This window comes from Amblyraja radiata, chromosome 13 (assembly GCF_010909765.2).
Source record: "Amblyraja radiata isolate CabotCenter1 chromosome 13, sAmbRad1.1.pri, whole genome shotgun sequence".
In the NCBI taxonomy this organism is placed as follows: Eukaryota; Metazoa; Chordata; class Chondrichthyes; order Rajiformes; family Rajidae; genus Amblyraja; species Amblyraja radiata.
The window spans coordinates 8566489-8854846 of record NC_045968.1 but is presented as its reverse complement, the minus strand read 5'-3'; the positions used below and the strand labels follow the sequence as shown (position 1 = coordinate 8854846).

Genomic DNA, 288358 nt, shown 5'->3' with positions numbered 1-288358 from the left:
GCTCAAGATTCCAGTTTCTTGTGTCTCTAAAAAATTTTAAAAAACACTTTTTTAAGCTTAATAAATTAAGCAGCGTCATCAGGGACCCACATATTCATTTCACTTCTGCCATCGGCATGAACCTTTTAGTGTTTATTATATTGTTTACAGAGTACTATGTTTACATATTCTATCGTGAGACCTGGTGCATTATGGTGCTGTCCTATGTTCTATGGCACATAGAACCATAGAAACATAGAAAATAGGTGCAGGAGTAGGCCATTCGGACCTTCGAGCCTGCACCGCCATTCAATATGATCATGGCTGATCATCCAACTCAGTATCCTGTACCTGCCTTCTCTCCACACCCCCTGATACCTATAGCCACAAGGTCCACATCTAACTCCCTCTTAAATATAGCCAATGAACTGGCCTCAACTACCTTCTGTGGCAGATAATTCCAGAGATTCACCGCTCTGTGTGAAAAATGTTTTTCTCATCTCAGTCCTAAAAGATTTCCCCCTTATCCTTAAACTGTGACCCCTTGTTCTGGACTTCCCCAACATCGGGAACAATCTTCCTGAATCTAGCCTGTCCAACCCCTTAAGAATTTTGTAAGTTTCTATAAGATCCCCCCTCAATCTTCTAAATTCTAGCGAGTACAAGCCGAGCCTATCCAGTCTTTCTTCATATGAAAGTCCTGACATCCCAGGAATCAGTCTGGTGAACCTTCTCTGTACTCCCTCTACGCCTTTCCTCAGATTAGGAGACCAAAACTGTACGCAATACTCCAGGTGTGGTGTAAAGAATTGGCTATTGTATCTCATTCCACCATCCCTCAGGACTTTATTCTGTGGAGCGCAGGTGGATGAGCGGTGATCTTATAGAGGCGTCTAAGATCATGAGAGGAATAGATCAAAGCTTTCTTGGATGCAACCTGAGCTGCTTTAAATGATAAAAAAAAGCAAAAAAAAAAGTTTAGACGGAACTCTGTTGAAGAACAGTGTGTAAGAATATTTGTAACATCTATTTATTTATGTCAGCCAAAATCCTAAATTAATTTACAGAAGAGCTAATTAGCTGTTTAATTTATGCAAAAGCTAATTAACAGTGTAACACTCATTACAAAAGAATGTTAATCTCTGTTAACTCCAGGTACTGAAACATTAACTGTTGCATTAATTTATGTATAAACATCTGTTTATGTGGTACGATGACAGGTTTTATTTTAATTTATTCACAGGGTGTGTGTATTGCGGACAAAGGCAACATTTATTGCCCATCCTTAATGTCCGTAGTCGGTGGTAGTGAGACCTTCTCATGAACTGGTGGTATGGTGGTATGGTGGTACCAGCGGTAGAGTTGCTGCCATACAGCACCAGAGACCCGGGTTCGATCCTGACTGTATGGAGTTTGTACGTTCTCCCCATAACCGCGTGGGTTTTCTCCGGGTGCTCCGATTTCCTTGCACACTCCAAAGACGTACAGGTTTGTAGGCAAATTGACTTGGTAAAATTGTAAATTGACCGTAGTGTGTGTAGGATAGTGTTAGTGTGCGGGGATCACTGGTCGGCGCGGACTCGATGGACCGAAGGGCCTGTTTCCGTCCGGTATCTCTGAACTAAACTAAACTACAACATAGCATAAAAATTCCTCCATCAACTTCACAACATTTTGTACCAGGGGTTATCAATATCAAAAGTATACTCAGGACCTTCCCAGTTCCTATGACTTTCACATGCCTTTGCGCAATTGTACGAAATGATTATAAAGTCAATCTTGGCTCATGGTTTCCCAGGAAAAAATCTTTAAAGAAGGATATCACTGCTTGTGTAACTAAGATGATGTGTAGATTGCCAAAGCACAGTCTTGGCAGATTTTGGACAAAGTCTTTAGAAGTATACATAAACTCAATGTGAAAATGAAGTGGAAACAAATGCCTTATTCTGTATCGAGTTGTAATGAATCTTTGAACGAAAGTTGATGCCAATGCCCTACAAATAGCAAAGCAGAGACTGAATCCTTTCACCCACATGCCAAAGCCCAAAGTGTATCAGAGAGTGAAGACAGTGCATTACTACACACAGCTCCTTTTATATCTTCTGAAGATTCTCAGTGCAGTGGTGGAGCAGCGGAGGAGGACACCACGGCAGGCCGACCCTGCAGTGCCACCAGGACAACGGGCCTTCATGGTCAGATCAAGATCCCTGCACTTACAACAACTGGGACTGGAAAATGGCACCTAATCTGGTGACTCTGTATACCGTCTCAGTGAACTACTGCCATACACTTGTACTGTATCTAGGATGCTACTCTAAGATGTGTCTAAGTGCTTATGTATAGAGATACTTATACTGAAGTGAATACAAAAATGAATTTCACTGTACATCAATACATGCAACTATTGCAATGTTTAAGAAACAATTGGACTGGTATGTGGATAGGACAGGGTCAGAGGGATATGGGGCCAAACATAGGCAGGTGGGACTGGTGTCGCTGGGACATGTTGGTTGGCGTGGGCAAGTTGGGCTGAAGGGCCTGTTTCCTTGCTGTATGACTCCATGACTTTATGACATGAGATAATAAAGTACCATTGAACCATAAAATCCCATTAAACCATTGACTGTTGTATCTCCTGTTGAAGGCGGATATGTTACAAATGTGGAGCAAGGAGCAACAAAAATACGTATGATGAATAATAAATGAACAAATATACCTCTCCTTGTTTGTTAAGATATCGGATCCAATTTGAATTTCATATTATGATGCTTCCGGTTACGGTGCAGGTGCAGTAAAAAAAACTACATGTTAATTGATGGGCAAGAAAAGCCCATTACTTACACTTACAACCTTACAACAAGTGAGTATAATTATGCACTCACTGAGAAGGCACTGGAATAGTGTTGAGAAACAAGAAATTCCAACAAGTTTTACTGTGCAGTTTTTTTTTACCCTGGTAATATATCATAGGCCACTGCCAATGATATCATGTAGCAACATATAAAATTATAAAAGGACTGGACAAGCTAGATGCAGGAAAAATGTTCCCAATGTTGGGCGAGTCCAGAACCAGGGGCCACAGTCTTAGAATAAAGGGGAGGCCATTTAAGACTGAGGTGAGAAAAAACTTTTTCACCCAGAGAGTTGTGAATTTATGGAATTCCCTGCCACAGAGGGCAGTGGAGGCCAAATCACTGGATGGACTTAAGAGAGAGTTAGATAGAGCTCTAGGGGCTAGTGGAATCAAGGGATATGGGGAGAAGGCTGGCACGGGTTATTGATTGGGGACGATCAGCCATGATCACAATGAATGGTGGTGCTAGCTCGAAGGGCCGAATGGCCTCCTCCTGCGCCTATTTTCTATGTTTCTATGACCTCAATCAGTGTAATCAGATACTACTGTGGCATTTGAGAGGCTTTTGGATAGGCACATGGATATGCAGGGAAAGGAGCAGTGTGGATCATATGCAGTCAGATGGGATTAGCTATACTTGCATCATGTTCAAGATAACAGATTTATAATTCAATTGTTTCTGTTTAAAGATACAACATGGAAATAGACCCTTCGGCCCATCAATTCCACACCAATCATCATTCATCCATTCACACTGGTTCTATGTTATCCCACTTTCACATCCACTCCCTACATACTGCAGGCCAATTTACAATAGCCATGTAACCTATAACCCCACATATCCTTGGGATGTGGGAGGCAACCGGAGCACTTGAAGGAAGCTCACACGAAGGGTGTGCAAACTCCACACATCCAGCACCTGAGGTGAGGATTGAACCTGTGTCTCTGGCACTGCGAGGCAGTAGCTCTCTACCAGCTACATCCCTGTGCTGCTCTTGTGCTGTAGATTCATTGTTCTATGTGTGGCAGCATAAAGTCTGTAATTGTGAGTAATGTTTCCATTGCAGTACAACTTAGCAATCAGCACTCCAAAGTTAACCGCAATACTTTTGCAGCGACAGCAAAAAAACTCAGACGATGGGTGTAAAAAAATGTGACCTGCATATTAGATATAATTGATGAGAACCTTCCAGTAAATGCATCTGAAATAGCAAAAAAAAACCAGAGAAACTCTATGTTGAAAAGGATTAGTGGACAGGTATTGAAATAATTAGATCAATGTACGGACAAGCAATTAAAATATTCCACAAGTGAAACCCATTGGTTCATGTATCACTGAAGGAATTGGTCAGAGACTGATACAGCCAAGAAACAAGCACTTCGGCCCAACGTGCCCACACCAACCAACATGTCCCATCTGCACTAGTCCCACCTCCCTCCGTTTGGCCCATATCCCGCTAAACATGTCCTATCCATGTACTAGTCCAGTGGTTCCCAACCTTTTTTAGCTCATGGCCCCCTTGGGCTCTTTAATCTTTCTGTGCCCCCCCCCCCCCCTGACATTATTAGCGGGAAAAAAGTGGCCCCCTTCATTGAACCTGTGGCCCCTAAATCCCCAAATTTTTCTGTGGCCCCCCTGAAATTTGCTATGGATATGGCCCCAGGTCGGGAATCACTGTTCTTAAACATTGCAACAGTCACTGCCTCAACTACCTCCACCGGCAGCTCGTTCCATACACCCACCAGCCTTTATGTGAAAAGCAAAAAGGGAGAACAAAGGGGGCACCTGGCATGGGGGGACCACCAAGAACTAAGGGGACCACAAATAGAATACTTGTGTTAAAATTGAAAACTCTGTCGGCGTCCCTTATGTGGTGACTCTTTGCATACCTTGGGTATGCAAAACAAGGAATCTCACTGTGACGTCATAATTTTCCTTCATTCATTCATTCAGAAAAACAAGGGCATGTCATGGTTTACCCAAAGCATATCTGATTGCATGTTAGATAGACACAAAGAGCTGGAGTAACTCAGTGGGACAGGCAGCATCTCTGGAGAGAAGGAATGGGTGATGTTTCAGGTGGAGACCCTTCATCAGACATCATGCCTCACCCGCTGAGCTACTCCAGCATTTTGTATCTATCTTCGGGGTTAACCAGCATCTGCAGTTCCTTCTTACACGTTAAATTGGATAGTTATATGGATGGGAAAGGAATGGAGGGTTATGGTCTGAGCGCAGGTATATGGGACTAGGGGAGATTATGTGTTCGGCACGGACTAGAGGGGTCGAGATGGCCTGTTTCCGTGCTGTAATTGTTATATGGTTATTAGTTTGGGTTAGTTTACTTCAGTTTAGAGATACAGCGCGGAAACAGGCCCTTCTGCCCACCGTGTCCGTGCTGACCAGCGATCATCCCGTAGACTAGCACAATCCCATGCCAGGATAATTTACAATCTTTACCAAAGCCAATTAATCTACAAACCTGTACGTCTTTGGAGTGTGGGAGTAATCTGGAACACCCGGGGAAAACGACACGGTCATGGGGAGAACGTACAATCTCCGTACAGCCAGCACCCATAGTCAGGCGCTGTACGGCAGCAACTCTACCACTGGGTCATCACGCTGCCCCCATTTATGGTGAATAGTTTCAAGCAAAAGGGGAATGTTCATGTTCAGTATCCCCCAGTTGTGTTCCAAGTTGGACATGGTGCAGAGTTCTGGAGGAGAAGTACCAAATCTATGCTCATCTTCAAATGATACTGAAGAACCTTGTTTGAGTTCAAATTCACAGCAAATCTGTTCAAAAGTTGATTCAACACCACAACCTGCAGGGATATCTATCAGACTATGGAAAACTGGTAAAAATATGCAAACATAGAAATAGGGAACAGAGGCAGGCCGGACCCCTCAAGCTCTCGTTAATTTGTTCGGGTAAAGGTCGTGGACTTGTAAATGAATCTCAATACAAATACAAAAATGCAAGTCATCCTTTCGTAATGTCTTCTCAAAGGTAGTTTTGATTCCAGATGTTCTTAGTACTTATTTGTTTGCATTACTACTTTTCTACGGTGCTAGTGGTTTATAATCGAAAGACACGAACGGAAGATCGAGAGTGTAGATACAGCATGGAGATAAGTCTATCAGCTGACCAAGTTCGTGTGACCATCGATTTCTCATCCATTGGTTCAATAATTATTGTATTATCCTGTGTACTACCATGTGTGTTATCACTCCACGGAAGGCTGTGGAGGCCAAGTCTATGTACATTTTTAAGGCAGAGAAGAATAGATTCTATCTATCTATTCCGTGGAGTGATTAGTACAGGTGTCAGAGGTTATGGGGAAGAATGGGGTTAGGAGGGAGAGATAGATCAGCCATGATTGAATGGTGGAGTAGACCGAATGGCCCAATTCTACTCCTATCCTTATGACTGCCCCTCGAACCTGCACTGTTGTTCAATACCTTGAATCAATTTTTCCTTCAATTTCATTTCCCAGTAGAGGGCGCACATTGCTTCAAACTTCAATCTGCAGCAATCTCCCGCACAATCAGCGATCAAGGGCTAGGCCCAATAACCCTGTCATTTCTTTATCGGCTTACCTAAATACTGCCCCTATAACTTTAGTCACAAATGAGAATGGGTCACAGCGGGGAATGAGAGGCACATGACAGATTGTTGCGGGTAATGAAAGTGACAGTCTGAAGCACGGTGAAAAATGAGCCCTGAGCAAATGTTACTGAGCTGTTGCCAGTAATGATGGGCTCAATGAGTCTAAGTGAGAAACCAGGGCTCTCAGAGTAACAAGCCTGTCGAAAATGAATTTCAAAGCAAGAAGGAAAACAGTTGTGCAAAGTTAAAAAATAACAGGGCAACAATTCATCAGAACAAGGAGCAGTTGAAAATGAACGGCTGAAATAAAATCTTCCAGATGTGTGCCTTCCTAATGATAATCACTTTGGGCAGTTGTTGGCAAGAATACTGTCGCAGAGACAGGTTTCAGGAAGTAACTCAGGTGTAACGCGGAGGAGAGGGGCAGCTTTATAATGGGAACCATTTTAACAAATCTGCTCAATACTCCAAGGACAAATTCCCACTGCTTAGATTTCCATGGAAAAAGCTTGGAAAAAAGACTAGGACCTTAGTGTAACAAAAATACTGGAGAAACTCAGCGGGTGCAGCAGCATCTATGGAGCGAGGGAAATAGGCAACGTTTCAAGCCAAAACCCTTCTTCAGAGGGGTGGAGGGGGGGGGGGGGGGGGGGGGGGGGGGGGGGGGGGCGGGGAGAAGAAAGGAAAAAGGAAGAGGAGGATCCCGAGGGCTGAGGGAAAGCTGAGAAAGGGAGGAGACAGCAAGGGCTTACTGGAAATGGGATAATTCAATGTTTATGCCACTAGGGTGCAGACTGCCCAAGCGGAATAGGAGATGCTGTTCCTCCAATTTCCGGTGGTGCTCACTCTGGCCATGGAGGAGGCCCAGGACAGAGAGGTTGAATTCGGAATGGGAGGGGGAGTTGAAGTGCTGAGCCACCGGGAGGTCAGGTTGGGTAATACGGACCGAGCGGAGGTGTTCGGCGAAACGATCGCCAAGCCTATGCTTGGTCTCACCGATGTAGATCAGCTGACATCTAGAGCAGCGGATGCAATAGATGAGGTTGGAGGAGATGCAGGTGAACCTCTGTCGCACCTGGAACGACTGCTTGGGTCCTTGAATGGAGTCGAGGGGGGAGGTAAAGTGACAAGTGTAGCATCTTTTGCGGTTGCAAGGGAAAGTGCCCGGGGAGGGGGTGGTACGGGAGGGAAGGGAAGAATTGACAAGGGAGCTATGGAGGGAGCCGTCTTTGCAGAAAGCAGACGGGGGGGAGATGGGAAGATGTGGCGAGTGGTGGGGTCACGTTGGAGGTGGGGAAAATGACGGAGGACTATTTGTTGTATGTGACGGCTAGTGGGGTGAAAGGTGAGGACCAGGTGGACTGCCCTTGTTACGAGTGCGGGGAAGGGGAGAGAGCAGTATTACGGGGTATGGAAGAGATCCTGGTGCGAGCCTCATCTATAGTAGGGGAGGGGAACCCCCGTTCCTTGAAGAATGAGGACATTTCCGATGCCCTGGTGTGGAACACCTCATCCTGGGAGCAGATGTGGTGTAGACGGAGGAATTGGGAGTAGGGGATGGAGTCCTTACAGGAAGCAGGGTGGGAGGAAGAGTAGTCTAGATAGCCATGGGAGTCAGTGGGTTTATAGTGGAACCTTAGTGTACTGGATCCAGGACGTTAGTGTACTGGTTCCAGGGTTGAGACTGGAAATTGTTGCTGGGAGAATTGATACAATGATACAATGATACAATTTATTTGTTGTCATTTGAACCTCATTGAGGTTCAAACGAAATTTGGTTTCTGCAGTCATACACACAAGAAAAGGAACCAAGACACAACACAATTTACACAAACATCCATCACATTGAATCTCCTCCTCACTGTGATGGAAGGCGAAGTCTTATCTCTTGGTTACAGGAAATGAATTGGGGAATGAGATTATCATGTATGTTCTGGGAGATAGCATAGACATGATGGGTCAAGTGTCCCCTTCTATGTAGAAATGATCTGAAGAAGGGTCTAGACCAAAAACATCACTTATCCATGTTTCCTGACCCGCTGAGTTACCCCTACACATTCTGCCCATTTGACCTCCTTCTATGTCAGCATGAAATATTAATAACTATTTTGACAGGCCAGTGCCCAATCATTTCCTGCTCCATGTAATAAAAACAACCTGCAGATGCTGGTTCATACCAAAGATAGACACAAAATGCTGATTGTCCAAAGAAGGGTCCCTACCCGAAATATCACCTATCCATGTTCTTACGGTGGCGCAGCGGCAGAGTTGCTGCCTTACAGTGGCAGAGACCTGGGTTCGATCATGACTATAGGTGCTATCTGTACAGTGTTTGCACCTTCTCCCCATGACCGCGTGGGATTTCTCCAGGTTTCCTCCCACACTCCAAAGACGTACAGGTTTGTAAGTTAATTGGCTTCAGTAAAATTTGTAAATTGTCCCCAGGGTGTAGGATAGTGTTAGTGTACGGTCGGCACGGACCCAAGTGGGCCAAAGGGCCTGTTTCTGCGCTATATCTCTAAACTAAACTAAATTAAGATGCTGCCTAACCCGCTGAGTTACTCCAGAATTTTGTATTAAAATATTTCCTGTTCCAGGAAATAAGATGGCTGGAGATTAAAACAATGGCTGAAGATTAAAAAGATACAACATTTATTTCATTTTTGATAGGATAACTTTTAATGTAGGATCTGCTGGATCTGAGTGCAGGTGAGAAGGTAATTCCCAGGATTAGTCAAATGCAGGACAAATAGCTGCTAAGACTTTATGACTTAAAACTGTATCCGTGGTGTAAATGTGGCACACAAAATCAATTCAATTTCCATTCCGAATTCTAACGCAACAAAAATTGGCAGAAGGCAGCAATCTGCTGTATTTATGCTGCGATCCTTGCGCAAGTTTTCAGAAAATTCTATCAATTCCAACCAAATTGTTTATCTTGAGGTTTAGGTTTATTATTGTCACATGTTTCAGAAGTAAAATACTTTCTTTTGCGTGCAATCCAATCAGTTCAGACCCATGAGCTACTATCTGTCTCATTGGAGACCTTGCACAATCCTGATTGGACCGTAAGGGCCCGTCCCACTGTACGAGGTAATTCAAGAATTCTCCCCAGTTTCCCCTGATTCGAACTCGGAGAATTACGGTAATAGCCGTTCGTAGGTACTCGGGGGCTCTCGTGGACATTTTTCACAGTGCTGAAAAAAATTCACGAGTTTCCGCGTTTCCCGAGTACCTGCTGCTAGCATCACGAGCCGCTCCGGGACATCCACAAGCTCCGATATAGCCACTACGTACATTCTACGTACTTACCACGAGTTTGATTTTTTTTTTTAACTCGGGAGAGCTCTTGAGTTACCTCGTACAGTGGGACAGGGCCTTTACTAGACTTTATCTTGCACTAAACATTTTTCACGTTATTCCCTTTATCATGTATCTGTACACCGTGGATGGCTCCATTGTAATGTCTTTCCACTCACTGAATAGCACGCAACAAAAGCTTTTCACTGTACCTCGGTACACATGACTATAAACTCAAACTCCGTACAATTGAGTCGATCTCAAGTTCAATAGGTAGAGCAAAGGGGAAGATACAGAGTGCAGAATATTATAACATGGTAGGACAATAATGATACTCTCAGTTTCCTTTCCAACATTTGTAAAGTGTTAAAGGAGCAACCAATGGTGACAATTTAATTAGATCAGATGATAGCGGATTTGAGTACAGGAGCAGGGAGGTTCTACTGCAGTTTTACAGGGTCTTGGTGAGACCACACCTGGAGTATTGCGTACAGTTTTGGTCTCCAAATCTGAGGAAGGACATTATTGCCATAGAGGGAGTGCAGAGAAGGTTCACCAGACTGATTCCTGGGATGTCAGGACTGTCTTATGAAGAAAGACTGGATAGACTTGGTTTATACTCGCTAGAATTTAGGAGATTGAGAGGGGATCTTATAGAAACTTACAAAATTCTTAAGGGGTTGGACAGGCTAGATGCAGGAAGATTGCTCCCGATGTTGGGGAAGTCCAGGACAAGGGGTCACAGCTTAAGGATAAGGGGGAAATCCTTTAAAACCGAGATGAGAAGAACTTTTTTCACACAGAGAGTGGTGAATCTCTGGAACTCTCTGCCACAGAGGGTAGTCGAGGCCAGTTCATTGGCTATATTTAAGAGGGAGTTAGATGTGGCCCTTGTGGCTAAGGGGATCAGAGGGTATGGAGAGAAGGCAGGTACGGGATACTGAGTTGGATGATCAGCCATGATCATATTGAATGGCGGTGCAGGCTCGAAGGGCCGAATGGCCTACTCCTGCACCTAATTTCTATGTTTCTATGTTTCTATAGCACGAAGAGATGGGCAAGGTCAGTGAAAATAGTGGGTTTTATCTGTCTCCTCAAACCCTTTCTGCCGTACTTCAATTCAAGTGAGGGCTATAATAGAATACTTGGCACTCGTCCACATGGATTCTTCTACATTCAAAGCTTGGCACTGCTCCAGCAGAACATACCCTCCTGCCTCTGAGTTCAATCACCGCTGGTGCACAGTAGTTGAAGAATATACTATCTATAGGATGCTCTTTAGCCACTCTTTCCTATAGTGCCCGCCTGGAAGGTTTGTTGGTCAGTGGGACCTCACCTGAAGACTTGGCGGTCAGCAGGACCGGGAACCCACCCAAAGGCTCATCGGTCGAGGTAACCGCGAGGGAACTGGAGACATCGGACACGGGGAGCAAGGGCTGACAAGAGGGTGAGACTGGGATAATGCCTCCAGCACCTTCAAGGTCAGCTGCAGGAGGCGCCCCTGGGACACAAAGATAGCCAGACGAGAAGAGGAGAAGGGCGTGGATTAGCGGGAACTGCTCCACTACATCGAGCGCACAGCTGCATGTGTAATATACGCAAAACTGTGCAGTTGCATATGTGACCAATAAAGCACTATTGAACCATTGAACTATTAACACAACAGCACCTTCCTTTTGCAACATGAAAGGTAAAATAATATATTGAAAGGAAAATATTGCATATATATTCCTTTAAAAATTATCCATATCAAACGTATAAATAGAGATGCAAGGAACTGCAGATGATGGTTAACAAAAGCGACACAAAGCGCTGGAGTAACTCAGCGGGTCAGGTGGCACCTCTGCAGAACAGTCTGAAGAAGGGTCCCGACCTGAAACATCATCTAACCACGTTCTCCACAGATGCTGCCTGACCTGCTGAGTTACTCCAGCACTCTGTGTCTTGTATAAATAGAGCACAGAGTATTATTTATAAGGAGAGGTTGGATGAACATGGAGAGTGGTGGATGCCTGGGACCCACTTCCAAGGGAGGTGGTAGAGCAGATAAAATAGCAATGGTTCAGAGACATTTAGACAGGCACATAAACAAGCAGGGAATAGAGGAATGTAGATGATGTATAGATCTTATAGAAACTTACAAAATTCTTAAGGGGTTGGACAGGCTAGATGCAGGAAGATTGTTCCCGATGTTGGGGAAGTCCAGAACAAGGGGTCACAGTTTAAGGATAAGAGGGAAATCTTTTAGGACCGAGATGAGGAAAACTTTTTTCACGCAGAGAGTGGTGAATCTCTGGAATTCTCTCCCGCAGAAGGTAGTTGAGGCCAGTTCATTGGCTATATTTAAGAGGGAGTTAGATGTGGCTAAAGGGATCAGGGGGTATGGAGAGAAGGCAGGTACAGGATACTGAGTTGGATGATCAGCCATTGAATGGCGGTGCAGGCTCGAAGGGCCGAATGGCCTACTCCTGCACCTATTTTCTACGTTTCTATGTTTCTATGTGCCGGCAGATGCGATTAGTTTAAATTGGCGTTATGTACAGCATCAGATATCGTGGGTTGAAGGGCCTGTTCCTGTGTTTAGTTTTTGTTTTGTTTAGTTTAGAGATACAGTGCAGAAACAGGCCTTTTGGCCCAGCAAGTCTGCACCGACCAGCAATCCCCATACAATCGCACTCTCCTACATACTAGGGACAATTTACAATCATTACTGCAGCCAATTCACCTATGAACCTTTGGAGTGTGGGAGGAAACCAGAGCACCCAGGGAAAGCCCACTTGGGCACAGGGAGAACATACAAACTACGTACAGACAGCACCCATAGTCAGGATCAAACCCGGGTCTCTGGCACTCTAGGCATTAGGGCACATCTACCACTGTGCCACCGTGTGCAGTACTGTCCTATGTTCTAATGGCATAGTGATGCATCTTCATTGCTGTTGGGGGAGATTCTGGAATGCCCTGCGGAACAGTGTTAAGAACCATAACATTCCCAGTTGAGGAAAACTAGAGGATGTTTGATAAATGCAGCTGTGTGGCAACTGGCCTCTTTAAAATTGTCGCTAGCGTGTAGGTAGTGGATGCGAAAGTGGGATAACATTAAAATATTTGATTTGATTTAATTTTGTCATCATTGTCTTCAATTAAGAGACAACAAAATTCTCTTTCCCTTACAGTCATACAAAAAAAAAAAGAACACAGAACACAGAACACAAGAACACAGAACACTGTAGTCACAACACAAACATCCCCACAGCGGCACCAAAGTTCCCCACTGTGAGGGAATGAACCAAAGTCCAGTCAACCTCCTCGCTGATGTTCCCCAATGTTCACCCGTGGTCGGGGCCTCCCGAGCACTCCGTAGTCGCCGCTACGGGTGGCCCGATGTTCAGGCCCTCTCGCCGGGAACGATGGAACCCCAATGTCGAACGGGAGAACATCGTCAGCGGCCTGGACCTCCGAATCGGCCACCTTCCACCTTCCACCGGAGTCCGCGGCTCCCGATGTCCACAGGCCGCGCTGGGCGGAGATTCGCGCTGGCGACCCCCGGCAAAGGGTCCCAGGACTCCGCGATGTTAAAGTCAGCGCCCCCAGCGTTGGGAGCTCCGCACCCACAGCTCTGCAATGTTGGAGCAGCGGCCCAACACTCCAGAGCTCCAAGCGGCGATCCCAGGTAAGGCCTCGCCCGCTCCGCGATGTTTCCAGCGCCTCGCCGCCGCTGCGCAGTTACCAACCTACGACTATCTACGACTACCATCACAACCTACTACGACCTCGCTACGAGTAAAAAGTATCAATTTTTTCCATGCCGACCTTTTTTTACTCGTGAACAATTTTTATCAGGCTGGAAAAAACGCCGCGACCTACTTGAGGCCACGAGTACGCAGAGACCACTCACAAGCATGAGGAAGAGTTACGAAGACCTCCTATGACCTCGTGGTGACCATGCTGTGAGTATGAGTCAAGGGCAAACTCGGCAGAGGTCGCCAATTAGGTCGTGAAAGTAGGACAGGGGCTTAACTCAGTGGGTCAGGCAGCATCTCTGGAGAAAAAGGGTGCGTGACCTTTTTGCTATGCTGCATGACTCTTGGTAAAATTAGAAGTGGGAGAGAATTTTGTAGTCAACAAATGCACTTAAAACATCTTCCAGAGTTAGCACAGAGACAAAGGTCAATGTTGAGAGGAATTGTAAAAATCCCACAACTCTCAAAACACATGTTGTAATACCAGGATCTGACCCCTTGGCTTCAAGATACGTCAGTTGACCATTTTATAAAATACTATTTCTTTGACAAACCAAACTGATGTGAAATCTCAAAAAATATAATCTACTTTTACTGATATTATCTTGGTCAATAACCATTGCTGGAGAGAAAGACAAGAAAAAATCCAAATGGAAATATTAATTAATAAACTAGTACATATTCAGCAGAATGTACTGGTACTAACATTAGAAAATGTGACACCTTTTAAACATGGGTGAGTTCATCTTCTAATGTCATCCTTCTTATTGATTTGACGTCAATGCACCAGATTCTGTGGTGCAAAAGGGATTTAAACTAATTACAACTGCAATTGAATGCTGATTTTGTTCTGCAGTTGTTAATTGTTTATGTAAATGTGTTAAATAAAATCATTTTAGAATGTATGCTCCTCTGATGTCACACTTGGTACATCTCAGGTGGCAATTTTAAGACGTGCTCAGTGGGAACTGGGCATTTGAAATGTCACAGGCAACTTGACCGGAAGTGGTGGCGTTGTTAACAGCTGCGGCTCGCCTGCAGTCCGTCTGTCTTTACTTTTTTCTGTTGTTTTTTTTGTCTTGTTTTGGTTAAGTTTTAGTTTGTTGGGTTGTGTTAGAGGGGGTGAAACATGTTCTCTGTCTCTTCCTTCGGGGGAATGCGACTTTTTCGTGTCGTATCCCCCTTCTCTGCCTCCGTCTGCGCTGAGGCCTAATGGCGGAGCTGGTGACCTCCAACCTGCGACCGACCCCGAGGCTCCGGAGGCAGAGCCAGCCAGGACTCACCAACGAGAGGCTGGCCGTCTTCGGGGCTAAGGCAGCGGTGGCCCGACTTGCTGGTGCGGCGTTCTGGCTTTCGGCGGCGGCCTGGAGCTGATGCAGCGGGGCTCGGAGCTGAGATTGCAGGACCCGGAGCTGGGGCAGCGGCCTGGAGCTGGGGCGGCGGCCCGGAGCGGAGACTGCGGGACCTGGAGCGGCGACTGCGGCCTGGAGCTGGGGCGGCAGCCCGGAGCGGAGACTGCGGGACCTGGAGCGGCGACTGCGGGACCCGGAGCTGGGGCGGCGGCCTGGAGCTGGGGCGGCGGCCCGGAGCGGAGACTGTGGGACCCGGAGCTGGGGCGGCGGCCTGTAGCGGTGACTGCGGGGCCTGGAGCTGGGGCGGCGGCCTGGAGCTGGGGCGGCGGCCTGGAGCGGAGACTGCGGGGCCTGGAGCGGGGGCGGCGGCCCGGAGCTGGGGCGGTGGCCCGGAGCTAATGCTGTGGCTGGCCGTCTCGGAACGGAGACGGCGTTCCGGCTTTCGGCGGCGGCGACATCACCACGGAGGTCCGCTGGACTGGAGAGCGGCATCTTCGGCCTGGATCGATCGCCTCAGCGCAGAGGGAGAACAAGGAGGGACGAGACGGAGACTAAGACTTTGCCTCCATCACAGTGAGGATGTGGTTGGTGAACTCACTGTGGTGGGTGTTTAATTTGTGTTTATTGTATGTTTTGTTATTATTGATTCTGTGTATGACTGCAGGCAACATAATTTCGTTCAGACCGAAAGGTCTGAATGACAATAAAGGATCTATCTATCTATCTATCTATCTATCTGAATGGTGACCAGATGCAATGACCACAATGACCATAATAACAAGGAACTCGCAATGCAGGTTTATGCCAAAGAAAGATACAACATTTTGGAGTAAGTCAGTGGGTCAGGCATATTCTCTGGAGAACAAGGATAGGTGACATTTCAGGTCTGATGAAGTCTGAAGAAGGGTTCCAACCCAAAAACATCACCCATCCATGTTCTCAAGAGAATAGGCCTGACTCACTGAGTTACTCCAGCATTTTGTATCTTTCTTTCCACTGACTACAATTTCTACCATGGCTTCTGTGCAAGTGGCTAATTGGATCCAAATGGAATCAGCGGAGAATTCTTTGCAACCTCCTGGTCAGATGTAATAAGTCAGGTTGTTTAGGAAAAGTGAAAAGATCTGTCAAGGCGGCTTTTTGTCGGTCTGCGTGGGTCCGGAAGATGGGAGCTTCTACTTTAAGCTCAGGAAGAATCCTTAATTTCCTGACACCAAAATCTGCCCAGAGAAGCAAGAGACTGCAGATGCTGGAATCCAGAGCAAAACACAAAATGCTGGAGGAACTCAGTGGGTCAGACAGCATAGTTCACTCTTCCTATTCCCTCCTCAGTAAAACGATGACACGAGGAGTGAATTATGCTGCCCAACCCACTGAGTTCCTTCAGCACATTGTGTCCTCCACCATATTCTGTCTATTCCTTCCCTCATGGCCATCTGAGAACTCAAATGCCTACGCCCCCATCAACATTCATGCAAACAGCAACCAAGGCCATTTAATTCAACACTGGCTAGTCACCATTTTCCTTCCTCTTCCCAACTATTGTGGCTGATATATTGACGAATAATGTACCATCAAGACCAAGTACTTACCATAGTCATAGTGGTGGAACAGTGATAAAGTTGCTGCCTTACAGTGCCAGAGACTCGGGTTTGACCCTGACTACAGGTGCTGTCTATACGGAGTTTGTACATTCTTCTCGTGACCGCATGGGATTTCTCCAGGTTCTCCGGTTTCCTCCCACACTCCAAAGTGTACAGGTTTGTAGGTTAATTGGCTTCAGAAAAAGTGTAAATTGTCCCTAGCGTGGTGGATAGTGTTAGTGTGTACAGGATGGTCGGTGATCGGTGCAGACACGGTGGGCTGAAGAGCCTGTTCCCACGCTGTATCTCAAAAGTCTAAAATTCTAATGTCTGGATAATTAGCTCCACTGCCAATTGTCATTCAAGTTTCTGTCTACTTAGAAACATAGAACATAGAAACATAGAAAATAGGTGCAGGAGTAGGCAATTTGGCCCTTCGAACCAGCACCGCCATTCAATATAATCATGGTTGATCATCCAAAAACACTACCCTGTTCCTGCTTTCTCCCCATATCCCTTGATTCCATTAGCCCTAAGAGCAATATCTAACTCTCTCTTGAAAACATCCAGTGAATTGGCCTCCACTGCCTTCTGTGGCAGAGAATTCCACAGATTCATAACTCTCTGGGTGAAAAAGTTTTTCCTCATCTCAGTCCTTATTCTTAAACTGTGATCCCTGTTTCTGGGCTTCCCCAACATGAGGAACATTTTCCTGCATCTAGCCCGTCCAATCCCTTAAGAATGTTATATGTTTCTATAAGATATCCCCTCATCCTTCTAAATTCCAGTGAATACAAGCCCAGTCGATCCATTCTTTCATTATATGTCAGTCCCGCCATCCCGGGAATTAACCTGGTGAACCTATGCTGCACTCCCTCAATAGCAAGAATGTCCTTCCTCAAATTAGGAGACCAAAACTGCACACAATGCTTCCAGGAGTGGTCTCACTGTACAATATACTTTGTACAATGATGTGATTATTTTATTTTCTAAGACAATCACCTGACTACATGGTGTGCTACTCCTCAGACCACTTCCTTAAAGTTGCAGGCAAAGAACATCCTATGAGCAAATTAAAATGCATCTGAATTTGTCTTCAATTTTGGGGAAATAAACTCTTACTTAAAAAAATTGTTTGTAATTCAAATTTTATCTTGAAATATAATTTATTAGCAATATACCGTTAGTGATTTTCAACTATCCTCAATGATGCAAATCTAAAGTCTGTTTAACAAATTATCAAAATGGATAGCATTGGTTCATAAATCTCTTTTCTACACCAGTATTTTCATGATTTTCCTTCTTCAGTGCTGTGGAGACAAAAGAAACTGCACTGCTGGAATTTTGTGCAAACTCAGCGGGTCAGGCAGCATCCGTTGTGGGAATGGACGGGCGATGTTTCAGGTCAGGACACTTCTTCAGTGTCTGAAGAAGAATAGCCACCTGAAACATCACAAAGGGCGAAACATAGAAACATAGAACATAGGTGCAGGAGTAGGCCATTCGGCCCTTCGAGCCAGCACCGCCATTCAATATGATCATGGCTGATCATCTAAAATCAGTACTCCTACTTTTTCCCCATATCCCTTGATTCAGAGCCCCAAGAGCTCAATCTAACTCGCTCTTGAAAACCCGGCGGGGGGTGGCACTGAGAGAACCAAGTGGGAGCCAGAGTGGGGGGGGGGGGGGGTGCCAAGGAAACAAAGAGGGACTATTGGGGACTACTTTGTGAATTTGTCAGTGCCCTGTACTCTCTGCATACTTTGGTATGGAATGCAATTGTGTATGGTATGCCAATAGGTATGGTATGGTATTATGTATTGTGTATGGTACGCAGAGCAAAGAATTTCACTGTGACATGTCACATGTGATAATAAAGTATCAATGAATCAACCAATCTATCCACAGATGCCACCATAGTCTTACTTGAAATTAGCAATGAGTAATTTATGTTAAATGACTCCCTATTTGAGAGTCAAATGTACCAGGAATGAGTTTATTACTTGATATTTGTCATTTGTGTTTCACAATTTAAACTTGGAGCATAGCGATTACAAAAAAGCCGATACTGAGAAGCATTATTATAAAGGAGATCAGCAGGGAAGCTATTGTGGAGGTGCTCACAGCAAAACTTAACTGGCAGTCAAATCATTTAATTTTCATGTGTAATTGCCTTTGTAAAAGCGGAGTGTAACTGGGGCCACTGGTGATAATGGTGAGAAAGTTACTAAACTACCTAATGCCGAAGATTGCTGGAGAATTGATATCATGATGAATGAGATGGAACAAAGCAATCACAAACAATATAAGAGAACGTAGTTACTCTTGAGAAATAGCAAATACGTGCGCGAGAAGAGGAAAATCCTGATAGCCTATGATTAGAGAAATGAACTGCTTTGAAAGGCAACAGCAATACTTTTGGAGGAATTCAATCATAATCTGCAGTAATGATTTGAAGCAGAATTAAACAGGAAACAAAAGGTTTATGAAGATTAGTGGAAAGAATACCAATGGAGGATTAATGAAATCAACAATTTGTGGTGAAGAATTTTAGCAGGGAGACTGCGAAACTGAACCATCCCACCAACAACTGGAGAGCAGTCCTGAACTACTATCTACCTCATTGGAGACCCTCGAACTATCTTTGATCAGACTTTATTGGACTTAATCTTGCACTAAACGTTATTCACATTATTCCCTTTTTCATGTATTTGTATGCTGTCGATGGCTAAACTGTGATCACATATTGTCTTTCCGCTGACTGGTTAGCAGGCAGCAACACAAGCTTTTCACGGCACTTCAGTACGTGATGATAAACAAAACTCAACTAAAAACTAGATTGAAGCATTTAAGGAATTACGAATTTAAACTAGATTTAGATTTAAAGGCGACACTGTGGCCTCGCAGTAGAGCAGCTGCCGGTACAACGCCAGAGACCCAGGTTTGATCCTGACTACGGGTGCTTGTCTGTACGGAGTTTGTACGTTCTTCCCGTGACCAGCATGGGGTTTTTTTCCACGATCTTCGGTTTCCTCCCACACTTCAATGACGTACAGGTTTGTTGGTTAATTGGCTTGGTGTAAATGTAAAACTCTAGAGTGTATAGGGTAGTGTTAATGTGCGGGGATCACTAGTCAGTGCAGACTCGGTGGGCCAAAGGGGCTGTTTCCACGCTATATCTCAAAACTAAACTAAACTAAAGTATGCTTTCTAATGTGAACCTGTAGTCACCCTCTGTCTTATCTAAATGTGTCATAATCTTCAGCTGTCTGTATCTCTAAACTAAACTCATATCGGCAAAGGTTGTCTTAACATTTACATCAAGAATAAAAATAATGGTAAAGAGGAACTGGACACATTAAAAAGAGATTGTAATTACTGAGCATGTATGTTGCCTTGCTACGCATAGTTAACAAAGTCTATACAGAACCAGAATTGCATTGATGAATTAGGACTAGCAAAGGGAATTAAATGTTGAGCATTAGTATAAATAAAAGAATCAAATCTAAAAAAAATAAATAGATTGAAATTCAATGAATCCCAGGCTTAGCCAACTTTCAGAGGTTATTAAAACTTAGAAATTGGAAAGAACTTAATTCCAATTTCCAAAGCTTTCTGCATTTAAAAATATTTAATAAATGGGATCATTGCTCATGGCATGACTATAGATATAAATAAACAATTCAGGAAATATTCCTTTACATCCAAAAGACCCTTGGAACTCCAATAATTCTGGGGTTTTTTTGTATTTACGTTTATGAAGACAATGCTTAAGAAACATATAGACAGGTACATGGATAGGACAGGTTTAGGGGAATATGGGCCAAACATAGGCATGTGGGACTAGTGTAGATGAGACAGGTTGATCGGTGTGGACAAGTTGGGTCATTGGGCCTATTTACACGATGTATGACTCTTTGATTGTTATTTCAACTGGAAAAATCACTTTATAGCCGGACAATCTTTGATTCTCCTCGGCCTTGCATTTGAATTATATTGCAACTAATGTGGTGTTTGAAGACCTTGAATTAAAACAATATATTATCACCAGGCGCAAGTCCTTTCTACTCTAGAGGAAAAAAAGTTACTAAATAGACCTTAGGAATTAGGAATTCTTAATAGTAAAATTAGGAATTCTTCTTAACAGAAAGTGAACTATCAATTTTTGAATAAGATTGTTTCATAGAAACATAGAAACATAAAAACATAGAAAATAGATGCAGGAGTAGGCCATTCAGCCCTTCACGCCAGCACCGCCATTCAATATGATCATGGCTGATCATCCAAAATCAGTACCCCATTCCTGCTTTTTTCCCCCATATCCCTTGATACTGTTCGCCCTAAGAGCTATATCTAACTCTCTTGAAAACATCCAGTGAATTGGCTTCCACTGCCTTCTGTGGCAGAGAATTCCACAGATTCACAACTGTGTATTATTCCTGTACCAATTCCTTACTCCAGGTGTAATTTCTTCCATCTCGGCCTACTTGACACATTTGTCCTCTGCAGTCTTTTGGTTACATGCATCTGAAAGAGATTTGATAACTTTAGTCTATTAGCTAAAGGTGAATGTCATTGAACGACAGTGAAAGTGACTCACTGACCTGTTTAATGAATTGACCACGTGACCAAAGCTAGTGAATAGCAATCACTTGCAGATCCTCTGATAGTTATGTCTGAGATGGCATATTAGGCCCTCAATATTCATTGCATTTATTGCATAATGGTATTGACAACTCCACTGTTAATGAAAACATAGCTTGTGTTGTAGGCAGTATGCATGGATAAAAAAACTAGGAAGTTATTAGTGAATTTAGTGAATAAGCTTTAGTTTAGAGATGCAGTGTGGAAACAGGCCCTTCGGCCCATTGAGTCCATGCTGACTAATGATGACCTGTGCACTAGTTCTATCCTACACCCTAGGGACAATTTACAGAAGCCAATTAACCTACAAACTTGCATGTCTTGGGAATGTGGGAGGAAACCAGAGCACCTGGAGAAAACCCACGTGGTCACAGAGAGAATGTACAAACTCTGTACAGGTAGTCAAGATTGAACAGGCGCTGCAAGGCAGCAACTCTACCTCTGCTCCACTATGCAGCCCTTGGCAAAGACAAATCAATGTCATTGTAAATATTTAAAAAGTTATGTCATGTACTTCATATCTAAAGAAATAAGAGTACTTTCAAAAGACTGGAAAGCTAGAAATAGTGGAGCTTCAAAATATAATTGACTAGATAATTAAAATGTCATGAACAGAAAATAATTAATAGACTCCACATCTTTAAGTCGAGGGGATTAGAATGCTAGAGCTTAAAAATGTGTCTGTTGCTATACAAATCCATACTTAGACCACATGGAAGAACAGTTCTATGGATTACACCCTCAAAAAGATGTAATGGACTTGAAGGGCTTTCGGGATAGATTCACAGGAACAATGCCAGGACTCAAAGAGTTAAAATCCATGGGGTGATTACACAAAGCGATTCTTAGTCTGTGGCACACAGATATGGTACGATTTAAGTGAAGTGTTCAAGATATTAAGGAAAACTGATCAGGTAGCAACATATATTTCCGCTATCGAGTCATACAGCATGAAAACAGGCCCTTCAGCCCAACTTGCCCACACCAGCCAACATGTCCCATCTACAAGGCAGGAAACATGTTGCCGATGTTGGGGGAGTCCAGAACCAGGGCCACAGTTTAAGAATAAAGAGTAAGCCATTTAGAACAGAGACGAGGAAACACTTTTTCCTCACAGAGAGTTGTGAGTCTGTGGAATTATCTGCCTCAGATGGCGGTGGAGGCCGGTTCTCTGGATGCTTTCAAGAGAGAGCTAGATAGGGCTCTTAAAAATAGCGCAGTCAGGGGATATGGAGAGAAGGCAGGAACGGGGTACTGATTTGGGGATGATCAGACATGATCACATTGAATGGCGGTGCTGGCTCAAAGAGCCAAATGGCCTACTCCTGCAACTATTGTCTATTGTCTATTGTCTATTAATAGAAGAATAGAATGCATTTATTGTCATTGCACAAACATCTTTGCAACTCCTTCGGTGTGTACATAAAAGACACAGGATAAAAAAAATTAAAAAGAACAAAACACAACAACCATTGACACACACTAGCCCCTATCTGCATTTCGCCCATATCCCTCTAAACCTGTCCTATACATGTACCTGTGTAATTGTTTCTTAAACGTTGCAATATTCCCTGCCTCGACTACCTCATCTGGCAGCTCGTTCCACACACCCAAGACCATTTGTATGAAAAAGGTACCCCTCAGACTCGTATTAATTTTTTTCCCCTTCGTATAGAACCTATGTCCTTTGGTTCTCAATTCCTCTACACAGGGCAAGAGACTCTACCCAGCTCTGCTGTGCGTCTACCTGATCTATTCCTCTCATGATTTTATACACCTCTATAAGATTACCCCTCATCCTCCTGCGCTGCAAGAGTCCTAGCCTGCTCAACCTCTCCAATGAGACCTGACAACATCCTCGTAAATCTTCCCTCTACCCTTTCCAACTTGACTGAGTTGGTTAGAAAGTTCAGGAGAGTTGGGGTGTCTAATGCGTGTCCCAGAGCCACTATTTCTTCCGAAATTAAATTAAAACAAACTTCTGCTTAAAAAAGAGAGTAAGAATTTGAAACACTTCCACAAATGTCACTGATGTTACATCAATTGTCAATTTTAAATCCGAGATTGATTATTTGTGTTAACCCAGATCCATGGCAGGGCATGGGGAAGGCAAGAGTGTGGATTTAAGACACAATCGACAGCCTTGTTGAGCGACAGAAAGACTTAATAAAAATTAATATTCTCTTCACATGATCGTAAAAAAAGGACTGCAGGTCAATAATGTTAACACCAGTGGTGAGAAACTGGTTAGAATCCATCAATAGAATAAAGTAAGTAGAAAAATATAAGGCACTTCCACTCCCATGCTCTCCGTAAGGTCTGCACTCAAGGAGATGATACTTGAAGACAAAATACAGCAGTTCTTGGTGTTTGACTTTAGTCCAATGAACTAATAACAAGTTCTGTAATAGCTATTGAATTCTGCAGACTTGAGAACTTCTACAGAAGCATATTGTTGGGCAGCATCACAGCTTGGTTTGGTGAACAGCTCTGCCCAAGACCGCAAGAAATTGCAGAGTTGTAGATGGAGTCCATCACACAGACCGGACTTCCCACCATTGACTCTATTTACACTTCACACTGCCTCGGAAAAGCAGCCAAAATAATCAGACTTGGTCATTCTTTCTTCTCCCTGCTCCTGTCCGGCAGAAGGTACAGAAGCTTGAAAGCGCGCATCACCAGACTCAGGAACAGTTTCTTCCCCTCTGTTATTAGACTTCTGAACGGTCCTTCCATAAGCTAGGATACTGTTCGATTCACCTCTAGTCCATTGCAGACATTGGACTTTGTTTATGGAACTGATGCGCTACAATGCTGAGAACTATATTCTGCACTCTGTATCTTCCCTTTTGCTCTTATCTTTGCACTTGAGTTTGATTCAATTGCATTCATGTATAGTGTTATCTGATCTGACAGGATAGCATGGAAAGTAATTTAAGAAGAAACTGCAGATGCTGGAAAATCGAAGGTAGACAAAAGTGCTGGAGTTGAGTTTCTCCAGTACCCGCTGAGTTTCTCCAGCACTTTTGTCAACCAGCATGGAAAGTAAAGTGTGTCACTGTATCTTGGTTCATATGACGATAACAAACCTAAACCTAAGCACTTCCTATGAATTCCATGCAATGTTTCTACATCTGGTGATACCAGTAACAGTAAAATGACTGCACTGTTTTAACATAATCTGCAACATATTTTCCTACACTTTAGTTCAGAGATACAAGATGGAAATAGGCCCTTCGGTCCACCGAGTCCATGCTAACCTTCGATCACCTGTCAACATTAGTTCTACTTTATCCCACTGTTCACACACTAAGAGCAGAGGGCCAATTAACCTACAAACCCGCACTCCTTTGGGATGTGGGATGAAACCGGAGCACCAGGAGGAAACCCACGCGATCACAGGGAGAAAGGGCAACCTGTACTGACAGCACCGGAGGTAAGGATCGAACCCAGGTCTCTGATATTGTGAGGCAGCATCTCTATCATCTGTGCCACTGTTGCAAAGTTGTGTATAATTTAAATAATACAAATTATTAACCATTTATTATTTATAAATTAAAAATTACAATGTTGCCCGAACCACCAGCACTTTGTCTTTGCTCAAGATTCCAGCATCTGCAGTTCATTGTGTCTCCGAATTAGTGATCTCAGTTTTCTCAACTTGGGTTCAGTTATTGAGACATACATCATGGAAACAGGCCCTTTGGCCCAACTCGTGCATGTCGACCAAGACGCCACATCTAAATTAGTTCCATTAGCCCAGCGATCACCCCCATACACTTGCACTATCCTACACACTAGGGACAATTTACAGAAGCCAATTAACCTACGAACCTGTGTGTCTTTGCAGCGTGGGAGGAAACCAGAGCACCTGGAGAAATCCCACAGGGTCACAGCGAGAACATACAAAATCTGTACACACAACACCTGTAGTCAGGATGGAACTGGGGTCTTTGGCACTGTTAGACAACAACTCTGCCTCTGCGGCACTGTGCTGCCCACTCTACCTGGTTCAACTACTGTTATAGTTCGTTCCACATACCCACCATCTTACGAGTCCTGCATTTTATGGCTACCTGACATCCTGTTCGTGGACTGCAGCAGTCTGAAGAAGGGTTCCACCCGAAACATCACCCATTCTTTTTCACCAGAGATGCTGCCTGACCTGCTGAGATACTCCAGCACTCTGTATCTATCTCCCAGGAAATTTATCTTGCCCAGCTCTCAACTCAAATTCCAGTAAACTATTATCAAAGAAAACTTTCAAGTACTTTGCAATTTATCTGACCCTAGTAATATTTCAAACCAACAGGGCAATTTAGCTCAAGGTAATGTAAAACCAGGCCAATCTATATCCCGTCAGCTGGTATCTGCCAAATATACCATTAGAGAAAATAATCATTTAACTTTTACTTGCTTGGAATTCTACCCCTCTCAGCCAACCAATCATAATGTGTATTTGAAAGATGCCAAAAAATCACATTTAAAATTTTAAATAAATTGCATTCTGCCCTTTGCATTTCACCACCGCAAGTGACCACATCCTAAATCATCTTGCCTGTTAAGGATTTTGAGCATATCCTTCAGTCCGTTTCGCCTTCATTCAAAAGCTACTCATCTTTAAGATACTCTGGCATTAATTCAGATAGATGTACAGCCTGCCTCCAGTTACTTTTCCCAAATCGCAAAGTGCTGGAGGAACTCAATGGGTCAGTGAGGAAGTGGAGTGGGCAGACTGAAGAAGGGTTCCGACCCAAAACATTACCTATCCATTTCTTCCACAGATGATGTGCAGGAATAAACTGCAGATGCTCGTTTATACCGGATAAACATGAAAAGCTTGAGTAAAGGGGCTGTCCCACTGTACGAGCTAATTCAAGAGCTCTCCCGAGCAGTAAAAAAAATCAAACTCGTGGTAAGCACGTAGACTGTACGTAGCTGGTACGTTGGAGCTCGGGACGTCTCTTAGCGGCTCGTAACGCTAACGGCAGGTACTCGGGAAACGCGGTAAGCTCGGGAAGACTCGTGAAGATTTTTCAACATTGAAAAATGTCCACGAGAGCCCCGAGTACCTACGAGCGGCTATTAACGTAATTCTCCGAGTTCGAATCAGGGGAATCTCGGGAGAACTCTTGAATTAGCTCGTACAGTGGGACAGCCCCATAACTCAGCAGGTCAGGCAGCATCTCTGGAGAAAAGGAATAGGTGATGTTCTTAAGAAGGGTCTGAACCCCAAACATCACCTATTCCTTTTCGCCTGACCCGCTGAGTCACATCTATCTTCCGTCTACCTTCCTCCAGAGGTGATTACTAACCAGCTAAGTTCCTCCAGCACTTTGTGTTTTGTTCAAGATTCCAACACCTGCAGTTCCTTGTGCCTCCAATTATTTTTCAGTTGCACTCTAGTCCCTAGTGGCGGCGCGGCTCTGGCTGCAGCGGCTCTCCGGCAGTCCTGTTTGTTTTGTGTTTTTTGGGTTGTTTATTTTCGTTTTTGGTTAGTCTAGTTTTGGTTTTTAGTTGTGTTTTGGGGGGGGGGGGGGGTTGAAACGGGGCTTGCTGTCTCTCCCTGCGGGGGAATGCGACTTTTTTGTCGTATTCCCCTTCTCTGCCTCCGTCTGCGCTGAGGCCTAATGGCGGAGCTGGCGACCTCGAGGCTCAGGAGGCAGAGCCTGCCAGGACTCGCACTGAGCTCGCTCCCGTGAGAACGGCCCGGCTCCGGGCTGGAACAGGGCTTTCGTGAGGGGCTGTGACGGCCGGCCCGAGGAAGGAACGGTGCTCCCGTCGGAGTAGCCGAGCTCGGGGAGGTACGGCGTTCCCAGCGCGAGGGAGGAGCGGTGCCCGGTCGGGGCGGCCTGGCGCGAGGGAGGAGCGGCGCCCGGTCGGGGCGGCCTGGCCCGAGGGAGGAGCGGCGGCCTGGTGCGAGGCTGAGACGGTGGCAGTACTCACGTGAGGGCGATCCGGCTCGGGGCTGGAACGATGCTCTGGGGGCTGGGACGGCAGTTCTGGTGGCGGTGGCCTGAGACCGGGGGTTCGGCCGCGGGCCAGCGGCTGCGTCAGCAGGTCTGGTGAGCGGCAGCTCCGACTACCCTGGGCCGCGGTGTTTGAGCCGCGAGGACAGGTTTTAACATCGCCCGGGGGGTATCGCCTCAGCGCAGAAGGAGAAGAGGAGGGAAGAGACTGCAGCCCTAAGACTTTTGCCTCCATCACAGTGAGGAGATGTTGGGTGGACTCACTGTGGTGGATGTTAATATGTGTTTATTGTTGTTTTTTATTGTATTGTATTATATGTAAGACTGCTTAAATTTCGTTCAGACTTCGGTCTGGATGACAATAAAAGGCTATTCTATTCAACTACCCACACAATGGTAAACAATGGCATTTTCTAGTTTTATCCAATAGGCCAGAAACTGGAATGGGCCATTTCAAAACCATAACCTAAAATCAAAGGACACTTGAAAAATGTTCAATCCAACATTAAATTGATATGTATTTGGTAGATATAACAGTAATGAGACAGGTATCTAAAATAAGTTGTCATGACCTGAAACGTCACCTATCCATGTTCTCCAGGGATGCTACCTGCCCCGCTGAGTTACTACAGCACTTTGTGTTCTAACAAGGAGCCTAATGTCTCTTTGAGAAATCTAATTCAATATTTTTGAGATCATACTTAATTTTCAGGATGAGTTAATAGCTAATTTTTGGCACAAATAGTCAACTTTTTGAGTAGTGATTTGTGGATTCTCTAAGGGCTAAATTTGATTATCGGAATAGCTTTTATATAGTCATAGAGTCTTACAGTGTGGAAACAGGCCCTTCAGCCCAATGTGCCCACACTGGCCAACGTGTCCCAGCTACACTAGTCCCACCTGCCTGTGTTTGGCCCTCCAAGTGTGTCCTATCCATGTAACATAGGGCTGCTTATACTCTAGCTGTGGCTTACCCATGCTCTCAACATTGTAACATAACATTCTTATACCCCTTTGGTCGATTAATGAAAGCAAATATCCCACATGTCTTCTTCAACATCTTATCTACCTCTTCTGCTAACTTCATGAATCCAAGGTCACCAAAATCCTCTCTTACTTTTTGCTCCGTAAATTGATTTTTCATGTTCAACCCTTATTAATCCTTCTAAAGGCCTCGCTGAAGTGCGCACAGATCACATCAACCGCGCTGAACACATTAATACATATGCTACCTTTTTAAAATTTTAATCACAGTAGTCAGACTAGATCTCCCCCTAACACGACTTTTATCCAAGGGTATAAATGTCAAAGTCCAGAGAACATAAATTTAACATGAAAGGGGGAAAGTTGAATGGAGAGGTGCAGGACAGCTTATTTTCACAGCGTCTTTATTTTCCTTAATCTTGTCTGCCAGTGATAAATGAGTGTGTGTCTTAACCAGTATGTTGCAACATTACCAGTGCTAAGAATCCACCTTCCCCACCTCCCAAACATTTACTTTTTCCCATTTTGTTTAGTTTAGTTACAATACAATACAATACCTTTTATTGTCATTTGAGCCTCAGTGAGGCTCAAACGAAATTCTGTTTCCACAGCCATACAAACAAAGACAATTCCTAGACATACACACAATTTAATTCACACAAACATCCATCACAGTGGACCCACTGTGATGGAAGGCAAAGTCTTTTCTCTCCCCTGTTCTCCATGTCTCTCCCGATGTCCAAGCCCCAGGCGGGCGATGATAAGTCCCACGGCCATTTTAGGCCGTGCCGGGCGATTTACGGACCCACTCCCGGTCTAAAAGTCTCGAAGTTGGAGCCCCCGGCGGGCGCTGGAATGTCCAACGGCCATGAAGCCGTACCGGGCGATGTACGTCCCCACTCCGGGTCGTTCCAACCCTACGACACGGGCTGGAGAAGTTCAGAGATACAGTGTGAAAACAGGCCCTTCAACCTGTCCACTCCGACTCATTCTATCCTACACACTTTACCGAAGCCAATTAATCTACAAACCTTCTGTACATGTCTTTGGAATGTGGGAGGAAACCGGATCTCCTGGAAAAAAACCCACGTGGTCACGGGGAGAATGCACAAACTCCGTACAGACAGCACCCGTACTTAGGATCGAACCCAGGCCTCTAGCCCTGTAAGACCGCAACTCTACCACTGCGCCACTGTGTTGGATAGTTTTGAAGCTCTCTTGGGATGCATCATGTTGGGATTACCTCATCTTGTTTATGTCTAGGAAGCAGGCAAAATAGGAAGATTTTCTCCATTAGATTGCAACACTGATTAGTTCCAAGGTTTTCACTAGCCATTGGGAAACAGATGGTATGGTTGACATTTGCCTAGCATCAGTCACACAACTAATTGTTTCATAGATCATACATGGTGCCAGCGGAGAGGACCTTCAGCCTTTGCTGTTCATCTACAGGGAAACAAGCACGTTATGCAGGGTTGGGACATGAGGTGGCGATTAGAGGGTCTGCACTGTAACCTTGCACAGCATCTCACTGACTGAGTATCTCATTGTGATCACTGCAAAGTCACCATGAATTGCAAATATGGGGTCAAACAGAGTTCACAGCAGGCTATTTACATATATTCTGCCTTGTCACCATGACCAATCAATTGGAGACACAAAGAACTGCTGATGCTGGTTTACAATAAAAGGCACAAAGTACTGAAGTGGGTCAGGCAGCATCTTGCTGAAGTTGGCTAGGCAATGTTTCAGCTCATAAGATCATAAGTGATGGGAGTAGAATTAGGCCATTCAGCCCATCACATCTACTCATGGCTGATCTATCTCTCCCTCCTAACCCCATTCTCCTGCCTTCTCCCCATAACGTCTAACACCCGTACTAATCACAGAAGGTTGGGACCCTTATTCAGAAAGATAGTTTAGTTTAGTTTAGTTTAGTTTATTCTGACATGTACATAGGTACAGTGAAAAGCTTTTGTTGCGTGCTAACCAGTCTGCGGAAAGACAATACATAATTACAATCGAGCCATCTACAGTGTACAGAAACATGATAAAGGGAATAACATGCATAACGTTTTGTGCAAGATAAAGTCCAGGAAAGTCCGATCAAAGAGAGTCCGAGGGCCTCCAATGAGGTGGAATACAGTAGGTGGGGAAAAGCTGAGGGGTGGGGCGAGTCAAGGTTGAGTAAGTGATAGGTGTAAACTGGTGAGGGGAGAGGGCGGTTGATTGGCACATGGGTGGACAAAGGCCAGGGATAAGAAGAAGACAAAAGGCTGAGAGATATGGAGAGAGGATGTGTGAAATGTGAAGCCTGAGGAAGGGATGTAGATAGAAGAGGACAAGGGAAAGGGAGAGGTGGAGGTGCAGGGAAGGTGGGCGGGATAGTGGGAGAATGGGTGCACATCCAAGTGAGCCAAAGGGGAGAGAGGAGTGTTGTTGGTTAGTTACCTAAAATTGGAGAATTGAATGGTCATAATTTAGACTTTGGAGATACAACACGGGAACAGGCCCTTCAGCCCATCCATCCGTGCTCACCCAGTCCATATCGACCACCCAACCCGCCGATCACCCCGTACACTAGCACAATCCTACACACTAGTGACAATTTACAATTTTACGAAGCCAATTTACCTACAAACCTGTACGTCTTTGGAGTGTGGGAGGATTCCGAAGCACCCGGAGAAAACTCACACAGTCAAAGGGAGACTGTACAAACTCCGTACAGACAGCACCCATAGTCAGGATCGAACCCAGGTTCATCCAGTTTGTGTGTAGCCTCGCTCTCTCAATGGAGGAGGCTCAGGACAGAATGGGAACAGGACAAAATAGCCAACGGTATCTACTCTGAACTACAGGGGCCATGTTTATGAAACACTTACAGTGCCCTCCATAATGTTTGGGACAAAGTCCCATCATTTAATTATTTGCCTCTTTACTCCACAATTTGAGATTTGTAATAGAAAAAAACACATATGGTTAAAGTGCACATTGTCAGATTTTATTAAAGGGTATGTTTATACATTTTGGTTTCACCATGTAGAAATTACAGCTGTGTTTATACATAGTCCCCCCATTTCAAGGCACCATAATGTTTGGGACACATGGCTTCACAGGCGTTTGTAATTGCTCAGGTGTGTTTAATTGCCTCCTTAATGCAGGTACAAGAGAGCTCTCAGCACCTAGTCTTTCCTCCACTTTCCATCACCTTTGTAAACTGTTATTGCTGTTTATCAACATGAGGACCAAAGTTGTGCCAATGAAAGTCAAAGAAGCCATTATGCGACTGAGAAACAAGAATAAAACTGTTAGAGACATCAGCCTAACCTTAGGCTTACCAAAATCAACTGTTTGGAACATCATTAAGAAGAAAGAGACCACTCGTGAGCTTACGAATCACAAAGGGACTGGCAGGCCAAGGAAGACCTCCACAGCTCATGACAGAAGAATTCTCTCGATAATAAAGAAAAATCCCCAAACACCTGTCCGACAGATCAGAAACACTCTTCAGGAGTCAAGTGTGGATTTGTCAATGACAACTGTCCACAGAAGACTTCATGAACAGAAATACAGAGGCTACACCGCAAGATGCAAACCACAGGTTAGCCGCAAAAATAGGATGGCCAGGTTACAGTTTGCCAAGAAGTACTTGAAAAAGCAACCACAGTACTGGAAAAAGGTCTTGTGGTCAGATGAGACGAAGATTAACTTATATCAGAGTGATGTCAAGAGCAAATTATGGAGGAGAGAAGGAACTGCTCAAGATCCAAAGCATATCACCACATCTGTGAAACACTTATGAAACATTTACAGTGCCCTCCATAAAGTTTGGGATAAAGACCCATCATTTATTTATTTCCCACTGTACTCCACAATTTGAGATTTATAATATTAAAAAATTCACATGTGGTTAAAGTACACATTGTCAGATTCTATTGAAATGTTTATAAAATGTTATTTTATGGCCTGGGCATGTATGGCTGCTGAACGTACTGGCTCACTTATCTTCATGGATGATACAACTGCTGATGGTAGTAGCATAATGAATTCTGAAATGTATAGACATATCCTATCTGCTCAAGTTCAAACAAATGCATCAAAACTCATTGACCGGCGGGCGGTTCATTCTACAGCAAGACAATGATCCCAAACATACTGCTAAAGCAACAAAGAAGTTTTTCAAAGCTAAAAAATGGTAAATTCTTGAGTGACCAAGTCAATCACTCGAACTGAACCCAATTGAGCATGCCTTTTATATGCTGAAGAGAAAACTGAAGGGGACTACCCCCAAGCAGTGACTAGTGTGGTACGTCAGGGCTTGGACCGCAGCTGTTGACAATATACATAATGATTTAGATGAAGGGTTTCAAAGTAACATTAGAAAATTTGCAGATGACATAAAGCTGGGTGGTAGTGTGAACTGTGAAGAGGAGGCTATGAGAATGCAGGGTGACTTGGACAGGATGGGTGAGTGGGCAGATGCATGGCAGATGCAGTTTAATGTGGATAAATGTGGGGATATCCACTTTGGTAGCAAAAACAGGAAGGCAGATTATTATCTAAATGGTGTCAAGTTGTGAAAAGTAGTACAACAGGATCTGGGGGTCCTTGTTCATCAGTCTATGAAAATATGCATGCATGTATAACAGGCAGTGAAGAAAGCGAATGGCATGTTGGCCTTCATTACAAGAGGAGTTGAGTTTTGGGTGCAAAGATGTCCTTCTGCAGTTGTACAGGGCCCTATTGAGACCACACCTGGAGGATTGTGTGCAGTTTTGGTCTCCAAATTTGAAGAAGGACATTCTTGCTATTGAGAAAGTGCAGCGTAGGTTTACAAGGTTAATTTCCGGGATGGCGGGACTATCATATGCTCAGGCAATGGAGCGGCTGGGCTTGTATACTCTGGAATTTAGAAGGATGACGGGATCTTATTGAAACATATAAGATTATTAAGGGTCTCGACACACTAGAGCCAGGAAACATGTTCCCGATGTTGGGGGAGTCTAGAACCAGGGGCTACAGTTTAAGAATAAGGGGTAAGCCATTTAGAACAGAGATGAGAAAACACTTTTTCACACTTTTTCTCAGTTGTGCGTCTGTGAAATTCTCTGCCTCAGAGGAGGCCGGTTCTCTGGATACTTTCAAGAAAGAGCTAGATAGGGCTCTTAAAGATAGCGCAGTCAGGGAGAAGGCAGGAACGGGGTACTGATTGTGGATAATCGGCCATGATCACATTGAATGGCGGTGCTGGTTCGAAGGGCCGAATGGCATACTCCTGCACCTATTGTCTATTGTCTAAAACAAGCATAAGCTGAAGATGGCTGCCAATACAGGCCTGGCAGAGCAGCAACAGAGAAGGCACCCATGATGTCCATGAATCGTAGACTCCAAGCAGTCATTGCATGCAAAGGATTTGCAACAAACATTAAACATGGCTACTTTCATTTACATGACATTGCTGTGACCCAAACATTATGGTGCCCTGAAATGTGGGAACTATGTATAAACACTGTTGTAATTTCTCCATGGTGAAACCAAAATGTATAAATATGGCCTTTCTTAAAATCTGACAATGTGCACTTTAACCACATGTGATTTTTTTTCTTTTACAATAAAAACTCAGTAATTTCCTGTCTATTGAGTAGCAATCATTCAGTATTATTACCAACACTAATTTGACTCCTATTTTTCAGGTAACCAACATATAACCATATAACCATATAACAATTACAGCACGGAAACAGGCCATCTCGGCCCTACAAGTCCGTGCCGAACAACTTTTTTCCCTTAGTCCCACCTGCCTGCACTCATACCATAACCCTCCATTCCCTTCTCATCCATATGCCTATCCAATTTATTTTTAAATGATACCAACGAACCTGCCGCCACCACTTCCACTGGAAGCTCATTCCACACCGCTACCACTCTCTGAGTAAAGAAGTTCCCCCTCATGTTACCCCTAAACTTCTGTCCCTTAACATAATTGCACTTTCACACCCTCCATCCTGTCTCACAGTGGGTCAACTTTGGCATTCCATTTTACAATGAGTGAGTTCAGCTCGGTTCTTAAAGAGTCTTTTTATAATCCAGTTTACTGATACTGCTTATAATATATAATTATAACCTAACCAAACCACTGTGTGATGTAACGAAGGATTTATTCTTAGCTCCCAAGGTCTTCTAACAAAGGTTTAATGTGTTCAGTAATGGAGTCTCTCTTCCTGATCGCCAGCACTGTAATTTTACTGAATATCCTATTAAGACATTCAACAAGTGAAATTTTGATTCTATGTTGTCGTATGCAAGTGGTATTTAGCTTATGAAATTTCAAAGAAAGAACAATCTCCGAGGATGAAAGTAAGTCATCATTTTGAGGAGTTTTGCATCATTAAACATAGTTTTCTGCGTAGGTCACATTGATAGACTATGCAAATACAATGCGAGAATAATCAAATAAAGGTTATTAGGAGTTTACTCACTTGAATGGGTAATTTTCCCAATAGGTATCCAATAACCTTTATCAACTTTATATAATGGAAATGAAGTTATTATTTTTTTTTTAAAGGCAATACAACAGCTTCTTTTTTCTTGTCTTTGTGTTTCTGTCAGGCTTATTATCCACAACACACAGCCAACCCTACAGGAGATTTCCAAGCATAAAATGTAGTGACATGTGAACTTTAAAAGAAAGACTGAGGAAAAAAAACAAAAGGAAAATGATACAAAGATACATTGAAAAAACAGGGGATCAAAATGTAGTCCAAGATGTAGATTTTGAAGATATATAGCAGGCAGAGCTAATTAAAGAGCGTATTCAAAACCTAGGACACACACTGAACGCGAGGTCAACAATGGTGAGACATGGAAAAGAAGATGCAGGAGCAGTATAGTAGCACTGTCGTTTAATTACTTAACTAGTATCCAATGGGCCGGATCAATGATCCAGAAAACTGTGTTTGAATTCCACCATTGCCAACTGGGCAACTTAAATTCATGTAAGATAAGTCTTTGTTGTTGTAATAACTGCCATGAAAATACTGATTCACAACTAGCTCGTTAATGTCCATGAGTGAAATAAATTTTGTTTAGTTTAGTTTGGTTTAGAGATACAGCACGGAAACAGGCCCTTTGGCCCACCGAGTCCACGCCAACCAGATATCGCCGCACAGTAAAACTACCCTACACAAAGTTGGGACAATTCTTTTACATTTCTAAGAAGCCAATTTACCTGCAAACCTGGATGTCTTTGGAGAGTGGGAAGAAGCCGAAGGTCTTGGAGAAAACCCACGCAAGTCACAGGGAGAACGTACAAACTCCGTACAGACACGCAGCCGTAGTCAGGATCGAACCCGCGTCTCTGGCACTGTAAGGCTGCAATTCTACCACTGTGTCGCCCTGGCTTCCACCTTCCTCAATCTGGCCAAGGTTTGCCTTCAGACCTACTAATGACTCTTAATTCATCATTCTAGAATAAAGACTTATCTCTTATCTCATGTACTACCAAATTAGATTGGATAGCACACATACAAAAGCTTTCCACTGTATTTCGGTCCACATGCCAATAATAAATCAATAATAAATTCCTTGGAGAGCAGGAGGATGAAGGGCGAACTTAGGTGTATAAGATCATGAGAGGAATAGATAAGGTCAATGTACAGAACCCAGAGTATGGGGAATCAAAAACCAGAGGACATAGGTTTAGATGAGGGGGGGGAAATCTATTAGGAACCTGAGGGGCAACATTTTTACACAAAGGACCTTAGCTATATGGAACAAGCAGCTAGAGGAGGTTGTTGAGGTATTGTAAGTACTATCACAATGTTTAAAAAAACATTTAGACAGATACATGGACAGGAATAGAGGTATATGGGCCAAACACAGGCAGGTGGGACCAGTGCGGATGGGGCATTTTGGTTTGCATAGGCAAGTTGGGCTGAAGGGCCTGTTTCATGGTTGTGGTCCGAATATCCTGTTTCTGTGCTGCAGTGTTCTATATTCCACCAAGGAAGCTGATAAACACAAGGAAATATGATTTTTTTTTTTGCCATTATTGAAACATAGCTCAAAGAGGGCAGTACTGACAGTTTAACATTCCTAGTTAATATGGTTTCAAGACGGGGAAAAGAAGAAATGAAACAGGGCGGAGTGGTGGCTCTTTCATTTGGCCAACAAGGAACAAAATGGAATGAATGGCACCCTTTTGTGTTGCAAATGTTCGAAACAGCATTGCCAGCTACACCCACTTCCTATAAATAATAACAACAACAGTACATGCATTGGCAGCAGCCAACAGCCTTAAAAGAACACAAAGTGCTGGAGTAACTCAGCAGGTTAGGCAGCATCTCTGGAGAACATGGATAGGTGACAGTTCAGGGCGGGAGCTTTCTTCAGACTGATTCCGAGTTACTCCAGCGTTTTGTGTCCTTTTGTGTAAGCCAACATCTTCAGCTCCTGGTTTACACAATAAACAGCCTTATCTGTGTGAACTGTACTCTGCTTCCTATGACAATTAATGCAGTTTTTACAACCAACATGGAGACACAAGTGACAGGAATCGAGAGCAAAACATAAACATCTGGAAGAACTCAGCGGGTTGAGCAGCATCCATAGGGGCAAATGGATGGCGTTGGGTCATAGAAACATAGACATAGAAAATAGGTGCAGGAGTGGGCCATTCCGCCCTTCGAGCCATCACCGCCATTCAATATGATCGTGGCTGATCATCCAAAATCAGTACCCTGTTCTGGCTTTTTCCCCATATCCCTTGAGTCCCTTAACCCTAAGAGGTAAATCTAACTCTCTCTTGAAAGCAGGCCTTGACCTGAATGTTGCTGCTTGTCTCGCTGAGTTCTTCCAGCAGTTTATTGTCCACTGACAGTCCAGAATGTGCTTTTGCACTTGCTTAGAGGATCGCCGTCTCATTGTGCCTTCCTGCTTCACATTCATTTCTTGAACATGACATTCCTTGCCATCTAATCTCTCAAAGTGCAGTGTTTTAATGATCCATAGACTTTGAACTATGGATTGTTGAAACTAGGGTGCTCAGATTGAAATTAGATGCACAGAGTAGGTGAATCGAGGACTAGAGGACGTAGGTTTAAGGTGAAGGGGAAAATATGTAATAGCATGCCTTTTTCACTCATGTAGCACCATTTTTCACTCGTGGGTGTATGGAACAATCTGCCAGAGGGGGTAGTTGAGGCTGGGATAATCCCAATGTTTAAGAAACACTTAGACAGGTAAATGAATAGGACAGGTTTGGAGGGATATGGACCAAAAGCGGGCAGGTAGGACTAGTGTAGGACTAGTGTAGCTGGGACGTGTTGTCCAGTGTGGGCATGTTGGGCCGAAGGACCTGTTTCCATGCTGTATCACTCTATGACTAGAGAATATTTGACGACTTTCATATGAATTCTCCCATCGGCCCGGCATGAGGGCCTGAGCATCGGGCTGCCCGTGGCGGCGACTGCGGGTGCTCGGGAGGCCCCGACCACGGGTGAACATCTGGGAAGATCGGAGGGGAGGCTGGCTGGACTATGGTACCTTCCTCAACTTTGGTGCCACTGTGTTGTGTTGTGGTTATGTTGTGTCGTGGACTTCTGTGTTTGGGCTTTTATTTTAATTTTAATATGTTTATATTATTTATTATTTATTTTATTTTTTTATGATACTTGACTGTAAGGAAAATTCATTTTGTTGTCTTTAATACGAGACAATGACAATAAATTCAATACAATACAATACAATACAATCGGGCAAAAGGTATAGAAGTGTGAAAATGCACACCCCCAGATTCAGCAACAGTTTCTTCCATGCCGTTATCAGGCAATTAAACCATCCTACCACAACTATTGAATTGAATTGATTGAATTGAATCCCTTTATTGTCATTCAGACCTTACGGTCTGAACGAAATTTCGTGCCTGCAGTCATACATACATCATACAATAATAAACAACACTAAACACAAATTAACATCCACCACAGTGTATCCACCAAGCACCTCCTCACTGTGGTGGAGGCAAAAAATCTTAGGGTTACTGTCTCTTTCCTCCTCTTCTCCCTCTGCGCTGAGGCGATTCCCCACCGGGCGATGGCCCAACAGTCCTGCGGCTCACCGAACCCCGCAACGGGCCGGCTCAAACACCGCGGCCCGGGGTGGTCGAAGCTGCTGCCCTCCAGTCCAGCATACGCAGCCGCTGGCCCGCGGCTGAACCCAGGACTCAGGTCACCGCCGCCAGAACGCCGTCCCAGCCACCGGAGCACCATTCCAGCCCCGAGCAGGATCGCCCTCACGTGAGTGCCGTTCCTCCCTCGGGCTGGGCCACTCCGATGGGAGTGCCGTTCCTCCCTTGGGCTGGGCCACTCCGACGGGAGTGCCGTTCCTCCCTCGGGCTGGGCCACTCCGACGGGAGTGCCGTTCTCCCTCGGGCTGGGCCACTCCGACGGGAGTGCCGTTCCTCCCTCGGGCTGGGCCACTCCGACGGGAGTGCCGTTCTCCCTCGGGCTGGGCCACTCCGACGAGAGTGCCGTTCCTCCCTCGGGCTGGGCCACTCCGACGGGAGTGCCACAGCCCCTCACGGGAGAGTCTCGGCCCCTCGCCAGGCCGTCCTCACGGGAGCGCCGTTCCAGCCCCGAGCTGGGCCGCCCTCACGGGAGCGAGCCCAGGGCAAGTCCTGACAGGCTGCCTCCGGAGTCCCGAGGTCGCCAGCTCCGCCATTAGGCCTCAGCGCAGACGGAGGTAGAGAGGGGGGATACGACGAAAAAGTCGTATTCCCCCCAAGGGAGAGGCAGCAAACCCCGTTTCAACCCCCCACCCCCCCCCCCCCCCCCCCCCACATAAACACAACCCCAAAAACCAAAAACGCAACTACACAAAACGAAAAAAAACAACACAAAAAAGTAAAGACAAACGGACTGCAGGCGAGCCGCAGCCGTTCCCAGCGCCGCCACTTCCGGCTAGAGAACAGTCCTGAACTACTATCTATCTCATTGGTGACCCTTGGACTATCTTTAATCTGACTTTACTGGCTTTATCTTGCGCTAAATGTTATTCCCTTATCTTGTATCTGCACACTGTGAATTGCTCGATTGTAATCATGTCTTGTCTTTCTGCTGACTGGTTAGCACGCAACAAAAGCTTTTCACTGTACCTCAGTACACATGACAATTAACTAAACTGATGGTCATAGAGTCATTAACAGCCTTCGGCCCAACTTGCCCAAGCTGACTAAGGAGCCCCATCTATATTGGTTACACCTGCCCACTTTTGAACCCTTATCCATCTAAACCTGTCCTGTCCATGTGGTCGTCCAAGTGTCTTTTATAAAAATGTTCATAAGATATGTTTTTTTTCCCTTTACAGGTCTAATTTCAAAGTAATTTTCCATTTAAGCCAATTTCCAAATTAAATGAATCACAAGAGAGAGCGGGAAGGAGTCATTCACAGCTCGCTAGCAAAAGACCAAGCTTAATTAGCACATTAGTACTTTTGGAGGTTGAAGACAAAAGCTATCTCCTGAAAACTAATTACGCCAGGAGATTGGATAGTTATCTTTGAACAGCCACAGTCTTACCTTTGTGATTCATATAGAAGCACTTTGTACATTGGAGTTAAGCACAAAACTAATTTGGCAGTATGTACCTATATCAAGTAACAGTACCACTGGAATTTGTCATAAATCCATTATTTCAATCCAACTTTTATCCTTTTGCAGTAGATAGTATTTAATGATTGCTGAAAAAAGATCATTTTTCTGGATAGTCGACACATACATGCTCACAATAATTGGATAGGTGAACGCCAGCTGCTTAATGTAAATAAATTATTATCATCTTGAATCTCAGGTGTTGCAGTCTCCCAGTGGCTGATGAAACAATTAGTTATAAATGCCTCTCTTGCAACTCACAGCAGCGCGCATGAAAAATGCATATTTCATGATTTTTTTCAAACACAATTCAACAAACTCGGAAAACTTAGTTTACACGCAAATATTCTCCTGAATTCCGACCTACTTAGCAACACACGGTACTTTTGGAACGACTGGCCCATAATGACCAGCCAGGAATGGCACGGTGGCTCAGCGGTGGAGTTGTGCCTTACTGCGCCATAGAACCACATTCAATCCTGACTACAGATGCTGTCTGTACGGAGTTTTACGCTCTCCCTGCGACCACGTGGGTTTTCTCCGGGAGCTCCAGTTTCCCCCCACACTCCAAACACGTACAAGTTTGTAGGTGAATTGACTTCGGTAAAAATTGTAAATTGTCCCTAGTGTGTGTGTAGGATAGTGCTAGTGTAAAGGGGACCGTTGGTGGGTATGGACTCGGTGGGCCGATGGGCCTGTATCAGTGCTGTATCTCTAAACTAAACCAAACTAATACTCCACAATTTAGGTTTTCCGCTGACTGCCATGGGAGAAGCTATGCCAGGAAAATGGATTGTGACGTGGAAGATTTCTATTTTTAAAAAGGGCAATGGCAGCATCTTTCCCAATTTCAGCAACGCTGGCCAACTCACGGTGTGAAATCCCTGCAGAAGTGTCACTCTTCCATTATTACCATGCCTCTGACATTTTGTGGTGCAGCATAATTATGGGCCTGAAAATGACACCAACCGGTAGTAACTTGGCATTCAATCCTGTTTATCTCAAAAACCTTGCCTCGTCCCTGCCCCCATGTCATAAGCTTCGAACAGTCGAGGTCTTTGTTGCTTTAGATACAGAACTAATCGAGAAATGGTGCAGCATGATGGCGCAGTGGTAGCGTTGCTACCTTACAGCGCTTGCAGCGCCGGAGATCCGGGTTCGATGCCGACTGTGGGTGCTGTCTGTACGGAGTTTGCACGTTCTCCCCATGACCTGTGTGGGGTTTCTCCGAGATCTTCGGTTTACCCCCACACTCCAAAGGCGTACACGTACGTAGGTTAATTGGCTTGGTATAAGTGTAAATTGTCTCTAGTGGGTGTTGGATAGTGTTAGTGTGCGGGGATCGCTGGTCGGCATGCATTCGGTGGGCCGAGGGGCCTGTTTTCGCACTGTATCTCTAAACTGAACTAGACTAAACTTAGATGTTCATAAATAGGAATACGGGCTGATTCCATGACGAGATGGCACAGTGACACAGCTGGTAGAGCCGCTCCCTCACAGCGTTGGAGACCCCGGCTCGAAACTGACCTCGGGTGCTGTCTGTGTGGAGTCTGCATGCTCCCCCTGTGAACACACGGGTTTCCTGCAGTCACCTGTGGTGACCTATTACCTGTCACACTCTGTCCAGCCTCTTGCCTTTTCCAGCTTTCATCCCCAACCCCTCTCCCCTTACAATCAGTATGAAGAAGGGTTTTGACCTGAAACGTCACTTATCCATGTTCTCCAAAGATGCTGCCTGACCTGCTGAGTTACTCCAGCACTTTGTGTCCTTTTGTGGCCCTCATTTTAATTTTGCTAGTGAGCAATGGGAACAAAACAGGCGTTCCACTGCAGAGGAAGGAACTGCAGGTGCTGGTTTACACCGAAGATAGACACACAATGCTGGAGTAACTCAGCGGGACAGGCAGCATCTCTGGAGAGTCAGGGGAGAGAGAAGCTTGAGGTATGAGAGGGAATTAGAAGTCATAGAGTGATGCAGTGTGGAAACAGGCCCTTCGGCCCAATTTATCCACACCTGCCAACATGTCCCAGCTACACTAGTCCCACCTGCCTGCGTTTGGCCCTTATCTCTCCAAACCTGTCCTCTGCATGTACCTGTCTAACTGTTTCTTAAACGTTGGAATAGTCCCTGTCTCAATTACCTTGAGTCTTGTCTGACCTTTAACTTGGTGACCGCTAATCAGCGTGAACGCGGTGGGCCGAAGGGCTTGTTTCCGTGCTGTATCTCAAAAGTCTAATGTCTAAACATCCCACGGTCTAGGCATAAGCTCAGGAGCGACCACGCCTTTGCGGTTGCAGCTCCTAGACTGTGGAACAGCATCCCTCTTCCCATCAGAACTGCCCCCTCCATCGACTCCTTTAAGTCGAGACTTAAAACTCATCTGTACTCTCAAGCCTTTCTTGACGTCCTCTGAGTGAGGGCTACATGTATGTATTTATGTATGTACTTATTCTATGAACCAAAGTTGTATAACGTTAGTACCTCCACCAAGGTAAAGCACTTTGGCCAACGAGAGTTGTTTTTTAAATTTGCTATAGAAATAAAAGTGACTTGACTTGACTTGACTAGAGCTTGCAAATTGTCAACATGTGCATTATTGAGTGTTGCTTGTTCATTTTGTCCTTTTGTCATTTTGATAAAAGAGATAAATTGTAACAGGAAGAGATTTCTTCTTTTTTCTAGTAGTACATTGTAAAGTATGGCTGTGATCAATTAATATAACAAAGGGAACCTAGGGTATAATTTTGCATGAGTATTGCTTCCCGCCCATTACTTTATCTTTATTTTACAACCTAGTGTAGTTTTGATTATGAATTTATAATCAGCATCATCATTTAACCAATTCAATACTGCCTGCATTTTTGCTCCCTGTGAAAAACCTTACAATGGTACATTTTATAAAATATTAAACTGAATGCTATTAGTTTCACAGTTTGGTTAAACAGTTCTCACTTTACCGTCTTGTTCATTCAGTATGTTAAAACTGAACAAAACAATGTACCACTGGTTTAAAAAAGAATGCCAGGTTTTTTGGGTGTTTCTTCCAAATGGTTGTAATCTGAACTTCACTGTGTCCCAGAAAAGCAGCCACTGAAACAGTGTAAGCAAGCTGCAGCCAGAGATTGTCTTCAGACATTGCAAGTCTTTGTAATCTTCTTTCGCTGGTAGGCAATGCTGATTCATCTTCAGATACAGGCCTCCCTTTTAAAGCATGTTTTGGTAACTGTAGACCTAAAACACATGAAGCAATTGATCTAACTTATGCTGACCCTGGGGAAGTACTCATGTTACCTGTGTAGCGCACTCAATCAGGTGCCTTTTGTGTTCACCAAAGCAGAAAAAGCCAACTACCTCTTAATGTTTCACTCTGAAGACCACGATTTAAGAGATTGCAACCCGAGACAGTCTTCACTTCACAGCCATTATGCATTTACAACCTTATTGTCCTGATAAATGTTGCAATTCACAAGTATTTTTGCACGCAAAGTTATTAGTGAGTATCCATCAATGCTATTCAATATTCCGATTACAGGATGCAGTTTAACATTGCCCACTTTCATCTCTGACTCAATGACTCCTTATTGTCATGTGTGCACTGCGCAGTGAAATTATTTTTGCACAGCTCACACATGCACGAGTTGCCATATTTTGGCGCCATTTATGGTCCCACATAAGAGATTAGTATACAAACTTAAAGCACATGGTATTGGGGGTTCAGTATTGATGTGGATAGAGAACTGGCTGGCAGACAGGAAGCAAAGAGTGGGAGTAAACGGGTCCTTTTCAGAATGGCAGGCAGTGACTAGTGGGGTACCGCAAGGCTCAGTGCTGGGACCCCAGCTATTTACAATATATATTAATGATCTGGATGAGGGAATTGAATGCAACATCTCCAAGTTTGCGGATGACACGAAGCTGGGGGGCAGTGTTAGCTGTGAGGAGGATGCTAGGAGGCTGCAAGGTGACTTGGATAGGTTGGGTGAGTGGGCAAATGCATGGCAGATGCAGTATAATGTGGATAAATGTGAGGTTATCCACTTTGGTGGCAAAAACAGGAAAGCAGACTATTATCTGAATGGTGACCGATTAGGAAAAGGGGAGATGCAACGAGACCTGGGTGTCATGGTACACCAGTCATTGAAAGTAGGAATGCAGGTGCAGCAGGCAGTGAAGAAAGCGAATGGTATGTTAGCATTCATAGCAAAAGGATTTTATAAGAGCAGGGAGGTTCTACTGCAGTTGTACAGGGTCTTGGTGAGACCACACCTGGAGTATTGCGTACAGTTTTGGTCTCCTAATCTGAGGAAAGTCATTCTTGCCATAGAGGGAGTACAGAGAAGGTTCACCAGACTGATTCCTGGGATGGCAGGACTTTCATATGAAGAAAGACTGGATAGACTCAGCTTGTACCCATTGGAATTCAGAAGATTGAGGGGGGATCTTATAGAAACTTACAAAATTCTTAAGGGGTTGGACAGGCTAGATGCAGGAAGATTATTCCAGATGTTGGGGAAGTCCAGAACTAGGGATCACAGTTTAAGGATAAGAGGGAAGTCTTTTAGGACCGAGATGAGAAAATCATTTTTTACACAGAGAGTGGTGAATCTGTGGAATTCTCTGCCACAGAAGGTAGTTGAGGCCAATTCATTGGCTATATTTAAGAGGGAGTTAGATGTGGCCCTTGTGGCTAAAGGGATCAGGGGGTATGGTGAGAAGGCAGGGATGGGATACTGAGTTGGATGATCAGCCATGATCATATCGAATGGCGGTGCAGGCTCGAAGGGCCGAATGGCCTACTCCTGCACCTATTTTCTATGTTTACAAAAACTCCAAATTCCAGTCCATGTGTTTGATGTTCTGGAGCGGCTCCTAGTCCAGGTGAGCCCCAGGCTGCAGTCGGGCCTCCTCCATCGCCCTCATCCAGCTCAGCCCACGAACCAACGTCCCTCTCTTATAACTTTATATCGCAATAAGTATGACTGTAAATAGGGATTGCACAGTAGCGCAGCGGTAGAGTTGCTGTCTTGCAGCGCCAGACAGACACCCAAATTCAATAACTGCTGTCTGCACAGAGTTTGTACGTTCTCCCTGTGACCAAGTGGGTTTTCTCCGGGTGCTCAGGTTTCCTCCCACACTCCAAAGATGTACAGTGTTTAAGAAGGAACTGCAGATGCTGGAAAATCGAAGGTACACAAAAATGCTGGAGAAACTCAGCGGGTGCAGCAGCATCTATGGAGCGAAGGAGATAGGCAACGTTTCGGTCCCGAAACGTTGCCTATCTCCTTCGCTCCATAGATGCTGCTGCACCCGCTGAGTTTCTCCAGCATTTTTGTGTGCCTCCAAAGATGTACAGGTTTGTAGATTAATTGACTTCGGTAAAACAAATTGTAAACTGTCTCTAGTGTGTAGGATAGTGATAATGTACAGGGATCACTGGTCGGTGCAGATTCGGTGGGCCGAAGGGCCAGTTTCGTGCTGTATATCTAAAGTTTAAAGTCAAGTCAAGTCCAATATCAGTAATAATGGAAATCCTGCCCTTTTTGCAGACGGTAGAAAAATCTAAAAGTATTGAACAGAAATAGTAACGGCTTCTCTCTCAATAGAAGTTGAATATTTCCAAGATTTATTTTGTTTAATCTCCAAAATCCACAGTCTTTTATTGTTTTTCAACGACTCTGTGGTTTTCCTTAATGGTTTAACAGTAAATTATATGATATCCTGTAACTGTAACCTATTTGCAAATATTATTACACTAGTTTAGTTTAGAATTACAATGTGGAAACAGGCCCTTCGGCCCACTGAGTCCACACCGACCATCGATCACCCGCTAGTTCGATGTTATCCCGGTTTCGCATCCTACACACTTGGAGCAATTTACAGAAGCTAATATCAACCTAGAAAGCTGCATGTCTTCGGAATGTGGAAGGAAACCAGAGCACCTGGTAGAACGTGCAGGACTCCGTACAGAGAGCACCCGTGGTCAGGATCGAACCCAGGTCATCCGGCGTTGTAAGGCAGCAACTCTACCGCTGCGCCTCCCTAATCCAATATATCCAATGTTCCGCTGCTTGATTTACAAAATATGTCCATGGCTAGTTTTATAGCAGCCCAAAAAAAGATGCGCGCCCTGAATGCTTTAACTTGATTGCCATTATTATTAGCTGTGTTTAATTTTGTACTGCAACAAATGTGAAATGCTTTCATCTAATTAACAACTAGCAGAACCAGAGCAAAAAAAAAGATGAATAACGCTGGTGAAAGTCATTAAACTCTAACTGGGAAAAAATGTACATTACCATGAGAACTGATAAAAATAAAGATTATTCAGCTGAACATGTGTGCTTATGAAATAATTATGAGTTTGCACAGCACTTTTCTTTAGTCGAGTGGAGATAAGTGTTGCTCTCATGGTTACATAAAAATTGTATAAATGAGTCAAAAGGAAGCTCAAGTGTTTTTCGACTCTCATCTCAAACTCTGCCATGTGCCTACCATTTTCCACTGCTATTTATAGCTTGCATATTAATGGTTATGGACTGCTAGGCACTGCAGCAGCACAGTGATGTAATTGCTGTTTTATACTCCTTCAAAACAGACCATAACAAATCAGCAATCCATTTGACACCTGTCCTGAAACGAAATTTGGATAGGATGCAAATCAGCGTACTGACCCATTATCACCCGTTTCCAGGATGCTGCCAATTTCTCCCTCAGCTTGGCTAATTTTTGATGCCGTTTAAGTTTAGGTTGAAGATATAGCGTGGAAACAGGCCTTTCAGCCCAATGTAGATAGGCACAAAATGCTGGAGAAACATAGAAACATAGAAAATAGGTGCAGGAGTAGGCCATTCGGCCCTTCGAGCCTGCACCGCCATTCAATATGATCATGGCTGATGATCCAACTCAGTATCCTGTACCTGCCTTCTCTCCATACCCCCTGATCCCTTTAGCCACAAGGGCCACATCTAACTCCCTCTTAAATATAGCCAATGAACTGGCCTCAACTACCTTCTGTGGCAGAGAGTTCCATAACTCGACGGGACAGGCAGCAACTGAAGTCTGAAGAAGTGTCTCGACCCGAAACGTCACCCATTCCTTCTCTCGTGAGATATTGTCCGTCCCGCTGAGTTACTCCTGCATTTTGTGTCTATCTTCAATTTAACCCAGCATCTGCAGTTCTTTCCTACACCTGGAGTATTGTGTGCAGTTTTGGTCCCCTAATTTGAGGAAGGACATTCTTGCTATTGAGGTAGTGCAGCGTAGGTTTACAAGGTTAATTCCTGGGATGGCGGGACTGTCATATGCTGAGAGAATGGAGCAGCTGGGCTTATACACTCTGGAGTTTAGAAGGATGAGAGGAGATCTCATTGAAACATATAAGATTGTTAAGGGCTTGGACACGCTAGAGGCAGGAAACATGTTCCCAATGTTGGGGGAGTCCAGAAACAGGGGCCACAGTTTAAGAATAAGGAGTAAGCCATTTAGAACGGAGACGAGGAAACACTTTTTCTCACAGAGAGTGGTGAGTGTGGAATTTTCTGCCTCAGAGGGTGGTGGAGGCTGGTTCTCTGGATGCTTTCAAGAGAGAGCTAGATAGGGATCTTAAAAATAGCAGAGTCAGGGGATATGGGGAGAAGGCAGGAACTGATTGGAGATGATCAGCCATGTTCACATTGAATGGTGGTGCTGGCTCGAAGGGCCAAATGGCCTACTCCTGCACCTATTGTCTATTGTCTATTGTCTACACCTTCAGCCCACCGGGTCTGCACCGTCCAGCAATCACACGTACACTAGTTCTATCCTACACACTTTTATTCAAATTCGAAGAAAACCTAAGGGAGAACGTACGTACTCCGTACAGACACCACCCATCGTCAGGATTGAACTCGGGGTCTCTGGCGCTGTAAGAGCAACTCTACTGCTGCGCCACCCTCATCTGATCTGCATGTAAATAATGAATTTCACTGTAACTTGGTACTTAAGTTCATAAGTTCATGTGATAGGAGCAGAATTAGGCCATTTGGCCCATCAGGTCTACTCCGCCATTCAATCATGGCTGTTCTATCTCTCCCTATTCTCCTGCCCTCTTCCCATAACCCCTGTCACAAGTACTAATCAAAAATCTATCTACCTCTGCCTTAAAAATATCATTGACGGCCCCCACAGCCTTCCGTGGAGTGATAATACATGTCATTGTACACATGAGGAGGCTCAAGAAAGCTCACCTGTCCCCCCAGATCCTGACCAACTTTTACCGCTGTACCATCGAAAGCATCCTGACCACCTGCTTCACGGTATGGTACAGCAGTTGCACCGTAGCGGACAGGAAGGCGCTACAACGGGTGGTGAAAACCGCTCAGTACATCATCGGTGCCCCGCTCCCTGCCATGGATGCCCTCCACCGAAAACGGTGTCTGAGACGGGCCGGGAAGATCATCAAAGACCCCTCCCACCCCAACCATGGACTGTTTGCCCTCCTCCCATCAGGGAGGCGGTACAGGAGCCTCAGGTCTCGTACTAGTAGGATGAGGAACAGCTTCTACAACAAGACTATCACATTGCTGAACTCGGAGTCCCGCCGATAGATTTCTCCAGTCCATCCACATTGTTTGCTTATTCTGTATTTTTATTTCTATATTGCACTATTACTACGGATTGACGCAAAACTGCATTTCGTTGTACCCATACTTGTATCTGTGCAATGACATTAAAGTTGAATTGAAATTGAATTGAATGATAATAACCATTGAATGGGAAATCGATGGTCACATGAACTTGGCCAGCTGATGGACTTATTTATATGCTGTATCTTACAATCAATTTAATCAATATCTCTGATAGGATGGGACCTGGATTGCCAAGGTGATTCTGCTGTGTACAGAGCAGTCTGGTTGATTAATTAATGAAGGGGTTTAGAGACCGAGAAAACAAACAAAGGGATTTGAAAAAGCCATGAAATGCAGCTTAGAGCTGTTGCTGAGATCTGAAATCATAACGTGAGTGCTGGCAATGCACAGATCAGGCAGTAGCTTGGAGGCAGAAAGACTGAATTCATAGTTTTTTAGTTTTACTTTTAGAGATACAGCACGGAAATAAGCCCTGAGGCCCACCGAGTCTGCGCCAACCAGCGATCCCTGACACTAACACTATCCTACACACACTAGGGACAATTTACAATTATACCAAGCCAATTAACCTACAAACCTGTACGTCTCACGCGCTGTAGACTAGGGGACCCGCTGTGGATGGGGACCAATGGTAGTGGACCGAAGACCCACCTGGAGGCCTAGCCAGCCCGCCCAGAGTGGAAGAAAGTAGGCCATTCGGCCCTTCGAGCCAGCACCGCCATTCAATATGATCATGGCTGATCATCCAGAATCAGTACCCTGTTCCGGCTTTCTCCCCATATCCCTTGATTCCGTTAGCCCGAAGAGCTAAATTTAACTCTTAGAAGGAGTGGGACAGAGGGCCGGTAAGCAGGCGGGCTGAGTGAGGCAGTGCACTGTGTCGATGGTGGAGTGGGCCGCTGGAGGCCCTGCAACAGCCTGGGGTTCTGCTGGATTGGCCGCCGCTCCAAGAGGCCACACACGTGGACTGCACGCGGCCTACAGCGGCGGAGGGCACCACGGCTACGCTTGGCCAGGCCGGGACTGTGAACTTGATGAAATGGCACCAAACATGGCAGCGTTAGCGCTATACACAAAATGAATTTCACTATGTCTGTGTTTAGTTGCATATGTTTCGTTGTATATGTGACAATAAGCATCCATTGAGCCATGGGACCATGTCCAATCTAGTCTGTGGAATTCTCTGCCTCAGAGGGCAGTGGAGGCAGGTTCTCTGGATGCTTTCAAGAGAGAGCTAGATAGGGCTCTTAAAAATAGCGGAGTCAGGGGATATGGGGAGAAGGCAGGAACAGGGTACTGATTGGGGATGATCAGCCATGATCACGTTGAATGGCGGTGCTGGCTCAAAGGGCCAAATGGCCGACTCCTGCACCTATTGTCTATTGTTTATTGACTATTGACAATAAACATCCATCGAACCATTGGACCAAGTTCTAATTCTTATACATCTCACTTTAATGTCTAATTCTTATACATCTCACTTGATCTCGTGAAGCCGCGGGCTCCGGTAGGAAGTGGCCGATTCGGGACCTCCAAGCCGCGGAGTGTCCGTCCGTCCCGACGTCGGAGTTTTGAGCATCCCGACGAGAGGGCCTGCACATCGGGCCGTCTGTAGTGGTGACTGCGGAGGGTTCATGGCCCTGACCACAGATGAACAAAGGAGGAGGACTGACAAAGTTATTGTCCTCCACCACATTGAAGAATGTTGATTCCACTGTGGTGGATGTTCATGTTATATTCTATTGTGTGTGGCGCTCTTTTGTTTGTATGGCTGCATGGTAAATCAAATTCCACTCTACCTTAATTGGTGCATGTGGTAATAAATGTGAACTTGAACTTGAACTTGAACCTAAAGCCTGCCGTCTAGGCAACAATGGATCACTGAGAAAGGGTTAGCCTGGCCTTTCACAACATCAATCTATCTATGCAGCTGCTGCACAGACCCTGTGTCAGAAGTCGCTGTTTTACAATCTATTTCCCCTTCTATTATTTTGTCTCCTTCCACAGGAGAAACAGCCTCCAGCGTTCATTCCACCAGTGGCAGCGCGACCTTACACCAAAGGTCACCAGAATACATGTCGGAAGAGAGAGCTCAGCTGAGTTAGTGTTTTTTTCCTTCTTATCTCAGAGACAAATTCCATATTTACTTCTTCCTCTCTTCCCATTTACAATCTTCAATCTACCTCGCATCACCCTGGCTAGCAGTGAACACAAATCAACTGAGACATCTCCACTATTAGATTGGTACGCGTCATTTCAGTTCATGTTTTTACAAGGTCATACGGGGCAGTTGTGCACTTTGCCGATTTCTAAGTAACGCCAGCTTCATCTGAAAGCAGAAGATGAAGGAAAAGGCAATCTTACCGTATGATTAAATAATGAACTTTGTTTGTTTAAAGGCATCTTGCGATCTTAATTGCAATTTTATTTTGAGAGTTACAGAATTTAAATAGGCCCTTCAGCCCATCGAGTCTGCACCGACCAATGACCTCCCGCGCACCAGTTCCATCCTACGCACAGGGGGCAATTTACAAAAGTCAATTAACCTGCAAACCGGCACATCTTTGGAGTGGGGGAGGAAACCGGAGCACCCGGCGAAAATGGGGAGAACGTACAAACCCCGTAGAGAAAGCACCCACAGTCAGGATCGAACCTGTGGCTCTGGCGTTGTGAGGTAGCAACACTACCGCAATACCACTGTGTACGGTAGACAATAAAACAATGAAAAGTGAATGATGGGGAATTGAATCTTCTATCGAAAAAGACCTGACTATGAGAACTGCAAAAACAGAGAGTAAGTAAGTAAGTTTTATTTATATAGCACGTTTTAAGTCAACTCGCATTGACACCAAAGTGCTTTACATAAATTAAATAATAAGTTTCCATTACAAACCATAGAAAAAGGTTAAAAAAAATGAATAAATTGGACACAACACATTATAGAGTTCAACACAAACGTCCCCCCCACAGCAGAATCAAAACATTCCACTGTGGAGAAAGGCACCAGAAAGTTAAGTCCTCTTCCTCTGTGAAACACCCGAGGTCGGGGCCCATTTGTGGCCGTGCAGCCAGTCCGATGATTTTCAGGGCCCTCTTGCCGTGAAGATGGAACTTCAGCATCGGGTGAAACATTCCTCAGCGGCTTGGAAAAGTCTGGAGCGGCTGCCTCCTCCCTGGAGACCAGGGCACTCGTAGTCCTCAGGCCGCGCCGGTTGGAGCTCCGACCCCGGCGAACTCGAACCTTGGCTCTGCGGCGCTCCAAATCCAGCGCCGCCCGTGGCCGGACGCCCGCAGCCCCAGCTCCGCGATGTTGGGATCGACGGCCACAGCGCTCCGGAGCTTACCGCACGGCGACCCGGTAAGACATCGCCCGCTCCGTGTTGGTATCCCAGCGCTGCACCACCACCGCCGAAGCTGTAGTCCCGGCCGGTCCCGACAGGAAACGCCGCTCCATTCTCGATGGTAGGCCGCGAGGACGGGGCGAAAAAACAGCTTGGAGGGATGCTGCTTCTCCGACCAGGTAGGTGACTAAGAAATAAAGTTTCCCCCTTCCCCACCCCCACCCCCCACATAGAAGACCTCCACTAACATTTTTTAACAGGACTTAAAATAAAATAAAATAAAAAAAGGTGTAGAGACGGACTGCGGGCAGGCTGCCATACACAGACGGCGCCCACTCCTGCACATCCGCCACCAAAAACACTTTATTGATGCATTAATATTGCCAGATTGTTCAATAAGATCACAGAACTTCACCAAGCCCATAAAACTATGGTCCACAACATTGCTTTTTTGAAGAATCCAATTTGCAATAAATTAGGTTATTTTTTTCCTCCTACTCTAACCCTTTGGTATGTACATGGCAAATCCCTGTTGCAGGTATTCTGGACAATCTGCAGTCATATCTGCATGTGTCAATGGAGTCAATGGTGGGAAGTCTGATCTGTGTGTTGGACTGGGCTACATCTACAACTCTCTGCAACTCTCTTGAGGTCATGGGCAGAACTGTTCCCAAACCAAGCTGCGATGCAACCCGACGATATGCTTTCTATTGTGCACCTGTAGGCCCTCTCTATTTACTTTTCTCAATCTGTCATAATCTTAAGAGATCTCGATGATACCTCACCTTAATCTTTGCTGCATTCTGCAAATCTGTAAACCGCCAAGCTACAAGTGTACCTTGGAATCAGCTGCGAGGAAATTTACTCCGGGTTTATCTTTTAGTTGAAAAAAGACAATGATGATACACAATATATTTGCAACCTTGAATTCATAATATAATTGTGTTTATAGTTGGCAAAGGTGATTGAATGAGATTGATAGATGGATTACGTGCAGACAGAAAAGAGTTTGCAAAAAGTTGTAAACACTGCCCAGCCCATCATCGGCTCTGACCTTACTACCATCGAGGGGATCTACCACAGTCGCTGCCTCAAAAAGGCTGGCAGCATCATCAAGGACCCACACCATCCTGGCCACTCACTCATCTCTCCGCTGAAGGTACAAGAGCCTGAAATCTGCAACATCCAGGTTCAGGAACAGCTTCTTCCCCACAGCCATCAGACTACTAAACTAAACTCAAACAAAAATCTGAACTTTAATAGCCTATTGCACTTTATATGCTTATTTATGTGTGTGTATATATATTCAATGGTATGTGGACACACTGATCTGTACTGTATTTATTTATGCCTACTATATTCTGTTGTGCTGAAGCAAAGCAAGAATTTCATTGTCCTATCTGGGGCACATGACAATAAACTCTCTTGAACATGAACTTGAACTTGAACAGATAAAAGTTGGTTTTGGCATCTTCTTTTTCTTCTTGCCTATGGCATGCACAGCCTAAAGTTGCAGGACAACTTGTTATATTTGCTCTTATTTGATTGTGCACGCCAGGTTGATGGCAGCAGGTGGCGCCACTGTCGTGGCAGCCTCGCCAACAGTCTGTGTGTCCTTTCTACTGTTTTTAGTATTTTAAGTATGTTCTCATTGTTTGTTTCAATGTTTTTCAGTTAGTTTATGTGGGGGGTGGGGGAGGGAGGGGGGGGAATAGGGGGAAACTCGATGCGATTTTCTCCGTGTCGCATCTCCGCCCCCCCCCCCCCCCACCCCCCACCACCTTTGCGGCCTAACAACACGGAGTGGTGCGGCCTTTCCTGGAGACCAAACCGAAGCTTCAAGCTGCGGGCACGGCGCAGACTTACCATCGTGGAGCCATGGATCCTTTGCCAAGGATCACCAGAAGAAGCGCTCCGACCGCGGGGCCTGTGGACTTTAACACCGTGAAGCCCGCAGTCTCCGGTAAGAAGTGGCCGACTTGGGAGCTCCATGTCGCCGTGTTCCAATCCTTCCCGACGCCGGAGTTTCGATCATCCTGACGAGAGGGATTGGACATCGGACCGTCGGCAGCGGCAAGTGCAGAAGGTTCAAAGGCCCCGACCACGGGTGAACAAAGAGGAAGATAACTGAACTTTATTGCCTTCCATCATAGTGAGGAATGTTGATTCCACTGTGGTGGATGTTTATGTTAAATTTTATTTTATGTGTGTATTGTGCTCTTTTCACTTAGCATGGCTGCATGGTAACTCAAATGTCACTGTACCTTAGTTGGTTAAGTGACAATAAACACAAACTTGAACTTGATTGCATTCGTTGAAACAGGGCGGACCACGTGAAGGTTGCAATCTCCCACCCCGTCTTGGCATTATGTTTAGCACAGACATTGCAGGCAGAAGGGCCAGTTCCTGTGCTGTTCTATGTTCTATGTTCTATGTTCTATGATAGAGCGTCGGCAGCTCCAATATATTAATGCTGAGAGAACCGAGAATGTACCTGTCTCTCACATATAGGGCTCATATTGTCGACGTCCCCGTGGTGAGCCCTGTCAACTGACCTCAGTCAGGTGAACCACAACAAACAGAGGCAGCAGCAGCGTCGCAGCTTGGCGCCAACCCGGACATGCGTCCTTTTTAGGGCGGGCACCTACGCATGTCCAACCGGATGGCATCACCCTGCTGCAGACTTCTGCTGCCTCAAACGCAAGGAGAAGAAGCTCACATATAAGTGACAAAACAGTAAAGGGCCTGTCCCACTTAGGCGACTTTTCAGCAGACTGCCTGCGACCTTTAAGCTCGAGGCCCTCGCCTGAAAATCCGGGAACTGGAACGGCGACCGTCAGAGTCACACACGCACACACACACACACACACACACACACACACACACACACACACACACACACACGTGCACACGCACACACGCACACACACACACACACACACACGTGCACACACACACACACACACACACACACACACACACACACACACACGCACACACACACACACACACACACACACACACACACACACACACACACACACGTGCACACGCACACACGCACACACGCACACACACACACACACACACACACACACACACACACGTGCACACACACACACACACACACACACACACACACACACACACACAAACACATCACAAAGGCGGGGGCCAGGGAAAGCGGGGGAGCACTGTCTGAAATTCACACGGTGCAAAGCCAAGGTGATACTGACACACAGATGAACAGGAAGGTTATAGACGGCTAGCACAGTGTACAGCAAGTCCTTTAAAAAAGCGGGGAGGGGGAGGTGGGGAGAAGGGGGAAGAAGGGGGTAGAAGGGGGGAAGGGGGAGGGAGAAGGAGTAGAGACACTTTTAAGAACCCGGTCAGCAAAGGAGATTAACTAAAACTACCTACGGCTACGTCGACGACCTACAACGACATGGCCACCCCACTACAACTGCACCTATGACTACAAAAGTATCGATTTTCTCCATGGCGACCAATTTTTGGTCACAGAAAATTTTCAACATGTTGAAAAATTAGCTGCGATCATACTGAGGCCGCGACTAGTTCCCAGGATGCGGGAACTCCTCTCGACCATAAAGGAGACTCACCAGAGAGCACCAGCGAGCATGTGGCGACCATGTGGCGATCATGAGGCGAGCGCAGAGTCTCCTGCACTCGCCTAAAAAGCCACTGAAGTGGGACAGGCCCTTAAGGGAGCAGTGATCGTCATATCATAAGGTTCGGATTTGGAAGGGAAAGGGCATTGGCAATCTAGAATAGAACATCTTAAATGAGGAGCGCGAACTACAAGGAGGGGTTTTGGCCAAAGCAAAGATCTGCTAGGTAGGTTGCAGGTATGGGGGCTTTCAGCAGTGGCGGCTTCGTAGTTCTTGCAGCAAAGATGAAGGGGAGGCATCACATGATCTCCAGGATAATGACAGATTTAGATAAGATAAATAGAGTGACTACAGGTGCACATTAGAAAGTATACTTCAGTTTAGTTTCATTTATAGATACAGCGTGGAAACAGGCCCTTCGGCCCACCGAGTCCATGCCCACTAACACTATCCTACACACACTAGGGTCAATTTACAATTTACTATTACACCAAGCCAATTAACCTACAAACCTGTACGTCTTTGCAGTGTGGGGATCCGAAAGAAATCCCACACAGGTCATGAGGAGAACGTACAAACTCCGTACAGAATGCACCCGTAGTCAGGATCGAACCGGGGTCTCTGGGGCCGTAAGGCAGCAACTCTACCACTGCGCCACCGTGCCGCACCAAACGAAGATGTCTCCGTTGATTTGTGTTCGCTGCTGTTGAGTTGCATCACAGATTGGTTTGGGGACAACTCTCCCCAAGACCCTCATGAAGTTGCAGGGTTGTAGACGTAGCCCAGTCCATCACACAGACTAGACTTCCATTGACAATTCATGTTTCCTTGGAAAAGCAGCCAACGTAATCAAAGACTTGTCCCACCATGGTCATTCCTCCTTCTCTCTGCACCCGTCTGGCAGAAGGTACTGGAGCTTGAAAACGCACACCACCAGACTTGGGAAAATATTTTTCCCCTTCTGTTATCAGGCTTCTGAATGGTCCCTCTATAAGCTAGGGTTCAGTCCCATGCACCTCTACCCCATTGTTGTGAACATCGGATTTTGTCTGTGGAACTGATGTGTTACAATCGAAGGTAGACACAAAATTCTGGAGTAACTCAGCGGGTCAGGCAGCATCTCTGGAGAGAAGGAATGGGTGACGTTTCAGGTCGAGACTCTTCTTCAAACTGATGTGTTGCAATGCTGGGAACTATATTCTGTACTCAGTACTTTCTCCTTTTCTCTGTCTATTGTACGAGTTTGACTTGATTGGATTTCTGCAAGGTACATCTGACCTATTTGGATAGCAATGCAAACCAAAGCTTTTCACTGTACCTCAGTACACGTGGCAATGATAAAGCCAAGCCGAACCGTAAACATGTTCCTATTAGTCAGTGGTACAAGGACAGGGGATACACATTTCTGGGTGGAGAAGAGTTATCAATTGAAAATGAAGTTTCAAACAACAAGTCTCAGGGAGGGTCCTGACCCAAAACATCACCTATTCATGTTCTCCAGAGAGGCTGCCTGACCTGCTGAGTTCCTCCAGCATTTTGTGCCCTTTTCTATATTAGCCAGCATCTGCAATTCTTTGTTTCTACGAGTTGTTGTGATCTGCCGGACATAGTCAATGATATTAAACAATATAGGCACTTGAGGGTAAGTCATTTTTCCTATTGTAGGGGAGGAGCAGATGAATGGGGGGGTTTTTGTTGCACAAAGACAAAGCATCGACTAACTGACCCAAAGGCCACTAAGCTGTAATATTCCAATATCTCTGGGTTAATGTTCAATACTCAATAATCCAATGCATATCATCATATGTATCAAGTTCATATATCAGAAGGTCATATTTTGTGGCGATCATTAATTAGTATAACTGTAAACCGCAAAAGATTGAAACTATATATGGCCGAGAGTATATTGACTGCTTGCATCATGGACTGGTTCGGCAACTCGAATGCTCAGGAATGAAGGATATTGCGAAAAGCAGTGGGTACAACAACAGGTCCATCACGAGTACTGGCCTCCCCACCATTGAAGGGGTCTATAGGAGGCACTGTCTCAAAGAGCCAGCCAGCATCATCAGGGACCCTCACCACCCTGGCAATGCTCCCATTTCACTCCCACCATCGGGAAGAAGGTATAGGAGTCCGGAAACCGTTCAGGAACAATTTCTTCCCAACAACCATCAGGCTCTTGAACACTACAAACACCAACCAAACCATGTAAGAAAGAACTGCAGATGCTAATAAAATCGAAGGTAGACACAAAATGCTGGAGTATTCGGGTCGGGACCCTTCTTCAGACTTCAGTTGCTGCCTGTCCCGCTGAGTTACTCCAGCATTTTGTGTCTATCTTTGGTGGGCTGAAAGGCCTGTTTCCAAACTATATCTTCCCCCTCCCCTGACATCAGTCTGAAGAAGGGTCTCGACCCGAAACGTCGCCCATTCCTTCTCTCCATAGATGCTGCCTGACCCACTGAATTACTCCAGCATTTAGTGTCTTCTAACCAAACTATGATCTATGAGCTGTCTTAGTTGCACCAAGGACTTTGGGTTATTTTGCACTAAATGTTGAGTTCCTTATGTTATCTATGAGTACTGTGTTTATAGACCTGTAAGAATTGCATTGTTCCTTTTTTGGAACATATGACATTTAGACATGATTGACTCTAGTCTCTTGATCATCATTGTGTAAGTGTTGCTGAATGATCATCAATGGCGTTCCCTCGGAGTTGGGTACGATTGTCCTCCTAGTGGGTATTTCCTGTGGCCTGTGGGTGGTTTGTCGAGAATCAACGATACTTTCTTGTCACATGTACCAAGATACAGTGAAATTCTTTCACATGTTCACAAGTTATTGGAGTAGAATTACGCTGTTTGGCTCATTGAGTCCACCCCGGCCATTCAATCATGGCTGATCTCTGCCTCCCGATTCAGTTTTCCTGCCTTCTCACCATAACCCTTGACACCCGTTCTAATGAAGAATCTATCTATCCCTGCTTTAAAAATATCCACTGACCTGACCTCCACAGCCCTCTGTGGAAATGAGTTCCACAGATTAACTACCCTCTGACTAAAGAAGTTCCTCCTCACCTTTCTTGTTTTTTGCTTACAATGCACAAAGCATGCAATGTATTAATAATAATAATAATAATACATTTTATTTATGGGCGCCTTTCAAGAGTCTCAAGGACACCTTACAAAAATTGAGCATGTAGAGGAAAAACATGTAAGGGGAATGAAATAAATAGTAGAGACATGACTAGTACACAAAGTAAAGACAGAATTCAATACAAAACACAATATGAGGCAATTAATGCACAGATGAAAAGGGACGGGGACGTGGGGCCTAAGGATAGGCAGAGGTGAAGAGATGGGTCTTGAGGCGGGACTGGAAGATGGTGAGGGACACGGAATTGCGGATCAGTTGGGGGAGGGAGTTCCAGAGCCTGGGAGCTGCCCTGGAGAAGGCTCTGTCCCCAAAACTGCGGAGGTTGGACTTGTGGATGGAGAGGAGACCGGCTGATGTGGATCTGAGGGACCGTGAGGGTTGGTAGGGGGAGAGGAGGTCAGTGAGATATGGGCGGGGCCAGATGGTGGAGGGCTTTGTAGGTGAGGATCAGGATTTTGTAGGTGATCCGGTGGGAGATGGGAAGCCAGTGAAGTTGTTTGAGGACTGGAGTGATGTGATGCCAGGATTTGGTATGGGTGATGAGTCGGGCGGCTGCGTTCTGGACCAGTTGGAGTCGGTTGATGTAGGTGGAGCTGATGCCAAGGAGAAGTGAGTTGCAATAGTCCAGTCGGGAGGATATGAAGGCATGGATGAGTCTTTCAGCAGCGGGCGGTGTGAGAGAGGGTCTGAGTTTGGCGATGTTGCGGAGATGAAAGAAGGAGGTTTTAATAACATGGTGGATGTGAGGCTCAAGGGAGAGGGTGGAATCAAAAATCACGCCAAGGTTGCGGGCCTGGGGAGATGGGGAGACAGTGGTGCCGTCGATGGTGAGAGTGGGGTTATTGATTTTGCTGAGTGTGGCTTTGGAGCCTATGAGTATTGCCACGTACATGGTGCTGACAATGTTACAAAGTACTCCTTACAGTCCCGATTGTCCCTCATTGTTCTTGGCACCACCCCCACCCTACCCCCGCACTCCTCCCCCCCTCCTCCCCCCCTCCTCCCCCCCCCACCCTCCCCGCCCACCCTGGTGCAAAATAATTTGCTCCACACATCTGCTTTTAAACGTTGCCCGTTACACCTTAGTGGATGGATGACTTAGAGAAGGAATGGACATTCGCCAAGTTAAACGCAAGAAATCCAGGTAAATGTCAAAGCCTCAGAATACAAGGTCTAAGACAGCACAGAATTAAAGAAATGACATCGCTGTCCAATTCCATACTTAGGAGGTTAGAGACTGAAGCGAAGAAATGAACGAAGACACACTAATTTGAGGCCCCGGAAAAGCTTTAGAACATTTTTTTAAATTTACAATTGCTACCATGGCCAATTAACCTTCAAACCTGCGCGTCTTTGGAATGTGGGAGGAAACCTGAGCACCCAGAGAAAACCCACGAGGTCACAGGGAGAACGTACAAACTCCATACACACAGTACCCATGGTCAGGATCGAACCCGGGTCTCTGGCGCTGTGAGGCAGCAACTCTACCGCTGCGCCACTGCCGCCCCATAGAAATATCTCCCTCAAAATCGTTCTATATGTCTATAATTCTTCATACAACCAGCAGAGCTACTGAATAATTAAAATAGCTTATATAATTACCATTTCTACTGCTTCCCACCCACACAATGCGGTCATAAACTAACTGTTGGATGCTGCTTTTATTGGTATTATCGTGGCCACTTTCCAAAGTACTGAAGTATATTATGTAGTTTAAAGCATAAAAAGTAGAAATGCGAGATTAATATGTAAAATTATATCTGTATTTGCAATTTAAATTGCAAGTCACCTTGAATTGAGAGTCGCATAAACAGCTTTCGTTTATGGAAAGACATCAGCAAATGACCATGTTCCAACATTTCCACCAGCCAATCTTTTTGAAAGTTGTTTTCTTTCCCAAGATGAAACAAAACCTTTTTGAAAATGCAGACAAATTATCATTTTTTGAGAACTGTATCATCTTGGCACTGAGATATGCAATATAAAACTAATGGAAGGAGTGCCATCTAAAGGTCTACATGTGAATTGATTTAGTATGTTACTGAATTACTAAAGGGTGGCACAACACGCAGCGAGGGAGTTGCTGCCTAACAACACCAGGGTCCCGGGTTCAATCCTGACTACGGTGATGTCTGTATGGAGTTTGTACCTTCTCCCCGTGACTGCGTGGGTTCCCTCCGGGTGCTCCGGTTTCCTCCCACACTCCAAAGGTGCGCAGGCTTGTAGGTTAATGGCTTCGGTCCCTAACACGTGGAATAGAACTAATGTACGGGGTGATCGTTGGTCAGCGTGGACTTGGTGGGCGGAAGGGTCTGTTCCCACACTCTATCTCTAAACTAAACTAATTTGAAAACTTGGGTCGGAAAAATGAAAAATGTTATGCATCTTCATGAATATATTTTTTAAAATCATTCAAGTACCAATTATATATTGAGATCATAACAGAGATTGAGTTAACACTGTCTACGGGCAATTTAAGTTCTATTTAGCTCAGGTCAAAGATCAAAGTTTTTAAATTGCAAACTCTATTGCATATTTACAAATAGACACTACATATAACATTGACTGTCTTTCTTGGATAATTTATAGCTTTATATTGTAAAATGGTTAGATTACTGCCGAAAGAAATAAGTGGAGGAATATTGCTTTGTACAATTGAATCTGCCATGCAGGCAGAACGCATTTCCAGCTATGGTCACAGAGAACAAGTTAAACAAAATGAGAAATTGTGGAAGAATTCAGCTAATCAGCCATTTCAGATTTCCGGCCTCACTCTACGAATCATTCTCGGGAGAATGCTTCTGCTTTTTCTCAATTGCAGCTCCTCAGAAATGATTTTTTTAAATAGACACAAAGTGCTGGAGGAACTCAGCGGGTCAGTCAGTATCACTGAAGAACATGAATTGGTGGCATTTCGGGCTCAAGACCCTTTTTCGGACTAAAGAAGGGTCGCGACCCCAAACGTGGCATATTCTTTTCCTCCAGAAATGCTGCCTGACCCATTGCGTTACTCCAGCATTTTGTGTCTATCTATTCCTTGTGGCCACGTCACCTCTCCATTTTCTCCAAGTAGTAAACACTGCCCAGTCCATCATCGGCTCTTCCATCAAGGGGATTTATCGCAGTCGCTGCCTCAAAAAGGCTGGCAGTATCATCAAAGACCCACACCATCCTGGCCACACACTCATCTCCCTGCTACCTTCAGGTAGAAGGTACAGGAGCCTGAAGACTGCAACAACCAGGTTCAGGAATAGCTACTTCCCCACAGCCATCAGGCTATTAAACCCGGCTCGGACAAAACTCTGATTATTATGAACCCATTTTCTGTTATTTGCACTTTATCAGTTTATTTATTCATGTGTGTATAAATTTATATTATGGTATATGGACAAACTTATCTGTTTTATAGTAAATGCCTACTATGTTCTGTGTGCTTAAGCAAAGCAAGAATTTCATTGTCCTATACAGGGACACATGACAATAAACTCACTTGAACTTGAACTTGAACTTCTCCAGAGATGCTGCCTGGCACACTGAGTTACTCCGGCACATTGTCCTTTTTTGTAAACTAGCAACTGCAGTTCCTTGTATCACCTTGGGTATTATTTGTTGCATCAACAACATCCTCTTTTGGGGGAAGGTTATTAAAGCAACACCTGTGCCCGTCCATTGCCGAAGTACAAGACTGCAAGTTGTGTAGAAAGAGCAACGGAGACATTTGTAATCCTCAAGTAAACTCTTCGGCAGAGAAACATAGAAATGTAGAAAATAGGTGCAAGAGTAGGCCATTCGGCTTTTCAAGCCAGCACCGCCATTCAATATGATCGTGGCTGCTCATCCAAAATAAGTACCCCGTTCCTGCTTTCTCCCCATACCCCTAGGAGCTATAAGAGCTATATCTAACCCTCTCTTGAATACATCCAGTGAATTGGTCTTCACTGCCTTTTGTGACAGAGTTCGGCACGGACTTGATGGGCCGAGATGGCCTGTTTCCGTGCTGTAATTGTTATATGGTTATAATTCCACAGATTCACAACTCCCTGAAAAAGTTTTTCCTCAACTCAGTCCTAAATGGCCCACCCCTTTTTCTTAAACTGTGACCCCTAGTTCTGGCTTATGAATAATACAATTTACTCTGTTTTGGACCTTAAACATTAGACTTTAGAGATACTGTGTGGAAACAGGCTCTTCGACCTACCGAGTTTGCACCAACAAGCGATCACCCCGTACACTAACACTATCTTACACACTCGGGACAATTTATAATTTACAGAAGCCAATTACCCAACAAACCTGCACGTCTTTGGAGTGTGGGAGGAAACTGGAGCACCCAGAGGAAGTTCTGGCGCTGTAAGGCAGCAACTCTACCGCTGCACCACCGTGCTGTTTTATATTCGCAATTTGTGAATTCCTAATCACACTGATGGAAGGAAAAACACCAAATGATTATAAGTTTTGAAAATCATCAACAATATATTACCAATCCTTGCCACCCACCCTTTCAACATTGCCTTCCATCAGCCCTTCCATGATCTTTCGCCGAGGATCTCCAATGTTGGAGCTCCGCCCAGCTCGGCCTGTGGACTTCGGAAGCCGCGGTCTCCGGTAGGAAGCGGCCGATTCGGAACTCCAGGCCGCTAAGAGTGTTCTCCGTTCCGACGCCGGAGATCCGATCATCCTGGCAAGAGGGCCTGAAACATCGGGCCGCCCATTGCGGCGACTGCGGAGGCTTCAAATAGGCCCCGACCACGGGTGAACAAGAGGAAGAGGATTGAACTTTGTTGCCTTCCCTCACAGTGGGAAACGTCGATTCCGCTGTTGGGGATGTTTATGTTAAATTCTATAGTGTTGTGTTTATTTTATTTGTGTGGCTGCATGGTAACTCAAATTTCACTGCACCAATTGGTGTATGTGACAATAAATGTAACTTGTAACTTGTAAGTGGCTTACCCCTTATTTTTAAACTGTGGCCCCTGGTTCTGGACTCCCCCAACATCGGGAACATGTTTGCTGCCTCTAGTGTGTCCAAACCCTTAATAATCTTACATGTTTTAATAAGATGCCCTCTCATCCTTCTAAATTCCAGAGTATACAAGCCCAGCCGCTCTATTCTCTCAGCGTATGACAGTCCCGCCATCCCGGGAATTAACCTTGTGAACCTATGCTGCACTCCCTCAATAGCTGAGTGCTCAATAGCTGAGTGCTTTCGCTAAAAGCCCAATAAGCCCAATAAGGTCCAGTCCAGAAAGTCATGGAGTGGGTCGTCATGCAGCCTCTAGAGAACAGAATGATCTATGATCTGTAATGAGGGAGCGAATGAAGGAATCAATTTAGATGGGCACACATTTAACACAGGAAAGTCATAGCCCACACATCCTGGTGAAAAGCGTGGGAGTTTTTCTCAAGTCTATTAGTTTGTGAAAGAAACTATTCAGAGAGCTTCTGCTTCAACTCAAAGGCCCTTTTTGCTCCTTAGCGATAAAAACAATTGGGCTGTAATTATGACACAATAATGAAACTCCCATAATAAAACTATTTCCATTTTAATTTGTTTTCTTTGCTCTCCCTCCCCACGTTTCCCCAATCAAGGCTCATTCCATTCTCTAGAATGTTACAGCTGCCTCTGAGTCAGGGCGGCACGGTGGCGCAGCGGTAGAGTTGCTGCCTGACAGCGCCAGAGACCTGAGTTCAATCCTGACCACAGGTGCTGTCTGTACAGCGTTTGTACCTTTTCCCTGTGATCTGCGTGGGTTTTCTCCAGGTGCTCTGGTTTCCTCCCACACTCAAATGAATGCAGGTTTGTAGGTTAACTGGCTTAGTATAATTGTAAATTATATAGGATAGTTTAGATGAGTTTAGCGATACAGCGTAGAAATTGGCCCTTCGGCCCACCTGGTCTGCTCCGACCCGCGATACCCGCATATTAACATTATCCTACACACACGAAGGACAATTTTTACATTTACCAAGCCAATTTACCTACATATCTGTACGTCTTTGGAGTGTGGGAGGAAACCGAAGATCTCGGAGAAAACCCACGCAGATCACGGGGAGAACGTGCAAACTCCGTACAGACAGAACCCGTGATCGGGATCGAACCCAGGTCTACAGCGCTGCACGCGCTGTAAGGCAGCAACTCTACCGCTGCGCCACTGTGCCGGCCTCTAGTGCTAATATACGGGACGATCGCTGGTCAGAGCGGACTCGGTGGGCCGAAGTGCCTGTTTCCACGCTGTATCTCTAAACAGAACTAAAACAAAATACTTCCACTTAAGATTCAGCATGGTTTCCTTCATACCATTCATGTACACAATGGCTTAAAACTAGAACAAGCTAGAGATATCTCAGATTATCATAAAATTATTACAAATTAGTTAGTTTGCCATACATTTTTTGTTTCCACAAGTGGGAGAGTCTAGGACCAGAGGCTACAGCCTCAGAATTAAAAGGGTGTACCTTTAGAAAGGAGAGGGATTTCTTTAGCCAGAGGGTGGTGAATCTGTGAAATTCATTGCCACAGACGGCTGTGGAGGACGTCATTTTGGTATTTTTAGGTTCTTGATTAGTAAGGGTGTCAAAGTTGAAAGGGAGAAGGTAGGAGAATGGGGTAGAGAGGGAAAGATAGATCAGCAATGATTGAATGGCAGAGTCGATCTGATGGGCAGAATAGCCTAATTCTGCTCCAATTACTATGAACATGAATTTTATTCAAACAAAACTGTAATTTCTTCATATATATATATAATAGGTAGTTCTCCAATTTGATGACAAAATCTGATTACTTTTTTTAACTAGTTGTGTTTGCCCATTTTAAAAAATGTCTTTATTGACTAGACTTGTCCGAATCATTTAATTTGTACTCGGCCTTCACAGGTAGTCAGTCCTGATACCTTGTGCCAATATTAAGAGAAGAAAAAGTAACTGCTGCACAGAAAAACAATACTTTTATTGCGGTTTGGAAAATGAGAAGAAAACTGTTCATCTTTTATCACTGCACAAAAAAACCAAGCTGAGTTTAAACCCCCTGCAGTAATGAAGGTCGTTTTACCAGTACAGTTCGCAGACACTGACATTTCTGTAGAATAATGTAGAGGAAATGTGTAGGAAGGAACTGCTGATGCTGGTTTAAACCAAAGATAGACACAAAAAACTGGAGTAACTCAGCAGGACAGGCAGCAACTCCGAAAAGTCACCCATTCCTTCTCTCCAGAGATGCTGCTTGGCCCGCTGAGTTACTCCAGCTTTTTGTGTCCATTTTCTGTAGAATAATCCTGACCTCTCAGCTGGACACCAGGTGACTGGTGCAATTAACAGGGGAACGGGATAATAGGAGGTTATTTCGTTTGGTGTTCTGGCATGTTCTGGCGTGTTCTGGCGTGTTCTGGCGTGTTCTGGCGTGGAGAGGAACATCGGATGGCGGGTGGAGTGGATTGGAGGCGACGGCTGCAACGGGCCTTTGGGGCCATCTGCAGCTGGGACTGTAAAATGGCACCATAATGGCGCCTCTTGCCTGTGGACTCAGTGGGCTATTCTATACATACTGTACTGAACGGGGTGATTGTGCTTATGTATGGAGATAGATTTGCCGAGCTGTAGGCAAAAAATGTATTTCACAGTTCCTGGTACACGTGACAATAAAGAACCCATTGACCATTGGCATACTTAGAACCCGTAAGGTCATAAAGTTATAAGTGATAGGGGTAGAATTAGGCCATTGTACTCTTTCTTGTCGTATTCCCCGTCTCCGTCTGTGCTGAGGCCTAATGGCGGAGCTGGCGGCCTCCAACGGGGACCGACCTTGAGGCTCCGGAGGCAGAGCCAGGACTTACTTACCATCGCGAAGCTGGCCGACTTCGGGGCTGTGGCGGCGGTGATCCCACTTTGGAGCCTCGGAAGCTCGGCCGCCGGCCCAGTGGACGGTAGCGTAAGGAGCTCGAAGGTCACAGGTTGGTGACCTGTTTTTCCAGGGCTCCCGCAACAACAGCTTCGTCCGCTGGACTGGAAGGCTAGAAGGAGAGATATGGGTTCAAGTCCAGGTGGGGCACACAGAAGTGAGTTGGAGGAGGACGTGGAAGGAGAGGGATGGGAGAAGAAGCTCCAGGGCCTTCAGAGCTGCTGCCTGACCCGCTGAGTTACTCCAGCACTTTGTGTATTTTTGTAGTAAACCAGCATCTGATGTTCCTTGTGTCCATATTGTGTAAATCTGGCTGAAAACACCGAATCAGCAATATGTTTCAAATCTTGCTTGGTTGGATGTACAGTCAAGCTTGGAGACATTTTCACAATGCTTGTTTAAGGAGAATCCAGGTTATTTATAGCAAATCCTGCAGAAGTATTTTGCTGACACACATGCTGGGCATTGCTTATACGTATGATGAACTGCTGCCACAATACATATTTAGTTAGCGTTCATTTTTAAGTACAGATCGCTGGAAATCAATTAAATTTTATTGATGTTATCTGGATAATTTCCCTTATCAGAAATTCTTGCCGTGGAATGATAAATTAACATTAGTACGTATTCAGCGTTCTATTTTCTTGCACATAAAACAAAACTGCTTTTCACCTTGAGAAGATAGAATCTGATCATTAGATTCAATTTAAACACAATGAAATACTTGGAGGGGAAAAAAAAGACTATGGCACTCTCACAATTATGAGACCATCATTTATGATGAATAATTAAGCAATCTTCATACCGCCGATGTTTCGTAATATAGGCGGAATTATCTATTCATTAAATTATTAAATGGTGGTGCAAATATCGTTTTTTGGAATGTCCGGGAGTAAATGCCAATGTAGTCCTAGTTACGGAAAGCGGAGATTAAATAAATTGATGTTTATCAACCTTGCACAATGGTTTAAAAAAAAACCTTTTCTGTGGCCAGTGATTTCCAAGGTAATACTCAAAGCTGGAAGACAAACAACCTTCCTTTCAATCAGTCGATAATCTTCTTTTGAAAAATTCATTTATCCTTTGCAAGACCTAAAAAGAAGCGATTTCTGGTATAAATAGTTTCCCCGGATGATACGTGTGACACTGTGACTCTACTTCACCAAACTGATGATGCCACAACCTTTCCTGGTCTCCATGTTAGCTGATACAGTTAACTGTTCACTGGCCCCAGCTAGCTCCCCTTTGAAACAGTCCATGACTATTCTTCACCTTCTGAATATCCGCACTTCAATCTATCGTCCTTGCAAGCAAGTATCCAAAGTGCAATCTTCTCTTCCCCTTCAAAGTCCTTGACTGTATTTGTTTGCCTTCAGATCTCAAAGCCTTCTTTATTCCAGTCTAGTTTCTGCACCCTACCACTGTACTGAAATGGCTCTGGACAAAGCGATAAGCACATAAAGGAGAAAAATGGAAAGATATATGGACCTTTATGGACACCCAGGCCATGAACACATCACAAATCCAATCCATTAGCGATAACACAAGCACTTCATTCACTGCTCTGTGTACCACATCCCCAATACTCATCTAATAATACATTTCAGTCACCATCTCTACTAATTTAGAAATGATGTCTCGTTTAGAAAATAACGAGCCGTCACTGAGCTGCCACACCTATCCTGAGCGGACAATTACAAGACCAGTCTCAAGAAGGGTCTCGACCCGAAACGTCACCTATTCCTTTTACTCCAGACATGCTGTCAGACCTGCTGAGTTATTCCAGCATTTTGTGTCTATCTAGACAATTAAAAAGATTAATTTCTCCAAGTGAAGGCGTTTCTTCTCATTTCAGTCACATTTCCAGTTTGGGATTCCTAGTGACTCTTAGTTGCGGACACAGGAGAGAGGGAAACATTAATGTGGCATTTACTTGTCAAGCGGCATTAAAATATTGTACTTTTCATCACATTTACCACTCATTCACACGACACAGTGGCACAGCGGTTGAGTTGCTGCCTTACGGCGCCAGAGACCGGGGTTCGATCCCGACTATGGGTGCTGGCTGCACAGAGCTCGTACGTTCTCCCCGTGACCGCGTGGGTTTTCTCTGGGAGCTCAGGTTTCCTCCCACATTCCAAAGGAATACAGGGTTGCAGGTTAATTGGCTTCAGTAAAAATTGTAAATTGTCCCCATTGTGTAGGCTAGTGTAAGTGTACGGGGTGATCGCTGGTTGGTGCGGACCCTGCAGACTGAAGGGTCTGTTTCCTTGCTGTTTCTCTAAAGTCTGGTCACTCTTCTCAACTCAAGACAGGGCAGGCCAGTCTGTTTAATTTCCCCTTAAAGGACAAACTTGTAATTCCAGTCATAAGGTCATAAGGAGGAGAATTAGGCCATTCAGCCCATCAAGTCTACTCCACCATTCAACCATGGCTGATCTATCTCTCCCTCCTAACCCCATTCTCCTGCCTTCTCCCCATAACCTCTGACACCCGTACTAATCAAGAATCTATCTGTTTCCGCCTTAAAAACATCCACTGATGGCCTCCACAGCCTTCTGTGGGAAAGAATTCCACAGATTCATCACCCTCTGACTAAAGAAATTTCTCCTCATCTCCTTCCTAAAAAAACGTCCTTTAATTCTTAGGCTACGGCCTCTAGTCCTAGACTCTCCCACTAGTGGAAACATCCTCTCCGCATCCACTCTATCCAAGCCTTTCACTATTCTGTATGTTTCAATTAGCTCCTCCCTCATTCTTCTAAACTCCAGCGAGTAGTCAATCTGGAGAAAGTGCACAGTACCTTCTCCCCCTTAAATGTGTCTCATAGAACACGGCGCATGGAACAGATCCGAACAGTGGATCCTTGCGTAATTGCCAATGAAGATGTTCAGAGAGATCTCCTTTGTTGCCACCATCGCCCTCACACACCCTCCTGCTACCTAAAGCCAACGTGTTTTCCCTCTTTCATTGTTCTGATGAAGGCTCCTGGACCTGAAATGAGAACTGTTTTTCTCCCTCCAAATATACTGCTTGGACCTGCTGAATGCTTCCAGAATTTTCATTAAGATTTAATTATTTACAACAGAAGCCAAAAAGCAAGAACTCTTTGTTGCTTCATTGAAGTCAATAATATCGTGCGCGTGGTAACTTGAACTGAAAATAGAATTTGTAGGTAGCATGTTTCTCCAGGTGGACACCTATGTATGATATCTTTTGACGTGGAGAGATCGGTGCAAAAATGGGAATATCAGCTTTATATGTCTCATGCATTATCCTGCACTTGATCTACTAAGATGTACCACTGGATGCTATCAATTCATTCAGCAAGTCAACTGCCTGAATTGTTGTTCTTATTCTGGCTGAATTCTTTTATTAAATATGAGCCCATCTAATTCCAAAATTGAGAATAAAAAAATGATCTCGTAACTCATGGAAACTAAAGGACTTGCAGCACCACCTACTGGATCTGTTTATACACAACAGTCATGTGCAAACAATCCTGAAGCTTAAAGTGCAGGAGTAACTCAGTGCATCAGGCAGCATCCCTGGAGTAAAAGGCTGGGTGACGTTTTGGGTGGGGACCCTTCTTCAGACTGAAAGTAGAGGGTGGTGGAGGGGGGGGGGGGGTAAATTGAGGTAGGAAAATGCCAGATCTAAGCAGGGACAGCAATAGATGACCAAGGAAGGGTGGAGACCATATTGGCCTATTGTTGGCTGGGGAAGAGGTGATAATGAAGGGATACAGGGATGTGAACAGTGGAACTAGTAGGTAGACCACAATGCTGGAGAAAGTCAGCGGGTGAGGCAGCATTTATGGAGCGAAGGAAATAGGCGACGTTTCGGGTTGAGACCCTTCTTCAGACTGATGTGGGGGTGGGAGGGCGGGAAGTAGAAAGGAATAGGCGGAGACAGTGGGCTGTGGGAGAGCTGGGAAGGGGAGGGAAAGGAGGCGAAAGGAGGGGCTACCTAAAATTGGAGAAGTTAATGTTCATACCGCTGGGGTATAAATTACCCAGTGGAACTAGAAGGATGACTAGGGCGGAGGAGGGGGGAGGGGGAGGGGGGAGGGGGGAGGGGAGGAGAGAGGAAATGCAGGAGATCCTTGAAACTAGAGAATTCAACGTTCATAACTATGGGTTGGAAACTGCCCAAGCGAAAATTGAGGTTCTGTTCCTGAATCCTGAAGTAAATATAGGTGGTGAGCTGCATAAATGGGCAGCTTTGCTACATTTGTTCATGTCCACCTAAAGAACATCTATATTATTATAATACTCTGATCTTGGATCACAAAGTTTACTTGTGGGTTTGCTTGCTTGCTTGAACTTTTTCTTTGATTCACATCTCCTCGAAAACCCGACGCAGTAACGGTGAAGTTTTTACATATTCCGGTAGAGATTTACCTCATGATCTCAAAAATCCCATCATCTGAAAATTTGATTTATTATTTCCCGAGTTTTTTACTAAAACTTTCACCAATCTGACATATTTTTAAAATCTAACGTGCTGAAGCGAGCTGGATGACGTCACAATGCCTCTGCTCCTCAGAATTGAAGCTGTTGAACACGTGCTCAAGTCGTGCAGCGCACTCCGCTCCTTCGTTCTACAACATGGCGGCGGCGGTCGTTATCGCAGCGCGGGCGCGGACAAGCGCAGTGGAACAATGGCCGTGGCGGCCATCACAGGGGATGCCCTCCTCTCTCCGTCTCCCCTGCCCGATCATCTGTCCCACTGCTGGGTGGGCATATCCTTGCGGAAGCCACGATCGGCCGGCCCTCCACAGCTTTTCACAGTCCTCAGATCGCTCCGGGCCGCGCTCTGGTCCACGCCGGCCGCAGCCTAGCTCGGGCCCGGCGCCTGGTGGGGAGGATTCTGCTCTATGACCTGGGTAGGTGCTGCCTCTACCCCCCCACCCCCTCTCTACCCACTCCCCGGGGCAGAGAAAGTGAGAGCAGAAGGCCGCCCCCCCCCACCCCCGCAACCGCGCGTTGAGAGGCCGGGACCCAACGGGTCCCCCTTGGTCTAGTTTCCTCTAAAAATATCATAGCTTTCACACATGGTAAAAATAAAGAAGGGAGGAGATTGAACTTTTTTTTCGCCTTCCATCCCAGTGAGGAATGTGGAGGAGTCACTGTGGTGGATGTTTATGTTAAAATGTATTTTGTGTGTTTTGTTGCTTTTTATTGGTATGACTGTATGGCAAATCAAATTCCTCATTTGTTGCAAAACATAATTGCCTAATAAAGGATGATTATGATTATTATGATTATAATGCATAACATTAAAAAAAATGTGTTCATTTATATGGTGAAAAATGCAAGAATGCATTTTTAGGAAAAAGTTGGCAAAATTATTTTTCTTTCCTCTTAAGACTGAAGTTGCCATCCGTCCATCTGTGAGAGATGATGGTGCGGACTTGTTGTCCTGTTTCGAAAGGGAAATGTATCGTCATCAATGGTTGCAATTCCTGCTGTGTCTGACTAGGCCCATTCTTGACATGCCTTTAAAGCCCACATGTATTTTCATTAGTACTTTAGAGATACAGTGTGGAAACAGGACCTTTGGCCCACCAAGGCTGCGTCGACAAGCGTGATATCACCCCATACACTAGCACTATCCTACACACACTAGAGACAATTTACAATTTTACCGGAGCCATGCGACCTACAAACCTGTACGTCTTTGGAGTGTGGGAGGAAATCGGACCACCCAGAGAAAACCTATGCTGTCATGGGGAGAATGTACAAGACAGCACCGTAGTCAGGATGGAACCCGGTTCTCTGACGCTGTAAGGCAGCAGTTCTACCTCTGCGTCACTGTGCTTCCCTTCCCGCGAGGCTATTATTAAATTGAGAATAACAAGCTATCATCAAACCGTACCTGTTACTTTTAATCCGTGGATTTAAAATTCATTACAGAATAGTTTGATCAGCTGTGCGAGAGCAGCTTTGTGCCTCTGGGGAAAAGCTGAATAAAATGCAACTGGGGAATGCAACACTTGCAACAGTTTTGGCTAGAAGATGATTAAAAACATTGAAAAGAAGAATAAGTATCATGGCCAAATTTATCCACCATCTTGTATTATGCAGCAAATCACCAAAAGAAAATGATTACGGGGCATTACAAAACTTGTTCCCGTTAAATCCCATTATTAGTGTGGCCCCGTCGTGCAGTTGTAGAGTTGGTGCCTTTCAGTGCCAGAGACCCGGGTTCAATCCTGGTCACGGGAGAAGCTATGCTCATTGGCACAAGTAAGAATCCGTTTTTTTTTTGAGATGCAGTGTGGAAACATGCCCTTCAGCCCACCAAGTCCACGCCGACCAGCGATCCTCACATACTAACGTTAACCTGCGCACCAGGGACAATTTACATTTATACCATGCCAGTTAACCTACAAACCTGTACCTTTTTGGAGTGTGAGAGGAAACTAGAGATCTCGGAGAAAACCCATGCAGGTCACAGGGAGAATGTTCAAACTACATACAGACAAGCACCCATAGTCAGGTTCAAACCCGGGTCTCTGGTGCTGTCAGGCTGCAACTCTACCACTGCGCCTCTGTGCAGCCCTGAATGAACTACTTGAGAACGCAGATGGTACATAAACAAATCTCTTCAGTCTCACGACAAGGCTCAAGGAAGCTTTGAATTGTATATTAGTGAAAGGGTTTGTCCAGTGAATAAGCCAACGAAATCTAAACTTCAAATGGAAGATTATTGCTCTGTTCAGCAACAACGTTAGATTTGCTAAGAGATTTTTAACACAAATTTGAAATTTACTGTCGGATTTTAAATAGTACATGACTAGTATTATTACAACATTACAAAATGTAATTTTAAATTCCAGGTACTATTTTGAAAATGACTGGTGGATCTAAAGCTGAGGATAGGTTTCAGAAAAGTAATCTGCATTAATTGGCAGGGTTTTTATTTAATTCATGGCTATCCAGTAAATCTGATCACTTGTTCTCCATGGATGTTGACTGATCCTTTTAAGTTACTCCAGCATTTTAGTTTAGATTAGAGATACAGTGCGGAAACAGGCCCTTCGGCCCACCGAGTCCGCACTGACCAACAATTCCTGTATTATCCTACACACACTAGGGACAATTTACAATTATACCAAGCTTACAAAGCTGTACGTCTTTGGAGTGTGGGAGTAAACCGGAGCTCCCGGAGAAAACCCTCGCAGGTCACGGGGAGAAAATAAACTCCGTACAGACAGCACCCGTAGTCAGGATCGAACCGGGGTCTCTTGCGCTGTAAGGCAGCAACTCTAGTGCTGCTCCACTGGGCCGCCCTGTGAAGCTTTTGTATCTTTCCTTGGTTAATCAGCAATTCCCTGCAATTCCTTGTTTCTACAATATGACATCCCACCTATAGAGTTAGAATTGTTTACAATTCGGCAGCAAAGTAGAAATTGTAACTAGAGACTTTAAGCTGGTAAAAAGGAACAATTTCAATTGTGGGGGGGGGGGGGGGCAGAGGGGGGGAGTAGAGTTACTTATCCAAAAGGGATAAAGGTCTTTTTAGATTTTATATTAAAACGTACTAAATCTTCTTGTGAAACAATTATTATGTACAGCCCTGGGAACCCACTCTGCAAGTTGCTACAGAATGTTTTAATCAGTTCTGCCGTATGTGACTCAACAACTATTTAATTGGCTGTCTGAAACACAGGTCTTGTTGAACTTGTTCTCATTTCCTCTCAATCAGAGGAGAACAAGCTGCTTATTGTCCCTCTTGGCCCCCATGAAAAGTTTCGGACACATAATTTATTTGAGTAGATTTCCAACATCCATTCAGCCTGAGAAACACCATGAACTACGAGGCTCAGGAGACTGCAGATGCTGGGATCGTGAGCAAACAACAAAATGCTGGAGGAACTCAGAGGGTCAGGCAGCATCTGTGGAAGGAATGGACAGACACATTGGAGGTTGGGTCCCTTACTCAGAACCAGAGGGAGACGGGAGTTTTAAGTCCAGCTGAAGAATGGGGCATCACCCTCCAACATAGCCAGAGATTTCCTTCCTAAAATTCTGATGAAGTGTCTCGACCCGAAACGTCACCTATTCCTTTTCTCCAGAAATACTGCCTGATCCACTGAGTTACTGCAGCATTTTGTGTCTATCTTCCTTTCTAAAAGTTGGAATAAAATGCACTCTCTCAAACAAATACCCAACAAGAGTAAAAGGGATTTCCGTTGTGATTACATGCATAGAGGACTTTACATATCATAAAATAAATCTTGTCAATGCAATAGATCAGGTAGCAACAAATCATATAATCTTCTAATAGAGTCATATAGCAAGTAAACAGAGCCCTTTGGCCCAACTTGTCCATGCCAAACAAGATGCCCATCTAAGCTCATCCCAATTGTCCGCGTTTGTCCCATATTTCTCTAATGAGGACTACGAGTGCCCCGGTCTCCAGGGAGTAGAGGCAGCCGCTCCAGACTTTTCCAAGCCGCTGAGGAATGTTTCACCCGACGCCGAAGTTCCATCTTCACGGCAAGAGGGCCCTGAAAATCATCGGACTGGCTGCACGGCCACAAATGGGCCCCGACCTCGGGTGTTTCACAGAGGAAGAGGACTTAACTTTCTGGTGCCTTTCTCCACAGTGGAAATTTTTGATTCTGCTGTGGGGGGGACGTTTGTGTTGAACTCTATAATGTGTTGTGTCCATTTTATTCATTTTTTTAACCTTTTTCTATGGTTTGTATGGAAACTTATTATTTAATTTATGTAAAGCACTTTGGTGTCAATGTGAGTTGACTTAAAACGTGCTATATAAATAAAACTTACTTACTTACTTACTAAACCTATTCATGATCCTGTCCATGAACCCGTCCAAATGTCTTTTAATCCTTCAATCCATTAATCCTTTAAAGGAAGACACAAAATGCTGGAGTAACTCAGCGGGTGAGGCAGCATCTATGGAGAGAAGGAATGGGCGACGTTTCGGGTCGAGACTCTTCTTCAGACTTAAGAAGAAGGGTCTCGACCCGAAACGTCGCCCATTCCTTCTCTCCATAGATGCTGCCTCACCCGCTGAGTTACTCCAGCATTTTGTGTCTACCTTTGATTTTACCAGCATCTGCAATTCCTTCTTATACATTTTGTCCAAAATCTCCTCAAGGGTATGTCTACTTTGAAGAAGTTCTCCTCCTCTCTCTGACGAGAGTTCAGCAACATCTGAAGAAGGGTTTCGGCCCGAAACGTTGCCTATTTCCTTCGCTCCATAGATGCTGCTGCACCCGCTGAGTTTCTCCAGCATTTTTGTCTACGTTCAGCAACATCCTCTCACTGCTCCCCCTCTGTGATTCCTCCTTCCCTCCGACTCTACAACCACATCTTAACCCAGACCCAAATCTGAAGAAGAGTCTTGACCCAAAACGTCGCCCAATCCTTCTCTCCATAGATGCTACCTCACCTGCTGAGTTACTCCAGCATTTTGTGTCTACCTTCGATTTTACCAGCATCTGCAGTTCTTTCTTACACGTTAATCCTTTAAAATCTCCCTCTGTTTTCTTTCTTAACAGTGTAAAATTTTAAATGTCAACGTTTCACGGGAGTGACATTTCTCTGCCTGAGGATTTTTCCTCATGCAGTCTCAACATAATACCCATTTAAAATATATTGTGGTTTAGAGATAATTAGCAATAACTATGCAGGTGCCCAATGGATTCCTTTGTCAACTAACTTGGGCAATGGCAGTGGACTAGAAAATCTATTGGGTGGGTCCGGTTCCTTGGTGTTATTCAGCTGAATCTCTCCACTTCAATGCATTCATGAGCTAATACAGACAAATGGATGTTTTGCACTTCAATCCAAACAGCAGTTAAAACTATAGTGCATTCATGAATCCAAGAGCATGCACTGGTTATGACAATCCCATGTGGTCCCCTTAGTAAACCTCTCCATTTAAATGGTATTACATCAGTCTGATTAGGAGGTAGAAACAAAGAACTGCAGATGCTGGTTTACAAAAAAAAAGACAAAGTTCTGGAGTATTTCAGCGGGTCAGGCGGCATCTTTGGGGAAAAGTAATAGGTGACGTTTCGGGTCGGAACCCTTCTTCAGAAGGAACTGCAGGTGCTGGTTTACATTGGAACCCATTCCTTCTCTCCAGAGACGCTGCCTGGTGCGCCGAGTTACTCCAGCATTTTGTATCTATCTTTGGTGTAAACCAGTGTCTACAGTTCCTTCTTACAGTTACAGTTCCCCTGCCTGATAAAGTGGTCCCTCAAACCTCCTGACCCAAGAGAGAAGTGGAATGCAAAATATCTCAGTTCACCCTCCAAGGTTAGGCAATGAATCTTTCTCCCAGCCCCATGCCAAGATATCTTTCTGGAGCATGGAGGCAGCTGACTCGGTAGGGAGTAACCAAGACACTATTCTGCTCTGTTCATCATTGCTGTAGCAGAATAGAAGGGTCTCGACCCGAAACGTCACCTATTCCTTTTCTCCAGAGTTATTCCAGCATTTTGTGTCCACAAGGTAAGACTTGCTGGAGCACTTTGTGATGCATGACAGATTTCTACCTGCTCCAGATAGTACGATGAAATTAATGATTGCTAAGCTTTCCGGTAGAGTCATAGTCATAGAGTGATACAGTGTGGAAACAGGCCCTTCGGCCCATCTTACCCACACCGGCCAATATGTCCCAGCGACACTAATCCCACCTGCCCACCTTTGGTCCATATCCCTCCAAACCCGTCCTATCCATGTACCTGTATAACTGTTTCTTAAATGTTACCTCAACTACCCCCTCTGGAAACTTGTTCCATACACCCACCACCCTAAGGGTGAAAAAGTTATACTATTAAATATATTTCCCTTATTTAGTTTCTGAGAGGGTTGTAAACTAACTTCATTTGGGGTCAGGTTTTTTTCTTTGCAGCGCTTCCAAAATAAAGGCATAATTCCAGTTACCAAGCACCTCAGCCATGGTTAATAATGATGCATATATCTGCCTGAGCCCCTGCTGATTCTTCTCTAGCTCCCCACAGTGTTCTTGGATGTACCTGATCAAGCCCCAGAGATTTACCTAGCTTCACACATTTTACTACCTTTATGTAGTTTACTCTGGAAGCAACTCAGAGATTGCTGCTTTATTTTAACCATTTGCCTATCATCTCTTTTTCCATCTATGTCTTTTTTCCAATGTGCACAATGACTTCTGGCTGCCTTCCCCTTGTGAATATTCAGCAGCAACTCTGCGGCACCCTGGTCCTTGGCACCAGGGAGCAACCCACCGTCCTGGAGTCCCTCCTATCAAGAAAGGTCTCACCCCAAAAACGTCACCCATTCCTTCTCTCCAGAGATGCTGCCTGACCCGCTGAGTTACTCTAGCATTTTATGCCTATCTTCAGTGTAAACCAGCATCTGCAGTTCCTTCCTACACATTCTCGAGACCCACCCGCTGCCACAGGGAGGCACAGTGGCGCAGCGGTAGAGTTGCTGCCTTACAGCGCCAGAGACCCGGGTTCGATCCCAACTACGGGTGCTGTCTGTACGGAGTTTGCATGTTCTCCCTGTGACCGCGTGGGTTTTCTCCGAGAGCTCTGGTATCCTCCCACACTCCAAAGACATGCAGGTTTGTAGGTTAATTGGCTTCTGTAAGTTGTCCCTAGAGTGTAGGATAGAACTAGTATACGGGGTAATCGCTGGTTGGCATGGACTCGGTGAGTCGGAGGACCTGTTTCCGTGCTGCATCTCTAAAAATAAAATAAAAATCTTGCCGCTAACTATCACTGGATTCACCCTTCTCTGCTGTGCCTGAGAACCAGTCTATGCATGACACCCCAGGCCGCTGTGGCTGCTTTCATCTGAATAGTCATCGCCCCCCAAACAGTATCCAAAATGGTATCGTTGTTTTAAAGGGGAATGGGCACAGGGGATTCCTGCATGCTCTGCCTAGCCACTTTCCCATTGCACCTCAGGTGTTGGCCACCTCAGTAACACCCCTATCTATGACGCTCCCTTGCCCCAGGTGAACCTCAGAGTGTTGAGTTCTAGCTCCTGTTTCTTTCTGTGGTCAGTCTTGAGGTGCAACTGGACACACTTCCCACAGGCAAAGTCACCAAGGACACTGGGCGATTCCTTCATCTCCCACATCTTGCAAGAGGAGCATTCCACAGTCCTAACAGCCATCCCGACTACACTAAGATGTCATTTTAAAAGACCATACCTTATCTCTGTCTGAGGAAGGCTCTCGACCCAAAACGTCACCAATTCTTTCTCTCCAGAGATGCTGCCTTTCCTGCTGAGTTACTCCAGCATTTTTTTTAAAATCTCTTGTGTAAACCAGCTTTGGCAGTTCCTTCCTACTCATTTCGTTTGCTTCACCCCTCAGTCTGAGCAAGGGTCTCGACCCAAAAAGTCATCCATTCCTTCTATCCAGAGATGCTGCCTGTCCCACTGAGTTAGTTGCTCCAGTATTTTATGCCTATCTTCAGGGTAAACCAGCATCTGTAGTACCTTACCTTACCTTAACTTTACCCTCTGCTTAGCCTCCTTAGCCAAAGCCTCTCGTACCCAAACCTCACCACTCCTAACCATGGCTGCACCAAATAGGCCACAATGGGGACCCATCTTGGGGTAGGGGGAAGAACAATGGACAATGGGGAGCTGGCGGGGGGGGGGGGGGGGGGGGGACAGCTGGGGGGGGTGGGGGGAAGAACAAAGGAGGAGTACTTTGTAACTTTGTCAGCGCCAAAGGTGGCCGTTATCTGTATACATTGGGTATGCAAGCAAAGAATTTCACTGTGCCTTGGCACATGTGACAATAAAATATTCCAAACCATTCCCCTCTGCTAGTGCCTGGCTTCCTTTTATACACCACTAGGACCATTCACTCCCAAATACTAACAATTACTTTTCAAAAACCCCGCACTCAACCACCTTTCCTGGATAGAGTGGATGTGGAGAGGATGTTTCCACTAGTGGGAGAGTCTAGGACCAGAGGCCATGGCCTCAGAATTAAAGGACGCTCCTTTCGGAGGGAGATGAGGAGGAATTTCTGTCATCAGAGGGTGGTGAATCTGTGGAATTCATTACCACAGAAGGCTGTGGAGGCCACGTCAGTGGATACTTTAAAGAGATAGAGAGATTCTTGATTAGTGCGGGTTGTGGGGAGAAGGCAGGAGAATGGGGTTAGGTGGGAGCGATAGATCAGCTATTATTGAATGGCGGAGTAGACTCAATGGGCCGAATGGTCTAATTCTGTTCCTCTCACTTATGAATTTAAGACACTTTCAGCTTTGTGGACTCTGATAGGATATTAGGATGCTAATATTTAGAGCTTCTCTTCAATGTATTGTTATTGTCAAAACGAAATCCCTCTAAACCTTTCCTATCCGTGTACCTGTCCAAGTGCCTTTTAAATGCTGTCTCAATTACCTCCACTGATAGCTTGTTCCATATACCCACCAGTCTTTGAGTGAAAACCTCAGCGCCCCTCAGTTTCCTATTTAATCTTGCCCCTCTCTCCCTAAACCTATGTTCTCTGGACCCTATCTATTCCCCTTATGATTTTATGTACCTCATAATACCAATATCTTCATAGATGCTGCCTGACCCGCTGATATTTCCAGCATTTTCAGTTATTATCAATAGATGTTGGGGAAGTCCAGAACAAGGGGTCACAGTTTAAGGATAAGGGGGAAATCTTTTAGGACTGAGATGAGAAAAACATTTTTCACACAGAGAGTGGTGAATCTCTGGAATTCTCTGCCACTGAAGGTAGTTGAGACCAGTTCATTGGCTATATTTAAGAGGGAGTTAGATGTGGCCCTTGTGGCTAAAGGGATCAGGGGATTTGGAGAGTAGGCAGGTACGGGATACTGAGTTGGATGATCAGCCATGATCATATTGAATGGCGGTGCAGGCTCGAAGGGCTGAATGGCCTACTCCTGCACCTATTTTCTATGTTTCTATGTTTCTATCAATGTGCATTTATGGACACATTTTTTATATTTTAATCTTAATTGTCCCTTAATTGTTCCTTGAGGTAAAGAAAACTTATCGTGTTCCTATATCTCATGATTCTGATCAAAAATATTGTGACTTAAAATCTGGGATTATTTAGCATGGGGATGATAGTGACCTGACAGTGCCTTAAATAGCAGATTTGCTTCAGGCAAGGTTTTCTAAACAAATTTGCATGCGTGCCACATTAATTTTACTAATTATTTTTTTTTTAAACTTTTCTAAAAGGTTTAGTTTTAATAGGCAACAGCTGCACGATATGTCTGATGAATTAAAAAAGATTTATAAGACCATAAGAGATGAGAGCAAAATTAGGCCATTCAGCCCGTCGAGTCTACCATGTCATTCAATCATGGCTGATCTATTTTCCCCTCCATTCCCTGCCTTCTCCCCGGAACCTTGGACGCCCTTCCTAATCAAGAACCTATCATTCTCTGCCATAAAAATTTACACTGTATTGGCCTCCACGGCCATCTGTGCCAATGTATCCCACAGATTTACCACACTCCGGCTGAAGGCATTCTTCCTCATCTCCATTTTGAATGTACATCCTTTTATTCTGAGTCCGTGCCCTCTAGTCCTAGATTCTCCCTCTGCTGGTAATGTCCTCCCCATGTCCACTTTATCTAAGCCTATTCTATTTGAAATTTGAAGCCCGCACTCACTATGTTTTTTGCTGGCTCTACTGAAGTGATTGGAGCACTCATTTACTATGCTATTGGCATCTAGAAAGGCTCCACACTGCAATCTGGATACCAGTCAGTCAGCACTGTTTAAAATCAGTCCCACAGTTACTGCTGTTCTACTTAGGATGATATAAAGCTGTACCAACCGTACAATACACGGCAGCCTCAATGGGAAATTGAATTCTTCTTTTACTTTTTCTGATTTCCTCGATACCTCAAGTTCCATTACTGCTATTCTCATACACAGGGCTCAGACAAAGAACCCAGTGATTTATACGTCAGAAAGGCTTTAATCCCATGGATGTGCAGGTGCGACATAATGCCAAGAATATAATCACAAATGCATGAGCCAACAATCTGGTATTATCCGTGACTCATTTATCCTTGCTAATGCATAACTAAAGCTGGAGATTTATGCACAAAAATTTGCCTGCTGGATGTTCGCCAAATATAGCATTAACCTGCAGATATCAATGTTTTTTCATTGTGTTTAATGCCAGGCTCTCTACAGAAGGGGACAGACCTACAATCTAAAGCACTGCTCATGACTCCAATACCAAATTTGCAGGGTCCAGGCGTAATGAAACATTTTCCTCACCAAGCTAATGGCATAAAATTGATCACATTTATTTTCAATACGTTAAATCATCGAGTACAAAATAGGTATAAATGTACAATTGAATTTGCAATTCATCCGTCCTTGGTACAAGCTCTCCATTACGTAGAAATGGCACATAATAATACAGAAAAGTGGCTAATAGCAGCACACCGGAAATGTTCATATTACAACTTACAAGTTCATATGGCAACTTACAGAAGATCACTCCTCAGAAGGTCCTGCCTTTAGTTCCTGGGAGACACAAGAAACTGCAGGTGCTGGGATCCTGAGCAAAACACAAAGTGCTGGAGGAACTTTGCGAGTATTAATGAAGTATTAATGAAGTATTGTTCAGGTCAGGTCGTGGAGAATTCCCTCTGCAACGGGTGCCATGTAATCCCGTGCTACCTGCTCCATGGTCGGATAGTCGGCGACTAAACCGTCTCCCCCCACCTGCTTTGCCAGGTGATGAGGGGGCTGTGGACCCCCAGCAGGACCAAAAACAAGACCTATCAAAGGGCGGATGAGCTTCTAGCGAGCCAACGGCCATCCACACTTCAGTAGAAGTTGCGATCGCTGTCATGCACAGCACTGTAAGGAATGATGATAAAGCACACACACACCAAAGTTCTATACTTCCAGCGGCGGAAGTCCGCAGGAACTGGAGGACAGAGATGTGTGGTGCGTCCGTCACCGTTCCTGTTGGAAACTGGCACCACTATGTCGCTCATGCTTTCATGATGAATGAATTAATGAATAAAACTCCCCCCCCCCCCCCCTTTACTCTCCACCCCCCTCCTCCTCCCCCCCCCCCCCCCCCCCAATTCCCCTCCACTAAAAATCAGTTATCCAGTTCCACAGAACGCAATGATGGATCCCTCTTGGGATCACACCGTCCCTAGCTAACAATTGTCCTATCAAGGAACCTCCCTGCCTGAGTTCACCTGTAGCCTGCCCTGATTAGTCCTGGTCTTTTCTTGATTCCAGATGCCCCAACCCCCCCTCCCCCCCTTCCCACTGAAAAAAGCTCTCAACCTGAAACATCACCCATCCCTTTCCTCCAGAGATGCAGCCTGACACACTGAGTTACTCCACCATTTTGTGTTAATCTACAGAATATTAAAACTACATAGTGAGTTGCCACTAAGTTATAATCTGTTTTGAAACACTATCTGTTCACCTTTGCAATATGTGTTTGATTGTATCCTGCTCAGGAAGGATAAAATGATCATTTCTTTCTGGAAAGGAGTGAGGGATTATAAGTGAAATGAGTATTGGCAAGCGCTCCTTAGCTCCCAGGAGGCACAAGCCTGCAATACACATCCAGCCTCATATTTGCTGCTAATTTGCCCATCATTTCATAGACAACACAAGGACAGGGTACAAATAGTAAGTTTCCTCTAAACTTGCGACTGAAGCAAATTTTCAGTAGAAAATTAAATTGTAATGTGTGCAGCGCTATGGGAGGTTCGATTTTAAAGTGTTTCATAGATCAAATTTAAGAGCTTTATCCACCAGTCCAAGAAACTTTCTTTCCTTCCTCCATTTATCTGCACTCCAGTCATCATTTTAGCCATATCGACAGATTCTTCTCAATACTATTACTGTATCTCTACCATAACAAAGTCAGGTTGAACTTTGTAATAATACCCTGTCAAAATCCAAATAAACCATAAGCATTTCATTCCCGTTATCTATCCTCTCTATAGTTCCAATGAATTATATCAAGTATTATTGACATTCTGAATGGCCTTGAACCCTTCAGGTGTTTTACAATCTTGTTCTGAAATATTAAAGACTTCAGCCATCTACCAACAACTGGATCGAGAACTACTGCCGAAGGAGGTAGTAGACGTAGGTACCATTGTATAGTTTAAGGGTGGCACGGTGGCGCAGCGATAGTTGCTGCCTTATGCCCCTGTCCCACTTAGGAAACCTGAACGGAAACCTCTGGAGACTTTGCGCCCCACCCAAGGTCTCCATGCGGTTCCCGGAGGTTGCAGGTGGTTGCCGGAGGTTGCAGGTAGTGGAAGCAGGTAGGGAGACTGACAAAAACCTCCGGGAACCACACGGAAACCTTGGGTGGGGCGCAAAGTCTTCAGAGGTTTCCGTTCAAGTTTCCTAAGTGGGGACAGGGGCATTACAGCGCCAGGGACCCGGGTTCGATCCTGACTACGGGTGCTGTCTGTACGGAGTTTGTACGTTCTCCCTGTGACCTGTGTGGGTTTTCTCTGGGAGCTTGGGTTTCCTCCCACACTCCAAAGTTTGTAGGCTAATTGGCCTGGTAAAACTGTCCATAGTATGTTTAGGCTGATGTTAGTGTATAGGGATCGCAGGTCGGCGCAGACACGGTGGGCCGAATGGCCTGTTTCCACGCTGTATAACAAAACAGAACTGATCATTTAGACAGGTACATGGATAAGATGGATTTAGAGGGATATGGGCCAAACGCTGGCAGGTTAAATCCAAAAATGGACACAAAATGCTGGAGTAACTCAGCGGGACAGGCAGCATCTCTGGAGAGAAGGAATGGGTGATTTGGGTCGAGACCCTTCTTCAGACCACATTTTAACCCAGATTCACTGCTCTACTGATAAATCCATCTGTACTATTGACTTTAACTGTTCCCTATGATAATTGAGGTAAAATTTTAAATTGAGTTTCATCCTTCAAAAGGCTCAGCTATTTCCTGTATATTGTTCCTGTATATGTACATACAGAGATGAAACCAAAATAGCATCTGCCAAGGAACACATTTAGTCCTATAAGTTAAGCCTTCAAAAACCCCACGACCCCTCCTGCCTTTGAGGACACTAGTCATCAAAACATGCATTCAATTATATATCCAGCAATCCTTCCTAACGTTTAGTGTACATGACAGCAGATGACTTGGCCATTTTCCAGAAAGACCAGACATGGCGATAGTTCTACATTGAGATACAGGATCCAACCATATTTCATGTCGCACCACAGTGTGTCAAGCACAATCCATGAGGATCGCTGCAACCAAGTGTCCTGTTGCAGACTGCATTGCAATGCAGTAACCAAACCGGAATCAAAGCACTATCGTTCAATGGTTTCTCCTCGCATTTTCTAGTTTTTTTTTCTTTGAAAGTCTGGACAGCTCTCTCTTTTCCCATGTGCATGTTGTTATGTGGACCGACCAGATTTGTTTGCAAGTTCTGCTTGCTTTTACGTGCCGATTCCTCGTTTTGGCCAATTTTCGGTATATGCTCCAACAACAACCATTTCTAAAACCCTTCAAGACTGATTCTGCACAGTAACACCCCTTAGCTACTAAGGGAGTGTGTGCACACATCTGTAAACACGGCTGTTGCAGAGAACATTTAGAATGATGTTTTGACAAAAATCAAAAAAGATAATTTCCAAATGCATCATGAACATGGAAGTGAACAATTATCAACCATATACTTCCAATATTCTATTCCACAGCTATATATGATATATGATTTCATATATAGACACACACACACGTATCTATATATATGTGCATACACATATATATATATATTTACACACACACACACACACACACACACACACACACACACACACACACACACACACACACACACACACACACACACACACACATACACACACACACACACATATATACACACACACACACACACACATACACACACACACACACACACACACACACACACACACACACACACACACACACACATATATATGTGTATATATATATATCATCACTCTGCTTGCTGTGAGGTTGGAATTGCTGCCTGCTCTCTGCTTGGAGTGTTGTGGGATTGGATTTGCAGCCTGCACTTCGCTTTGAGCGCTGTGAGATTGGATTTCCAGGCCTGCACTGAAATGACTTTTGAGGTAAATTCTCAGATTTTCTTTGTTAAAATTTGACCGCTCAATCTCTCTATATTAAAATTGTCTTTTTTTTTTATCAACAACAAAGAGACATCAAGAGGCAGTGAGCAGCAGAACACAAGAGACAAAACATGAAATCACTTAATAAATCTAATCTTTAATGTTTAAATTGTTGTTATATTTTAAGAGTAATTTACATTTTAAACTTTAATAAATAATTTTCCCACTTGCAATGCTTGCGTATTCTTCATCACAATGGGAGCCTAATAGGCAGGAATGGCTGCGCTCTTGGAGAGCCACTAAGAGTGCATGGGGGGAGGTTGAGGGTAGATGGACTGAATGGGTGGGGGGGAGACGAATGGCAAGGGGAAGAATGCGGGGGGTGAAGGGAGGAGGGGTGACTGAGTGAACTGCCACCACACCAGCCGTGAGTGACTGCACTGCCAGCCCACCAGCCATGGGTAAGTGAACTGCCAGCCCACCAACTGTAAGTGACTGAAGTGCCAGCCCACCAGCCATGACTTAGTGAACTGCCAGCCCACCAGCCATGACTCACTGAACGGCGTCCAAGAATCCATTCAGTCCACTATGTCTATATTAGCCCTCTGGAAACCAGTCTCTTCAGCGCACAACACCCATACTAGTGCTCCATAGATCCACGCAAGGATAGACTTTCCTCCTTCATTGCTGTGATCTGTAAAAATAGATGAAAATGTCTAAAATTGATTGACCACCCTCTCCCCTTCTCTCTCACAGTGTCTGTCACCTGTTTTCGGCAGATTTGCTGGCAGTTTCTCAGCTGCCAGCCCGCCAGGCCTGAGTTTCTGATCTGCCAGCCCGCCAGGCCTGAATTACTGAGCTGCCAGGCCTGCGTGACTGAGCTATCAGGCCTGATTGACTGAGCTGCCAGGCCTGAGTGACTCAGCTACCAGGCCTGAGTGACTGAGCTGCCAGGCCTGAATAACTGAGCTGGCTGGCCTCAGTGACTGAGCTGCCAGGCCTCAGTGACTGAGCTGCCAGCCCAAGAATCCATTCGGCCCACAATATCCATACTAGCCCTCTGGAAACCAATCCCTTCAGCCCACAACACTGGTGGAGAGGTGGAATATTGCATTGGGGGACCAGCCTTCCAGTGTGAAGCCGGGACCCAGCGGGTCCCACTTAGTCTAGTATATTTATATATATACACATAAGCACACACACGCATACATATATATACACACATATACTCACACACACTCTCATATATATACTGTATACATATACATATATACACATACATATATATACACACACACATACAGCGTTTTGGTATAATAAAGAAAAAGTATGTTTGGTAATAAAATATATGTAGAGCAGCATCTTCACAGAAAGATGTATTTTTTAGCAGTTCAGTTAACCTAAGAACCCGGATATACAGAATTTATTTGGTCCCTACAAGAATGAAAAATTAGGGAAGTTTCCATTCATACTGGGGTAGAACATATCTGTAGGTGAACTAATCTTCTCAAACATACGGCTTTCTCGCAAGATGCCGTTCTGCATATGTCTTACAAGCAAGGGAAGAGTGCAGTTTTCTGCAGCTCACCAGCTGTTTTGTGAATAGAATTCCGACCAACACTGCACATCTTTTGAGGAAAACGTAGTTTGATTTTCCTGTTTTAAATACGCGTGCAATTTGGCACATGTCACCAGCAAAAAATAGGTCATGATGCACCCACGGAATACACATCATAAGTCCCGTGCCATTTAAATCAGCCCATGCAAGGACAGCTGTTGTATGGCAGAACACAAAGCTTGGGTAATTTCTTTTATTGAACCTGTTAGATGTATTATGCATTATTTGTCTATCGGCAGCTGTGAAATTGACAGCTCTTCCCCATCTAGCCTCGGCTCCAGGTGAAACCGTGTCTGCATTTGAATGCCAGAGAAACTTCATTGGGCCTTGGAACATCACCTATTCCGCACTAAACAAAGGTTCTGCTGAGTTCAGCGCTTGTCTGGAGCGTGCACTAAATCCAACATCGCAGCAGCAGTTTAGTAAAACATTGGTAGTTTATTATGGAAATTAAACTTCATAGAAGATAGAACAGTACAACACTGAAACAAACCCTTCAGCCAAATGTAATGCCAAGGAAGACTAATCTCATTTGCCTGCACATGCCCCAATTCTCAATGTATGCGCTGCTGCAGGTAAGAAATTTATTGTTCCGTTTTGGTACATATGGCATTGACTCTCAATGTGCCAATCTAAAAAAACAATCTGACAGATGTGCAAATGTTTTCAACACCACCACCGTGTTTTCCTCCACCACCACTGTACAAAATCATGAGAGGAATAGATCTGGTAGATGCACAGAGTCTCTTGCCCAGAGTAGGGGAATCGCGGACCAGATGACATAGGTACAAGGTGAAGGGAAAAAGATTTAATAGGAATCTGAGGGGTAACTTTTTCACACAACGGGTGGTGGATGTATGGAACGAGCTGCCAGAGGAGGTAGTTGAGGCTGGGACTATCCCAACGTTTAAGAAACAGTTAGACAGGTACATGGATAGGACAGGTTTAGAGGGATATGGACCAAGCGCAGGTAGGTGGGGCTGGTGCAGCTGGGACATGTTAGCCGGTGTGGGCAAGTTAGGCCGTAGGGCCTGTTGCCACGCTGTATCACACTGTGACTCTATGACCACTCCTGGCATAACTCCTTCAAATTTTGCCCAAAGTACTGGCAGATGTTTAGGACACTGTGGACACTTGGGCAAGCTGGGCTGGATGACCTTTAAGCCACTCAAGGGGAAAGCATCAGTCACCAACCTGGTTAATGCGACCAATTTTAAGAAGGGTTCTAACATGGGAGGAAAGGGATAACAAGGCAGAAAGATTGAGAATTGGAATTCCGGAGTTTTGGGTCAAGGCGACAGTTTCCGTTTCAGTTTACTTTATTGTCAGTCACGTGTACCGAGGTACAGTGAAAAGCTTTTGTTGTGTGCTAACCAGTCAGCAAAAAGACAACACATGATAACGATCGAGCCACCCACAGTGTACAGATAAATGATAAGGGAATAACGTTTAGTACATGATAAAGCCAGTAAAGTCCGATCAAAGATAGTCGGAGGGTCACCAATGAGATAGATAGTAGTGTACTACTGCCCTCTAGTTGTGGTACGATGGTTTAGTTGCAAAACCTTATTCAAATCTTATTCAAATCTAATGCCAAATCTTATTCTATCTTCATAATTGCTGGAGCAGAACATTCTGGACCTTCCTCTGGAGCTGTCTGCCCTGATCATCTTCTGCATAGGACATACAATATGATCTGACATTAATTACATAAGATAGAATATTTTGTTATGCTCTAATTTATAATCATTATATATTGCTTTTGGGGAGGTGATACAATTCACTTGGCTGTTTATTTTATCTAATGTTATTATTGGCAATAAAATTATAGATCGTGGTGTTGTGCAGTAAACCGTGGTGGCGTGTGTTTTCCCCGGCAACAGTCCTGGTACGCTCGCCGCGGACCCAGGAAACCCATATCCAAGAGGCGAGATGATAAGCCCTGCCCAGGAATGAGTAGGTTAACCTATGATGAGTGTTTGTCGGCACTGGCCTGTGCTTGCTGAAGTTTAGAAGAATGAGGGGGAACCTCATTGAAACGACTGTCATATGAGGACAGATTGAAAAGACTAGGCTTGTATTCACTGGAGTTTAGAAGGATAAAGGGGGGATCTTATAGAAACATATGGATATGGATATGGGGAGTCAAGGGATATGGGGACAAGGCAGGCACAGGTTATTGATAGGGGATGATCAGCCATGCTCACAATGAATGGCCGAATGGCATCCTCCTGCACCTATTTTCTATGTTTCTATGTACCAAATAGTGAAAGGCTTGGATAGAGTGGATGTGCAGAGGATGTTTCCACTAGTGGGAGAATGTAAGACTAGAGGTCGTAGCCTCAGATTTAAAGGACGTTCTTCTAGGAAGGAGATGAGGAGGAATTTCTTTAGTCAGAGGGCGCTGAATCAGTGGAATTCTTTCCCATGGTTGGAAGTGGAGGCCAAGTCAATGGATATTTTTAAGGCAGAGATAGATAGATTCTTGATTAGTACGGGTGTCAGAGGTTATGGGGAGAAGGCCGGAGAATGGGGTTAGGTGAAAGAGATAGATCAGCTATAATTGAATGGCGGAGTAGACTTGATGGGCCAAATGGCCTAATTCTACTCGTATCACTTATGACCTCACGCCCTGAAGGCCGGAGAGGATGATGAAGAGATTCAAGATGGCGGCGGTGGCAATGGACACAAGTGTAAATGGGGTCTTACCTCCCGCACTCACAAAGCACTCTGGGTGGGAGAAGGAGGTTGCAGGAGGATGCAAGAGGTGCCCCTGCGGCACAAGGTCTGAACTGTGGCTGGGTGGGGCAAGGAACGACGGTCCACTGGCCGATGTGCGGATCCAGACTCAGGTGACGTCGGAGTGAGCCGCTGGAGGGGACATATGTACCATAGCTAGAGGGCAGGAGCCTGGGGCTCGGCTGGATCCCGTGCCACTCCAAGAGGCTGAGCGTGTGGATCATAGAAACATAGAAACATAGTAAATACGTGCAGGAGTAGGCAATTCGGCCCTTCGAGCCAGCACCGCCATTCAATATGATCATGTCTGATCATCCAAAATCAGTACCTCGTTTCCCGGTTGGCTCTAGCAGCGCTGTACAGGGCTCTGTCGCCAGACCTGAAGGCGGTGTTGCGGTCCTTGAGGAGAGTTTGGACCTCTTTTGTCATCCACGGCTTCTGGTTGGGGTACACCCGGATGAGTTTGTCGACGGTGACGTTGTCAACACAGTTCTGGATGTAAAAGAGTACCGTGGATGTGTACTCCTCCAAGTCCTGATTTCCAAAAATGTCCCAGTTTGTCCTTTCAAAGCAGTCATGTAGCTGTGAGGAAGCTCCTTCAGGCCAAGTTGTAACAGTCCTGGTGGTGGGTTGAGCTTTTCTCCTGAGGGGGGTGTATGCTGGTGCTAAGTGAATGGATAGGTGATCCGACTGGTCTAAGTGTGGTAGTGGTGTGGCTCTAAACCCCTTCTTGATGTTTGAGTAGGCCTTGTCTAATGTATTTTCTCCCCTGGTTGCACATTTGATGTGTTGTTCAAACTTGGGGAGAACTGATTTTAAGTCTGCGTGATTGAAATCACCAGCTATGATATGGGCTGCTTTGGGGTAGGTGTTCTCTTGTTTGCTGATAGCGCTATGGAGGTAGCCTAGGGCTATGCTAGCATTAGCATCCAGTGGGATATACACAGCTGTAACTATGACCATGGTAAACTCACATGGAAGGTAGAAAGGCCTGCGTCTAACTATCAGGTACTCCAAATCAGCAAAACAGTGTCTGTCTATGATTGTGATATTTGTGCACCAGTTGTTGTGAACGTAGATGCATAACCCCCCTCCTTTGCTCTTACCGGTGTCTTTGTTTCTATCCCAGCGAAATGCTGTGCGGCCTGCTAGCTCAATGGCTCCGTCCGGTACAAGTGCGTGTAGCCACGTCTCTGTTATTAGCAGAATGCAACTGTCCGCGATGAATTTATTTGCGGCGACCTGTAGTCTTAGTTCGTCCATTTTGTTGGTGATAGATCTGGCGTTGGTGAGAATGATGCTGGGTAGCTAAACTAAAATAAGTTTTTAATTGGCTTGTATGTGTAAATTGTCCCGAGTGTGTGTAGGATAGTGTTAATGTGCGGGGATCGCTGGTCGGTGCGGACTCGGTGGGCCCAATGACCTGTTTCCGCGCTGTATCTCTAAACTAAGATTGTGTTTATGTATAGTCATACGTTTACTGAACCCCACTGAGAGTAGGGAAGATTCAAACAAGGGGACATGACTTGAGAATTAAGGGACAGAAGTTTAGCGGTAACATGAGGGGGGACTTCTTTACTCAGAGAGTGGTGGCTGTGTGGAATGAGCTTCCAGTGAAGGTGGTGGAGGCAGGTTCGTTTTTATCATTTAAAAATATATTGGATAGTTATATGGACGGGAAAGGAATGGAGGGTTATGGTCTGAGCGCAGGTATATGGGACTAGGGGAGAATACGTGTTCGGCACGGACTAGAAGGGTCGAGATGGCCTGTTTCCGTGCTGTAATTGTTATATGGCATGCAAAAAAGAATGTCACTGTACCTCGGTCCATGTGACAATAAAGTACCATTGAACCGTTGAACTAGTGAACCATTGAGAAGCATAGATCCGGTGTACATTTAGGACCTGTTTCCCAGGGTGGAAATGCCAGACTAGGGGGCGTAGCTTTAAGTCGAGAGGGGCAAAGTTTAATGGAGATGCAAAGCAAGGCTTTTTATACAGAGTGTGTGGAACGAGTTCCCCTCTGCTTTATACAGTGTGCCTGGAAGGGCTGTGGAGGCAGATATGATAGTGGCATTGAGACTGTTGGATAGGCACACAGTTATGTAGGGCATGAGGTGATATGGATTATGGTCAGGTCGATAAGAGTTGGTCTTGGCATCATGTTCGGTACAGACATTGTGGGCCGAAGGGCCTCTTCTTGTGCTGTATGTGCCGTTCTATGCCACTTTGTGGCTTATATATCTATTTCTAATAACACTTTATGATACCACTATCGCAAATGTTTTCAAGAGATTATCACGCGCAAGTGTTTATATTTAATGTTTTTATTTCCATTGCAATAAACATACTCTCTTAGGGCAGGAGTTAATCCAGTTAAATTAAGCCTAATTATCTGGTCTATCTAACTGAACTCTAAAACTGTTTGATCTGTACGCTTTGCAGCATAAGGTCTTTTGAATTCTGAAGTGCACTCTGACAGAATAATAGTCAGATTGTGGGAAACCAAGGTTGCACAAATTTAGTGCAATCTCGGTGTAATGACCCTGAAGTTAAAGTGCAGACAGCAGCATGAAAAAGAGTTGGCAAAGCCAGTGGCAAAGATCTATAGCTGATTCCCTACCTCTGCAATCAATAAACATTGTCAACATAAATTGTCCTTTAAAAACTTATTTTAGTTTAGTTTAGTGATACAGCACGAAAACAGGCCCTTTCGGCCCACCTGTCCCTTCACCTCTCCCCTCGACTCCATTCAAGGACCCAAGCAGTCGTTCCAGGTGCGACAAAGGTTCACCTGTATCCCCTCAAACCTCATCTACTGCATCCGCTGCTCTAGATGTCAGCTGATTTACATCGGGGAGACTAAGCGGAGGTTGGGCGATCGTTTCACCGAACACCTCCGCTCAGTCCGCAATAACCTACCTGAACTCCCGGTGGCTCAGCATTTCAACTCCCCCTCCCATTCCCAATCCGACCTCTCTGTCCTGGGTCTCCTCCATTGCCAGAGTGAACAACACCGGAAATTGGAGGAACAGCACCTCATATTCCGCCTGGGTAGCTTGCGTCCGTTGGCATGAACATTGAATTCTTCCAATTTTGCTAGCGCTTGCTGTCTCCTCCCCTTCCTTAACCCTCGAGCTGTCTCCTCCCGTCCCCCCGCCCTTGGGCTCCTCCTCCTCCCTTTTTCCTTCCTTCTCCCCCCCACCCCCCATCAGTCTGAAGAAGGTTTCGGCCCAAAACGTCACCTATTTCCTTCGCTCCATAGATGCTGCTGCACCCGCTGAGTTTCTCCAGCATTTTTGTGTACCTTCGATCTTCCAGCATCTGCAGTTCCTTCTTGAACACTTTGATGCAAGGAAAGTCTCTGGAGAATTTTCAAGCTGCATTTGCCCAGGAACAATTCACCTTCTTCAAAATGGGCCCAATGTTTTCACTCTAAACAAAGCTTTAATAAACCACTGTAAATATTCACATCCCAGCATGTTCTTGCTTCTCTGCAGAAGGTTTCTGCTCTAATATATGAAACCACACATCCAAAGATTGTCAATGCTCTAATGAAATCAGCAGCTCGCCTTTAAATCAACTATATTTTATATGAGCAAGCCGAATGATTTTTGCAAGCAACAGCTGGATATACATTTATTCGTATATTAAATTCCTTCGGGCATGATATCCATCGGAATCTCTGCAAAGTACAGAATGATCTTTTAATTGCCTTTCTAGGAAGAGAGGACAGATTTTTAATGTCAGAGAGGAGCAGACATGCAGACAAACAAGACTCCGAAGAAGCTTAGGATACATATTTATGAATCTTGATTGTAGTATTCCAATTGAAATCCGGTGCAGATTGACGGGATGACATTTTCTCATTGCCGACCAAGACTCCACACAAAAATGAGTTTAACAGTTTCAACCCAATTCTGTTGTGGGAGAGAAATGGATTCAGAATACAAAGTTGATCCCAGTTCATGAATCTCATTTAGAAAGGCCATAAATAATGTGAGAATGACTCGGTGGCACAAATGAAGAATGGGTTGATTTTGTGCAAGTGCAATTGCAGCATTTTGTGATGCAGCTTCTCTAGCCTAGGATCATTTAATATTATGATCAGGTGCCCACAATGAAAATATGTCCCATTCCCCACTGCAAGGGCAAGGATCCACCAAAGATAAGTAAATAACAATCTTACTATACACTGTGGACTGTTTTGATTAGAATATCAAATACAAAAGCTTCCTACAAAACTCAAATGATCTTCAGAATTGCCAGCAGGAACATATGTTCCCGCCTTCTTGTCTACAGAAGCTGCTGATAACAATTCATTCTGCAGCATACTGACATAGACGATGACATTTAATCAATTTCCAGTATTTCATAGTCTCCTATCTCATCATGTACCAGAAAACATCTCAGGAATGACCTTCATATGCTCGATATCTTTTAAAAGAACTGTGCACAAACACACTGACTTCAACAAAAATCTTGACTAAGATTTAATATTGCCCTAATAACCTCATATTGCTGAATCTTACAAATAATATCTATTATTATAAATAAATATTGCTAGAACTGGCAAAATAGCCAATAACATTTTTTTCACTAAACCAAATAAGGAAACACAACTTTTTTAAATCATATATAAATGCAATGTTAATAATAGTGAATGGAAGTGCAGTTTGAAACTGGAAAATGCGTTGTGCAATAGCTTTCTCCCCAATAGACTTTAGGCCAGGGGATTTATAATAAATTTACAGCTGTACTGCAGGTAACGCAGCGGTTCTGTTTATCAGAACAATACTGCCATCTACAGTACAGTACTACAACACCGGAAATGCTCCTAAGATGCAAAGATTTCAATTAATAAATAAAAGAGCAATCAACAAGAGACTACTTTCTGTAAAATTTGAATCATAAACCCAAATCATCACATACTAGTGAGCGACGTCTGAGGACTTCTGCCTGAAGGTTAGTATATAAAGTTGGGATTAAATTGTTTCCAAATTTCTATTTTCAAAATCAAGTCACATTTATAACAAAATAATTAGTAATTTATTAATTGCAGCTGGCAGCATTGAATCATGCACATTATCTACTCTCAGAGACATACAGCACAGAAACAAGGCCTTTGGCCCAACTTGGCCATGCCAGCCTATTTGCCCCATCTACACTAGTCCCACCTGCCCACGTTTGCCTCATATCCCTAAACCTTTCATATCCATGTACCTATCCATGTCCATGTCTTTTAAATGTTGTCATGGTAACTGCCTTAACTACCTCCTCTGGTACCTCCTCAGATTCCATATACTCATCGTCCTCTGTGTGAAAAAAGTTGCCCCTCAGGTTCCTATTAAAACTTTCCCATTTCACCTTAACCCATGTCCTGATTCCCCTACTCTGGGTAAAAGACTATGCATTCATCCTATTTATTGGCCTCATGATCTTATATACCTCTATAAGATCACCCCTCATCCTCCTGTGCTCCAAGGAATACAGCCCAAGCGTTTTCAACCTATCCCTATAGCTCATATACTGTTTTATATATATCTATATTACTAAAAGTCTCATCTTGTCATTACACTCCCTTCAGTTTTATTTTGAAGTTTTGAACATAGCCAATTTAACGGCAATAACCTTCAATACTTTTGAGTTGAAGTTAGATTGAAAGTGGAGCATTTTAATTCTAAGACATATGATAATAATCTAAAAGCACCACTTTCACAATATTTCAATTTAAAAACTTCAATGTTCGAATAGTGGAAAATTATTCTTCAATTCATCGCTGATTACATTCAACTATTCAAAAGTTAATATATGTCTCTTGAATAGACTTTTCAATAGCATAACATCAAAGACCCCACTGAATATTCAAGTTGCTCAAATGCCGGTTCATATTAAGTGCTCTCCAGATAACTAAGGCAACAGGTCCCTTTTACGTATTTGAGATGTTGTCTAGAGTCAAGAGTGTTTACTTGTTATTTGTACTGGCAACGGAACTGTGAGAATCTTACTCGCAGCAGCATTACAGGCCTGAGAACATGACATTCGTAGATAACATAAGAAGCAAAAATTTAGATGTTTTTTAGATGTTTTTTTATTAAGGACAGTGCATATTTATAAACATTTGCATGCAATACGCAAGATTATAGCTATAGGCTAATTTCCATCTGTAGTCCCTCTGGTAAACCAGGTTAACACATCACAACACATTCAATCTATAAGAAAAGAATCAAAACAAAACAAAAGACAAACAAAAAACATAACAAAACAGACAATAAAGTTAATAACCTCAATATTAGTGCAAAAAAGCACAAAGTGCTTAGTGCGACCTAAGATAGTTTATTGTTTATAGTTTAGTTAGTGCTGTGTAGTGTTCAAGAACCTGATGGTCATTAATAGAGCCAGGATTTTGCCATGTGCCTTTTCATGCCTTTTTTGATGATTTCACCAGGATAATGCCTTTTTCACGATCGAGTGCCTAAATCAGCCTTTTTTTTGCCGTTTTGCTAAAAGGTGGTGCTATTTTCTCTAGATGTGCCGTGATTACAATGACATTTTTTATGTTAACATGTTAATATTAATGTTATTATTAATGTGTTAACATGGTATAACTTACAAGAAATTTTCCACCACCGGGGCGAAATCAGGGCACCGCCGTCGGTCGTTCATTCGTTCGTGCCGCTGCCCGCTGGTTCAGTTTTCTCCAAGATCTATTTAAGAAAGAACTGCAGATGCTGGAAAAATCGAAGGCAGACAAAAAATGCTGAAGAAACTCAGCGGATGAGGCAACATTTATGGGGGAGAAGGAATAGGTGACTTTTTGGGTCGAGACCCTTCTTCAGACTGATGAGGAGGGGCGGGAAAAAGAAAGGAAGATGCGGAGACAGTAGGACTAGAAGGAGAGCTGGGAAGGGGGAGGGGGAGGTGGGAGAAGACAACGGCTATCTAAAATTAGAGAAGTCAATGTTGATACCACTGGGGTGTAGACTACCCGAGCGAAATACCCAAGCTTGTCTCCTCACTACATTTACTGCTGGCTCCAGTCGCAAATCTGAGTTTTCGAGCGATCTGTGCAAGGCATTCATTGATGCTGGAATTCCACTGTGGAAATTGGAAAACAAATCTCTCAGAGGTTTTTTAGAGAAATACACAGAGGAACATATACCAAGCGAGTCATCATTATGGAAAAATTATGTTGACTGCAACTTCAACATTGTTGTGCAGAAAATTAGAGATGAAGTTGCACGCAAAAAAATATCGATCTCAATAGATGACACAACTAATGCTGTGGGGTGATATGGTGCTAATGTGGTCATCGGTACACTGGAGAGGCAGGTCAACCATCAAAGGAGTATTTGTTGATATCGGAAGTATTGGAGAAGTCAAATAGCTCAACTATTGCTCAGTTGTTTACATTTTCACTTGCTGTACTTTGGCCAGAAGGTATAAAACACGAGAATATTCTTCTGTTTGTGACTGATGCAGCTGCATACATGAAAAAAGCTGCTCGTGCTCTTAAAATTTTAGTCCCCAAAATGTTGCATTTGACTTAGCTCAAGGACTTCATAGAATTGCCAAGCACATACATAGCTTGTTTCCAAATGTCGATCGCTTAGTTTCCAATGTCAAGAAAATCTTCCTCAAAGTACCATCACGTGTGCAGTTGTTCAAGGAAATGGCACCCGAGATCCCGCTACCTCCTCAGCCCGTTTTGACTAGGTGCGGTACATGGCTCTCTGCTGTACTCTACTATGCTGCAAATTTTGAAAAGATAAAATAAATCATCAACTGTTTTGAAGAAGAAGAATCTGCTAGTCAGGATCGTCAGTGAAATCATGCAGAAAAAGTCCCTCCACCGCGATCTTGTGTTTATTGCTTCCAATTTTGCTAGCTTCTCAAAAGCTATCACTTCTCTTAAGAAACGTGGCGAAACATTCGTGAATAACTTGCAGGTTTTCAACAAAGTAACTGACGATATCCATAAAATTCCTGGCATGCAAGGAAAATGTGAGAGAGTGATTTTAGGTGACAAAGATCTTGAAGAAATAGAAAACATAGCTAAAGTTCTCAATGGTAGTTGTAATGCACAAGATAGCGACATGAATATAGAGTCTGTAGCTTGTTTCGGGTATGCACCAGTGACCTCAGCTGAAGTAGAAAGAGGTTTTTCACAACTGAAGCACATTCTGTCTGACAGGTGGCATAGTTTAACACCAGATAATTCAAAAAAATTGCTAGTAATTATGTGCAACAGGCAACTTTGGTCATTTAATGTAGTATACCTTTATATTATCATTTTTAACCATATTTTGGTCGTGGAAATACATGACTTTTTATGCCTTTTTTGTCAATAAATGCCTTTTTCTTGCCTTTTTTGTAATTTTTTATGCCTTTTTGCCTGCCTATTTCAGAGTTTTTTAGCGCTTAAACATCCTGGCTCTAGTCATTAAACTAATTCCAATCATCGGGAATTGTAGCACTCACATCAACTGGTGTTGCTAACTGATTGATGGAAGCTTTAGCTCACAAAAAAATCACATAATTTGTCTGTAATTGCAAATCTTTGTGAGCAACAGCCGTGTCACAATGATTTATTTTTACAATAAGCTACTTTGCCGACTCGATCGCCCCGATGCAAATATAATTGGTCAGGATATCTGGGAGAAAGATCGTCGGTACACCTACATTGTGGGCGGCATGGTGGGGCAGCTGGTAGGCTTGCTGCCTCACAGCGCCAACTCGGGTTCAATCCTAACCTCAGGTACTGTCTGTATGGAGTTCGCATGTTCTCCCTACGGCCGCGTTGGTTTCCTCCAGATGCTTTGGTTTCTTACCTAATCCCAAAGACATGCGGGTTTTCAGGTTAATCGGTCTCTGTAAATTTCCCCTAGTGTATAGGGACTGGATGAAAGCCTATTAAGCTGCAGCGAGTAAGAATTCCATTGTTGGTACATGTGACAATTAAACACTCTGGAAATGGAATAACATAGAACTCATGTGAAGGAGTGATCAATGGTCGGCGTAGACCTGGGTGGGCCGAAGGGTCTGTTTCTGGGCTTTGTCTCTAAACTAAATCAGTAGTCTGAATTCTTGAGTCTGAAGAAGGGTCCCTACCCGAAAAGTCGCCTATCCATGTTCTCCAGAGATGCTGCCTGACCCGCTGTTCGTCCAAGGGTTTGTGGCCTTTTGTATAAATCTGCATCTGCAGTTTCTTGTTTCCACAAGCATGAATGCTAAATGTACTTGACTGGAATGTACACAAAAATGCTGGAGAAACTCAACGGGTGCAGCAGCATCTATGGAGCGAAGGAGATAGGCAACGTTTTGGGCCGAAACCCTTCTTCAGACTTCCCTGGAATGTCAAGCGCCAATGATGGCTTGGTTTCATTTTAAATACATGTAAAACGATTCCTTTCGTTACATTCTTTTTGTCTGCTCATTCTACCAATGTATAAAAAGGAGTGAGTAAGTAGGTGGGCTTTTTAATCCAAGGTCCCCATTGTACAATGCAAGTGAATGTGGTGGGGCAGGGAGCAGGAGTAACAGCAATTTGAGAACTGCTCGTAAAGATCCTATTCAAAATTACAAACCAGCCCTAATTGCAAAACATGAAATTTAGACACACTTATCACTTCTGCAAGAGCTGATTTAATCTTTGTGCTCTATAATTGCAACTATTTGATGTAGAGTGTGTGTTCAAGGAGTCCTTTGCAGAGAAGTGCCAATACAAGGGGTTCTCTGCAGGCACACCAGAGTAAATCGCAGTGTCGCAACTCCAGACTTGCCAATAGGACACTCAATAGGACACAATTGCAGGCCACAATACAATTAGGGGATGCTTAATCACCTGACTGGCATCAGAACCTCACGAGTGGTGGGTGGCATGGGCAGCACAGTGGCCCAGCAGTAGAGTTGCTGCCTTACAGCGCCAGAGACCCGGGTTTGATCCTGACTACGGGTGCTGTCTGCACGGAGTTTGTGCCTTCTCCCCGTGACCTTCGTGAGCTTTCTCCAGGTTTCCTCCCACATTCCAAAGACGTACAGGTTTGTAGGCTAATTGGCTTCGGTGAAAAATGTAAATTGTTCCTAGTGTGTAGGAGAATGCTAGTGTACGGGGATCGCTGATCGATGCGGACTCGGTGGGCCAATGGGTCTGTTTCCGTGCTGTATCTATAAACTAAACGTTTAATACAATATATGACTAATAGTTTTATAGAATGGAGCTGCAGAGGAGTGTAAAAAAAACCCTATTCCAGCCACAGTTACCAAGCAGCAGGCTTGTATCTGCATCATGTACTGTTGGCGATCAGACTTGTATTACACATTAATGGGATGGGAGGTCTTGTAATTGATGGGGGCTGTGATGGTGTCTTTAGGACTCTGCATAATGTTGTGTAATGTTCCGCATAATGGTGGCTCAGACTTGAAGAGACCGCAATCTGCACAAACTCTCCGCTATTTGCAAAAAGGAGAATGTGATAAGTTTTCTTCAGTGAAGCTGGATTCGGTCACTAGTTTAGTGTAAGCACAAGCCGCAGACTGCAATTTTGACCATAACAGGGTGCAATTAACTGGAAGCAAAGAATTTGATGCTTTATTATCTCCGCCTGGCCCATGCAGTGGGATGCCAGCTGTGGCAGTGGTAGCCTGTCGTTTGCAGGTGACAGATGTCTCTGCTTGCTTCCATTAACCACAGCTTCTCTCTGCATGTATACAACAGCTCTGCATTTACACGCTGGCCAGATAATGATTTCGCCCAGCTTTCTTCGTCTGAGAATATCTCGCTGCTGTTCATAACCTGTTCTAAACTAGAATTAAATTGCCAAACGGATTTCAATTTTTTTCTAAGCAAGTTTTTCCACTACCTTAAGATTCATGAAGGTTAACTGGCCAAATAACAAATGTCAGGAGTAGGGAATCTTAAGATTACAAAGGTTTTCGCAATGATTTGAAGAAAAACAGGTGAAGATGCCTTTTCAGGCAACTGAACCATCCTACCACAACTTGAGAACAGTCCTGAACTACTATCTACCTCACTGGTGACCGTCAGACTATCTTTGATCGGACCTTACTGGCTTTACCTAGCAATAAACGTTATTCCTTATCATGTATCTATACACTGTGAATGGATCAATTGTAATCATGTATTAACTTTCCGCTGACTGGTTAGCATGCAACAAACATTTCACTGTACCTCAGAACAAGCGACAATAAACTAAACTGAACTGAACTGGCTGATTTACTTCGTTTAGAGATACAGCATCTCAGCCAAGTCCATGCCGACAAATCAATCACCCGTTGACACACGTTCCATGCTGTTCCACTTTCTCATCCACTGCACATTTGGGGGCAATTTAGAGGTCAATTAACCTGCAAACCCACACATCTTTGGGATGGTTTTTAACAAACGTCACCACAATTTAAAGGAACGTCTTAAGAGTCATTGATGTCAGGAAAATCTCATGGCCATGAGCATGCCTCTCATCATGGGACTGACTTTGGATGCAAAGGCATGAAAATTACTGGCAATACCATCTGTCCATGTTCCCCAGAGATGCCGTCAAACCTGCTGAATTACTCCAGCAATTTGTGTCCTTTAGCATTCATGCTGTATTATTAACTTTCCCATGGGTGTCAAAGCAGTAGAGTTGCTACCTTACAGTGCTTGCAGCTCCAGACACCCGGGTTCGATCCCATCTCCGGGTGCTGTCCGTACTGAGTTTGTACGTTCTCCCCGTGACCGCGTGGGTTTTCTTCTAGATCTTCGGTTCCCTCCCACACTCCAGAGACATACAGGTTTGCAGGTTAATTGGCTTGGTATAAGTGTAAATTGTCACCTAGTGTGTTTAGGACAGTGTTAATGTGCGAGGGTCGCTGGTCGGTGCAGACTCGGTGGGCCAAAGGGCCCGTTTCCACGCAGTATCTCAAAAAAAAAAAAAAAAAGACACTACAACCATACTGAAAGCAATACAGCACTTACTAACGAAGTCTTTATAGACTGTGAATCCTCTTTCACAAAGTCAGATTAAAGTTGATATTCCAAATCAGTTTCAAATGAATATTGAAGCTGAAAGAAGGACTGATTAGGCACCAGTAGAAATAACTGCAAACAATTTCTCACCTACTTCCCTTGTCAAATATCCCAAGCACTATTTCCATTTCACCAGGAATGCACATCCTTATGTAGTTCATATCTTCTTCAAAGGTGGGATATTGGGCATTAGATTGCTGAGCTAACAAACAGGCAAACTCAGAGGGCTGAAGGGAGGTTAGTGCTGAGAGGGAGGCTTTTGATTTGCTTCAGGTGGTCTGGACTTTATTTTGTGGATCCGAACACCGTTTAACCTCCCATCACCCAAAAATATACATCTTGGACCACTTCCTGAACAGTTGCAGAAGTATATATGCATCAAGCATTTATCACTATCAATTCAAAAGTGAACATGAAATTAGAAAGCCATAATGCAACAAACATAAAATGTAATTAAAAAAAAAAAAAAATGCAGATACTGGTTTATACCAGATATTGAATCAGATATGCAATATTCACCTTCACATGGTATGAAGAAACACCAACGTTTTTTGCATAAAGAGACACAAAATGCTGGAATAATTCAGATCAGGCAGTACAGCTGGAGAAAATGGATAGGTGACATAATGGCCAGTCTTGACGCGCTGTGACGCGCGGTGTTTTTTCAAGTGTCGCAACATTTTTTTTGTCGCCACTGGATTTTGAAATGTTTAAAATCTTTTAGCGACACTGATATGACACTGACAAAATCGCCAAGTGGGACAGGCCCTTTACCTATCCATTTTCGCCAGAGATGCCACCTGACCCGCTGAGTTACTCCAGCATTTTGGGTCTATTTTTATGCAACAAACCTTGGTGTTTCTTCCTACCATGTGAAGGTGAATTGTTGCATATCTGATTAGACATACCACATGGAATAGGCCCTTCGGCCCACCGAGTCCATGCTGACCATCGATCACCCGTTCACAGTAGTTCTATGTTATCCCGCTTTCGCATGCATTCCCTACACATATGGGGCAATTTTACAGAGATTATTAACCTACCAACCCGCGCATCTTCGGGATGTGGGAGGAAACTGGAGCACCCAGAGGAAAGCCACGCGGTGACAGGGAGAACGTTCAAACTCCACACAGGTAGCACCCGAGGTCAGAACTGTAAGATCTGATATGCATTGTTCGTGCCTTCATTATGAAAGTATTGAGGATGCTTACTCTGCAAATATAACCTTCAACTAATAAGTAATGAGGTCTCGCATCACTTCCACGCCCCTGTGCAAACCTGATCAAACAATGTCATACTTGAATCGAACCTCTTCCATTCCAGTATCATCTCGTGGGAACCCAAACTAAACGTTCAAAGCGATCAAATTAAATTTTAAAACTCCACCTCAGTTCCCAATTTAAAATTGACATGAATTATTAGCAGAGCATTTATACTTTAATAATGCATACTTGACTACCACATTAATATTCCTTACTTGCTTGGGTTCTTCCAAGAATTCCGCATATTCAGTCCCGCATTTACAGTATGTCAAAAAATCCATAGGGCTGTCTTTCTTTGTCTCTCATCAAGTTTTAAATAGCATTGACAAGTGGATACAATTTGGATATTTCATCCTCTAAATTATCTTAAATTTAAGATTTTTGCATCAGATTGACTTTCAAAGGAAGTAAAAGATTATTGTATAAAAAACAAGCAGCTAAATTTAACAGCACAAAAATAGTTGACAAATTGAAAGAAATTTTATTGAGATTTGTGTCAAATGATAACATTCTTAGAAATGATTTGACAGATGTCAGCACAAAGTTTACTGTCATTCTTAATACATGCAGGTAGTGCTGTATTTGACTATCAGATCTTACAGTTCTGACCTCGGGTACTACCTGTGTGGAGTTTGAACGTTCTCCCTGTCACCGCGTGGCTTTCCTCTGGGTGCTCCAGTTTCCTCCCACATCCCGAAGATGCGCGGGTTGGTAGGTTAATAATCTCTGTAAAATTGCCCCATATGTGTAGGGAATGCATGCAAAAGCGGGATAACATAGAACTACTGTGAACGGGTGATCGATGGTCAGCATGGACTCGGTGGGCCGAAGGGCCTATTCCATGTGGTATGTCTAATCTAAACTAAGCAGGTAAAAAGCTCCATTCCCTGAAGTTGAATATATCCAAAGGAAGATGGCTGTGATTATTAGCGAAAAAACACCCGTCCTAGGACATTACTGTACACATTTCCCTGGTAGAATGCCAACACCCAAAGTGCCTCATCAATTAATTTCCATCATATGTGCATCTTTATGAAGAGTTCCACTTGTTTAAATTACACCCACTGGGCTTGCATGTTTCAGCAACAGTTAGTGCACAGTATTCCTGCATGCTCAAACCACATTTCAGGCATTTGAGCACATAATCTAACGTTACACCCGAGTGATCGTGTAGTGTAATACTGCACTCCAGGTAACACAGGTGTCAATGACTCAAAATCTCCTTGCTTTCTTGTGAATGCAAAATAAACCATTATACTACAAGTTGTGTAAGCAAGTCTATTTATTGTCAATAATGTCATGACCAACATTTTGTTTTCAAATTAAAATAACTGATAAAACAGAATATAGTCTCACTCGTTGTTTACAACTTTGGCAGATATTGATTTTTGCATTTCTTGAATTACAAAGACCCCACTTGAAAAATATAAAACCTATATCAGATTTGCTTTGCAATGTCCTCAGATTATAAAGGGCAAAATGAGAATACTTATTTGGAAAGCAAGCACAGGAAATGAAAAAATCTCATTCCTTAAGATAATTTTATTTAAGGATTTAATGGATTAGACATATTCAACTTCTCTATCTGTATTACTTTACTGTATATTAAGTAATATTGTACAGTTATCAATAATTTATTTTTCAGCTATCATATACTAGAATGTCAAATTCAACAAAATATTTGCAAGGAAATTAAAGCTTCAGTTTAACCTTAATTGAGAGTTCAAGAATTTTTATCTTTAAGTCAGCAGAAATAAATCTCTGCATACATAGAAAAACATCATACCTCACATCAGTTATCATGCTCCCTAATTTGTAGAAGGGCAGATTAACTAAAAATAAGGTAATTTCCTCAAATGCTACAAATTCAAGGCTTGTATGTTAATATGAAAATAGGAATTTCCTAAATGTGCTGGCGAGACTAGTGTAAATGCAAAATATTTACACAGCCATTTCCAGTATCACAGCATGCAAGATTAGACAACAGTTTGGGTTTCTATCATCATTAAACAGTTTAATTCAAGGTTTTCTTCAGTCAATCATTTCTGCGCCTTCACCGCCCGTAGCATCAACAGAAATATGAAGGTCCTCCAACATCTCCGCTAGACTGATCCGGGGAGCACCATCATCATCAGTGTCACTTTCAACTGGAACTTTTGAAGAATCTGCGAGTAAAAGTTATCTGTGTTTACTATAACCACATTTATTACTATTGGATTTCAGTACTGTGAAGTTTCAAACAGAATACTCTGAATACGCAATAAATGCGATGTCAAATTTACAAGTAAAAACAAAATTACAGATACTTGAATTGAATTACAAAATCTATTATAAAGATATTAGCAGAGGGTTGCAAGGAAAAGTGATCTTGCCTTCATCTTTAGCAAACAAGTGAGGTATCAGAAGGACTGAAGGGCAACTGGTTTAGCATGTTCTTCCCATATTTAAGGGTCTTAAGGAAAAGGAAGGGAACTACAGGCCAGAGAGTCTTGCATCACTGATAGGTAAAACAACGAGGTAAATATTTTTGGGAATGAGATTTGATCTTGTGGAAAGACAAGGACTTATTAGGGAGGGTTGGTGTGGCTTTATGCATGGCAAATCATTCCTCATAAATGCATGTTTATTGAGTTTAGCAAGAAAATTGATGAAGGCACAACTTTTGACAAGTTCAGACACGGTGGAGTGGTCCAGAAAGTAAAGGCACATGGTTCAAGGAATTTTCACCATATACTATCAATATCCTACACTAGGGACAATTTAACTATTTTTGCTGAAGCCAATTAACCTACAAACGTGTACATCTTTGGAGTGTGGGAGGAAACCCGAGCACCAGGAGAAAACCCACGCGGGCACAGGGAGAACGTACAAATTCTGTACAGGAACACCCCCCCCCCCCCCCGGTAGGCGGGATAGAACCTGGGTGTCTGGCACTGCAAGGCAGCAACTCTACCGCTGTGCCACTGTGCTGCCCTACTGATAGTTGGAAAGTTAGGCAGAAAGGTGGCAGATGGAATATAACACGCAAGTGCAAGTTCATAACTCCCTGCAAATGGCGACACAGGTGGATAAGACAGTGGCGGTGTTTACGTTGCTTGTCTTCACAGGCAGGGGCATTGAGCATAAGAAATGGGATATAACTTTGCAGTCGTACAAGATATTGGTCAGGCCTCAGTTGGAATAGTGTGTTCTGGTCACCACACTATAGAGTCATGCAGCACAGAAACAGGTCCCTCGACCCAACTTGTCCATGACAACCAAATTGCCCTATCTATGCTAGTCCATTTATCTGTGGTTCGCCCATATCACTCTGGACATTTTCTAACTATGTACCTGTCTAAATGTTAAGTATTATTGTACCGGCCTCAACTGCTTTCTCTGATAGTTCGATCCATATACCCATGTAGGGTGGCACAATGGCACAGCAGTAGAGCAGCGCCAGAGACCCCGATTCGATCCTGACTACAGGTGCTGTCTATACGGAGTTTTTACGTTCTCCCCGTGACGGCGTGGGTTCTCCCCCCCCCCCCCCCCCCCCCCCCCAAGATCTTCGGTTTCCTCCCACACTCCAAAGACATTCAGATTTGTAGGTTAATTGCCTTGGTAGGAATGTAAATTGTCCCTAGTGTGTAGGAGTGTTAGCCTACAGGGATCGCTGGTCGTGCACCGAAGGGCCTGTTTCCACACTGTATCTCTAACCCAAACAACCCATTGTGTGGATAAAATTGCCCCTCGGGTTCCTATTAAATCTTTCCCCTCTCATTTTAAACCTATGCCCTCTAGTTAATTACCCAGCCCTAATACTCTTTTATAAATATATTTGGTTGCAAATTCTGGCATCATCTTTAGCCACAGTTTGAGGTATCAAAAAATAATTTCTCCCCCACAACAACATCAATGCTGTTGACTTCCATGTCACTACATGCAGTGATCTTAATGTCAAACTTACCCCGATAAATGTTGACATTTTTTCTAATGATATCATCATCTTCAAGGTCTTCAAGGAATTCTAAGTATTGCCTAGAATAAACAGAAATCTGTATTATTTCATATTCAGTGCCTCATCTCATAATAGCACACATTCCATTTTCATAGTTTTTTTATATGCAAGCACCTATACAGACATTATTTTTGTTGAGGTTAAATATCTTGTTTAAAGAGCCTGTAGTATATTACTTCGAAGCCATACTGTATCAAGAGTAATCGCCACATTTTCAGTATATACAACATACGGCTATTTCTTAGCACTCTTCAATTAAAGAAATTAGCTTGAGCGTTTAGGACAATTCCAGTTTGTGAAGATGGCTGAGCAAAGTTAAAACTAATAAGTCCCAACGACAAACTTGCTAACAACTAGATAAGATAGCATATCATGACATCACCCTAATAATCAAAAGGTTATGTGCCCATCGAACCCTGGTAATTTCTGAAAATTCCAGAAATCTATTCATTTGGGACAATGTCAACATGATGAAGACTACCTAATTTTGCTTAAAAACCTGTTGATTCCTGCTGCCTCTTCCCAGTCTACTTTACACTTGACCAATAATTCACCATTTGGCTGCATCACAGGAACAAGAGGCCATTCTGCTGAATGAGATCGATCTGTGCTTCAATACTATTTCCTCATCTCTGCTCTATAAATGTTAACACCCACCAAATATTTATCATTGAGTTTCAAACATTTCAACAGCTGAGTGAGTTGTAAGCATTTTGGGAAGCAATTTCATTGAAGGCTTGATTCCAACATATTACACCTTCATATAGATTTTCCAAATCCGTTACTCAAAATAAGAGTTGTTAATGCAATGTGCAACTTCATTTTGAATTCCAATCCCTTTGACATGGAACCCATTATTATTGCAGGTTTTACATATTTGTCACATTTGTGCAGTATTTTTTAAATACCTTTAATTTTATACTAGTTTGTAGTTTCTCAACTTTAATTGATTTGTTTTTCCACTATATAAATAAACATTCCCCAATTTAGACTATACTGCCATTATTTAGCCTTCAATGGTTACATCTCTTTGCACTTTTCTGTACCTGTCCACAAAACATTCTTACCATTTAACTTTGTGTCAATTACAGTCTTGCATTCATAGCTAGGAACAAAATGCTGAAGTAACTCAGAGGTCCGGCAGCATCTCTGGAGAACATAGATAGGAGGCTTTTCGGGTCGGGACACTTCTTCAGATCCGAAGCGACCCAAAATGTCACCTATCCAAGTTCTGCGGAGATGCTGCCTGACCCGCGTTGTTACTCCAGCATTTTGCATTCGTAGCAATTCCTTTATCCAAATCATTAACATTTATGACAAAAATCTCAAATCCGCATCAGTTCCCTGCAGAACAGCCCTTAATCTGGCAATCAAAGATTCTTTCTTTCGTCTAACTTCTACCGTCTCAATTCTAAACAGTCTCAAAATGTTAGCTCCTGTGGCAAGCTTAATTTTGCAAAAAAAATTCATGTCCTGAATAAATACATGCGTGATCCACATAGATCACTTTCAGGTACTCTTGATTCAACCGTTCTTGTGCATTTTTGTAAAAAATCTATGCCGACTCAAATCTACTAGTCCAAGTGCTGTTTTCTCTATTCCTTTCAATAAAGTCCAATAACTTCAGATTAACATAATTGGTCATCTGATTCAATCCCTCATTCCCTTCTTAAATGTTGCAAATGACATGTGTAATTTTCAATCCAACTGTGCAATTTGTAAACTAGAGAGCTGTGGAAAACTGAGACTAATACAATTACAATGCATGTAATATTTACTCTGTTCATCCCATGCTGTAAATAGTTATAAATGAGATTTGAGGTTAAATAATGTAACTATACTTTTCATCTTCTGCTCCCGCGTCATTGAGGTCTTTATCCAGTTCTTTAAGCTTCCAGTTCCTACGATGCTGCCGTCTTGCTCGATCGTAGCTCTTTTTAATTAATACCTAGAGGAAAAATACTTATTGGTAAATATAAATAAATAATTGACATGTTGTTATATTTCCAATTTTATGCAGCTGAAATCAGTCCATCCAAGATCATCCTAAAGTACAATATTTTCCAATTGGTTCAAAGTTCTTATTAACTTTTTTTAAATTAATTTTGTGCACCTAACAAACATTGTCATCTCACTTAGACCATCCACACGCAAAACCACTTCCAAAATGTTTTGCAAGACAGTGTACAATAATGGCAGCAAAGTGGGAAGGAGAAAGAAAAGTGACAAATAATGTGTTTAAGAGGTTTTAAAGAGATTGTTGAAAATTTACCAAGCAGCAAAATTTAAGCAAGATCCCCAATCTATTCTGGTCATGAATAGAACCATTTTCTTTAAAATATTAAATATTTAAAATATGGTGTTTTGATCATTGTCATCTATTATTATATAAAACTCTCGCCCCAGATTCCGAAATGGAACTCCGTCCGGCTGCCTGCCTGCCTTTCGATTCGTTCCCGCCGTGCGATGTCACAATGCCCGATGCTCGCGGACGTCCAATCGCGATGCCCGAGGCTCGCAGACGTCCAATCGGAATGGATCCATTTACATGTACGGCTTCCGGCCTGGCTTCCGGCCACATTTCTTCCATTGATTCCCTGCAACTCCGAAACCGGACGCAGAATCGCCGACATCTTTTCCATTTCGGTAGAGATTTCACTTTTCTTTCTAAGTATCCGCTCCTCATTACATTCCGTCGTGTTTAAGTACACGTTTTTAATCAAATCCTTCCCCCCCCTCCAAATATTTCAAAACTAAACTGGCTTCTCACTCATAGATTCAGCTTCAGCCCCAGCCCCTGCTGAACGTTCCATCGTGTGATGTCACAATGCCCAATGCACACAGATGTCCAATCGGAATGGATTCATTTACATATGCCTATGCAGGAGCCCCAGCCAATGGTGAACGTTCCATCGTGTGATGTCACAATGCCCAATGCTCAAAGACATCGTTGCCATAGAGAGGGAGTACAGAGAAGGTTCACCAGACTGATTCCTGGAATGTCAGAACTTTCATATGAAGAAAGACTGGATAGACTCGCCTTGTAATCGCTAGATTTTAGAAGATTGAGGGGGTATCTTATAGAGACGTTTAAAATTCTTAAGGGGTTGGGCAGGCTAGATGCAGGAAGATTGTTCCGGATGTTGGGGAAGACCAGAACAAGGGGTCAAAGTTTAAGGATAAGGGGGAACGCTGAATCGCCGACATCTTTTCCATTTTGGTAGAGATTTCTCTTTTCTTTCTAAGTATCCGTTCCTCATTACATTTCGACGTGTTTAAGTGTACGTTTTTAATCAAATCGTAACCCCCCCCCCCCAATATTTCAAAACTAAACTGGCTTCACACCCACAGAACCTTCACCAGCCCCAGCCCCTGCTGAGCGTTCCATCGTGTGATGTCACAATGCCCAATCTTCACATATGTCCAATCGGAATGGAACCATTTACATATGCCTATGCAGGAGCCCCAGCCAATGGTGAATGTTCCATCGTGTGATGTCACAATGCCCAATGCTCAAAGACATCGTTGCCAAAGAGAGGGATTACAGAGAAGGTTCACCAGGCTGATTCCTGTTATGTCAGAACTTTCACCACTTAAAAGTGAAATGCCACAACGCAAAAGTGTAATGCCACCTCCCCCCCCCCCCCCCCAGTTTTTCAAATAAAAACTGGCTTCTCACCCATACAAGCAGCCATTTCGGTAGACATTTCACTTTCCCTTCCAGCTATTCACTCCTCATTACATTTCGTTATGTTTCTGTCCATTTTTTTCATTAACACCTTCTCCTCCCCCCCCCCCCCCCCCCCCCCCACTCATTTTGTCGCCTCCTGCTGGCCAGCAACCATAACGGCTGCTGGCGCCCGCAGCACAACCTCACGCGACGCCATTTAAAAACGGCCTTTCGGGAACGGCTCTACTTCGAGTACCACGTCTCCCGTGGGGGCTGCGGGTAGGCAACGGCTGTGTTGGGGCATTACACTTTTAAGGCTCTGTGTGTGGGGATGCTTCGTGTGTGTGATGCCGCACCGCCACCCCCCCCCCCCCCCGTTGCCGAGACGGACCCGACTTCGACGACTTCAAGATACGCTATTTTAAGACGGCCGGAACCCGACTTCGACGACCACGTCTCCGCTGGGGGCTACAGGTAGGGAACGGTCTTTATACACTTTCTAACTCTGTGTGTGGGGGTGGTTAGTGTGTGTGATGCCGCCCCCCCCCCCCAGTGGGGGCTACGGGTAGGGTACGGCTGCGTTGGGGGATCAGACCCAACGGGTTTGCCATTGGTCGTCGTGTTTAAGTGCACGTTTTTAATCAAATCCTTCACCCCCCCCCCCCAATATTTCAAAAATAAACTGGCTTCTCACCCATAGAAGCATCACCAGCCCCAGCCCCTGGTGAATGTTCCATCGTGTGATGTCACAATGACCTATGCTCACAGATTTCCAATCGGAATGGATTCATTTACATATGCATTTGCAGGAGCACAAGCACTTGGTGAACGTTCCATTGTGTGATGTCACAATGCCCAATGTTCAAATACATTGTTGCCATAGAGGGAGTACAGAGAAGGTTCACCAGACTGATTCCTGGGATGTCAGGACTTTCATATGACGAAAGACTGGATAGACTCGGCTTGTACATGCTAGAATTTAGAAGAATGAGGGGGTATCTTATAGAAACGTACAAAATTCTTAAGGGGTTGGACAGGCTAGATGCAGGAAGATTGTTCCAGATGTTGGGGAAGTCCAGAACAAGGGGTCACAGTTTAAGGATAAGGGGTAAATCTTTTAGGACAGAGATGAGAAAAACATTTTTCACACAGAGAGTGGTGAATCTCTGGAATTCACTGGCACAGAAGGTAGTTGAGGCCTGTTCATTGGCTGTATTTAAGAGGGAGTTAGATGTGGTCCTTGTGGCTAAAGGGATCAGGGGGTATGGAGAGAAGGCAGGTACAGGATACTGAGTTGGATGATCAGCCACGATCATATTGAATGGTGGTGTAGGCTCGAAGGGCCGAATGGCCTACTCCTGCACTTAATTTCAATGGTTCTATGTTTCCCTCTCCTCACCCCTCTCCCTCTCCCTCTCCAATCCCTCTCTCCCCCACCCCCCTTCCCTCTCTACCCCACCCCCTTCCCTCTCCCCCCCCGCCCCCTTCCCCCTATCCCTCTGTCCCTCTTCCATCACTCCCCCTCCCCCACTCCTCCTCCCTCCCCACTCTTCCACTTCTCTCCCCCTTCCCCTCCACTCTCCCTCCCCACTCTTCCCCCTCTCTCCCCCACCCCTCTCCCCCTCCCTCCCTCCTCCCCTACCTCCCCATCCTCCCCCTCCCCCACCCCCACATCTCTCTCCCCATCCCCCTCTCTCACCCCCTACCTCGCTCTCCTTTCCCTCCCAAATCTATCCCGTTTCCTCCTCCTCCTCTCCCCACCCTCCCCTCTTCCCACCCCCCCCCCCAAACGCAGTTGGGGAAACAGACCCAACGGGTCTGCACTTGGTCTAGTAAGTAATAAAATTCACTGTTTAGAAGATAATTAAGATTAAATATATTAAGCATAAGGGATAGGCCATTTAGGACCGAGATGACTAAAAACGTTTTCACCCAGAGTTGTGAATCTGTGGAATTCACTGCCACAGAAGGCACTGGAGGCCAATTCACTGGATGAACTAAAGAGAGTTGGATGTAGTTCTTAGGGCTAACGGAATCAAAGGATATGGGGAAAAAGCAGGAACAGGGTACTGATTCTGGATGATCAGCCATGATCATATTGTATGGCGGTGCTGGCTCAAAGGGCCGAATGGCCTACTCCTGCACCTACTTTCTATGTTTCTATGTTTAATTAACAAAATATTTCTATGCTTATTTCACAAGGATAATTCTTACCACATCAGGAACTCGTTGAGGATTCATTTTATTTACGTTTTCATCATTGAGATTTGAATTAACCAGATCAAACCTAAAGTCAAAAACAAAACTGTTTACTTTAATTAATGTTTCATAGGCACACACCAAAACAAGCACATTCTCATTAAGAGCACAATACCTAGGTATGTTGCAAAACCTACCTTTAGCGTCGCTGCAGATCTGTCCCAGCCCGTGTGTGTGATTATGGCGCCGTTTAGAGGGGGGCGGGTTTAAAACGCGATTTTCCCTAGGCTGTTCAAATCGAGCTTGTTCAGCCTATCTCAGTTGCAGACGAAAAATCGCTTGAAGTTTCTCTCGCTGGAGCTATTTTTACATTTTACGGGTTTATTTAATTATTATAGTAAGTTAAAAATTAACCTCTAAACCCGCGACCGCCGACAACAGGTCGGATCTCATACAGGGGACAACGGAAGGTAGGTTGTTTATTTTTACATTAAAAAGCGCTTCTTAAGATCCCTTTATACAAAGTTTTATGTTGCGAGTAGCTAATTTGGGGCCCCATTAAATCCCGCAGTATTTTTCTGGGCATTTGGGGGCACAAATCTACCGCAATGTGAACGTTCTAAACCAGCGCGTTCCACAGGATCCCACTCGAAAGCTGATTTAAATGGCCATTAATTTACAGCAATTGAACACTAAATTCCTTCCATTTGGTCTATAAATTAATGTAAATGAGATTTTAAAATCATGTTTTATTGTGAATTCTTTGTGAATATTATTTGGACACTTAGGCTATTTAAAAATGTTAATCATTTCTTAAGAAATGGATAGATGTTTAGATCTAGTAATTGAAGTTTGGAATTAGCTACAATTGGGTAACTAATTATATGCTTTAATTTCAGGTCATCCAAGTAAGATTATTTTATATTTTTTCAGAGTGCTTCAATCTATGATAACTGAAAATTTCATTCAGTTCTCTTAATTTTTAAGAAAGTTATGGGCTTTTGACTGTCCACGATCACAGCTTTTTTGTTATGTCCATAGAAAATCAATAGGGAACAAGATGCTAATTTCCGAGTATGAAAATGGCCATAACCTTTTAAATACTTGAGATATGAAAGTGAATTAGGTGTCAAATTAAACTTCTTTTTATGCTTTATCTGATGGGATAAATTGCAGACTTGATTTTTAAAATCTCAAAATTTTGTAACATTGCTACAATACCATGCACAGCTTTTAGAAAATGAACATGAAATAATAGTGTATGAAAGAAAACAAAATTCTCAAGATTTAGTATATGCAGATGTGTTTCAAACTCGGCCATCCAAGGACTAGTCATATCTTAAGCGATGATGCTTCATAGTTCGTCAACTTTATAAAGGAAATGACTAACCCCAAGACCAGGTCACCATGATTAAGCAAATGACCTAAATGAGTACGACAATAGTATTGTTGATTGGTGTTCATTTCAGATGTTTTTTGTACCCAGACTTCAGCCAATGTATGCTAGAATAAAAATGTGGAAAAAATATTAGAAATAAACTCAATGTAGTAGCCTGATAAAAGATATACATTTTGACAAAACTATGTTTTGCAATTTTTCTTGACTACATAGAAGTGATTAAATATTACAATGAATTACATTATAGTGAAGCTGTCCTTTATAAATTAAGATACCCCAAATGTCCAGAAATAGACTTACAAATTGTACACATCTGCAAGTGTACAAGTTTATAAAGCTATCAATAAGTAACCAAGTTGTTGAGCTGTTGAAACAAGTTATCAAAATGCCTATAACTCTTTAGTTTGGGATTCAACAAAAATGGTAGCGCATCAGAAAAGCAACTATATCAACTGAAAAGCAGCAAAAAGTTGTGTCTATAGCCATCTCTTATTTACTTCATGCGGAAACAGGATTTGACAAGAGTTGGGTACAAAAAAGTCTCAGTCTGAAGTTCCAACCCGAAACATCACCTATTATTTTTCTCCAGCGATGCTGCCTGACCCACTGAGTTACTCCAACATTGTGGGTCTATCTTTGCTGTTAACCAGCATCTGCAGTTCCTTCCTACACAACAGTCTTGGCTGACCAAGTTTATAGAAGGTAGAATATGCATTACATTACCAAAATTTGGGACGAAACTTATGAAAACGCATCTTTCTAATTTCAGATAAATCTCTTGTCTCATATCTAAGAAACCAAAGTCTAATTTGCTTCCAGTACATGGAATCCAAAATACCACACGGTTGTGGAATTTGTGAGTAGACTATCACAAGGACAGAACAGAGGCATTTCTTGTCTAGGAGTCAAATAAAGAAAATCAGTATTGGCATTTAGTTATGAGAAACAATGTTCCAGACATTCATAGAAACATAGAAATTAGGTGCAGGAGTAGGCCATTCGGCCCTTCGAGCCTGCACCGCCATTCAATATGATCATGGCTGATCATCCAACTCAGTATCCCGTACCTGCCTTCTCTCCATACCCTCTGATCCCCTTAGCCACAAGGGCCACATCTAACTCCCTCTTAAATATAGCCAATGAACTGGCCTCGACTACCCTCTGTGGCAGAGAGTTCCAGAGATTCACCACTCTCTGTGTGAAAAAGGTTCTTCTCATCTCGGTTTTAAAGGATTTCCCCCTTATCCTTAAGCTGTGACCCCTTGTCCTGGACTTCCCCAACATCGGGAGCAATCTTCCTGCATCTAGCCTGTACAACCCCTTAAGAATTTTGTAAGTTTCTAGAAGATCCCCTCTCAATCTCCTAAATTCTAGAGAGTATAAACCAAGTCTATCCAGTCTTTCTTCATAAGACAGTCCTGACATCCCAGGAATCAGTCTGGTGAACCTTCTCTGCACTCCCTCTATGGCAATAATGTCCTTCCTCAGATTTGGAGACCAAAACTGTACGCAATACTCCAGGTGTGGTCTCACCAAGACCCTGTACAACTGCAGTAGAACCTCCCTGCTCCTATATTCAAATCCTTTTGCTATGAAAGCTAACATACCATTCGCTTTCTTCACTGCCTGCTGCACCTGCATGCCTACTTTCAATGACTGGTGTACCATGACACCCAGGTCTCGCTGCATCTCCCCTTTTCCTAGTCGGCCACCATTTAGATAATAGTCTACTTTCCTGTTTTTGCCACCAAAATGGATAACCTCACATTTATCCACATTATACTGCATCAGCCAAACATTTGCCCACTCACCCAGCCTATCCAAGTCACCTTGCAGTCTCCCAGCATCCTCCTCACAGCTAACCCTGCCCCCCAGCTTAGTGTCATCCGCAAACTTGGAGATATTGCCTTCAATTCCCTCATCCAGATCATTAATATATATTGTAAATAGCTGGGGTCCCAGCACTGAGCCTTGCGGTACCCCACTAGTCACTGCCTGCCATTGTGAAAAGGACCCGTTTACTCCTACTCTTTGCTTCCTGTTTGCCAGCCAGTTGTCTATCCACATCAATACTGAACCCCCAATGCCGTGTGCTTTAAATTTGTAGTATTAAGTAAAAGACAAAAAAATACAAAAATTAAAATTATCAATTAAAATCACACTTGGAGTGCATTGGTCTGAACTATTAATTAATTTGTCCTTGAGCCAACGTTTTAATGAAGTTGACATTGAGTCTCTCCTCCATCTCCACCATTCCACAATCCGGGATTTTGTTAACCACGCTATTAGATTGTACCACATCCAAACACTTTCTCAAAATTTACAGACAACATTCACCTATATATCGGCGAGACCAAGCGCAGGCTCTGCGATCGTTTCGCGGAACACCTCCGCTCAGTTCACCTAAACCTACCTGATCTCGCAGTTGCTAAACACTTTTATTCCCCCTACCATTCCCACACCGACCTATCTGTCCTGGGTCTCCTCCATTGTCAGAGGGAGGCTCAGTGCAAATTGGAGGAACAACACCTCATGTTTCACTTGGGTAGCTTACACCTCATTGGTATGAACATTGACTTTTCTAACTTTAAGTAACCCTTGCTTTCCTTCTTTCTCCCCATCCCTCCCCCTTCCCAGTTCTCTGACCAGTCTGACTGTCCCTCTGATTACATTATATCTGTTTGCTTTGTTACCACCTTCTCCGAGCCAACTATGGTGTATTCTACATTTTCCTAGATATGCATCTCGTTTGCTCTCTTACACTTCCTTATCTCTGTAACACCCTCTCCCCTGACGCTCAGTCTGAAGAAGGGCCTTAACCCGAAAAGTCACCCATTCCTGTTTTCCAGAGATGTTGCCTGTCCCACAGAATTGCTCCAGCATTTTGTGTCTATCTATTGCCTGGTATTACCCATTTACAATGGTATTCAAGTTACTAGTAAAGTTCTATACTGTTTCTCGGACAAAGATGTCAAATTTGCCATTTTCTGATCCTCTGTTTCTAGGAAAGATTTAGGCTAGCCCTTATGCTATCTCCAGTCACAATTCCTTCAGCAACTTGGGATGCAAGGCATCCAACCCAGGCAAAATATTCATTCAGCAAAGCCAGTCTTCCCAACACATCTAACCATCACTTTCACCCCTCCACTGTCTCTACATCTGCTGATGCTTTGTTAGTATCCTGTCTCTATGTACAAAATAACAGTATTATGAAGTGCTCATTAAGCATTCAACCCTTGTCCTGCACAGAGTAAAGGGCCTGTCCCACTTAGGCGACTTTTTCAGCGAGTTACTGTCGTGGCGTGATGCCAAGGAACCGCCCCCCTACGACAACATCTACGACAGGCTGCCACCTCGTCGACGTCAAGCTACGTCAACCAATGTCCCAATTCATCGCGACACGCGACATCATCCCACGACAACACCCGCGACAGCCTACGACGATATGGACGACAACCGAAGTCAACCTACGTCAGTACACGACAAGCTACGACCCTGACGGCGTCAACTGAAGATAGGTGGAGCGGTGCACTTTCTTTCAAATGACGCAACGTGACTTCTCGTGACGCCGATACTGTCACCGGTTGACGTACCGTAGGCTGCCACCACTTGAATTCACCAAAGTCAGCACCCGGCGACAGCCAACGTCAGATGGCGTCAACCTGGCACCCCGACCACTGACGAAACGCAAGCCTGCACACAATGCAGCACCATCGTTGCCTACGACAACACCTACGCCAGGAGAAGTCACGCTACGGTCACCGAGAGGTTTTAAACATTTCAAAACCAAGCGGCGACAAGAAAAAGGCCACGATACTTGAGGCAACAGCTCAGGACAATACAGGCGTCACGCGGCGTGAACCATGTGGCGACAGCCTATTTTCCGGCTGTCGCCGAAAAAGTCACCTGAGTGGAACAGGCCCTTTTGTGTCCCTTAGACCAGAGTCCACATCAACCATCATTCACCCACTTACATTAATCCCACCTACCAACGTGCATGTGTTTGGGACATGGGAGGAAACTAAAGAACCCAGAGGAAACATACATGGTCACAGGGTGAACATGCAAACTCCACACAGCAGTCCACTTACCTTGGTGGATTTTGTGCCTGCACCAGGAACATTCTTGTTGTTTTTAATTGCATCAATGTCTATCACAATAAATTCCTCCAGCTGCCCAGGTTGAAACAGGTTGTAAAAAGGGTAGCGCCAATAGGTGGAACCATCAATTTCAGCAACTATAACATATGAAAAAGTAAATTAGTACATCTGTCGTGACATTCATCTCCTTACTGTGGAAAACAGCCATTTAAATGATAAGTGACGTTAAAAGCTACCACAAATAAATCCGGGCTCTAATGGAGCGCATAGTGAATGTGATCAAGTGATTAAAACTCAATGTGAGAGAGAAAGATGCTCGGGTAATACGACCTTATCCATCCACTATTTTCAATTTCTGCAGTTACTTTAATAGGAATCTATCCGATTACTGTGAAAGCATATCAGAATCAGGTCCAATCTGTGCCTTTTGCTAGTATTGCGTTCACTATTTGGCCGTTCTCCAATACATAGTCGTCCACACTATAAATGCAATGATATGCTTCACCGGTTGAAATTATTTTCTGGAAATAAGCAGTTCTTTTGCATGGAGTAAAAAACTGACATAGGTATGTTTCCAATTTTCACCATCTGTACATGAAAGTCAAAATCTTGCTGGATTATAACCTTAAATTTGACTCTGCCCAAATCTTAGATGATAGATACCAACAGTGAACATTGGGGATACAGAATGGATCAAATCTAAAGTACCGTGACCTGTGAATTCTTAGGCCTGGTAAGTTGATTTTAATATCCAAACCTTTGTTAAACAGTAAAACCAGTAAGTGAGTCACACCACAATAAACGATTTTAGTATTCCGAAAAACTCAAGGAATCATGGGATTTGTCAAACGCTATAAATAAAAATAGAACGAAGCGCTATTAGGTCCGATTTTTTGTATTTTTTCAAGTTTGTATTTGTCAGGGGTAGATACGAGTTGGGGGGGGGACTGGACCGGCTCTCGGCAGCTGCACGCACACAGAACCACGCCTCATCTGCAGCCAGGATCGAACCCGCAAGCACTGCCGAACCGCCACCGGACCCCCCTCAGTCCTACCCCCCCCCTCCCACACACTCGAGTGTCCCATCCCCGCCCAGAGGGCGGTCGGAGACGTCCAGACCGGCGGGATACCGGCCCCCAGCCAGCACGGAGAAGCACCAACTCCAGCCCAACCCCACCCCAACTCCAGAGGAACACGCTCCCCGATGGGCCGCTACAGCGACAAGAGCCAGTTTGCCCACGGCCTGGCCAAGCTACGCTCCTTCAGCCGCCACCCTAAGTACAAGCCGTACGTTGCACACCACTGGCTTCTGCCCCTACGGTACCTCCTGCCACTTCATGCACAACCCTGAGGAGGAGCGAGGGCCCCAGCCTCGCCTGCGCCAGAGCACCAGCCTGGGCTCAGCCTCCTCTGGCCCGGTGCTCAACTGGGCCGTGTTGTGGGCGGCCTTCAGCCCCGACCTGGAGTTGGAGCTGGCCCGGGCTCTGGGCTTGGGGCTGGGCAAGGGAGGGCAAGGAGGTTGCTGCTGCCGCCACCAACACCAACAGCACCAGCAGGCGCCCGGCCTCCCCATGGCCGGCAGGAGCAGCGGCTCCAAATTGCCCGTCTTGAAGCAGGGCCGGCGGCTGCCCAACTTCAGCAGCATCTCAGTGTCGGACTGGGAGGGGGGTGGTGGTGGAGTGCTGCCGGCGGGACAGGCAGAGCCGAACTGGAGCCAACAGCTGCAGCACCGGCTGCAAGTGCGGGGCCGCCCCGCCAGCCCATGGCCGTCCCCGGACAGAGACAGGACACCAGGGAGGGGACGGGGGCGGCCCAGCAGCAACTCAACAGCACCAACAGCGATGGAGAGCCAGGCCCGACCCCGACCACGGACGAAACGCAAGCCTGCACACATTGCAGTACCACCGTTGCCGAGACTGTTTATCGCGAGTGACTTATGAGCTGGGCATGCGCAGTCGGAATACCGAACTCGTTAATGGTAAAACATGGTCAACTCCATAAGCTGTCATTCAGTGACAGTGTGTATCTGTAATACCAACATATCTGTATGTCAAGCAGTAAATGGTCATTTTGATTTTCTAAATCTGTCAAATGATAATGACGATGATACTTTATTGTTACGTTCCTATGTACCTAATACAGTGAAATTCTTTGTTTTACAAACAATCCAGTAAATTCATACTACAGATAAGCACATTTATGCTGGGTGAAACGTTTTTGGTCAGATTGACCAGAGAGCATCTTGGCTCTCTGCACATCCAATTATTTCCAATAATGCACATCATCTCAGATAGGACCAAACAACAGGCAGCCTTTGTATCAAGCTTATGCAATATCTTAACAAAGCAAAAGCATCCATGTTACATCCATACACACTATCAAAAGCCAACCATTTTATTTAGTCAGGTGGAAAGGAAGTGGTGGAAACAAAGGAATTTCAGGTGCTGGTTTAGAAAAAAAAAGACACTCTATGCTGGACTAACCCAACGAATCAGGCGGCATCTCTGGAGAACATGGATGCATAACGTTATGGGTCGGGAACTATCTTCAGACTCTGAATCTAAAGAAGGATTCCGACCCGAAACATCACCTATCCATGTTCTCCAGATAAGGTGCATGACCCACTGTGTTACTCCAGCTCTTTGTGTTTTTTTCAGGTGGAAAATAATTCCGCTCAGACATCTTAGTGTCTCCTAACTTGAAGAGGAACAAGTTGTTTAGTCTTCCCACCATGACACAAGAAGCATGGCAGCTGTTAAGAACCGAATCATTTGTTACTTTATCATTTGCACACGGAGGCAAAATATGAATAGTATCCTGCTCTTGCAAAAGCAATGTCTCCTAATAAACATTACATTTTAACTGTACTTCCATGCATGGCCACAAGATGACATTTAACAAGAAATATCAATCTGCAGATCTGAAAAATTCCAGGTCATCAGTGATGTACAATAACTAAGACGGCCTCTGTGCAAAGAGTTAAAACTGAAAGACCGGCTTGACTTGTCAGTGTTGACTTTGAAGTAGCATTTTATTACTCTGTTTGTAATTATTTCCTTTCCATTAAAAAAAAAAATTGGACGAATGTGGGAAATCTCCCCACTTATGTTGTAACAATAAATTCGAGCTAGGTTAGTTTACAATAGCACGTTCCATACTAAGGGAGCTGCATCCACCCCACCCCCCTCTCTAGCTAAGCAAGTATGCAGGCAATCCCTGGTTTTCCTTCATCTTTTAAACTGCTCTTTTCTGTTTTTGTCACGCTTAACCACCCGCACTGTCCAGATCCTATTCTTATAATCATGAATGTTTGACCCATGTGGGTTCAATTATTCCCATTCTGACTGATTTATAAACTGCAGCTGATTTTATTTAAATATACAATGCAATGAGGGTTCAACTAGTGCTTAATATCAGTTTGAGCTAAATACCAGACTTCCATAAAAGTGTATTAAGTAAGATTGGCATCGAATCTATTTCATAGCTTCTTCTGTCATTTTGTTTGCACTCTTTCAACTTTCAATGTTAGATGATTCCTTCCAAATGACACATCTGAATGGAAAACTGTTGCATCATGACTGTTGTCAAGTCCGTTGTGATTAACCAGTATCAAATTCAGTTTTAGCATTACAATAAATTAATCATTTGCAGCCACCGGGTGGCGCCATAAGTGGCAGCCTCACCAACAGCCTGCCTTGTCCCTTTCTTCTTTTGTTTGGTTTTAAATCTGCTTTATTTATATATTTTTGTGTATCTTTAGTTTTTGTATTATGTGTGGGGTGGGGGTGGAGTCGGGGTAAACTTTTTTGTCTCTTCCCTCGACGAAGATGCGACTTTTTCCGTATCGTATCTCCATCCGCACTGCAGCCTAACATTGTGGAGCTGGAGGTCCCTTTGTTAGGGGTCGACTTCGGGAGTTCCAACCACAGGAACTTCGACCGCCCCGATCGCGGAAGCCTCGATTGCCCCATTGTGGGGGCTTCGATCGCCCCGACCGTGGGAGAAAAGGAGGAAGAAGGTAAAAGTTATTCGCCTTCCATCACAGTGGGGAATGTGAGGTTGCCAAAAAACAAGATGGACGTGCTGCCTGCGCAGGTGAGGGCTCGGAGGGATTGCCGTGAGCATGATGATCTTGGTGTTTGCGGTGACATCACGCCATGAGAACATCCTGGAGTGTGGTGCGAGTGTGGACGACTTGCTGACTGTTCGGGCGGACAGGGACCGAGGAGAGAGTGACAGCAGTCTGGTCACATCACGGCGAAGGAGAGCGTGTGTGGCCCGGAGATTGAACTGATGGCTGTGGGTTTCCGCTTATGCGGTGTGCCCAAGGGATTCTCACACGCCGCTGTGGTGGCTGCTTATGTTTAATCTTTATGTAGTTTTGCATCTTGTTGCTTTTTTGGTATGACTATATGGTAAATCAAATTTCACTGTGCCTCGGTACACGTGACAGTAAAGGACCATTGAATCCTTTGAGTGTCCATTCAAAGGATATTGTCAATGATTAATATACAGTAATGTTAAAATGTTGACCTAAATACAACCAATCTGTCCTTCAGCTCAATCCCTGTTGGCGGTATATATTGATAAACACAATATTATTGCCCAATAACATACGTGCCAAAGCACTAGAAAAGGTACAGAGGAAATGTATCAAGATGGCATCTGGACTGGCGTATTTCATTAGGACAAAAGATTGGCTAGGCTGGAATATTTTCTTTAGCTGAGATGAGAGTTAATTGAGGAACACAAAATAATGAGAGGCTTGGATAAACTGATCAAGAAAACTACCTCCCTCAGTAGAGAGGTCATTAAATTGGAGGTGTAAATTTAACATACCTGTAATTGGACAAACAAGAATCACATAAGAGTTGAGGATTTTTTTCCCCAGCAAAAACACAAGGGGATCTAGATCTTGTGGGCAGCAGAAAAAACTGAAACTCTCATCACATTTATCTGATGCACTGCAAATCTCAAGGCTTTAGACCAAGGGTGATAAAGTGGGATTAGACTGGAGTTTTCTCTCAGCTGCATAGAAGTTCCCTTCCTGTGCCATAACCTTTATATAATTCAAGTAAACTATAAATATGAGGCAAAAGTGGTGTAGAAACTTACTCTGTAAACTAGAAGGATCAATGAGGTGCATAGCACTAGTCACACGGATGCAAACACATATCTGACTCATGTTTCCAAGGCTCTGTGCGACACGTGGTGGCAAGCATACCAAATTATCCTGCAAAAGGAGGAAACAAAGTGGACTGAAGGCTTCAGCAAAGACTCTGCTGCAAAATGTGCAACATTTACTTTGTTCTTTAAAGTTCAAATTTGAAACTGAGTTACTGGAAGTATCAGCAATCGATGCACAACCTGATGCAAATGACATTTGAAATATGCTTTTAGGCAGATATTATTTCCTACCTTGCAAACTGGGACAATTTCCATAGAGAAGGTACTTTTATAATTGTAGCTATTACTGTGGACATCGTGGGAGATAAGACGCTGAGATGCTTTATACCTTTGAAGACATAAAACATACATTTGTTTTGGAATATAAAAGAAAACCCCAATGTATTTTCAAGAAAATATGCGTTATATCCTCTCAAAAAAAGATGATCAGCATACAAGGGGAGCTTAAAAATGATAAAACAAGTTTATTTTTACAACTCCCACAGAGAAAAGAGTATAGTCATTAAGGAAGCGTTTACAAAGGATGCCCGAGGACAATGACTTTTCAATGGTTCAGTGGTGCTTTATTTGTCACCATATGTAACTACACAATAAAATTATTTTTGCATCTTATATATCTATGTTTTGGCGCCATTTCCAAAGTCCGGTCCACCCGCTCGCTCGATATACTGGAGCAGTTCCCGCAAACTGACGTCCCTCTCCTCGTCCGACCTTTGGACTTTACCATATTTAATTGAAGAGAAACTACATAATTATTTGACAAAAGCAAACCTATCTTAGTTGAATCTGCAAGTTTTTCAAACCACATGGAGATCAGTGCCATGTTTGGGAGAGCTGTCCCAAGGATTAATCACACAATAACTGGTCATAAGCAAGTCAGATCATTCTGTTATACTCCGGTAGAATGCTATGTCCCTTGTAGTCAGGAATAATGACTCCAGAACAAATGAACTGTCAAAATATCAGATTTAACAAGATGAACAAAATAACTTCCTGTCATTTACAACCTATTGTCTATCATAGAGCTGAAAAGGTAATCTACTGTTGAAAATCACTTGTAAGATACACCATGGGCAGTAAGAATCAATTATGGGTGGGGAGGATATTTAACATTCGTATTCAAGAATGGGTCTGTAGCACTGTTACAGATCAAGTAAATTTCTCTCGAAAGTTCCAGATGGGATCTGTGGCAACTGATGGAGATTAACACATACATTTGTTTTGGAATATATAAATAGTATATTTTTATGTAAATGTATTTCCTAGAAAATATACTCACCCAGTACATTACACTACTATCTTATAAAACTCATTCTTCATCCATATACCCATTTTAGATGCATATGCTCATGAGCATTCAGTGTACATGCTAATGCAGATATAAAGATTGTTTCACATTGAGAACATCCCCCTCTGCAGACCAGTGTGCTAAAAGGGATAGATTCAAAATTGCATATCCGCAAATTCCTGTGATCCCTCAGCTATTGGACTGTAGTCCACTACAATCTGTAACCTCAAATCCCTAACAATTAATATCTTGTCAGGATAGTCAGTATAATGACCACCTTGCCACGCATAGTCACAAATTGGGTGTCAACTTGGTGAACCACAACAGGAATGCCAAACAGAATCAGCACGTTATAAATAGAAATAACCAGTGCACCAACTAACATATCAAAGCTTTACAGTCTTGCCGAATTCAGCTGTGAATGGCGATGGACTATTAAGGAACTAATGGAAGGAAGGAGCTCCACGAGAATCTTATCAATGATCAGAGCCAAATGCAAGATAAAAGCCATCAAGTCAGAATTCCCAGAATGATTCACCTGAAATTGCCAATGACACTAAAGCTAGTGCACTTCATAAACAGCAGGAAATAACAGAATGAACCATACACATTAAAGATTCCATGGCCCTGCCAACGTCCCAGATGGATTGAGGACGTGTGATCTTGGATCAGTCGAGTTTCTAGCCAAGTTGTTCAGGTACAGTAACAGCAATGGCACCAATTCATCAAATGTATACACTGGATCATCAACAAATGAATCGTCACGATGACTTAACTGTAACATGATCATTAATGGGCAGCGTTGGTTATAGGTCAATGACCCTCTCTCTATCGTTTGCTCAGAAGTGGAGATCAGATGACTACAACTTCATTCACCAGACTGGACAGAACTCAGGCTAGGGCTGAAAAGTAGCAAATAACACATCAGTGCCCGACGATACCATTTCCAAGGGAGTAACTAACCGTAGCCCCTAGACATTCAACAAGATTACAATCTTCAAGTACCTGCCCACCAACCCTTGGTGACCACCTCTCACCAAAAACTTTAGAGCTGCCACGCCAGTACAGTAGATATACTCAGTATGTCATCTGCATGGGATTTGAAGTTGCAGATTGCAGTGGAATATAGTCCTATAGCGGAGAGGTCACAGGAGCTCATAGATGTGCAGTTTTGAATCTACCCCATTTTGCACAGTGGTATCCTAGAAAGCTGCAGAGAGCATTCGTATTTATCCCTCAGAAAAAACCTTGCATCTTTTGGATTAATTCTAACCAATCAATTAACAAGATTCTTCTTTCTAAGCCTTCTCCAGATTCTTTCTGCCCTTTAATTAAGAAATCTGAAGCAAGATAGGAGTGTGACACAAAGTACATGACATTATGGTTTTATATCTGAAGGACTATTTTTGAATATCATCAATTTTTCCACATCATTGAAGTTATCTCACATTTTCCCTTGTCTTGTTCCATACCATAATTAAATTTGACATTTGATACCTGTACCACATTTAACGCTCTGAAATTGCTCAATTTTGCATGCAACATTTTAATACCTACTTGCAAGGAACTGTACACTGTAGAAAGTCCACCATCTTCTGGGCATGTTGTTTGGTACCATAATAGAAATCAAGACCATCTAAAAACAAAACTCTGGTCAGCGCTGATTACACCGGTTATTTCAAATCATTCAAGTATACAATCAAGAAACAGTTAATATGTGAAAACTTTTTTTAAAGTCATTGTATGTTCAATGAAAGGACATCAAACCAAAATATTTAATTTACTGCATTCTCCATAAGTTGCCCATATGTCTAGTATTTACTGTGTGTGTTTCATGGTTCCAGGGTTAGCAGTATTTTGATGGAGTGTCAAAAGAATTGGACATAGGTGAACGCAAATAAGACACGTTTAAATCCTGCATTATTATCCAAACCTATGTATTCGGCATTTGTGGACAGGGAAACTGTTAATTGATCAAGGTCTGCTGACGTTATTGACCTAAAAAAATAACAAATTTTCTTTCTACAGATGATGTTGAGTTTTTCCAGCATATTCTGTTATTTCAGATTTCCACATTTTACTTTAAAGAAACATTTTCCCCTAAACCCAGAGAAATATTGATTTTTTTTATTGATTTTGATTTCTCCGTTAATTTTAATCTCCGTTTCTCAAACGTCATTATTTTTTACACTAATATAATGCAATTATTACATCAGTATTTAGTATTTTATTTCAAATTTACCCATTTCTGTTAATTTAATCTTTCACCTTTAAAAAAAGTTTTTTTTTTAAAACATATCACTGGCTGCTTTTCCTATATTCTACCAATACCAATGAGAATTTAAAACCTCCCTTACAAGTTGTTTGTAGAGACAAAACTCAATGCCCTAGGGTCACTTTCCATGAGAATCAGAGGGAACAAAAGAGTCCTAATCATAAACTTTCTACAGCCATAAGCGTACACATAGGACTCTGCTCATATATCTTCCATGGTCAAATAACCAGGAAACTAATTCCACAATTTTCATTTAAGTAATTTGATCAAGGACTACATCTACAGAGGACAAAAAGTTAAGAGAGCACTCTACGATATTTGTAGGTACTAAAGATTATTTCATAAACATTCACTTACCATGGATTTCCTTAACACGAAGTGTGTTTTGATGTAGCTTATGTTTCAGGATTAATTGTTCCAAGTAATAAAAAGTTTTCTTGTGTGAGGTCTAGGAATTCCAAACAGAGAAAGAAAGGAAAAAATATTTTCATATTGATTTTATGTAAAGCAATCAAAAATATATATAATTCCGTTTTTTCGTTGCATGATTTAGCAAATTACTTTTTTATTGAATGAAAGTCAGTTTCACTGAAAAAATGATAGAAATAAAATGTATACTTTATCAAGTTATAACAAAAGACAATTGTCAATTATTACATTTGTACATGCTTATTGTGCTCATAGTTAAGTATCTTCTAGTACATATTTTTGTATGTACATGTACATTTATAGAATTTTACAAAATTAAGTGAATGTTTATATTTAGAGATATAAATACATCACATCACCACCAGGCTTCTCACTTTCCACAAGATGGTAGAACTGCTGACTTTTAACACAGGGTGGTGGACGATTGGAACAAGCTGCCAGGTAGTTGAGGCTGGGACTATCCCATTTTTTAAGAAACAGTTAGACAGGTACATGTATAGGACAGGTTTGGAGGGTTATGGACCAAGCGCAGGCAAGTGGGGCTGGGTGGCTAGGACATTGTTGGCTGATGTGGGCCAGTTGGGCCGAAGGGCCTGTTTCCACACTGTGTCACTCTATGATTCATAGTGCCTGGTCAATCCTGACCTTTGATGCTGTTAATGCGAAGTTTACACATTCCCCCTGTGACCTCTGGGAGCACACCAGGTGCTCCGTCCAGGTTCCTCCCACATCCCAAAGATGTCTAGGTCTGTAGGTTAATTGGTTCTAGTGTGTTGGGAGTAGAATGAGAAAGAGGGAGTATGAGAGGAAACTGGAGCATCCGGAGAATACCCGCACGGTCACAGGGAGAACGTGCAAACACTGTACAGGTGGTACCCATAGTCAGGATCAAACCTAGGTCTCTAGCCTGTAAAGCAGCAGCTCTATCCCTACGCCACTGTGCCACTCCATCTGCTTCAGATCTGCCAACAATCAGCAAAATAACCTTGCACATAAAATCTTGTATATAAGTTATAACTCAAAGTTCATTCTGTTGTTGCAGTAAATAATGTGTATTTAACGGATGCTCATTACATATACATCAACACCTTTTAAAACATTGAAGTGCTATTAATCACACTGTAATATGAATTCATGTTACTTTTGTACAATTAAAACAGCAGTTTACTCACCTTCTGTCGGACCTGCACCACTGCTTTCCAATAGTCTTTAGCTTCAACGCGGTGGCAATCATCACACATCTGTGACAAGATGATAAAATCTACCACAAACACCTGCTGCAATATTGTTCTGCTTATTACCTGCACACAAGACTTGCTGTTAGAAAATTCAAACTATGTTGAGTATTATATACGGCAGAATGACAACTATAAATGATTTAAGTGGGACACAAGGTCAGACCTCAGTCAAAGGTTCAAGACATTCAGGAAATAAAGGCATTCAGTCAGGTCAGTAACCTTATAAGCTGTGCACCATGCATGTGCCATCTGACCGGGTAAAGTAAATTAAGAAAAAAGTAAAGTTCTCATGAGGTATGAAAAACTGAGAATTGTATCTACAAAGAGCCTATTAATAAACAATCATTCGATATGAGTGCAATTGCACCCTAGACAGTTCAAATTTGGCCAGCATAGGCTAAGAATAATCCCACGGAGATTCCTTGCTCCAAGACGTATGGAAGCAGTATGGGACCAATCATCAAATCTCAGCTTTGTAGATCAGTCAAAGAATTCAAACATTTTAAAATTACATTTTTAACCACTTTTCAAATTTCTATTCAAGATCCATCATGATATTTAACATCAGAGTGAAAATGTTACTTCATGAAGAAATTGTAATTTAATCAAAAGACCAGATTTCTCAGTTCCTCAAACAATGATGTGAAGTGGATTTAAATTACTTAAAAATAACTTGCTTCTCACCTCCTTTTGAATGGTAAGCTTGACCTTTAACCTCTTGGAATGAGGCTCTGTCCAAATAAAGCCTGCATCTATCAGTCGCACCTGAATAATGGAAACAGTGTTGCTGTTGATAATGATAACACCTCAAATGGTCAGTTTTGCCCACGGATGGATTTTCTATACAGAAGCACGTCCAAATTTACAGCACCTAACTGAGGATAGCACAAAAATTCTAAAATGAAGACCTTAATCATTTCATTTATTGCAGTATATTGCAATGTCAAAATACAAATATTATTCCCTCTGCCAATTTTCTCTCGTGTTCAGAAATAGTCAATTTGACCGTTGTATGCAAACATAAACCCTGCTAAATATCGTTCCGTCCATCAAAATATAATCTAACATTATTTACATGAGCATTTATAGGAACCAGTGTGGGAAGCATTACATTTGTCACAGAAAGACCATGAGCAAAAAAACCTGACTGATTTCTCTTTGCTAAGTTCTTAGAAATGCCCAAAATTAACAAATTTGTTGCATTCATTGTCACTCCAATGATGATCAAACAGGAAGAAAACACAAATCAAATGGAAGGCTTGTTCAGTACACACATCAACTAATCAGGCACTAAAGATTGCTGTAATGTTAATTGCTACGATTAATTTTAAATGACATTTGAGATTTTTTTTAATGCATATTACATACTAATGCCTTGGTCAAAATAATTTGGATTATTTTTATTATAAAATAGAGAAACGCCAAAAAAAATGTAATTCTAATTTTCAAACAAATAGATTTAAGGATTTTTAAGAAGTAGTATCAGGTGTTAGCAGCACTCCGAGTTGAAAATGCTTTATGACTAAAAGGCAATCTGCTGAAGCATCTTCAACTTGAAAATTGACTCTGTTTCTCTTTGCACATAAGCTGACTGATCTTTTGGGTGGTTTTACAAAATATAACAAATGGGTTAAATTGACAGCAATACAATTTTAAGTACAGCTGACAACAGAATTGCCCAAAATTAGTCTTGTGGTGAACTGCCAGCATCTGTCACTTCCCCGAAAACAACTCGACAATTGAAAAGTTATTTCCTAATCCAAGGAAGAGTACTGCAATCAGGCATTGCTGAAGAAAACAGCAAGGCCGGAAAGCACTCATGTTCTGACTCTATAACCTTTAATTATTGGGGCGCCGTATTGAAGGAAGCCTCTGCCTACAGTCTGTCCGTTTTTTTCCTATCTTTTAAAAAAAAATTAGTTTGTCTTAAAAGTGTGTTTTGGAGTTTCTTTAGTTTTTCTATGTGAGGGAGGGGGGTAGGGGAAGGGGGAAACCGCTTCCCAGTCGTTTCCTGGCGGGGACGCGACTATTCTCCGAGTAGCGTTCTCGCAGCCTACCATCTGGATTGGAACGGCATCTTTTACATCAGTCTCATCTATGAGGTTTTTGATAGGAACAAATCTGCCAGCTGTCAGTAGTTCAGTGGTCAACCTAAATATCTTATTTTGAACCAAGCCATAGAAAAACTGGAAAATTGACAACTTTACAGAGTCACTATACATAAAGTGATTTGTACGAATGAAATGCAGATGCTGATTTACACCTTCTTCATAAAGTGATGTCACACTGAAGAGCTTGTGAGTACACTTAAATATTGATAAATCAATTTTGTAAACCAACATATCAACTCCCTCTTCAAAAGAAGTAAATATTTACATTTTCTAGTTCTGTATTGCAAAATATATGATCAGAAGTCGTTTGGAATTAATAACGAGATCTTTCAAACAGATAAGAAATTATTACAGCTTAATCTACGAAACACATATTCTTTGACTGCAATTAAATGGTTCTTAAAAATAGAACCCGAGATAAAAAGCAAATTTTGCCAGATTACCCAATCTACTAACTTTGCTTAATGGAGACTTCAATTTTTTAAGACACAATGTTAAAAGTTCTCTTGATTCCAATGCACATTGCATCCAGGTACTAGGGGGTTGAAGATATCTGTGGAGGTAAAAACAAAAGTTAGCATCCAAGTTAATTCATCTAAGCAAGCATGATGAATTTCAGCAACCAGGCTTAATTTGGATATGCAACATGGCGAAATATTTCATCGTACATCAATTGCAGCTAATTTAAAAGAAACACAATACTAGGTCGAAGTTACACGTCCAAAAATTAAAACCAAGCTCATTTTTTTTGCTAAAATGCATCCATCATAATTATTTTGCTTATTTAACTACAAACACATAACACAGAGAGAATGCCGTTTACACAGTTTTAATTTTCATTGGTATAACTACTAATATGGTTCCACAAAATCATAGATGCCATTGTATGAATAAAAAGAGGGGAGGGAGGTTGGGGTGAGGCGGGGGAAAATTGTTGATCTCCTCAAAGCCCAGAATCTATCACATAAATCCTAAATAAAACTAATAATTTGGCTTCTGCTTAATGGAAGAAGCAATTGTAGATTACAATGAATGAAAATAAATCTCCTGAAAATGCAAATATATTTATAACATTTATCCAAGGTATGAAAATGAAGTATGTTTTAATCTGTCATTAATACTTTTGAATAAGTGAAATCATGCAATGGTTTACATTTGGCCATTTATATCAAATGAGCCATTTTTGTAGAAATTGATTTGAAGTCTTTGACAAGAATAACATTTAAGAACTTTGAAAAAGCCAAATATGTCAAACCATTTCAAACTAATCTTCACAAAATAATCTTACTAACCCGCTGAAAGTCTAAATAAGCAGATTATGAATCTGAAGTTTTCATGCTCAATGTGATTAAATGACATTGGTATATTTTTAAACTCAGATATTCAGTTGGCTTGAATTAGCATTTAAAAATAATAATTTTGAAATACTTATTGACACCATGTTTAACTTTCAACACTCCATAAAATGGGGTGGGGGGTGGTCAGATTTATGAGGTGTTTATCCTAACTGTATAATACTGTATTATCCTAACTGTATAATATAATACGAGCCATTGTATAATAACCAAAATATTCCGATCAATGCTGAAAATAACATTAAAAAAAAAATTAGGACTATAAATTCAAACCAAGCCTCCTCTATGGATAAAACGTGGCAGTCAAGTAATTCTTGGGCCTGCGCCAATTTAAGGAAGCCACAATTTCTTTGATGGACAATATTATTCAAATGTGTGCTTTCTCCTGTCCTCATATACACATACTTAATAAAACAAAACAGTTAAAATCTGCAATTATTACCTTTCACATTGCTTGCAAAAATGTACATTAACTTGTTTAGGGATTCCTTCTGTGATATCAACTTGGATCCGCAAGCAGGCAACACACATATTTGCAGGATTTGGAGATATGGGAATACCGCACTGGCAACATAGGCTAAGAATCAATGAAAAACAAATTAATTTGATTATATCTAAGGGTTTTTACTGACAAGACATTAAGTAGCAATATATACCTTTCTATGTTCTGCAAAGAGAATTGGCAAGACTGAATCTTTCGAACTTTACCAACTCAGTGAAACCCCTTTTTTAATTTTTAACTATAAATGCTTACAATATGAAAGACAGAACAATACAATGTTTCAGGTGACTTCAGAAAACATTACTAGAATAAGCTAATTCAATGCTTAATTTACAAATAGGTTGTCAGGAATTTCTTAATAACCATAGCATCAATTAATTTATTTATTCAGGGATGGCAGAGGTTGGAGACAAGCATTATTATTTAAGAATAATTTAGGAGAGCACCTGAAACACCGTGGTATGGAAAGCTAAGGGCAGAACACTATAAAGTAGAATTAGCGAAGACTATAATAATGCATTATAAAGCTGGAAACAATCAGCAAGACCGGCAGCATCTCGGGAAAGAGAAGACAATAGAGAATGTAGATGCTGAAATCTGCAACAGAACTCTTCCAGCAATCTGTTAGAAACATTGAAAATAGGTGCAGGAGTAGGCCATTCGGCCCTTCGAGCCTGCACCGCCATTCAATATGATCATGGCTGATCATCCAACTCAGATGGATGCCTACTGTTGCTCTGCGAAAAGAGAAGCAGTAAAGGCATCAGGTCAGATATTCTAGAAACGCAAGACTGCCGTTGCTGAAATATTGAGAGCAGAAAGTAGTGGAGGAACTCAGCAGAAACATGACGTAAAATTGCAGCCAACTCTCACAAAGTCAGGCAGCATCAGTGGAAAGAGAAAGTCAGGACATCTGACACAGATGCTGCCTAACCTGCTGTGTGTTCGCAACACTTTCAGGTCTAGTTTTTTTGTTTCTTGTATTACAGATTTACAGATTTGCAGCTTTGGGGAAGGGGGTGGTCAACGGGACTGGACGGCAGGCCGATGGCGAGCGGCAGCGGCACTTACATGTGGCTCTGGGTGTCGGCGGCGGCGGCGGGCAGCTGCATGTACTCCATGCCTGGTCAGTCCGGTCCAACCCTCTCCTCGCCACCTGGCTGCCGGGAGACTGGAAGACCAGAGGGTGAAGCGCGGCCTCGGCTCACTCGCCCTGTTCCCCGGCCCCTCTCCTCCCCTCACACTCCGCTCCTTCTCCCCCACAATGGCCGCCGCTGCGCGACAACGTGCGCTCCCTCCCCCCGCAGGACCCCGCCGCCAGCTGCCCGCGCCGCGCCTGTCACGCAGGCCACCAACCAACTCCACCTCCTGCAAACAGAAGCCCCTTTATGCAAGGATCTTCTATAAGATCTTTGCCTTTATGCCCTTCAATGCTGCTCCTCCATTCATCCAGATCGTGGTTCATCCCCCCGCCCCCTCACCGCCATCACCATGCGTGGCCCCCCCCCCATTTGGGAAGACAAACCAGGACCAACTGCAACTTCACACTGAATGGCAGGGCTCTGGCTGGGGAGTGTTGTAGGGCAGAGGGATCTAGGAGTGCAGGTACATAGTTCCCTGTACTATGGGCTGAAGGGCCTGTTTATGCGTTGCATCTCTAAACTAAACTTAACAAATAAAGTGCTGGAGTAGCTCGGTATCACTGGAGAAAAAGGATGGGTGACGTTTCGGATAGTTCCCTGTATGTAGTGTGTTGCAGGTAGATACTGTGGTCAAGAAGGCTTTTGGCACAAGTCTTCAGCAGGCAAGGTACCGAGTATACAAAAATGTGGCACAATGTAGAGCGTGGATTTTCTCCGGGTGCTCCGCTCTGCTCCTTGGTTTCTTGGTTCTCCAAAATATTCCAAATGGAATTTAAACTGGAGGTGGTGGAGGGAGGACTTAAGCCAGAAAGGGTTATTGGGAAGAAAGAGCTACTTTAAATTTAGTTGCATCTGGTTGCTCCCACACAACAAAGATGTACAGATTTGTAGGTTAATTGGCTACAGTAAAATTACAGGTAGACAAAAATGCTGGAGAAACTCAGCGGGTGAGGCAGCATTCTATGGAGCAAAGGGAATAGGCAACGTTTCAGGTCGAAACCCTTCTTCAGAATGTCCAATCCCTTAATAATCTGAAGAAGGGTTTCGACCCGAAACGTTGCCTATTTCCATCGCCCCATAGATGCTGCCTCACCCGCTGAGTTTCTCCAGCATTTTTGTCTACCTTCGATTTTCCAGCATCTGCAGTTCCTTCTTAAACCTCCTTTTACATTCAGTAAAATTATAAATTGTCCCAAGTGTGTAGGATGGCGCTAATGTGCGGATGGATCGCTGGTCTGCGCAGACTCGGTGAGTTGAAGGGCCTGTTTCTGCACTGTATCTCTAAACTAAACTAGTCTGAAGAAGGGTTTCGGCCCGAAACATCGCCTATTTCCTTTGCTCCATAGATGCTGCTGCACCCGCTGAGTCTCCAGCAATTTTGTGTATAAACAAATAAAGTACTGGAGTAGCTCAGTATACCTGGAGAAAAAGGATGGGTGACGTTTCGGATTGGGTCTGAAGGAGGATCCTAATCCAAATCATCACCCATCCTTTCTCTCCGGAGTTGATGTCTAACCCGCTGAGTTACTCCAGCACATTGTGTCTATATATAGACAATAGGTGCAGGAATAGGTCATTCAGCCCTACGAGCCAGCACCGCCATTCACTGTGATCATGGCTGTCATCCACATCAGTAGCCCGTTCCTGCCTTCCCCCCATATCCCTTGACTCCGCTATCTTTAAGAGCTCTATCTAACTCTCTCTTGAAAGCATCCAGAGAATTGGCCTCTGAGGAAGAGAATTCCACAGATTCGTAACTCTCTGGGTGAAAAAGTTAATCCTCATCTCCGTTCTTAATAGCCCACCCATTATTCTTTAACTGTGGCCCCTGGTTCTGGACCAACATTGGGAACATGTTTTCTGCCTCTAGCATGTCCAATCCCTTATTAACCTTATATGTTTCAATAAGATATCCTCTCATCCTTCTAAATTCCAGTGTATACAAACCCAGTCGCTCCATTCTATTAACATATTACAGTCCCATCATCCCGGGAATTAACCTTGTGAACCCACGCTGCACTCCCTCATAGCAAGAATGTCCTTCCTCAAATTTGGAGGCCAAAACTGCACACAATACTCCAGTTGTGGTCTCACTAGGGATTTCTAATAGAGATTTCTACGAGGGATTTCTACAGGCGGTGGAGGCCGGTTCTCTGGATACTTTCAAGAGAGAGCTAGATAGGGCTCTTAAAGATAGCGGAGTCAGGGGATATGGGGAGAAGGCAGGAACAGGGTACTGATTGTGGATGATCAGCCATGATCACATTGAATGGCGGTGCTGGCTCGAACGGCTGATTGGCTTACTCCTGTACATATTGTCTATTGTCTATTTAAATGGAGCGACCGTTGTGTTACAGTTGTACAAGATATTGGTAAGGTTGCATTTGTAGTATTGTGTTCAGTTTTGGTCTCTCTGTTAAAGGAATGATTTTGTCAAACTAGAAAGAGTGTCAAGAAGATTTACAATGATGTTGCCAGGACTTGAGGGGCTGAACCATAGGGAGAGTTTGGGCAGGCTAAGACTTTATTATTTGGAGTGCAGAAGGCTGAGGGGTGATATGTGGTGTTTAAAATCAGGAGAGGAATAAATAGGGTGAATGCACAGAGTCTTTTTCCAAGGGTAAGCGAATCAAGAACTAGAGGTTCAGTTTAGTTTATTGTCATGTGGTGTAGTGAAAAGCTTTTGTTAACCATGCTAACCAGTGAACAGAAATGATTATAATCGAGCCATTTACAATGTATTGAGGGTTATGTTGAAGGTGAAATGGGAATGGTTTGATAGGAATCTGAGGGGCAATTTTTTATTTGAAGGGTGGTGGATATGTGGAACGAGCTGCCAGAGGAAATAGTTCAGACTGGTAAAATACAACATTTAAAATGCATTTGGACAGGTGCATGGATAGGAAAGGTTTAGATGGATGTGGGCCAAATGTGGGCAAATGGGACGAGCATATATTGGGCATCTTGTTTGGCAGGTATAAGTTGAGCCTAGTTTATATGGGCCAGATAACATGCTCTATGACTCTATCACTTGCTTCCTTTAATTTCCAGAATCTATTAATTTCTGCTTTGTGGGAATTAAACAAATGAAAATTCCAAACATACGCCCCCTGTGAGATTTTGATTTCGTCTTGGTTCTGAATGGCCTGCCTATCACCAGTTGCAAATTGTTAATACTGATTCTAATCCTCTTAAGCCACAAACAAGCCCTGTAAGAATTTTGTAGATCTCCTTTCATTTTCCTAAACTCTAGAGAGTATAGAACAGTCTACTCGATTTCACATCATATGGCAAACGTTTATCCCCGAAACCAAATCATCTCCACTGAACATACTCGAGGTAAGAAGGGTCTGTGCATGAGAGTTTAACACGTTTGAAACATCTTCAGTTGTAATGTCTTATGGTAGACAATCCGAATATTTTTCCCAGGATGGAAAATTCAAATACTAGAGGGCACAGCTTTAAGGTGAGAAGGGCAAAGTTTAAAGGAGATATGCAGGGCAGTTCTTTTACACAGACAGTAGTGAGTGCCTGGAATGCGAGATTAGAATTATCCTGCAAACTAAAAATTGCTTAAGGAAAAAGCTCCTGTGATAAGAACTAAAAACAGTGCGGAATCTGCTTAGAGGACTGTTTGCAATACACAAAAGAACATTGATAAACCAGGCACCATGGATTTATCAAATACAAAACAATTCACAGGGGCTAACAGGTCTGATGGCAAGTTCGCATGGATGAAGTATGCAACAGATGGTACATCCAGTATTCAGTGTACCAGGAGAATGCAGCCGAAATGGTTAATGAGAAACTGATCATACGCTGATCACATTACCTCAACTGTGAATAACTAAAATAAAGAATTAGAAATATGAATATTGGCCTCGTTATTAGCGGAGGATTCAATCTAACAAGTCCACTCGATGAAGTATCTATGGGTTAGGCTGACCATTTGATTGATACAAATACATCGATAGATGCTCCTGAACACATCATCAGTGATGTAACCTAGGGTCATTGGGTGTTTCGGGTCTTTCAACATCAGACACCCTCACCCAGGCGACCCAGCCGTGGTTGATCAGACCACGACTTGTGTTCAGGTGGCATTCGCTCCTCCCCATGGACCTCCTCTCCTGATCCAGAGCCATCTTGATGCCTTCTCCGCTACCTCTGTGGTGTTCTTGATGGCCCTTCTCCTTGCCACTCCGTTGATGCCCAGTGCATTCAAGGCTTTGTAGAGCGATTGCCCTGCAAAACCTCTGCAGCCAACCTCGATGGGCATACACCTTGCCTTCCAGCCCTGCTTACGGCAGTCTATGACCAGCTCTTCATACTTGGCCATCTTCCTCTCGTGGGCCTCCTCCAGACGGTCCTTCCACGGCACTGTCAGTTCCAACAAGACGATGTTTTTGGTCGCCTCTGAGACCAGGAGGATATCTGGCCTCAGGGTGGTGGCAATGTGCTGTGGAAACTTCAGCTGTTTCACCAGGTCTACGGAAAGCAGCCAGTCCTGAGAAATTTTGAGAAATAAACAACATCAGCTAAGTTGGAGATCTGAAAGTGGAATAATTTAAATGGTGATTTATAACAGTTTAGTTTAGTTTAGAGATACAGGGGAGAAACAGGCCCTTCAGGCCCACTGAGTCTGTGCCGACCAACAATCACCAATACACGAGCACTATCCCACACACTAGGCACAATCTACAATTTTTACCAAAGCCAATCTTACAAACCTGCATCTCTTTGGAGTGGGAGGAAACCGGAGCACCCAGAGAAAATCCACGTGGTCACATGGAGAATGTACAAACTGCATATAGACAGCATCCATAGATCAAAACTGGGTATCTGGCAGTGTAAGGCAACAACTCCCACTGCGCCACCATGCCATGGCAGGAGTACTGGACATAATTGTAAACAATACAACACAACCTCTAATTGTAATATATCTAATTTATACATCTCATTTTAAATCACTAAGCACTTTTTTATGGAATAGAAGGTGTTGATAACCTTTTCTCCGGAGATGCTGGAGTTACTCCAGCTTTTGTGTCTGTCTTCTAGAGGTGTTGATAAGATTTTTAGAAGGAACAGAAAGATTTTGAAGTATGTATTCCCAAATCTAGATTGCAGGAAAGGTCAAAAAGATTGTTAAAAATACATACAGGATGTTTTATTTTATTAAATAAAGAACTGAATGTACAGGCAGGGAGTGTGTGCTCAAATTATGTATAATACTGGTTAGGCCACAGCTGGAATACAATGTTCAGTTTGTGGCCACCACATTATGAGCACTGGGGAAAATGCAAAGGAGATTTGCAAAGATTTACGAAGGATAATTGTAGCTATGAGGAAAGAGGGGATAAGCTAGCGTTGTTTTCTTTAGCGGCTGAGAGACTAAATTGGGAAGTCTAACATTTTGAGCGGTACTGGATTTACAGATACTGTAAATAGGAATGATCTGTTCCCCATTGCATAATTTTTAAAAGAAAGGGCCATTGACACAGAGGGATTGATAGAAAGATTTGAAAAGGGAGTATGTTTTATTTTTGCCCAGAAGGTGGATCTTTGAAACACACTGCATGGCAGAGAGAGAAGCTTTCATCGACATGTACTTGGATTATTACTGGAAGCACAATGAGCTGAAGGACTACAGAGCTAGTGCTGAAAGGTGGAATTAAGCTGTGTAGTGGTGCCTTTTTGAAAAGCACAAACAATGGGTTGAATTACTTCCTTCTGTCTGATAAAAGTTCTGGGATTCTTTTAATGTAACTTCAGCTCTGTATCTGTGGGGTTATTGCAAGGTTGCCTTGGGTCTGAATCTTGATAAAAGGGTCTCCACCTAAAATGTTGGCTGCCCGTTCCCACAGATGTTGTCTTAGTTCCTTCAGCAGTTCTCGGATTTTTGTCACTCCCGTGTTTTTCCCACTAATGGGATATAAAATGTAGCAGATTATTTTCACTACTTTTCCACCATTCCCTCAAAGTGGATTCCATTTTTGAACTCTGTTGGCCTCTTTCAGATTAATATTGTTTTCCCTTAAAACTGCTACCACTCATAGAAACATAGAAAATAGGTGCAGGAGGAGGCCAGTCGGCCCTTTGAGCCAGCACCGCTATTCATTGTGATCATGGCTGATCGTCCCCTATCAATAACCTGTGCCTGCCTTCTCCCCATATCCCTTGACTCCACTAGCCCCTAGAGCTCTATCTAATTCTCTCTTAAATCCATGCAGTGATTTGGCCTCCACTGCCCTCTGTGGCAGAGAATTCCATAAATTCACAACTCTCTGGGTGAAAAAGTTTTTTCTCACCTCAGTCTTAAATGACCTCCCCTTTATTCTAAGACTGTGGCCCCTGATTCTGGACTCGCCCAACATTGGGAACATTTTTCCTGCATTTTTCCTGCACTTCTCCTATTTCTTTTTCCATTTCTCTGCTGAATACTTTATACTGAACGATCCTCCCTCCAACTAGACAGCAATCCTGATCTCACCTTCCTCATTGGAGACCTTTGAACTATCTTTAATCGGACTTAACTGATCTTTCACTAAATGTTATATCCTTCATCCTATATCTGGACACTGTAGACGGCATCATTGTAATCATAATGGTTTTTTCACTGACTGAATAACGCAACAAAAATGCTTTTCACTGTACCTGGGAACATAAAAGTAATAAACTAAACTAAACAACTACCAAAATTAACCATATAGTATATACTCCTCCCATTACCACAAATGCAAACATGTTGCTGCATAAGTGTTTTCACTTGTGGCTTACCTGTCTATTAAACAAGCTCTGCATCTGCACAGACACATTCCAGATCTAAGACCTCTGTATTTTCCATGATCACATGTAGCCCTTCTTTATTCTAACAAATTCTCTTTTAACAGTTCTTTCAGCACCTTGATGATTCTATATCCAATGGCCCATTCTCTATCAAAGGAGTTTGAACTTTTCCCCTTTGCACAATGGTCCTCTCATTAGTGTCATGTTTCCAGCTTTGTTAAGGTACCACAAATCCAATTTGTACATGCCCCTACTGCCAAATAACTTTGCCAATGACACAGCTATCTGAATCCCCTCCTCCTGCAGTTGTTTAGTTTTGAGATACAGCATGGAAACAGGCACTTTGGCCCATCAAGTCTATGTTGACCATCGACCACTCGTTCACACTAGTTCTATATTATCCCACTTTTCTCATCCACTACACACTAGGGGAAATTTACAGAGGCCAATTAACCTACAACCCCGCATGCCTTTGGGATGTGGGAGGAGACCAGGGCACACAGAGGAAACCCACACGGTCACAGAGAGAATGTGCAAACTCCACACTGACAGCACCTGAGGTTAGGAGTGAACCCGGGTTGGTACGGCAACTTGAGCGCCCTGGAGAGGAAAAGACTACAAAAAGTAGTAAACACTGCTCAGTCCATCATCGGCTCTGACCTCCTTCCATCGAGGGGATTTATCGCAGTCGCTGCCTCAAAAAGGCTGGCAGTATCATCAAAGACCCACACCATCCTGGCCACACACTCATCTCCCTGCTACCTTCAGGTAGAAGGTACAGGAGCCTGAAGACTGCAACAACCAGGTTCAGGAATAGCTACTACCCCACAGCCATCAGGCTATTAAACCTGGCTCGGACAAAACCTTGATTATTAATAACCAATCATCTGTTATTTGCACTTTATCATTTTATTTATTCATGTGTGTGTATATATTTATATTATAGTATATGGACACATTGATCTGTTTTGTAGTAAATGCCTACTATGTTCTGTGTGCTGAAGCAAAGCAAGAATTTCATTGTCCTATCAGGGACACATGACAATAAACTCACTTGAACTTGAACTTGAACTATGCCACCATGAAAGTGAGTCCAACCAATCTGAAAAACCCGAAATATCTGTCCATTTCCTCCACAGATGCTGCCTGGCCCACTGAGTCCCTCCAGCACTTACTCAAGATTCCTGCATTTGCAGTTCCTAGTGTCTCCTTAAATAAACTTGCTCAACATGGATTTCTGCCTGGAAGGTCATGTTTGACTAATCTTCTTGAATTTTTTGAAGAGGTTACTCGGGAAATTGATGAGGGTAAAGCAGTGGATGTTGTATATATGGACTTCAGTAAGGCCTTTGACAAGGTTCCTCACGGAAGGTTGGTTAAGAAGGTTCAATTGTTGGGTATTAATGGTGGAGTAGCAAGATGGATTCAACAGTGGCTGAATGGGAGATGCCAGAGAGTAATGGTGGATGGTTGTTTGTCAGGTTGGAGGCCAGTGACTAGTGGGGTGCCACAGGGATCTGTGTTGGGTCCACTGTTGTTTGTCATGTACATCAATGATCTGGATGATGGTGTGGTAAATTGGATTAGTAAGTATGCAGATGATACTAAGATAGGTGGGGTTGTGGATAATGAAGTAGATTTTCAAAGTCTACAGAGAGATTTATGCCAGTTGGAAGAGTGGGCTGAAAGATGGCAGATGGAGTTTAACGCTGATAAGTGTGAGGTGCTACATCTTGGCAGGACAAATCAAAATAGGACGTACATGGTAAATGGTAGGGAATTGAAGAATGCAGGTGAACAGAGGGATCTAGGAATAACTGTGCACAGTTCCCTGAAAGTGGAATCTCATGTAGATAGGGTGGTAAAGAAAGCTTTTGGTGTGCTGGCCTTTATAAATCAGAGCATTGAGTATAGAAGTTGGGATGTAATGTTAAACTTGTACAAGGCATTGGTGAGGCCAATTCTGGAGTATGGTGTACAATTTTAGTCGCCTAATTATAGGAAGGATGTCAACAAAATAGAGAGAGTACAGAGGAGATTTACTAGAATGTTGCCTGGGTTTCAGCAACTAAGTTACAGAGAAAGGTTGAACAAGTTAGGGCTTTATTCTTTGGAGCGCAGAAGGTTTAGGGGGGGGGGACTTGATAGAGGTCTTTAAAATGATGAGAGGGATAGACAGAGTTGACGTGGATAAGCTTTTCCCACTGAGAGTAGGGAAGATTCAAACAAGGGGACATGACTTGAGAATTAAGGGACAGAAGTTTAGGGGTAACATGAGGGGGAACTTCTTTACTCAGAGAGTGGTGGCTGTGTGGAATGAGCTTCCAGTGAAGGTGGTGGAGGCAGGTTCGTTTTTAGCATTTAAAAATAAATTGGATAGTTATATGGACGGGAAAGGAATGGAGGGTTATGGTCTGAGCGCAGATATATGGGACTAGGGGAGAATACATGTTCGGCACGGACTAGAAAGGTCGAGATGGCCTGTTTCCGTGCTGTAATTGTTATATGGTTATATGGTTATAAATCAGGCCTGCAATTCTAATTGGGCAGTTATTTTCCCACGTCCCTTAATGTAAGAATACAATACAATTCAATTTATTGTCATTTGGACCCCTTGAGGTCCAAACGAAATGCCGTTGTAATCACTAAACAAAAGGAATTAAGTTCAAGTTCCAAGTTCAAGTTCACATTTATTATCACATGCACCAATGTGATATTTGAGTTACCATACAGCCATACAAGTAAAACAAACACAATGCACGATAGAGTTTAACATAAAGATCCATCACAGTGGAATTTGCATTCCTCACTGTGTTGGAGGGATGCAAGCAGAAGCCTCCACGTGGCGCATCCCGGGCAATGCTGACGACATAAACTGTACCACTGTGACTGACTGAAGTAGCCAATTCTGCAACCACCGACCGTCAACCGTCACTGACCGACCGGAAAGACGTGATATAGAAGATGGTCGGACACAAGAAGAAGACTGTGATGGAAGGCAATAAAGTTCAGTCAATCTTCCTCCTCTCGTTGGAGAGAGGAGAACTTCTTCAAAGTAGACATCTTCTTCAAAATAGCATCTGCAGTTCCTTCTTACACATTTCGTCTGCTCCACTGCAAAATCTCCTCAAGGTATGTCTGCTTTGTAGAAGTTCTCATCTCTCCAACGAGTTCTGCAACATCCTATATCTCTTGTTTCCCTTATCCCTAACCATTCTGAAGAAGGGTCTCGACCCCAAACGTCAACCATTCCCTCTCTCCAGAGATTCTGCCTGTCCCGTTGAGTTACTCCACCTTTTTGTGTCTATCTACAGTTATTGTTTTCCTGGCCCCTCACTCTTCTTCCAGATAAATTCAGAGAGATGGTGGAAATGTTTGGAAATATGAAATGTTTTCAATGGGTTCAATACTGTTATAATGTATTCGTTTTTTCCCCAATTCGGAGAAACTAAGAGCTGCAGATGCTAGTTTACAAAAAAAAACAACAAAGCTGAATTATTTTGATTCAACTATTTTATTTATACTTTTTAAACTGCTGATCCACAAGAAGCATTGGAACACCAGGATTTATAATTTCCACGAAAAATAATCAATGTTAATAAATTTGGCTTTGTTGCTAATTTATATATGTATAAACTGATTTGTATTAGAGTATGTTTAAAATGATCTAGCGTTCTGTACATTTACTCTTGTCCGAGACGGTCAGTGCATGAGAGTTTACTCAGATAATATGTTTAAATTGTAAGACATTTATTTAACAGAGTAATTTGAGAAAGGACTAGAAATGTCCTCCAAAATCCGAAATAGCTAAACAAAAAGCCTCTGTGATAAGACCTAAAGACAATGTGGAATCTGTTTACTGTTTGCAATGCACAAATGAACAGTAACAGTCGTTTAAGGAGAGACTAAACTCCCCTTCTAAAAGTGTCTGAAACATAGAAACATAGAAAATAGGTGCAGGAGTAGGCCATTCGGCCCTTCGAGCCTGCACCGCCATTCAATATGATCATAGCTGATCATCCAACTCAGTATCCTGTACCTGCCTTCTTTCCATACCCCCTGATCCCTTTAGCCACAAGGGCCACATCTAACTCCCTCTTAAATATAGCCAATGAACTGGCCTCTACTACATTATGTGGCAGAGAATTCCAGAGATTTACCACTCCTGGGTAAAAAATGTTTTTCTCTTCTCGGTCCTAAAAGATTTCCGCCTTATCCTTAAACTGTGACCCCTTGTTCTGGACTTCCCCAACATCGGGAACAATCTGTTTAAGAAGGATCTGCAGATGCTGGAAAATCGGGACCATCGTGTGTACCATCGGGAACAATCTTCCTGCATCTAGCCTGTCCAACCCCTTAAGAATTTTGTAAGTTTCTATAAGGGTCTCGACCCATTCCTTCTCTCCAGAGATGCTGCCTGTCCCGCTGAGTTACTCCAGCTTTTTGTGTCTATCTTCGGTTGAAACCAGCATCTGCAGTTCCTTCCCACACTAAACGTTCCCGTGCATTGAGCACCGCCCAGCCGGCGTGAAGCGTGCCTGTCACTGCATCAGTGAGAACACAGCACGTTTCGACAGCGCTTGAGTTTTGATCCTCCCGGCCCTCCGTGCGGAGCAGGCTCTACCAAAGACCAAGGGGGAAGGCGCGACTTGACACAAACTCAATGCCCGCCCGGGTGTTCAACCGGGGGCGCCGCCACCTTCTGCACCATGATGGTAGAGGGGTTGGGGAGGAGGGTGGCATGGAGACGCGCGGGTGGCGGCGGCAAGGGTAAAGGGGTGAGGAGGGATGGGGGGAGGGGGGGAAGGTGACCCCTGCTGCCAGCGGTGCGCTGTTCCCGCAGTGGGAATGCGGCAGATCGTGCGGGCGGGTGGCGAGTGAGAGCGAGTGAGTGAGAGTGAGGAAGAGGGGGGTCGGTGGAGGGACCCGGGGGAGCAGCGCAAGCGGCGTGGGGCCGCTGTCAGACACACAGCAGCAGCAGCAGCAGCGCCGAGCTCCCCGTCACACTGTATCAATCAATGTAGCAATTAATGTATCAATGAATGTATCAACGTGTGTGTGAAACCCAGCGCCAGAGACACTGCCCTTTCCAAGAGCAGCTTCCCCGGTGGGTAGAGGATGGTGCATTGATCCTGCGATTCCCTTCAAGTTTTGGTAGAATAAATGATAGAAGACACAATGACTCTGTTGTCTCTCTTAGGCCGCATCATGCGCTATTTTCTACTCAGGCCGGAAACTTTGTTTCTGCTGTGCATCAGCCTGGCTCTGTGGAGTTATTTCTTTCACACGGACGAGGTGAAGACCATAGTGAAATCCAGCCAGAATGCGGTGAAAATGATGAAAGGGAAAGTGGTGGAAATAATCCAGAACGATCGTTTCGGGGGACTGGACGTGCTGGAAGCGGAGTTTTCCAAAACCTGGGAGTTCAAGAGCAACAACGTGGCCGTTTATTCCATCCAAGGCAGGCGGGATCACATGGAGGATCGATTCGAAGTCCTCACCGACCTGGTCAACAAAAGTCACCCTTCCATTTTCGGGATCTTTGATGGCCACGGAGGAGAGGTGAGTCCACACATATTTGCGTTGTGTGTTTGGTTGGTGTTTTCTACCAATGTCAAAAAAACAAAAGAATAAATCTAGTGTTTGACGACGAGGAAGAACGTTTCACTGAAGTACTTAACGCCGATGAAACAACAGGACCATGGATATGAAGTTTATGTATTCGGGGAATTGTGGCAACCCCACTTCATGTAACGTCACTTTTATTGAGAACTAAGGTCGCCAGTAAATTGATCTCAGAGGAAACCGCCGCAAGAAATGTGTTTAAAATTGTGTAAATGGGAATTGCGGTGTGAAAGAACACAAGTTGAATCTTGTTCTCGATACGTTGCATTGTTATTGTTGTTGTGCTATTGATTTTCCTCTTGTTTGATTAATATATAGGCACCAGTGTGCCCTGTTTAATGAGGGAGTGTGAATATACAGACAAAAAAAAGAGGAAAACATTGTTCTAGCTTTTGGACTCACGAAGTTGAACGCATCTCTTAAGTAATCCAATTTGCTGTGCTGTTAATTTACGGTAAAAAGAACATTACGGTCGAATCAGTAGGCATTATTTGACAGGAAGAAGACTGTGTGGTGAGGAAGGGCCACACGACGTTAAAACAGCTTAAATACACAAGTGTTTGGAAGATTACAGGAATGGTTCAGCAGTCGCACACAAGAATATCGGGTCCATTATCAAGAGTTAAATAGACTGTACAAATTCATGAAGGTCACAGTTGGATGGCCGTGTAGTGTTGATTCCTTCAGCATTAGAAAGTGGTTGGGAAACTGGAATAAGAAGAAAAAAGCTTGGATTTGTTGGGATGCTACCTGTGAAGGTGAAATGCAGACACAACGAAAGCTGCAGTTGTAAGAATACAAGATGCTGAAAACTGAAACCAAGACAGAAAATATTTGAAAGTCTTGGCACGCCAGTCAGCGCTTGTGGAGAAAGAGAGTTGACATTTCAGGAGGATGCCCGAACTGGGGAAAGTTAGAAATAAGACACGTTACAGAAGAAAGAAAAGGGAGTGTGTGGCATGGATGGGGTGGGGAGAACAGAAGGTTAGGTTTGTCATAGGAAGAGAGTTAAAACGCCGCTATTGCTGCTGGCAATGCAGGCTTCTCTACACAAATGCAGGTGCAGTGGTCTTTAGGGATGGGGGAATGAATGATCGAAGATGTTGTCAAGCTTGAAAATGTTCAGAGATGATTTACTAGGATGTTGCCAGGACTCAAGGGACTGAGCTATGGGAAGAGCTTGAGCAGGCTCGGACTTTATTCCTTCGATCCACAAAGCTGACCCAGTATTACCCTTTGTGTAGGAAGGAATTGCAGTTGCTGGTTTAAACCGAAGATAGACACAAAAAGCTGGAGTAACTCAGCGGGACAGGCAACATCTCTGGAGAGAAGGAATGGGTGATGTTTTGGGTCGAGACTGATCTGAATAAGGGTCTCGACCCGAAAAGCCTCCCATTGTATGTCTATCTGCAGGGTTTCCCTTTGCCTGCCTCTGAACACGATATCCCACTTCCACGCTGACCTTTCTGTTTTGGTCACTTGTTTCAATAAAGTCCACGGTAAGCTAAACAAAACAGCGCCACTCAATATTGAATTCACCTATCTCAGATAATCAATCTTGCAAATTATTTATCCTGCATTCTGTTCCAATCCATCTCTCTTGGTGATTCCGAGTTTCAATGCCCCTCCACCACATCCAGAGCTATATTTTGCTTGTCACGATCCTTTACCCTTTCTTTGAGTCAGCGCCATCATCTACAAATTTTGTCTGCTCTACTGCGAAATCTCAAGGCATGCTACTGAAGAAGTTCTCCTCCTCTCTCCGACCGGAGTTCTGCAACACCCTCTCTCACTGATATTTGTTCTGAAACTTTTCATACCTCTAGTTTCCCTCCCCTCTGACTCTCTGCCCGGAGAAGAGTCTTGACCCGAAACATTGCCTATTCCTTTTCTCCTGAGATGCTGCCTGACCCGCTGAGTTACTCCAGCATTTTGTGTCTACATTTGGTGTAAACCAGCATCTGCATTTCCTTCCTACACACTTGAGTAGCCTTTCCTGGTGTCTACCCTATCATAGACTTGCCCCCATTGTACTTTTCTGCCATTCTCTCTTTACTCTGAATCTTAAAACGTATTTTATTTCTAACATCTCCCAATTCCAGAGAAGCATTACAGACCTGAAGCGTGATCCGTTTCACTCTCCTCAGGCGCTGCTTAATTTACTGAGCATTTTCTATTTTTTTAATATCTACAATGATGTGTTTTTCATTGCAAGATTACGGGTGGGGTAATAGGTGTTTAAATTTGTGGATTAAACGGGCTGGAATTACGCAATCGATAACCGGCGTGTTGTGTGTGACAACAGCAGCAAAGTCAGATATTCTGTATAGATCATGATCCGGATGGTGTCCACATTTAAGAATCGATTAGAAAGACGGGTGAAGGAACGAGAGTGAAGAAATAAATCGGAGCTATGCAGTTCCATGGGATTAAGTGCTGCAATCCGAAAGGAATTTTCAATAGACAAAGGGAAAGAAAAACTGCAGATGCCAGGATGCGGGAATAGAAACACAAATCGCCATTCAGCAGATCAGACAGAGTCTCATGGGAGAAAGACAAGAGTTCAGAATCTCTGCGTTGCCTGAACCTGCCCACTGTTCTCCATTTTGACTTTTTTCCTCCCCAGAGGTTGGCATTTGAAGCTCCAGGAAAGGAGAATGCACCAGATTGAGATGTTTTTAGATAGAATGAGCAGATTCCATTTGCTTTGTGATAAATTGAATTTATATTACAAGGGCCGATATTGCTGCATATTACATTTGTGAACACGCATTGGTTGATATTTCGAAACGATTGCAAATCCCCCCTTGTGTACATGGATAATATTAAAGGTTTGGAGGGCGGGTTAGTGCAACTTGCTCAGCTGTTTAGCTATCTCTGTTGTATATCTCTGTGAGTCTGGGCGCTCTTTAAAAAAAAAACAAAAGTGCACTTTCTGTTAAGAAGAATTCCTAATTTTACTATTAAAAAGAATTATGAATTCCTACGGTCAATTTAGTATCTTTATTTTCTCTAGAGCAGAAACGATTTGTGCCTGGTGATAATATATCGTTTTAATTCAAGGTCTTTAATTCTACATTAGCTGCACAAAAAATCCAAATGCGACAACAGAGAGAGTCACAAATTGTCCGGCTATAAAGTGAATTTTCCAGTTGAAATAACAGTCATGACTAACCTCATAGAGTGATAGAGCATGGAAACAGACCCTTCGGCCGAACATGCCCACACCAACCAACATTCCCATCAACACTAGTCCCACCTGCCTGTATTTGGCCCATATCCCTCTAAACCCATCTTATCCATATACTTGTCTAAATGTTTCGTAAACGTTGCGATGGTACCTGCTTCCACTACCTCCTACATAGAAAACGGACATTTGTACGTTCTTCCCGTGACCCATGTGGGTTTTCTCCATGTGACAGTAGACAATAGAAAATAGGTGCAGGAGTAGACTTCGAGCCAGCATTGCCATTCAATATGATCATGGCTGATCATCCAAAATCAGTACCCCGTTCTTGCTTTCTCTTCATATCCCTTGATTCCGTTAGCCCTAAGAGCTAACTCTAACTCTCTCTTGAATACATCCAGTGAATTGGCCTCTACTGCCTTCTGTGATTGAGAATTCTACAGATTCACAACTCTCTGGGTGAAGAAGAAGTTTTCCCTAATCTCAGTCTTAAATGGCCTACCGTTTATTCTTAAACTGTGGCCCCTGGTTCTGGACTCCCCCAACATTGGGACTATTTTTTCCTGCATGCTCCGTGGAGAATGATTCACCCTTTTTGCTTTACTTTACATCACTACTGGGTTTAGGGGTGATCTGGACTAACCCTGTTTGGGTTTGAGTTTAGTTTATTGTCACGTGCAGCGAGGTACAGTTAAAAAAAAGCCTCCTGCAGCTTGGTCCATACACCCACCACCTCCCCCTCTCCCTTACCGTAAACCTATCTTCTATTCCTCTGGTGATTTTGTACATAAATATTAGTTTGTCTTGAATCAAAACTTTTGTCTGCTCGCCTTCTGTCGCGGTGTGCGTTAGTTGGAAGGCCAATGTGTCAACACACTGTAACATAGTGTCAACATGCTCCATCCAGGTCATAGCAACCAGCGATCTTGCCCCTGACAAAAGAACATCGCGTTACCATGTTTTTGAAAACTGTTATCTATGCTGCAGGATGTTTTTGCTTCTGTGGAGACAAAGTAAATTAAAAAAAAGACCTCTCTGGAATAGCCAAGGTGACCTATCAGAAGTGAATTTAGTCGACATGGTTCCCTGCAGCACAGTTAAATCATCATTTACAGTTGCTTTCTGGCGCAACTATTTTAATGGAGTTTATTGTTGCCTCGTTTGAATTTCTGCCCTACAAATTAGATCCGTTTGGCTTCTCGGGATTGCGAAACAAATTCCGCTAATTCTCGCTGAACCTTGAAATGAGTCGCAGTGTGTTTCCGAAATGAAATGATGGTTGGGGGGGGGGGGGAGAGAGAAACGTCCCAATCCTGAGCTCGACCTTCAGAAAGTGTTCCCATTACGAGCGTTTAAGCAACGACAGTGGAGACGGTGCGAGATTGTAATATAACCTTCACCGAGTTTCTACTATACTGCGCGCCGCTTGGTTTAGTAGCTGAGAGAGAGAGAGAGAGAGGTGGTCGCGTTGGCCGCGGCTTTGGGACATGGGTGTAGAAGCGCTGCGAGTGTGGCTGTCGAGGGAGGGCTGGGCAGGACTGGACAGGACTGGACTGGACTGGACTGGGCTGTGCTGTGGTGGGCTGGGGTGGGGGTCAGCGCTATGGACAGGTGTTCTGACTTTTCAGCGACTGTGATCCAACATCTGCGACCTTGCATTTCACAATTCTGCAACCAGCTGTCCCCTACAACCAACCAGACCGAAACGTGTTCGGATTACTAAATAACATCCACGTTATCAATCACCTATGGCCTTTCCCGAGTGGGCTTTAAATTAACTCCCTCTTTCGATGGCCCACTGATTCCCCCCCCCCTCGGGGTGCAAGTGTGCTTTCTGATAACTCCTTCGCCATAAAACGAATTCCGCCGTTAACCTTCATTTGTATGCGCGCTGCGCGTTTCGTTTTACTAGCTCCATTAAAAATGAAATAGCTGTTGGTGCTTTGACAACCCACCTTGGTCGCCTGTAATGTGGGAAGGAGCAACTCTGTAATGAAGGGTGATGCCTCGGCTGGGAGGATTACCTCCCTGCTCTATCGTCCAGGAGATGATAGGATTTAATTATAATTATGATTAGAGTCCTTGGGTGTTTCAATTTTGCAATTCGCCAGTAACATTCAAGAGCAGCAGTAACATTGGAAGCCCGGAGGGCGAGGTGCTTTTTTTACCTTTAATAATATGTGGCCAAAAGGGATGTGGACAGAAGCATTTCACCAACAGGAATGCTCACTTAAATATTAATCAAACAATGAACAAATTGTTATTGCCATATTTGTACCGATCATGGTACAGAAATGTTACAGGATTCATCTTAGATTCAAAGCTTCTCTAAGGTCTGAAGAAGGGTTTCGACGCAAAACGTTGCCTATTTCCTTCGCTCCATAGATGTTGCCTCACCTGCTGAGTTTCTCCAGCATTTTTGTCTACCAAGGCACGTCAATTTATTTCAGCCAGTATGACATGTCACGATTTCTAATTTAAAATACCATTCAAAACTGCGCACAGTTCGTCTTTTTTTGGGGTAAAGTCTAGTTTTGAGATGCAGCGTGGAAACAACTTCAGCCCACCGAGTCCCCCCCTCCCCTCCCCTCCCCCCCCTCCCCCCCCCCCCCATACATTACTTCCATCCCACACACTAAGGACAATTTAGAAAAGCCAATTAACCTACAAACCTGTACCGTCCTTGGGGTGTTGAAGGAAACCGGAGCATCCGGAGGTAACTCACGCGATCACAGGGAGAATGTGTAAACTCAGTACAGACAGCACCTGAGGCCAGGATCGTATCCGGGTTGCTGACGTCCTATTCTTCTGGTAAAAATCCTCTTATCAACATTCAGCTGTTTGCAGGACTTGCATTTGATGAATAACAGCTATTTCTGTGCAATAAACAATGGTGATTTTGGTGCACTTGATAGGGCTTTTGCAGAATTGATAACTCTCCAGCAGTCATTTCGTTGCATTGGTATCTAATAGAGTTTCTTAGGTAGTATTCCAACACAAAGGAAGATGGTGCAGGTGAGGCTTGTTGTGGTAGCGATCATGGGTAGGGCTTACAGATGTCGCAGCCAAAAGCCTTCCTATAGAACAGAAGATGTGGGTGTAGCAAGGATCAATGGTCTAAACTGTGTCCTACATCAATACACGTTCATAGTTTAGTGCAAAATTTTGTAAAAGGGAGTCACATAATTGATAAGCATGCATACCTATTGTTAGCAAAGGGACAGAGAGCATCTCTGGATAGAAGGAATGGGTGACGTTTCGGGTCGAGACTGAAGTCTGAAGTCTTCAAGTCTGAAAAAGGCCTCAAGCCGAAGCATAACCCATTCCTTCTATCCAGAGATGCTGTCTGACCCACTGAGTTACTCCAGCATTTTGTGTCTATTTTCGGTGTAAACCAGCATCTGCAGTTCCTTCCTGCACTTATTGTTAGCAATGTGTTCAAATGATTTGTTTTGCAATACATCAAAAAACTGGAAGCACTGTACCTGAACAGGCGTTCTTTCTCTTTTGTTGTAAGAAGACAAATGCACTCGGGGAAAGTGCCAATCATTCTGTCCTGTAATCATTTTGTTTTCAATTAGCACAACATAAAACATGAGATTGGTTCACGTCTGTATGCATATCATACGTGCGAGTTCTGTTGCCATGATGTTTAAAGCAACAATTAAAATGCATCCAGCACCCTAAATAAAGTGACATTATTTATCTGCTATCAAACAATTTCATCCAGTCTCAAAACATTTTTTTATGCTGTGCCTCATTAAATTCATTGCTCACATATGGCCGTGTATGATTAGAGAGCTTTGATGTTGATTTGTGCCACAGCATGGACCAACTCAATACCAAGGAGGCAGGTGACGAGTTCAAAATCACTTTTTAAATTTGCGTTTTCGTGTGTGTGTGTGTATGTGTGTGTGTGTCCCCCCCCCCCCTCCCCCTCTCCCACACTCGCCTCCCCTGCACAAAAGAACAAGGTACAATGTGAAATAACAAACAAGTAATGTTTTTGAAGAAAATTGATGAATGGAGCTCATTGTGAAAAGGCTAATGGCTTTGTGCTGAAGAAAGACTGATTGAAAGATACAGCATGAAAAGTCTGGACAGAAACGTTTAGAGGGAAATGGTCGAATGCAAGCAAATGCAAGGGTGTCAGGGATTATGGGGACAAGGCAGGGGAATGGGGTAAAGAGGGAAAGATAGATCCACCCTGATTGAATGGACCGAATAGCCTAATTCTGCTCCTATCACTTATGAACATATGTTTGATAACTTGGTCAACATGGATATTGGACTGAAGGGCCTGTTTCTGTGCTGTATAGCTCTATGACTCTGTGACCCTAATGAGCTTTATTTTTTTCCTTGATGGGGGGAAAAAAGTGATCTGCAACTGAGGCTGGGTCAGGAGATTTGGGGATTCATATAGTAGAGTAGGTTGGTGGCCATAGCCCATGGTTAGGTCCTGGGATTGGATTCCTCACAAAGGTAAGTGTTTAGTTTTTTTAGTTTAGAGGTACAGTGTGGAAACAGGCCCTTTGACACCGCACTGACCAGCGATCCCCGCACACTTACACTGTCCTACACACACTAAGGACAATTTACAATTATACCATGCCTGCTATACTACAAACCTGTACATCTTTGGTGTGTGGGGGGGGGGAACCGGAGATCCCGGAGAAAACCCATGCAGGTGACGGGGAGAACGTACAAATTCCGTACAGACAAGCACCCGTAGTCAGGATCGAACCCGGGTCTCTGGAGCTGTGAGAGAGCAACTCTACCGCTGCACCACCCGTGGTGCCGTCACCAGTAAGGAATGGTGCATTGTTGCAGTCGAGGACGGTGAGGATCGGGTCTGGGACTGCAGGTGAGACAGAGTCTAGAATAGAATAGAATAGAATAGAATATGTTTATTGTCATTGCACAAAACTGAGCAACAAAATTCCATTTGCTTCTCCTCCGTTAAAGAAATACAACACAACAACCAATACACATATGTACAGTATCTACAAAGATAATCAGGCTGGGAAGGGGTGTCTTCATTAAGATTTAACTGTGGACTCAATAGGGACCACTTGGACTTAGAATGTCAGGACACCAAGAGGCCTTGAACATCAAGGGGTTGGAGGATAGGGGAGTCATGAGCACCTGGAGATTGGCATCAGATCAGCCGGGAGTCAGGAGCGAAATTGGGATGAAGTGTGTTGGTGGCGCGTGAGAAGGTTCAAACATAACTGATTGGGTTCTAGTCCAGCAACACGCATCTATAAAACATAGACGTCCCAGGAGTAATAATAATGGTGATTCCCAGAAAAGCATGATTTAACTTCTTGGAAATTAAACCTGTGGCACCTCACCGGCAATAGGAACATCACGCTCTAACTAATGTTATCCCATGTATCAATGACAGGAACAAAGTCATATTTCAATGATGTAACACTCAGCATGAGCAAATGTGACCAGCTCAGCTAGGAAATTTACTTGGTTTGAACAAGTTGGGCTGAAGGGATTTTTTTCCATGATGCATAACTCTATGGCTCCATTAAAAATATTGGTACTTGTGAATTTCTGGGCCTCATTTGTCCTTGCCTTTTCTGAGCAAAACAGATTTGGGTTCATTCAATGCAAAAAGAGATTAACAGTTAAAGTGATAGTCATACAGCACAGAAACAGACCCTTCGGCCCAACACAGTTTAGTTTACTTTACTTTCAGTTTAGTTTATTGTCACGTGTACGTGAAAGCTTTTCTCATCCATTCAAAAGCAACTCATCCATTCCAAGCTTGTTTGCCTGCATTTGATTCATATTCCCATATCCTATGCCTCCTCCTCAACTCTGTCCAGGGACCCCGAAAATCCTTTTAGGTGAGGCAGAGGTTCACTTGCACCTCCTCCAACCTCACCTACTGTATCCTTTGTTCAAAATGTGAACTCTTATAGATTGACGCCCGCAGCGGCGACTGCGGAGGTTTGTGGCCACGACCACGGGGGAAAATGGAGGAGGACTGACTGTACTTTTGTGCCTTCCACCACAGTGAAGAATGCTGTGGTGGGTCTGCGTTAAATTGTTATTGTGTGTTCTTTTTTTATTGTACCGCTGCTGGCAAATTTATTTCACTGCACTTTATTGTGTATGAGATGAATAAATCTGATTGATTGATTGATTGATTGATTGATTGATTGATTGAGCATCTCATATTTCGCTTGGGCAGCTTACAACCCAGGGGTATAAATATTAATGTCTTTAACTTCAAGTATCTTCAAGAGCATTCCCTCTCTCTCTATCCCTCCCCCAACCAAGTTGCTTCTCGTTTTCACCCAACAAACTATGGGCTGTTTTCGTTTATCATCATTACTTTTTTGCATATCTTTCACTCATAGTTCTTTATCTCTCTACATCATCATCTATATCTCTCGTTTCCCTTTTCCATAACTAGTCTGAAGAAGGGTCTCGACCCGAAACGTCACCCATTCCTTCTCTTCCGTGATTCTGCCTGACGCGCTGATTTTGCTTCAGCTTTTTATGCCTATCTTCCCCAAATCTCTTTCTTATCCATCTACCTCTCCAAGTTTGGGCATTGTACGAAGTTGTCACTAAAAATGTATTTAGCAAGAAGCACAAGTATGTGGAATAACATCAGAAAATATTGGAAATATTCGGCAGCCCAAACAAAATTTGTGGTAAGAGAAAAAGAGTTAATAGTTCAGCTTGCCAAAACAGGCCTTGCTGCTTGTCCAAAGTTTATCACTCAAAATAGATTCCAAGTCTGCTTGCGTGCTTCCTTCAGTTTGAAGGCTCTGGAAAGAAAGTCATTTCCTAATTTGTACTTGGTCATGTTCTTTGGATGACCTTGTATATTGTTTATAACAGCAATGCTGCAAGATTGCTTAAGTAAATATTATCAGCATGCTAAGGGACCCGACAGAAACATCCAGTTATTAACAACTAGGGCGGGCAAAGGTAGCAGAATATCTGATTATGCAGCACACTAGCAACCTGCCAGAGGTAGTTTGGTGTTTAGCATAGTGCTGCTTTCAGGCATTTACTTAGTTATTCTCATGTGTGGTGAAGTCATTTTACTTTGATTGCTGCCACTTTGCAAATCTGTGCCCGTTTTCTTTTTCACAGCCCCATTTCTGAATCTGTTTGAGTAGATTTCTGCGCTTGCCAAAGCAATGAAATGTCTCTAATGGAAGTGTCAAGTGGCATCCCCTACGATTATGACTGTAATGCACAATCACTTCTCACTTCCAGAGAATTGAAATGGTAGAGCACACAATTCACTTCCAGATTCGTGCTTATAAGGGTGAGTGGGATTGCCCGGGTCGTCTTGTCTATTCCGTCAGTGCAAGACCACCAACAGCACTGGCAGACCATCATCAGCCAGTGGCAGACCATCAACAGCCAGTGGCAGACCATCAACAGCCAGTGGCAGAGCAACAGTATGGGTCACTGGATCCAGAATTCTAAATGTCTCGGCCTCAAGACCCCTTTCTTTAACTTTAAGATTATCCTTTAAATTCTTTAAATTGGGTGGCATGGTGGCACTGCGGCAGAGTTGCTGCCTTACAGCGCCAAGGACCCGAGTTCGATCGTGACTATGGGTGCTGTCTGTACGGAGTTTGTACGTTCTCCCCATGAGAGAATGGGATTTTCTCCGGGAGCTCTGGTTTCCTCCCACATTCTTAAAACGTAGAGGTTTGTAGGTTAATTGGCTTCTGTAAATTGTGCAGGATAGTGCTAATGTATGGGGTGATCATTGGTCAGCGTGGACTCGGTGGTCCAAAGGGCCTGTTTCTGCTCTGTATTTCCAAGCTAAACTAAACTAAACTCTGTCGGTTGTGGTCACCACTCCTAAAATCTCCTCCTTTGGTTTGATAGCATTTTTCGTCTCATTTATGGAATGATTTTCTGTGTTAAAAATGACATAAATGCAGGATTTTTTTATGCCCTTGGATGAAACGTTAAACTAAGCTCCTTTTATTAGTGCTGCAGGTGGGCATGAGGGATTGTATGGCATTGTTTGGAAGATGGTGGCGGGTATATGGATCGAGTTGCCAGAGGTGATAGTTGAGGCAGGTACTAGAACAACATTTAAAAGACACTTAGACAGGTACATGGATAGGAAAAGTTTCGAGGGAAACGGGCCAAACACAGGCAAATGGGACTAGCTCAGATGGGGCATCTTGCTCGGCATAGACCAGTTGGGCCGAAGGGCCTTTTTCCGTGTTGTATGACTTTATAACTCTAAGGGGGCAGTTAGCCAAATATTGAACCAATATTCATCCCATAATCATCAGTTCATAGATTATTTCCATATTGAGATTTACTGTGCACACATTTGATGGTATATTTTCAGTATTACAACAATGACCACACTTCAGAAATGCATCACTGACTTTGAAGTGCTGTGGGATGTTCTAATTAGGATGTACAAAGTACTTGCAAGTTTTCCTTTCTTGGACTGATCTTGATGAGAACAGATTTTAATCTCGTGAATCCTGTTAGAAACATAGAAACATAGAAATTAGGTGCAGGAGTAGGCCATTCGGCCCTTCGAGCCTGCACCGCCATTCAATATGATCATGGCTGATCATCCAACTCAGTATCCCGTACCTGCCTTCTCTCCATACCCTCTGATCCCCTTAGCCACAAGGGCCACATCTAACTCCCTCTTAAATATAGCCAATGAACTGGCCTCGACTACCCTCTGTGGCAGGGAGTTCCAGAGATTCACCACTCTCTGTGTGAAAAAAGTTCTTCTCATCTCGGTTTTAAAGGATTTCCCCCTTATCCTTAAGCTGTGACCCCTTGTCCTGGACTTCCCCAACATCGGGAGCAATCTTCCTGCATCTAGCCTGTCCAACCCCTTAAGAATTTTGTAAGTTTCTATAAGATCCCCTCTCAATCTCCTAAATTCTAGAGAGTATAAACCAAGTCTATCCAGTCTTTCTTCATAAGACAGTCCTGACATCCAGATTCAAATTCAAACCCAAGAAAGGAAAGAATTACATTTAATTGTGAAGAAGTGCCCTGACCCGAAGTCTATCCCTTCCATAAATGCTGCATGATCCATTGAGTTCCTCCAGTATTTTGTGCTTTGCTCAAGATTCCAGCATCTGCAGTTCCTTCTGTTGACAGGAATGTTTATTGTGAAGTATCTCTGCTTTTGTATATCTAGAGGTTTTTAAAAAATAAATGTAACCATTGTGTAATTAGATAATTATATAAGTTACACTTACTAAACACATCTGATGTTCAATGTTGATTAGCAGTAATACCTTATTCTGATAATTATCTGACAATTTAAGTTGAAATAAATGTTTTGAAATAAGATTCGACTTATTTGGCCTGCTGTAACATTCACTCACACATATACACCGCACTCAAACATACTTACATGCACACAATGCCCTCGCGCACACGCACGCACGCACGACACCTACACAAACTGTTGTTCACCCAATGCCACCATGTCAACAAGACCCCTGTTCAGAGAGAAAGGTTGATGAAAAGGTGTCCTTCATTTGCTCCAACAATGAGAGTATGTAGAGAGGACACCTGGATAGATGACATGCCCTCTTATACATAGTTTCACCAAACTGGAGGAGACAATGGTCCTTGTGTGAAGCCTTGTGGAGAAGTGATGTGATATCTGCCAGGTGTGTACATTAACTCTGATTCATTGTGATTAGTACAGTGGCTCTATAAAGATCAATAGCATATATCTTTATTTCCACTGGGGTACACTTCTGCATCACGATAAAGGTGTTCAGTGCTCTGCTTATTCGTGCAATTTGCTTCTGTTTTGTCAGCGCATGGTCTGAGGAATGGCCCCTTATTTCCCCTTTGACATAACACCAGACTTCAAGTGGAATGAAGGAAGGAGGCAAAAGAGAGGAGGAGCTTGACATTGAACACAGTGCGCCATCGCACCTAACCGCACGGCACCATCTCAGATACTGGCACTGCCGGGGATGAGATAGGTTGGGTGGAGGGCTATTTCACTGGGTGAGATGCCAGGCATAAGCAGGTTCATGAGACAGAGGGAATCTGAGATGGGTGCTCTCTTGGTTGGGTATGGTACACACATCCATAATGCCTGAGAAGATGCAGATAGACACCACAATCGGGATAGTTTAATGGCAAAACAGATGCAGAGGAAAAGGATGAAGGCAGGAGAATGGAGTTGAGAGGGAAAGAGATTAGCCATGATTGAATGGCGGAGTAGACTTGATGGGCTGAATGGCCTAATTCTGCTCCTATGTCTTTTGATAACAGAAAAAAGAGAGACACAAAATGCTGGAGTAACTCAGCGGGTCAAGCGACATCTTTGGAGATAAGGCGTAGGTGATGTTTCAGGACAAGACCCATCATCACCTTAATCCAAATTAAGCACTTTTTAAAGTGGAAGCATCATTGTAGGTAGGTATATATACCCAGCATTTTGTGTCTTTTTTTCCCATAATCAATACCCTTATTGATGAAGAGCAGCATACTAATGACACCAACATGGATCAAGACTGAAGGTGTACACTACGATTTCCCAGGGAGTACAATACCACCTGTATTATTTTGCTGACATGATTTACTCTCAGCAAAGCCAATTTGGATCACACAATACTGAAAGAAACATCTTCATACAATCTAATTACTTGGTTCAAGTCGCTGTAACCTTGGTTTAAACTATGTGACAGAATAAACTGGCTCTAAAGTTGATTGGAGGTTTGAGGAATAAAAATGAGAGCAGCAACACATCTATTTTATAATTCACATTTTTAAAATCAAAGGCAGTATTTTAATTATCGTACCTTATTCTGATGAAAGAAGCTTTAAATCTCTTGTCAGTTATAATTTCAGAGCTTATTGAAGTAAAATTTATAGTAAACATTACCACAGCTGTGATTTGGTTATAAAAATGAGCACAGTGAGACAGAGTTGAGACAGAGTGTCTCGTTTGAACGATTTTCTCATGGGAAATATTGGTCAGTATTCCTGGGGCATTTACATCTTTGTGATTTGTGCTAAGAGAGCTTTACTATATCCCGTGAAGGATAAGAAATCTTTGCTACAGATCTCATCCAAAGGATGCAACTTCCAACTGTTCTTGTCATGTTAGCCCTGCATGGAATATTATCGCTGATTACCACATGAGCTTAGCTATTTTTGGCTCATGAGCTTTGATCAGTTGACAAGAGCACAATCTATTGAACTACTCGTATATTAGAGAGCATTTTATTGGGACTCATCACAGCATGGTTTGGGAACAGCTCCGTCCAAGACTGTAAGAAATTGCAGAGAATTGTGCATGCATGCCAGAGCATCACGCGAACCAACCTCCCTTCCGTTGACTCCATCTACACTTCATGCTGCCTCGGCAAGGCCATCAGCATAATCAAGGATGAGTCTCACCCCGGTCATTCCCTCTTCTAATCGCTCCCATTAGGAAAGAGGTTGAAAATGCTCACCTCCAGATTCTGGAACAATTTCTTCCCAGCTGTTATCAGGCAACTGAACTATCCTATCAGTAACTAGAGAGTGGTCCTAACCTGCCATCTACCTTATTGAAGATCCTTGGACTATCTTTAAGCCAAATTTACTGGGCTTTATCTTGCACTAAACGTTATTCCCTTTACCATGTATCTGTACACTGTGGACGGCTTGATTGTAATCGTATATAGTCTTTCCGCTGACTGGATGGCACGCAACAAAAATGTTTTCACTGTACCTCGGTACACGTGATAATGAACTAAACTTAACTAAACTAAACTAGTACTTCTCAAAGCACAGAATGAACTCATATTTATATAATATTTAATACATCAGGAACCAAAGTACTTTTTGAAGTGATCACATCATTGTATGTCAGGATGTGTGGCTGGCAGTTATCCCTTTTCCAGCACTTCTCTGATCCCTCTCTGCTCACTCATGCAAGGATAGAGTACTCATTCTTTGTCCTCACATTCCACTTCACAAAATGTTCCTTTTCAACAGATCATCTTCCACAGTTTCCACCTTCGTCATTGTGATGCCACCACCAGGTATATCTTACCTTGGTTTAATTTGGAGGTACAGCATGGAAACAGGCCCTTCGACCCGCACTGACCGTTGATCACCCGTTCAGACTAGTTCTATGTTATCACACTTTCTCATCCCCTCCCTACACACTTTACAGGCCAATTAACCTACAAACATGCATGTCTGGGATGTGGGGAGGGAGCACCCAGTGGAAACATACGCGGTCACAGGGAGATGGTGCAAACTCCACACGGACAGCACCTAATATAATAATAATAATAACTTTATTTATAAAGCACTTTAAACAACTACAGTTGCCACAAAGTGCTGTACATGCGAAATCATGAACAAAAAGCTATTACAAACAATTAAAAACCATTAAAAACCGTAAAACGAAGTACTATAAAAAACACACTAAAAATTAAAAGACATTAAAAGCACTAAAAACAGGAGCAATGCCTCAGCCAGTGTCGAAAGCCAAAGAATAAAAATATGTTTTTAGGGAGGATTTGAAGATGGACAGTGAGGGGGCCTGTCTGATGTGCAACGGCAAGGTGTTCCAGAGTGCCGGAGCAGCAACAGAAAAGGCTCTATCCCCTCTGAGCTTCCGCTTAGACCTTGGTACCTCAAGGAGCAGCTGATCAGCTGACCTGAGGCACCGGGCAGGAGCATATAAGGCCAAGATCGAACCTGGGTCTCTGGTGCTGTGAGGCATTCACATCATTCAGTCTTTACTGGTCACCATCTTCCTGTCTTGCATACATTCCCTTTGTTCTCTTCAGTCCGCCACAACTTAAAATATGTTTGATTCTCTAATTTAGAGTTTAGTGTTACAGTGTGGAAACAGGCCCTTTGGCCTGTCCTGACATGTGATCACCCTGCACACTAACACTATCCTACACACTGGTGACAATTTACAATTTTACAAAGGCCAATTAACCAACAAACCTGTTTGTCTTTGGAGTGTGGGAGGAAACCGGAGAAAACCCATGAAGCCACAGAGCGAACGTGCAAACTCCGTACAGAGAGCACCCGCAGTCAGGATCGAACCTGGGTCTCCGGCGCTGTAAGGCAGCAACTCTACCGCTATGCCACTGTGCTGCCCCTAATTCTGATGAAGAATATCAATCAATGTTGCCCAAGTGTCTCTCTCTGCATGCTGCCTGATTACTGAGTATATCCAGCATTTTCTGTTTTTGTTTCAATGGTTAGATTTCCATATTTCAGATTCCCAGATATTTGATTTTGGTATTATTAATGTTGGCAGGGGGATAAAGAATGGTCCGTTCACTGAGAGTGTCCTTGTATTCAACATGCCATGTAGATTCTATTATGTTCTGCATGACAAGGCTGATGGAAAAATTGTTTCTATATCAAATGTCCCAAGGGTTCGATGAATGCAAGTTAATTTATTCCACTAACTCGTTTTTTTTCTTAAAAATCGATTAAAGATGAAGTTTTAATGCTTTTACAATTATTTACGAATGTGTACAGAATTGATAAGCTGTTGCAATAAAAGCACATCTATTTCTGGGGGCACATTTTCTTCTAAAATATCTAATCCATGGTTATGAAATTAGTAGAAGATGGTCAGACATTTAGAAGTTAACGGAAACTGTGCATCAATTCACAGAAAGGTTTTTTTAAAGTATATTTTAATTGTCATTATGTCACATTATTAGCTTAAACAATATTTATTAATTGATTGCAGAGTTCCTGAAACTCCTTGGAAAAAGCAATGGCCAATCATGCTTACCAAGGCCATAATAGAACATACAAACCCGAATGCTGGAGTAACTCAGCGGGACAGGCAGCATCTCTGGAGAGAAGGAATGGCTGACGTTTTGGGTCGAGACCCTTCTTCTTTTAGACCAGATATAAACCAGCATCTGCAGAGAAGAAGGGTCTCGACCCGAAATGTCACCCATTCCTTCTCACCAGCGATGCTGCCTGACCAGCTGAGTTATTCCTGCATTTTGTGTCTACCTTCGATTTAAACCAGCATCTGCAGTTCTTTCCTATACAAATGTGCAACTCGTGAACAGGCCCTTCAGCCCACAATGCCTATGTTGAACATAATGCTATGATAAACTAATCTCATCTGCCTTGCACATGATCCATTTCCCTCCATTCCCCAAAATTTAATATGCCTATCTAAAAGCATCTTAAATATGACTATCATATCTGCCTCCACCACCACTTCTGGTGGCCATTTCAGGCACCTATCACCCTCTGTGTAAAATAATACTTGAAACTCCTCTGGGAATCATTAATGGACAGTAAAACCTCATCTCCAGCTTTTCTGTATGTCAAAACCATTATCCATTCAAAACTCATAATCCCCCTGACATTCAGAAACAACTTAAAACCATTAAAAATGAAATAAGCAGTTACACTTTAAATTCTGAAACAAATTTTTTTTTAAATATTAAATCATCTAGAAGAAACTTCAAATATTTTTTAAAGTCTTTAAATTATTATAAAGTACAATAATTAAAAAATGTAAATTCCCTCATTCTTACCATTCTTTTCCTAACTCTGACTAGTTTTCTACCAAATGGGCTCACTAATTTAGAGACACCTTGGCGCAGGGATAGAGTTGTTGCATTACAGTGCCAGTGATCCAGGTTCGATCTTGACCATGGAGTTTGTACATTCTCCCTGTGACTGCGTGGGTTTCCTCTGGGTGCTCGGGTTTAGATTAGATTAGATTAGATTCCTTTATTTGTCATTCAGTCTGAACAAAATGTTGTTGCCTGCAGTCGTACATATAATAATAAACAACAAAACACAATAAACACAAATTAACATCCACCACAGTGAGTTCACCAGGCACCTCCTCACTGTGATGGAGGCAAAAGTCTTAAAGTCACTGTCTCTTCCCCTCCTTATTCTCCCTCTGCGCTGAGGCGATCCAGGCCTCCGATGTTGTTACCCCACCGGGTGATGGTAGGTCAGTCCCGCGGCTCAACCGAGTTCCGCGGCCCGGGGTGGTCGAAGCTGCCGAGATGTCGCCCTCCAGTCCAGCGGGCGCAGCTGTTGCCGCGGGAGTTTCCCCCCACACTCCAAAGACATGCCTGTTTGTTGGTGAATTGGTTTCTGCAAATTGTCTCTAGTGTGTAGGATAGAACTAATGTGATCATGGGTCGGCACGGACTCGGTGGGCTGAAGGGTCTGTTTCCACATTGTATCACTAATCAAAACTAAACTTAACAAGTATGCACCGTGTCCCCAACAAATTGCATGGCTTTAGTGTTTGAGTATTACCAGCAAGTTCCCTTTATAGCTAGACTCTATGTGGAATCCAATGAGGAACCAAAGATAGCCAAGAATTACCAGCAGACCTTGGCCATCAAGTCTAGGATGTTCAATTTGCACAGAAGTCCTGATCTGTAATCATGTAGTATCAGAAATAAAAATGTATTTAATTTTCTGGCCAAGTGTTATTATTATTTAAGTTTATTTAATTTTCTGTCTCATTTATTCTGTTTTTGAAATAATATCCAGAGTTCTCAATCATCTCAATGATCATCAACGCCCCACATAGTTTTGCAGGTTATTAAAAAAAATAGATTGGGTGAATGCACAGAGTCTTTTACCTAGAGAGGGGATTCAAGAACCAGAGGACGTGGCTTTGAGGTGAGGGAGGAAAGATTTAAGAGGAACCTGAGGGGATACGTTTTGTACACAAAGGGTGGTGGGTGTATGGAACTAGCTGCCAGAGGAGGTAGTTGAGGCATGGTCTATCGCAACGTGTAAAAAACATTTTGACAGGCACATGGATAGGATAGGTTTACAGAGATATGGGCCAAATGCAACATGTGGGTCTAGTGTAGATGGGGCACGTTGGTCGGCGTGGACAAATTGGACCAAAGGGCCTGTTTTCACGTTGTATTACTCTGTGACTAGTCATGAACTGTGTATCTGACTATCGTGTCAAGAATATCATCTCATTTTTAATACTTCAAACTATTTATGTGTCTAATTTTGAACGTATTAATTCTATGAAAATATCAAATATACCGTAGTAGCACAGATAAAAATATATATTGAAGGAATTCAGGTCTGTTTCCAATTTCTGTCAAACTGTATTGAGAGAATCTGCACTTTATACATTTGTGAAAATACTGAAAGGTGCAGCTGACATCATTTTTTTCGTATTAGTCATACATGAATGCTCAGAATAATACCATAGTAAACCATCTGTTTTGGCAGCATCAATCCTAGACGAGTTTGTTGGAAGTGTAGAATGATAATTGCCCAGATTCAATGTAGCAGGGGATCTGCATTATTTAGAGTAGCACATTTAGTTTATAGTCTTATGGCATACCAAGTGCCTGAAGGTGTGAATTGATGAGGTGCAGCAAAGAAAAAAATTTTGCTTATCTCTTTGCTCAGGCTTTAGAGTAAGATATTTTCATTGGTAAGTGGCAATAAATATTGACTCCAACTCACGTTTGTAAATTGGCACAAAATCTTTCTATCGTTAATTATCAGAGTCTATTATTTAATTGACCCTCAAGCAAAGATATAAAAATTTAGCCGACTCCTGGGAGATCAGGTTCTTTCCAGTGTAAGACACAAAATACTGGAGTAACTCAGCGGGTCAGGCAGCATCTCTGGAGACCATGTATAGGTGATGTATCGGGTCGGGGCCCTTCTTCAGACATCGGCCGAAGAAGGCTCACGACCCAAAACGTCACCTATCCATGTTCTCCAGAGATGCTGCCTGACCCACTGAGTTACTCCAGCACTTTGTGTCCTTTTTTGCACCAAATAGGTTATGATGTTCAAACCGTATTGATGCTCCAGTGTGTCGCGAAACAGTGTTTTTATAAGTGGTTAGCATCAAGTTGCACATAAATCTGTCATTTACCTATAAATGGTATAAAAACAGACACCGGGATATGAGGTGATAATTCATTATTATTGTAAACTAAAAAGGATCATCATTTGGGTATTGCTCACATAGGATATATATTCAAATATGTTTGACATTAGGGTTCCAGGTGTGACAGAGGTTCACCTGCATCTCCTCCAACCTCATCTATTGCATCCGCTGCTCTAGATGTCGGCAGATCTACATCGGCGAGATCTACATCGGTTTCGCCGAACACCTCCGCTCGGTCTGCAATAACCAACCTGACCTCCCGGTGGCTCAGCACTTCAACTCCCCATCCCACTCCGTATCCGACATCTCTGTCCTGGGTCTCCTCCATGGCCAGAGTGAGCAACACCGGAAATTGGAGGAACAGCACCTCATATTCCGCCTGGGGAGTCTGCATCCTGGGGGCATGAACATTGAATTCTCCCAATTTTGTTAGTCCTTGCTGTCTCCTCCCCTTCCTCAGCCCTCGGGCTGTCTCCTCCCATCCCTCAGCCTTTGAGCTCCTCCTCCTCCTTTTTCCTTTCTTCTCCCCGCCCCCCCACCCCCCATCAGTCTGAAGAAGGGTTTCGGCCCGAAACTTTGCCTATTTCCTTCGCTCCATAGATGCTGCTGCACCCGCTGAGTTTCTCCAGCATTTTTGTGTACCTATGTTTGACATTCGTTGGTGTATGGATTCAATTAAATACTTGTAGGTTTACGATCAATAAAGATACCATCACTCCATGGGACTGCTATCTAGGATAATAGTGAAATTTATAAAGCCTGTCAAGTAAAACAATATATTTTTATTACCTTTCTAAAATGATTAATATTAGCATAGGATTTAAAGCCTTTAAAAATTACATTGATTGGGAATAGACTCAGATGACCAATATAATTTTAAAAAGTATCGATGACAATTGTTTGCAATGAACATAATTTATTTTGGAAAGCACTAATGATTTTAAAAAAGTAATGCAACTGTTTTGTGATAGCTTGTCTTGGTAAAATAGCATTGCACTTGACCTAAAACAGGTTAAATAACCCAAGCCCTACAAGACCCTAACCATATGTATCAGATTTGGGTTGGATATACATTCTGATAAAACAGCCCATCCATGCTCAATGCTTTATGCAGCCAGCGTTACTGCATGTGTCCCCTACTCGTGACTAATTGCAATGCCATTCTTTTTCATAGGTAGCCCATCAGGGGGGCACGTGATCCGCATTCATTCCAGCATTATCAGCAGTGGAAGTTTAGTTTATAGATACGGTGCAAAAATAGGCCCTTCGGCCTACTGAGTCCACCAGTAATCCCAGCACATTCACACTACCCCACTATACACAACTAAGGACAATTTACATTTATACCAAGCCAATTTACCTACAAACCTGTATGTCTTTGGAGTGTGAGAGGAACCCAAAGATGTCGGAGAAAACCTACGTGGTCACGGGGAGAACGTACAAACGCCGTACAGACAGCACCCATAGTCAGGTTCGAACCCGGGTCTCCGGCATTGAAGGCAGCAACTCTACCGCTGCACAACCGTGCCATCCTTAGCACGATTTATTTTTAATGTTCTATTGTTGTTGTACACTGGCTATTTTCAGTACTTGACAGAGCAAGATCATACTCTGTTATAACTGATTCCAAGATTAAATTAGAGATTCTGCTACTTGAATTTACCACAATGCAGATGCACACACTCACCAAGATACACTGACCACACACACTCATACGAACATAGGCACACACACACACATGCTTTTTTCACTTTTCTCAGCCTGCCTATTCTTAACCCTTTATCTTAATCCCCTCTCAGTCCACCCTCGCTGTCTTCCCTCTTGCTCTCGTAGGTTCCAACAACAATACCATGGTTTTTCTCTGAGGAGAATGAAAGGGTTTTGTGAACGCTGGTACAATATCTACTTCCTTGTTTGTATGTGTTTGCTGTAGTTTTTTGTTTGGGATTATTTGGGATTGATTGAGCGTGGCAATATTTTCATAGGCACCTTCACATAAAATACATGAAAACCACCTAAATACTTCACGCCCCTGCACCCCAAAAGTACCTGACTATTTAGTTTTGAACATTCATTGATTAACCCAACTGAACTCTCTGTAATACAGAAATCCAAAGAATTATAGTCTCCCAAGTTAAGTAATTTCTCCTTGTTTTCAATTATTCAAGCAGAACAATTAATATTTTGTCCAGATACCAATACTGTAAAATAGCAAGTCTTCTTATCTTTTTTTTCTGTTAATGCTTCAGGGTCAAGTCAAGTAGGGTATGGATTTGAAAATATAATCAGACTTGGGGGAGATGGTGGGGTGGAGGGTTAGATTGTCCCTGGTTTGGTTGGGTTCAAATGAGGTTTTAATTCCATATCCAACTAGTCTAATCTGAAAGTACAAATGATTTGTATATTTTATGTTCTTTAATAAACCATACAGTGAAATAAGCAGAAGGGTAGGTTTGTACAACTACAAAATAAAAAAATCTTTGATTTTCAAGCAATGGCGAGATTTATAAGCTCTGATTGGTGGTGGATTTGTCAAAATGTATGTATTTTTAAACTAGCTATTATTCTGAAGAGACAGTTTGGTAACACAGGATACTTTCTCTATATTGTAAATTGGAAAGTTTCAATATGAATGTGGAAAAATAAAACCATGGGGAAGCAATGAAGACATTAAGTGTTTAAGAAGGAACTGCAGATGCTGGAAAATCGAAGGTACACAAAAATGCTGGAGAAACTCAGCGGGTGCAGCAGCATCTATGGAGCGAAGGAAATAGGCAACGTTTCGGGCCGAAACCCTTCTTCAGTAATGAAGACATTAAGCTTCTCTCTTCCAAAGTTCATGAACAATTCCTAGATCCCATGTATGTCCACTGTAAGGTTTTGCAGATACATTTTTCTACCCTTCCCATGGAGACGGCTAGGCTATTCCATGGAAAAATTTGTACTTTTGAACATAGACCACTTGGTTAATAATGAAGATAGACACAAAAAGCTGGGACTCTGGAGAGAAGAAATGGGTGACATTTCGGGTCGAAACCCTTCTTCAGACTCATTCAGACTTCAGCCATTCCTTCTCTCCAGAGATGCTGCCTGTCCTGCTGAGTTACTCCAGCTTTTTGTGTTAGTCTTCTTCGGTTTAAACCAGCATCTACAGTTCCTTCCCACACAGTTGGTAAATAATGGCTTTTTTAAGATCTCAGCATCTTCGGAACCATTGGTACCTTCATTAACTTCATTGAATTAATGATGCTCTCATTTCCTGGAAGAGTATGTGACTCGACAGCCCGATATATATCAGGTAAGGAATTCATATAATTCATATGGAAACAACAAATGAACCATTGATTGCTCACTTGCAAAATCCATTGCTGCAAAATTAGAAAAGATACAACACTCAGCAGATTATTTATTAGAATCAAATGTTGCAAACTCAGCTTTCCGTCCCAGCTTCAAATGTAAATGCGCAGAAAACCAAAGTCTGCATTTTGTTGATAAATTAAATATCAATACCTTTAATTCTATTTAAATCAACAGTTATTAGAAAGCCTGGCTCTCCTGAAAGTACACACTAGCACTTATCTGCTGCTGTTCAGTGTTTCAACAAACTATTAATAGTTGATATAGTGCGGCTGCCAACAAAATGCTTTTGTGCTTTCACTCCAGGCACTGACCTTCACGCAACTGAAAAAGCATTTGCAAAAACATTTTTTACATGAAAAATAATCTACAAAAACCTGTGAATATTCTGAGTGATGTGGAGTCAATTGTAAACACTTTCTTCCTGAATAATCCTTCTAGGGAAAAAACAGTTATTCTTCACAGAGGTTCTTTCTCTGTTTCGGAGTACTCAGAAAGCTTTAAATAGGGCATTAATTTAGTATCCCATCTGGAATATGGTATCTTTATTGATCAGCTTTCTTAACCCTTCAGCATAGCACATGAATTAGAAAAAAAATATGTAGCGACATTTTGTTTTTGTTACATCTGGTCAATTAGAAGGAATTTGCCTTCTTGTGCACTATGTAGTTATACCTTTCACACTAGTACTTAGTCTTTTAGAGATACAGCGTGGAAACAGGCCTTTCAGCACACCAAATCTGCACAGATCAAATTCTTAAATTCTTAAAGGATTGGATGCAGGAAAAATGTTACGATGTTGGGGGTGTCCAGAACCAGGAGTCACAGTTTAAGAATAAGGACTGAGATGAGGAAAAACGTCTTCACCCAGAGAGTTGTGAATCTGTGGAATTCTCTGCCACAGAAGGCAGTGGAGGCCAATTCACTGGATGTTTTCAAGTTCAAGTTACATTTATTGTCACATGCACCAATTGGTCAGTGAGATCTGAGTTACCATACAACCATACGAATAAAAAGAACACAATACACGATAGACTTTAACATAAACATCCCTACACATCGGAATCAACGTTTCCCACGGTTAGGGAAGGCAATAAAGTTCAGTCATCTTCCTCTTTGTTCACCCGTGGTCGGGGCCTTTGAGAGAGAATTAGATTTAGTTCTTGGGGCTAAAGGAATCAAGGGATATGGGGAAAAGGCAGGAACGGGGTACTGATTTTAGATGATCAGCCATGATCATATTGAATGGCGATGCTGACTCGAAGGGCCGAATGGCCTACTCCTGCGCCTATTTTTCAATGTTTCTATGATCAGCGATCACCCGTACACTAGTTCTATCCTACACACTAGGGACAATTTACAGAAGCCAATTAACCCAAGTACCTGCATGTCTTTGGAATGTGGGAGGGAACCGGAGCACCCGGAGAAAACCCACGCGGTCACAGGGAGTATGTACAAACTCCACATAGACAGCACCCATAGTCAGGTGGATCAAACCCGGGTCTCTGGTGCCGTAAAGCAACAACTCTACCACTTCGCCACTGTGCTGCCCAATAGTATTGCCAGCTGTTATCCCAGATGGTCATCTCAATTAGAATTTCCCATCAAGAGTAGGTCTAGAATGGTACAGAAATAGGGGTAACAAAAATAAATCAATGGGTATTGCTTAACATGGTCAGGATGGAGGAGGTGAATGTCAGGGACTCGTGGATGAGGTTTCATTGCTAGTGAGAGGGCACTAAGATGTAGCAATGTGTTGAACTTGCCATCAAGGCTTGCATACAAAATATCAAGTGCCCCTCGGTTAATATGGTCCAAGTGCTCCTGTGATACTCCTAGAGCAGTGATGCATGGAGAACCATGTCACCTCTTGTGTCTCAAACATGTTGAATGATTGACAATGGGAAATGTCCAATTAAGATTTACAACTTGCCGTTTTTGTGTTTCACTCTGGAGAGAAAAAAAATCTATTTTAAATTGCATAACGCAGAAGAAAAACATTATGCAATTCAATTTCCAGGAATAGTAATTTTATGCAGATTCATATCAAATTAATGTTCAATGAGATTTGATGTATCTTATAAATTACATGGAAAAGTGGAACATTCAAATTTACATTCACCTATTGAGATTTAGCTTTATCTTAATTCTAAATTCATTATAAGAAATTAGTTAATGTATAATTGCAGAGCCACACTCTAGACTCTCTGGAGCCTTGGTAATGCTATGTCCCATGATCAGTGCTGTTTCCTAGCCTCTTAACTGTTTTATAGTTTAGTTTAGAGATACAGCACGGAAACAGGCCCTTCGGCCCACTGTGTCCGCACCGACCAGCGATCCCCGCACATGAACACAAGCCTTTACACACCAGGACAAATTGAAATAAATCTTGCACCATTCAGCAAATGGAAGTAAAGCAAGTTCTTTTAGACTTACATGCACCCAATGTGAATCTGGGAACTCTGAGAGGCACAATTTCCTTTGGTGAGATCAAATTCCTGGGTGGTAAAATCTTCGATGACTCATCCTGGTCCTAGCACGTAGATGTAATCACAAAGAAGACACTACGAACAATTCTACTACTTTGAAGTCAATATAGATTCAGCATGTCAGGTTTAGAGGGATGTGGCCCAAATGCAGGTGGGACTAGTGTAGCTGGGACATGTTGGTCGGTGTGGGCAAGTTGGGCCGAAGGGCCTGTTTCCATGCTGTATGACTTTATTACTTATTAACAGAGCTGTGAATGTATGCACTAGATGCTGTTACTGTTGAGTGTTTGGTTTAGTTTAGAGATACAGCGTGAAAACAGGCCCTTCAGCCCACCGAGTCCACAATGACCAGCGATCCCCGTACACTAACACCGCCCCACACACACTAGGGGCAATTTTACATTTTTACCAAACCTATTAACCTACAAACCTCTAGGAGTGTGGGAGGAAACCGAAGATGTAGGAGAAAACCCACGCAGGTCACGGGGAGAACGTACAAAGTCCGTACAGGCAGCACCCGTAGTCAGGATCGAACCCGGGACTCTGGCGCTGTCAGGCAGTAGCTCTACCGCTGCACCAATGTGGATCAGGTAGAATTAATGAAGTTAAATCTCCAGGTCGATGGTCACCAAGACATTAACTTGGTTTCCCTCTCAACAGAAGCTGTTATACAAGCTTATTATTTCCAACCTTTTCTGTTTTTATTTCAACAACAGAGTTGAGGCTGGCTGCCGACAGCAATGATCAAATGAGCAGGTGACATGAAGTGGACAATTAACTACATGAATCAAGCAACAGTTTCTGGTAATTCTCCATCAGTATTCCCAAGCCTATATTCAAAGCCGGGTGTTGAAGCACTTCAGAGTCACTGGATGAACAATTGCCCGGGGACTCACAGAAAAACAGTGGAGGAATTGGAATCCCATAATACACAAACCAGTCAAGAAAACACATTTTTGATAAATTTCCCCTCCACTTGTAGCGTTTACACTGGACGCACAATTCGGAACTTTTCTATCCGTGTGCTGAACAATTCGCAACTCTTTATCCTCTCGCCTAACCCCTGTCTTTTCATCCCTGGCCCAACAAATCATGGGACACTATCCTTTAGTTTATAAAGATGCAGTCTGTTTATGGAAGTTGACTTCTATCAATAAATACAACAGATATGCCAAAAAATAGTCCAAATTATAACAATATTCTCTGTGCATTTTCGGCTGGATGGACAGAGTGCAATCAGTAAAGCAGCACCGTGTAATTAATTGTCTTCTGGAACGCACACAGAATAAATATACAAACTCCTGTTATAATAAAAAGATATTTAAATCATAGATATGTGTCTTTTAAACGTTGTAATGGGCTTGCAATATTATGCATAATAATCTAAAAATGAATTATCAAAGTTATACAGAGTTTTGAAATGCATTTCAACTGACAGTCAAATGTCATTTGCATTAACCCAATGTCATTTCATATAATAGCTTCAAAATAATTATGATTATTTCACTTTTTTTCTATTTAATCCGGCTAACAGATATCCATTTATGGAGTACACTGTTAGAATTCCTTATACACAAGTGCACACCCCTGCCTTTATCCTCATCACTTTCCATTATATTTATCATTTAAGCAGAATTCTTAACATTAGCAGCAGACTTACCTTCCCCATAGATAGACACAAAAAGCTGAAGTAACTCAGCAGATTGGGCATCATCTCTCACGGTGAGTCACGGTGGCGCAGCGGTAGAGTTGCTGCTTTGCAGCGCCGGAGACGCGGTTTCGATCCCGACTACGGGTGCTGTCTGTACGGAGATTGTACGTTCTCCCCGTGACCGCGTGGGTTTTCTCCGAGATCTTCGGTTTTCCCCCACACTCCAAAGACGTACAGGTTTGTAGGTTAATTGGCTTGGTAAATGTAAAAAAAATTGTCCCTGGTGTGTGTAGGGTAGGGGATCCCTGGTCGGTGCGGATCTGGTGGGGCAAATGGCCTGTTTCCGCGCTGTATCTCTAAAAAACTAAAAAGTAAAGGAATAGGTGACGTTTCGTGTCAAAACCCTTCTTCCATGTTGTTTAAAGGGAATAAACTGTAGCAATTAACAGTTTATTGTTCTGTCATCTTTTCTCTTCCCGTTCCCACACCACCATCTCAAAGAATGTCACCTTGGTTCTCTTATCCATGGGTGTCTTCAGAAAATTAGTAATGTTCTACATCCTAGTTTTACCAAAGCACTGTCTTGCTCAGCCCCTCTGCTGTCTCTAGTTTGTTACAGTTTTTCAATATTCACTATGATCAGAATTTTCTTCCAATTAAATATTGGAAAAATTGTCTTTGGTCTAAATGCTAACTTCATCCACCCAACTATTCGCGGAGGATTGTTTGCAATCCATTCACCGCCACTGGTACCTAAATCTCTATTTCATCTATCACAATGGCTCCCGACATCTTCATTTATAATATTGCCTGTAGAAACAAGGAACTGCAGGTGCTGGTTAATACAAAAAAGGACACAATGTGCTGGGGTAACTCAGCAGGCCAGACAGTATCTCTAGAGAACATGGATAGGTGCCATTTCAGGTTGAGACTCTTCTTAAGACTGACTGTAAGAGTAGGTGGGAGGGGGGGAGGGCGGGTGAGACAGAATCAGAAGAATATGAATAAAAAAAATTATTAGCCATGTATGTATACATACAAGGAATTTGACTTGGTGCTTTGCTCGGTAAAAACATGATATACAGCAGACAATTAAAAATATAACATTATAAATTAAACATGTGAAAATAAAGTTCCAGAGTAAAAAGAGGGAAGAGAGGAGGAGTAAGACAAAGTGTGGCAGGTAATAGGCCAACACAAGGAAGGTGGTTTTCATAGACTCCAGCACTATGTGTCCTTTTCTGTAATATTACCTATCAGCTTATGTTTGATATAACTGAGTATATTTTAAACTCTACTGCTCATATCAAACATATCAAGTCTCTGTGCTTGCTGATCATTACTAATTCCCATTTGGGTAATATATTGATTTTTAATTTCGCAACTTTGTTTTCAAACTGCACCCCAGTCACACTTCTCACAGCAATCTCCATATAACCATATAACCATATAACAATTACAGCACGGAAACAGGCCATCTCGGCCCTACAAGTCCGTGCCGAACAACTTTTTTCCCTTAGTCCCACCTGCCTGCACTCATACCATAACCCTCCATTCCCTTCTCATCCATATGCCTATCCAATTTATTTTTAAATGATACCAACGAACCTGCCGCCACCACTTCCACTGGAAGCTCATTCCACATCGCTACCACTCTCTGAGTAAAGAAGTTCCCCCTCATGTTACCCCTAAACTTCTGTCCCTTAATTCTGAAGTCATGTCCTCTTGTTTGAATCTTCCCTATTCTCAAAGGGAAAAGCTTGATCACATCAACTCTGTCTATCCCTCTCATCATTTTAAAGACCTCTATCAAGTCCCCCCTTAACCTTCTGCGCTCCAGAGAATAAAGACCGAAATCACGGGGAAATCTCTTCCAGTTTTAAAACCCCATGAGATGTTTGTTCCCCGTACAAAACTAATTCCGGTTTTCCATTGTTAAGTGTTTGCATTGGCAATCTTTCTTTAGCCCTGTCCCACGGTGCGAGTTCATTTCAAGAGCTCTCCCGAGTTTAAAAAAAATCAAACTCGTGGTAAGCACGGAGAATGAACGTAGCGGGTACGTCGGAGCTCGGGAACGTCTCTTAGCGCTAACGGCAGGTACTCGGGAAGACTCGCTAACGGCAGGTAAGCACGGGAAGACTCGTGAAGATTTTTCAACATGTTGAAAAATGTCCACGAGAGCCCCGAGTACCGACGAGTGGCCATTGCCGTAAATCTCCGAGTTCGAATCAGGGCAAACTCGGGAGAACTCTTGGAATGAAGTCGTACAGTGGGAGAGGTTTATCAACATCTTTAAATAATCCTTCTACATTATGATTTGAGGTTTTTTTTAATTCTACAAAGTATTCCTACCAATTCCACAAAGTGGCTTGAGCACATGGCGCAAGGTCCAATTTATTTTGTCTTCTATTGTGCACAGTGATTTTTAACAAATAGGTTCATGGGCTAAAATTACACATCAACGTCTCTGTTAAATATACTACACTGAAAACTTGATTTCATCACATAAGTGACATTGAAATACTTAAACCTTTAACGCCTCAGGTATGTAAAGTTATTTATTTGCAAAAGCTTTAAAATTAAAAAAAAAAATCTTATTCAGCAGTTGGGATCCAGACCATATATCATTGGAAACTTTGCACCATTTGATTCAGGTTTCTTATTTTCTTCGCTTTCGTTGCTTAATATGCAGACCTATATTAAGATTGAAGTTCTCTGTTGATAATTATCTACCGATAGCGGGCCATTTTTCTTCAGTCTGAAGAAGGGCCCCAACCCAAATCATCACCTGACCCGCTGAGTTCTTCCAGCAGTTTGTTTGTGTCTTGCTTTCTGAATATAAGGTTGTACTCATGATAATTAGCATTGGGTATTTTTAAGGTGGCGATTGATAGATTCTTGATTAGTAAGGGTTCTGGTGAGAAGGCAGGAGAGTGGGATTGAGAGGGAAAGATAGATCAGCCATGATTGAATAGTGGGGTAGACTCATAGAAACATAGAAAAATGGTCATTCGGCCCTACAAGCTAGCACCGCCATTCAATATGATCATGGCTGATCATCTAAAATCAGTACCCCGTTCCTGCTTTCTCCCCATTTCCCTTGATTCCGTTAGCCCTTCGGGATAAATTTAACTCCCTCTTGAATACATCCAGTGAATTGGCCTCCGCTGCCTTCTGTGGCAGACTCGATGGGCCAAATGGTCTAATTCTGCTTCTATGACATATCCAAAATGTTGAATTTGAGACTGCCTCAATCCTGTCGTATATCACCATGACATATTCCCTTCGAGCTAAATAGAAGGATTTTGCAATTTGAAAAACAAAATAAATGACTATTGCAACTTTTCAGAACTCTGTGTATATTACAGAATGGCACTGAGATATTGAATTAACGTCATGAATGAGAGTTGGCACAGTGCAATTTTAATTAAGTCCTGTTAGTGTAAGCTGCTGTGGAGTGCAATTGTCGTCAATGGTTCAGTTGCTGTGGTCAGCAGCAATGGCTCAGGGCTTGCCACTGTGTGTTTATTCCATTCGTCCTGTCATGACTTTGAACCTGCTGCCACCCTTTGGTCCTTGGAGGTGTCCAGCAGCACCAATCCAAAAGTCAGGATGATAGCCAGGTAAAGAATTCTCACAAAATGTTCAACCAGAAAGTAAGAAATCGCAATTATATTTTACTTTCAATCATTCCATTGCAAATAATTTCATAAGTTATAGGAGCAGAAATGGGGGCCATTCGGCACATCAAGACTATTCCGCCATTCCTCATGGATGATTTATATTTCCTCCCGTCCCTATCTCTTGTCTTCTCCCCATAACCCCAGATACCCGTACTAATCAGGAATCTATCAATCTCCTCTTTATACATATCCATTGACTTGGCCTTCACAGCCTTCTATGGCAATGAATTCCACAGATTCACCACCCACAGACTAAAGAACTTCCTCCTCAAATGAGGGAACTCTAAAAAAGTAGAGTAGATGAAAAGTTACACAAATTTAAAACAAACATTATTCTTATTATTTTAAAATCATAGTACATTAATAATGAGATTTGTTGTGTATTTCAGCCCTAGCAGCCCATTCTGGGTCTGCACTTGCTGGAGTTTAGAAGGATGAGGGGGAACTTTAAAACTTTCAGAATAGTGAATGGATGGAGTGGAAGTGGAGAGGATGTTTCCACTAGTTGGAGAGACTAAGACCAGATGGCACAGCCTCAGAATAAGAGGATGTACCTTTAGAAAGGAGACGAGGAGAAATTTCTTTAGCCAGAGGGTCGCAAATCTGTGGAATTCATTGCCACAGACGGCCGTGGAGACCAAGTTAATGGTTATCTTTAAAGCAGTATTGACAGGATCTTGATTAGTGGGGGTGTCAAAGGTGACGGGGAGAAGGCAGGAGAATGGGGTTGAGAGTGAAAGGTAGATCAGCTATGATTGAACGGTGGAGCAGACTCAATGGGCTGAAATACCTAATTGTGCTCCTTTTACTTACGAACTTCTAACCTGCTTTGAACTTTTCTTGCACATGTTTGTTTCAGTCAGTGTCATGACATGACTTGCATACATCTTGCTGCTCCATCTGTAATCAACTGAGCTTTTATGATCCTACGATGTTTGTTTATTTGCTATTTTAGTTAAGTTTGTCACCCCACGGCGTTTCAAAATATGAATTATGAGTGCAGCAGGGTGGTCCAATGCCACATTCAAAGAATAGTACTTCCAACACCTGAGTACTCTTCCTGTAATACATTCAAGAAGCTGCCTAATATTTATATTCCCTTTCTAAAATGTGACCAGAACCCACAGAGATAAATGTTAATCTGTTCATGAGAACATCCATTTAAATGCCAATTTTTGCAAGAACATTTGCCGGTTTGTTCAGGTGCCATTGAAGAAAGATTTTCATTGATACGCCCACTACAAGGCATGTAAATGAACTGATTCATTCATGTTTTTGCAGTTGCACAGGGTAAATATGAATGATTTCCTGAGACTTGCCACTTGCCAGCCACCCCCATCGTTCCAATCCATCTTTGAGGTACATTGCATCAGGAAAGCTGGCAGTATAGTCAAGGATGCCTGCCAACCCGTCCGTTCCCTTTCCAATCTTCCCCTTTCAATCTTATAGAGGTGTTCAAAACCATGAGAGGAATAGATCGGGCAAAAGCACAGAGTCTGTAAGGCAGTAACTCTAACTCTGCGCCACCTTGCCACTACCATGAGAGGTGTGGGAAGATTCAAGAGAGAGTTTATTGTCATGTGTCCCAGATAGGACAATTAAATTCTTGCTTTACTTCAGCACCACAGAATATAGAAGGTATGAATACAGAACAGATCAGTGTGTCCATATGCCATTGTATAAATATATACACACATGAATAAATAAAACAGACAAACTGCAAATAAATTGATAATGGGCTATTAATGTTCAGAGTTTTGTTTGAGTTGAGTTCAATAGCCTGATGGCTGCGGGGAAGAGGCTGTTTCTGAACCTGGACGTTGCCGTCTTCAGGCTCCTGTACCTTCTACCTGAAGGTAGCGGGGAGACGAGTGTGTGGCCAGGATGATGTGGGTCCTTGATGATGCTGCCAGCCATTTTGGAACTGCAGAGTTCCAAAACTCTGAAGAAGGGTTTCGGCCCGAAACGTCGCCTATTTCCTTCGCTCCATAGATGCTGCTGCACCCGCTGAGTTTCTCCAGCATTTTGTGTACCTTCGATCTTCCAGCATCTGCAGTTCCTTCTTGAACACTTGGAACTGCAGATGCTGGTTTACACAGGAGACGATTCTATTTTTGTCATCACAACTTAGCTGATCCCATCACGATGTGCTGTAAATTACTATCCAGAAATATTGTAAGGAAAGGTGCATTGCCTTAAATATTGTACAAATAGCTTTACAATTTACAATTTCATCTCTTTGGAGCCTGGTTCTCTTTGCCTGACCCACTATTTGATTGTAGCAAATGCTTCAATTAATGCATCGACTAGAGTGTCAAATGTATGTTGCACAATGATTGACGTCATGCAATTTATTCAGCGGGCTTCATTACATGCCGGCAACTGCATAAAATAACTTTCCATAAGGTAGCATGCAGGAAGTATAGTATTGATCCAATTAGCAATCGATCTTTAATCCAGTAGCACTGAAATCATTCACCAGATTAAGTTTCTAAACCAAAATGTTCTCCCACTAGAGACCATGATCTCCTGGGGCAGACAAGATTAATTGCATCAGAAAGTTGATGACATTAATCCCTTGATATATTTTATCCTATCCAAATAGAATTAATATTGGATTGTCCTTGGTGTAGTGGTATGTATCCCTCACACAGTACCACTACAACATGTCCTCTGGGTCACGGTTAGCTACAACTCAATCTTATGATTCATTAATGTCAGCCATGTTATGAAATATATAAAACAATGCTGATTGAATCAAACAGTGCCTCTAAAGCACACAGGGACAAGCAAAAGGAATTCAAAAGATGTTAAAAATGTACAGAAAATCTATTGCTAACTGACCGATGGAGTTCGAAATGAGGCTAAAAGGTGATTTGTACCTAGCACGGGCAGAAAGCCTGCTATTAATGTAAAATCTCCAGATTGTATGGAATATGTGGGGTAGTTTACAAGAGAAAAAATTGCAAGTTAAGGTGGAGGATCAGATTCCTTCATTTTAGCTTGATTAAGTCATTATAGTTTTCTTTACTGACCTTCATCCCCACATTGTGTGATCCACGCACATCTTTGTGACATGATTATGAAATCCTCGGGAAAGAGTGCAGAGAAGTTTAATGAGGATGTTGCCAGGGCTCGGGGGCCTTTGTTACAGGGAGAGTTTGGGCAAGTCATGGCCTTTATTCCTTGGAGTGCAGAGGAGTGATCCTACAGAGTTGTATAAAAGCATGAGGGAAACGGGCAGGGTGAATGCACAGGCTCTTTTACCCAGGGTAAAGGAATCAAGATCTTGAAAGACATAGCAGTGGAAAGTATAGTTCCGTTTCCCACCTTTGATACAACAGACAATTAAAACTAGAACACATTTTGTAAAATTACAATGAAATTTAAAAAAAATGCAGCCCCAGAAAATATAGATCAGAAGATCTAGCAGTGCAAAGTGTAAGACTACCATAATCCAGATATTCTTAAACAAAAACACCAAATTGTCTCAGTGATTTACCATCAAACAATTGTATCGCAGTAATAACATTTATTCTGATATCACCATGGTGTTACTACTGAAATATTACATGATTTTTTTGCTTGAAATTAGGTGCACTTAAAACTAAAAATGGGGAGCTTAGTGACGTGGACTAGAAATACTGAGACTCACAGATAAATGTCAGATGTCATTAAGAGTGTAAAATAAACAAGAACCAACTGTTTTTAAATCTTGCAATAATATTTGAAGTGCTGTTCAGAATCAGTTTTCCTGACAATTATAGCAGGAAAATGAAAAGGTACTAGCTTACAGCTGGAGAAGAAGATGATGGGAGAGAATTGGGGGCTCTGTCTAATAGTGCAACCAGTTCAGTTTCCTGAGTAACTGTTTAAAGTCATAAGTTCTAGGAGCGGAATAAGGCCATTTGGCCCATCGAGTCTACTCCTCCATTCAATCATGGCTGATCTATCTTTCCCTCTCAACCCCATTCTCCTGCCATCTCCCTATAAACCTTGGCTAATAAACCTTACTCATAAAGAATCTGTGCCTTAAATCTCTGCCTTAAAAATATCCCTTGACTTGGCCTCCACAGCCGTCTCTGTGGCAATGAATTGGGGGAGGAGTGTCAAGGAAGAATAAGTTTTATTTATGGATAAGTCAAGATAATAATTAACATGAGAGGAAAGATAGAGGAGATTTACCGAGGTATTGCCAGGACTAGAGGGTCTGAGCTATAGGGAGAGGTTGAGCAGGCTGGGTCTCTATTCCTTGGAGCGCAGGAGGATGAGGGGTGATCTTATTGAGGTGTATAAAATCATGAGAGGAATAGATCTGATAGACACACAGATTCTCTTGCCCAGAGTACGTGAATCGAGGACCAGAGGACATAGATTTAAGGTGAAAAGATTTAATAGAAATCTGAGGGGTAACTTTTGCACATAAAGGGTGGTGGGTGTATGGAACAAGCTGCCAGAGGACATAGTTGAGGCAGGGCCTGTTTCCACACTGTATTCCACACTTTATTACGTTTTCCCCATGTCAGCCGATATAATCCTATCCTAATATACAATTTCCCCTTGATATCTGCTATCTTATACAATACAATACAATACAATACAATACAACACAATACAATACCGTTTATTTGTCATTTGAACCTCACATGAAGTTCAAACGAAATTTGGTTTCTGCAGTCATACAAGAAAAGAACCAAGACACACACCAACACAATTTACACAAACATCCATCACAGTGAATCTCCTCCTCACTGTGATGGAAGGCAAAGTCTTGTCTCTCCCCTGCTCTCCATTCTTCTCCCGAAGTCAAAGTCAAAGCCCTCGGCGGGCGCTAGTAAGTCCCACGACCACTTAAAGCCGCGCCAGGCGATGTAAGGCCCTGCCCCGGGTCTTGATGTTGGAGCCCCCAGCAGGCACTAGCAAATCCCATGGCCACTTAAAGCCGCGCCGGGCGATGTAAGGCCCCGCACCGGGTCCCGATGTCGGAGCCCCCGGCGGGCGCTAGCAAGTTCGCGACCATTTAAAGCTGCGCCGGGCGATGTAAGGCCCCGCTCCAGGTCACTCTCAACCCCGCAATTCGAGCAGGAGAAGTCGCCGTTGCCGGTGCCCCACAAAGCAGTCCCCCACCGGAGACCCGCAAGCTCCCGGTGTCACCATCCACCGGAGTCGGGTCGCAGCAGCGCGCCACCGCAGCTCTCCACGCTCCGAAGCCGGTCAGCTCCACGATGTTAGGTCCGCAGCTCCGCAGGCTCCGTGACTTGAGCTGTCGTTCCGGTTGGAGGCCGCTCCACGGTGCTAGGCCCCAATGGCAACGGAGACCCGACAGGGAAAAGGTCGGGTCCCCGTACAGGGGAGAGATCTAAAAATTTGCCCCCCCGCCCCCCACCCCCCACACATACACAGTCAACAACCCATCACAAACTATACACTCAACAGGACAATAAAATAAAAAAAGACAGACGGACTGCAGAGGCCGCTGCGACATCGGTCGCGCCGCCAACCCACTCTGATCAGTGATCTTCTAAAGTGATCAGTGATCTTTTATCAGCCCTCTTCTAAAATCCCACCCTAACCTACACTCTTTGGAGGGATTGGACAGGCAAGGGTTCTGGTTGGGGACCCCTCTTCTGAAACAAAGTGAAACGTGGCCGATCCATACCCTCCACAGATGCTCCCTGGTCCCCTGAGTTCCTCCAGCACTTTGTGTTTTGCTCAGGATTGCTCAAGCTAGTCTTACGGTGGCACAGTGGCACAATGGTAGAGTTGCTGCCTTACACTGGCAGAACCCGGCTTTGATCCTCACCATGGGTGCTGTCTGAACAGATTTTGAACGTTCTCCCTGTGACAGCGTGGGTTTTCTCCGGGTGCTCCGGTTTGCTCCCACATTCCAAAGAAGTACAGGTTTGTAGGTTAATTGACTTCAGTCTGAAGTCTGAAGAAGGGTTTCGGCCCGAAACGTTGCCTATTTCCTTCGCTCCATAGATGCTGCTGAGTTTCTCCAGCACTTTCGTCTACCAAAGAAGTACAGGTTTGTAGGTTAATTGACTTCAGTAGAATTGTAAATTGTCCCTAGTGTGTAGGATAGTGTTAGTATATAGGGTGATCCCTGGTCGGCGTGGACTGTTTTCACGCTGTATACCTTGGCACACTTGACAATGAACTAAACTAAACTAAACTACCTCTATCATCTTCCACCCCTACAATTCTGGCAAATTTCAATGCAACACCTCTTACACAGAATCTATTTAATGCAAATCAGTGATGTTCCCCCTATGATATAACGTGTAAATGCCATTCTATAGCATTAGATGGTTAAATTTTCTCAGAGTATAAATGCTGCCTAAAGTAAACTAAGTTCATCACTGTAAAGTTTCAGTAGCTAAAGTTGCTACTGACCATCAGGAGAGATCAGTTAACAGCAATATATTCTAAAAGTAGCCAGCTGTAATACAAGACTAAGAATGCTTTGAGGACGAGTAACCAAAAATAAATCAAATAAATACCATGTATTATGTGAAATGAGCCCTTGTTTCCTTCTCAATATCTTCAATATTTTCTTTTGTGGTGCATTAACAATATGAAAAATAGGCTTTAAGAAGTGCTTGGAATATTTTATTTCCTAACTTTTAACCAATATCTTTTTTTCCCTTTGCTTGAATTAATTTCTTCTCTTTTGGTAACCTGTAAAGGGAAAAACCTTATTCATAGCTAATTTTGAATCTAACAATATAATGATATACTGCAAGTTTGGCGGAGGCACAGAAATTGGTGCAATCAGCAATTAAGAGCATTTGTTCACCCCTTTATTCACGGCAGGGTAACATGGATAGCTTGTTCTATTTTTGGCAAGCGGCATGCTGTTTGGGAAAAGTGCCAACATCATTGAAAACGAACGCTCCTGTTAACGAAGTGCTCAGTAATATCAAACACCAGTGCTTCTACTTTAGAATCCTTTTCCAATTAAATCAGCTAAGCATGTGTACAACGACTTACTGAAAAACATTAAGTAGTAAGTGATGTCTGCAGTTCTGGCTTCCTACATTTCTTAGGACTGAGATAACAGGGTTGAAAATATTTAAAATTACTGTCATCATTGTTCTGTCTAAAATGGCTCGGCAACATAAATGCCTCTCTTGCAGCACCTCTCGACATAACATTGACCTCTGACGTATTCCTTTATTTAAGTGCTAGCATTAAGCCAAATTTAACCCATGCTTCTTTCAAACAGCATATCAACTCACTCTTCTTCACCCCAGATGCAGCTTTCAATTAAAAGCACAGCACAAAGAAATACATGATCTAGAATATTTGGAAACAAATTTGATGACTTAATCTGTGCCAAATATTTAGAATTGCCCACTGGATAAATTGCATTCCTGGGTAATGCAAACAATCAAACCATTCACGACAGATATCTGAGTCATTCACCAAAGGACAAATATTTGGCAGATTGTAATGTATAATCTATCCCACTCGAAAAATATCCCAACTAACTCCACTCAGCATATTGTGGTCAGCAATAAAGAGCTTAGTTTAGTTTAGAGATACTGTGTGGAGACAGGCCATTTAAGTCCACTGAGTCCACGCCAACATGCGTTCACCCATACACTAGTTTGATCCTACGCACTAGGGAACTTTTTTACAGAAGCCAATGAACTACAAACCTAGATTGGCGCAGCAATAGAGTTGCTGCCTTACAACGGCAGAGACCCGGGTTCGATCCTGACTACAGGTGCTGTCTGTACGGAATTTGTATGTTCTCCCTGTGACCGCGTGGGTCTTTGTCTTTGGAATGTGGGAGGAAACTGGAGCACCCGGAGAACCCACGTGGTCACAGGGAGAACGTGCAAACTCTATACAGGCAGCACCTGGGAGAACATACAAGCTCTGTACAGACAGCACCTGCTGTCAGGATCGAAATCGGGTCTCTGGCACTGTAAGTCAGCAACTCTACCACTATGCCACTGTGCAGCATATCGTTAGCTCTATGGTTAGATTAACAAAGGCAAAAGTATTTAATTCTGCCATGCCTCATTTCTAGCCTCTCCAATATGGCAACAATGGAGGAAATTCTTCAGCCAGATGGTGGTGAATCTGCAGAATTCCTTGCCACAGACAGTGTGTTTGGGTATTTTTAAAGTGAAGATTGATAGGTTCTTGATCAGTAAGGGTGTCAGAGGAAACGGGAAGGAGGCTGGAGAATGAGGTTGAAAGGGAAAGATAGATCAGTCATGATCGAATGGCAGAGCAGACTCGATGGGCCGAATAGCATAATTCATCTCCGATGTCTTATGATCTTATGAAATGAATTGAAACTGGATCCAGTTGTAATCCTTTTCTAAATTCAAGAGACACATCAAAGCAATTTATCAGTTCTGAGCAAAACATTGGGAAATTGACAGTTAATTCCAGGAACAATTCATCTTAGCAAACTGATGATTTTCAGTCACAAATCATACACCATACGTTTCCTCCCTTGCCGGCAAGTTTTATGTACAACCTATCACTACTCTTGGTCAAGACAAGTAGAAGGGTCTTGCCTCCACAGATACTGCCTGGCCCACTGAGTTTTTCCGGCATCTTGTGTTTTGCTCAGATTCCAATATCTACAGTTCTTTGTGTCCTTGCGCCTCTAGGAGTATATTGCACTGCTTGGTTGCATTTTGCCTCTCTTAAGGGCCATGTTGCTGGCATCTGCAACTTGTCTGGGCAGTTCCCTATATCACCTCCCTCACCTCCATCCAGGGACCCCAGCGGCCCTTCCAGGTGAGACAGAGGTTCATGTGCACCTGATCTAACCCCATCCACTGCATCTGGTGTTCCTGATGTGGCCTCCTGTACGTGTACAAATACAACTTTGAAAGGCTTGAAGGAATATGGCCCAAACACAGGCATATGTGACTAGCCCAAGTAGGCAACTTCCTCAGCATGGACAAATTGGGCCTGTTTTTGTGTCGCGTTACTTTATGACTCTTAAATTTGTTATTGATACTAAATGAGAATTATTTTCAAGAGTGCTATTGTTTTGAAAGTTTTCGATCATAAATCAAATGATGCTTTAACATAAATTATAGCATATTCCAGTAAAATGAACATACTAGTAGTGACTGTATAGGAAGGACCTGCAGATGCTGGATTAAACCGAAGATAGACACAAAAAGCTGGAGTCATCCATTCCTTCTCTCCAGAGATGCTGCCTGTCCCGCTGAGTTACTCCAACTTTTTGTGTCCGTCCCAGTGACTTTCTGTGACAAGGGGTCACAGTTTAAGGATAAGGGGGAAATCTTTTAGGACCGAGATGAGAAAAACATTTTTCACACAGAGAGTGGTGAATCTGTGGAATTCTCTGCCACAGAAGGTAGTTGAGGCCAGTTAATTGGTTATATTTAAGAGGGAGTTAGATGTGGCCCTTGTGGCTAAAGGGATCAGGGGGTATGGAGAGAAGGCAGGTACAGGATACTGAGTTGGATGATCAGCCATGATCATATTGAATGGCGGTGCAGGCTCGAAGAGCCGAATGGCCTACTCCTGCACCTATTTTCTATGTTCTATATTTCCTGTTTTGCAGCAAGCTTTGACACCATGGGCTATGTTTCAGTGGCTTCTCGGTGGCTACAGTCTGATTGCTGGAAGTCAATGGATTCACTTGGATTCAACACAGATATCCTGCATGTGACCTGTCCAGTCCTGCTCAATGTTTGTACCTTTCTATGAAATCTCTTCCAAAGATCCAAAACTACACTCAATTTATTTTAAAAAAAATAATGGAGCTTTTCTTCCCTGCTTTATTTTGTGGCCAGATAGAGTGATCAATAGAAGTTACCAATACAATTAGAACACATTATCCATTGAGTGGATGCAGTAACTAAATGGATGCTGACCGATAGTCATTACACCTTGGGTAGGTCTGTTTGTTATCAGGAAGACATCACCCTGGTGGCAGGACAGCCACTCAGTGGTGTAGATGTCATTGCCAAGTTATTTTCCTGTTTGGAACACTCTCACCCAGATAGAGCAGGACTAGAACGTGTGTTTCACCGTGTACCTCCAGCCAGATCCTCTCCATCATTCCCATCCAAATATGTGATGAATGGAAGTTGGCTAGAATTGGAAATGATCCATTTTGCAACACCTATGCCGTAAATTCTTCAATTGGTTGGCTTCAAATTGTCCCATAAAACCAAATGGGCTGTTGGCAAGGATACCTTGAACGCATGGCCCATATGTGAACACTTAACGGGAAGGAGTTCATGAACTGATTAATGTAATGCTCACTGCCTTCTACTGTGGCTGCCTTAACACGACTTTAATCACGCAGCCCCACTCAGTTATAGAGAGACCAGGTTCCTAATCCAGGGCCTCATTAACAGAGTGTTGAAATCAGTCATCCGCGTATATATTTTGAGTTTGAATGATGAATCTGCACACTACCCTGGATACTGAGTTGGATGATCAGCCATGATCATATTGAATGGCGGTGCAGGCTCGAAGGGCCGAATGGCCTACTCCTGCACCTATTTTCTATGTTTCTATGTTTGCCCGCTCCATAACATGGGAGGAAGCCACTGTATGTAGAACACAAAAATATGTTTTTCAGCAATTTGAGTTCAATTATATAGAAACAAGAATTGACTAAAAGACCATAAATGGTCTTCTTAGTAACTGAGACAAAATGTCTACACTAAAACTAATTTTACAAAGCATAATCAGTCCTCAGCGATCTATTTTCCAGCAAAAACAAAATCGTTAGGTGAAGACAGAGTACTGAGGAAAAATCTCTCCGTTTAAAATCTTTAAAATTGTAAACTAGTGAACTAGAGAACAGTATCGCAGAGGACATTTATTAATGGCTGTAAAACATCGTTTTTTTTTGGCAATTTGTTTTGTTGGAAGGGAAGTAGAGATTTGCAGGATTGAGAGAAAATAGTTAATTTAAAGACGTGTCACAGACACACACACACACACACACAGATATACTGGAAATAGTATGTTGTATTAGTGCCATCAGCCCATCTGTACATCGCTGGTATTTGTACTGCAGGATAGAATTCATTCCAGACTGTTACCTCTCCCTGAGTGAAGAAACTTATCCTTTTTGCTTGCTCCACAGTTTGAAACACTTGCGAAGAAACTGGAGCACAAAGCACAACACATTGTATTAGATAATAAAGGAGAGCCGACAGAGGAACTCAGTCAGTCAGGCAGTATCTGCGGAGGGACTTGGACAGATGATAAGACACAAAGTGTTAGAGTAACTAAACAGGTCAGGCACCATCAATGGAGAACATGGGAAGGCGACGTTCTTGGTTGGGATCCTTCTTTAGTTGATGGCAACTAAATGTACCAAACTATTGTCACGTGTACCAAGGTATAAAGGTACCAAATTATTGTCACGTGTGCCGAGGTACAGTGAAAACCTTTTTTGCTGCTCGCATTCCAGTCAGCGACAAGACTCTACGTACATAGATACATAGACAATAGGTGCAGGAGTAGTCCATTCGGCCCTTCGAGCCAACACCGCCATTCAATGTGATCACGACTGATCATCCACAATCAGTACCCCGTTCCTGCCTTCTCCCCATACCCCTTAAATCCGCTAGCCCTAAGAGCTCTATCTAACTCTCGTGAATGAATCCACTGAATCAGCCTCCATTGCCTTATGAGGCAGAGAATTCCACAAATTCACAACTCTCTGTGTGAAAAAGATTTTCCTCATCTCAGTTCTAAATAGCCTACCTCATATTCTTAAACTGTGGCCCCTGGTTCTGGACTCCCCCAACATCGGGAACATGCTTCCTGCATCTAACATGTCCAATCCCTTAATAATTTTATATGTTTCTATAAGATCCCTTCTCACCCTTCTAAATTCTAGTGAGTGCAAGGTCAGTCACTCCATTCTTTCATCATATGACAGTCCCGCCATCCCGGGAATTAACCTCGTGAACCTACGCTACACTTCTTCAATAGCAAGAATGTCCTACCTCAAATTAGTAGACCAAAACTGCACACAATACTCCAGGTGTGGTCTCACCTGGGCCCTGTACAACTGCAGAACAACCTGTTGCTCCTATACTCAACTCCTCTCTTTATGAAGGCCAACATACCATTAGAAACATAGAAAATAGGTGCAGGAGTAGGCCATTCTGCCCTTCGAGCCTGCACCGCCATTCAATATGATCATGGCTGATCATCCAATTCAGTATCCTGTACCTGCCTTCTCTCCATACCCCTTGATCCCTTTAGCCACAAGGGCCACATCTAACTCCCTCTTAAATATAACCAATGAACTGGCCTCAACTACCTTCTGTAGCAGAGAATACCACAGATTCACCACTCTCTGTGTGAAAAATGTTTTTCTCATCTCGGTCCTAAAAGACTTCCACCTTATCCTTAAGCTGTGACCCCTTGTCCTGGACTTCCCCAACATCGGGAACAATCTTCCTGCATCTAGCCTGTCCAACCCCTTAAGAATTTTGTAAGTTTCTATAAGATCCCCCCTCAATCTTCTAAATTCTAGTGAGTACAAGCCGAGTCTATCCAGTCTTTCTTCATATGAAAGTCCTGACATCCCAGGAATCAGTCTGGTGAACCTTCTCTGTACGTTCTTCAAGCTCTGAAGCTTTCTTCACTGCCTGTTGTACCTGTATGTTTACTTTCAGTGACTAATGTACTAGGACACCCAGGTCTCATTGTACATAATTAAAATCAAGTCTACAGTGTACAGATATAGGATAAAGGAAATAACGTTTAGTGCAAGATGAGGTCAGTAAAGTCCAAATAAAGATAGTCTGAGGGTCTTCAGTGATAGATAGTAGCTTAGCACTAGTCTCCAGTTGGTGGTAGGATGGTTCAGTTGCCTGATAACAGCTGGGAAGAAACTGTCCCTGAATCTGGCAGTGTGCGTTTTCATACTTCTATACCTCTTGCCTGATGGGAGAGGGGAGAAGAGGGAGTGGCCGGGCTGCGACTAAAATCAAGATGTCACATCCAATAGTATATTACATGCTATAGGAGGCCGTTCCACATGTACAGGCATCACCTTGCATTCCAGGGTCAGAGTCATGCAGCATGAAATGGGCCTTTCTGTCATGGATGATTCTGAAAGAAAGTTGTTGACTTTAGGACTTTATGATCCCTGCAATCAATCTCAGTTATTGCGCAGTGTTTGTTTTTCTTAATTGAACCTCTATCATACACCGTGTATAAAAGTTTCATTGTGGATTGGATATTCCAATTGTTTACTTAACTTGATTAAGCCAAACAATCACTAATGCTGCAAAAAAGACTGCAATTTATTCCTAAAGCGGCCTTTTCACGGGGCGAGTTGACGCAAGATGTCACAAGAGTGAAGAGGTCGTGGTCCAGCACGAGCCTCGCACGATATAACGGGGATAGATAAAGAGTTCCCACGGTACTCGGCATTTATGTTATTTGTGCGAGTGACTTGGCCGTTTCCCGAGCTTTCGCGTTAAATCTTGAATGAACATCGTGAACTACACGTGACACAAATTATGTAACTTTTTTTTTCACACACTATATATATCCTCCCTTGGTTGAATCGGCTCATTTGGAGACATGCCTATACTAAATAATTTCGAGTACAGGATGTTGGGTTTTTTCATTGACGCGCTGCATGCAGCTGCCCACTATGTGCATCGAAAACGCTTGCTTGAAGGCAGAAGGGAGAGATTAATTAAAAAGAAAAGCATAAAAAGCTGGAGTAAGTCAGCGGGTCAGGCATCATCTCTGGAGAAAAAGAATAGGTGACGATTCGAATCGGAGCCCTTCTTCAGACATCCTAATCGGAATTGAGTCTGAAGATGTGTCTCGTCCCGAAACATCAGCTTTTTTTCTCCAGAGATGCTGCTTGACTCGCTGAGTTACTCCAGCTTTTTGTGTCTGTCTTCGGTTTAAACCAGCATGTGCAGTTCACTCCTTACACGGGTCTCTGTACAACATTGATTGGTAGCGTTCCGGACCCCTGGACCCGAGGACTCCGACCTGTATCTCTCAAAGAAGTACATGTGAAAAATTTCTCACGGACCATAAAAATGCGTAACCTTTCAGTAAAGTCCCTTTTAAAGTCCCTTTTAAAGATTATAGTTATTTTCTTGAATCTCATTAACATAACTCATGAATAAGTTGATGTCCATATGCGGATGTAAATCTTTATTTTTATTTATTTTTTAAATTCAATCCCACAGAAGATAATTTTTAATCACCTTCTGTCCCCTCTGTCCAGCTTCCGGGTTCACCGTTCGCAGGAGTTCCCACGGTACCCGCAAGAGTTATTACGGATATCGCACTGGCCACTACGTTCATATAATGTTGCAATGTTCAACCACAAGTGTACAAGTCACTCTTGGAGAAATTCAAACTTTCTTGAATTTTCTCCCGAGTGACCAAGTTACACGATGACCTGCCGTTAGCGCTACGGTGGTCCACGGTGGTCCACGAATGCCGTACTGTTATCGCACGAGGTTCCCACGATGTTAAACTCCGGTTAACTCTTGCGTCAAGTCGCCCCGTGAAAAGGCCGCTTAAGCCTTTTGAAATTAGAAGTAATAAGTTTATGTAAAATCTGTGAAAGACCCAGTTCAGGTCTCCTTCCACAAAATAAATCTACGAACCTTGTAATAGGCAGATGGACAAGCAGAAAATGGAGGGATATACCCCTTTAAGAATAAGGGGTAAGCCATTTAGAACGGAGGTGAAGAAACACTTTTTCACACAGAGAGTTGTGAATCTGTTGAATTCTCTGCCTTAGGTGGAGGCTGGTTCTCTGGATACTTTCAAGAGAGAGCTAAATAGGGCTCTTAAAGATATCGGAGTCAGGGGATATGGGGAGAAGGCAGGAACGGGGTACTGATTGGGGATGATCAGCCATGATCACATTGAATGGCGGTGCTGGCTCGAAGGGCCGAATGACCTACTCCTGCACCTATTGTTTATTGTCTATTGATATGGATTATGTGTAGAAGAGAGTTGGTTTTGGCATCATGTTTGGCACCAACATTGTGGGCTGTTCCTGTGCTGTACTGTTCTAAGATCTATGTTTAGTTTAGTTTAGCGATACAGCATGGAAACATGGCACTTCGGCACACCGAGTCCTCACTGACCAGCGATCCCCGCACATTAACATTACCCTACACACACTAGGGATAATTTTACAGTTATACCAAGCCAATTAACGTACAAAACAGCACATCTTTGAGTGAGGGAGGAATCCGATGATTTCAGAAAAAACGCATGCATGTCAAGGGGAGAACGTATAAACTCCGTACAGACAGCACCCGTGGTCAGGATCGAACCCGGGTCTCTGGCGCTGTAAGGCAGCAGCTTTACCACTACACCACGTTCTAATGATTTAAAATGATGACAACAGATCTCAGAGGTTATAATCTACAGTTGAATCTAAGTTGAATACATTGTGCTTTCTACTTCTTAGTTTACAGCTTCACCGATCCTGATCACCTCAGATCCCTGGATAGAAGGAATGGGTGACGTCTCGGGCTGAGACCCTGTCTTAATAAGGGACTCGACCCGAAACGTCTCCCATTCCTTCTCTCCAGAGATGCTGCTTCACCTGCTGAGTTACTCCAGCATTTTGTGTCTACCTTGGGTGTGTGTGTGAGTATATATATATATATAAATATCGCAAAAGTACAGAAAATACAGAGACTTATAAGTGAATGGAGAGATGGCTTGACCTGAGCCCCATCATTACCACAGGTTCATTGTTGACAAGTTACTACCTGCTTCATTCAGCCTCTGCGTGCATTGTTGATGGATCAATTGAAGGCATCACTCATATCAGTTTCCCCATTGAGCTGATGATGTCTGGTAATGAATAGTTGCGGCTTTGAATTGCTGACAAGCTTTCCTTATAGTGCTGAGAAAGACTTTATGCAAGGCTGCTATCTGCACTAACGAGGAACAAGCTGAACAATCTCATTCTGGTTCTGTTATTTATCTTCATGTATTTGCATTGATTTTTCTGCATTTGTAGAGTATAATACTGCAAGAGCTAAAAATGTACACGATACAGTATTTTAAACAATAAATATATTATACATCTTTACAATTCATGTAGTTAGAGCAGTGTACAGTTTATGATGGCAATTAATGGATAGAACAGTATTTTCTAATCCAGTTTCTATTGAGTTACCATACATTTCCCTCTTGAATGAACTAGCTGGTGACTAACCATCCCATTCCCATGCGCTTGGTCTCACCGATGTAGAGCAGTTGACATCTAGAACAGCGGATGCAATAGATGAGGTTGGAGGAGGTGCAGGTGAACCTCTGCCTCACCTGGAAAGACTGCTTGGGTCCTTGGATGGAGTCGAGGGGGGAGGTAAAGCGACAAGTGTTGCATTTCCTGCGGTTGCAAGGGAAAGTACCGCGGGAGGGGCTGGTTTGGGTGGGAAGGGACGAATTGACCAGGGAGTTACGGAAGGAGCGGAAAGCCGAAAGGTGAGGAGATGGGAAGATGTGGCTAATGGTGGGATCCCGTTGGAGGTGGCGAAAATGGCGGTGGATTATGTGTTGTATGTGACGGCTGGTAGGGTGGAAGGTGAGGACAAGGGGGGACTCTGTCCTTGCTATGAGTGGGGGGTGGGGAGTGAGAGCGGAGCTACGGGATATAGAGGAGACCCTGGTGAGAGCCTCATCTATAGTAGAAGAGGGGAACCCCTGTTCCCTAAAGAATGAGGACATCTCCGATGGCCTGGTGTGGAACACCTCATCCTGGGTGCAGATGCGGTGTAGACGGAGGAATTGGGAGTAGGGGATGGAGTCCTTACAGGAAACAGGGTGGGAAGAAGTGTAGTCCAAATAGCCATGGGAGTCAGTGGGTTTGTAGTGGATGTCGGTCAGTAGTCTATCATCTGTAATGGAGATAGTGTGGTCTAGAAACGGTAGGGAGATGTTGGAAATGGTCCTGGTGAATTTGAGTGCAGGATGGAAGTTAGTGGTGATGTGGATGAAGTCAGTGACTTCTGCATGGGTGCAGGAGGTAGCATCAATGCAGTCGTCAATGTAGCGGAGGTAGAGGTCAGGGATGGGGCCACGGTACGTCTCAAACAAGGATTGTTCGACGTACCCTACAAAGAGGCAGGCGTAGCTAGGGCCCATGAGCGTGCCCATAGCTACGCCTTGGATTTGGAGGAAATGGGAGGAGTCAAAGGAAAAGTTGTTGAGGGTAAGGACCAGCTCCTTTAGGCGGAGGAGAGTATTAGTAGATGGGGATTGGTTGGTTCTGTGGTCGAGGAAGAAACGGAGATGGGGGATGGAGATGTAGAGTGACTGGATATCCATGGGGAAGATGAGGGAGTGGGGGCCTGGAAAAGGGAAGTCATGGAGGAGACGACGAGCGTGTGAGGTGTCTTGGACATAGGTAGGGAGGGATTTGACCAGGGGGGATAGGATGGAGTCGAGGTATGTGGGTATAAGTTCGTTGCGACAAGAACAAGCAGAAACAATGGGTCTGCCAGGACAATCACGTGTGTGGATTTTGGGGAGAAGGTAAAATCGGGCCGTTCGGGGCTGGGGAACGATGAGGTTGGAGGCTTGGGAGGGCAGGGAGCCGGAAGTGATGAAGCCAGTGATGGTGTTCGGCGAGATGCTACCTGATCCGCTGAGTTACTCCAGCACTTTGTGTTTTCTTTGTAAACTAGCAGCTGTATTTCCATATTTCTTTGATAGCTAAATAACTTAAAGACTCCCAATTCTGTAGTCATAAAGTATCTGCCATTCTAACTGTTGTGAGTTAAAGATCAGGAACAAAAGAACACCCCACTTCTGAAGAAGGGTCTCGACCCAAAACATCACCAATTCCTTCTCTCCAGAGATGCTGCCTGTCCCGCTGAGTCACTCCAGCTTTTTGTGTCTATCCCCACTTTTCCTTGTCCAGTCTGGGATTCTGAAGCTAACTGTGCATCCTTATTATGGAGACACAAGGAATTTGTTGATTCTGGTTTGCAAAATAAGGCACGGGCTGCTGGAGTAACTCAGTGGGTCAGGCAGCATTTCTCGAGAACATGGATATGTGACGTTTTGTATGGGACCCTTCTTCAGTCAGAAAATGGGTCGTCACCCGAAAGGTCACCTATCCATGTTCTCCAGAGAGTATGCCTGACCCACTGAGTTTTCTTTCATTCTTATAATCCTGATTTAGAGTCACAAGCTGAATAATTGGATCCGAATTGCCCTTATCAAATGCCTCGGTTAAAAGAGAAAGAGATAATGAAAATACCTGCTTAGTGAAACATTGATTCTCTCACTGACTTCACAAATCCTGCCTGACCTGCCCATTGTTTCCAACATTTTCTGCTTTTAGAAAGTCACAAAGAGCTGGAGTTACTCAGGAGATCAGGCAGCATCTCAGGAAAATGCGGATAGCTGATGTTTCGGATACAGCCAGTACTTTGATGGTGAAGTTTAAAAATATATGCCTAAAGATTCATTGCGTGATAGTCTTTTTTTTCACTGCTGCATGATTGAAACTCGATTTCCTTTTATGATTGCAGTGTGATACCCAGTTGAATTCGTCATATATATCAGATGGAGAATTCAACAGGGCTTCTCGGCTCCTCAGTGGCGCAGCGGTAGAGTTGCTGCTTTACAGCGCTTGCAGCGCCGGAGAGACCCGGGTTCGATCCCGACTACGGGTGCTGTCTGTACGGATTTTGTACGTTCTCCCCGTGACCTGCGTGGGTTTTCTCCGAGATCTTCGTTTTCCTCCCACACTCCAAAGACGTACAGGTTTGTAGGTTAATTGGCTTGGGTTTGAATACTTGATATAAGTGTAAATTGTCCCCATTATGTGTAGGCTTGTGTTAATGTGCAGGGATCGCGCTGGTCGGCGTGGACTCAGTTGGCCGAAGAGTCTGTTTAACTGAGCTAAACTAATCTTGGCAGTTGTAGTAATATATCCAAGTCCTTTTGAGGAAAATAGAAGGAGACATCAGATCCTGTTGCAAACACAACTCATGTCATCCAATACCTGACTTTGGTCTTTAGAGATACAACGCAGAAACAAGCCCTTTGGCCAGCCAAGTCCGCATCAACCAGCGATCACCTGCACATCAGTTCCATCCTACATACTAGGGACAATTTGCAGAAGCCAATTAACCTACAAACCCGCACGTCTTTGGAATGTGGGAGGAAACCGGAACACCCGGTGAAAACCCACACGGTCACAGGGAGAACATACAAACTCCGCACAGACAGCACCCGTAGTCGGGATTGAACCCGGTCTCTGGTGTTGTAAAGCTGCAAATCTACAGTGTAACGCTAAAGTGCCACTGCGCCACCCTACTGTTTATTGCAGCTTACAATCCATTGTGCATTCACAGACGTTCCTGTCAAATTTCCTCCATTATTACAGTGAGTGTTATAGCCCCTGTGTCATTTTTCATCTCAATTTCTGAGCCATTGTTGTAATGAGCTTATAAATTATGCAGCATATGAAATATTCCAACAGCCTGCTGCAAAACGTTTTGTTGTAGAGCTGTTGTAATGTTGTTGCAAAGAGCTCGCCAACATATACTAGAATTTCAACAGCACTGAGATTGTACCACTCCCATGGTTTTGAAAATCTTCAAGATATTATGGCTTGGACACCATTGTTGAAATACCTGAGAACATTGTTTGTTCACCGCTGTTAAAAGGCATCTACTTACAGCGGTGGAAAGATTCCCTGATTCTCCAGAATCTATGCTTCTATAATATAACAGCAGGAAAATCAGCAGTGGATATGACGGATACTTTGAAACTCTTGCATTCAGATTATATGTACAAATTAAACTCTCTTTAAAAAGCATTGACTGTCCATTCACCTGCACCACTTTTTGCAGCCAGATAAATCTGACCGTGAAATAAACTCTCGAACCATAATTTAGTTTTGTTTGGTTTAGAGATATAACGTGGAAACAGGCCCTTCAGTCCACCGAGTTGAAGCTGACCAGCAATCCCCGCATACTAACGCTATCCTCCACATACTAGGTGTGAATTTACTTTTACACAAAACCAATTAACATACAAACCTGCGACGTCTTTGGAGTGTGGGAGGGAACCGGAGCTCCCAGAGAAAACCCACGCGGTCAAGATCAAGGTCAGTTTATTGTCACGTGTACCAATTAAGGTTCAGTGAAATTTGAATTACCATACAGCCATACTAAACGAGAAAGCAACAAGACACACAACTACGTAAAAGTTACCGTAAACATCCACCACAGTGGATTCCCCACGTTCCTCACTGTGATGGAAGGCAATAAAGTCCGATCACTTCCTCTTTTATTCTCCCGCGGTCGGGGCAGTCGAACCATCCGCAGTCGGGGCGATCGAGGCTCCCGCGTCGGGGCAGTCGAAGCTCCTGCGGCTTGGAGCTCCCGAAGTTGGTCCCTGACCAGAGACCGTGTGCTCCACTATGTCAACCTACCGTGGTAGAGCTCAGAGGTCGATCCCTGGCAAAGGGATCGCGAGCACCGTGATGTTAAGTCCCGCAGGCTCCCGCGGTGGAGCTCTCAAAGTCGGACTCCAGCAAAGGCCGGCAACTCCGCGATGTTAGGCAGCAGTGCGAACAGAGATACGATACGGAACAAAATCGCACCTACGTCGAGGTAAGAGATTGGAAAAGGTTTCCCCCAACTCCCCCCTCCCCCCTACCCTCCACATAAAGCAAGCTAAAGAACACTAAAAACATACATTTAACACATACATACAAACAAACAACAAAAGAAGGGACAGACAGACGGTTGGCAAGGCAGCCATTGCTGGCGCCCCCTGGTGGTCATGGGGAGAACGTGCAAACTCCATACAGGTTAGCATCCGTAGTCAGGATCAAACCCGGGTCTCTGGTGCTGTAAGGCAGCAACTCTGCCGCACATTGACTTGAATGGGCTCTAATTTGATAATTTGTGTTGAAGACCTCTCTAAAATATGTATCATTTTGCTCTTTTAATTGTCTCCTTATCCTGTTAATCAATCCTTTCATGTATTTAACAATTTCAGCAGCAGATGTATGGAATGAGCTGCCAGAGGAGGTAGTTGAGGCTGGTACAATCGCAATGTTTAAGAAACATTTTCACAGATCCATGGATTCTTCCCTCCTCTCTGCCCCACCAGGAATCCCGCCTATTTCTCCTCTCGACCCCCCCCCCCCCCCCCCCCCCGCTACTGGCTTCACAACCCGCAACTCTACAAAACCTCTCATACCTTCTGCTCTTATCACTGGCCTTTTTCCAACAATGTGCCTATCATCGCCCCCCCCCCCCCCTCGCTTATCTGTTACCTGCCACGCTTTGTCCTGTTTCTCCCCTTTTCCAGCCTTCTTCTCTTCTCCCCTCCAGCCCCCCCCCCCCCCCCCCCCCACGCCCCGACAATCAGTCTACAGAAGGGTCGCGACCTAAAGTGACACCTGTGTATATTCTCCAGAGATGCTGGCTGACCCACTGAGTTACTGACCCTTTCTTCTTGACCCTACCTCATTCGGGTCTTCCAATGCTGTACTTCAATATTCTTTTGCACCACACGGATTTTGCAGTACAATCTTGCACCGTTCTGCTGTTTCGCACATCAATGTAGTCACTGCCGTATTAATCATTACCGTATGCCTACCTTTCACTCTGTAGGCTTAATGTGAGCAGGGAATTTCATTGCACTCTGGTAGATATGACAATAAACTAATTTAATCTGCAGATATTTTGCAGCTCAACACTGCAGCTAATTTCCTCCCTTACCCTTGCAGCCAAGAGGAAACTCCACCGATGCTATTTAAGGAACTCGTTCATTATTTATTTCCTCTGGATGTTCCTTCAATCAATACAACAGTTGCTTTCTGTAGTTGTTTAAAGATACAGAGATCCAGAGGGAGCGGAAGGGGGTGAGATGAGGGATTTTATTTTTGGCCATCAGCAAAATATTCTTTTGTGTGGATCAAGAAGGGAAGTCGTGGAGTTATTCATTCAGTCGAAATTCTTTTTTTTATCAGTTCATAAGTCATCGGAGCAGAATTCTTTTCATGACTGAAAAGTCTACTCCGCCATACAATTACGGCTGACCTGTACGCAACAAAAGGTTTTCACTGCACATGACAATAAACAAGAACTAAACTGAACTGTTCTATCTTTCCCTCTCAACCACATTACCCTGCCTTCTCCCCATAACCCATGACACCCGTACTAATCAAGAATCTGTCAATCCCGCCTTAAAAATATCCACCGACTGGGCCTCCTCAGCCTTCTGAGGCAATGAATTCCACAGATTTGTAACACTCTGACTAAAAAAATTCCTCCTCATCTCCTTTCTAAAGGTACGTCCTTTCATCCTGAGGCTGTGCCCTCTGGTCCTAGACTCTCCCACTAGTGGAAACATCCTCAATTCAGGAGTAGATGCCAGGTCCCATGGACAGTTATTTTATTGAGCATGTGATGGAAGATGAGAGTGTTAAAGGAGGGCTGAAGGTTTAGAAGTTTGAATTGGAGCTAGAGAAAGGAAGGGAAACAGCAGAGATGCAGAGTAGATGGTCTCAATCTTGGGGCAAACAGCCCCCCTCCCTCACCCCCTTTTCCCCCTCCTTTCCCCATGCCTCAGCTGGATCTGTATCCATTTCTCCCCCCCCCCCCCATCCCTCTCCACCTACATACAACAGAACCCTTCTTCAGGGGGGGGGGGGGGGGGGAGAAGAAAGCTGTAAGAGTGTTGTGGTAGGCCAAAGCCTGGCAAGTAATAGGTGCCGAAGATTGACACAAAAGGCTGGACTAACTCAGCGGGTCAGACAGCATCTCTGGGGAAAAAAGGAATAGGTGACGTTTGGGGTCGAGACCCTTCTTCGGACTCTCAGTCTCTCAATGGTGGCCATTGCCATTGAGAGGCAAGAGTAATCTGCTTGGTTTTATCTTGTTAGAGATAGAATAGAGAACCCAGGATAATACAGCACAAGGACAGACCCTTTGGCCCACAATATCCGTGCTGAACATGATGTCAAGACCAACTGCACGATACGATACGATAGAACTTTATTTATCCCAGGAGGGAAATTGATCTGCCAACAGTCATAAAAACACAAAATACATGAAACATGAAATTAAAGTGATGAGTGGCAAGGATTGGAGATGTGCAAAGATAGGGGTGGGGGTGGGGAGAGAGTCTGTCTTTATCACTGTAGAAGTAAAAAAACATGACTCTCACAGTGCTTCCCAGCTTATCCAGGTGAGTATAGGAGCGATGGAGCAGGTGGATGATGGCGTCCTCAAGCCCCATCTTTGTTTGGTAAGCGAACAGCAAGGGCTCCAGGTAGGATTTAACCAGGGGTCGCAGGTGAGTGAGCACCAGCCTCTCCATAATCCATATCCCTCCATTCCCTGCATATGCATATCCAAACGTCTCTTAAATACCACGATCGTATCTGCCCCAACAATCACCTCTGGCAGCGTGTTCCAGGTATTCACCGACCTCTGTGTAAATAAATGAGCCCAGACCCAAACGTGCCATAAAAACCATCTCTTTTAAACTCTGCTCCTTAAACCCATGTTCTGATCATGCAAATGTTCATGATCTGACACTTGCATGACAAGAATGTGTAGGAAGGAACTGCAGATGCTGCTTTACACCAAAGATAGACACAGAAAGCTGGAGTAGCCCAGCGGGTCAGGCAGCATCTATGGAGAGAAGGAATGGGTGACATTTTGGGTCGAGACCCTTCTTCAGACAAGAATGTTACTTGCCATTTATCAGCCTGTGCCTAGACGTTGCCTAGCCTCTCTCTGTCTGGTGTGGGCTAATCAATTTAAACTGAACTGAATATCAAATGTCCAACAGCACACGCTGGAAGGAAGATGATGAATGATGATGCTTGAGTCTGAGGAACTCCTGCACCTTCAATCAACAGCAGCACAGATGGAAGATCACCAACAAATGACGTTATATATTTACACCATTAATCATGAGACCACTGAATAAAATATTCTCCTTTAACTCCATTTTGTAATCCATGTTTATTTGTTCAGAAAGCATCAACTCCCCAACAGTCAACAGCAACAAAATGTCCACGTGAAGAACTGGTATTGACTGGATCCAAATATATTTGACTAGTGTAGGTCCACCTCTGATTTTCTGGCAACTGTTGGTCCAGGAAATCCGGACAAAATCCCCCACCCCCCCAGAAGCTCCCCCAAAAATGTGGTGCCTGGACCAGGTGGGATGGCCGATCTCAACCTCATCGGGACCTCCGTGCCGACCAATGGGTCGAATTTGCCCCCTGTGGCCGGGGCTCTGGCACTCTGGCCTGGCCAGAGCCAGCAGATCCGTTCCCATAGCCAACTTTGCGGGCCGATATCCGGTCGCCCCCCCCCCCCCCCCCCCCCAAGTCCGTGTCCTCGGTTTGTCCGGCAAAGCAGATAATACGGCAAGGCTCTGGAACCTAAGGTGTGGGAAAATCTGTGGTGGACCTGTATATAACAAAAAACTGATATTTTTCAGAATATAGTCCAACACACTACTGAATTCCCGGTGCTGTGTCAAATTTGCTGGTTGATTACATTCTTATTGTTTCTGGAGCCTTTTAAATTGCATGTTGAGCATAGCTCTATTGAAACGATGAAGGTTAAGTATTTCAGTTCATGCACCTATTATGTGCCGTAATGTAAAATGCAAGAAACCAAGATATATCGGGAGATTACATTTAAGAAAAATGTTCTTTTTTGGCTTGTCGAGTTTTCAATCTTTTCGCTCGAGTTCTAAAGCCACTGATCCCAGTTGCCATTGCTACAATTTAATTAGCTTCACACAATGTCAACAGTGATATTTTGGATGAAAAATTTACATAAGAAATTACAGGCAAATGCACCTTGCTTATTTACCCAGCATAATAATTCACAGACTATTTTCAAAGGAAGCTTTTTAGTTTCCCAGTGTTTCTTTTCTGTTTCTTTTCTTGAAATTGTAAAAGCATTTGAGTAATAATAACATAAGACTTGGCTATAATGGAATCAGAGAAAAAGAAAAATGTAAGTCCACAATAATGTGTTCTCAATACGATAATTTATTTGCCTACTAGTGCTAAATTAATCTTGCTTTTTGGTTGAATCAATATAACAAGAGCACGGTGGTGCAGCGGTAGAGTTGCTGCCTTACAGTGCTTGCAGCACCAGAGACCCGGGTTCGATCCCGACTATGGGTACTCTCTGCACGGAGTTTGTGCGTTCTCCCCATGACCGCGTGGGTTTTCTCCAAGCTCTTCGGTTTCCACCAACACTCCAAAGACGTACGGGTTTGTAGGCTAATTGGCTTGGTCTGTGTGTAAATTGTCCCTGGTGTGTGTAGGATAGTGTTAATGTGCTGGGATCTCTGGTCGGTGCAGACTCGGTGGGCTGAAGGGCCTGTTTCCACACTATCTCTAAACTAAATAAATAAGTGGCACAGTGGTGGAGTTTATAGAGCTGTTGCTTCACAGCGCCAGAGATCCAGGTTCAATCCCAACCTCGGGATTGTGTGGAATTTGCAAGTTAACCTGTGGGTTAATATGGGTTAACTCCAGGTGCTCTGCTTTCCTCCCACGCCCCATAGCCGTGTGGATTCTTAGGTTAATTAGCCCTGTAAATTCCCCCGAGTGCGTAGGTGTGTGGTAAAACCTGGAAGGAATTGATTACAACATGGAGAGGATAAGGTTGGTGTAGGATTAGTGTAAGTGGGTGGTTGATGGTTAACGTTGACTCGGTCGGCCAAAGGGCCCGTTTCCACACTGTGTCCCTTTATCTAAATGGAAATAATGCAAAACTGGAATGTTACTAATAATCATGTGTACATTTGCTTGTACGAAATAAATTAGGTATAGGATTCTTAGATTGTATGTTTTATTTTCCTGTCACACAAAATGCAATTAATCATATGTTTTATTTTAACAAGCTTTTAATGAGTATTTTGTAATTGGTACAGAAGATTTTAAATAAGTCTTCCCAAATTTTACAGATATATATATATATATGAACAGTAAAGAGAATTTTACCTGCTAAGTGGTGACTGATATTAAAATCAGGGCAAAGTAACCACGCTATCCTCACTGGGAAACTAGAACATAGAACAGAACAGCACAAGAACTAGCCCTTGGACCCATAGTGTCTGTGATGAACATGATGCCAAGTCCAACTCTTATCGTGTGGGTGCTCCGGCGGCTGAGGCGGCATTCTGGCGGCGGCGACCTGGATCCGGGGCTCGGCCGCGGGCCAGTGGATGACAATGTCGGGAGCTCGCAGGTCACAGGCTGGTGCCTGTTTTCCGGAGATCCCGTTGCAACAGCTGCGTCTGCTGGACTGGAGGGCGGCAGCTTCGACCACCCCCGGGCTGCGAAGCTTGAACCGCGGGACTGACTTACCATCGCCCGGTGGGGTATCGCCTCGGCGCAGAGGGAGAAGAGGAGGGAAGAGACAGTAACTCTAAGACTTTTGCCTCCATCACAGTGAGGAGGTGTTTGGTGAACTCACTGTGGTGGATGTTAATTTGTGTTTATTGTGTGTTGTTATTATTACATGTATGGCTGCAGGCAACAACATTTCGTTCAGACCGAAAGGTCTGAATGACAATAAAGGAAATCTAATCTAATCTAATCTAATCTTATCTCCCGGCACATAATCCACATCCCTCCTTATCATCAAACATCAACGGGCACGGTGCCTTATGTACGGTGCTATGTACGACAGTGATCGCAACTTCTACTGAAGTGTGAAGTGTGACTCGCTAACAGTTCATCCGCCCTTTGACAGGTCTTGTTTTTGGTCCTGCTGGGGGTCCACAGCCCCCTCCTCACCTGGCAAACCAGGTGGGTGAGAGTTTAGACGCCGACTATCCGACCATGGAGCAGGTAGCACGGGATTACATGGAACTCCCCCTGACCCGACAGATTAACATAGAAACGTAGAAAATAGGTGCAGGAGTAGGCCATTTGGCCCTTCGAGCCTGCACCGCCATTCAATATGATCATGGCTGATCATCCAACTCAGTATCCTGTATCTGCCTTCTCTCCATACCCCCTGATCCCTTTAGCCACAAGGGCCACATCTAACTCCCTCTTAAATATAGCCAACGAACTGGCCTCAACTACCTTCTGTGGCAGAGAGTTCCAGAGATTTACCACTCTCTGTGTGAAAAATGTTTTTCTCATCTCGGTCCTAAAGGATCGAGTATCCTTAAGTATCCTTAAACTGTGACCCCTTGTCCTGGACTTCCCCAACATCGGGAACAATCTTCCTGCATCTAGCCTGTCCAACCCCTTAAGAATGTTGTAAGTTTCTATAAGATCCCCCCTCAATCTTCTAAATTCTAGCGAGTACAAGCCGAGTCTATCCAGTCTTTCTTCATATGAAAGTCCTGACATCCCAGGAATCAGTCTGGTGAACCTTCTCTGTACTCCCTCTATGGCAAGAATGTCTTTCCTCAGATTTGGAGACCAAAACTGTACGCAATACTCCAGGTGTGGTCACACCAATACCCTGTACAACTGCAGTAGAACCTCCCTGCTCCTATACTCAAATCCTTTTGCTATGAATGCTAACATACCATTTGCTTTCTTCACTGCCTGCTGCTGCTGCATGCCTACTTTCAATGACTGGTGTACCATGACACCCAGGTCTCGTTGCATCTCCCCTTTTCCTAATCAGCCACCATTTAGATAATAGATACATATCCATATGTTTCTTAATCACCACTATGATATCCACCTCTTCCACAACCCCCAGCAGCAAGTTCCAGGCACTCACCACCCTCTGTGTAAAAATACTTGCCCCACATATCTTTAAATTTTTTTCCCCTCCTAATTATTTTAAAATACCTGTTGTACCCAGAAGCCTCTTCCATTTCCCCCATGGGAGAAGTGTCCAAAACTAGAGGGCGCGGATTTAAGGTGAGAGAGGAAAGATTTAAGGGGGACATGTGGGGCAACCTGTTCACACGGTGGGGTATATGGAACGAGCTGCCAGTGGAAGCCAGAGGCAGGAATATTTACAATGGGAGCCCCGCATATATACGGTTAGACAATGTGTAGGAAGGAACTGGAGATGCTGGAGTTATTCAGCATCTCACCCATTCCTTCTATCCTGAGATGCTGCCTGTCCTGTGGAGTTATTCCAGCCTTTTGTATCTATCTACGGTTAGACAGTGTTTGACAGGATAGAGGCCAAGCACAGGCAAATCAGACCAGGTCAGGTGGACAAATTAGTCGGACAACGTTGAGCTGTTTCAATGCTGTATAAATCTGTGACTCTAAATATCAATGATTCGGGATATAATATTGATCGTGACTCTGCACTGTTGAATTGACGCAGACTGTAACACAACATTCTATAGTACAACTCTGACGAATAATCGGATAACATTCCTTTCAACGCATATCTTTTTCTGTCTAGTCTGCTGCAGAATATGTGAAGATACACTTGCCTGAGGCCCTGAAGCAACATTTGCAAGACTACGAGAAAGATAAGGAGAATAGTGTGTTGTCCCACCAAACAATTCTGGAGCAGCAGATTCTTGCAATTGACCGCAAAGTGCTTGAGAGGCTTTCTGCAGCCTATGATGAGGCAGGTAAGTGTTATCAGAACATTTCAAGTAACTTTTCACGCCAGCTTTAATTATTTTGAATACCTGTTGTGGATTTTTTGCAGTGATTTGACATTAAATGCTTCACTACATTTACAATAGGTTTATTATTATTGCAACTCAAAGTACAGTGAAAACCTGTGCTTCATTTAATCAAGTCAAACTCAAGTACAATAGATAGAGCAAAGGGGAAGATACAGAGTGCAGAATATAGTTTGCAGCATTGGAGCACATCAGTTCCTTCGACAAAGTCCAATGTCCTCAATGGGGTAGAGGTGAACCGAACAGGACCTTAGCTTTTGGAAGGACTGTTCCATGAGCTAGGATATTATGAACCTTTATCCATGAACTTAATAGAAAGAATGGGTGGCATTTCAGGTCGAGACCCTTCTTCAGACTCGACCCAAAATGTCACCCATTCCATCTATCCAGAGATGCTGCCTGTCCCACTGAGTTACTCCAGCCGCTAGTGTGTGTACGATATAACTAGTTTATGCGTGATGGCTGACTGTCAAGGACCCAGTGGGCTGTATCTCTACACTCAACTGAAACTATGATGATGATGATGATGACACTTTAATGTAACATGTTCCTAGATACAGTGAAATTCTTTGTTTTTGCAGACAATGTACACAAAAGAGTCACCGCAAGGGCACCAACAAAGTTACAAAAAGTACTCATCCCCTTTTCATCCCCTCCCCCCCTCCCCCCATCGGGTCCAGCTTAGTTCTCGACAGCTCCCCCCCCCCCCCCCCCCCCCCCCCCCACGCCGGGTCCAAACTAAACTAAATTGGTCTTTAAGCATGGCCTCGCTCAGCAGAACCGATGAAGTGATTCACAAGAGGTTCAGCATCTACTTTTACATTGCAGCTAATAGGTTTTACTGCATTATATTAAACACAATGTGCCCTGCACAATTGGCAAACAATATAGTTTCCAACCCCTTTGTGTGATTCTGGTATCTGGTGCAGCACTGCAAGCTTGCCATAATTTACATTTGTTTCATCAGCTCAAACAGACGAGGTTTGGACAAAGTGCGGTCTGTGAGTTTGACATTTATGCAAGGGGAGCGCTGTTTGTTGACTCTGCATTCTCTTCACTTTCACCACAGACGTCCAGCAGTTTTTAATCAGGCTTTTGACTTTTGTTAAACCTCATCTAATGTTCTTCGCAATCATAGAGTCTGGAAACTGTGTGTGTGTGTGTGTGTGTGTGTGTGTGTCTCAGCTGACAGTGTAGAACGTTAAACAGAGTAAAGATGAGGGAGTGGGGGCTCGGAAAGCGGAAGTCATTAAAGAGATGAAGGGCGTGTGATATAGGTATCTTGGATATAGGTCGGGAGAGATTGGACCAGGGGGGATAGGATGGAGTCAAGGTACGTGGAGACAGTCAGAAACAATGGGTCTGCCAGGGCAGTTGTGTCGTTCCTTCTCTCCAGAGATGCTGCCTGGCCCGCTGAGTTACTCCAGTGTTTTGCGTCTATTCTCAGCTGACAATGGCAGGACTGACGTGGTCTGTGGTGTGCTGTTGTGTTATGTAGTTAGATCATCTGCAGCAATGACTGGTGCGTCCAACCTTTGGTTGTATTTGCTAAAGAAGAGGAAATGGGCAGAGAAATGGCAGATAGAGTTTAATCCGAGCAAGTGTGATCTAAAAGCCTCCTAAATACCACAGTCATAATCTGTCTCCACCACCACCCCTGTTGTGCATTCCAATCACTCAATACCCTCTATGTAAAAAACTTGCCCTGCACATCTCCTTTAAACTTTGCTCCGCTCACCTTAAAGCTATGCTTTTAAGGGCCTTGCTATTGAGGGAGTGCAGCGTAGGTTTACAAGGTTAATTCCCGGGATGGCGGGACTGTCATATGCTGAGAGTATGGAGCAGCTGGGCTTGTACACTCTGGAGTTTAGCAGGAAGAGAGGGGATCTCATTGAAACATATAAGATTGTTAAGGGCTTGGACACGCTAGAGGCAGGAAACATGTTCCCGATGTTGGGGGAGTCCAGAACCAGGGGGCACAGTTTAAGAATAAGGAGTAAGGCATTTGGAATGGAGACGAAGAAACACTTTTTCTCACAGAGAGTGGTGAGTCTGTGGAATTCGCTGCCTCAGAGGGCGGTGGAGGCAGGTTCTCTGGATGCTTTCAAGAGAGAGCTAGATAGGACTCGTAAAAATAGCGGAGTCAGGGGATATGCGTAGAAGGCAGGAACGGGGTACTGATTGAGGATGATTAGCCGTGATCACATTGAATGGCGGTGCTGGCTCGAAGGGCCGAATGGCCTACTGCACCTATTGTCTATTGTCTATTGCCTTCGAGGCTTTGATATTTCCACGATCCAAAGGGACTGCCTAAGAAGAAGGTGCAGTATATACTTTGCTCCAATATTCAGTTAAAGTGAAGTTAATGAAAGTGTCAGAGCTTTCAATATAGTAGTAAAAAATACAGTGGTAGGAACTGCAGATGCTGGCTTATATCGAAGATAGACACAAAATGCTGGAGCAACATTAGTGGGACAGGCAGCATCTCTGGAGAGAAGGAATGGGCGATATTTCAGGTCGAGACTCTTCTTCAGTCCATCAGTCTGAAGAACTGTGGTGCTGTCTGTCCCAGTCTCCAGAGGTGTTGCCCTGTCCCACTGAGTTACTCCAGCATTTTGTGTCTATCTTAAATTCTCAACTTTATCTTTCAAATGACTAGATGCACAGAGTCTTGCCCAGAGTGGGTGAATCGAGAACCAGAGGACATAGGTTTAAGGTGAAGGGGAAAATATTTAATAGGAATCTGAGGGCTAAACTTTTTCTCACAAAGGGTGGTGGGTGTATGGAACAAGCTGCCAGTGAAGGTAGTTAGAGACAGTTAGACAGGTACATGGATAGGACAGGTTTGGAGGGATATGGACCAAATGCTGGCAGGTGGGACTAGTGTAGCTGGGATATTGTGACCGGTGTGGGCAAGTTGGGCCAAAGGGCCTGTTTCCACACTGTATCACTCTATGACTGAGAATGACAGCCAGTTAGACCTTTGACAAAACACAAACGAGTTTGCTGTTTACAAAGGACTACCATTTCTTAGGGCATGAATTATGAATGCAGAGCAAAGACAGGAAATCAGTCATGCACATGTAACCTTATGCAAAGAGATGACTGCAGCAAAAAAATGTAAACAGGATCTTCATTGTTTGTATATTTTGATTGTATATGTTGATTAAAGTAACCAAATTATCTGCTGAACTAGAGAAAGTGTGGGTGTAGAAAGGAACTGCAGATGCTGGTATATGTCAAAGATAAGCACAGAGTGCTGGAGTAACTCAATGGGTCAGGCAGCATCTAGAGAAAAAGGATGGGTGTCGTTTCGGGTTGGGACCCTTCTTCAGACAGAGAAAGAACTGTCTTAGTATTTTGTTGAGCATTTTAAACTTTATCACTCTTTCTTTAATTTGAGAATATGCAAAATACAAAAGCAGCAATTGTTCTTGTAATTAATGCTTAAACCAAGTTCCTTCACCCCAGTCTGCAGCTGTGAAATAATACATTCTTTATTGGATTCCAGTCAAAAACAAATTGAATGGTTTTCCTTTGCAGTTTTAATAGAAATATTTGTAATGTGCAGTTTTCTGAGCTTCTTTACTTTACACGAGAGATGCACAGGGCTGTCATATGTTGATAGAATGGAGCGGCTGGGCTTGTACACTCTGGAATTTAGAAGGATGACAGGGCATCTTATAGAAATATATAAGATTACTAGACTAAGCGGGACCCGTTGGGTCCCAGCATCACACAGGAAGGCTGGTCATCCAACGCAATATTCCACCTCTCCACCAATTCTAATATTGGTGGCCAGTTGGGGGGGGGGGGCTTTCTGGAGCGCTAGTATGGGTGTTGTGGGCTGAAGGGACTGGTTTCCAGAGGGCTAGTATGTAAATTGTGCACCAAATGGATTCTTGGGCTGGCGTCTCAGTCAATCAAGCCTGTTGTGCTGGCAACTCACTCACTCACGGCTGGTGGGCTGGTAGTTGACTCACGACTAATCCTTGAAATTCTATTTCAAGCAGGGTATAAGGCCACCAAATTCAAGTGCAGTTTCTTACCACTTCTAGCAGGGTGCAAGGCCACCAAATTCAAGTGCAGTTTCATACCATTTGAAGTAGGGTGCAAAGCCACTAAAGACAGCGAGTCGTGACCTCTCCCGTCTCCATCTTGCAGAGACTGAGCCACACCCACATTTCCGGGTTTTATAACCCCCTCCCCCCCCCCCCCCCGCCTACTGGAAAAGGTGTGGCTTTCATGGAGTGATTGACAGGAGAGAGATTCTCAACATTTAAAAAAAAACTAATAACACTTTTATTTTTCATTGATGGGAAGAATTATCTGCACCTGCTCAGCAGAGGGGGACTGAGTAAGATGGCCAAAAATCACAGCCGTAAGTGGTAGCGTTTTATCTAAAATCAATATACAGTGCAAACAAGAAGTAAGTGCATTTACAGTAGTGCCTTTTAACTTCAAGCCAAAGCACCGAAGCCACCATTTGCAGTAAGTAGTGCCTTTCAACTTCAAGCCAATGCACCTATGCCACCATTTGCAGTAAGTAGTGGCTTTCAACTTCAAACCACACCCAAGCCACACCCAAGCCGCCATTAGCAGTAAGAGGTGCCTTTCAACTTCAAGTGAAAGCAACCAAGCCACCATTTGCAGTAAGTAGTGCCTTTCAACTTCATGCTACCATTAGCAGTAAATAGTGCCTTTCAACTTCATGCTACCATTAACAGTAAATAGTGCCTTTCAACTTCAAGCCAATGCACCCAAGCCACCATTTGCAGTAAGTAGTGCCTTTCAACTCAAGCCACCATTTGCAGTAAGTAGTACCTTTCAACTTCATGCCACCATTTGCAGTAAGTGGTGCCTTTCAACTTCAAGCCAATGCACCCAAGTCACCATTTGCAGTAATGCCTTTTAACTTCAAGCCATTGCATCCAAGCCACCATTTGCAGTAAGTACTGCCTTTCAACTTCAAGCCAAAGCAACCAAGCCACCATTTGCAGTAATAGTGCCTTTCAACTTCAAGCCAAAGCTCCCAAGCCACCATTTGCAGTAAGTAGTGCCTTTCAACTTCATGCCACCATTTGCAGTAAGTGGTGTCTTTCAACTTCAAGCCACACCCAAGCCACACCCGCCATCATTTGTAGTAAGTGGTGTCTTTCAACCTCAAGCCACACCCAAGCCACCATTTGCAGTAAGTAGTGCCTTTTAACTTCAAGCCAAAGCAACCAAGCCACCATTTGCAGTAATAGTGTCTTTCAACTTCAAGCCAAAGCTCCCAAGCCACCATTTGCAGTAAGTAGTGCCTTTCAACTTCATGCCACTATTTGCAGTAAGTAGTGCCTTTCTACTTCAAGCCACAATTTGCAGTAAGTAGTGCCTTTAAACTTCAAGCCAATGCACCCACGCCCCCATTTGCAATAAGTAATGCATTTTAACTTCAAGCCATTGCACCCAAGCCACCATCTGCAGTAAGTAGTGCCTTTCAACTTCAAGCCACACCCAAGCTTTAGAACCAATAGTCATTTTTTTTTGCAAGCTTTAGAACCAATAGACACTTTTTGCAAGCTTTAGAACCAATAGACATTTTTTGGAAGCTTTAGAAACAATAGACATTTTTTTGCAAGCTTTAGAACCAATAGAGACATATTTATGCAAGCTTAGATCCAATAGAGACATTGTTTTGCAAGCTTTAGAACCAATAGAGACATTTTTTGCAAGCTTTAGAACCAATAGAGACACTTTTTGCAAGCTTAGAGCCAATAGAAACACTTTTTGCAAGCTTTAGAACCAATAGACACCTTTTGCAAGCTTTAGAACCAATAGAGACACTTTTTGCAAGCTTTAGAACCAATAGACATATTCTGCAAGCATTTTAGAACCACTAAGGGCACTTACATTTGAGTAGACATGTGTTCAGTGTTATTCACAGCTCAGAGAAACGTGACCCTCTGCCTTCCTCCATCTTGAAGAGTGAGTGAGGCACACCACTTCCTGGTTTTATAGTCCATCCCCCCTGCCGCCAGCGGGGGCAGCAGAGAGAATGGGGAATTGTGTAAAAACATTAATATCTCTGTCATTTTTAATCGACGGGAAAAATCCTCGGCACACATGCGGCGGAGGGGGGCTCTGAGCAAGGTGGCCAAAAATGACGGCCATAGGTGGCGGCGTTCTTTCGGAAATCGCAGCACAGATGGCCAAAACCGGTCAAGAACAAACTTTTAGTAATATAGATTAGGGGTTTGGACACGATAGAGGCAGGAAACATGTTCCCAATGTTGGGGAGTCCAGAACCAGGGGCCACAGTTTAAGAATAAGGGGTAAGCCATTTAGAACGGAGATGAGGAAAAACCTTTTCACACCGAGGGTTGTGAATCTGTGGAATTCTCTGCCTCAGAAGGCAGTGGAGGCCAATTCTCTGCTTTCAAGAGAGTTAGAGCTCTTAAAGATAGCGGAGTCAGGGGATATGGCGTGAAGGCAGGAACAGGGTACTGATTGTGGATGATCAGCCATGATCATATTGAATGGAGCTGCTGGCTCGAAGGACCAAATGACCTACTCCTGCACCTATAGTCTATTGTCTATATCAGGCCCTTCATCACACAGATTCCGTGCCAACCAGCGATCCCCACACACTAGCACATCCTACACACTATGGGCAACTTACAATTTCCAGAAGCCAATTAACCTCTAAACCTGTATGTCTTTGGAGTGTGGGAGGAAACCAGAGCACCTGAAGAAAATCCTTGCAGTCACAGAGAAAATGTACAAACTCCATACGGACAGCACCCGTGGTCAGGATGGAACCTGGGTCTCTGGCGCTATAAGGCAGCAACTCCAAAACTTCCTCGGAAACTCTCCCTCTTCTCTCAGTTATCATCACCCCATGGAAGCATTTCACAGCTGCTGCCCACTCGAGTGATCAGTGGTATTGTTACTAATTCTTCTTCATCCACAAGTCAAGAGTGTTTAATTATAATGTACCAATAACACAGCAATGACATTCATACTTGCAACAGCACAACAGACCTGAAAACACATTGCACATTGATAAAATATAATAATTTTTAAAATTCAATGAATTTGGTGTCAAACGTCAGTTGTAAAGTTATCAGAAAAGAATTTGAGACATAATTAATGTGCACGAGATGAATGAATTGATTGATTGTTGGAAAGACACGCCATGCCTTTGTCCCACAGAGTCTGTGCCAACCATCAATCACCTGTTCAATCAGGGTTGAACTGCTGTCTCATTGCACCATGACCCAGAGTTCAATCCTGACCGGGTATTGTCCGTGTGGAGTTTGCACGTTTTCCCTGTGACCACGTGGATTTCCTCTAGGTGCTCTGGTTTCCTCCCACATCCCAAAGACGTGTGGATTTGTAGGTTAATTGACCTCTGTAAGTTGCCCTTAGTGTGTAGGGAGTGGCTGCCAAAAGTGGGATAACATAGAACTTGTGTGAATGGATGATCTATGGTTGGTGTGGTTGAGCCAAGAGCCTGTTTCCATTTAGTATCTCTAAAGGCAACAAATCTAAAATAAATTAATAACCCTGATACTATTGCAAAAAAAATCTTTGGTCCTTACTGCAACCAAAGACACCATGGCGTTGTGGCAAAGTGCTAGAGTTGCTGCCTTACAACAACAGGATGGTCTGCAGGACTCAGTGAGCTGAAGGGCCTGTTTCCACGCTGTATCCAGCCTGCCCAGTTTCTCCTTACAGCTGAAGCATTCCATCACAACCTGCTGGTGAATCTCCTCTGTAACCTCAGCAGTGTAATCATGTTCTTCTTATAATTCTGTGGCAAGAGCCTTCACACTGCTCCATCTGCGCCCCAAACAATATTTTTAAAAGTTGTAACGTAATCTCCTTGTTCTTGCATTCCGTGTCCCAGCTAATGCAAGCAGGAATCTCAAATACATTCCTCACCTTACCTGCCTGTGCTGCCATCTTCAGGAATTCTTGGACATGTACACTGAAGTTCCTCTGCTCCTTAATGCTCCCAAGGGCACTACCATTCATTGTATATGCCCTATCCGTATTAGTCCTCCCAAAGTGCATAAAAAACCCGCATTTATCAGGACTAAATTAATCTACCATTGCTCTTCCCACCTTACCAACTGATGAATGAGTTCATAAGTCATAGGAACAGAATTAGGCCATTCGGCCCATTGAGTCTACTCTGCCATTCAATCAAGGCTGAGCTATTTTTCCCTCTCTGCCCCATTCTCCTGCCTTCTCCCCGTATCACCCTACAGCCGACGACTATCCCTCCTCACACTCAACAACACAAGTTTGTTTTGTTTACAAGAATGATCCCAGGAAAGAGTAGGTTAACCTATGATGAGCGTTTGACGGCACTGGGCCTGTACTCGCTGGAGTTTAGAAGAATTAGGGCGGACCTCATTGAAACATACAGAACAGTGAAAGGCTTGGATAGAGTGGATGTGGAGAGGATGTTTCCACTAGTGGGAGAGTCTTGGACTAGAGGTCACTAGAATTAAAGGATGTTCTTTTAGGATGGAGTTGAGGACAAATGTCTTTAGGCAGAGGGTGGTGAATCTGTGGAATTCTTTGCCACAGAAGGCTGTGGAGGCCAAGCCAGGGGTATGCATAAGGCAGAGATAGATAGATTCTTGATTTGTGCAGGTGTCAGAGGTTATGGGGAGAAGGCAGGAGAATGGGGTTAGGAGGGAGAGATAGATCAGCCATGATTGAATGGCGGAGTAGACTTGATGGGCCGAATGTGCTGTATTCCACAACCAGAGAGCAGTCCTGAGCTACTATCTACCTCACTGGAGACCCTCGGACTATCTTTAATGGGACTTTACTGGACTTTATCTTGTACTAAACATTATTCCCTTTACCCTGTATCTGTAAACTGTGAATGGCTCCATTGTAATCATGTATTGTCTTTCCGCTGACTGGTTAGCACGCAACAAAGCTTTTCACTGTACCTCGGTACAGGTGACAATAAAATAAACTAAAGTAATGTAAACTGCATTGACCAAATGTTGTCCAAAATGTTGTCTGTGTTGTCCAAAACAATATCTCTTTGAAAAGCTCAAACAAATTGATTGGAAATAATGTCTCACTAACAAACACTGACTAGCTTGACAATTCATGCCATTTATTTAATACGGGCAGCACAGTGGCGCAGCTGGTAGAGCCACTGCCTCACAGCGCTAGAGATCCTGGTTCGATCCTGACTACGGGTTCGATCCTGTCTACTGTCTGTATAGAGTTTGATCATTCGTCCTGTGACCACGTGGGCTTCCTCAGGCTACTCCAGTTTCCTCCCATATCCTATAGACGTGCGGGTTTGTAGTTAAATTGGCCTCTGTATATTGCCCCTCGTGTGTAGGGAGTGGATGGGAAAGTGGGATATCATAGAACTACTGTGGACATTTGGTCAGTGGGCCAAAGGGGTCTCTTCCCTGCTGTGTCTTACGTAGAAACATAGAAAATAGGCGTAGGGGTAGGCCATTCGGCCCGTCGAGCCAGCACTGCCGTTCAATATGATCATGGCTGATCATCTAAAATCAGTACCCCGTTCCTGCTTTTTCCCCACATCCCTTGATTCCATTAGCCCTGAGAGCCAAATCTAACTCTCTCTTGAAAACACCCAGTGAATTGGCCTCCACTGCTTTCTGTGGCAGAGAATTCCACAGATTCACAACTCTCTGGGAGAAAAGGTTTTTCCTCTTCTCAGTCCTAAATGGCCTACCCCTTATTCTTAAACTGACTCTTGGTTCTGGACTCCCCCGACATCGGGAACATTTGTCCTGCAATGAATCTATTAATCAATTTCATAGGTTCAATAATTTTGATCTCAATGTGAGGCCAGCCAAAATCGTACAGCCAGATATTGTGAAATATGAATTCAACCATTAAAATTTCAAATCCATTACATGGATGACAGTAAAATAAAATAGAAGTAATAGCATTCATACACTTTAGCATTTCAGTTCAGATTTTATGCTTTTTAATCAAGTTTAAATGATGATTCATTCAAAAAAAAATTTTATCTTCATTTTCTGACTTCATACCATTCTTTCCCTTCATCAATTCACTTCCCGTTTTGCCGACACTTGCATTTCTTCATTTAGTTGGGTACAGCATTCATGCAATGGCTATAACATTTCTTCTCAGTTCTTCTCAGCGTTCCTCAGTATTCATAAGTTTGAGGTACAGTTCGACTAAGGATCAAGTCTTCCCTCCCCTCCATATAATACATCTTACACCATTGATTCTGTTAACTCAGGTCATAAATTGATCTGACTGTCATTCAAAACTATATTAGAATTAATAATCCTACAATTATTGGTGGCACAGTGGCACAGTTGCTGCCTTACAGTGCCAGAGACCCCAGTTCGATCCTGCCTACGGGTGCTGTCTGTACGGAGTTTGTACATTCTCCCCGTGTCCGCATGGGTGCTCCAGTTTCCTCTCACACTCCAAAGACATGCAGGTTTGTAGGTTAATTGGCTTCGGTAAAGATTGTAAATTGTCCCCAGTGTGTAGGATAGTGCTGGAGTGATCACTGGTCAGCGTGGACTCGGTGTACCGAAGGTCCTGTTTTTGTGCTGTATCTCTAAAGTAAAGTAAACTAAAGTCAAGTCAAGTCAAGTCACTTTTATTTCTATAGCACATTTTAAAAAACAACTCTCGTTGGCCAAAGTGCTTTACATTGGTGGAGGTACTAACGTTATACAATAGTGGTTCATAGATTAAATACAAACATCACTACATACATATAGCCCTCGCTCAGAGGATGTCAAGAAAGGCTTGGGAGTAGAGATGAGTGTTTAGTCTCGACTTAAAGGAGTCGATGGAGGGGGCCGTTCTGATGGGAGGAGGGATGCTGTTCCACAGTCTAGGAGCAGCAACCGCAAAGGCGCGGTCGCCCCTGAGCTTATGCCTAGACAGATGCTGTCTGTACGGAGTTCAGTAATCAGTTAATGAAATTAGAATTAAAAGACAAATAAATTTAATTCAATTCAACTTTAATGTAAACTATGGGAAGGCAATATGTCACACTTCACCGGTACACAAAATTGCTGGGGAAACTCAGCGGGTGCAGCAGCATCTATGGAGCGAAGGAAATAGGCGACGTTTCGGGCCGAAACCCTTCTTCAGACTTCACCGTCAGTTTGGCCTTTATTCGATTAATGCTAGACACAATTTAATTCAATTTAAAATATTATATAGATTATATTATTCAAAAACTAGGTTGAATAAATTTTATCCAAATATCTCTCCCATCTGTGACAAATGTCTTTCTCAAAATGCCAATATCACACATTCTTTTGTTTCTTGCACAAAACTTCATAAATTTTGGTGTGATATATTTGATATATTCACAAATCTATTTAAGATAAAAATGGAACCTAATACTGAAATGATTATATTTGGAGTAAGGGGAGACGGGAATAAATTAAACATACCCCAAAATTCATTTTTTAATTATGGGTTAATAACAGCAAAAAAACTTATACTTAAATTTTGGAAAAATGCTACTATACCAACGTTTAAAATGTGGATTAGTAATATGTTGGACACAGCACACTGTGTTGGTCTCCATTTATTGATTTCTTGGATTCATGTGGTGCAACAGTATCGTAAAAATTAAAAGTTTCAGGTATGGATGGAAGATGATCAAGAATATAAAAAATCATCTCCTTGTGGCGATTGGATAATCTCCCTCCTGCTTTCCTTTCTTGCTTATTTATTTTCTTCATTTTTTCCCTCTTTTTATTCTCACACACACTAGACTTTCCTCTATTCTTTACTATCTCTTTGTTTCTTATTTCTCTCTTTAAAAATAAAAGGAAGTTGTACAGAGAATGTATTATGTTAACATAATTTTGGGAACCTGTAAAAAGGTACCACTGTATTGTACTTCTAATAAATAAAATGTAAAAAATAAATAAAAATAAAAAGTTTGGCCTTTGAGCCACTAAGTCCACATGGGCAGATGAACATCCAGGTCTAAAGTTTCCAAGGAAGGACTTAGCGATCAATGTATTGGCAAGGTATTAGAATCTATAAACTCTTACGAGATAAATTCATTTATAGATCTATTTAGTAATTAATTTGGAAAACTTAACACTCAACCTGTTCATCACATTTCTTCTCTAATGGCTACTTAGTCAATGTAAGGTAGAAACAAATTAGAAACCTGATCCCCTTCCTTCTGATAAATTGCCAACCGATCCCTCCTGGAGCTGAATCATGAGAAATGCATCAAATCAGAAGCTTGCAACCTCTGGAAAACAGCAGCCCAGGGAACTAAAATGCCTTAGCGAGGCAGAGCCAGTGTTTCTAAAAGTAGGAACTGCATGTGGAAGCAACAATCGTGAGCAGAGACATCTATCTCTGGGACTGCCGCCAACGTGCGCAAGTTCAACAATGAAAATGGCTGACTTTGTATTTCAATTTCTGTCTTTATAATGGAAAATTGAGACACTAAGAGAGTTCCATTGGTAGGGGGAACAGTGTAGAGGTTTGAAGTCCTCGATCAAAAAATATTAAATATTATCTGTACTTTAAAGTCAGTCAAATAATGCGGCGATCGCTGATGCGGCGTTCCAGCTTTCGGCAGCGGCCCGGAGCTGAGACTTCGGGACTCGGAGCTGAGGCAGCGGCCCGGGGCTGGGGCTGCGGGACTTGGAGCTGAGGCAGCGGCCCGGAGCTGTTGCAGCGGGACTCGGAGCTGATGCAGCGGGACTCGGAGCTGAGGCTGTGGCGGGCCGACTCGGAGCGGAGCGGAGACGGAGTTCCGGCTTTCGGCAGCGGCGACATCACCACGGAGGTCCGCTGGACTGGAGAGCGGCATCTTCGGCCTGGATCGATCGCCTCAGCGCAGATGGAGAACAAGGAGGGAAGAGACAGAGACTAAGACTTTTGCCTCCAACACAGTGAGGAGGTGCTTGGTGAACTCATTGTGGTGGATGTTAATTTGTGTTTATTGCATGTTTCGTTATTTATTGTTACTGTGTATGACTGCGGGCAACGTAATTTCGTTCAGACCGAAAGGTCTGAATGACAATAAAGGAATCAAATCAAATCAAAATCAAATTTAGTACTTCCAGCTACTGCGTTCTGTTCCAAATAATGATTGCCATGTGATTGTACATTACATCTGAGTTCGCATAAATGTTAAATATGTTATTTGCAGATGTATTTGTGTTTGGAGAATATTATTAAATTGCAATGCTGCTTGACATTTTATGCTTTGCTTGCAAAGTAAGAACATTTTTCTTCAAATCTGTTTGTAGTTTAGGTTTCTTCCAGATGTAACAGATGATAAGTCTCTTATAAAATAAATATAATTTCACATGTTAAGGACTGAAATAATTACCTAAATGCCACTGTGTTGGAAAGTAGTCTGGCCTTTTTTCAGACTTTTAGTGATACAGCGTGGAAACAGGCCCTTCGGATCAGCTATAGCACTATACTACACACTAGGGACAATTTACAATTTGACCAAAGCTAATTAATCTACAAACATGTGGTCAGGATTGAACCCATTTTCTGGTGCTGTAGGGCAGCAAATTTACCACTGGCCACTGGGCCTTTTTGCTTTTATCTTTCCATAGAATATTTTGTATCTTTTATTCTAAAGAAGAGCCTTATTTTAACTAAACCATACTGTGTAAAATCTGTTTAGCAGAAGGTTATTAATTGTTCAATCTTTGGTGGCAGTTCTTTGACAATATAGTGTTTTATATTAATCACCACTTGGCCTGTAGACTTCTATGCCAGGACAATTCGAGTGGTCAACTGAATACTTATGCCGTAGAACATAAAACAGTACAGCGCAGGAACAGGCCATTCAGCCCACAATGTCTGTGCCGAACATGATGCCGAGACCATTCTTATCTACCTGCACGTGATCCATATCCCTCCATTCCCTGCATATCAATGTGCCTATCTAAAAGTCTCTGAAATTACACTATCTTACCTGCCTCTACCACCACCCCCAGCTCTGCATTCCAGGCACCCGCCACCTTCAGTTGAACTCATCCTGCTTTTTATGATCAGAACATAACAGCAAAACTTGCCCCTCACATACACACACTTGGGACAATCTTTACATTGACACCAAGCCAATTAACCTACAAACTTGTACGTCTTTGGAGTGTGGGACAACACCAGGTGGCGCCACCTGCAGTGGCTGCCTGGCCAACAGTCTATCTGTCCTTTCTTCTTTTTGTTATTTTTAGTATGTGTTAAAATATGTTTTAGTGTTCCTTGGTTTGTTTTATGTGGGGGGTGGAGGGGGTTGGGGGAAACTTTTCTTTCAATCTCTTACCTCGATGGAGATGCGATTTTTTCCCCGTATCATATCTCTGTCCCCACTGCGGCCTAACATCGTGAAGTTGGCGGCTTTTCCTGGAGACCAACGGGCGCTCCAAGCCACAGGACTATAACATCGCGGAGCTTGCGATCCCTTTGTCGGGGATCGAAGCTCCAACCGCGGGGCTTGTGGACTTTAACATCATGAAGCCCGCGGTTTCTTGTAAATAGAGGCCGACTCGGGAGGTCCATGCCACAGCGAGAGTTTCAACCACCCCGAAGCGGGAGTTTCGATCACCCCGACGGGGGCATCGATCGTCAGCTGCGGGGGTTTGATCGCCCCGACTGTGGATGGTTTGACTACATCGACCGCGGGAGAACAAAGAGGAAGAAGTTTGCACTTTATTCACAATGTGGAATGATAGATGTTTATGGTAACTTTTATGTGGGTGTGTGCCTTGTTGCTTTTCACTTAGTATGGCTGTACGGTAACTCAAATTTCACTGTACCTTAACTGGTACATTTGACAATAAATTGACCTTGACCTTGAAATCAAAGATCTTGGAGAAAACCCACGCAGTCACGGGGAGAGTGTACAAACTCTGTACAGACATCGACCCGGGACTCCGACGCTGCAAGCGCTGTAAGGCAGCAAATCTATAGCTGCACCACCGTGCCGCCCGAACTTGCCGAGCCGTTTAACGTTGACGATGAGCATTAAGTTAAAGCATTGTGGTGAAGGTACTAGAATCCCTCAGGTAGTGCATTTTTAGATTTTAACCACCATCTGGTTAAATCCCCAAATCCTTCCTTAAATCTTCTCTAAATCTTCTAACTGTTGCCATCTGGTTATAGACAACCACGTAATGGGAAATAATTCTCACCATCTAAACTCCTCAATTTTGTTTGTCTCAGTCAGTCTCCCTTTGAGCTTCCTCCACTCCAAGAAAACAAATACTCCTAGTCAGTCTCTCCCGAGGGCTGAAATGCACCTTCCCAGGCAACAGGAGTCTCCTGTGCACAATGTCAGTGGGATCACATCCTTCCCATTGCGTGGCAACCAGTAGTCTGGCTGCAGCCTGTGCGATGTTTTATATCATCAGGAATCAAGATTCAAGCGTCTTTTATTCTCATATGTCCCAAAGAGAACAATGAAATTCGTACTTGCACCAGCACAACAGAATATGTAAACGTTGTACTCTAAACAAAAATAACATTCAGTATATATATCTATGTGTGTCTCCTCGATAGCCCGTAGCTGGGCTCTTGCTCCCACTCCCCCCATTCGTGACACAGACAGAGGGGGAGTTATGCAATTAATAGTTTATATATATATATACACACACACACACACACACACACACACACACACTCAGACACACACATATACACACACACTCAGACACACACTCACACACACACACACACACACACACACACACACACACTCAGACACACACACACACACACACACACACACACACACTCAGACACACACATATACACACACACTCAGACACACACTCAGACACACACACACACACACACACACACACACACACACACACACACACACACACACACACACACACACACGATCAAGGATCACAGATTCACTCCACTTTAGGGTATTAAATAATTATGCTGCGATTATGTTTCATCGATTGTTCTGCTAATTTAAACTCATTTCAAATCACGTATTGGCACAATCTATTACCCAGAGCCATATACTGTTTTTTTTTTCTTTTTTTGGAAACGATACAGGTTTAACCATCCTCTGAATGCATCAATAAAAGTCAGAATCCCTCACTTTGACCATACGCAATCTCTCTTTTTTAATTTATTTGATGTAGTCAAAAATCATCAACAAAACTATTCTATTCATGTTACAGCAAATTATTAATACAACAACACATGCTCGCTATTATTACAGCAGCAAGTTCTCTCATCGATGGAGTTAAACATACAAATCAGAAACTACTTTCAAACATAACCTGAAACCATAAAGTGAACGGCCTCGAGTGAATGTTTCCACTAGTGAGGAGTCGAAGACCAGAGGACAGCCTCAGAATAAAAGGATGTGCCTTTAAGAAGGAGATGAGGAGCAATTTCTTTAGTCAAAGGGTGGTGAACTCATGAATTACCTCGTACAGTGGGACAGGGGCTTAGGGCAGAAGAATGGGGTTGTGTGGGAAAGATAGATTAGCCATGATTGAATGGCGGAATAGACTTGATGGGCCGAAAGGCCTAATTCTGCTCCTATCACTTATGAACAGTGGCACAGCTGGTAGAGCTGCTGCCTCACGGCGCCAGAGACTCGGGTTCAATCCTGACCTTGGGTGCTGTCTGTGAGGAGTTTGCATGGAAACAGTGGAAGGAATAACTTACAGCAACTATGTCATGCAATGAGCATCAAAACAAAATAAACTTTTGTAGTATTTTGTGTAGGAAGGAACTGCAGATGCTGGTTTATGCTAAAGATAGACACAAAATGCTGGAATAAGTGTAACATCTTATTCTTCCAATAACACAAATCTGGGTGGGCCTGTGAGATGTGCTGTCACCAAACTTTCAAGGCAATTTAGACTAATTGAATAGCTGGGGGAAATATACTTTGAAGTTGTACAATTTACAAGGCAAAACTGAACGGTATTATTTGAACCGTAATGAAGGAGGATATATTTATGCACAAATGAATGTGAGAGTGAGAGATTAGGACATGTTGATGTATACAAGGATTTGAATGTCCTTTTGTACAGGAACTGCATCTTTCCCGCTGTTAGCTGACTTCTGAACGGTCCTTCCATAAGCCAGGGTACTATCCGATTCACCTCTACCCTATTGTGGACATTGGACTTAATCTGTAGGACTGATGCACTACAATGCTGAGAACTATATTCTGCACTCTTCCCCTTTGTTCTTTCTATTGTACTTGAGTTTGACTTGATTAAAGTTATGTACAGTGTTCTCTGATTTGTATAGCATGCAAAACAGCTTATCGCTGTACCTCGGTAGATTTGACAATAATAACCTAAACCTAAACACCAGACACTGAAAGCAAACATGCACTTTCAGCAAGCAGTTGAAAAAGGAAAATAATACATTGGCTTTTATTGCAAGAGGCTTTGAGTACAGGAGCAAGAGTGGCTTACCATAATTACACTTGGCTTCGTGAGAACACGGTGCTGCCGCAGAAGAGTTGCTGCCTTACAGCACCAGAGACCCTGGTTCGATCCTGACCATGGGTGTATGTCCATACGGACATTTTCCCCATGAGTTTTCTCCGGGAGCTCCGGATTCCTCCCACACTCCAAGGACGTTCAGGTCTGTAGGTTAACTAGCTTGGTACAATTGTAAATTGTCCCTAGTGTGTGTAGGATAGTGTTAAGGGCCTGTCCCACTTAGGAGACCTCCACCGCGACCTTAAACAACTTTTTTTTTAAATCAAGGTCGCGGTCACCTATGACCTCCTACGACCTTCCACGACCACGTGTACGACCTCCTACGACTATGTTGAAGACCTCCTTCGACCTCCTTCGACTATGTTGAAGACTGGCTTCGACCATGTACGTTTTATTCGAGGATGGTCTCTGGCAAATTGGTCCGTGAATGAGCACGAGCCCCTTCCACCCCAGAGGACCACACCGAAAACCAACAATGACCAGTGACGAGTGTCCATAGCTCAAATGATCGCCTGATAAAATGATGTCATGTCTGCATTTCTTTCTCACTAAAAAATGCCTCCCAGGTTTATTTTTTAAATAATTCGGAACCATGCAAGCAAGGAAGGAACTAGTTTGGAGGATGTTAGTAAAAATACAACTACCGCTGTTTGCAGTAGCCCTTTTGTTTCAGCAGCATTTTAAGGAAGGCAGAAGGGGAAGAGCAAGGGTGAAGAGGAAGCGCAAGAAGAGGTCTCAATGGGTGAATGGAGATGATGTGATGGATTGTCCCTGTACACCAGATGACTGGAAGAGAGTGGCGCTGGGCTTTGACAAAAGATTTGAACTTTAAGCACACATGTGGGACAGAGGATGGCAAGTATGCCATTCTTGTCCCTGTCCCTGTACCCCTCATTTTCCTTTTCATACAGGATGGCATTCTGCTGGAACCATTCCTCAAGGTCCCCCTCCTGCTGCCTGGTGAAGGTGTAGGGCACAACCTTCCGCCAACCCTCCCTCGCCACCAATGGGGCATCTGCCTCTGATGCTGTGTCAGACACAGGAGAAAGGGCTGAGGCAGTGAAGGATGGGGTGGTGGTGGGGACATATACTACCACCCTGGTCTCCTCCTCCAGGGGTCTTTCATGCAGGGCTACCTCCTCCATCACCTCCTGCCACTCCTCCTCCTGGCTGGGCAACACCTGCATGGCAGGTTTTTTTTAGGGTTGTGCCCTCCTCCTGCGCTGCTGCCTTTTTGGTGCCATCTCTAAAACAAGTCTTCTCTACAAAAAACTCTCCGGGTTTGAATGAACATGCCTTTTTTTTCCACTGACCTTTTTTTCACCCCGGAGCTATTACCTTTGGCTACCTTCGACCAGCTTCGCCTACCTACGACTAGCTTCACGACCTACTACGACCGGCTTCGACTAGACCTACGACTAAAAAAATATCGATTTTTCCCACGGCGACCTATTCTTAGTCGCGGTCAATTTTTAACATTTTGAAAAATACGCTGCTACCTAGCTGAAGCCTCGACTACGCGGAGACCACTCTCGACCATGAAGGAGAGTGACGAAGACCTCCTACGACCTCGTGGCGACCTTGCCGCGACTATGGGTCGTGGGCAAACTCGCTAGAGGTCGGCCAAGTTGGACAGGGGCTTCAGTGTGCGGGGGATCACATTTCGGTGCGGACACGGTGAGCCAAAGGGCCTGTTTCCGTGCTGTATCTCTGCACTAAACTAAACTAAAACATGTCTACAGTTCCTCTGCGTCCACTGTTCCTCTCCTCAGTGATACTGCCTGAGCGACTGAGTGCTGCAGGCAGTTTGCTTTTGTTTCCATTTACCACCATCTGCAAGTTTTTGCTTAAAACAACAAAATGAAGTAGAAACAAGGAACTGCAGATGCTGGTTTTGCAAAAAGACACAATGGTGACTCCAGTGGGTCTACACCAGCTGTGCAAAATGGTTACAAACTTCACTACCACCAGTTTTAAATAACATTGATTCAGAAAATAACTTTAGCATTTGTAAAAGATAGTTTAATATTTACAGGGACTTAATGCCCCTGTCCCACTTAGGAAACCTGAACGGAAACCTCCCTGGTGGAATAAAACTGGGTGAAAAAAAAAGTCTTCAATATCATAAACCACCTTCAACTAGCATCGCAACCGGCTTCGACTAAAAAATTACCGATTTTTAAAACGGCAACCTATTTTTAGTCGCGGCCGGTTTTGAATTTTTTGAAATAATCGCCGGAACATAGAAGAAGCGGAAACCACTTTCGACCATTAGGGAGACTGACAAAAACCTCCAGGAACTGCACGGAAACCTTGGGCGGGGTGCAAAGTCTCCAAAGGTTTCCGTTCAGGTTTCCTAAGTGGGACAAGGGCATTAGTCTCCAAACTGCTTAATCCTCATAAGGGTTTGTGTATCACAGGACTTCAATATCATAATAATATCAAAAGTATGTTGATGTTCTCATTGTTTAATGGTCCGATCAACACTGTAAATAATCACAACCTGTTCCTTTTAATATCACAGTCAATTACAATTAGTTTTTTAAAATTTGTTTACAGGCACAACTTGTCTGGTTGCACTGCTCTCTGATAAAGAGCTAACGGTTGCAAATGTGGGGGATTCTCGTGGAGTCCTGTGCGATAAAGATGGAAACGCCGTACCTCTCTCACACGACCACAAACCTTATCAGTTGAAGGAAAGAAAGAGGATAAAACGAGCAGGTAACGGGAAGAAAAAAAAAAAAAAAAGCTCATGTTAACCTCATTTGTGTCTGTTTTGTAATCTTTATTAACGTGTTGGTTTGTTTCCTTTCCCCACTAAATGGGCAAATGTGGAGTACTTTATCACTTGTTTGTGCAGAGAGGAAGCCTTCATTATCAATGGAGATTGGCATAGGTAGTTTTGTTCTTGTTTTGATGTGTTTCTATGTTATTTAATCCACGTCTGAGCGTTATTGTTTAGTTTTGTTAGTTTAGTTTATTATGGTCACGTGTAGCGAGGTACAGTACAGTACGGCGGTGTAGTGGTAGACAGCCTTTACACGCATGATGGGCAAAATGTCCTCTTTCACTGATGTCAGGTTCCATGGCGGCACTGTATGGGATGACTCTTATAGGATTCCATTACAGCTGCATGAAGATATGACCAATGCATGGGGTGTAAATCACGTTGGCATGTACAAGGGCCTAATGTTGATCGATGCCAACGTTAATTTTATTGTGCTACCTAATGTTCATCTGCAGTGAACATAATCAAAGACTTGTCCCAACCCAGACATTCCTTCTTCTCCCTGCTCCCATCCGGCAGAAGGTACAGAAGCTTGAAAGTGCGCACCAACAGACTCAGGAACAGCTTCTTCCCCTGCGTCATCAGGCTTCTGAACGGTCCTTCCGTAAGCTAGGGCACTGCCCGATTCACATCTACCCCATTGCGGGCATTAGATTATGTCTGTGGAACTGATGTGCTACAATGCTGAGAATTATATTCTGCACTGTCTCCTCCCCTTTGCGCTATTTATTTGAGTTTGAATTGATTGTATTCGTATATAGTATAGCTGATTTATTTGGACAGCCTGCAAAACAAAGCTTCTACCTCGGTACATGTGACAACAATAAACCTAAATTTGGACATTATGGAACAAAATTAGGTTCAGGTACATTTGACATCATGATCCCAGCACATTGCTATACTTACAATGGCATAATAATAATATAACCATATATAACCATATAACAATTACAGCACGGAAACAGGCCATCTCGACCCTTCTAGTCCGTGCCGAACACGTATTCTCCCCTAGTCCCATATACCTGCGCTCAGACCATAACCCTCCATTCCTTTCCCGTCCATATAACTATCCAATTTATTTTTAAATGATAAAAACGAACCTGCCTCCACCACCTTCACTGGAAACTCATTCCACACAGCCACCACTCTCTGAGTAAAGAAGTTCCCCCTCATGTTACCCCTAAACTTCTGTCCCTTAATTCTCAAGTCATGTCCCCTTGTTTGAATCTTCCCTACTCTCAGTGGGAAAAGCTTATCCACGTCAACTCTGTCTATCCCTCTCATCATTTTAAAGACCTCTATCAAGTCCCCCCTTAACCTTCTGTGCTCCAAAGAATAAAGCCCTAACTTGTTCAACCTTTCTCTGTAACTTAGTTGCTGAAACCCAGGCAACATTCTAGTAAATCTCCTCTGTACTCTCTCTATTTTGTTGACATCCTTCCTATAATTAGGTGACCAAAATTGTACCCCATACTCCAGAATTGGCCTCACCAATGCCTTGTACAATTTTAACATTACATCCCAACTTCTATACTCAATGCTCTGATTTATAAAGGCCAGCATACCAAAAGCTTTCTTTACCACCCTATCTACATGAGATTCCACTTTCAGGGAACTGTGCACAGTTATTCCCAGATCCCTCTGTTCACCTGCATTCTTCAATTCCCTACCATTTACCATGTACGTCCTATTTTGATTTGTCCTGCCAAGATGTAGCACCTCACACTTATCAGCATTAAACTCCATCTGCCATCTTTCAGCCCACTCTTCCAACTGGCATAAATCTCTCTGTAGACTTTGAAAATGTACTTCATTATCCACAACCCCACCTATCTTAGTATCATCTGCATACTTACTAATCCAATTTACCACACCATCATCCAGATCATTGATGTACATGACAAACAACAGTGGACCCAACACAGATCCCTGTGGCACCCCACTAGTCACTGGCCTCCAACCTGACAAACAACCATCCACCATTACTCTCTGGCATCTCCCATTCAGCCACTGTTGAATCCATCTTGCTACTCCACCATTAATACCCAACCAATAGACAGGGCTATTGATTCAATTTCTAATTTCTGTTATTATAGGTGGGTTCATAAGCTTCAACGGTTCATGGAGGGTGCAAGGAATCTTGGCTATGTCTCGCTCGCTTGGAGATTATCCTCTTAAAAATCTCAACGTTGTGATTTCTGACCCTGACGTCTTGTCCTTTGACCTGGACAAACTGCAGCCACAATTCATGATCCTGGCTTCGGATGGCCTCTGGGATGCTTTCAGCAATGAAGAAGCAGTGAGATTCATTAAAGAACGCCTTGATGAGCCACACTTTGGTGCTAAGAGCATTGTCCTGCAGTCTTTCTACAGGGGGTGCCCCGACAACATAACCGTGATGGTGGTGAAATTCAGGAACAACAATAAGACCGAAGACCAATGAACGACTGAGTAAAATGAGGACAAGGTTCTTGAAATAATGCCGTGCAAATGTTAAAAATGTGTGTGATAGTCATTGTAATGGTCATGATATTTCCATCTGAATGGTCAATGCTAGACAGCTTGTAGAAACGGATAAACCAAGTTAGCTGCACATTCATTTTAACCCGTTGAGGTCAACAATAACAAAAGAAAACCGCCCTTTTTATCTATGATCATTTTCAAGTCTCTTATAATATTTCTAATCTAAATAATACAAACGCACAGTGCAAAACTTATGCTTACAATGCTAAACTAATTGTGATCAACGGTTTTATAACGAATAGCAATCCTAAGCAATAAAGCAAAAATCAATTAAGATTCAGGAACCCTGCCACTGATTCAATGATTTACGTAATCAGTAGCCCAATTACTGAGTAATCGTGGATGAAAAAGATACACACATTTTAATCCTGGTGGATGGGAAATCTTTTAACACGTTATTGAAAAGCGAGTAAATGCAGCTCCACTGTTATTTTTACAATGGCAGCATAAATTGATTGCACATAACATTTTGGGAACAGGCATGTGACAAATATTTAGTTGCCTTTCATCTTAGCTCACCCCTGTCATACATCATCAGCTCCAAACTATTTCTGGAGAGAATGATCAATATTTATGAGGTAACAATTCTACACGGCCTTCCCCACTATGGAGCTATGAGCCGCTGACGAAGATCAGTTGCTGCAGATGGTTCTGATAGTTTCCCAGCTAATTGCGAGTTCTATGGTCCTCCCGTACACTTTAGCGGCCACAGAGATTGAAGTCATCGTGAACAAGAATCAGGAGGAGTGTTGCAGCAGCTTGCAGCAAATGCGATATTATCCAAAGACAGAAACACTGGGTGTCGCATTGGCAGAGTTGCTGTCAAATGTTGATGCTATGTGGTCTGTCCAATTATATTCCTTTTCTGCTTTCACACATCAACCGCACGGTGGTGCAGCGGTAGAGTCGCTGCCATACAGCGCCGGAGTCTCGGGTTCGATCCTGACTATGGGTGCTGTCTGTACGGAGTTTGCACGTTCTCCCCGTGACCTGCGTGGGTTTTCCCCCGGGAGCTCTGGTTTCCTCCCACACTCCAAAGATGTACAGGTTTGTACGCTAATTGGCTTTGGTAAAAATAAATTGTAAATTGTCCCTAGTGTGCTAGTATATAGGGGATCGCTGGTCAACGTAGGCTCGATGGGCCGAAGAGCCTGTTTCTGCGCTGTGTCTCTAAACTAAACTGAGCTAAACAAAACCAGCTGCCATATCGGTTCTGATTCAGGAACATTTTTAAGTGACACTTTCTGTTGCAACGCATGCCCGGCCCATCACACTGCAAACACAGTTTAAAATAAAGATTTACTCAATGTTTCACAACTTTGTTAATAATTGACTTGGCTCGGTGAAATATCATGGCTTTTCAACATGGTGGTGCAAACAAGATTGCTCCAATTGTTAGTTTAAGATATACAGCGTGGAATAGCCCTCTCAGTCAATCGAGTCCACACCAACCAATGATCACCCATATACTAATTCTGTCCCACACACTAGGGATAATTTACAAAAGCCAATTAGCCTACAAACCTGTTTGTCTTTGGGATGTGGGAAGAAACCGAAGCAAACTCCGTAAGACAGCCCCCGCAGTCAGAATCTAACCCGGGTCTCCGCACTGTGAGGCAGCAACTAAACCACTGTGCCACACTGTGCTGCCCTCAAATGTTTTTCTACTTATCCTGATATCATGAACCTTACAGCCCATGAACTTCTCCCAATGTCTTAATAGATTTTTGCAGCAATATGCTCTTCCCAGCACTAATACAGTTGTAGATGCAGCACTGTGTTTCTGTGAAGTACACAACCTGATGATCTATTTATAGTCCATGACAAAGCACACAGTGATTCAGATTTACAACCCCTGTTTTACTGTTGTGGCTAGTGGCATCCTCTAACATGCACCAAATCGTATTGGATGCATGTCGGAGGCAGGCCATTCATTTTTGTGACTAAATATTTAGCAAATCCCAAATATTGGACAAGATGTGCATTCCACATGTGCCCCAAAGCAAACGCAGTGCCCCAAAGGCTGGTTGTCGGCATTAAACGTGGAGCATGCTGGCAATCCTCAGATAGACAGGAATATCTGGGAGGAAAACTTTCATAATTCAGGATAGTGGCCTTTCAATAGAACTGAGAGAATTCTGTGTGCGCAGCTGGTAGAGCTGCTGCCTCACTACGCCAGACACCCAAGTTCAATCCCGACCTAGGGTGCTGTCTGTGTGGAGTTCGCACGTTCTCCCTGCGATTGCATGGGCTTCCTCTGGGTGTTCTGGTTTCCTCCCGCATCCCAAATTCGTGCGGGCTTTTAGGTTAATTGGCTTCTGTAAAATTGCCCCTAATACGTAGGCTGCGGGATAATATAGAACTAGTGTGAACAGGTGATCAGCAGCCACTGTGGGCTGAAGAGCCTGTTACTATGCTGTGACTCCAACTAAACAATGGACAAGGTTTGTGATATCATGAGAGATTGAATCACACGAATGATATTGGTGCTACCTTGAAAGCGAGTGTATCTGGCGGAGGTGAAATAACCAGCGCAATATGAAATGTCAGGAGAGGGGAATGGGGGGGGGGGGGGGGGGGGGGGCTGTGGAGAATGAAAATGATAAGCTACTGGAACTAGAGTCACCCTTGCAAACTGAACACAGGAGCTCTTCAAACTAATAGCAGCACTACATTCATCGCCCCCCTCCCCATTTGATAAAGAGTCTGCATCACCACATTTCTCTTTCACCTCCTTGTCTATCACAGGTCTTACAGAGCGTGCCATTGTATATTCTCCCTCCCTACCTGTAGCCCAGGAACCAAAAGATCAAAACATTTATTTCTGGCGAATAGGCAACTTACTTGAAATGTTCCACTTTAAACAGCCGTATGCAATCCTCACACTGTGGTCTCATCTCCCCTGGTGCATTCAAACGGTGCCTTGCAGAACATCTCTGTACAGTCCACAAGGGTATCCCTGAGCTATAAGTTGCCTGCTATAGTGAGTCTCCGTCTCGCTCTGACTGCTGGTGTATTTGGTCTCCTGCAATGTACCAGCAAAGCTCAAAGAGTGATCGTGGAACAGCTCATCTTCTGACCTGGCACATTACAACATTGTAATCAACATATTGATTAGAACGGGCGTCAAGGGTTATGGGGAAGGCAGGAAAATGGGATTAAGAGGCCAAGTTCAGCCATGATTGAATGGCGGAGTAGATTTGATGGGCCGAATGGCCTAATTCTACTCCTATAACATGAACTTGTGAACATTATGGGTCAAATTCAATCATTTCAGCTTATCTGCCATTCCAGTCTTGCATCTCATATTCCCAGCACATTTGTCCGCCTCTCTTCTTTTCTGACATTTCAAAATGTCCTTCATCACCTCCAGTTTAAACTTATGCTCCCTGTTGATCAGCATTACATATGATAATCACCCTATCTTGCTCCCCAACTAAGCACCATTTACTTCTCTGCCTTGCCCTCCTTTCTATGCAACTCAAAACTTGTTCATTTCTAAGTTTTCCCTAGTTAAAGATAACTGGGCTGAAACAATTAACTCTGTTTCTCCCATTGCAGATGCTGTTCGACCCATTGAATATTTCCCACATTTTTTATTTAAATCAAATGCAGTGCCGGAAACAATTATTTCACAAACTGAACAAAAACAGATCTGATATTTTGAATTTTAATAGCAGATCTTCAAAAACACAAGATCACAGGGCATTTAAATTATAATTTAAGTCACACTATACCCATCTTTTACAATTTTTAAAATTTTATGTAGACTGCTGTTGATAAATGAATCTTGTGCATTTAGCGAAGAAGGCATGTGGCACCTAGAGTGATTTACCATAAAGTATATGTGTGTTTATTAAGAATCATTCATATTTATGAAGGGACTGAACAGGTTTCTGCTATCTCAAAACAATGTCAACTGTTCATTAAAAGGTCGTCACATTTTGTGAGGACAGAAAATAACCTTTTATTTATAGATCTAAGGACAAACGAGAAAGAAAGAAAATGCATCATCTTGCCAGAAAATGTATCGTTAAAGATTATAATATGTTGTACAATACTTTATGCTGGAGCCCTAAAATAATCCCCAGTTTTATCTGAAGAATATTCTTAATGGATATTTAATGTGATCAATGGCAAAACTAAAAAAAAGTTTTGGAATAAGCCAAGAGTATTATTCATACGGAATCAGAACCCAGTCATGTGTTAATAGTGATAATTTCAAATAAGTTTAGAGTACAGTGGATTAAATGTTGTCACGTTGCAAAAACATTAGGAAAAGTAAGATCATATTTTCATTTGTTTCTTACATTGGTACAAGTAAAGGAGATGAGTGATTTTACACTGATGTACTCATTCATGGATGGTAAGATTTGCCCGAACAGCACGTAAAAACAAAGTTTCTCACTGTTTCTCAGCATGTGATAAAAGTAAACCAGTACCTAAATCAATGATAGTTTCATGGAAGTAAACAAACTGGAGAAATACACTGTCAATTTACACATTAATCATATCAGATCCAGGTTGTTATCTTCATATCAAGAAAGAGGATCCACATCAGATTCATAAATTAACTTGTGATATGTACAAATTCAAACAAAAACATATCTTACAAGACTATTTCTCCACCTGAACCAATCTAAAGTATGGCCACTGGATCTATTCAGCTTTGCCCACAGACCCAGAATGATAAAAAATAAACCTTTGACATTGCAAATTCAAGCAATGTGTTGGCCTGGATTAGCTCAACTTGCATGTATGATTTTCAAATCTTCATATATAATCTGCTGATAATTCTTAAATTAGCATGGACTTTCATTTTACAAGTTAGAACTCCTCTAAAGATATCAAAAGTGTGGTAACTTAAGAAAACTTTAAGAACAACATCCCTCCCTCGATGAAGAAAGCTGATGAAAGGTCGCCTTGCATAAAAAGCTGCAAGAAATGTCATCGCCCGAGATCTCCTCCTCACCACTCTTCCGGGTTTCAGAAATGCTTGCAAAATTGTTAACAATGCAGGGTGAAAGATAATGAGAACATTACATCCTGTGGCCACAAACACCGTGGTCAAATAATGACCATTTCGCCAAGAATCAGATCTGGTTTTAGTGAGGATCATGAGTAAAGGCCTGGAATTTCCATGGATATTCGGGTTTGTTGTGTTCTGACTGTGCGTTCTGACCCACCTGCCTTTTCACTCAGTGCTCCTCCCAGCCACTGCTTCAGCAGTAAATATCCATGCTCACATCCATGCTTTTAATCATCTTTTCCAACCCAACAGTGCATCATTTTACAACCCATTCCATGCATGTGCTTTACACATTTCAGTAATACGACGGGATTCGGGTTTCACATAAACTGATGCCACCAGGTGCCCTTTAATATAAAGGCATAGATAAGAATGAGGCAAATATAATACCAGCATAACAATTATTTTTAAAATTCTGTCTTAATTCATCACTTGTCACCTTATAATTTATCTCAGAGTGGGGAAGGGGAAAATGTATCATGTAACAAATAAGTGATAGGATCAGAATTAGGCCATTCGGCCCACCGAGTGTAATCTGCCATTCAATCACGGCTGATATATCTATCTTTTCCTCTCAACCCCATTCTCTTGCCTTCTCCCTGACACCCGTACAAATCAAGAATCTATCAACCACTGCCTTAAAAATAAGTTCTGTACCAACAAAGATACGTCAGTGTAATTCCATGATTGAACCAATGGGATCCTGATTTCTGGTCTGGCGCAGTTCAAGTGTCCATACATTTCATTCAACTGGTTATGTTTTCATTGCTACCTTATTTTGAACCCTTTCACCTCTTGCCTTTGTCACTTACTCCACCCACCTGCGAATCAAACCCTCTCGCCAGTATCCATCAATACCCATCATTTGTCAGGCTTTGTCACGCAACCACCTCCCTCTTCCACCACCCCCTTCCACTACGGTCTGTCTGAAGTATGGTCCCGACCCGAAACGCTGTCTGTCCGTTCCCTCCCCAGGTGCTACCTGACCTGCTGAGTTCCTCCAGCTCTCAAGATTCCAGCATCTGCAAGTCTTTGTGTCTCTTTATTTTGAATCTTATTTTATGTAGTTTAATATTTATTTCGAGACATAGAGTCATACAGTGTGGAAACAGGGCCTTTGGCCCAACTTGCTCACACTGACCAACATTATTGTCCCACCTACACTAGTCCCACCAGCCTGCGTTTAGCCCATATCCCCAAACGTATTTATATACCTATCTAAACCTAAACCTATCCTATCCGAATACCTGTCTAAATGGTTACGAAACATTGCGATAGTACCTGCCTCAACCACCTCCTCCGGGACTCGTTCCATACACCCACCATCCTTTGTGTAAACCAGTCACCCCTCTGGTTCCTGTTAAAACTTTCCCCCATTTGTGTTTACTGACTCCAGCCGTGGAGCTAAGGGCAACTTTGGTGGTACAACAATTTCATGTTTTGGGTTCTGAAGACTTGCCAGGCTCTACATTGGTCTCTAGGAGACAGTACAGGCTGCAAGTGGTGAATCTAACGAGGTGTTTTGGATGTTAATAAACCATGCTGCTTTGGTTACATAAACGGACATCAAAGTGTCGTCATTTGTAATGCCAAGATTGTACAGTTCATAATTCCAGGACATTAATTATATTACTAAAGCTAGTGGCTAGATAGAGCTGATGAAATAAGTATGTATATACACTAACTATATGTAAATCACTGTGATGATAAGCATTGGAAAGTGTCAAACTACTGAAAATGTGGACGAGCAGCTGTGTTGTGTAAACAATAAAATAAAAATATGAATTTGTAGTTGTGAGTTGAATGAATTTTCATTGAACAGAAAAAATAGTGAGCACATAAAATAGAGAGTACAATAATTGTAGCTAGGTCTACATATTAATTGCCAAAGTTGCTATTATTTTGTACAGTCATAGAGTGATATAGTTCACCAACACGTACATTCAGGAGCTGCACCCGGACACAATTTCTGCAGGTGTGGTTTCCAGAAGCTCCGGAGGTGTCCCTGACTTCCCACATCCTGCAGGAAACACACTGCACCAACTTGCCTGCCATTTCTTCAGTGGACAAAAAAATCACAAATTTTGAATCAAGTGTAGCCTCCTTGGCTCAGCCTCAGCCTCGTCCCCGGAGACACTTGAGCCAAAGACTCACACTTTACTCACCAAGACACTTCACCTTTAAAAAGTTGCTCCACCACAGCTGCACTTCTTATATTTGTTATCTAATCAACTACTTTAAGGCTAATTTGTAAATTACTCGAACCTGGGCCTTTGGCGTTCTTTTTAAATCTTCTTTCCCTCTGATTCGCCTACGTCCAACCAATACTCGCTCCCGCTGCTTCTGGCTGCTGCTTCTCTCTGACCTTCACGGATTTGTGCTAAACACTGAGACACTAGAGCGAGGGGTGACTAACCTTGTAAAAGTAATAGCAGCCCTCTCTCTCTGTCCCTCCCCCACCCTAGTCGTCCTGCTAGTTTTACTGTTCGCACCCCCTCGTTATCACCTCCCCCACAGCCAACAATGGACCATTGTGTGCTCTTTGGTCATCGGTGTCAGCTCCAATCTGTTCTGCACCTTTTCGTACCTCTAGTCTCCCTCTCCACTGATTCTCAGTCTGAGGAAGGGTCTCGACCCGAAACGTTACCTATTTCTTTTCTCCAGAGATGCTGCCCGGCCGGTGAGTTACTCGCATATTTTGTGTCAATCTTAGTTGAAAAAGTAGTCAGTTTCTAAAGAGCCTGGTTAAAAATGATGATCAGATTAGCTTACTGTCATATAACGTTCATAAGTTCTAGGTCCCTCTCCACCCCATTCTCCTGCCTTCGCCCCATAACTTTGTAGGTCTGTGTCCAAGATGGCTGCCGTGAAGAGAGAGTGGACGCTGGCGCGCTTTGGCTGCCGCTGCTCCCTCTTCACACTGTGTTTTTGATTTTCTGTTTTTGGATTGAATTCTGTTTTTAATTTGTGTCTCTGTGATGTCTTTTTTACTTGTTCTATTCCGATTATATGTTTTTATTCCGATTACTATGTAAGGTGTCCTTGAGATGTCTGAAAGGCGCCCATTAAATAAAATTTATTATTATTATTATTATAACACCTGACAAACTTACCAATCAAAAATCTGTCAATCTCCGCCTTAAAAACACCTATTGATGGCTTCCCCAGCCATTTAATTCCACAGATTCACCACCCTCTGATCAAGGAAATTCCTTCTCATCTTTCTAAAGATACGTCCTTTTATTCTGAGGCTCTGGTCCTAGACTCTCCCACGAGTGGAAACATCCTCCACATTCACTCAATCCAAGCCTTTCACTATTTGGTAAGTTTCAATGAGGTTCCCCCCTCACCCTTCAATCTAAACTCCAGCGAGTACAGGCCCAGAGCCTTCAAACGCTCATCATATATTAACCCAATCATTCCTGGGAACATTCTCACAAAAACCAAGGTGCAATAAAATTCCTAGTTTGAATGAAGCTCAGAGCAGACAATAAATGCAATGTGTTTAATAAAAACAATCAAAAAATTAAAAAAAACACAGCAAAATGTTTGGTCACATGGAGAAGTATAGATGGACGCTACAGAAACCTGGAATACTTACGACATTGTACCTTTCTGTCGGTATTGCTAATTAATGTATTCAGCTCTCCTGTCATTGAGAATTACTTAAAAACAATGTTCAGTCATAGAATGTAGAACAGTCCAGCACAGGAACAGGCCATTGCCCATAAAGTCCATACCGAACATGGTGCCTGGTTAAACGGATCTCCTCTGCCTGTATGAGATCTATCCTCCATTCCCTGCATATCCATGTTTCTATCTTAAAGTATCTTAAATACCACTATTGTACCTGTCTCCACTACCACCCCTGGCAGTCATTCCGCCACTCTCTGTGTAAAAATAAAACTGTAGTTCCTTGGTTCTGGCATTAAGACAACTTGGATTAAACCTGCTAATGTAATGAGAGATTGCACTGCACAGCTGTTCCAGTCAAATTACAACCAAAGAGACAGAAGGCAATGTAACATAACATTTCAGACATATATTTTCGACACATCGTTCAACAGGAACTGATCTCCAAGTCTCGGAGATCCTCCCAATATTTGGTCAACTGCCATGGAGAGACGCCATGTACTGCAATTAACCTGCTGTACAGACACTTGTCAAACTTTGGCTTTTGTATGAAGAACAATTCTTTATCCGGTATATGTAGTTTCACACCTAACAGCTTCAAACAAATTCCAACAAAGACATCCTCAAACTTAACTGGCTTCACGTGGCCCATCATCTCATAAATCTTTAAACTCAACTCCCCAGAGAAGACGTAACCAAGTCCACTGCAGTACGGAGGATACACACTGAAAGGGTAGTCTGTTGTAGAAATGTACGCCTTTGCAACGAAACCTCGGTGCGGTTTAGTGTTGATGAAGGGCAAGCCCGTGAAAAACTCGGAAATAATCTTGTTCGTCTTTAGCAGGAAATTGACTAAATACTTCACATTTACAAATACATCCGAATCAACTTTCATCACATATTCAGCATTGGGGCAAAATTCTGAAATCCACTGAAATCCCATTATCGTCTTCAGAGTCAGGTTATTATAAGATTCTATGAAATTCTGTCTGATTATATCTCCGTACTGGACATACTCTTCTTCTATTGATTGCTTCCCGGGATTCCAGCGCTCACCATCTTTTCCGATCAGAAACAGAGTCAGGACATTTTTGCCCAGCCACGTCCGTTTTTGTCCCCATGTAACTCTGATCGCCCGCCGCGCTTCACCTTCATTCGGTCTCGTCGCGACCAGTATAACTAGAAAATGATCTTCACCATCACATTTCAAAGGTGGAGTCAAGGTGAAGTTAGGGATCCTCTTGGAGACCGGATTTGCCTCGTAGAAGAACTGCAAATTGATGGTTTCGTTAGAATCATATTTTAAATATATTAGCCAACAAATAATGCCGAACTGGAGGAGAAAAATAATCTGCTTCCACTGGGAGATCAGTTTCATGATCGTACAACGAACGACTGAGATGGCATATGTCAATTTTAACTTCATCTATTAATTTGTCCTCCTTACGATCTGCAAAAAAAAACAAAAAACGTCAGTTGTCTAATTCCAGGACCTACAGTATTCAGGTTCAGATGATTACCATTACATTTTATTCTGTTCATCTCTGTTACAGCTTCATTTGATGAAATGTTGTTCTATGTCCATGCAAAGCAAATGATAACAGTATGTATTAAGGGTTTTTGCTTTGCACATGCACCCATTGGGTCAGAGCCAGTTTCCTCAATCAATCAATCAAAACTTTATTGTCATTCAGAAATACATCAATAAATGCAATTCTAAACGAAATTCCGTTGCATTTGACTCCCCGTGCAACACAAAAATAAACAGAAGGATAAAATGGATAAAAAGATAAAATGGATAAAATAGATAATGGTGGCGGCCCATTAAATGGTATTCAGGAGTCTGATGGCTCGTGGGAAGAAGCTGTTGCAAAACCTTGATGTTCTGCTCCTTATACTACGATATCTTTTGCCCGAGGGCAGCAGAGCGAACAGTCCATGATGGAGATGTGTGTGGTCCTTTATAATACTGCTGGCCTTAGACAAGCAACGTTTGGTCGCAATGTCCCCGATTGAGGGGAGAGAAGTCCCGATGATTTTTTCAGCCGTCCTCACCACTCTCTGCACGGACTTCCAGTTGGAGGCTTTAAGTTTTTTGCTAAGTGATTGTTTCCAAGTAGCTATGGATGTCACAGGTAGGTGAGCAACAAGCCACTTGGGAGGAGGTTTCAACAACATCCTTCACAACTCTGAACCATTTCCAGCACTATTGATATTTAAGTAACTTCTGTTTGTAATGCCCTTATGCATATTCATATTTTATATTTCCTTACAACATGGGAGGAAGCCACTTGGCCCATTGAGTCTATGCCGGCTCACAGAGGAATCTCGTTCATAGGTTTATAGAAGCAGAAGTCTACTCCGCCATTCAATCATGGCTGATCTATCTTTCCCTCTCAACCTCATTCTTCTGCCTTCTCCCCATAACCCTAATCGCCTTGTTCCCCCACAAGCTTTCTCTGTTATCTATTCTTCCCATCAATTCTACTACTTAACCTCACCAGCAGAAGTTTATACCGGCCAATTAATCTACCAACCCACATGTCTATCGGATGTTGGATGAATCATCAGAGTACTCAGGCGAAATCCATGCAGTCACACGGAGAACGTGCAAACTCTGCACTGCCAGAAGAGTTGAACCCGAGTCACTGGAGCGGTGAGGTAGCAGCTCCACACCACTTTATGCCCAAGTTAGACTTAAATTATTCACATTAATAAAAGGTTTACAACAATGGCTTTCCACATTTCTTTTTCAGTGCATGGACACGTCGGAATTTCCTTTTCTGGACCTAGTTTGTACTAGAGTTTGAAAGGTTATCAGCGATTGGAAAGGCAAGTGGAATATTGCAAAGAGGACAGATTGCAAAAGTAAAACTTAACTTTTACACCAGCACAGAATCCTCAGCAGAATCCAGCCTTTTTAAATATATTAAGATACTAGACTAAGTGGGACATCACACGGGAGGGCTGGTCCCCCAATGCAATATTCCACCTCTCCACCAATTACAATATTGGTGGCCTGTGGGGGGGGGGGGGGGGGGGGGGGGGGGGCTTTCTGGAGCGCTAGTATGGGCGTTGTGGGCTGAAGTGGTCAAGATTAGAGTTTTAATTATATAGAAGGCAAGGCTACTTTAATTGGGCAAGGCAACTTTAGTTAGGCAAGACAACTTTAATTAGGCAAGGCAACTTTAGTTAGGCAAGGGAACTTTAGTTAGGCAAGGGAACTTTAGTTAGGCAAGACAACTTTAATTAGGCAAGGCAACTTTAGTTAGGCAAGGCAACTTTAGTTAGGCAAGACAACTTTAATTAGGCAAGGCAACTTTAGTTAGGCAAGACAACTTTAATTAGGCAAGGCAACTTTAGTTAGGCAAGGGAACTTTAATTAGGCAACACAGCTTTAGCATTTCCAAACTAAAGGCAACACAGCTTTAGCATTTCCAAACCAAAGACAACACAGCTTTAGCATTTCCAAACTATATTTTCAAACCACATTGAGGGCACTGACAGGTCAGTAAAACCACTCACAGCTTAGTAGACATGTGTTCAGCGTTATTCACAGCTCAGACTGAGAGACGTGACCCTCTCGCTTCCCCATCTTGCAGAGACTGACTGAGGCACTCAACACTTCCGGGTTTAATAGTCCCTCCGGAAGGGGCGTGGCCTACAGGAGAGAGAATCTCAACATTTTTTAATCACGAATAACTTTTATTTTTCATCAATGGGAAAAATCCTCTTGTCCTGCACAGCGGAGGGGGACTCTGAGTAAGATGGCCAAAAATCACAGCGGTAAGTGGCAGCGTTTTTTCTAAAATCAATATACAGAACAACAGAAAGTGGTCAAGATCAGACTTTTAGTAATATAGATATATAATGGCAAAGAGAGATGTGAGCATGTTCAAGGCAAAATTCTAATGAATGATAAGGAAATTGTGATAGATTTCTCCCTTTCTGTTCTTACATTTGAGGAAGGAAACCAAATGCTATTTCGAAGAATGCCTCAAAGCGATAACTGACAAACTTGACTGTGAATTCCATCTTTACTTACGTGCCATAAAATATGTGCTTAACCCAGGCAAGGAGGTAGCAGATATGGACAACACGAAAATAGGGAACACAATGTGTACCAGGTGTTGGTTTTCAACACAAGAACAATGGGTTTTAATTTTAAATTTAGCCTAGGGCTGTTTCGTCACCTGTGCCTGCCTGCACCACCAAGATGACAAACTGTGCACCTTTACAGAATGGGAAACAATTGGGGCAGGAGCTGATTGCGTGCAAACAAGTAGCCTAGTTACTAGAGGCAAGTTACTGTCGACAAGCCACTGCATTGCATTGTACTGAGCATTGCTCATTCCACATGTTGTTAGGGTGAGAGGAGCGACGTTTAAAGGAGATGTGCAGGACTTGCTTTATTTTACACACAGAGGATGGTGGGCACCAGGAATGTGCTCTTGAGGGTGATGGTGGAGGCAGATACAATAGTGGCACCTAAAGATCTTTTAGATAGGCACATGGTGCAGCAGTAGAACTGCTGTCATGCAGCACCAGTTCTCCCTGTGACCGTGTGCGTTTTCTCCGGGTGCTGCGGTTTCCTCCCACACTCCAAAGCCGCACAGGTTTGTAAGTTAATTGGCTTCGGTAAAAATTGTAAATTGTCCCTTGTGTGTGTAGAATAGTGGTAGTGTATGGGGTGACTGCTGATCGGGGAGGACTCAGTGGGCCAAAGGGCCTGTTTCCGCACTGTATCTCTAAACTAAACTAATCATGGATATGTAGTAAATGGAGGGATATGGATTATATGCAGGCATATCAGAGCTGACAGCTTACTTAATAAACATGTTCATAATGGCACACAGGATACTTACAGATTCTTATGTTCAGAGGATAAGAACAAAACCACATGGGAATGAATTCAACAAGCTTGTTTCTCACACCAAGGGCCAGGAATGCATCCCAAGTCTGCAAACGATGTGCCAATTAAAACCTTCCAAGAACAACGAGAGACACTTGTTAGGTCAGGATCTCAATGAATATTAAATAAGGACCAGTTGTTTGCGGTCAGGAGGACAGAATTTTGAGATGACACAAGAGGTTTAATGGCCTCCACTTTACCCACTGACGTGAATCATTTTGTCAAGGATGGCTTGGTTTAGTGTAGTTTAGAGATCTGTCGTTTTTATATCTCTCGACTCCCTCCCCTGATTCTCAAACTGAAGAAGGGTCTCAACCAGAAACGTCACTCATTCCTTCTCTCCAGAAATGTTGTTGGTCCCGCTGAGTTGCTGCAGCATTTTGTGCCTATCTAACTAAAGTCAATAAGTATTTGGCCATTCAAGACGTTGATAAAAAATGTTTTCCTACAAATAGAACTAACAGGGGTTTAGTCAAGGGCTTGTCCCACTTGGCCGTCACTTGTGCGTAATTTACGTGACATAATTTACGCGATATGACGTGTCACTCGCGCGTCGTGACACGCACATGATGCGCGCATGGTGCGTGGTGACGTAGGCAGTGACGCGCGGTCGCGCGCGGCCCCCCTGGATTTTGGGATGTACAAAATCTTCGCGTGTCATAAATGACGGCCAAGTGGGACTGGCCCTTCACTGACTTTTTTTAAGATAGATTAATAGATTTTGGGATAATATGAAGAAGTGAATAGATTTGGGATTGATTATTTTGGATCTTTAAAACTCCACGAAAAATGTCCGCTAGCACTTCCGCTTATTTTGCCCCTTCAGCTCCCTCTTGTATTTACCTTAGTTTCTATCTTTTTTTTGGACTGTAAATTTAGGTAGCTGTTCCTCACGGTCACCCCGACTGGCACAGTAAATTGCAGCTCAAAACCTGGCCGTTTTCGATGTTTTTAACGGGTGTGAAAGTGCGTGTTTTCCCATCCACTAACATGTACCGGAAGTGACGCTTGTCCTCCAGTTAAAATTTTCGGTCACGTGAGTGGGGATTTACGCTCCAGTGACCTTTCGTGAAATCACCCTATATATACACACGTAATAAATAAACAAATATAGTGCAATAATAATAATAATAATAGTCTGTTGTAGTTCAGAGCTTATTTGTTGTTGTATTTAATAGCCTGATGGCTGTAGGGAAGAACCATAGGACATAGGTTTAAGGCAAGAGGGGATTTTTTTTAAAGGGACTTGAGTGGCAACTTTTTCCACATAGCGTATGTGAGACGAGCTGCCAGATGAAGTGGTAGAGGCGGGTACAACCACAACATTTAATATACACTTGGTCAGGAACGTGGATAGGAATGGTCGGCCTGGGGGGCTGTTCCCCCAGGGAAAGGTTTGGAGAGATACACCAAGTTGTCAAAATTTGCATTTTCATCCCCAGACCAAATTTACATCAACAAACCGATCGACCACACCTTCCCAGCCTGGTGCAGAGAGCAACATTCCATATACAGGCGAGGTAATATTTAAAAATAGTCCCTGTGTTTGGTGTTTAGATTGAAAATAATCGCTCTTAGAACTAATTCAAACCTGCCTTCCTATTAACTCGGTCAATTTTCACATTTACTTCACACAAAAAAATCTCGATTTTCAGTGGCTCATTCTAAATCTAATGTAATTAATATAATCATAATTTTATTTCAGCGTTTAAAGCCTTTTTTTTTTTTTTGCAGAGCAACATCACACTCAACGTGCAAGTGCGATGGCTTGGCTTTTTTTTTTTACACAAAGTGGTGATAAATTTATCGCCACAAATTAGATGAATTTTAAGCAAAATGAATTAATATAAACGCAGTCTGAAGAAGGGTCTGGTCCCGAAAGGGAGTCTGAAGCAGGGGTTCAGGGGTTTTTAGAAGGCGAAGTTGAAATTTATTTTGTTAAAGGAAAAAACTATTTCTGGATTTACAGTGAAACTTACGAAACTTCACAAATTTCGACGCCTCTTACCTGTTGTAACAAGTCTGGTGGATGTCACGCACACACAAAGTACACCAGTCCAATTAAAGTCGAGTCATAAATTGTTCAACCCTCTCATCCGTCCGACAAGAGATGAAACTGAATACTTATCACCAGAGGCTGAGTTGTTAACAAGCCACTTCTGGGGCAGAGTTTAAACATCAGAGGATGAAATTGCTTAGTTGTCGCTCAAGATCAAAATGTGAATATTTCATCATTCCCTTCCCGCTCAGCTCAAACTGTAACTTGACATGGATTCAACATCGGAGTCAGAAGAAGGGTCTCGACCAGAAACGTCAGATATTCCTTCCCTCCGGAGATGCTGCCTGATCCGCTGAGCAAGTCTATCTTCTGGATAAATCAGGGCAGGTCGCACAGTTGCATCTCGCAGCTCGTTTTCCTTCTGTAGGAGCATCCCTTTTGCAAAAAGCCGACAGCGTATTCGCGGACGTGCCTTAATCCTGACACTACACCACATAGAGGGGATTTCGGGGGGATCTAGCGCTCCGGAACTGACCTTTACAGTGGGATCCGTCCATGAAAATGGTTGAAACCAGACCAGCATGCGTCAGTGAAAGGGCGGGAACATAACGTATTCAGAAAGAAACCAACCAGGGAACGCTTTCTAATAAGTCACGGATCATTAAGTCATTGTTGTAGGGAAGGAAATTGAAATTCCGAATGGAAAAAAAATACTTCTTCAAATCCGCGTAAAGAGAAAGCACACGACCACATTTGCAAATACAAAGTAGCAATCCCTCTGCCTTCTGGAGGAAGATAAGAACACAAAGTAGCTAAACAACACTGCCTAGTGGAATGAGTTCATTCTTCAGCATCCTTGCCCTTGGTATTTATTCTCAAATCGTCAGTACAAATCGAGATTGCTGTTTCTATCTTATGAAGGGACAGGTTTCATACATGAACTGAAAACATCAGGGGCAAAAAATAAAAAAAATAATGAATGGGAAGGCAGAGAGACACAAGGAACTGCAGATGCTGGACTCTTGAGTACAAAATAAAGTGCTGGAGGAAAAAAAATAACAGTGCTGGAGTAACTCAGCAGGTCAGGCAGCATCTCTGGAGGACATGGATAGGCGATGTTTAGGGTTGAGACCCCTCTAGCAGACTGAAACTACTGATGTTACAATTCAAAAACTTTTCAACAGCCTGAAATGTGAACTGTTTCTCCATAGGGAGGTTGCACGCAGTCGAGGTCACAGCCCGTGCCCGTACTGTTGCCACGCAACGCCACCTGAAGTACACGTGATGAACTGCAGGTAAGCATTTACCATTGTTTCCAGTGCCGCGAACCTGTTAAAAAACGCCGAAATAGTCAATTTTTGCGCTGTAAATATTATGGAAATCTGGGTAAGCGTGAAAGACAATTATCCTACTTCAGGATTCCAAAAGTGAGGAGAAATGATGGTAGAGAGAAGCGAGAGCTGAAGGGACAACAACAGCTAAAGTGCTTAGCCGTGCAGATTTCAAGATTGAATATATGGGGAATTATCCCGTTTGCTCACTGCATTTCATCAACAGTAAGGCATTATTGGTGTTTTTTCTTAATTCCTTTGGTATCTAAAAAGTTTCAGAAGTGATAAATCTGGCTGTAAAATTTTAAAATCGCCCCTGGGTTCTGAAGGGGGTTTTTACATGCAAAAAGAAAACGCTTCTGAAGCAAAATTTATCATAAAAAAAATTGCAAACCATACGTGGGTTTTGAATTACATTTTACTCAGATGCAAGCCAAGGAATGGCATAATTGTTAACTATTAATTGGACATAATCAACCTCAGCAAATTGACAATATCCTATTGAAAGGGAGTGGGTGTTTAAGCTGTCAAGACATTTTATTATTTGCCAAAATATACATCTCAATAGCGTAATGATAGAAAACGTACTTTTCCACACACCACTGGTGAATCTGGAGATATTTTACAGCAGGGGTTCCCAACCTTTTTCATCTCGTTTACCCCTGGCAACTTTAATAGCACATAACAATGTTATTTCACTTATTTATGAACAACTAATGATGAATAGATACCGGTATACCAGAACCAAACGCAGTCAGTCAATGAGAAAAAATATGTACAGAATCAACAAATTTACCCCCTGGGTAGGCAAAATTTACCCCAGGTTGGGAACCCTAATCTATGGCATTTTCTGTTTTTATTTCAGATTTCTAGCGTTTGTAATAATTTGATTTAGACCCTTGCAACCCCGTCTTCTAGTGCCCAAATGCAGATAGCGTTCATGGTTTTGTTCTCTTGCATAATAACATTAATCAATAGAAAACATAGAAAATAGGTGCAGGAGGAGGCCATTCGGCCCTTTGAGCCAGCAGCGCCATTCATTGTGATCATGGCTGATCGTCCCCAATCAATAACCGTGCCTGCCTTCTCCCCATATCCCTTGATTCCACCAGCCCCTGGAGCTCTATCTAACTCTTTCTTAAATCCATCCAGTGACCTCTGTGGCAGTGAATTCCACAAATTCACAACTCTCTGGGTGAAAAAGTTTTTTCTCACCTCAGTCTTAAATGGCCTCCCCTTTATTCTAAGACTGTGGCCCCTGGTTCTGGACTCGCCCAACATTGGGAACAATGTTCCTGCATCTAGCTTGTCCAGTCCTTTTATAATTTTATATGTTTCTATCAGATCCGTTTCGATCGATGAGTTTCTATAATCTGAGAACAATCAGCAGTCTGTTTCCGAAGGGATCATTAACCTGATGATGAATCTTTTGGCCAGGTGAATGCAGGAAGGATATTAATATTAACGTGACAGACAGATTGCAATGTTGCTGTAGTCCACAAGCACAGCGACAGGTGATTTACAGCAGCTGGGAGTAGTTCAGAGATAGAGCATAGAAACAGGCCCTTCGGCCCACCCAGAGAGCATAGAAACAGGCCCTTCGGCCCACCCAGTCCGTGCCAACCAGTGACCCCCGCGCACTAACACTATCCTACACACACAAGGGACAATTTACATTTGTACCAAGCCAATTAACCTGCAAACCTGCACGTCTTTGGAGTGTGGGAGGAAACCGGAGTCATGTTAAACTTTGCCTTCAGACAGAGTTGCAAGATTTGCTCCAATGTTCACAGATCATCTGATCAGCATGAAGATCAAACACAATGCAGATGCTGGAGAAGAGGAACAGGGATGTGGTGCGAGTTGTTTAAAGACAATCTGGTTAGATTCAGGACCACCACTTTCCAGTAAGGAGGAAGGATGAGGAGGAAGCAAGACTTTAGAGGTTTAAAATTTGGTCAAAAAGAACATATGTAAGGTTTAGGAAGAAAGTAGAAAACCTTTGAAGAATATAACGCAAGCAGAAAAGAACTCAAGCAGGAATTAGAAGGGCCTCAAATGTCATTGACAAGTCAGATTAAGGAAAACCCAAGACCTGTTATAATAATAATAATAATAATAAATTTTATTTATGGGCGCCTTTCAAGAGTCTCAAGGACACCTTACAAAAATTGAGCATGTAGAGGAAAAACATGTAAGGGGAATGAAATAAATAGTAGAGACATGACTAGTACACAAAGTAAAGACAGAATTCAATACAAAACACAGTATGAGGCAATTAATGCACAGATGAAAAGGGACGGGGACGTGGGGCTAAGGATAGGCAGAGGTGAAGAGATGGGTCTTGAGGCGGGACTGGAAGATGGTGAGGAACACGGAATTGCGGATCAGTTGGGGGAGGGAGTTCCAGAGCCTGGGAGCTGCCCTGGAGAAGGCTCTGTCCCCAAAACTGCGGAGGTTGGACTTGTGGATGGAGAGGAGACCGGCTGATGTGGATCTGAGGGACCGTGAGGGTTGGTAGGGGGAGAGGAGGTCAGTGAGATATGGGGGGGCCAGATGGTGGAGGGCTTTGTAGGTGAGGACCAGGATTTTGTAGGTGATCCGGTGGGAGATGGGGAGCCAGTGAAGTTTTTTGAGGACTGGAGTGATGTGATGCCAGGATTTGGTGTGGGTGATGAGTCGGGCGGCTGCGTTCTGGACCAGTTGGAGTCGGTTGATGTAGGTGGAGCTGATGCCAAGGAGAAGTGAGTTGCAATAGTCCAGTCGGGAGGAGATGAAGGCATGGATGAGTCTTTCAGCAGCAGGCGGTGTGAGAGAGGGTCTGAGTTTGGCGATGTTGCGGAGATGAAAGAAGGAGGTTTTAATGACATGGCAGATGTGAGGCTCAAGCGAGAGGGTGGAATCAAAGATCACGCCAAGGTTACGGGCCTGGGGAGATGGGGAGACAGTGGTGCCGTCGATGGTGAGAGTGGGGTTATTGATTTTGCTGAGTGTGGCTTTGGAGCCTATGAGGAGGAATTCTGTCTTATTGCTGTTGAGTTTGAGGAAATTATGTTGCATCCAGGTTTTTATAGCTGACAAACAGGAGTTGATATGGGAGAGGGGGGGGATGTGGGGGGATTTGGTGCCAAGGTAAATCTGGGTGTCATCAGCGTAACAGTGGAAGTCCAGATTGAAGTGGCGGAGTATCTGACCAAGGGGGAGGATGTAGATGATGAAGAGGAGGGGGCCGAGTACGGAACCTTGGGGAACGCCTTGAGTGACTGCGGCTGTAGCAGAGGTGTGGTTGTGGAGAGAGATGAAGTGGGATCTGTTGGAAAGGTAGGAACGGAGCCAGCTGAGTGCAGAGCCTTCAATACACACATTAAAAGCAAAAGGGGAACTAAATATTAATTTATTCATTAAAAAATTGCAAATATATTGCACAGTTCATATGTCACATTGTCGTTCCACCTACATCGGAGGAGGAGGCGCTGTCCTGAACGGCTGCCTGTCCTGCAGCTGTCCGTTTTTTCCCCTTCTTTTTTATTATTTTTAGTTCGTTAAGTGTACAGTCAGGGGGTCTAAATCTTTTATGTGTGGGGGGTGGTGGGGGGGGAAGGGGGAAACTGCTTTTCTAAGTCCCTACCTGGTCGGAGGGGTTGCCTTCTTCCGAGCAGCGTCTTCGACCTGTCCTCGCGGCCTACCAGCGGGTCCTGGAGCGACGTTTCCCTGAGGGGACCGGGCCAGAACATCGGCTTTGGCGGCGGCGCAGAACATCGGCTTTGGCGGCGGCGCAGCGCTGGAGCGCTATTGCGGAGCAGGCGATGCCTTTCCTGGGTCGCCGCGCTGGGACTCCAGTATGATTGGTACCGCCGAGGAAAACATCGTGGAGCCGCGGTTCTGCGGAGCGGCCAGCTGCGACGTTGAACTTACATCTCGCCGAGATCACCAGTGTGCGGAGCTCCGTCTGGCGTGGTCTGTTGGCTTGGAAGCCGCAGGCTCCGGTGGGAAGGCGGCCGTTCCTGGCACCCCAAGCCGCTGGGGGTTCTCCCGACGCCGGAGCACCATCACCCGGCGAGAACATCAGGCGCCGTGGCGGCGACTGTGGAGGCCTCAATAGGCCCGACTATGGGTGGACAAGAGGATGGGGACTGGACTTTGTGCCTTCCCCCACAGTGGGAATCACTGTGGGGGGATGTTTTGGTGTTGAATTTCTTTATGAATACTGTGTTGTATTTTTATTAGTGTGCTGCAAGGACATCAGAATTTCCCCTGAATAAGGGGATTAATAAAGTAATCAATCAATCAATCATCTATAAATTATTTTTTCCCAAGTGACTTTAAAGTCCCTTTTGGAGACTCTGATTGGTTCTGTTTTCACTACCTTTGCATGCAGCAGGTTACTGAACATCATTGTTTGTGCAAAATAATTATTCCTTACACACTGCTTTCACATTTTGCACAAAATGTTTAGTATCTCCCTGGTTCCTCAACATAGCAACATAGAAAATAGGTGCAGGGGCAGGCCATTCGGCCCTTCGAGCCAGCACCACCATTCAATATAATCATGGCTGATCATCCTGAATCAATACGCCATTCCTGCTTTCTCCTCATATGCCTTGATTCCATTAGCCCTAAGAGCTATATAGAAACATAGAAAATAGGTGCAGGAGTAGGCCATTCGGCCCTTCGAGCCTGCGCCGCCATTCAATATGATCATGGCTGATCATCCAACTCAGTATCCTGTACCTGCCTTCTCTCCATACCCCCTGATCCCTTTAGCCCCAAGGGCCACATCTAACTCCCTCTTAAATATAGCCAATGAACTGGCCTCAACTACCTTCAGTGGCAGAGAGTTCCAGAGACTCACCACTCTCTGTGTGAAAAATGAGTGACCAAAATACATTACCAACATCGGGAACAATCTTCCTGCATCTAGCCTGTCCAACCCCCTAAGGTATATCCAACTCAACCATTCATTTGTGGGAACATCTTTCTTTCTCAACAACTCTGACAGGTGAAGAAGGATCTCGACCGGAAACGCCACCTATCCATGTTCTCCAGGGATGCTGCCTGATCTGCTCAGTGACTCTAGCCACTTTGTGTCCTTCCTTGGTAGACTGGCATCTGCAGTGCCTTGTTTCTACACTTCTAAACTCTGACAGGTGACTAGCAGCTCACAATCACATTTGCTTCTTAAACCTCCATTTTACTTTGCAAATTTACAGTACAATTTGAAGTGAGACAAACGTTCAGTTTTGAGTTTATTTTATTGTCACATAGGTACAGTGAAAAGCTTTTGTTGCGTATTAACCAGTCAGCGAAAAGGATTACAATCGAGGCATCCACAGTGTACAGATGCCGTACATGATGATAGGAATAATGTGAAAAATGTTTAGTGCCAGATAAAGTCCAGTAGAGCCCAATCAAAGATAGTCCGAAGGTCTCCAATGAAGTAGATAGTGGCTCAGCAATGCTCTCTAGATGTTGGTAGGATGTTTCAGTTGTAAACTAAACCCACGGTTATGCTTCATTCTCTCTGCATCCTCCTCAGCATCTCCTATTCATGCAGTGGCAATTGAGCAAGCAACAATTTCGACACATCGTTCAACAGGAACTGATCTCCAAGCCTCGGAGATCCTCCCAATATTTGGTCAACTGCCATGGAGAGACGCCATGTACTGCAATTAACCTGCTGTACAGACACTTGTCAAACTTTGGCTTTTGTATGAAGAACAATTCTTTATCCGGTATATGTAGTTTCACACCTAACAGCTTCAAACAAATTCCAACAAAGACATCCTCAAACTTAACTGGCTTCACGTGGCCCATCATCTCATAAATCTTTAAACTCAACTCCCCAGAGAAGACGTAACCAAGTCCACTGCAGTACGGAGGATACACACTGAAAGGGTAGTCTGTTGTAGAAATGTACGCCTTTGCAACGAAACCTCGGTGCGGTTTAGTGTTGATGAAGGGCAAGCCCGTGAAAAACTTGGAAATAATCTTGTTCGTCTTTAGCAGGAAATGGACTAAATACTTCACATTTACAAATACATCCGAATCAACTTTCATCACATATTCAGCATTGGGGCAAAATTCTGAAATCCACTGAAATCCCATTATCGTCTTCAGAGTCAGGTTATTATAAGATTCTATGAAATTCTGTCTGATTATATCTCCATACTGGACATACTCTTCTTCTATTGATTGCTTCCCGGGATTCCAGCGCTCACCATCTTTTCCGATCAGAAACAGAGTCAGGACATTTTTGCCCAGCCACGTCCGTTTTTGTCCCCATGTAACTCTGATCGCCCGCCGCGCTTCACCTTCATTTGGTCTCGTCGCGACCAGTATAACTAGAAAATGATCTTCACCATCACATTTCAAAGGTGGAGTCAAGGTGAAGTTAGGGATCCTCTTGGAGACCGGATTTGCCTTGTAGAAGAACTGCAAATTGATGGTTTCGTTAGAATCATATTTTAAATATATTAGCCAACAAATAATACCGAACTGGAAGAGAAAAATAATCTGCTTCCACTGGGAGATCAGTTTCATGATCGTACAACGAACGACTGAGATGGCATATGTCAATTTTAACTTCATCTATTAATTTGTCCTCCTTACGATCTGCAAAAAAAAAAAAAAAAAACGTCAGTTGTCTAATCCTGGACCTACAGTATTCAGGTTCAGATGATTACCATTACATTTTATTCTGTTCATCTCTGTTACAGCTTCATTTGATGAAATGTTGTTCTATGTCCATGCAAAGCAAATGATAACAGTATGTATTAAGGGTTTTTGCTTTGCACATGCACCCATTGGGTCAGAGCCAGTTTCCTCAATCAATCAATCAAAACTTTATTGTCATTCATGAATCTCGTTCATAGGTTTATAGAAGCAGAAGTCTACTCCGCCATTCAATCATGGCTGATCTATCTTTCCCTCTCAACCTCATTCTTCTGCCTTCTCCCCATAACCCTCATCGCCTTGTTCCCCCACAAGCTTTCTCTGTTATCTATTCTTCCCATCAATTCTACTACTTAACCTCACCAGCAGAAGTTTATACCGGCCAATTAATCTACCAACCCACATGTCTATCGGATGTTGGATGAATCAGAGTACTCAGGCGAAATCCATGCAGTCACACGGAGAACGTGCAAACTCTGCACTGCCAGAAGAGTTGAACCCGAGTCACTGGAGCGGTGAGGTAGCAGCTCCACACCACTTTATGCCCAAGTTAGACTTAAATTATTCATATTAATAAAAGGTTTACAACAATGGCTTTCCACATTTCTTTTTCAGTGCATGGACACGTCGGAATTTCCTTTTCTGGACCTAGTTTGTACTAGACTTTGAAAGGTTATCAGCGATTGGAAAGGCAAGTGGAATATTGCAAAGAGGACAGATTGCAAAAGTAAAACTTAACTTTCACACCAGCACAGAATCCTCAGCAGAATCCAGCCTTTTAAAATATATTAAGATACTAGACTAAGTGGGACATCACACGGGAGGGCTGGTCCCCCAATGCAATATTCCACCTCTCCACCAATTCCAATATTGGTGGCCTGGGGGCGGGGGGGGGGGGCTTTCTGGAGCGCTAGTATGGGCGTTGTGGGCTGAAGTGGTCAAGAATAGACTTTTAATTATATAGAAGGCAAGGCTACTTTAATTGGGGAAGGCAACTTTAGTTAGGCAAGACAACTTTAATTAGGCAAGGCAACTTTAGTTAGGCAAGGGAACTTTAATTAGGCAAGGCAACTTCAGTTAGGCAAGACAACTTTAATTAGGCAAGGCAACTTTAGTTAGGCAAGGGAACTTTAATTAGGCAACACAGCTTTAGCATTTCCAAACTAAAGGCAACACAGCTTTAGCATTTCCAAACCAAAGACAACACAGCTTTAGCATTTCCAAACTATATTTTCAAACCACATTGAGGGCACTGACAGGTCAGTAAAACCACTCACAGCTTAGTAGACATGTGTTCAGCGTTATTCACAGCTCAGACTGAGAGACGTGACCCTCTCGCTTCCCCATCTTGCAGAGACTGACTGAGGCACTCAACACTTCCGGGTTTAATAGTCCCTCCGGAAGGGGCGTGGCCTACAGTAGAGAGAATCTCAACATTTTTTAAACACGAATAACTTTTATTTTTCATCAATGGGAAAAATCCTCTTGTCCTGCACAGCGGAGGGGGACTCTGAGTAAGATGGCCAAAAATCACAGCGGTAAGTGGCAGCGTTTTTTCTAAAATCAATATACAAAACAACAGAAAGTGGTCAAGATCAGACTTTTAGTAATATAGATATATAATGGCAAAGAGAGATGTGAGCATGTTCAAGGCAAAATTCTAATGAATGATAAGGAAATTGTGATAGATTTCTCCCTTTCTGTTCTTACATTTGAGGAAGGAAACCAAATGCTATTTCGAAGAATGCCTCAAAGCGATAACTGACAAACTTGACTGTGAATTCCATCTTTACTTACGTGCCATAAAATATGTGCTTAACCCAGGCAAGGAGGTAGCAGATATGGACAACACGAAAATAGGGAACACAATGTGTACCAGGTGTTGGTTTTCAACACAAGAACAATGGGTTTTAATTTTAAATTTAGCCTGGGGCTGTTCCGTCACCTGTGCCTGCCTGCACCACCAAGATGACAAACTGTGCACCTTTACAGAATGGGAAACAATTGGGGCAGGAGCTGATTGCGTGCAAACAAGTAGCCTAGTTACTAGAGGCAAGTTACTGTCGACAAGCCACTGCATTGCATTGTACTGAGCATTGCTCATTCCACATGTTGTTAGGGTGAGAGGAGCGACGTTTAAAGGAGATGTGCAGGACTTGCTTTATTTTACACACAGAGGATGGTGGGCACCAGGAATGTGCTCTTGAGGGTGATGGTGGAGGCAGATACAATAGTGGCACCTAAAGATCTTTTAGATAGGCACATGGTGCAGCAGTAGAACTGCTGTCATGCAGCACCAGTTCTCCCCGTGACTGTGTGCGTTTTCTCCGGGTGCTGCGGTTTCCTCCCACACTCCAAAGCCGCACAGGTTTGTAAGTTAATTGGCTTCGGTAAAAATTGTAAATTGTCCCTTGTGTGTGTAGAATAGTGGTAGTGTATGGGGTGACTGCTGATCGGGGAGGACTCAGTGGGCCAAAGGGCCTGTTTCCGCACTGTATCTCTAAACTAAACTAATCATGGATATGTAGTAAATGGAGGGATATGGATTATATGCAGGCATATCAGAGCTGACAGCTTACTTAATAAACATGTTCATAATGGCACACAGGATACTTACAGATTCTTATGTTCAGAGGATAAGAACAAAACCACATGGGAATGAATTCAACAAGCTTGTTTCTCACACCAAGGGCCAGGAATGCATCCCAAGTCTGCAAACGATGTGCCAATTAAAACCTTCCAAGAAGAACGAGAGACACTTGTTAGGTCAGGATCTCAATGAATATTAAATAAGGACCAGTTGTTTGCGGTCAGGAGGACAGAATTTTGAGATGACACAAGAGGTTTAATGGCCTCCACTTTACCCACTGACGTGAATCATTTTGTCAAGGATGGCTTGGTTTAGTGTAGTTTAGAGATCTGTCGTTTTTATATCTCTCGACTCCCTCCCCTGATTCTCAAACTGAAGAAGGGTCTCAACCAGAAACGTCACTCATTCCTTCTCTCCAGAAATGTTGTTGGTCCCGCTGAGTTGCTCCAGCATTTTGTGCCTATCTAACTAAAGTCAATAAGTATTTGGCCATTCAAGACGTTGATAAAAAATGTTTTCCCACAAATAGAACTAACAGGGGTTTAGTCAAGGGCCTGTCCCACTTGGCCGTCACTTGGTGCGTAATTTACGTGACATCATTTATGCGATACGACATGTCACTCGCGCGTGGTGACACGCACATGATGCGCGCATGGTGCGTGGTGACGTAGGCAGTGACGCGCGGTTGCGCGCGGCCCCCCTGGATTTTGGGATGTACAAAATCTTCGCGCGTCATCTGCGTGGCGTAAATGACGGCCAAGTGGGACTGGCCCTTCACTGACTTTTTTTAAGATAGATTAATAGATTTTGGGATAATATGAAGAAGTGAATAGATTTGGGATTGATGATCAATGTAGTAGATCAGTCATGATGTGAACTGAACTGTGTACAGTTCTGGTCAACGTGCTGCAGGAAGGATGTCATTAAACAGGAAAGTGTGTAAAAAAGATTTACAAGGATGTTACCAGGTTTGGAGGGTTTGAGTTAGAAGGCAAGGCCAGATAAACTAAACTAGAGTCAAGAGTGTTTTATTGTCATATTTCCCAGATAGGACAATGAAATTCTTGCTTCCTGCAGCACAACAGAATATGTAAACATTGTACATAGCAGGAGAAAAATAGTTCAGTGTGTATATATACACACGTAATAAATAAACAAATATAGTGCAATAATAATAATAATACTGTTGTAGTTCAGAGCTTATTTGTTGTTGTATTTAATAGCCTGATGGCTGTAGGGAAGAACCATAGGACATAGGTTTAAGGCAAGAGGGGATTTTTTTTTAAAGGGACTTGAGTTGGCAACTTTTTCCACATAGCGGGTGGTGCGTATGTGAGACGAGCTGCCAGATGAAGTGGTAGAGGCAGGTACAACTACAACATTTAATATACACTTGGTCAGGAACGTGGATAGGAATGGTCGGCCTGGGGGGCTGTTCCCACAGGGAAAGGTTTGGAGAGATACACCAAGTTGTCAAAATTTGCATTTTCATCCCCAGACCAAATTTACATCAACAAACCGATCGACCACACCTTCCCAGCCTGGTGCAGAGAGCAACATTCCATATACAGGCGAGGTAATATTTAAAAATAGTCCCTGTGTTTGGTGTTTAGATTGAAAATAATCGCTCTTAGAACTAATTCAAACCTGCCTTTCTATTAACTCGGTCAATTTTCACATTTATTTCACAAAAAAAATCTCGATTTTCAGTGGCTCATTCTAAATCTAATGTAATTAATATAATCATAATTTTTTTTCAGCGTTTAAAGCCTTTTTTTTTTTTTTTGCAGAGCAACATCACACTCAACGTGCAAGTGCGATGGCTTGGCTTTTTTTTTTACACAAAGTGGTGATAAATTTATCGCCACAAATTAGATACTTAAATGAATTTTAAGCAAAATGAATTAATATAAACGCAGTCTGAAGAAGGGTCTGGTCCCGAAAGGGAGTCTGAAGCAGGGGTTCGATCCGAAACGTCGCCGACCCATCCATGCCTGACCTGCTGAGTCTCCCTGGCAGCGGAGAATACACAAACTCCAGCTAACTCCGCGGGACGGGCAGCATCTCTGGGTGGAAGGAATGGGTGACGTTTCGGGTCCAGACCCTTCTTCAGACTCTATTTTCGGTGTAAACCAGCATCTGCAGTTCCTTCCTACACGAGGTACTCTAGCACTTGGGTCCAGCATTAACCTGCACCTGCGGTTCTTTGTTTCTACAAGATTAACTATTTAATTTTTAGAAGGCGAAGTTGATATTTATTTTGTTAAAGGAAAAAACTATTTCTGGATTTACAGTGAAACTCGCGAAACTGCACAAATTTCGACGCCTCTTACCCGTTGTAACAAGTCTGGTGGATGTCACGCACACACAAAGTACACCAGTCCAATTAAAGACGAGTCATTATCTCTTTAGGATTTAAATTGTTCAACCCTCTCATCCGTCCGACAAGAGATGAAACTGAATACTTGCAATAGAGCGCAGGTAGATCACCACTGCTGACACCGCAGATATCTTAAAGATAGACTCAAAATGCTGGAGTAACTCAGCGGGACAGGCAGCATCTCTAGAGAAAAGGAATGGGTGACTTTTCGGGTCGAGCCCCTTCATCAGACTAAGGGAGGGTGACTCTGGAAGGTAAAGAATTATTCATCCACCCGATTTGTCGAGCTATTTAGTTATAACGTTTTTGTTTTCATTATCACCAGAGGCTGAGTTGTTAACAAGCCACTTCTGGGGCAGAGTTTAAACATCAGAGGATGAAATTGCTTAGTTGTCGCTCAAGATCAAAATGTGAATATTTCATCATTCCCTTCCCGCTCAGCTCAAACTGTAACTTGACATGGATTCAACATCGGAGTCAGAAGAAGGGTCTCGACCAGAAACGTCAGATATTCCTTCCCTCCGGAGATGCTGCCTGATCCGCTGAGCAAGTCTATCTTCTGGATAAATCAGGGCAGGTCGCACAGTTGCATCTCGCAGCTCGTTTTCCTTCTGTAGGAGCATCCCTTTTGCAAAAAGCCGACAGCGTATTCGCGGACGTGCCTTAATCCTGACACTACACCACATAGAGGGGATTTCGGGGGGATCTAGCGCTCCGGAACTGACCTTTACAGTGGGATCCGTCCATGAAAATGGTTGAAACCAGACCAGCATGCGTCAGTGAAAGGGAAGGAACATAACGTATTCAGAAAGAAACCAACCAGGTAACGCTTTCTAATAAGTCACGGATCATTAAGTCATTGTTGTAGGGAAGGAAATTGAAATTCCGAATGGAAAAAAAAAACTTCTTCAAATCCGCGTAAAGAGAAAGCACACGACCACATTTGCAAATACAAAGTAGCCTTCTGGAGGAAGATAAGAACACAAAGTAGCTAAACAACACTGCCTAGTGGAATGAGTTCATTCTGCAGCACCCTTGCCCTTGGTATTTATTCTCAAATCGTCAGTACAAATCGAGATTGCTGTTTCTATCTTATGAAGGGACAGGTTTCATACATGAACTGAAAACATCAGGGGCAAAAAATAAAAAATAAATCAAATAATGAATGGGAAGGCAGAGGGACACAAGGAACTGCAGATGCTGGAATCTTGAGTATAAAATAAAGTGCTGGAGGAAAAAAAATAACAGTGCTGGAGTAACTCAGCAGGTCAGGCAGCATCTCTGGAGGACATGGATAGGCGATGTTTAGGGTTGAGACCCCTCTAGCAGACTGAAACTACTGATGTTACAATTCAAAAACTTTTCAACAGCCTGAAATGTGAACTGTTTCTCCATAGGGAGGTTGCACGCAGTCGAGGATACGGCCCGTGCCCGTACTGTTGCCACGCAACGCCACCTGGAGTACACGTGATGAACTGCAGGTAAGCATTTACCATTGTTTCCAGTGCCGCGGACCTGTTACAAAACGCCGAAATAGTCAATTTTTGCGCTGTAAATATTATGGAAATCTGGGTAAGCGTGAAAGACAATTATCCTACTTCAGGATTCCAAAAGTGAGGAGAAATGATGGTAGAGAGAAGCGAGAGCTGAAGGGACAACAACAGCTAAAGTGCTTAGCCGTGCAGATTTCAAGATTGAATATATGGGGAATTATCCCGTTTGCTCACTGCATTTCATCAACAGTAAGGCATTATTGGTGTTTTTTCTTAATTCCTTTGGTATCTAAAAAGTTTCAGAAGTGATAAATCTGGCTGTAAAATTTTAAAATCGCCCCTGGGTTCTGAAGGGGGTTTTTACATGCAAAAAGAAAACGCTTCTGAAGCAAAATTTATCATAAAAAAAATTGCAAACCATACGTGGGTTTTGAATTACATTATACTCAGATGCAAGCCAAGGAATGGCATAATTGTTAACTATTAATTGGACATAATCAACCTCAGCAAATTGACAATATCCTATTGAAAGGGAGTGGGTGTTTAAGCTGTCAAGACATTTTATTATTTGCCAAAATATACATCTCAATAGCGTAATGATAGAAAACGTACTTTTCCACACACCACTGGTGAATCTGGAGATATTTTACAGCAGGGGTTCCCAACCTTTTTCATCTCGTTTACCCCTGGCAACTTTAATAGCACATAACAATGTTATTTCACTTATTTATGAACAACTAATGATGAATAGATACCGGTATACCAGAACCAAACGCAGTCAGTCAATGAGAAAAAATATGTACAGAATCAACAAATTTACCCCCTGGGTAGGCAAAATTTACCCCAGGTTGGGAACCCTAGTCTATGGCATTTTCTGTTTTTATTTCAGATTTCTAGCATTTGTAATAATTTGATTTAGACCCTTGCAACCCCGTCTTCTAGTGCCCAAATGCAGATAGCGTTCATGGTTTTGTTCTCTTGCATAATAACATTAATCAATAGAAAACATAGAAAATAGGTGCAGGAGGAGGCCATCCGGCCTTTTGAGCCAGCAGCGCCATTCATTGTGATCATGGCTGATCGTCCCCAATCAATAACCGTGCCTGCCTTCTCCCCATATCCCTTGATTCCACCAGCCCCTGGAGCTCTATCTAACTCTTTCTTAAATCCATCCAGTGACCTCTGTGGCAGGGAATTCCACAAATTCACAACTCTCTGGGTGAAAAAGTTTTTTCTCACCTCAGTCTTAAATGGCCTCCCCTTTATTCTAAGACTGTGGCCCCTGGTTCTGGACTCGCCCAACATTGGGAACAATTTTCCTGCATCTAGCTTGTCCAGTCCTTTTATAATTTTATATGTTTCTATCAGATCCGTTTCGATCGATAAGTTTCTATAATCTGAGAACAATCAGCAGTCTGTTTCCAAAGGGATCATTAACCTGATGATGAATCTTTTGGCCAGGTGAATGCAGGAAGGATATTAATATTAACGTGACAGACAGATTGCAATGTTGCTGTAGTCCACAAGCACAGCGACAGGTGATTTACAGCAGCTGGGAGTAGTTCAGAGATAGAGCATAGAAACAGGCCCTTCGGCCCACCCAGAGAGCATAGAAACAGGCCCTTCGGCCCACCCAGTCCGTGCCAACCAGTGATCCCCGTGCACTAACACTATCCTACACACACAAGGGACAATTTACATTTGTACCAAGCCAATTAACCTGCAAACCTGCACGTCTTTGGAGTGTGGGAGGAAACCGGAGTCATGTTAAACTTTGCCTTCAGACAGAGTTGCAAGATTTGCTCCAATGTTCACAGATCATCTGATCAGCATGAAGATCAAGCACAATGCAGATGCTGGAGAAGAGGAACAGGGATGTGGTGCGAGTTGTTTAAAGACAATCTGGTCAGATTCAGGACCACCACTTTCCAGTAAGGAGGAAGGATGAGGAGGAAGCAAGACTTTAGAGGTTTAAAATTTGGTCAAAAAGAACATATGTAAGGTTTAGGAAGAAAGTAGAAAACCTTTGAAGAATATAACGCAAGCAGAAAAGAACTCAAGCAGGAATTAGAAGGGCCTCAAATGTCATTGACAAGTCAGATTAAGGAAAACACAAGACCTGTTATACACACATTAAAAGCAAAAGGGGAACTAAATATTAATTTATTCATAAAAAATTTGCAAATATATTGCACAGTTCATATGTCACATTGTCGTTCCACCTACATCTATAAATTATTTTTTCCCAAGTGACTTTAAAGTCCCTTTTGGAGACTCTGATTGGTTCTGTTTTCACTACTTCTGCATGCAGCAGGTTACTGAACATCATTGTTTGTGTAAAATAATTATTCCTTACACACTACTTTCATATTTTGCACAAAATGTTTAGTATCTCCCTGGTTCCTCAACAGAGCAACATAGAAAATAGGTGCAGGGGCAGGCCATTCGGCCCTTCGAGCCAGCACCACCATTCAATATAATCATGGCTGATCATCCTGAATCAATACGCCATTCCTGCTTTCTCCTCATATGCCTTGATTCCATTAGCCCTAAGAGCTATATAGAAACATAGAAAATAGGTGCAGGAGTAGGCCATTCGGCCCTTCGAGCCTGCGCCGCCATTCAATATGATCATGGCTGATCATCCAACTCAGTATCCTGTACCTGCCTTCTCTCCATACCCCCTGATCCCTTTAGCCACAAGGGCCACATCTAACTCCCTCTTAAATATAGCCAATGAACTGGCCTCAATTACCTTCTGTGGCAGAGAGTTCCAGAGACTCACCACTCTCTGTGTGAAAAATGAGTGACCAAAAGACATTACCAACATCGGGAACAATCTTCCTGCATCTAGCCTGTCCAACCCCCTAAGGTATATCCAACTCAACCATTCATTTGTGGGAACATCTTTCTTTCTCAACAACTCTGACAGGTGAAGAAGGATCTCGACCGGAAACGCCACCTATCCATGTTCTCCAGGGATGCTGCCTGATCTGCTCAGTGACTCTAGCCACTTTGTGTCCTTCCTTGGTAGACTGGCATCTGCAGTGCCTTGTTTCTACACTTCTAAACTCTGACAGGTGACTAGCAGCTCACAATCACATTTGCTTCTTAAACCTCCATTTTACTTTGCAAATTTACAGTACAATTTGAAGTGAGACAAACGTTCAGTTTTGAGTTTATTTTATTGTCACATAGGTACAGTGAAAAGCTTTTGTTGCGTATTAACCAGTCAGCGAAAAGGATTACAATCGAGGCATCCACAGTGTACAGATGCCGTACATGATGATAGGAATAATGTGAAAAATGTTTAGTGTCAGATAAAGTCCAGTAGAGCCCAATCAAAGATAGTCCGAAGGTCTCCAATGAAGTAGATAGTGGCTCAGCAATGCTCTCTAGATGTTGGTAGGATGTTTCAGTTGTAAACTAAACCCACGGTTATGCTTCATTCTCTCTGCATCCACCTCAGCATCTCCTATTCATGCAGTGGCAATTGAGCAAGCAACATGTATGTTATGTTATGGGAAATTATGCAATAGAACAGGTGAATCTTCCAGTAACCAGAGTGGCTCCACAGCCCAGCAACAACACAGAATACCTCTTGTATCAGCACGGTGACAAATAAAACCAAGATCAAAATAATCCACACTTCCGGTTGGCGCAACGATGTGAGTGGAATCGCGCCATTACAGCTCCGCAAAAATCTGAATTTAAAACGGGGGTAAAAGGGTCAAACAAACGCACTTACCACAGGAGATCGATTGAGAACGGCTCCGGTAGCGTTTAAAAGGTGCGTGACGTCATCAGGCGCGCGATTTTAAGAAGAAATTATGACCCAGCGCTCCCCTCCCCCCACCACTGGAAAAAAAATCTACGAGAAGGGAAACTGGCCTCAGCTCGGGTGCAGCTTCTGCTTCTCAAGAAGATGTCTCACAGAGGAAAGCTGAAATGGAGGAACTCAAAACTACCATTCTAGGTGAGATAAAGAAGCAGAGGAAGGAGTATATGGAGGAGATAAAGAGCAGAGGAAGGAGTATGGAGATAAAAGTTTAAAAGCGGATATGCTGGTGTCTCACGAGAAAAATAAAGAAGACTTAATAAAACAAGTTATAACGACGGTAAAAAGTATGATGGATGAGTGGAAGGAAAAGGCTAATGCCGAGTTACAAACTCAAATTGAGGAGGTAAAGGATATAGCTGCTGGGATGGAAAGAAAGCTGGATGACAAGATAGATCCTACTATAATTTCGCTAGACCAACAAGGCGAAGCAATTAAAGAGCTAACTAAGATTGCTGAAGTGAATACTAAGGAGACCGAAAAACTCAGTGCCGAGAACAAACGCCTTGTAGCGTGTGTCTTGGAATAAAGCACGGAGTCGTGTTTAGAGAGAGACACTTTTTATTCTGATCCTCCCGGTTGTAGGGAAGACCAAACGAGAGAAAGATGGCACCCAAACCCCAGCCTTTAAAGCCTCCGGCTAAGGGCCGCCTCCGGACTGAACCACTCCTGTGCTGAGGGGTTCGACACTAAGGTGGCACGACCCTTGGGAGCCGCCACAGGACCCCCCCCCAGAACCAGAGGCACGAAACGCACCGGCGGGCGAACGACCCGGCCGGCCCGTGTGCGGAAGTTAGCCGCTCGTGGGGCTTGCGGAGGCATAGGTGGAGGGACAGGATGAGGGACCGGCAGGAGGACAGGTGGAGTGACAGGCGGAGGGAGCCGTGAAGGGGGGCGCCCTCGGGGCCGAGGTTGGGCAACCAGCACCGGCTGGTCAATGTCCAGGTGTGCCGGCTTCAACCGGTCGATCGACACTGCCTCCGGCCGGCCCCCCATGTCCAGGACAAAAGTCGACTGCCCGTGTTCCAGCACTCGGAACGGACCCTCGTACGGCCTCTGGAGTGGAGTCCGGTGGGCATCACGGCGCAGGAAGACGTACGGGCAGTCCCTGAGGGCTGATGGCACGTGTGGGCGAAATGTCCCATGGCGGGACGTCGGGACGGGTGCGAGCCTGCCAACTTGCTCGCGAAGGCGCTGTAGGGTGGATGAGGGCGTTCCCTGCTGCCCCGGCGCCGACGGCACGAACTCCCCGGGCACCGTGAGTGGCGACCCGTAAACGAGCTCCGCCGATGATGAGCCCAAGTCCTCTTTGGGAGCAGTCCGGATGCCCAGCATGACCCACGGCAACTCGTCCATCCAGTCCGGGCCGGAGAGTCGTGCCTTCAGCGCTGCCTTCAGCTGCCGGTGGAATCTCTCCACCAGACCGTTAGCTTGCGGGTGGTAAGCCGTGGTGTGGTGTAGCCGCACCCCCAGCAAGTGAGCCATGGCTGACCACAGCTCGGAGGTGAACTGTGGCCCCCGGTCTGAGGAGATGTGCGCCGGCACCCCGAAGCGAGCAATCCAGTGCGCGGACAACGCACGAGCACACGTAGCCGTTGAGGTATCGGTCAACGGAATGGCCTCCGGCCACCGCGTGAAGCGGTCCACCATTGTAAGCAGGTGGGTGATGCCCCGGGACGGCGGGAGAGGCCCTACAATGTCTATGTGGAGATGGTCGAACCGCCGGTGAGGTAGACCAAACTCCTGGAGCGGCGCACGGACATGGCGCTGGATTTTTGCCGTCTGGCACGGAATGCAGGTGCGAGCCCAATGGCCAACCTGCTTGCGCAGACCGTGCCACATGAAACGAGCAGCCACTAGTGCCGTTGTCGCCCGGATTGATGGGTGAGCCAGTCCGTGGATCACCTCGAACACCCTCCGGCGCCAGGTGGCAGGGACGATGGGGCGCGGCTGACCGGACGACACATCGCACAGGATTGTTTCTCCCCCAGGACCGAGAGGGACATCCTCAAGGCGGAGGCCGGAGATGGCAGTCCGGTAGGCGGGCACCTCATCGTCCGTGAGCTGTGCCGCCGCCAGAGCAGAATAGTCCATTCCGGGCGCCACCTCGAACACGGCGTTGATAGCGGGCCGGGACAATGCGTCGGCCACCCGGTTGTCTTTCCCCTTGATGTAGCAGATAGATGTAGTGTACTCCGATATATAGGCCAATTGCCGCTGCTGACGTGCGGACCAGGGATCGGAAACTTTCTGCAGGGCGAAAGTGAGCGGCTTATGGTCGGTGTAGGCGGTGAACGGGCGGCCCTCCAGGAAGTAACGAAAATGGCGCACAGCCAGGTACAGAGCCAGGAGCTCACGATCGAACGCGCTGTACCTGGTCTGCGCACGGTTGAGGTGCCGACTGAAGAAGGCCAGGGGCCGCCAACCTCCGCCCGTCAGCTGCTCCAGCACAGCACCAACCGCCGACTCCGAGGCGTCCACCGTGAGAGCAGTCCTGGGCATCTCCCCGCGGGTGTACCAGCAGTACGGCCCGAGCAAGGGCCTCCTTCGCGCCGTCAAAAGCTGCCTCCGCCTCGTGGGTCCACTCAACGCTCTTGTGCTGCCCACCCGCCAGAAGTTGATACAGGGGCCGCATGATGTGGGCCGCGGATGGCACGAAACGATGATAAAACGCCACCATGCCGACAAATTCCTGCAGGCCACGCACCGTGCGTGGGCGGGGAAACCGGCGGATGGCGTCGACCCTGTCAGGCAGGGGAACCGCGCCTTGCGCAGTCACGCGGTGGCCGAGGAAGTCAATTTCATTCACCCCAAAACGGCACTTGTCCAGGTTGATGGCCAAACCATGCTCGCTGAGCCGCTGACAGAGCTGTCGAAGGTGAGCACAGTGTTCCTGTTGCGAGCGGCTGGCCACCAGGATGTCGTCCAGGTACACGAACACGAAATCGAGGCCGCGACAAACCCCGTCCATGAGGCGCTGAAAGGCCTGTGCTGCGTTTTTGAGGCCGAACGGCATCCGAGTAAACTCGAAAAGCCCGAATGGCGTGATGATCGCCGTCTTCGGCACGTCATCCGGGTGAACTGGGATCTGATTATAACCCCGTACCAAATCCACTTTGGAAAAAATCGTGGCCCCAGCCAAATGGGCCGTGAAGTCCTGGATGTGGGGTACGGGGTATCGATCCGCTGTTGTTGCCGCGTTCAACCGTCGGTAATCCCCACATGGCCGCCAGCCCCCGCTTGACTTGGGGACCATGTGGAGTGGGGACGCCCAAGGGCTGCTTGAAGGGCGGACGATCCCCAAGGCCTCCATCGTGCGGAATTCCCGCCGTGCCAGACGCAGTTTATCTGGTGGCAGTCGCCGTGCTCGTGCATGGAGTGGTGGGCCGGTAGTCAGGATATAATGCAACACTCCGTGGCTGGGGTTTGCTGATTGAAACTGCGGAGTGAGAATGTCCGGGAACGCAGCCAAGATACGTGCAAATCGGGAGTCCACGGACGCCAGTGGCCGTCCCACCGGTTGATCCACACGCAACGTGATCGGCTCCATCGTAGTGGCGTTGATCAAACGCTGACGTCCGACGTCCACCATGAGGGAATGCGCCCGGAGGAAATCGGCCCCGAGCAATGGTTGGGAGACGTCGGCAATGGTGAAGCTCCATGAGAAATGGCAGGAGCCGAGCACGATGGGAACCATCCGCAGTCCATATGTGCGGATGGGGCTGCCGTTCGCCGCGGTGAGGACGGGCCCCCGCTTACCGGAACGAATGTCGGCCAGTGAAGGGGGCAGGACGCTGAGCTCCGCTCCTGTATCCACGAGGAAGCGGGTCCCGGAGCGCCGATCCCAGGCAAAAAGGCGATGAATTTGGCCGGCCGCCGCGGGGACTATTGGCAGCCGGCCCAGGCGTTTCCCGGGAATGTGCATGGCTGGCGGCATTGTTGTGCTGCAGCACCCCAGCGTTGATGGTAGTAGCACCAACGTCTCCTGTTGGAGTCACTTGGAGCTTGCCTGCTCCTGCTGGTGGTGCCTGCAGCTTGCTGGCGCTGGGCTGCAGGTGCAGTACCCCTCACTGCCGCTGGGGGCGATCGTACGGGCCGTCGGGCTGGAGCTGTCACTCCTTCCACATCTCCCCCGCCCCACCGGGGGAATTCGGGAGCTGCTGGGGTGACATCATCAGCGTACCTGCTGACGGCGAGCGCGTTGACGTCATCAGGGCGCGTCGACCTCAGCGCGACCCCATCTCTGCTGACGCCCAGCGCGCTGACGTCATCAGGGCGCGCCATCCACAGGGCGTCGGCGCGCCTTCCGAGGGCCCGAAGGTCGGCAAACGAGACGTCGGTGAGCTGCAGACGAATGTAGGCCGGCAGCAGATGCAGGTATGTATACTCAAACATCAGGCACGGCGTGTGCCTGTCTAGTAGAGCCACCATCTCCTTTAGGAGGGAAGATGGCCGCCGGTCGCCTAGGCCCCCCATATGCAGGAGCCTACCAGCACGCTCCATCCTACTCAGTCCGTAAATCTGGAGCAGGAGCTCTTTCAGGCCGAGGTATTTATCATTGTCCGGGGGGTCTGCGAGGAAGTCCGTGACCTCTTCAGCCGCATCCTGGTCGAGGGCTCCCACCAGGTAGTAGAAACGGGTGGCATCGACCGTGATGCCCCGCAGGTTGAACTGGGCCTCCGCCTGCTGGAACCAGATGAGCGGCCGGGTGGTCCAGAACTTGGGCAGTTTAACGGAGACCGCGTCCAGAGACAGGGCCAGGCCGGCCTGTGAGGAGGTAGGGCTTTCTCTTCTCTCCATCATGACGCCAATGGAGCGTCGGGGTCACCAATGTAGCGTGTGTCTTGGAATAAAGCACGGAGTCGTGTTTAGAGAGAGACACTTTTTATTCTGATCCTCCCGGTTGTAGGGAAGACCAAACGAGAGAAAGATGGCACCCAAACCCCAGCCTTAAAAGCCTCCGGCTAAGGGCCGCCTCCGGACTGAACCACTCCTGTGCCGAGGGGTTCGACACTAAGGTGGCACGACCCTTGGGAGCCGCCACAGCCTCTTAGAATTATTACGTAAAACAAACGAGAAATGTATTGATCTGGAGGGACGCCAACGCCGTAAAAATTTGCGTATAGTTGGTCTCAGCGAAGGTCGTGAGGGGAGTCAAGATCCTCGAAAATTTGTTGCAAAACTTTTAATGGATATTCTGAATTTGGATCATGAACCCCTGTTGAGCCGTGCACATAGGGCTCTAAGACGGGGCCCTGGGATAGGTTCATCGCCCAGACAAATGATTGTAAAAGTGGCCTTTGACCATGTCTTCGAAGAAATGATGAAGATAATAATAAAAAAGAGAAACCTGAAATACGAGGGAGACAACATCAGTATTTTTAGAGACTATCCCAGCAGAAGTGGCCAAGAAAAGATCACTATTTAAAGAAACAAAAGGTATCCTGAGGAATTTACAGAATACTAAGGATCTGAGATATGGCTTGATGTACCCAGCAACACTGAGAGTAACTTATGATAACAAGGAATATCGTTTCGTTAAGCATACTGAAGCATTGAAATTCGCCCGAGGCATACAGCAGAAGCCAGAAGATGAAGAGAGAGAAGACGCGGAGGAAGAACCCGAGGGAGAAGGAGAGGACTGAACTTTTATCATCGACCTGTGGTTATGAAATACTCACTTAGAAGGAAGTGGAATAATGGACATTTAGTTGTAGTTCTGTATTAATTATTAGAAAATATTTAATTATTCCATGATAATAGTATTACATATTATAGTATTAAATACAATTGATATTAGTAATTAGCAAATAGTAATATGAATAATAGAAATAATTACTAAGTACTGTATATAAAGTTAGTACCCCACCCCAATATATATAGCATTTGAGATAGGAGCTGGTATAATTAACATCTTTTTTTTTTATTAAAAAAAGGAAGTCTTTAGATTAATGGCCACGTTAGTGTGGCTTTCACCTTCACATACTACACACTATACAAGTGTAGTTTCTTTTTTTTCTGAGCACCCTATTAACACCCTTTACTTTTTTAAAATTATTGATATTTCTTATTGTTTTTGTTTTTTATTGATCTTATATTATATATTATTTGAATGTAGATGTGAAGGATATTGTGTATTTAGTTTAAGAAGACATAGATGCGGATTAAGGTGGATAGAAATTCTCATTGGATTGATGTCCGGGTGCAACGGGGAGCTGGGGGAGTCAAGAAGGCTACTCCAAAAAAAGCCACCCTAATAGTAAAATGCATGATATAAAGGTGAAGACTGGGGGTGATGGAGTAACCTTCTGCAGTTGGAATGTAAAAGGAATTAATGAACCAATTAAAAGGGGAAAGGTGTTAGCTCAGTTGAACAGATTGAAGACAGATGTCATTTTCCTTCAAGAGACTCATCTTAAAAAAGATGCTCAACATAGATTAACAGCTAAATGGATTTCTAAGGTGTATCATTCTACATTTATTCATAAATCTAGAGGAGTTGCAATAATTATTCGCAAAGGTATACCTTTCATACAAAGTTCTATTATAGAGGATAAAGAAGGCAGATATGTAATAATTACAGGGGAATTATATTCAAAAAAGGTAATTTTAATGAATATATATGCCCCTAATTTTGATAATCCATTATTTTTTAAGAAAATATTTAATAATATTCCTATATCCACTCAACACAATTTAATAATTGGAGGTGATTTAAATTGTACTTTAGATAACTATCTAGATAGATCATCTGCAAAAAGGAAAGCTGCCTCGAAATCAAGTAAATTCATAAATGCTTTTATCAATACATCTAATATTAAAGACATCTGGCGGTTAGATAATCCATCCGGACGAGAATATTCTTTTTTCTCGCCCGTACATGGAACCTATTCGAGGATAGATTATTTTTTAATAGATTCTAAATTACTTCCTTTTACGTATGATGCAAAATATCATAATATTATCATCTCGGATCATGCGCCATTAACATTTAAGATAAAATTAAAAGATATATCTAATAAAACTACTACCTGGAGATTTAACCCTCAGATATTAAAGGACAATGACTGTTGTAAATATGTGATGGATCAGATTAAATTATTTTTTGAAACTAATGATAATCCTGAAACTTCTCCATCACTATTTTGGGACACATTTAAGGCATTCATGCGTGGCGCAATAATATCCGCACAAGCACATCTCAATAAAGAAAATCGAAAAATAGAACAAAATTTAGAAAATGAGATAAAACGTCTAGATAATGAAAATATAAAACAGCCTTCCAAAGAGTTAAGTAATAAAATTGCATCAGTAAAATATAGATTAAATAAAATATATTCTAATCAAGTGATTAAACTTTTTCAACAAACTAAGCAAGTGTATTTTGAATTTGGAGATAAGCCACAAAAATTACTAGCACGACAGCTTAGAAAATTAGAAGATGAGAAGATGATACACGGAATTAGATCTGAGTATGGAAATATATTAATTACTCCAAAAGATATTAATGATAGATTTTTACAATATTATAAAAATCTTTATTCGTCAAAACTAACAGGACAAACAGATAGTATGGAAATATTTTTACAAGAATGTCAAATCAATAGCTTAGATCAGGAAGGTAGAGAATTGTTAAATGCTGAAATAACAGTAAAAGACATTATAGAATCAATTAGTTCGCTAAAGAACGGAAAAGCAGCGGGCCCAGATGGCCTGAGTGCAGAATTTTATAAAAAATTTCAAGATCTGATTTCTCCAAGATTACAAATAATGTATAGATATGCATATGACCAAGGAAAATTACCAGAATCTCTAAATGAATCCACAATTACACTCATCCCTAAAGTAGATAAGGATTTGGAAGATCCTGGATCATATAGAGCGATTGCCCTTTTAAATACAGACCAAAAAATATTAACTAAGGTCTTATCTAGGAGATTAAGTTTAGTGATCTCTAAATTAATACATTATGATCAAACAGGTTTTATCCCAAAACGTTACTCATCCCATAATCTCAGACGTTTGTTTAATATTATATATTCAAAAAGAATACGAGATACGGAACTAGCGGTTATATCACTAGATGCAGAAAAAGCGTTTGATCAGGTGGAATGGATGTATTTATTTAATATAATGGAAAAGTTTCAATTGGGGGATAGATTTTGTAAATGGGTAAGAATTTTATACTCGAATCCTATGGCAAGAATTTTGACTAACCAAATTTTATCAGCCAAATTCAAACTCTCTAGGGGATGCAGACAGGGATGTCCGTTATCACCCTTATTGTTCGCATTGGTGATAGAACCACTGGCAGAAAAAATTAGATCTGAACCTGAAATATATGGCTATAATACTGATACAACAATTAATAAAATTTCTTTATATGCAGATGATGTTTTGATTTATATTACAAAACCAGGAAATTAGTATTCCCAACCTGCTAAACATTATAACTAAGTTTGGTGCATTTTCTGGGTATAGGATTAATTGGGATAAAAGCGAGATTATGCCAATAACAGGAATAAATCTAAATACATTACAACAATACCCATTAAAAGTAGTTACAGACAAACTTAAATATTTAGGGATTAACGTAACTAAAACTCATAACTCATTAATAAAATCCAACTATCCTCAACTATTAGATAAACTTAGAAAAAATATTTTATATTGGAAAACACTTCCTATATCCATGATTGGTAGAATAAGTGCCATAAAGATGGTATTTCTACCACAGTTGTTATATTTGTTTCAGGCTATTCCTTTTTTTCTTCCGAAAACTTTTTTTTTAAAAATTGATAATATTGTCAATAGTTTTATTTGGGATTATAAAAATCACAGAATAAATAAAAAACATCTATGCAAAGCTAAGATAAATGGAGGATTAGCACTTCCAAACTTTTTATATTATTTTTGGGCTGTTCAGATTAAGAATATGAATTTCTGGTGGGTAAATATGGATCATGAACCGACATGGTTAAATATAGAAAAGGAAGACTGTCTACCTTTCAATGTAGGTTCGATAATTTTTGCACCAACGGAAGTACAAAAAAAATATTATAAAGACAACCTAATAATATATAATAATAGACGTATTTGGAAACAAATAGTTAAGACTCTACATTTGGATAATCTCTCATTTAGATTACCAATTATGAATAATCCATCGTTTAAACCTGCTATATTAGATGGGGGGTTTAAACAATGGGATGATTTAGGAATTACAAGGATAGAACACCTTTATAGAAAAGGAAAATTTCTTTTATTCCAGGAGTTACAAGATATTTATGGATTGTCTCCACAACATTTGTTTAGGTATTTACAAATTAGAGATTATATTAAATCCAATACACAAGATTATAAAAATAAAGAAGCAGGATTGTTAGACGAACTGTTTAATTTATATCCAAATACAGAAAAATTAATAGCCTATATATATAACATCATTTTGGATAAGGAGAATCCAATAACGGAAATATATCGTCAAGCATGGGAAAATGAAATGGGATTGGCTATAACAAAAGAAAACTGGGAAGAAAGTCTACAACGAATACACCGGTGTTCATTAAACGCCAGACATATACTGATACAATTTAAAGTATTATATAGGTTACATTATTCGAAAACTAAATTAAATAGTATTTTTCCGAATCTCTCCGCTATTTGTGATAAGTGCAAGAAAGCAGAGGCAAATTTAATACATAGTTTCGTTACATGTCCTAAATTGAATTATTACTGGACAGAAATTTTTAAAGTTATTTCTGAAGTCGTCAAAGTTAAATTGGACCCTAACCCAAAGCTAATAATATTTGGAATTCCGGATTTACATCTATCACTTACAGTAAATCAAAGAAATTTCTTTGATTACTGTTTGATAATTGGGAAAAAAATCATATTGAAATTTTGGAAGGGAACATTATCCCCCACAACCAAAATGTGGGCAACAGAGATGATGGAGACGTTACATCTGGAAAGAATTAGATTTGTCCTATTGGACAAGTATAATTCTTTTGAACAGATATGGTCTCCATATATACAGTATTTAGAGAAGTAGCTGTTCTTGGCAACACAGCTCGGCGTGCACCCTGCGGGATTTGGTGAGAATAATTCATTTTTATATTGGAATTAACATATATGTCTTTATTGATACTATCACTTGTAGTAGTGTTATTAATAATACATATTGTGGTTTCTCAATTTTTTTTTTTTTTTTTTTTCTTTTTTCGTTTCTCTTTTCTTTCTTATATATAATCAAATTATTATTTAATCACTCTCTTAATGATTTATAACTGTTCTATTCTTTCTCTATCATTATTTCTAAAAAAAATAGTAGATAAGTATTACTAGTGTTTTACTTAATGCAAATTGAATTAATTTGATATAAAGTTGTTTGAAGCATTGTAATTGATTACCTTTAATAAAAAAATATATTAAAAAAAAAAATAATCCACACGGGCATCCATGGCTGCACATGGTCACAAGGTGTTGCAGATCTCATTCAATTCCACGTATCTGGAGAAGCAGAGCTCCACTGTTGTAGACATACAACAAATGTTGCCCGAAGCTCTTGTTGAGTGCTCCATCCCGACCAGTGCCTTCTCCCTGTCCAGTTACAGTTTGAGCTCAACAGGGTGGGAATAATGGAATATTTAGACATTTAGGATTTACAGAGTATTTACATCTCATTGAAACACTTAACTATATAGTTCTGTCCAATCAACTCAACACAAACGTGCTGGAATAATTCAGCAGGTATGGCAGCACCTCTGGAAGACATGGATAGATTACATTTCAGGTTGATACCTATCCTTCATAAGACATGACCTATCCTTATCCTCCAGAGATGCTGTCCTACCCATTAAGTTACATCAGCACTTTTGCACACCAACATCTGCAGTTCCTTGTATCTTCAACTCAAGCCACATAATGCAAATTGTTGGAAATGCGACGGTTCCACATGTGTAGTGGGAGTTTCTTGAAGCTGGAAACCACAAGTTGTGCCCGCTTGTGGTTGACTCGTATCGTTAATAGACAATAGACAATAGGTGCAGGAGTAGGCCATTCGGCCCTTTGAGCCAGCACCGCCATTCAATGTGATCATGACTGATCATCCACAATCAGTACCCCGTTCCTGCCTTTTCCCCATATCCCCTGACCGCTATCTTTAAGAGCCCTATCTTGAAAGTATCCAGAGAACCTGCCTCCACCGCCCTCTGAGGTAGAGAATTCCACACACTCACAACTCTCTGTGAGAAAAAGTGTTTCCTCGTCTCCGTTCTAAGTGGCTTACCCCTTATTCTTAAACTGTGGCCCCTGGTTCTGGACTCCCCCAACATCGTGAACATGTTTCATGCCTCCAGTGTGTCCAAGCCCTTAACAATCGTAACTGTTATGGTCAGCACAGTGGCGCAGCGGTAGAGTTGCTGCTTTGCAGCATTTACAGCGCCAGAGACCCGGGTTCGATCCCGACTACAGGTGCTGTCTGTATGGAGTTTGTACCTGTAACTTGACCTGCATGGGTTTTCTCCAAGATCTGCAGTTTCCTTCCACACTCCAAATACCTACAGGTTTGTATGTTAATTGGCTTAGAATAAAATGTAAAATAGTAAGATTAAACGAGAACTTACCAGTTTGAAGTTTGATCCTTATTTTATGAGGAGGAACGTTGAGGGACTACGTGAAGAACCCGCTTACGACGCATGCGTGTCATTCTTCAAAGCAGCGGTGTGGAATCACAGATAACTATAATGACTAAACATAGTAAGATTAGACAACAGATACCAGTTCAGACTATGATCAAGGGTGGGAGCGGAGGGCACGTAGTCCCTCAACGTTCCTCCTCATAAAATAAGGATCAAACTTCAAACTGGTAAGTTCTCGTTTAATCTTACTATTTTACTTCGGAGTCACGTGAGTGACTACGTGAAGATTTTAAAGCTCTGTGATTTCATGCCGTGGAACGAGTCCATGCATCACATCTGCCTTGATTTTTGGGGAGAGTAGAGTTAACAACATTAGACATCAATACGATATTGAAATCCAACAGTAAAATTATGAACACCAATTATTGCCCCTATTTATGGGTCTATTATATTACAGAACTTAAATTTGTTTCTGTAAATGTTTCAGGTTCAATGACTGGTTTGTTATAAAGTCGTTGGAAAATTCCTCCGTTGGCCATCCTGCTGTCTAGAGGATTTGGTCCATTGGTACGTCCAACTTCATAGCTGCTAATGTAGCTGCAGCCCTGGTGGAGTGAGATTTGAAATGCTAGTTCCCACTCCAGCCTATTTAGGACTTGTTTTAGCCATCCAGAGATGGTCTGGACTGTCACTGTTTTAAATGGCTGTTAGTAGCTGATTAAAGTGACATTCCTCCCCTCTGATGATCTTAGTATACGTCAAGTATGATAGTAAGTGTGTTATAATACAGAGACGACCATCTGTAGGGAAGACCCTGAATTCTGTTTTTTAGGCCTGCTGACCCCTGTCTGTTCTGTATGACTATTACACTGATGTAAACCATAAATTCCAGATGAATTAATCATGTTGTCCAACCTTGTTTTCTGTGGTGACTGGACCCTTGTGGCGTGACCAGGACCATCAGCATGGCTGTTTTCATAGTCAGTTCCCGTAGGAACAGAGCTGTAGCTGGAGACCAGTTTCTTAACATGGTCAGTACAATGCTCACATCCCATATTTGGGAGTACCTGTTTCTTGGGGCTAATTTTAAAAATGCCCCTCATGAGTTTGTTTACCAGGGTTTGTCCCAACAGAATGCCGCTCTGTACCTTCATTCCAGCATCTGCAGTTCCCTTTTGAACACCTTCAATAGGTATATTGACAGAGCACCTCTGGCGCAGTTGATGGCACTATGACTGAGCCTCTCATCGTAATGGAGGCTTGCCAGGAATTCCAGAACAGACGGGATGTTCATAGATCTGTGGGTGATGATTGTTGTTGTGACAGTACTTCCCATTACTAGATGATACCAAGTACTGATGTTTAGGTGGGCTTTCTGTGACCCGCTGAAATAATTCCGCATTCGGTCCGTCAGTCCCAGGTGTAGAAGAGGTGCTTCCAACTCTAAATAAATAGGTTAATATATAATAGTGACGGGTAACTCCCCTTGTTGCGGGAAGACCCAGTAAGTTAGGTCTATGATGGATGGTGATGTATGGTTCTGACCCATGTTGATATCACCAGTACCTCTGGTTGCGTAGGGCAATCAGGTATTATCAAAATTCGAGACGTGAAGTCTATAGTTTCTTCCTAAATAACCGACTGATGAGGCAAAAGGGAGGGATGCATAAATGATCCCCCAATCAGCGAAGGTACATCTGAACCACTGCCCCAGGTTCTGGCTCCCAAGAACATAATTTGATAACTGGTAAGAGCATGGATGTGAATAGGTCGTTATCTGGTGTTCCATACCAGCTGTTCCAGCAATACATATTTTATCCAACATCCATACAGAGTTTTTAGACTTAGCGTGACCTGTTGTCTGCCACTAAATTCAGTTTTCCTGGTAGTTGGAAGCTGATATCCAATCTCTATCTGGATATGCTATTAATCCAGATTAATAGAGACAGTGACTCTAAGACTATTGCCTGCATCACAGAGTGGAGGTACCCGGTGAACTCACCGCGGCGGATGCCAGCCCGTGTCCATTGTGTGCTGCTAGTATTACTTGTATGGCTGCAGGCAACAACATCTCGTTCAGACCGAAAGGTCTGATTGACAAGAAGGATTCAATTCAATTCAATTCACAAATATTGTTGGCCAGATAGTCACATGGTGTCGATATGTTTCTACCCATATGGTTGACATATGCTACCCCGGTGGTGTTGTCAATTTGTAGATTAACATACTGGTGATATAACCCAAAACAATTTGACTTAAAGCCATGACTAGCTCTCACTTCCCCAGGTATATATGCCCAACGTTAGTAGTGATGCCTCCTGAGCATTCCATCTCCCCTACAGCTGGAGATGGAATTAGTAGCATCCCAATCCAAGGCCCATCAGTATGTGGTTACATAGACGGATAACTGTGTTTGGTTGTTTCATAAGTCGGTCAGAATGACCCCCACATAATTTCTTGAGTGACGCGTGTAGCGCTCTGTACTATGATTATGTAAAGGTCCGATATCATGTGGCTGTCACACAGTCCCTAATGCCAATTATTCTACTACCAGTCTGATGGCTGGTTTAGTTCCCTGGAAGCCTCCATAAAGGCTGTACCCTTTCTTACGGCAAAGATACTGCCATGTGAAGTGTGTTAACGGTGGATCGCAGACGATCTGTTGTGTTAAATACATCTGTGGGCACCTTCAATGAGTCCTATATAGCAAGCGTATTTTAATACCATGCTTGCCATGTAGTACCCTAGGATCAATCCCTTAGTTGCACCAAAGGTTCCCATTTGTAATGAATATAAAGTACGAAGTATTCAAATTAGTCAATCTAAGATGAAGTGGCAACCACCTCTAAATTATGAGAAGGATATTTAGGACACGAATCCCTGTGATTCGTGTGGATGTTCTCCATAAGTCCTATAATATATGGGCACTGTAGTTCAGTATGCGCTTTAGTTGTTTCTTTCCCTGTAAGCATGAACATTCAGTTCGGTACATGCTGAACTGGAGGATAATGGAATGAAGAATTCTAAGGTATACCCCTGTACTTCTGAATTTTAAGTGTCGGTAGAATAATTCTATGCATACAGATAGATCTGTTATCCACTACCAACCTCCCTGGTTCCTATTAGTAGGTTAGTTACTATTTCGGCATCCTCCGTGGTCGTTGAGGTGCTGGTGTCTGATGAGGGTAGCACATTTCTCAGGAAATAGTTTTTAAGACGTTCCTTAATGTGTCCCAGAGTTCCCTCGATGTGAAGATCTTTCCCTGTTAAGATAAGATGCCTCCAAATTTTAATATTGGAGGTTGGGAGGTTCCAGGTTTTCATCTATTAGGACTTAGAACATTCTTTCGTTTCAATTCCCTGCCCTACCATGTTTAGGTTGATACTGGGAACATTCAGGTTTTGCAGTTCCCTGATGGTAAGTGTTTTCCCATAGGGTTTCCGCACCCTAAGTGTACTAGGGGTATGTTCTGCTCCCCTGTTCAAGTGGAGCCCAAACTTGACCCCCTATACTCCCCTCTGATGAGGGAGAACACTGTGCAGCCCTACAAGAGGTACTGCTGTAGGACTTACTAGCTGCCCCTCTGTGACTAGTCTCCAACAGCCGCTCCAGCTGGTCCCGATGCTCTCGGGCACCCTACCGGCTCCAATGCACATGATCACTGGCCATCGCGGCTGCTCCTGAAGCCGTTACTCCTGAGGCTGCTCCTGCTGCAGTTCCTGCAGCCGCTCCATCCGGCTCCAATGCTCACGGGCAATGGCCGTCACGGCTGCTCCTGAAGCTGCTCCTGTTCCAGCTCCTGCAGCCAGCCCAGGATTGAATCTCGGTGTTCCCCTCTGATGAGTGAGAAACTCTGTGCCGCCCCACAAGGAGTAGTGCTGTGGGGCTTATTAGTTGCCCACTGTGGCTTTGCCACTTTGGAGTATTTCCACTCTGCAGCCCCACAAGGGGTACTGCTCCTGCAGCCGGTCCAACCGGCTCCAATGCTCTCGGGCACTGGCCGCTCCCGGCTGCTCTTTTCCTGCATGCTGCAGCCGCTACAACCGACCTCGGTGCTCACGGGCACTGGCCGTCACGGCTGCTGGTCATGCTGCAGCCGCTCCAACCGACCCCGGTGCTCACGGGCACTGGTCGCTCGCAGCTGCTTGCCATCTCCTCCAGCCGCTCAAACCGACCCCCATGCACACGGGCACTGGTCGCTCGCGGCTGCTCCTCTCCCGACCGGCCGGGGCCGGCGCGGGAGCGAAGTCGGGAGCGAAATCGGGCACAGCTGTTCCCATTACGGGAGATCAGCGTGCCGTTTGCTGCTGCTGCTGCCGGCTGCCCGCAATTTTGCAGGTTCTCCCCCGCCAGCATTCTCGCTCCTTCCAGCGCCTCGGACCCATGTATAGGTCCGTGGGGCTGTAGTCCGAGTCGTCGGAAATGACTGCTCCAGAAATGCTCCACCGCTGTCGGCGTGCTCCTGGAGCTGAAGTCGGCTCCGGCTCCCGTTTTAAGGGAGATAGCAGTGCCCCAGCCGTTGCTGGCTGCCTGCAGTTCTGCAGACTCTCCCCAGCCAGTTCTCATCAGCCTTCTGTAGAAAGAAAAAAGGTAAGTAAAAGAAACGACGTTCCCTCACCTTACTGTTGCAGGTTCAACCCCTGCCGTTTGGGAGGAACGTCCTTCCTCCAGCAATGACGAGTTCGAATGCGTGTAGCGTAATGACACGCATGCGTCGTAAGCGGGTTCTTCACGTAGTCACTCACGTGACTCCGAAGTAAAATTGTCCCTAGTGAGTGTTAATGTGTGGGGATCGCTGGTCAGTGCTTCAGTGGGGCGAAGGGCCTGTTTCTGCACTGTATCTCTAAACTAAACTAAACTGGGTGATCATGGTCCATTTTGTCATGGCTGGAATCAAGAACATTTCCATAGGATTCATGCATTCAAGTGCCTTTTATGTACAATTATAACATACACAACATCACCAGCCAATTTACCAACGTACGCAGGTCACACTAAAAACATGCATTCATAGTTTATGAGCAAAAATGTGATTAATTCATCACCATTAGCCTTATTTTAGTCTTTAGAGATACAGTGTGAAAACAGGTCCTTCGGCCCACCGAGTCCACGCTGACCAGCGATCACCCCGCCATCTAGCATTATCAGACACACAAGGGACAATTTACAATTTTTATCAAAGCCAATTAACCTACAGACCTGTACGCCTTTGAAGTGTGGGAGGAAACTGGAGCTCCCAGAGAAAACCCACAAGGTCACAGGGAGAACGTGCAAACTCCGCACAGGCAACACCCATGGTCAGGATCGAACCCAAGTGTGTAGGATAGTGCTCGTGTACAGGGTGATTGCTGGTCGGCACGAACATGGTGAGTCGAATGGCCTGTGTCCATGCTGCATCTCTAATGTCTAAATGCTTTAGCTCCTCGAGCTTGTTCTTGCATTCAATTAGTTCGTGTCCGATCTATAACCTCACTTCATATACCTGCCTTCTCACTGTAACCCTTAATGCTTTTGGATAACTAGCATATACCACCTTGTGATTTAACATTAACAAGAAGCCACAAAGAACTGCAGATGCTGCAATCTTGGGCAATACACAAAATGCTGGAGTAACTCAGCGCTTCAGGCAGCATCTGTGGATGGAATTGACAGATTACATTTTTGGTTTGGACCCTTCTTCAGACTGTTTTGTTTTGTTTTAATATTAACAACTTGCATTACCTTAATTTCCACTTGCAGAAGCCACCATTGAAAATAATTTTTATTTTCCAAAGTAATGTCCTTTCACACAGGAAGAATATTATTTAGATCCAGTCTGGTATACTGTAACATAATTAACAATGTTATGGGACTGATAATTATAAATATCAAGGTGCATTAAAAATATATCTTTAAACCTTTTTTGCTGCTTGACTCCAAATGGCAGATAAATAGCTACAATTGATCACGTTTCAAAGACATCGTAATCATATATAATTATACAAATTAGAACATGTATCTCTGCATTTTTACCAGAAAAAAAATCACTTAACATTTACAATTCCATAACAATTCAAACTAATGAATGACCTCTGAGGTACTTTAATAAGACACACAGCAAGACCCATGAAAATCAACTTAATTATTTTTGTTTCGATGTTAAATCTCAGACAGAGCAGCACAGAACTTCATTACTCTGTTCCTATTGATTTCTTTATATAACATATGCAGAGGAAACTTAGGTTCACTGTTTCTTCAAATTTACAAACTAACTTCTTCATTTAAATCATGGTGAATCTCTGGAATTCTCTGCCACAGAAGGTAGTTGAGGCCAGTTCATTGGCTATATTTAAGAGGGAGTTAGATGTGGCCCTTGTGGCTAAAGGGATCAGGGAGTATGGAGAGAAGGCAGGTACAGGATACTGAGTTGGATGATCAGCCATGATCATATTGAATGGCGGTGAGGCTCGAAGGGCCGAATGGCCTACTCCTGCACCTATTTTCTATGTTTCGATGTTTCTAAAAGGCATTTTGACAGGTAAATGGATATGGAACAAATGCGGGCAGGTGGGACTAGTGGATGCAGCATCGTGGTCAGCAGGGGCAAGTTGGGCTGAAGGGCAGTTCCTTCCCATACATTTGGCCTGTTTCTATGTTGTATTACTCTACGGCTCTCTCTCTCTTCATAACAGTTCCCTCAATTGTACTGAAATGGCCACATAGATCTGCTTGGGTCCTAGTTTGAGCTTGAATAGACAGCCTGCTGAACTAGAGCTTACCAGTACCGCTGCAGCAATGCTCCTAATTTCAAATGATTTAAAAAATACTTTGCTGCAGATTGAATTACTTCTGAAATGAGCGTTGTTTCATCAAACAAATGTAGACGCCACATTTTCACTTTGATTCTGTATTTAAAGAAGTGAAAATTTCTGTGATTCAAAGTAGATGTGTTTGGGACACTTGGTCCTCAGTTTTGGGACTCTGTGAAAATGCCGAGGCATTACAGGGTCACGACAGTAAACCAGGATTATATCTGATGAAATAAAATTACTCTTGAAAAAACCTCATGACAAATTAAGGTATTTCTTCATAGGTGTACTCCTGAAGGTTTAACCTGTTGGCCAACATTTTATGTGGTTGGTGGTGACTAAGAAAGCAGAACAATATCAATAGAAAGATCAGGGGACAGGGAGGTGACCATTTGAATTATATAAAAGAATATTAAGAGGTTATTTATTCCATGCTTCAATGTGGAAACCAACAGTTGTATATTCTGAAGGACATTTGGGATCTTAACCTGAAACTTCACCTGTTCCTTTTCTCCAGAGATGCTGTCTGACGCATTGAGTTACTCCAGCTTGTTGTGTCTATATTTGGATATTACACAATAGAAATGGAGGAGTAAACTTCATTAAACATTTCTGGACTGATATTTTTGAAATAACTTCAGAAGTTATTAATACAAAACTGGACCCAGACACAAAATTAATAATACTTGGAATATCAGAACAAAGCTTAACACTCACAACAAACCAAAGAAATTTCCTCAACTACAGTATAATAACCGGGAAAAAATTAATATTAAAATTTTGGAAAGGCCCTACAACCCCCACAATTAAAATGTGGATTACGGAAATGTCGGAGACCCTATACTTAGAAAGAATTAGACTTGTCTTAATGGACAAACAAGATCTTTTCCATAAAATTTGGGCTCCATTCATTAACTATCTGAAGGGATAGATTGGCACAGCACGAGGACCCAACTGAAACTTGAACTCAGGACCAGATGAAAATCTATACTTCATAACCTACAAACCTATCTCCATTGACGTATTACAGGTAACCCATTCCACCTTCCTTGTTTTTCTTTTGTGTTTTTTTATTTATTTTTTATTTGTAACTTGAGATTCTCTCTCCTGAAGGCCTTGCCTCTTCCAGAGGGGCTATAAAACCCGGAAGTGTTGAATGCCTCAGTCAGTCTCTGCAAGATGGGGGAAGTGAGAGGGTCACGTCTCTCTGTCTGATCCGTGAATGACACTGAACACATGTCTACTAAACTGTGAGTGTGGTTTTACTGACCTTGAGTGCCCTTAATGTGGTTTGAAAATGAAAATGTGGTTGGTTTGAAATGAAGCACAGTAAATGGTTGTTGATGGTGGTTATTTGAAATAAGGCACAGCAAATGGTTGTTGGTGGTGGTTGGTTTGAAATAAGGCACAGCAAATGGTTGTTGGTGGTGGTTGGTTTGAAATGGCAAATGATTAAAAGTCTAAGCTTGACAACTTCCTGTTTGCACTGTATATTAATTTTAGATAAAATGTTACCACTTACGGATGTGATTTTTGGCCATCTTACTCAGTCCCCCTCCGCTCATCAGGTGCAGAGAATTCTTCCCATCAATGAAAAATAATAGTGTTATTAGTGTTTAAAAAATGTTGAGAATCTCTCTCCTGTCAATCACGCCATGAAGGCCACGCCCCTTCCCGTGGGAGGGGCAGGGATTATAAAACCCGGAAGTGTGGGTGTGGCGCAGTCTCTGCAAGATGGGGGAGAGAGAGAGGTCACGAATCTGTCTGAGCTGTGAATCAACTGAACACACTGAATGTCTACTGAACTGTGAGTTTGGTGTTTATGTGGTGTTTTGTGTGGTTTTATGGTGGTTTCACCCTGCTTGAAATGGTATGAAACTGTTTTTGAATGTGGTGGCCTTGCACCCTGCATGAAAAGGTATGAAACTGCATTTGAATTAGGTGGCCTTGCACCCTGCTTGAAGTGGTACGAAACTGCACTTGAATTTGGAGGTCTTGCACCCTGCTTGAAGTGGTATGAAACTGCACTTGAATTTGGTGGCCTTGCACCCTGCTTGAAGTGGTATGAAACTGCACTTGAATTTGGTGGCCTTGCACCCTGCTTGAAGTGGTAGGAAACTGCACCTGAATTTGGTGGCCTTGCACCCTGCTTGAAGCGGTTGGAAACTGCATTTGAATTTGATGACCTTGCACCCTACTTGAAATGGAATTTCGAGGAATAGCCGTGAGTCAACTGCCAGCCCACCAGCCATGTGTGAGCCACCAGCACATCAGGCTTGAGTGACTGAGCTGCCACCCCAAGAATCCATTTGACCCACAATGTCCATACTAGCCATCTGGAAACCAGTCCCTTCAGCCCACAACACCAGCCCTCCCGTGTGAACATGGGATCCAATGGGTCCCACCTAGTTTAGTAGATAGATAGATATAGATAGATTCTGACTTGTTGGATTCTGCATTTAACCTAACTTTGAGTATCGCTAACTTTTCCCTTCAACATGACCAAGTTAATGGTTATTGAAACAAGAACTGATACACAAAAAAACAAGCAGTATTTCACAAGAAGGCACAGCTGTTAGGCAAGAGGGGCAAAGTTTAAAGGAGATATGCAGGGCAAGATTTGTTTTACCCAGAGGTGTGGTGAATGCCTGGAATGCACAGCCAGGCTGGTGGTTGAAGCAGATACATGAGAGGCAATTCAAAGATTATTGGATAGGCACATGGATATGCAGGGAATGGAGGGACGTGGGTTATGAGCAAGTAGATAAGTGATGGTCTTGGCATCATGTTTGGGGGGACATTGTGGGCCGAAGGACCTGTGCTGTATTGTTCTATGTTCTATATTTTTTTTAAGTTAGTAACTAAAGTGTAGCAGTTCGCCTATATTCATGGCCTGCTTAAGCTCTCAAATCAATAATTTCAAAGTCCATTAAACAGATTAATCAGTAGTAATATTTTAATTAACCGAGGGAACAAATACAGGTATGTCTGCATTGGTTTCTGTATTGGGAATAATGGGCGTGGGAGTCAGGGAAGGGATTAATTAGGGGTGTTCTGAGTAAAAGGATTGTTACTCATACCTTTAACTTATTCTCAAAAATATTATGACTAATACATTAAAACAAAAGCCAAATATACTACATAATGCAGCTTCATAGTTTTATATAAAAGTTTTATGCAGAATTGCCATTGAATAAATCCAAGGAATTTCAATGGCATTTGTTCCACAAAGATTAAAAGATGAGGAGTTTTTATTAAAATGTAATTGGTAAATGTATTTTTATTATTTTGCAACGTTTAGTACCATCTGATGCATGGGCAGAGCAGAAGACGTAGAACTCGAGGAGTTTACTAAACTTGGGCATGTGTTTCATGTCTTCACTCTATTGTATAGAAAGGAACTGCAGATGCTGATTCACACCATAGACACAAAATGCTGGAGTAACTCAGCGGGACAGGCAGCATCTCTGGAGAGAAGGAATGGGTGACGTTTCGGGTCGAGACCCTTCTTCACTCTATTGGCAGGGAAGAAGTTTGAATGCATCATACACCAGGATCCCGCACTTATGAAACAATCCTTGCCGGCTACGCTGCCTTTTTGGCGGATGCATGGAACAGTCCTTATTTCAGCCCTACTTGGTATCCATTCTCACCACTTTCTCCAGTACATCGACAACTGCACTCATACAGATCTCAAAAAGTTAATTACTTTTGCTACCAATTCCCATCCTGCTTTCACCTTCACATGGCCCATCATTGACTTTCCCATTTTAGGATTGCTCCATCTCCATCTCAGGGGATAGATTAACAACAAATATCTACCACAAGCTTCCCACAGCTCTCTCAATCAAACTACATTTAAGTTTCTCTCTAGTAAGCTCTCCATTCCATTCTCCAATTTCCTCCATCTTCTTTGTATTTGCTCTGATGATGTGACTTTCCATGCTTCTGTGATATATTCTTTCTTCTTGAACGATTGCTTCCCCTGATGGAACCTGAATTGTCATTACCTCTGAAGGCTGTGGGAGTTGGAGATTGAATGATTCTTAGGGAGACTGATAGGGAGAAGCCCTATGATTGAATGACAGAGGTCCATGATTGAATGGTGGAGTAGACTTGAAGGGTCAAGTGGCCTAATTCTGCTCCTATAACTTATGAACCCTTGATCATATCTCACCTATTTTCCACACCTCTACTCTCGTCCCCTTCTCCTCCTGGAAAGAGTATGGCCAGTGTTCCCTTGGCCCTCACTTTCCTCCCAATCAATCTCTAAATTCATCCTTTGCATTTTCTGCAAGATTCACCCTGAAACATGTTGTCCCCTGTCTGGAGAACATGGATAATCGGTGTTTTGGGTCAGGTTCGTTCTTGAGACTGATTGTGGGTGTGTGTGTGTGTGTGTGTGTGTGGGGGGGGGGGGGGGGGGTCAGGTTCCTTCTTGAGATTGATTGTGTGTGGGAGGGGGAGGGGGGGGGGGGGGACATGGCAGACGTTTGGAGACAGGACAAAGCCTGGCAAGTCATCAATGGATACAGATGAGTGGGTTTTTGATTGCCAGATGGTTGGACAAATTTCACACTTGCATTGCGAGCTATCCAAGCAGAATATGAGGTGCTGTTCCTCCAGTTTGCGTGTGACCTCATTGTGATAACGGAGGAGGCCCAGATCATTATAGGAAAGGGAAGGGTTCCACTCCAGGGAGAATCTGGAATAAGGGGGACGTTCTTACAAGATTAGGGATCAGTCATTTTAAACTGAGGTGTGTAGGAATTTCCTTCACAGAGGTTGGTGAATAAGGAATTCTCTATCCCAGATGATAGCCGAGGCTAGATCAATAGTGGCATTTGAAGATAAGGGAAACATATTTTCGAAGTTCAGGGAATTGAGCGCACAGAAGAGGCATGAGATAGATTAGCCATGATCATATTGAACAGTACTACAGGGCGGTACAGTGGCGCAGCGGTAGAGTTGTCCTTACAGCGAAAGAGACCCGGGTTCGATCCTGACAACCGGTGCCGTCTGTGCGGAGATTGTGCGTTCTCCTTCTGACCGCGCGGGTTTTCTGCGGGAGCTCCGGTTTTCCTCCCACACACCAAAGACGTACAGGTTTGTAGGCCTCACTCTGGTAATGGAGGAGGCCCTGAACAGAAAGGTCAGAATGGGAAAGGCGAGGTTTGTTGGTTAATCGGCTTAGTAAAATTATAAATGGCAACATTTAAAAAAAGTGTGTAAAGGATGCGGCGCGGACTTGCTGTTCGTCGTAAGACAGCTCTGAAGAAAACGTGTCTCCTCCTGCTCCTATTTTTGTTGTTGTTGAATACTTTTATCCGTACGTTACCAAGCAATTCTTGACAGGTGGCCCCTGAGTCACCTGCATGTACTTTCCCCCCGTGCCACATATACCTGCTTCGAACAGCCTTCCGCTTTTATATGCATCGATATCAGCATCCAAGTCAAATATCCTGTTATCTTGTAGAGATAGGAGGCGTTGTATGATTAGCCACGCTTGTTCGCATTTTATTAGCTTGCGTCCCATGCGGCTAGCCGAGATTACGGAAATGACTTTGTTCATAAACTCTCCTCGGCGCCGGCGGCAGCTTTTGCCAGCAGGTTGGGCAATTGCAGCAGAGCGGATCAGCCAGCGTTGAGTCCAAATGGGGCTGATGGCATCCACAGAGTTGAAAACGAAACACTTTCGCATACTACTGCTGGGTCTGGATGAAGCAGGAAAATCCACACTGTTGTACAGAGTAAAATTCAGTGATACCGACGTCCTCACTGCCCCCACCATCGGTTTCAACGTGGAAATGCTGCAGCGGGATAAAGGCGTCGCTCTCATAGTCTGGGACGTTGGAGGACAGCACAAGATGCGCCAACTCTGGCCGTTTTACTTCCAGGACACGGACGGACTGTTGTTCGTGGTGGACAGTGCGGACAAGGGGCGCATGGAGGCCTCCAAAAGAGAGTTTGAACGGGCGCTGAAGCACGAGTGTCTGAAAGGCATCCCCGTGGTGGTGATGGCAAACAAACAGGACCTTCAAGGCGCGCTCTCCGCCGATGAAATCACCAAGCGCTTTCACCTGAAGAGATGGTGCTCGAATCGAGACTGGCATGTCCAGCCCTGCTGTGCCAGGACGGGCCAGGGATTAAGCGCTGCCCTCAACGTTTTATTTTCACTTGTCAAAAATAAAATACCCTCCAAATACGAAGGCTCACACGCTTCCATTCGAGAAGACCGATGAATAAAAGCAGCCCACGAAATGTGTAGGAAGGAACTGCCGATGATGACACAGAATGTAGGAGTAACTCAGCGGGACAGGCAGCATCTCTGGAGAGAAGGAATGGGTGACGTTTCGGATCGAGACCCTTTCGACACGAGCGAATCGGATTGTCACGGTGAACATGTAGCACACAAAGTAATTAAGAAATGAAAATGAAACGTTTTCTTGTATCACTTGTGTTACTTTGTTTGTACCATTTTTGTTAATTAATCAGAATTATGAGGCCGAATAATTAATATAGAAACACTGTAATCATAATGTTTTAAATATCATAGGTACCTGGACCCCGAACACTAAAAATCCATCCCTAAAATACAATCGCTTCCGAATTCAGTCCCTTTCTTTAAGGCCCTCATCAGATCTGCTTATCGAATGTCCTGAAATTTCTATGTGACTGCGCGTTGAATTTTGTTCGTAACGTTCACTCCATTAAAGGTGCTGCAAGTACAAGTTATTGTGTTAAGTACAAGTGTGTTCGATGGTGAATTTTAACTTCTGAGCCTTAAGACACATTGATAGATGTTGGTTTAACCATTCGAAGCTAATTCATTCTGAAACGGGAAATATATCACGAGACACATATTTTTCACATAAAGGGTGTTGGGGGTATTGAACAAGCTGCCAGATGAGGTAGTTGAGGAAGGGACTATCCCAG

At 43.5% G+C, this 288358-nt stretch overlaps 5 protein-coding genes and 1 long non-coding RNA gene across 6 annotated transcripts; 2 read left to right on the top strand and 4 right to left on the bottom strand.

Annotated features, from left to right (window-relative positions):
- Window positions 1–104373: 104373 nt before the first annotated feature.
- nmd3 (NMD3 ribosome export adaptor) lies at window positions 104374–148272 on the bottom strand. Its single transcript, XM_033031181.1, has 16 exons — window positions 148259–148272; window positions 133934–134075; window positions 132803–132937; window positions 131462–131558; window positions 129579–129659; window positions 128829–128957; window positions 127585–127675; window positions 126510–126588; window positions 123896–123992; window positions 123593–123710; window positions 118469–118614; window positions 114369–114481; window positions 112994–113066; window positions 108951–109057; window positions 107059–107129; window positions 104374–105274 (listed from the first exon to the last, which is right to left on the bottom strand). Exons 2-16 carry the CDS (start codon window positions 133981–133983, stop codon window positions 105141–105143), a joined length of 1521 nt encoding a protein of 506 aa, XP_032887072.1. The 5' UTR covers window positions 133984–134075; window positions 148259–148272; the 3' UTR covers window positions 104374–105140.
- On the top strand, window positions 145356–229291 carry ppm1l (protein phosphatase, Mg2+/Mn2+ dependent 1L). The gene is made up of 5 exons (XM_033031182.1): window positions 145356–145505; window positions 145991–146352; window positions 206089–206263; window positions 226363–226524; window positions 228688–229291. Exons 1-5 carry the CDS (start codon window positions 145454–145456, stop codon window positions 229032–229034), a joined length of 1098 nt encoding a protein of 365 aa, XP_032887073.1. The 5' UTR covers window positions 145356–145453; the 3' UTR covers window positions 229035–229291.
- An 8792-nt stretch (window positions 229292–238083) lies between these two features.
- LOC116979598 (UDP-GalNAc:beta-1,3-N-acetylgalactosaminyltransferase 1-like) lies at window positions 238084–242754 on the bottom strand. Its single transcript, XM_033031183.1, has 2 exons — window positions 242642–242754; window positions 238084–239226 (listed from the first exon to the last, which is right to left on the bottom strand). The coding sequence occupies exon 2, from the start codon at window positions 239200–239202 to the stop codon at window positions 238204–238206; it is 999 nt and encodes a 332-aa protein (XP_032887074.1). The 5' UTR covers window positions 239203–239226; window positions 242642–242754; the 3' UTR covers window positions 238084–238203.
- Window positions 242755–251607: 8853 nt separating this feature from the next.
- Window positions 251608–252558, bottom strand: LOC116980120 (UDP-GalNAc:beta-1,3-N-acetylgalactosaminyltransferase 1-like). The gene has a single exon (XM_033032230.1). The coding sequence runs from the start codon at window positions 252556–252558 to the stop codon at window positions 251608–251610; it is 951 nt and encodes a 316-aa protein (XP_032888121.1).
- Window positions 252559–274384: 21826 nt separating this feature from the next.
- Window positions 274385–286532, bottom strand: LOC116979595. Its single transcript, XR_004413752.1, has 3 exons — window positions 286401–286532; window positions 285076–285077; window positions 274385–274417 (listed from the first exon to the last, which is right to left on the bottom strand). It is a non-coding gene; the product is annotated as an uncharacterized LOC116979595 (long non-coding RNA).
- Window positions 286533–286800: 268 nt separating this feature from the next.
- On the top strand, window positions 286801–288150 carry arl14 (ADP ribosylation factor like GTPase 14). Its single transcript, XM_033031179.1, has one exon. The coding sequence runs from the start codon at window positions 287077–287079 to the stop codon at window positions 287662–287664; it is 588 nt and encodes a 195-aa protein (XP_032887070.1). The 5' UTR covers window positions 286801–287076; the 3' UTR covers window positions 287665–288150.
- The last annotated feature ends 208 nt before the right edge of the window (window positions 288151–288358 follow it).

Bases quoted from the DNA above. Each gene is read 5' to 3' on its own strand.
- LOC116979598 (XM_033031183.1), bottom strand. From the start codon at position 239,202: ATGAAGTTAAAATTGACATATGCCATCTCAGTCGTTCGTTGTACGATC.
- ppm1l (XM_033031182.1), top strand. From the start codon at position 145,454: ATGCCCGCCCGGGTGTTCAACCGGGGGCGCCGCCACCTTCTGCACCAT. The intron at 145,506-145,990 runs GTAGAGGGGTTG...TGTCTCTCTTAG, and splicing joins CCACCTTCTGCACCATGATG to GCCGCATCATGCGCTATTTT. The intron at 206,264-226,362 runs GTAAGTGTTATC...ATTTGTTTACAG, and splicing joins TGCAGCCTATGATGAGGCAG to GCACAACTTGTCTGGTTGCA.
- nmd3 (XM_033031181.1), bottom strand. From the start codon at position 133,983: ATGGAGTACATGCAGCTGCCCGCCGCCGCCGCCGACACCCAGAGCCAC. The intron at 129,660-131,461 runs GTTAGTAGATTG...TCCATTATTCAG, and splicing joins TGAAGTCTCCATTAAGCAAA to GTGCGACTGATAGATGCAGG. The intron at 127,676-128,828 runs GTGAGTAAACTG...TGGAATTCCTAG, and splicing joins TGGTGCAGGTCCGACAGAAG to ACCTCACACAAGAAAACTTT.
- LOC116980120 (XM_033032230.1), bottom strand. From the start codon at position 252,558: ATGAAACTGATCTCCCAGTGGAAGCAGATTATTTTTCTCTTCCAGTTC.
- arl14 (XM_033031179.1), top strand. From the start codon at position 287,077: ATGGGGCTGATGGCATCCACAGAGTTGAAAACGAAACACTTTCGCATA.